Raw genomic sequence first — 243224 nt, 5'->3', positions numbered from 1 at the left:
ACTGTTAATATAATTAAGTCATCGAGCTCTCAATTTTGTATCTTCTGCAAATCTGATCTGATACCATGTCATCATTATTCTTCAGCACTTTCCAGTGCCCACTGACACTGAATTCACTTCCTAGTGACAAATAATCTCACTGGTTAAAGACCCCTACACTTGCTACCTACTTAGGCTTTCTTCCCTTAGCAGCTGCAATGCATGGGTGCATGGCACCTTGGTAGGAATCAGAAAAAACACACACACCCTCACCCTCACCACAGCTGAGGAATTAGGAGTGGCCCTTTACTCCCAGAGGCAGCCACAAACATATAGCAGATGTGCCTCTTCTGCTAGATGTCTTTGGTTTGCTGGAATAGCAATATTGTCAGAAAAAGGAAATGGCTACTTAGTGAATTCCCATTAGTGTCTACTAAACTCCTTCTTCCTTTTCTATGTGCACAAATGTTACTTTACTAGGTATGCAAATTTTGCTCAGTACCCATGAGACATCATTGTTGGTTTCAAAATCAGCTGTTTATCAAAGATGAATTTGACTTGCTTCTGCATTGCCAGTCTTCAAGTATTCCTTTCTAGCTAAAAGTAAATTTTATTTTCTGAGATGTACATTCCCTAGGTAACAGAAGGGAAGCTGCAAATAATTTCTGGAATTAGCTCTCATAAAGGTTAATTCACCTTTTCAGTTTATTTTATTTTTAATAGTATTTACATAGACGAGAGGGATGTGGAACTCTGATTAGGGTGGGAAGGGTTGAGATATAGAGAAAGGAGGGCAAGACAAATGTTTCAATTTTTTTCTCCTGTGTCTCTGGTGAAGGTGGAGGGGGCTGTCAATTGTGTTTGCTGTCAAACTACATCAGTACGCAGGGATGAGGGAACAGTCATTTGATGTTATCGTAGATCTAGAGACTCCGATGTGGGGAAGAATGTTCCAAGAATGTTACTTGAAGTGGTTTTAATAGTTCTGAGAAGTCATCAGCTTCATTGCACCAGGGTTGAGCACACTTTCTAAGATCTATTGGCTGACCAAGTCCACTATAGTACATCCACAGGCCCAGGAACATGTCGCAAAACTTAACCAGAAGAATTATCTAACCTGTGGTGCTTTTCATCCTCATATGAGGCTCTCGACGTGTTCTAATGCCCCAGATGAGCTGGCTATCATTTCCCCAATGTGCATTTGGGCATGCTGTTCACTGCACAGGCATCAGCAACTGAGGAGGCCCAGTCCTGATACATGCACTCCAAGATCAAGCCACATATATTTGTGATTTTCCTTGTGGCTGGGGTTTGAGTACAGCCATCTAGTTGTGGATTTCTCCAAGAAACCTCACCTGGGTTAACCTTAGGCTTGACTTGTGTGCTACCACCCAGTTTAGGGTTAGGTTTGGTCCATCAGTTTTACTATCCAATACACATAGCAGTGAACGCAGTTGTGTGATGAGTTCTTCTCCCAAGCCCCATCTTTCAAGTGAACAATTGGTGCTGTGGCTTAGCCCAGCCCATCCCATAAAAGCCTGGTCTTCACACATACCAGTGGGGGTCATGGCCTAGTCAGGGCAATCCCCAAAAACCCCAGCAGGCCTTCTCCTAGCCCCAGTTTTTCCATGTGTCGGCATGTGCTGTGGCCTAGCCCAGTGTGTCCTGCATTCCATCTGACTCTGATGCACACCCACAGAGGCTGATGCTTAGCTCAGCCTGCCCTGCTCCCAGAACCAGCTCACACTTACGCAAAGGGCATTGCTGCCTTGACCAGCCTGGCCTATCTCTGCCCTGGCTCTCATGCTCACCAGTGGGAGATGCAGCCCAGCAGGGGAGTGCCCATAGTTCCCCTACCAGGCCTGCTCTCTGCTCCTGATCTTTTGCCTACAACGGGGTACTGTGGTCCAGTCTGACATGACTCACACCCAGTCCCAGCACTTGTGTGTGGGTACCACAGCTGGCCTGGCTAGCCCACACTCATTCTGACTCTTTTGAGCCAGCAAATGTGGCAGCCTAGATTTACCCCCAGACTGGCCCATCCCAATCTCAACTCTCACAAACACCAGTGAAAGCAATGGCCCAACAAGGGAGTCCCTGAAGTTCCCCTACAGGCCTCCTCTCAGCCCCAAGTCTTGTGCATGCCAGCCAGTGTTGCAGCCCAGGCTGAGAAGGCCCACTCCCATTCTCAGCATTTGCCACAGGTACCACAGCTTGACTCAGCCTTTGCTGCACCCATTCCCATCTCTCTCTAGTGGGGGCAACAGCCTGGTGCAACCCCCCCCCCCCGCCAGTTTTCAAGTGAATTGGTGAGTGTTGCGATCCCATACAGCCTGGCTTGGTCCCTGTGCTGACTCTGATTTGTGCCCTTGTGTGCTTTGGATTGGCCCAGCCTGGCCTGCTCTCAGACCCAGCTCACACATATGCTAGTGGGTGTAGAAGTCCAGCCTGGCCTGACCTGCCCCTAGCCATGACTCTAATACTCACCAGTGGAAGCTACAACCTAGCAGGGGAATTCCCCAAGTTCCTCTACCAATGGGTGCTGCAGCCTAGCAAGGGCTGCACCCAGACTAAGCCCACACAAATGCTGAAGAGTGCTGCAGTCCTGCCCGGCCTGGCCTACTCCTAGCCCCAGCTATTATTCTTCCTAGTGGCAGGTGCAGCTTAGCAAAGGAGTTCCCCAAATTCCTCTACAAGTCCCACTCCAGTCCCAGTCTCACATGTGTTGGCAGGTGCCATGGCCCTGCTGGGTATAATATATCTTCAGTACTGGCTTTTGCATGTGCCAGTGGGTATTGTAACCTTGTCCAGCCCTGCCCCTTGGCCCTGTCTCCCACAAGTGCCAGGTCATAATGATCCAGCCTGGCTAACCTGTCACCTCTCCCAGACCTACCCATGGGCACTGCAATTGCACAGAGGCGAGGCCACAAGTCCCCTACAGAATCTGTCCCCAGATCCAGTTCTTTCATATTCTGGCATTTGCTATGGTCCAGCCTGATACAGCCCTCCTCCTGCTCCGACACCAGCCATGCATCCAGCTCCATCCTAGGCCAGCCATGCATGCCCCCAGCTTCACCTTTTGCATGTGCCAGTGGGTGGCAGGTGATGCTATTTAGTCCACCCAGTCAGGTGCCTTGGCTTGACAGACATGTCCTTTGTTTTCTCTCCATCTAAACCACTGCATCTCAACTCCCTATCTTCCTGGTCCATGGAAGATGTAAGAAGTCATTCCTCCTCTGTCAGACATGACCTCAGCTGCTCCCACTCCAACATATTTCCAGACCCCTTCCCTGGGAAAGTTGAAGTTCTTTCCAGCTTGGGGGCTGAAGTAGTGTATCCTGGCTTGGCATTCCTCATCTTACCCATATATTAAAAAAAGAAAAACAGAATAGGTAACTATGCTGGAACACTTGGATGGCTAATACAAATTTGGCATTATCCAGGGCCAGAATGCCTGCCAGCTATTGGCTGCTCTTCTCTCTACTAGTAGTGTAACACTTGCCTAGGTACAAAACAACCTAGACATTTGACTACAGCTAATGTCATCTTTTAAATTTAGTGTGTGTGTGTTTTAGGTCTGTTTGTTATTTCAACCAAGGACATTTCTTCCATTTTCTTCTTGTTTCAACCAACAGAAATATATTGTTATTGACATCTTTAATTTTGGTTCTAGTGTATCAGATTCCAATAATATAGTACATGATTTTTTTTATGAGTACATGATTTCTGTTGTCTTGCTAATTTTAATTCATTAAATTAAAATTAAACCTGGCCCTTAGGTTTGATCCAGCTGGCCCCTTAACTATACTACTGCAGTAGTCTTTGAAATGCTTTTGTTCTCTGATTCTCATAGGCCATGATTACTGTATAAAATTGCCCTGCCAGCCACCTATACATTCTCTTATGTTCAGATGACCAAAAGAGGTATGGTCATTTCGGTTTGCTCCAATCTTTCTGACCTTTAATTCATGATCTCCATGAGCTTTCCCTTCCATCACTGAGCAGGCAGGCCTGGCCAGACATCTCCCTGAGGTTTCTACAATCCTCCTTACTCAGCCCTACACCCTTGCCTTTTCCAGCCCTGACCTGCCTCTCTCCACTACCAGGAATATTCTGCTGATTCTGCTTCATGTCCAAATGACTCAGGCTTCCTGAGCTTAGTATCATTGTATGTGTGTGTTTAATGAAACATTTACCTACTTTATTAATTATAAACTGATTTCTACCTCTACCCCAAGTTACAGTTTGTGAATTTCATATACAGTTCTTCTTCAGGTATGTATTGGGCTCACCAACTTCTAAAGGTGATTAAGTGTACTAGACACACCTAAATCTATATCGCTTTATTTTCATAGTCTGATAATGTTCTTATTGTGCCCATTTGACTCTTAACAAAACAAAACAAAACAAAAAACCCTCAGAGAGTTGAAGTGAATTTCCAAGGATATAAATGGTTCAAACCACAGATGATTAAGTTTCCTGATATAAAACCCAGCTACTTCCAACTAAATCACATGGTCTGAGCTAACTTTTCATTTCTACAATTCATTTTTTGACAAAAAATTTTTACTAATATAAGAACAAATTTTATGCATTTCACGGATATAGTTCCAAAGAGACGATTACACTTCTATCGACCCCTATTCCCTTTCCCCTCCCCAAATACTCCTCTTTCCTTTCCCTCTCTTCATCAGCTTTTGCAAAATACAATTTTAATTTACTCTATGTTCACAGGCTTAATTGATCTCTAATCATAAAATCCAGCAAGTAAAATGGATAAAGATGACAGTTCCACAGAAATATAAACACAGGCTAAAAATGACAATCATATCTAAAGTGATCCATTGCGAGTTGATTTGTGTGTGTGTGTTGTGTGTGCGCACGTGTGTGTGAAGGTGTAAGATAGGGGTCTTGTTTCATATATCTACCATGTAAATCCAATTTGCCCAACACCATTTCTTCAGGAGACTGTTCTTTGTCCAAGGATTGATTTCAGCTCATTTGTCAAAGGTTAATTGTAGATGTGTAGATTAATTTGGGGGGATTTTTTTCTTCCATTGATTTACATGACCATTTTTGTAACAATATCAGGTAGTAGTTTTGATTATAACTTTGTTGTAACATGTTTTAAAGTCTCATATTGTGGTACCTCTGGCTTTGTTTTTGTTAAGACTGTTTTATCTTTTGGGGTTTCCTGTGATTCCATAGTAATTGTAACACCACTTTTTCTAGACCTAAGAAGAGTGCTTTTGGTGTTTTAATTTGGATTGCATTGAATCTGTAACTACTTTCGATGGTATGGACATTTTGATTATATTAATTCTTTCCATTCATGAACACTAAAGTTTTTTTCTTTTGTGTGTGTATGTTCTTCCATATGTATTTTAAATATTTTGTAATTTTCATTGTAAGGTTCTTTCATCTCCTTGGATAAATTTATTCTAAGGTATTTACATTTCTGTAGCTGTTGTGAATGGGGCTGATCTTACAAGTGTTTTCTCAGACACTCATACATCTATGTATGAAAAAGCTATTGATTTTGTATGTTGATTTTATATCCTGCAGCTTTACCAAATTTTCTTATGAGTTTCAATCGTCTCTTAATAGAATTTTTTTGGTTCTCTTATATATATCATGTCATCTGCAAATAAACTCCAAATTAAAGTTGGAAGATCCTGACTTTGAATAATGGGTAATTTATTATACATTGCCCAAGGTGTCCCAAATACTTTTCAGATTATAGTGCTTTTCTCTGAAATCACAAAAATCAGTAGTGGTATTCACCACATGAAGAAATGAAATTGTGTATTTGCTGCATTTTTCAGTTAGCAAATGAGTCAAAAGAGCACTAAGCATTTAGCATCTAACATTTGCTGGAAACTACACAGATTCATAGGCATCACTAAGGAATCTAGAAAATGAGTTTATTGATGCTTGCTTTGATTTTGTGATTCCTTGTAACAGGCACTTGAATAACACTTAATCCTCAGCTTATCAAATTCCAACAAAAATGTGCAGTTTTGAAAGAGCTGTGTTCAGAAGGTTCTACAAACAGGTTTGTAGACCAGGGATCTGATGGGCCAAAGCCCATGCATTGTTGTGAACTGTAATTTCAAGAAATAGCCCAATTGATCTATTCATGAGAGGACTCCTCAATCATTCAATTAGTTTGTTCTAGGTTAAATTTAATTATTTTTTGGTTTTCATTAAGTCAACAGTGAGTACAACTTACCATTTTTCTAGATAAATATCAGAATACTTAAAACACAGGGCGGAAATAGACCGGTTTATAGGTACTTGTAGCATATCCTTTCAGGACATTTTGCTAATCCAGTTACTATTCCAGGAAAAGTTTACCTTATGGCTTCTTTGGTTACTTTCATTTCCTTTACTAAGTTATAAGCTCTTAATGGTAGAGACTCTCTTCTTCATGTGTACTTGCATATCCCTTCTTTGTATTTCCTAGCATGGTGCATGCTAACTAGATTAAACACAGTTTCAGATTATACCCACACTTAGTCTATATACAAATGGTGAGAATTTTAATGTGTCCATCACCTAAGAGCACAGACTTAAGGACTGAATAAAACAGGTATGATTTCTGGACTCTGTTTCTGTGTGATTTCAGGCAGCTAAATCATATAACATGTTTGAGTTCTACTTGCATCATCAGTAGACTTCTGATATGTATACTTATCCATTTCTGCAATAAATAAGCAAAATACCACATATAAAATACCTGGTAAGCAGTGAGAACTCAATAAATAGCTATTTATAATCATAAATCCAGGTGGTTTTAGGGGCCATCAACAAGAGATGCTTTTTGGAATCAGTCTTCTGTGACTTGAACATACTTTTCCCCCAGCCTTATCAGAGCCAATCAAAGTGAGTTACACCCCATCCCTCACAACTTTGCTAAAAGCACTTGAGACCACCTCAGCATGGTAGCAGCTAAAGTCCTTGCCTTTCATGCACCAGGATCCCATATGGACACCGGTTCTAATCGTAGCAGTCCCGCTTCCCATCCAGCTCCCTGCTTGTGGCACAGGAAACAGCCACAAAAGCCTTGGGACCCCACAGTTGCGTGGGAGACCTGGAAGAAGCTTCTGGCTCCTGGCTTCGGGTCAGCTCAGAATCAGCGGATGGAAGATCTTCCTTTCTGTAAATATGACTTTCCAATAAAAATAAATAAATTTTTAAAAAGCACCTGAGACTATGCCAGTTTTAAGCCTTATGGGATCTGTGCTCAAGTTTTCAGGAGAAGATAAAAGTTGTCCTGGCAATGTTTTTTAATTATAATCCTAACCCCTAGCTGCATATTTGCATCACCTAAGGGTACCTAAAACACACTTCTGTCCAGTCTCACCCTCAAATTCTGATTTGATTGCTTCTTGCTTGTTTTTTCAAGGTTCCAGATACATCAAATACACAGCCAGAGTTAAAGCCAAGGCAATACAGCAATGGTTCCCAAACTGCTGCACAATAGAACCATTTGAGAGATTTTGGAACTTCTGCGGCCTGGATTATGGCCAGAGCCAGTCAAATCTTGCTATCAGGCATGTTTGAAGCCCTGTGATTCCAGCGCACAGAAAGTTTTGTGAACCACTGTTTTAGGCCAGTGTTGCTAAGCAGGCATTGCAGCCAAAAGAAGCGTTAATTAGATTTTGAGAAAATATTTGCCATGTTTATCCTGGTTTGATAATCCTATATGGTATTTTGAAGGTTGGTTTTTCTTTACTCAAGTTCACAAACATTCTTCTACCTAAATATTATTTTTGGATATACAATTTAGGCAAAAGAATATTTGATATTAGTGTTATTGTTTGAACCAGTGAAACTGGTTTCATATTGCAGTCAAAATTTCCCTCTGCATTTCTGCTCTCTGGGAATTATGCACAATGAATTACAACAAAACACTTAACAACCAGTTCTTTCAGCCTTCTGCTGAGGAGATTAACTGTGTGAATCAAAGAAAATCATGGCTGCTTTTCATTTCTAGTATCTTTTAGAAGAGGAATGGTTAATAGTTGGCTGATGTTAAACTTGAGTGTGTAGTCTATGTTTCTCTATCCTCTTCTCACCTAGTTCCCAAAGCACAGATATTTCTTGATATTTCTTGCATTTGTGTGATTTTTAATAGTGCCATTTTGGGATTGCCAATATTACTCACCATGGAAAGCATTGCTATTTCTAAAAATGCTATAAAACAACAAAATTTAAAAACCCAACTATGGTCTAACAGAAAAACAGCTTTCCATAGAAGCACTTGTTATTTAAGTGAGAAAGGGAACTTAAAATAATTATACTCCAATCTTTGCAGTTTACAAAGAAACCAAATTGACTCAAGTGGGAAATGTTACCAGTTGTTTTTTTGCTTTTGTGATCCATGACAGAAGCAGGAAGAGAAGTCTGGCCTCCTGATTCCTCTTCCCCCTTTATGTAACATTATGAGCCAAGAAAGTGCAAGTAACGTCCCCTTTCAAGGTCCTCATATTTCATATTCATTCTGGCAATTTATCAAAAAATTTAAAATGCATTCTTCCACTAACAAAATGTTGATGTATTAAGAAAAAATAAGAAAATGCTTACTCAAAATGTGCTTGGGTTACCACTTTCCATTTAGCACTGTTAAGCTTAGTGGTGTATGTCACTTGTGATATAACTTCCCCCCTGAGATTTAGGCCAATATTAGTTCACATCATTGCATGCTTAGAAACACTGTCAATCCAAGTGCCTGTCCTTGAGGTGAAATCTTCAAGAAACACTTATACTTCTCAATTTGTCATTTCATCATATTAAGGCACTTAAAAGTTCCAACAATTATTATTTTTTTAAATTTCATGCTGTTATACAGGAAGCCTAGTGCTGAATCTCTTTGCTTCTGTTCATGATAGGCAAATTATAACATGATGTGAAAGACAGGTGAACATCATGCACATGTGTACATGTATGTATGCATGTAATCTATATTTAAAATCCAACTTTCTCAGCACAGAGAAAGTTGGCTAAAGTCCCAATGGCTAAAGTTCTCGCCTTGCATGTGCCAGGATCCCACATGGCACTAGTTCATGTTCCAGTTGCTCCACTTCCCATCCAACTCCCTGCTTAAGACCTAGGAAAGCAACTGAGGACAGCTCAAAACCTTGAGACACTGCACCTGTATGGGAGACACAGAAGAAGCTCCTAGATCCTGACTTTCCATCGGCTTACCTTCAACCGTTGTAGCCACTTGGGGAGTGAATCAGCAGACAGAAGATCCTTCTCTAGGTCTCTCCTCTCTGCATATCTGCCTTTCTGATAAAAAATAATAATAATAAAATAAATCTTTTGTTAAAAAAAATTCCAACTTTCTGATCAGTCATTAACCATATTGCAACAAATAGCAACTGTCATGAAATAGAAACACAAGAAAGGATACAGCAATCTTGGACTGCAGTACATTCAAAAGCAACCTAATGTGAACCTGCCTGAATTAGATAAATGTTGATATCTGGGAGGAAGTGAGTGGGTTAATTATGGACATTCAGAGTGCTGGTCTGTAGTATTCTCTCTCAAGATCTTCAGATTCAAATGGTATAAATTTTAATGTAATGAAATATTACAGATCTTCCTAAAGTACATAGAAAATGAATTTTATGAAAGAAACTATGTATGTCTGTGTGCCTGGGAAGACAACAGAGCATGACCAAGCACTTGGACTCCTACTACCAATGTGGGAGACCAGAATGTGGTTCCTGGCTCCTGGCTTCATGTGACCCAGACTTAGCTCACAGCCATTCAGAGACTGAACCAGGCTGTGAGAGATCTCTCCCCCTACTCTCTGCTTATGTCTGACTGCCACTGTCTCTGTTTTTATGATTTCCAAATAGATTTTATATACATATAAAATCCTGAGGTTTAACAGGAAGATTACTAAGAATGATATTTAAGCAGCTGGCTTAATTCTGTTCTAATGAAACTGAAGCAACCTTTTCCAAACAAATACATATATTAAGTAAGTGTCCTTATGGGTAGCCACAATTTAACATCAAGTTTGTACATCTACTCAAAAATGTAGACTCTATTAAAGGGGCTAATGGTGTCATATTTGCCTACAAAATGCTTCAAAACCTTGCTTTTAAATACGTTTCCTCATGCATCAATAAGGAAATATTACCAGGGAAATTACAACTGAAATATTAAAATATGTCAAATTGTGATTTTCTTGGATTGTGCAAATAAAGGACAATAATCCTTTTTTTAAAAAAAGTTTATAAGTAAAACATAAACTAGTGGGAAATCATGTAAGGCCAGAGTTGCCATATGGATGGGCTTTTACCGGACAGTACTGAGGCGATTATAGCCTAGCAATCTAATCGGACAGCTCTTGCCTGACAAGTCAATAGACACCATTGCCTCAGAAAATAAGCTACAGTAACATTTAACACCACAGACAAACTGAGATTAAAAGTTTGAGTTAGTAAAGGAAGTATTACTAAATCCTGATTTGTAATAATATTGCAAAATTCCCATCTGCTTACATTTAATCTGTACTATAAGTAAATGGCACTGGAGTGAAAGTTGTGCATTATACTTACCAGTCTAAGTAGAAAGAGTACTAACATATATGTCCGTGATCTGTCTGCTGTCATTCTCTAAAATTTAAACCTAGGCAAGATGCTTCTGAACCTTACAAGTATTAAAACAGCATTTGGTCCATATGAGAAACAGATACACACAATTATACTAGCTAAGCTAAAATTATAAGCAGGAAAAAAGGCATATTTAAATTATGACGGTTGGTAACAACTTTTAAAATTGTAAGACAGCATTATTTCCATTCTAATACCACTAGAACACAATTTTAAAAACAATAAAAGGGCCCAGCGCAGTGCCCTAGCAGCTAAAGTCCTCATCTTGAATGCCCCAGGATCCCATATGAGCGTCAGTTTTAACCCCCGCAGCTCCACTTCCCATCCAGCTCCATGCTTGTGGCCTGGGAAAGCAGGCGAGGATGGCCTAAAGCCTTGGGACCCTATGCCCGTGTGGGAGATCTGGAGGAAGTTTCTGGTTTCAAACTGGTGCAGCACCAGCCGTTGTGGTCACTTGGGGGAGTGAATATCAGATGAAAGGTCTTCCTCTGTCTCTCCTCCTCTCTATCTGACTTTGCAATAAAAATAAAATAAAATCTTAAAAAAAAATGAGAGAAGAACACTGAGAAAGATAGATATTATCATACATTCAAACTTCCAAATGCTTGCATAGTAAGTGTTCTCTATTTAGTACACCATGAAATAACAGGAATTGGGCCTGGCATGATGGCTCAGTGGTTAATTCCTCTGCCTTGCATCTACCAGGATCCCATGTGGGCGCCAGTTAGTGTCCCAGATGCCTTGCTTCCAGCTTCCTGCTTGTGGCCTGGAAAAGCAGTAGCAGATGGCCCAAAGCATTGGATTCCTGCACCCATTTGGGAGACCCAGAAGAAGCTCCTGCTCTTGGCTTCAGATTGGTTCAGCTCTGGCTGTTAGGGACACTTGGAGAGTTAATCAGCAGACAGAAGATCTTTCTGTCTCTCCTTTTTTCTATAAATCTGCCTTTTCAATAAAAACAAATACTTTTTTTCTAAAAAAAAAATCTCAAAAATTGTCATGTAGGCTAGTTCTCTATTTCTGATAGTTCCCTGAAGGTATAGCTCCTTTAAATATTTTTTAAATTATAAAATAGTGGACTGCTACATAATATGTGATAAAAACAAACAGATAACACTATAGAAATATGAAGCTGCATAAATCAATATTTATAATTCTTATTTTATTGTTTCATGTAAAAAGAAATATTTTGATGAAATAACCAGATTTCAAGATGTAGTAAAATATTTCATTTTGAAATGTTTTAAAAACAGTGTACTGGGGTTATTGTGTATGTGGAGAGAATGAGTATTCACATTGACTTTTCACACTCAGTGATTCAGATTTCAAAGAATAGTGGCTTTGGGACTTTTCCTAAGTTAGATAGATCTGACGGCAAAGGTACATGAAGATGTCTTGATGATTTAACCAAGTAAGGAACGGAAATCCAGACAATTTTGCAGAAAATCATCTTGCTGTGTTTGGAGACACGTTCACAAGGGCAGAAAAAAAAAGATTTTCCAAGGGTCACACAGATCTAATAAGAAGATCGTGTGTTTATGAATTAGATGAAGAAAATTCGAAATTGTTAGAGCCGTGAGAAAATTTGAAATTGTTAGAGCTGTAAGGCATTTGGGGTTTCCTAAAATCATCAACTCACTAAGAAGGCCTTGATTATTCAGGAATCAGAAGTTCCTGTCACAGGAAGGACTGCAAGTCCCCAAAACTACACTTTCCAGACCATGCATGCCAGATTCCACCACCGCCTCATCTTATATTTTCAGTAATGGAATAATTGCCTTCCCGTTCAACAAAGCTTTTTTTAAAGTTTCATGGTGTTGCAAGTAGAGTCTGTAGTTCATTGTTGCACTTGCTGTTGATACTGTGATCTGCCTTGTTGATTTTATTTTTGACTGTTTCTGTTCAGGGTGATTATAACTGCCCTGAGTCTCTGTGCCAGAAACAATCAATGGCAATAAAATATGTATAAATAATGTGCAAAAACACAGTGATTAGCATTTCTTGCTGCACTGAATACACGGGATGTGAAGTCAGGCAAACAGGCATTGCTAGCTTTCTGCCCACCAGCAAGGATTCAACTAAAAAATGAAGGACTGGAAAGTATATTTGTGACATACTTCTAAGATTTCATGAGAGCAGATTCTTTTCACATATTCTTATTTGCCTGGTGGCATCTTATTTTATCAGTGACTTGGATTAATTACTCTATAAATTCTGCCCTTGACATCTAAGTTTAAACCTGAGAAACACAGCAAAAGCATTATCCCAACAACTCTCTGTATCTTCACTGACTTACACATTCAAAAATGGATTTAACACGTTTCTGTACATGTATATATACAGGCCTCAACAGGCTTGGAATCATCAAGGAACGTAGGTTTCTGCAGTGCACCATCAAAGCAGCAAGTATTCTTATGGACAGGGATGGGGGGGGGGGAAGATTCCCTAAATATTTTTAAATGATACAATAACACTATATTCTTAAACTTTTTAAAGTTTTCACTAAGAAAAAAAGCAGAATATCTTTTGGCTTTAGAAAGTCTTATGCAAGCAATACTCCGCTGAAGCCACGTAAAAATAACTTATTTTTATGGCTAAAGGGCAGGAGCCAGGGAGTGGCTCATCACCCATCAGCACTTTAGCCTTCTGTAGAGTAAACCAGTACTGGAACAGGGCAAAAAAACATTGTTCTTTCAATGCCAGATGCCAGAGGAATCCAGGATGCTGGCAAGCACAGGGAGAAACATGCAATTGGTAAATTTCACACTGCTCAATTAGGTATAGGGGAGAAACCATGCTTTTAGAAAGATACCAAGAAAAAAACAAACAAAACAAGAAAGATACCTAGACCTCACTCAAAGCACAGACTTGTATGGGAAAAAAAGAACAAATAGTAATTAATGTGAGATGGTGTAGAGGAGAGGCATCCACTTAAGGGCCCTACTATGGCTCTTGAGTGATGAATTTGGAAGCATGGTGTGTGCAGACAGAATCTGGTGAGCAGACACTGCAGCTTGGGCTGTAGGAGTGGGCCTTTCTATGTCCTAGATTTGTAGAAACCCCAAAACACTTGGTGTGGCTACTTGGAACAAACAGGCAGCATGGGAGGGAAAGGCTGGCACTGGAAGGGAAACCAGAAATGTGCAAGTCAGGGACATCCTGGCTCTACCACCAACTGAGTCGACCCAAATAAGTCACTTCTGCTTATTCAGTTTGGGTGCTTGCTTCCTCATTTATGAAACAAAAAGGTTGTGCCATCAGTAAGATTCCTTTTAGAGTTGTATGGCTCAAAATTGCTGAATTGTAGAACATATGCCTTCTAAATCATGACAGATAATGGCAAGCTTTATATGTAAATTTAAGTATCTGTTGCCTTGTTAAAGCTTGTTCAAAATAAACGGGCAAAATTAATTTCCATAATCTAAAAACTCAGTATGTCCTAAACACTTCTTCAAAATTTTTCTTTCTTATTTGAACGGCAGACAGAGAGGGACAATCAGAGATCTCCCAACTACTGGTTCACTTCCCAAACACATTCACCAGAACTGAAGCAATACCAAAACCAGTCTGGGTCTCCTAAATGGGTGGCAGGGAAAAAAAACTACCCAAGCCATTATTCTGCTGCCCTCCAGCACCTGAGCTGCGTGGAGCTAGGAATTCCAACTCAAAGCAAGATATCACATTATGATACAGGGTGGTCCCGTGTGACATTATAAGCAATTTCTTAACAACTATGCCAAATATCTGCCTCCAAAATATTATCATTTCAACATGAGCCTTTTAAATCTTGACCAGATGCACACATTTCAAACATCAGTAACCACATGTAGCTAGTGGCTGCTATCTGCTGTCTTGGAAAGCACAGCTCTGGATAGCTGTGTGCAGTTCACAGGAAAATAACCAAGTGCTCTAAGTCATGGTTCCATAGATATTTACCAAAATTCTCAGAGGGTCTTGAAAAAATATTTTGGATCCCATTCAATGCACTGGGCATGTATCATGTTTTAGAAAATCTCCCTGGATAAATCTTACATGAAGCCTGTCCATACAAATCATCAAATGTCTTTACTGAAGTAAGGGAGGCTTCATGCTATTTGGAAGTAGGATATGGCAAGCATGAGGTTAGCATTCTCCTCAAGGATTTGGTAAATGACTGTTAGAAAAATTAGCTCGGGGCCGGCATGGTAGCCTAGCAGCTAAAGTCCTCGCCTTGCACACAACAGGACCCCATATGGACGCTGGTTCTAATCCCAGCCATCCCGCTTCTCATCGAGCTCCCTGCTTGTGGCCTAGGAAAGCAGTCGAGGACAGCCCAAAGCCTTGGGAACCTGCACCCGAGAGGGAGACCTGGAAGAAGCTCCTGGCTCCTGGCTTCAGATCAGCTCAGCTCTGGCCATTGCGGTGTCTTGGGGAGAGAATCATCAGACAGAAGACCTTCCTGTCTCTCCTCCTCTTTCCAATAAAAATAAAATAAGTCTTTAAAAAAAAAAAAAGAACTAGCTTATGTATGTATGTATGGATTGAAACATCCCAATGCTTATCATATCACACAAGGAGTACTTCCAGCTAGAGGACAAAACATAGTAGAGAACAAAGAATTGATGCTGTATTCCCAGAAGTGACACATGGTAGATCAATATTCAGTTCTCTGAGTACACTCCACATGGGCTGCCAGTAGTCTATAATCCCTTAAACATACAAAAGGTGTAAGGTTCCTTTTTCCCTTCATCCATGCCATCAGGTGTTGCTAGTGGACTTCCAATTGCAGGCTAGTCTCACTGGAATTAGGTGGAAACTCAGTTGTATTTCCCTACTTACTAGGGAGTCTGAGCATTTTTCACATGACCATTCATCACTTGACTTTGTTCTTCTTTAAAAAAAATACTTTTTCATTTCCTTCACCAATTTCTTAACAGGATTATTTGCTTTGCTATCGTTGAGTTTCTGAAGCCCTTCGAAAATCCTGGATATTAGTCCCCTATCTGTTGTATAGCATGCAAAGATTTTCTCCCATTCTGTTGATTGCCTCTTTAATTTGTTGGTCATTTCCTTTGCTCTATAGAAGCTTTGTAGCTTATGTAATCCATTAGTTGGCTTGGACTCCCTGTGCTTTGTGACTTTTCTAAGAAGTCTTTGCCAATGCCTATATCTTGTAGAACGTTTCCTATGTTTTCCTTTAATAGTTTGATGGTTTCTTGGTGCAGTTTTAGGTCCTTGATCCATTTAGTGCTGGTTTTTGGATGAGTGACAGATGGGGGTCTTGTTTCTTGCCTCTGCAGCCTGCTATCCAATTGTCCCAACAGCATTTGTTGAAGAGACCAAACTTTTTTCTCTGGATTATTTTCAGCCCTTTTGTCAAAGTTGGCTGCACACATGTGGGCTTCACTCTGGAGTTTCTATTCTGTTCCATTGTTCTTCTTCTTCATCTTGGTACCAATACCAGACTGTTTTGATGATCACTGCCCTACAGTATGTCTTGAGGTTTGGAATTGTGATGCTTTGTTTTTTTTTTTCTTCAGGATAGCTTTGGTTATTCACGGTCTAAAGGAACTGAAATCTATATGAGAAAGTGTCCTACAACCCTATCGTTACAGCAGCACAATCCACAATAGTGAAGACATGGGAACAACCCAGATGCCCATCGAAAGAGGAATGGATAAAGAAACTGTGATACTTCTACTCAATGGAATACTATTCAGCCATTAAAAGAATGAAATTCTACCATTTGCAACAAAGATGATCTTAACCATTGTGCTTCATGGAATAAGCCAATCCCAAAAAGACAAATATCATATGTTCTGTCTGATATAAAGCAACATTCATTCAAAATACAAAACAATACAAAGGTAAAGATGCATATAAATATATTCTCATAGATTAACTGTATAATGGAGACTAGCATACCAGAAAATGAAGGAACAGTGCAGTACATATCTCTGATCCTGAAAAAAAAAAAGGAGGACTCCTAATGAAATTGCTAAATATATCTTGACAATATTATACTAGATTTTCTATCATTGCCTATAATGCCATGGCCTACAATACCATGATACACTTAACTAGTGGAATGTTGGACTACTGACTATTGCTGAAGAATTATACCATTGTAATAATATGGGGGTAATGATGTATGGAGGGGCAGTGAATAGGGAAGGAGGAGATGGAGGGAAGAATCCCTATATCTACAAAACCATACCACAGAAAACAATAATAATAACAATTAAAATTTTTGAAAAACAACTTATGTTACAAACCAAAGGAAGTCAGACTTTGTTATGCTGAGAAGCTGCCAGATTCTATTTTGCTGAGATGTGTCCACTTGAGTGGACTCAATGGAGCTGCAGCTGCAATTACAAAGCATGAAGAAGTGGGCATTTAGCTGAGATGACTCGCGGAGTAGCTATGTTGAATAGTCTTCTCTGTGTCCTTACTCCAGTTTCCTGCTAATGCCGACCTGGGGGACAGCAGTACCAATTGAAATCACTGGGTTCCTGCCACCCATGGAGAGAAACAACCTCCCAGCCTGACTCCCAGCCTCAACCCGTCTGCTGAGGGCATTTCAGAAGTGAATAATCATATGGTAGCTGTCTGACTTTTTGTCTGAATGCTCCTCAAATTTAAAAACAACTTTTAATTGTAAGTGTAGTGTTTAGGTTTAGATTGCCCTTCATCTTCCTAGGACGGATCCTCTCCTTTTTATCTTCAACTGTGTGGTAACAGAATGTTGAAAAGGATTTATCAAAGTGAAGTGTCACAATAACAATTTTGCTTATTGGTGTGAAAGAAATGAATGTATGAATTAGAAGTCTTCCTCTTGGTTTCCAAAGTCACTTCAGACTGGACAAAGGAAGGATTTACAAGCAGAAGTGTGATTTCTGGCAGCTACACAATACACCTCCACATCATGACGCAGGAGATAAAGAACTGAATGAATAAAGGTGGCCCATAGCTTATCTGAAATGCACCTGGACTTCTTCAAGAAATATTAACATTCCAGGTGTCAGATAAGAAACATTCCAGGTTTCAGATAAAAGCAGCAGGTTATCCTAAGGACTTTGTTTATCCTATCTCAGGGTTGGGGATGACCTCTAAGATCAGCTAAAGGGTAAGATAGGGTTGAGAGCCCTGTGTTCCGAACTCCTAACAGAAGCTACTAGGGAATTTGCAAAAAGCATATAAATTAAACACAGACTGGATGAACTCTAGCCTACATTATTCAAAGGGCAAAATAAATTGGTTTCAAATGTAGATGAAGGGGAGTCTATGGCCTAGCTGGAAAGAAAGGCTTAAAAGTATCAGCTCAGTGACCTGAGGCTCTACACACTGGTCAGACCCAGAGTGCTCAAAGGAGAAATGTAAAGGTCAATGAGTGGAAGTATGATTTGGCACAATCCTTTGAGAGGAATTGGAGGACAAATGTGTAACATCCTTCCAAGATTATGTTGAACTTCATTCAGCAATTCAATGTTTTGGAATATATGACATATATTATGGCATATATATTCCAAAATATAAATGTATCCAGAAGTATTCAAGTCTGTATTGGCTAAATTAGTGTAATACTAGGAATAATCTAATAACAAAAAGTGGTTAAATAAACTATATTTTTATGTTTGTGAATATGTACATATAAATTATATTATGCATCCATGATTTAATGCAGTAAACTCGTGGTAATGATGCCAAATTTGATATTATTCATGAAAAGTATATTACATTGAAAAGCCAATGACAAAATATCAAAATAGCTCCACAAAAATAATAATTATGCTAAAATTGAGGAAAAATAAACAGAATATTATAAATTTTAGTCAGTTTTGGGAAAATAAAAGTATTTTAATCTGATTTATGTAATTATGAAAAATATATCCCATGTTTCTGCCCAATAGGAACTAATTTCAGATTTATCCATTTGGAAAGTAACTTTTCTCACCAAAAGCCAGAAAAATGCTATCCTCTTGAAAGAGAAGGAACTTGTTGAACTGCTTTCCCCTTCTCCTTGAGTTGTAACTAGAGTTTTTGGAAGATTATAGTTATAACATTTATGTGAGCTTCCTGATTCATTATTACACAAGTTTCCACCTAATCTCCCTTAAAATACACTCTTTTTTGAGATAGCATGAGGCAGTGGTTCTGTTCTTTGCAAACAACAAAGGTTGGCTGCAGAAGAGAACTCCACCACTAACCCATCTCCAGGGCAGTTCTGAGAACTCCACGAAGTTATGGTGTCCTCACTCCCAGCAGCACAGACACACACAACAGCCTTTCTAATAGATTTGCTTGCTGTTTGCCAGCCACCTCCAAATTCTTTATAATTTGATCATTAAATGTATATAATCTAAGCCAATATTGTCCTGACTTCCTATTTTTCTAAATTGGGTTATTTGTTGTTTTTGCTAGTGAGTGGCTTGAGTTCCCTACATATTCTGGATATCAACCTTTTGTCAGTTGTGTAACTTAAATATGTTTTCTTTCATTCTATGGATCATTTCTTCATTCTGTTGGTTACTAACTATGCAAAAATTCTTTAGCTTGATGAAATACAATTTGCCATTTTTGCTTTTGTTTCCTGTGCTTTTGAGGTCTGATCCAAAAAACTCTTCCCCCATTCCAATGTCCCAAGCACCTCCCATATCACATTTTTCTTTCTTACAGAAGTTTCAATGTTTTGGGTCTAATGCTGATTCTAGGATTATTTGAATTTAAAGCAGCAATTACCAAGTGATTTTACAAAATTCATTATTGCTCATAAAAAAATCAAACTTTTATAGAAAAGCCCTCATCAAAAGAGAACAATTACAAAATATGCCATTTTTCTTCATCCCTTCATTTCACAATGGCAAGTATCTAGTGATTGGAGCCAGTTAGTTCTATGATTAAGCAACAGTTCCACAATTTATTTGTTCCATATCCTTAGGCAAATTACACAGTCTTCCTCAATTTCAATTTTCTGGGGATACTTACATTTTGAGCTTATGCGGATGAGAGATTAAGAATGTGAAGTACTGGACACAATGTCAGTTAATGTTTAGTACTAGTACTATTCTTAAAGACTTACCTTTATTGGAAAGTCAGATTTACAGAGAGAAGGAGAGACAAAGATGAGCCAGGAGTTTCTTCTGGGTCTCCCATGTGGGTGCAGGGTCCCAAGGCTTTGGATCATCTTCTACTGCTTTCCTAGGCCAGAAACAAGGAGCTGGAAGCGAAGTGGACCAGCCGGGACACAAACCAGTGACCATACAGGATCCTGGCACATGCAAGGTGAGAATTTCAGTCACTAGGCTACCACACCCGGCCCCAGTTGTACTATTTGTTAAACAAAGTAAATTCTTCACTGAGAAACATTTGCAACATTTTCTGAAAATTAAGAACACACTCTATTTCAAGTAACTATCCATGACATAAACAGATGTATTTGGAATACTACAAGGGAAAACAGTCTTAAATTTTCCATCCAATATTACCAAACACTCACACATGCAGGATTCTACCACTACCACCGCCCTTGGTGATCTTTTCATTTCTCCACAGAAAAACTAGAACACAAAGTTCCTTCTTAACCACAAGTTAGAGTGTATTTTAAGTTAGAGGTCATGATACGTTCATTTGGAAAAATATTCATTAGTGTTTATACACACAGAAATCCACACAAATATACTTTGTCTGTGCATACACACACAACACACATTTACTCATATGTATATCTGATCTATAAACTAATAAGATCAGGATTTTAGTACTTAACTAATATAAACGAGTGAGCCAATGGGGAAGTCCAACCACTTACATTAACCACAAGATTCATGCTTGCCTCTTACCTTAACAGTTATCTAACACAAACACATTCCACATTCTCACACAAATTGTTCTGAGACAGAAGGAAAGAGAGAAGAGAAGGAAAGGAGAGTAAGACAGAAGACAGGAAGAGAAGGAAGGAAAGGAGGAGAGGGGTGAAGGATGGAACAGAGGGTAAGAGAAACAACACAAGGAAGGGGTATATGTTGGACTAGAGTCCAAGCTTGATTAGTTCAGGGAAGCCATTTCTTTCTTGCCCACCTAGAGCTTGCTCAGACTTGCAATCAAGCTGTGTTACAAGGTGGATGATATCTCTACAAGACTTATTACTGAAATTAGTGAGTCTCAGATTTAATATTTTCATCTTGGTTCTTTCGCTTTTTGAATGCAAACAACTGAGTTTCTGTTGGTTTTGAGTGTGTTCCTCAGAGCATCCCCAAGTTCCTGATTTTTTTCTTCTCAGTTCCTTCTTGTTTACTATCCAATTCAATAGCTACTGACCCCTGTCCCACCCAGCACTAACTCTGTGGGTTTTAAGCCCTCCCCTTTCTGAGCTGTGATTTCAAGTACAGCTACCTCCATACATAGTATGAAAATTAGGATTATTAACCCACAGAATTTCAGCACCATATTGAAAAGGTTCTTTTGGGGCAGCCCTATATTTGGAGAACTCTTAGGATTAAGCAAAATATGCAGGAGGGAATATTGTGGTGTAGCAAGTAAAGCCAGAGGCTGCAATGCTGGCATCCCAAAGGGCACCAGTTGAAGTCCCACCTGGTTCACTTCCAATCCAGCTCTCTGCTCATGGCCTAGGAAAACAGGAGAAGATGGCCTAAGTGCTTGTGCCCTGACACCCACAAGGGAGACACAAAAGAATCTCTTGATCCCTAGCTTCAGTCCAGCCCAGCACTGGTTGTGTGGCCATTTGGGGAGTGACACACCCTTTCAAATAATTAATTTTAAAAAGAAAAATATGGGTCCTGCCAATTTAAATAACAGAATCTCCAAAAATGAATAATACTATTGGGAAGACAAGGCATTGAAATTGAAATATATATACCACAGTAAATTAATGAATCTGTTCAATTGTAAATTCAGTGCAAATACAAATTATTTAAATTTTTGATGTATTCAAAAAGGCTGAGGCAAGAAGTTGACAAAAGCAAAAAGAGAGCTATTTACAAAAGCCACTTGGACACAGATTTCATTGGTTTTAGAGAACCTAGGCAGGGGTTGATGTCAGCTTGGTGGAAGTGCCATTGCTGGTCTTAACAATTGTTAGAGATTAACTTTGTAAGAGAAATCTGTGCATACCTGAGAGACAGATAGAATGAGAAGGAATTTCTAACTGGGTTTAAGAAATTCCTTGAGAAAGAGTTTATCTCAGACTGAAGATGTAAGCCCTCCTCTCACATTACTTCTTGTCTCCAGCTATCACTAGATTTGACAAGAAAAATTTCATCTTGGGGTCATCTTCAGAAGTGGCAACAGGAAAGGTAAGCAGGCTATATGAAGATATGAAACAGTTGATTACCTTGAAGAAATATTCAGCATATCCTCTGCATATACTAATTCTAAGAATGAAATAACATCTCAAATCAAGAAACATTATAAACAGATAACTAGTTGGGCTTTTCATTTTCCATATTTTCAGACAAGAGTTGAAGTCAGAAGAATTTTAACTAACTTTTTCAAGGAGATGGGCTGATAGTAGGATAAGCTTTATTTACATATCTGCTACAGGTGGGATGACCATTCTTCAAGAATTTTCTCACTACTCATAGCCCACCAGGAAATTTTCCAATTGCTGACACAGATTCACAACTTTCCTGAAATTAAAAGTGGAGTAAACTGGTGACAGAAGTGTTTTCTAATCAACTTGCTTTAACTGATAAAACAGTTTCTAAAAGCATACTCTCAAGGATTCTGGATTTATGAAATACAATCTAAGATGGTCAATAGCCCTTATTCTTTTTTTCATCCTTGCAGAACATTATTAAAAATTTCAGTGTGGGGCCCGGCACGGTGGCGCAAGTGGTTAAGGTCCTCCCCTTGCACGCCCGGGATCCCATATGGGCGCCAGTTCTAATCCCGGCAGCCCTGCTTCCCTTCCAGCTCCCTGCCTGTGGCCCGGGAAGGCAGTCAAGGACGGCCCAAAGCTTTGGGAACCTGCACCCGCGTGGGAGACCCGGAAGAGGCTCCTGGCTTCGGATTGGCATAGCATCGACCGTTGCGCTCACTTGGGGAGTGAATCATCGGACGGAAGATCTTCCTCTCTGTCTCTCCTCTCTGTATATCCGCCTTTCCAATGAAAAAATAATAAAAATAAATCTTTAAAAAAAAAAAAAATTTCAGTGTGTACGTGGCCACTCAACATTACTAAATTACAAACACCACTACACTGTCATTTGAATGTAGTTGACATGTTTAGCCAATAAAAATATAATAGTCAGCTATAAAAATGGTTCCTAAAGCTTTTAATGTTAGTAATGTTCCAAATTTATCAGTACATTTCTTGAACAGAAAAAAAAAAGAAAAATGAAAGTTTTGATTTGTGAGCATGAAGTATCAGGTTCTTTCTCTTTTTTTCTGTATTTGTCTTCTACCACTTCAGAAAAGACCCTTTGTTTACTCTCACAGGTACCGGCAAGGGTTACTCTCTGTTGCTGCCAAGAGATCTGGGCATGGCACAGCCAAGTGGAGTCAGATGACTGTTTTGCTGAAACAAGGATTCTGAGCCTGAGAATTCAGCAGCAAGAAAACATCCTCATCTCTGTTATAGACAAGTCATCAACGGTGTCGACTAATGGGAAGAAAAGCAAGATGGAGTCAAAGCCCCGATACTTGCTCAGTCACAAGTGTTCAGTTAAACACTAAGTTAGAAAGAACAAACTGCAGTATCAGTGATATTGGTCTATCTGGGTGGGTTTTAGCAAACGAATACACATTCTTTCCTAAAACTGAATGTTCGATGTAAAATAAGACATTACAAAATAAAAATTGGAATGTTTCATGAAGCAGAAGGATTTTTCAGGACTTTCTTAAAGGAATATGTGCCAGGAAAATTTTTGTAACAATTAAATAGTATCTGTTCTACATGTCTAAGTCATGGAAAACACCAAAAAGTTATTCTTTTTCTTACTTAAAGACAAATTATAGAGTCCTGTTCAGTGAAAGTACTTGCATGGGGCTCAATTTAAAGCCCAGCAGTGAGATCTTACGTGAGATTCACAGTCACATTCTTTGCTATTGCAGGCATAGTCTTAAATATCATGTCTGGGTTCTTTCCTATTGTATTTCAAAGAAGAGACAATTGTGTTAATAAATTTTTATTTTACTGATGGGCTAATGGTAATTAGTGTTTAATACTTTTCCCTGAAAAATAAACGTGAGTATAATTTCATGATACTGCAAATTCTAAATTTGTCAGATTCTTTTGCACACAATTTGCTGGAATAAACTTTCATGAGCTAAAAAGGAGAGATGTGAGTTCTTTTCTGTGAAAACTGAAATCTAATGTAACCATTCATCTTTAAAAGGAATTCATTGCCACAGAAGTTATGGATAGTTTCTGATTTATGAACAAGTAGGTCTTAGAATACAAATCCGTACTACATTGATCTTTATACTATTGCTTAGCCCCATTCTCTTGCACAGTTTCTATTAAGATGTAAGGAAAGGAAGGCTTCATTGCTTTTTACTTTTCTTACTATCCTTCTGTGATATGAATCACTTTGACATAAGGCAAATATGAAGTTTAAAATTTGAAACAGATTTCTGCTAAATAGTTTCTTAAAATTATAACATTAGATTCCTACATACAATAAAAGGGAGGGGTACGTTTGAATACTTTTTTGGTTTAGAATTCTTTTTCTATTTTTTACTTTTTTGGTATTTCATTTTTAAACTTTAATTTTCAATTAGTTTATATCAGGTCCAATGTGATTTGTAGGTATGATTCTAAGAACATATTTCCTTTTTCCTCCCTCCTACTCTCATTTTTTCTCAAGTTTGAGCATTTAAAAATGTTATGCATAAAAGTATGAAACATAATTAATTTATAATATGTCAGCCTAAGAAAACACAAAGTCTGCAGAATATTCAGAATCAGAGGTGTTTTGTCCTGAAGCTGCTCTATACTGCCTGGCCCCTCCCCTCACCAGTAAGGACAGAGTGTTTTCAGAAGTAGGCTGCAAGGACTGGCATCTTCTCTGTTATGGCTCATGGAAGTTCACTTAATCTGGAATGATGGAAGACAGCAATACCAAGAGGGATTTTTGATGCAAATGATGATCTGAGACGGATGAATGGAGAGGGCCAACACCTCCTCTAGACTGAGGTACTGGTCATAGTTAGGCTGTATTTCTTGCTAAGTACATGTACCTACTGGAGAAGGGAAAAGCTCCTCATTCACTCATGGTGCACCCTGGATCTGTGTACATGCACAGAAGAGATACAAAACTGCCCAGTGGAAAGCAAAAGCTTGAATTAGAGCAGTACTGAAGAAAGCATGGACTTTGACTGAACTCTCTACTCACCCAGGTATCCATCGACAAAGGACAGAAGTCTTCTTGGCTTAAGGTGTTTTTCCAATTACCAATTCAATCAGAAATGGGGAAATAACAGTCTAGGCTATAGAGAAAGAGAAAGAGAAAGAGAGAGAGAATTAGTGTGTAGATTTATTGCAGATAAACAGATTTATGTACATTATACCTTAGTATATATGTCTGTGTGTATATTTGCTTATATTCTCATTACATATTATTTATTATACATTATTTTAACTAAGATTGGGTTCCTGGAACCCAGTTTAGGCCTTGACTAGCCCTGGTGCTGCAAATATCTGAGGAGTAAACACCCTTCGGATGCCTCTGTTTCTCAAATAAATAAATAGATATTAAAGAATTAAGCATTATGAAAACATGGAGTTCAAAAGTAGAAATTCTCAGAAAGGCAATCTAGAAGTTGGAAAGATAACCATACAGTATATATCTTATGGCTGGAATGAAAAATTCGCTAGAACTACTCAATAAAAGATTCAAGACGACAGAAAAATAATTTGAACTGAAAGCCAGATCAGTAGAAATTATTCAAACTGAAATACAGAAAAACTGTACCAATATTAAAGTTCCAAGAGAAGAGAGAAGGTGCAGAACAAAGTAATTGAAAAAAGACTTAGTGAAATCTTACCTGATTTGATGAAAACCATTACTCTGCACTTGCAAGAATTTCAAAGAACATAAAATAGATCACCTTTCTGCCTGAAGCTCTCCTCTGTGGCTTTCTTTGTGTACTTGATGGGTCCCCTCATACTCTCTTATTGTTTCTTCCCTACATGTTTCGTTTCCTAAAATTGTTTTCTTCAGTGAATGCATTTTAAAACCTTATGCAACTCAATTGTTTATCTATTCTACACACTCACATTTATTTTCATAGGAAGATCGACAATAGACATGAACTCTTTTACACAATTTCTCTAACTAAAAAGGGGAGAGTTCAAATGCCTATAATAAAGACACCTTTAAAACTTGCAATATGACTTCCCTATTTCCACTGCCTGGCTAAAAGTCTCATCACAGATATTTCATTAGCATTCTAAATATAGAATGGAGATTTTTTTCTTCTGTTCCATATTTTTGTAATTGTACTAAAATTAGAAGTGTACAAGAGGCAAATAAAAACCTGCTACCTTCTTTCCCTCAATACTTAGTTGTCAAGTCCTGCCAATTCTATCAACAATAGTTTCTTTCCTGCTCACTCTCACTACTTAAGGATTTTATTACTTGCTCGCCCAACCTGTCGAACAGTGGTAATTGGCTTTCAGGACCTTGTTGTTTCTGTCTGTTTGCCATCCAAAATATCGTAGTCAGATTAACATTCCTGAAGCCGAATTTTGATCATTTCACTACTAAACAACAAAAAGATTCAGTGGTTTCCCATAGTTTGTAAAATTAGGTCTACAGAGAAGAAGGGAAGATGTAAGGTAAAGAACATTATTTGTGGGTAGGTACATGTCCCTTAAGAAGTGTAAATGATCTAAGCTTTAACATTATGTAAGTTTTGGAAGAGCAGTCACATCAACTTTGGGAGATGAAAAGTTGAAGACACGTGGCCATGGGATATGGTGAACAGATGGGCAGATTTAGGGTAGAGAAGATCCCACCCCAGGTTTTTTTCAGCCAAAGACAGACAAGAAGACAAATTGACTTAACTACTGAATAGGAACCTCTTTCTAGTAAATGAAGAGAACTTCCAGTGTAGTCAACTATAAAAAGCATTACAGAAAATATCTCTGGAAAATTCAGTTTTGGTACTTAGGACCACAGAAGAACTCGTAGTTAGTTCCATGTGGATCTGGATATGAATGTCTGTGCAAGTCCTTGGCAATCTAGACATTCTTAACAATGGGAAGCTGAAGAATCTTGGTTACTTGGGATGAAACTGCTTCATCTTATAAAAATATTATTGCCAGTGCAGTGCTACATCAGAAGACATAAAAAGATTTCTACCACTTTACAGTTTTGTGAATGGAATAAGCACGTAGATTTTCCAAATTAGCTAACAAATTCTTCAGATGTTGGTTGGACATGGGTCAAATTATTTAACTAAGTCCATTGCTCTCTCTACTTATGCCACAGGTAACCTTTGATTCAGACTATAAATCATAATGAATTCAGAATTCATAGGATTCAAATTTAAAGTATTTCAATATGAGGGAATGCGTGTTAATTAGGTATGCACTGTGCCTAAAAAGAAAGGCTAACCAAACTCCAAAAATGAAAGAATAACAACTTTCCTGTGCATTTAACACAGTGATTAAGATGCTGTTTTGGCTGACCATATCCTATACTGGAGTACCTAGGTTCAAGGCCCAACTCTGCCTCCAATTCCAACTTCGCACTATTGCCCTTTCTGGCACGTAGCAGATGACGATTCAACTTGTCAGGTCCCCGGCATTGTCTGCCTCCTGGCATTAGCCTAGCTGAGTCTCTGCTTTTCGAGGACTGAACCAGCAGATGTGAAATCGCTTTCTCTGTGTCTATTTTTAAATAAAATTTTTTTTAAAGTCTAACTTTCTTCTTTGTGATTGTTGTCCTCTTACATGACAGAATAAAGATCACTGCAAATCTCTTCTACAGTTGCTGAAGACATACTCCTCATAATTGCATCAAATTTTATAATGACTTCCTCCAAAATTACCAAAGATGTTATTAAATGTAGTAATATAAGTAAATATCACCTAAATAAATTAGAACAGATTGAATTTAGTTAGTCATGAATTGGAGAACAATTATTTTGTGATGTATATCAAATTTTAGCCTTCTGCAGGACAGAAATTTTCAGAACCTTCAGCTTTTTTATAAGACCTCAGGACTCTATGTAATTTTCAATAATACTAATGTTTTTCTTTTTATCCAGATTAAGTTTGTAAGTCTAGCACTTCTAATTTTATTGATATTATAGTAAAATTTAACTAAAGCAGATTCTTTTGAGTATGAGACACTGTCCCATGGTAGTGAGGAGCCTGAATTCTAGAATTATTCATGCACTAACTCTACCACTTCCCAGCTATGCTTCTGCTCCTCTCCTTAGAAGATGTATTTGTAAACATCTTTGACTTTTTCTGTGTGCCATTTTTGTGTGTGTGTGACCAAGATATTGGTAAGTACCATGAAGTGTAATTGAGACATAACAAAGGTCAGTTCTTACTACTGTAATGTATGAATTGAAATTAACATGCATTATTTCTTTTTTTGCTAGTTTGCTCAGAAAAACCTCTAGTACTCAGGGAGATGGAGGAAGGAGGGCATTTGACCAGGCAGTCTGGAATACTGATTGGGAAGTCGATGTGCCCAGGTTCAATCCCTGATTCCAGTTACCTGCTATTGTGAATCCTGACAGGCAGAAATGACAACTCCAGTGATAGAATTCCATCTATCCAGGATACCTGGACTAAATTCTTGGCTCTCAGCTTCAGCCCATTTGGGGCTATCTCAGACACTCGGGGAAAATACCTTGTGGACAGGACCTCTCCTAGCCTCTCAAGTAAGCAAATGAAAACTTTTAAAGGAAATGAGAGATTCTAACAGTATTGGATTTTTTTTAAAAAAAGTATGTGTGTCAGTTTTCACTCTAACATAGAATGAGAATTCCTATTTTTCCACATATTTACCCAGACTTATCAATATTTTTAAGCTATCCTGAAGAAAATCTAATAATATTTAACTGTGATTTCAATGTGCATCTCTCTGGTGATTAAGTAAATCAAGTATTTTTCTTAAATTTGTTAGCACTGAGGGACACTTTTTAAGTGCCTGTTCAAATCTTTTGTTTTTTTGTTTTTTTTTGTTTTATTATTGATGTATAAATGTAATACAACAAACATATTTGTGTATATTTTACTAATTAGGAATATCTTTTGATAAATGAGTTCTTAATTTTAACACCTGAAGCAATATTTTTCTTCATTTTTAGTACATTTGTGATTGAATATATTAATCCTCTCTGCATTCTGACTTGTCCTACTGATCCATCTTATGGAAACATTACACTATTCTGATTATTATGAACATGCAGTAAGCACTACATCAACTACACCAAGTTCTCCTCCTGTTTTCTTCTGTTTGAGTGGCTTGCCTATATCTAGCCCTCCGAAATCTCATATTTTCCACTTAAGCAAAGTGAGGGTAGTCCCAGGTCCTAGCCAGTAGCTGAGAACTCCACTGGTTGCCCATGTGGGTGAGCTGAAATGCTTGAACACAGGCACTCCTGCATGGTGTCCTGGATTAAAATTACATAATTAGAGTGAACTCAACTCACTTGTGTACTTACCTGTAAACATTTTTATTTCTGAAATATTATGAATCTTGGTCGATGTGTTCATGACTGAAGTTGCCCTGAAATTTCTCTCTCGGAATTTCCTGGTCATGTTTTGAAACTGAAGTTACACTGGCTTCATAAATTGTGAAATACTGTCTGTTTTTTAATTTCCCAAAAGAATATAACATTGGAATATTTATTAGAGTGGAATTTAAGCTAGAAACTCAATTGTGTTTTTAATCATTATGAGACGTTAATAATTTTTACTCATTTTGAAATTTTAGCAGCTAGTATTTTTAAATATTTCCAGTTTTTAAGGTTTATGTATTTATTTTGAAAATCAGAGTTACAAAGCAAGAGAGTAAGAAACACAGGCAGTACAATATCTATCTACTGATTTCATTCCACAAATGGTCGCAGCTGGTCAGCAGTGGCCCAGGCCAAAGGTGAAGCCAGAGGCTTCATCTGGGTTTCCTATGTGGTGGGCAGGGGTTCTCACTTGGGTCATCTGCTGCTTTTCCTAGGCTATCAGAAGGGAGCTGGATCAGAAACAGACCAGCTGAGACACAAGCTAATGCCCATTTAGGGTGCCAGTGTCAAGGTGGCCTCCAGTAATAGCTTAACACACTACACCACAACACAGCCCACATAAATTTTCTCATTTTACAAAATTTGTAACATAAGAGTTAATACTTAAAAGTTATTAGCAACATACCTATCATACATAAAAGTTACTAGCAACATACTTAACATCAAAATCTGCAGTAGATGAGATCTCTTTCCATTTCTTAGTTATTAAGAATCTGCCTTGGGGCCTGCACTGTGGCTCACCAGATTAATCTTCCCCCTTCAAGCACCAGCATTGCATATGGGCACCAGTTCATGTTTCAGCTGCACCACTTCACATCCAGTTCCCTGCTTGTGGCCTGGCAAAGCAACAGAGGATGGGCCCAAAGACCTTATACAATTACGTGGCAGACCCAGAAAAGGCTTCTGGCTTTGGATCAGCTCAGCTCTAACAATCGCAGCTGTCTGGGGAGTCAAACAGTAGCTGGAAGATCATTCTCTATGTCTCTCCGTATCTATAAACCTGCCTTCGTAATAAAAATAAATAAATCTTTTAAAAAAGAGAGAGAATTTACCTTATCAAAATAAATCAGGCTGCTATAATTCTCAAAAATAGATAAGATCTTAAAAATACTGAGAATGCATTTTACTTGAGTTATGGATAGGTGCAGTGTCAAACCTAACGTATTTTGTACCCAGAAGCAGCTATTTGTAAACAACCCTTTTTCTCTATGACAGAAGTGTTCTTGGTAACAATAATGTAATTAAATAAATTTAAAATTAAATTTAAAATAAATTTAAAAACTAATGATAAATAACTAGTTATTTTAAATAAAATGACTAATAATTTTTATTATTGTGCCCAAAAAATAAAGACACTGAAAAAAATTTTTTTTTGGAGATTTATTTATTTTTATTGGAAAGGCAGATTTACAGAGAGAAGGGGAGAGAGAGAGGAAGATCTTCCATCTGCTGCTTCACTCCCCAAATGGCCACAATGGCCAAAGCTGAGCCAATCTGAAGCCAGGAGCCTCTTCCACATCTCCCATGCGGATGCAGGCTCCCAAGGCTTTGGGCCATCCTCGAATTTTTTCCCAGGACACAAGCAGGGAGCTGGATGGGAAGTGGAGCACCTGGGACATGAACTGGCATCCATATGGAATCCTGAAACTTTTAAGGCAAAGGATTTAGTTGCTGAGACAAGAGCATTGGGCCCTTATTTATTTAATATGTAATCCTGTGAGCAAAAAATAAATAAAATATATATTCTAGTTGAAAATGCAAATAAAATTTAAGGCTTAGTGCTTCACAAGAACATTAATGTGTTTTGAATACCTTATGGCCTTGGGCTTAGAACATTAATGTGTGCAAATTTGTTAAAGACTTAGTCAATTGATCTTGACATATTCACAGTCAATACAATCAGTATAGCCAGATTTATATTTTCACTCAGAGGTGACTAAAGAACATTTTTACTTTATTTCGTTTTTTAAGCGTCTGTGATTTTCCTCATCTCTTGTCATTTGCTTTTTCTTTCCCTTTTTTAAACATTTATTTATTTTTATTGGAAAGGTGGATAAACAGAGAGGAGGAGAGACAGAGAGAAAGATCCTCCATCTGATGGTTCATCCTCAAGCGGTCACAGTGGCTGGAGCTGAACCAATCCAAATCCAGAAGCCTCTTCCGGGTCTCCCACATGGGTGCAGGGTCCCAAAGCTCTGGCCCATCCTCAACTGCTTTCCCAGGGCACAAGCAGGGAGCTGGATGGGAAGCAGAGCTTCCAGGACTAGAACTAGCATCCATATGGGATCCCGCTGTGTTCAGGGCGACGACTTCAACCACTATGCCATTGCACTGGTCCCTTTTCTTTAATTTTAATTCTTGCACAAATAATTATGAGACCTTGAATTCAGAAGAAACTTGTCAGAGATACATAAAAACCTCATATTGCATTAAATTGCAGTAGCTACAATATTGCCAATGTCTTTGTTTCTTTGAAATCAGTTCTGGCCACTTTCAAATATTTGTGAAGCTGAAATTTTTCCACTAAAAGACTCCATCATAAAATTTATTATAAATTCCTATCCTATGTGGTAAATTCATGAAATTGTGCAATGTTTAACTTTTTATCTTGCTTCAGGCTCGGTTCATATCAATCCTTATGGAATGACATAATCCTGTGCTTAAACAAATGCAAAAAGTTACAGTATTTGAGAGTGAGAAACATTTTCATGCAGAACACATTTTTTAACTAAAGCATCAGTAATAATACATGCAAAGTGTTATTTAGTATATGAACACACACACACACATATACACACACACACATAAACTTCAGAAAAGTTTGCAGCTGTTTAGACCTAAGACCAAAAAAAAAATTTTCTCCCTTAAAAGATGTGTAGTATCATTGATGTTGGTTGAAATTATCAGGGCATAATGATCATAAAAGGCAGACTGGTTTTTATTATTTTATTTTATTTTGCTCCTTTTCAATTTTCTGTGCACAAAATGTTCCCTTATTACCTGCACTCTCACCATACCATTCTTAGTATTCCACTGACTGGATGAAAAAAGAATGAAGCAAGCTGCAAAGGAATACTCATATCCTTTAAATGGCATGCCAAATGTTCTTCTGGAGTCAAGAGATTTTTCCAAGTAATTATAAGAATAATGAAGCAGTTTGTTGATTTATTCCTGGAAATACTCATAAAATATGCAAGTCATATTTTCTTTTGCTTCAACTTTAGACTTGCTTGGTTTGAGTCTTTATAGTGTGCCTCATTTTGACTATTTGCCAACATTGATAGTGGCGCACTGGACCTTGCTCTGATGCTGTGGACTGGGTAAACAAATGATACACCAAGATTTCAATTTGCTATTAGACTTACAAATCTCAACAATAACATTTGAGGTAACTCCTGGCTTTCTCTGAGATTTTTCACATGATATCCCAAACTCCTCCTTGATCTGGCAAGGAAATATCTGAAAATTTTAAAGGCTAAGTGACTCATAAAATGCAACTTAATAGATTGCAATAATAAGTTGCCATTTAAAAGATAAAAAGCAAGAAATTCCAAAATCCTACAAACTCATTATACAAATCAGGGCATAAATCACTGGAAAAACAACTCTACATCCTTTCGAAATCAGACTTTCCACTCACCAAATTTATTTCACCTTGTAGATTTCTTTGTGCTTCATTTGAAAAATGTGGTCAAGAAATTAAACTATATCTTTCTTAGTAATCACCAAATAAATACAAGAAAGGCCCATTTGGTGCTTCCTGTTTGGTTCTGTTGATGGACTTCAGTTCACTCCTGAGTGGCAATTGAGGATGTTTGTATTCTTGACCTCTCTGCAGGAAAGCAGGAAGGAATCTGAACTCCGATGACTTGCTGTGCTTCTGGCTTTGATGTAATGTTCTGGCTTCAGTGACCAAAGTTCCACGTCCGCAGTAACAAATCTGAACTAACATTAAAACCTGTAAAAATGCCAGTACATTGATGTTTAGCAGTTGGGCTTCCAGGCTTACTGTGCAAGAACATGATTTCTTTACCAACACTTGTAATAGCTTCAACTGCCTTCAAAATCAGGCATTTTTTTTTAACAAAGAGAGGAACACACATCAGGCCCACTGGTAACAGAGAGTTTTACTAGGACTATTTTAAAGTCAATTACTATGAAAAAACTTTTACATACTCCAAATACCCTAATTCCAGGGATTTCTATCCTCTGAATACCACCTATTGCTCAGTATATCATGACTTAGGGTCCTTACATGAGGACCCTCCTCTTCCAAATTCACCTTGTCTGCAATCCTGGCACTACAGGAGCTAGACAGACAGTTAAGTCATCTCAGGTCACACTTGGGAGTTCAGAAATTTATTCTAACCCTGTTTCTTAACCCTTCTCTGCTTTTTTGACTCACAAACATTGTGATGAAAAACAAGGATAAATCTATAGAACATTTAATTTTCTGCTAGGAAATCAACCTGTAAAGTCCATGACTAACTTTTTATTGTACTCAAGGGCCAATATCTTCGTTTTTTGTGATGTACTGTGTAATTTACAGAAAGATATGATCTGTTCTAGGTGGGACAGAACAATTGCCAGCTAACGATACCTGCCCCTAACGTTCCCATTTTCCTCTTCTTTGTGCATCTTAAACACCTTTAGACACCCCTAATCTCCCTTTAGGCAGAACTCAAATACATCTGTCCTGGAGTAAGAATGCCTCACATCTGTATTTCTGGATCAAACAAATGACCTACCACCATCACAAAGGATGAAGGCTAATACATTTCAAATATTCTGAGGAACTAGCTACCTGACCAATCATTTTGAAATGCCGGTGCTATGGTACAGTAGGCAAAACCTATGCCTGTGATAACAGACACATGTTCTTGTCCTGGTTTCTTCACTTTTTTTTCTTTAAAATTTATTTATTTGTGTTGCAAAGTCAGATACACAGAGAAGAGAAAAGTCAGGGAGGAAAATTTTCCATACAATGATCCACTCCCCAGGTGGCCGCAACAGCTGGGGCTGAGTCCATCTGAAGCCAGGAACCTGGAGCCCAGAGCTTCTTCTGGGTCTCCCATGCAGGTGCAGGGTCCCAGGGCCTTGCTTGGGCCAGCCTCGACTGCTTTCCCAGGACACAAGCAGGGAGCTGGATGTGAAGCAGGGCTGCCGGGATTAGAACCCATATGGGATCCCAGCATATTCAAGGCAAGGATTTTAGCCACTAGGCCACTGCGCCAGGCTGATTCTTCACTTCTGATTCAGCTCCCTATAAACAGTCTAGGAAAGCAGCTAATGAATTTTTGAAACTCACAGTCAGTTGTGAGTTACCAGGGAGTGAAGTTGGGACTTGATATGGGATTATCTGACTGTAAAATTTATATGTAACTGCTGAGCCCCAACAGGCTATCTGTCCTCAGCTATGAAAGTAACTGGAAAATATCTTTGCTACTCTGGGTCCTGCTTGTTGTTTCATGCACCTTGGAGTCAAGCCAGAAACTAAAGAAACTGCCCACCTGCCAATGGCAAAGTGATGAAGCAAGATGTAAGTGAAGTAACATCAAAATAATAATGGAATTAGCAGAAAAGAGTAACAAGACACCATTCTAGGATTTGTGTCTCCTGCATGTAATTATGAAGAAAATCCTTTTGGTGCCGGGGGGTGGAGAAGGGGAAAGGGTGGGAGAGGATCCAGTAACTGCTGAGTTCAGACTTCCACAGGTGGGCATTCCTTTTCTCTTCTGGCCTCATGCTTTTCCTTTAACGGGTGTTAATAAGATGTGGTTTTACCACTTAGGAAAAGGAATAATCAACAGGATCCAAAAAGAATGAGGAATCCTGAAAAATTACCCACTAAAGTGATATCCTAAGATAGCACACATAGGTAAATTTGGAACTGAATATTGTTAGAGGAAAAGTGAAAAGAATAGGAAACAAGAAAAAAAGGTATCAGACAAAACCTATAATACAACCTTTGGACATTAACCCAATCCACATTTGGCCAACAAATATGTGTTTTTATGTGCCAGTATTGTGTTAGTGGCACTGAGTTAAACAAGCACAGCTCACACTGTAAGAAAAGTGAAACGCATAATAGTGGACCACTTACTAGAGAGACAGTAGCAGGCATCCAGAGTAACCCAGGTTGCAGCTGAGATACAAGAGCAGAACAGGATGTAATTATACAGTAGGGTTCAAAGATGGAATAGAGCAGGCAAAATGAAACAAATACATTAATGAGTTGCTCTAATCATTTATTAGACCTAAGTAAATAGTGAAACATTAAACAAAATTACAAACTAGTCACTTTTTTTTTTAACATCTGCAACCAATTTTAGGTAAATATTATCTTAGAGGTGGAAAAGAACAAAGACCAATGAAAGCAACAAGGCCCAGGGAGAGGCCCAAGTGATGAATTCATAGAAATCATCGGCACAATGTTCATAAACAATTGGTTAGAGAAGGCAGCAAAATTCCTTTCATGGTCTGTGACTACAGGTCAATGAACTTACATTACTCATTTGTATACGTGTGTGTGGCTACATATCATAAATACGCACCCACCAACACACACGCTTTTTGCTTTCTTTCATCGTCAGACATGGTTGTGCAGCATAGATAGAAATACTGTAAATGGTGTGCTCCACTCTGAGTGTACCTTCACAGCTACTGGTGATGCCTATTTTGATCATTTGGGTCCCATGTCCAGCTTCACCACCGCACAGTGATTTTTTCAGTTGCAGTTGGTGGGTAATGCACAAAGAGAAACCTTGAGAGTATGTTAATAATTCTGCTCCTCATCAAATCTGCATACACTCCCAATTTAGCATCCTGTGATAAGTTTTTACCAGAATGTTAGAAAGAGAGTGAATCAGTGACTTTGGCTTGAGACATCCCAACACATTTGCCTAACTTTTCATAGAACCGAACAAAATTCCAAAACACTCACCATTATTCCTCTCCTCTCTCTCTCAAAGTCTCTTTGTCTCCTTTCTTGTCCCTTCTTATTTTGTAATAGATTTCCTGCCCATCTAATTCTTAAATGTCATCGGTTTCTTGGATAGTCACTAAGAGAAATTCACTAAGAAAACACTAAGAGAAATTCAGCATATCTAGAAGTTAAGGTCCTAGCTCAAAGAGGAGAAAAAGCTCAATTAATCTTACAGGAATCTGTTAAATATTTTCCTTTCCATAGTAAGTTTCAAAAATAGGAAGGTATCCACAGCACATCAAATATCAACCTTTCTGGGCTAGCTGTTATTTCAGATCATTCAGCACTAATACTGCTGTATTGTTTGGTAAAGGTCACCATATGGCACAGTGGACTAAACCACTATCTGCAATGGCATCCCATTTAAGCACTGGTTCAAATCCCATCTGTTCCAGTTCTGATCCAGCTGCCTAGTAGTGCACCTGGGACAGCAGTAGAAGATGGCCCAAATATTTGGGCCCTCAAACCAACATGGGAGACTCAAATAGAGTAGCTGGTCATTTTTTTTGGAAGCCACCAATCACTTAATTTTACTCAGCGTAACATATTGCCTTGGAGTATACAATCTAAAGACAAACAGCCAGGCTCCTGGCTTCAGATCAGCTCAGCTCCAGCCTTTGTGATGACTTGGGGAGTGAATCACCAGATGGATCTTCCTCTTTGTCTCCCCTCCTCTCTGCATATCTGACTTCCAAATAAAAATGAATAAAGCTTAAAATAAAAAAATCTGCCCCCAGATCCAGCTGTCCAGTGCCCTGGTTGGGCTGTAGCCCAGCCTGATCTGGCCTGTTCTCTGCTGCAACACTCTCAGGCAGTCATTCCAGCCTAACCCAGCCAGGAAGGACCCCCGCCAACCAACCCCCCATGCCGCCCCAGCATTTGTTTGTGTCAGCAGGTGGCAGGCAATGCTCATTGGTCCAACTCAGGTCTCAGGGACCTTGGTGTGACTCAGACCTGACCTCTGGTTCCTCCCATTCCTCCCACCATCCCTACCCCCTCCCCCATCCCCACCAAACCACTCCACCTCAGCTCCTTCACCTACCTGCAACTGCAGTGACCCAGTCTGTGGAAGGCCCCAGAAATCATTCCTCCCCTGTCAAACATGCCCTCAGTGTGTACCCAATCCCCTTCCCCAGGAAATCTACAACATGTTCCTCCCCAGACACCCACCTGGAGGCCTCGGTGGCAGGTCCCACATATCTTAAAAAAAAAAAAAAAAAAAGACTAAGCAACTATGCTGGCATACTGATATAGTTAACACAATTTTGGCATTAACCAGGTCCAGAATGTCTGCCAGTTACTGGCTCCTTTCTCCAGCAGTGCAACACTTGTCCAGGTACAAGGCAACCTAGGTCATTGCCTACAGCTGGGGCCAATCATCATTTTAAAGCTTTTTTTTGGCCAGATGCAACGTAGAAAACTTAAAGGAGAAAACCAATACTGAAGACGTATTCATAAGAAAATACACTTGAGGACCTGATGCAGTAGCCTAGTGGCACAAGTCCTCACCTTGCATGCGCCAGGATCCCACATGAACCTCGTTCTAGTCCTGGCAGTCCCACTTTACATTTAGGTCTTTGCCTGTGACCTGGGAAAGCAGTCGAGGACAGCCCAAAGCCTTGGGACCCTGTACCCTCATGGGAGACTCAGAAGAATCTCTGGTCTCCAGGTTCCTGGCTTCAAATCGACTCACCTCCAGCCACTGTAGCCACTTGGGGAATGAATCAGCAAACAAAAGATCTTCCTCTCTGTCTTCTCCTCTCTGTATATCTGACATTCTGTGCCAAAACCCTATGAGATGTCCAGACAATTCGTTTAACCCTTGCTCTCATAACCCTCAAGTCAGAAAAATAAAAATAAAATGAAAATGTAAAATTGAATTAAGAATTAAATTTGAGTAAAGGAAAGAAACACTGAGTATATTGAGTATAAGTATATTGCAAAAATGAGTATATTGCAAATTATGCTAGAAACTACTTAAAAAATATTCTATTTATAGTCCTACATTTTGATAACACAGCAGAATCTGCTTTTATCCTTACTGTGAAAAGAAATACACCGGAAAAGGGAAAGAAAACAGTAAAATCTTGGTTTAATGGAAGAGATTACATTGACAGGAAACGAAATTGGGGGAAAGGAAATCCTCAAGACAGTGGTTGAGAACCTTGAAAACAAAGATAAGTAAAGCTGATGTCAACAGCAGGGATAGAGCAACGTGTCTAGAGAATTTTATGTCCGAATCATTTATCCTTAACTTTTATCTCTATTCACGATATAAATTGGCAAGATTGTTGGGATACTGAATCCTAATTTTCTTGATAAGAGTGGTATTATTAAACAACTACAATACATGCATGTTGGTGAACTTAGAGCCAAAATAATCGAAAGTTTTTCTCTATAAGAAAGTAGTGAGGCCAGTGTTGTAGTACAAGTTAAACTGGTGCCAGTTTAACCAGTTTACACTTTGCTTCCCTGCTGATGGCCTGGGAAAAGCAGTAGAAGTTGGACCAACTGAATACTACACCCACGTGGGCAACTAGAACAGAGTTCCAGGCTCCCGGCTTCTGCCTGGCCCAGCCCTGGCCACTGTGACAATTTGGGAAGTGAACCAGGAGACAGATCTCTCTCTCTTTGTATGCCCTGCTGCACACAATTCTGAACTCTTTTTTTTTTTTTTCTCAAGATTTATCTATTTTACAGAGAAAGAGAGAGACAGAGATCTATCCTCTGCTGGTTCACTCTGCAAACAGTCACAATGGCCAGAGCTGGAAATGAGGAGACTCTTTGGGTCCCACACATGGGTAAGGGTCCCTAAGGCCCTGGACCATCCTTTGTTGCTTTCCCAGGTCTTAAGCAAGGAGCTGCATCGGAGGTGGAGTATATGGATGCCAGCACAACAGGCAGCAAACTAGCTCGCTATGTCACTACACCAGTCCCATAACTGCCTTTCAGATAAAAGAAATAATTTGGAAGGAAAAAAAAAAGAAGAAAGAAAAAGAAAGGAAAGGAAAGAATAAGCACTGACTTGGGCTGGAACATGGCACAACTGGTAACACTTCCACCTGTGAGGCTAGCAGTCTATTCCACTTCTGAACCAGCTCCCTTCTGTAATGTCTGGAGAAAACAACAGCAGACAGCCCAAGTACTTTGGATCTTGCCACTAGGTCCACTAGCTTTGGGGATCCAGATGGAGCTCCTGGTTCCTGCCTCACTTAGCTCTTGCCTTTTCAATCATTTGGGGAGTGAATTAATGATTGGAAGATATATCTCTCTCTCACACTGTCATTTGAATATAGTTTTTTTTTTTTTTAAGAAAGCACTGATGGGGCCCGGCGCGGTGGCACAAGTGGTTAAGGTCCTCGCCTTGAACGCCCAAGATCCCATATGGGCGCCGGTTCTATCCCGGCAGCTCCGCTTCCCTTCCAGCTCCCTGCCTGTGGCCCGGGAAAGCAGTTGAGGACAGCCCAAAGCTTTGGGACCCTGCACCCACGTGGGAGACCCGGAAGAGGCTCCCAGCTTCGGATCGGCATAGTATCGGCCCGTTGCGCTCACTTGGGGAGTGAATCATTGGACGGAAGATCTTCCTCTCTGTCTTTCCTCTCTGTATATCCGCCTTTCCAATAAAAAAATAATAAAAATAAATCTTAAAAAAAAAGAAAGCATTGATGATACAATTTGGTTAAATATTCATAGGAACTATGCTAAAATTATATAAAAAAATTCCATTTGAAGACTGTTTTAGACTAGAAAATGGCCACGTGGCTGATTCTGCTGGTGATTCATTCAGTTTGTGGTTTGAATTATTCCAAATCTAGTTGCAACCAATTTATAAAGAACGTATGTTCAAGGCATTTAAAGATGCTCAAGTTTATGAGTGCTATGTAACCAATCATTATTAATGAGCAGTAACATATTAAGTTCTAATCAAATTTACCAAATGCTTCATAAATCCAGTTAAAAAGTAATGTGATCATAAAATTCCGCTTGGCTTCATTCAAAATTTTAAAAGTACAGTCTGTGTGTTAACTGCTTGCGTCTCCTATAACAAAGTGTCACAAACTTATGTCCTCAGTAGCATGATGTTACCATCTCAGCCTCTGGAGGCTTAAAAGTCAGACAGATCCTAGTGCCTTTCAGTACTGGAAGGATGTCATCTAGCATTGGCCAACATCTTCACATGGCTTGCTCCTTCCGTATCCCTGTCCTCTGACACAGCAGTCCTAAGGAATTAGAGGACTATGAAGCGATTTTAGCTGATTACCTCTGCATCAGTTCAATCTCCAACCAAATTAATTCATTAATAAATATTTTAAATGTAATATAACAAAATTCAAAACTTAAAAAAAATTTTAAAGATCATACTTTCCTCCCTAACCTCTATATTCTCTTGATCTCCGCACATCACCTAAGCCTCTGCCCAGTATACTCTTCTTGTAAAGCAAAAGCTTGAAATGATCTCTAAGGTTTATTTTAGTCTAGAAACATTAGGTCCTAACAAATGTCATATCACAGGACCTGAAACATAAATACCATGGTGTCTAGTACAACCTGACCTGAAAACCCTAATGTAACTCTTTTTAGTCTTCATTCCTAACCTGAATTTTAGCCTAGCCACTGTTGTGGGCTTTTGGAATACATCAGCAAAGAAGACTGTGGAGGTAGCTGCTATAAAGTTGCTAAGATTTTCACAGTAGTGACAACCTAAATGTACATGAAATTATGGATTAAAAAAATGACACTTGGGAACATGATCCATTCACAGAAAAACAAGTCAACATAAGGGTTTAACAAGAAGATGGGGGGCAAAAGATAATAAATAGTATGTAGGGGAACATAAAGGCTTGGGAAAGAACATTCCACATGGAAGAAGCAGCATGAACAAAGACCCAGAGGTAAGAACATGAACACTGGATCCACTTCTGATCCAGCTCCATGCTAATACTTCTGGGAAAGGAGTGGAAAATGGTCCAGTTGCTTTAGCACCTGCACCCACGTGTGAGACCTAGGAAGAGACTTCTGACTCTTGGTTCATCCCCAGCCATTGCAAACATTTGGGGAGTGCCAGCGGATGGGAGATTATCTGTCTCTCTCACACATTCTGACTCTCCTCCTCTGCCTTTCAATGAAATAAATAAATTTTTTAAAGAAAAAAAAAATTTTAAGCCAGGAGGAAAAGAAGGACTAAGTAAATAAGTAAAAAGAAATAACCAACTATAAAATAGTGGAAACAACTGGAGAATGTAGGGTCCTGAATCTTGCATCTTATCTATAAAATGAGTCTCTGTAAGAATCTGTAGGGATTAAATAAGTTTACATATCCAGGCAACGTCGCCATAAAAAAAAATAATAAGTTCTGAGAGTTGGAAAACAATTAGAATGTTTCTTTGAATATTTTTTCCTCCAAAATCTATGTTGAAACTTAATCTCCGATGCAACTATACTAGAACACTTGATGCCTGGGAGGTGACTGAGTCATGAATGGTTCACCCTCATGAACGGGAGGAGGTTCATCCCACTTTTGCCTTTCTATCTTTTATCATGTAAGGACATAACATTATTTTTGTTTAGAGACTGTAGTGTTCAAAATATCACCCAGAAACACAGACCATATCCCCTGGTAACACACAACCTGTTGTGACCTTAATCTGAGACTTGCCAACCTCCAGCGCTGAGATAAATAAATGCTTGTTCCTTATAAGTTACCTGGTCTCAGACATTTTGCTGTAGTAGCACAAATGGATGCAGACAATGAGTACTGATCTGTCTGCTAAAAAAAAAGTAAATGCATTCTTGTATAAATATTATCTGAAGTTACATAAAGTACCAAGAATGAGAATCACATTGGACAAGAAAAAAAGAATAGGTAATAGACCTTCATTTTGGAGTGGTGTGTGTATGTGTGTACTACAAATGATATATAATGACTAAGTATTTCAAAAATCATTTTCTAGATCATCTTGGAAGAAAGAGTCCTAACAATGAAAGTTGAATTTGTAGAGGGTAGGAAGGATAGGACAATGTAAGAATTGTTGAGTACTTGATATGTTTCATATAATACAATACATTGTAATTTTACTTAATCTGGTCTTCAAAAGAGTATAAGATTATAAACTCAATTTAGTAACAAATGTTAAAGTGAAATTGAACATTTTAGCAAAGGCAATAAACAATTTGAAATTTTAGTTATGTACAATTTTGTTCTCTTGATTTAAAAATTATTAGTTATAACACCTACTGCTTATTCAATACCTATGCTATTTAAGTCACTGCTACTCATAATTCATATGTTTCTTCAATTTCCAAAATAATTCTACATGATACACAAATAATAGTATCACCCTTAATTAATACTTGAAGCTCAATGAATTTGTACAAATTACTTTTAAAATACAGTTGGTAGGGCCCAGTGCAGCAGCCTAGCAGCTAAAGTCCTCACCTTGTACATGCCAGGATCCCATATGGGTGCTGGTTTGTGTCCTGGTACATTCCCCACCACCACTGCTTCCCATCCAACTCCCTGCTTGTGGCCTGGGAAAGCAGTTGAGGACGGCCCACAGCCTTCGGACCCTACGCTCATGTAGGAGACCTGGAAAAGGTTCTAGGCTCCTGGCTTCAGACTTCAGATCGGCTTAGCTGCAGCCATTGTGACCACTTGGGGAGAATCACTGGACGGAAGATCTTCCTCCCTATCTCTCCTCCTTCCTGTATATCTACCTTTCCAATAAAAAAATTTTTTTTAAATAAATCTTAAAAAAAAAATGCAGTTGGTAAAGTCACAAAAGAAGAATGTGTATTCTGGTCTTTCTGATTAGAAAGTCTTAATTCCATCTACTGTGGAGGTCATCACCATAATATTTTGAAATTTAGTCTTCATGATCAGCTTTTCTTATGTTTCCATTTCTATTTGTAAATATGTATTTTCTGTATAAATAGCTCATTTCAATCTATGCGAGAACAAGGTCACATCAAGTTCTACATTGTCTCACATACTTGCAAGATACAAAGACTCTACAAGATTTAAAGCAAAACAAAACAAAACAAAAATCAGAATTCCTGCATCGAAAGCTCAGTAGGGAACAATTTGCTTCTAACTCTTAAAAGTTACTGTATAGGAACAGGCAGTGTTAGCCAAGTAAGTAAAAAGCAGCCAAGGTGTCCAAGAGCAAACAAATGAAATGAATCCACTCCATACTAGAGTTATCGCAGAACTTCAAGAGACTCGTGTCAGTCAAAATTGGGCTGGATGGTCCTCCAAAGAACATAAAGTAATAATGGTAGATTTTTCAATTTCCATAGAGTCTCCCAGCTTTTATAAGGTCTTATACCGAGCAAAATAAAAATAAATGAGACAAGCCAGAGCAATATCTGAGTTGACAGAAGTAACTCCTAAATCACTTATAATTGAGGAACAGATTTGTTTTACAGATTTTTCTAATACTTCCTCCTTAATACACTTGAACCTAACTACATAGTTCATATTTGTGCAATCATTCTCCAATTTCCAACTGGGAATATGTATTTTATTTCATTTTGGAATTATTTTTGCATACATCTACTGTGCAGCTGTTTTATTTTCAGTTAGAGATTTTAAATGTATGTGAGAAAGGGATACATAGGAAAAATATTTTTTAATAAAAAAGGAGCTGATTGTTTGCTCATGGCTTGGGAAAGTGGTGGAGGATGGCCCAGGGCCTCCGGCTCCTATACCCACATGAAAGACCTCAAAGAGGCTCCTGGCTCCAAGTTCTGGATCAGCACACTCTGGTCATTGAGGTCATTTGGGAAGAGAACCAGTGGACAAAATCTCTCTCCTCTCCTCTCCTCTCCTCTCTTCTCCTCTCCTCTCCTCTCCTCTCCTCTCCTCTCCTCTCCTCTCCTCTCCTCTCCTCTCTTCTCCTCTCCTCTCCTCTCCTTTCATCTCCTCTCTTCTCCTCTCCTCTCTCCTCTCCTCCAACTCTGGCTTTCAAGTAAAGCAAATAGATCTTTTTTAAAAAATCAGAAAATTAAAATGACTTGAAGTAGAGGTAACAAAGATAGTCCAAGATTCTTACTGCTGCTTAACTTTATACTACCTATATAAAAATTATTCATAACTCATTAATAACAACACTTCATTTATAAAAAGAAATTTATCTCCATTAGGGTAAGCAAAAATTGTTACCTAGTTTATGCCCATATAAATACACTTAGGAAATTACATTTATTTTCAAAATAAAATTTTCCAATTAAATTCCTTTGACATTCTTTTTAGGATAACCTCTTGACATCACTGAAATCCATCATTGTATGTATAAAAGTAGGACAGTGGAGTTATTGCAATGCCTCTGCTTGATTACAGACTAGCTCTGTTAAATGCTGAGGTCAATTTGTTACAAATTCAAGCAAAGTAATAATCAGTCCATACTCAAGCAGCATGGCTAATGGTTAACTGAAGTGGTCAAGCTGACATTCACCTTCACTGATTCATGAGCAAGGCTCTACTGATGGTCTCCATGGGTCAGGCAATATATTAGGATAGAATAACGAAGCACACAGCTGCTGAGCTTGGGACTCATGTCCTGGTCAGAAAGAAAGATCCAGTAACAGTTCAGTGTAAAACAGAATCCTATTCATATTTTGCCTTTGCATGAAGCATCAATCTTCTGACACTGCAATTGCAACATACCACAGATTGGATACTTTAAAAACTAGAAATGGAAGTGGATGGTGGTGATGGTGTTGGACATTTGGTCTAGTCAGTTAAGACATCTATCATCCATTTGGGAGTACCTGGAGGATGCTGGAAGACAATTAGTGATGGCTAAAGTATTTGAGTCCCTGTCACCCTGGACCACCTGGACTGAGTTCCTGTCTTGCAGCATTGACCTGGTGCAGCCTTGGCTGTTGTGAGCCTTTGGGGAACAAATTCCTGGATGAGGTCTCTGTATATCTGTTTCTAACTCTCAAAAACAAACAGAGATGTATTTTCGCAAAGTTCTGAAGGTGGGAAATCCAAGATAAAGGGGCCAATTAATTCAGTTCTTGCAGAGGTTTTCCCTCTGTCTTACAAATGGCCACTTTCTTAGTAAACTAATCCCACGCCCAGGGCTCTGACTTCTGCCTTTTTCCTAACTATAATTATTCCTAAAGACCCACACTTCCAAATAATATTGCACTGAGGGTGAGGACTCAGAGACCCAACACTAAGTTCGCTATATGAGAAAAGTATTGATCACCTTGGATTGTAGAGGAAAATATCATGAAGAAGCTTCATGACCAAGTGCTGTAGCTTGGTCTCAAAAGAGGCATAGGCAGTCACCAGAGGAGAAGCAGGAATGGCTTTTCACTTAGAACAGAAAAAACAAGAAGAGAGAATTAAGAAAAGGGTAAGGACATGTTTAAACAGAGAAATAATAGCCAGTGTGAAGCAGAGAAGGTACGTTCAAGGAAACAGAATAGGGCAGAATGACAGCAGAGGAATACCTGGAGACTGACAGACACAGGAAAGCAGCAGACACAACGCTATAGTGTTGCCGTAACTGATACCCCAGTGACATTCAGCAAACTGCAATCTGAACATCACCAGCAGCCCGAATTCCACCAGCTACAAAGTTCCACCCAAGACAGATCTGGGCAACCCTCAGACCTGACAGCCAGCAGATCGAGAACTCTAGCAGTGGCACATCAGGTGCCATTTCTTATAGTGTGGCAAAGAATTTAAGACTGTAGGGGACAACAATGAGCTGTGCACACGCTGAGGTCAGCAAGAACTCATTGAGCTCAATGCATTGCACTGGTCCCACAGGAAAATAATACCAACTACGGCATCATATGGGTCAAAATAAGTTCATGTGGCCCTCAGACATAACGGCCAAAAGGTTCTGGCAAGATCAGCACTACCAACAACCGATGTCTCCCTAATCCTGCGACCTACTCAAACCAGAAATGGGAGAAAGGTTGCACAGACAACGGTGCAGCCTCAGCACAGTGTCACAGGAGGTGGAGACTGGTAAGCCAGCAGCTGGGGCTATGGAAACCATGGTGGAAATCTAACATAAGAATCCAGACCTGGAACTCGCTAAAGGGAGTGGCACAACTGACTGCAAATAAAGAGCTGTCTATCAACCACAATAAATAAAATCAAACTGTAGACCTGAGGATGACACAGCTTAGAAACCTGCCCCAAGGAGAAGACTCTGATAACCAGAAGTACAATGACCAAGAGCAAAAGAAGAGACAGAAGCACAATGAATATTACTGATGACTCCCCTGCAAAGGAGCAAAACCCTTTGCCAACCTCACAGTTCACTGAAGAAGACATTGAGAAAATGGTGGATACAGAATTCAAAACACCTGTTATAAAACTCCTTACCAACAACGAGAAGCACATAAAGCAGTCACTCGAGGAATTTAAGGAATATGTCACACTGGAAATGAATCAAATGAAAGCTGATATATCGGAAATGAAGAATGCAGTGGAGCAAACTAAAAGTACAGTGGAGAGTCTCCAAAATAGAATGAAGAAGGCAGAAGAAAGAATCTCAGAATTAGAAGATATTTTCTGTCACCAAGAGGAAACAAAAATCTGGAAGCAGAGCTGGGTCAAGCTTTAAAAAAAAGTATTCAAGAATTGAAAGACACTATTAAAAGGCCAAATATATGAGTTATGGGAGTCCCAGAAGGTGCAGAAAGAGAAACTGGGTTTACAAATATATTTAATGAAATAATAAGGGAAAATTTCCCTAATCTAGAGAAAGAACTGGGAAACAAGATCCAGGAGGGTCACAAAAGGTTTGCCAAAAGCGATCTTTACCAAGACACATGATCATCAAGCTCTCTTCAATTGAATATGAGGAAAAGACCCTTAAATGTGCACATGAAAAAAATCAGTCGACATGTAAAGGAATGCCAATTAAACTCACAGGAGACCTCTCACAGGAAACTCTATAGGCAAGAAGAGAGTGGAGCGACATATTCCAGGTTCTAAAAGAAAAAAAAAATTGTCGGCCCAGGATAACATATCCAGCAAAGCTTTCTTTTGTCTTTGAAAATGAAATAAAATTCTTCCACAGTAAAGAAAAATTAAAAGAATATGCCTCTTACAAATCTGCCCTACTTAAAGATGTTCTCTTGACAGAGAAAAAATTTAGCGCCCACCAAAACCAAAGGCAAATGTGAAGAACATCCTAGTAAAATGACAACAGAAGACTAAATCAATGAGTAGCCCATTGCTAAAATGACAGAACCAAATTACCACCCATTCGTATTAATCCTGAATGTAAATGGCTTAAACTCATCAATCAAATGTGATAGATTAGTAGACTGGTTTAAAGCACAAAACCCATCTATTTGTTGCTTACAGGAGATATATGTCACCAAGAAAGATCAACAGAAACTATGTCTCATTTTTTTTTTGTTAGTTTCATCTCTTGAAAACACTTTCTTCTGACTAAATTCTTCAATGATCATATAGTAGCATCAATTTCTTCAAGAAGGTTGTTATTTTCTTTTTCATTTCTTCAGCAACACATTAGTCATTCAGTAGCATGTTATTTAACTTCATGGCATTGTTAATTTCTTTTTCTTTCTTCCTATTCTTGATTATGTTTTGTGGCTTTTCATTTATGGGGATGTATAGTAAATGTGTAATGGAGACTATCATATCTAGATGTGAAGATACAATGCAGTATGCATCCCTACTTCCAGACAAAGTTGGACTGCCAATGAAATGGTTTACTACATCTTGACAATAGGATTCTGGACTCTGCCATTGTCCATGCCTACAATGATGGAGATATGACTGTGTATGAGGAATTATGCTATAGTAATGATATAGAGGAACTCAGTCAGGTGGGGGAGGGATTTAGGGAGAGGCAAAGGGAAATCCCACAATCTATGGAACTGTCACAAAATGATAATAATAAAAAGAAGCAAAATTTTAAAAAGAACAGAAGAAACACAAACAAAGGAGAAGGAAAATAGAGTGAATTATTTCAGCATGGAGAGATTAAGGGACTGCTACAGAAAAGGAAAGGGTGAGACCAAAGTGCTCGGTGATAGAAGACTGAGGATTAAAATTTATATATGTGGGCTGTGGATAGTTGATTAAATTTGTATGCGCCTATCTGAGTGTATGCATATCCAAAAAATTTTTTTGGATAACTGTCATAAAAATTCAATATTTTTGGCCTGATACAATGGCTCAATGGCTAAATCCTCGCCTTTCAAGCACCAGGATCCCATCTGTGTGCCAGTTCATATCTCAACTGCTCCTATTCAGCTCCCTGGCCTGGGAGAGCAACAGAGGGATGCCTAAAGTCTTGGGATGCTGATGTTATGTGGGAGACCTGGAAGAAAGCTCCTGGTTCCTGGCTCCTGACTCCTGGCTTTGGTTTAACTCAGCTGAATGCAGTTATTTCGGAGTGAATCAGTAGATGGAAGATCTTTCTGTCTCTTTTTCTTTCTATAAAATTTATTAAATTTTTTTTTGCTAAAAATAGTATAATTAATAAAGAGATGCATGGATATAAGGATATAAAAAAGACCAGAAAGGACAGTTGAGACAATAAGCCAGTTGAGGTGAGGAGGATCTGCCAGGATAAGAGAGAAGAACATCTGTGTGGGATGCTCAATGGGATTTAATGATTATGAGTGCGAAGAAAAAAAATCTGATTCTAATGTGGGCCATATTGTAGATTTTAATAAGGGTTATAAGGATGAGCAGGGGATTTTGCTTTTGTTTGATTCTAGACTGAAGAGAGATAACCTGTCTTAATTTTCAATGCTAGGTGGTTTTGTGTATTGCACAGTTAGAAACAAGACAAGGCACTCAGGGGGAGGGGTAGGACAGAGAAGATTCACTCTCAAAGCAGGAAACCTAAACATCCCACCTTTTTCCTATCTGGCTTCCAGCTGAGCTCTGAACACAGCAAGGACTTAGTAAAGGCTGTAGACCGAACAGCCATCTCACAGTAGCCTCAGCAAAAAGCAAAGGGTGGTCAAGTTTCCCTCCTGGGATCCGAAGAGTCTGGGGCTTTCCCTGCAGAACTGAGAAACCTGTCAGCCTGTGACCCAGGGCAGCTGCTTCCCTGCTGCTGGGAATCTGTCAAACAGGAATTAGCAGAACTCTGGAAGCACACACTTCTTCCCATCAGGGCCACAATCCCTCATTCAAAATTTACACACACAAAAAGCTCTTTGAAAGCAGAAAGCATTTTTTTTGTATCTCATTTGGCAGTAAAATCTGTCCTGAAATAATGTGAGGCTATTAACAGTCCATGCATTCAATATCCATGTTTCATTGTAAAATTATTACTGTTACTGAGAGTGGTACTTAATAATAAATTCATCCTATTATCTTTTTGAAAATCCAAACAATTCTGAATTCCAAATTCGGGTGATTGAAAAGATTTCAGATAAAGAAATATTTCATAAAGAGTATTTCAAAAAGTTCCTGGAAAATAAAGTTAAAAGCTAAATTCCTTTTTGTGCAAAAAAAATTAAAATCCTTGCATAGTTTTTAAATAATGCAGATTTCATAAACTTTTTGGAAGGTCTTTAATATTTGGAGAGTAGAGTAAATACTGTGCAACCTACACTGGCACTTGCAAATGATTATTTCACCCATGAAAATGTAAGTCCAATTAAAAAAAAAAAAACTGTCCCCAACTTTGTCACTTCATTTTTAAAACTACTGAGAAGTTGCATGCTTTCACCTGTTTTGACCCACTGTTGTGCACTTCAACATCTTTGGCTCCCGGATTCAGTTCCTCAGCACCCTTAACAGGACTGGCTCATCTTTCCAGCCCATAGTCCTCATTCTTTTGCAGGATATACTTTCATGTCTGACCCTCCTATCTCTGCCCCTTTTGAACTGTAACTGATTCTAAGAAAATGGTTTGGGACTAGGGAATTCCACTGCCTCCTGGAGTGCTGGCATCCATGTGGGCCCCTTCGCTTACGATCCAGCTCTCTGCTAAACTGGGAGGCTGGCCTAAGTAGACATGGAAACATGGAACCCTCCACCCATGTGGGAGGCATGGAAGAAACTCCAGACTCCAGCTTTCAGCCTGGTCTAGCCCTGACTGTTGCAGCCATTTGGGGAATGAACCAGCATATGGAAGACTTTTCTCTGTCTTTCTCTGTAATACTGCCTTTAAAAACAAAAACAAAATAAAAAATAATAATAAAACAAAAAAAGGAAAAGGGCTTACTAAATTTTCCCACCACATCACTACAAAACTTCTCCATTTCATCATGGGATTTATCACCTGCCCCTGTCTTTCATGGTGGAAAAAGGAATCAGATTAGCCAGTCATTCAATCACCCAATTTATCATTTCTTTGCCCATCATTCATCCATTCAAAAAAAAGTACTGATCATATTCAACGTACCAGACACCAGGTGGGTATATAAGACAGTAACTAACAGGTATGCTTGGTATCATTTTATTATTTTAATATCTTTTTGATCTAGAAGGGAAACAAGCATGAAACAAATAATTAACTACAGTTGTGCTAAGTGCTGCTGATGGGGATGTAGAGGGCAGTGAGAGTGTGTGAGACAGCAGAACAGGGCTAAGTTGCAGAGGCGTCAGGAAGACTTCATCATTAAGGCTTCTCACAGACTTTCTTTGAGTTGAGAAGAGAAGGAAGCACTGGGAAAGAGAGAAGCAGAGGAAAGCTGGGCAAATCTGCATAAAAAGGATCCAAGGCAGAAAGGAGATTGGCCTCCATATGGACGTGTGGCTAGAGGGGAGAAGGAGGGGAAGGGGTGAGATGAAAGAACTTGAATTTTTATCTTTTCTTCTATTTAACTGATTTGTTTTTATTAGAGAGAAATATTTATACAGAGAAGGAGAGACAGAATCCACTGGTTCACTCCCCAAGCAGTCACAATGGCCGGAGCTAAACTGATCTCAAGCCAGCAGCCTCCTCCAGGTCTCCCAGGCAGGTGCAGGGTTCCAAGGCTGTGGGCCATCCTCTAACTGCCTGCCTGGCCACAAATAGGGAGCTGGAAGGGAACTGGAGCAGTTCAGATACAAACCAGAGCCCATATGGGATCCAGGTGCTTGCAAGGTGAGGATTTAGCCACTGAGCCACTGGGGCCTGGCCCAGATCTTTATCTTAAGAGCCTGTACTGAGGGGCTTTTTAAGTGAGAATGCGACATAATCACACACCACTTTTCAGATTACCAGAGTGAGCGTGGGAAGAATAGAACTGAAGATAAAACAGTTCTCCAGTCTTTGGATAAAAACACATCACACAGATGAAATAGCACAGAAACACACAAATGACCCTGAGGGAAAGGAACAAGGTTATTTCCAGTCAGGTCTTCAAAACTGCCTTTACATCTACAGCTGAAACCTGCCAAAGTCAGATGTCTGTTTCTCCCTCTTTCTCTCTCCTTCCCCTCCCTGCTCTCCCTCCATCCCACTCCACGTGCAGCCCCTCTAAAACTTCTCATCCTGACTAGTTCGGGAGTCCAGTCAGCACTTTACAGCCAAAGCGTAGCCTCTCAGAACCTTTTCCATATTGTGTATCTGAGAACACACACACACACACACACACACACACACACAACCAGGACGACTGTACCTGTAAATCTGTTGCTTATAAATGGTGATCATTTAAGCTCTTAGAAAAAGATGGTCATGAAGATTACATTAGGAATTATCCTCATATAGTATCATACACAAATGACTTCACTCAAAAGGAACAGAATTTATTCTGGCACACTTCCATATTCCAAGAGTTTTATGCTGCCTGCTGGCATTAAGAACACTGCTGGAATTCATTCTTGAACAGAACTTTTCCTGAACTGAAACTCTACACTAAAAAGCAGTGAAGAAAACTTCTACCATTCATTTATTTTGGACTTAGATTCAAGGAGTAGAAGGATGGGGGGTAACGGAGAGGAGGATAAAGAAAATAGTTCTTTGACACCAGCACTAACAAATTAGCAGAAGGCTAAAAATGTCTTCAGCTCGACTTAAAGCCTTGAGGCAGACTAGTCAGAGAAATTAGTATGCAAAGTAGATCCTTAACAAAAAAGAATAGACAAGATAAATGTGCATTATGACACTTATCAACCCTCTGCCGAATGTTATACAGGAGCTTTCTAAATTTAAAAAATTCCTGGCTCTTCACTACTGTGGAATTTCATAAGCAAGCATGATAAAAGTATATATTCAGAAGTTGAAAGTGACTTGCCAAGGATAAGTAGGATTTTTCTTTTTTGTACTTTTGTGAAAATAATATTCAAATATGAAAGGAGTAAGTATTATATTCTTAAGGATTATTCTGTAATCCAAAAATACGAACAGCCACTTAACATGGAGGAATTGAAACTTAATATCTACACATGGTTCTATTACTTCCTATTGTTCCTTTAATTGTGACTTGGATCCCAAAGTACGAGGGCAATCTCTGAAAGCACAGGTTTAGCAATTGAGGACTAATAAGAGAAAAAAAAAATTTCTATGGTGAGAAAATCTGTCTTGTGTTTACTTTCACTACTGTTTCTTACCAAAAAAAAGGAAACTTGGTGCTAGACTGAGACCTGTAGTAACTCCAAAAATTCAAACAATGGTTGAAGAAAATTTTATCTAATGTTGCACAATGTTCTCGCATCAACCATGGCAAAGACAGCAACACTCTGAGAAAATGAAATGTGTTAAGCAACTTGATCTTGCTTTGCTCACTGCCTTGTCTGTGCAGAAATTCTCCCATGTGAGACAAGAAACCAGCTCTCTTTTCTTCGTCCTTATTTTCCCCATAGTTTGGGATTATTAATTTCAAAATTAATCAGTGTTAAAGATGCACACTGCAAGATTCTCAGAGAACTCTTAGGTAAGAAAAAAAATTGTGAACGGTTTTATTTAAATTTTAATTTATCAGCTTTAGGTTTAGACACATTACCTATCATGTAAGAAATAATGGGCCCGGCAGCATGGCCTAGCAGCTAAAGTCCTTGCCTTGAAGGCACCCAGGATCCCATATGGGCGCCAGTTCTAATCCCGGCAGCCCCACTTCCTATCCAGCTTCCTGCTTGTGGCCTGGGAAAGCAGTCGAGGACAGCCCAAAGCTTTGGGACCCTGCACCCGCGTGGGAGACCCGGAAGAGGCTCCTGGCTTCGGATCGGCATAGTATCAGCCGTTGCGGCTCACTTGGGGATTGAATCATCGGATGGAAGATCTTCCTCTCTGTCTCTCCTCTCTGTATATCTGCCTTTCCAATAAAAATAATAATAATAAAAAAATAAATAAATCTAAAGATTTACAAGTTTAAATACTATGAAAGTCAAAGTCAATGAATAGAAGTATATATGTGTATTCTTTTCTTTTTTCCTTCCTACTTTTCTTCCTTCCTTCCTTTCATCCATCCATACATCCTTGCATCCATCCATCCTTCTTTTCCCGTTTCCTATCTCCTTCCCTTCCTTTCTTCTTTCTTTAATTCTAGTGACCTTTTAGGTAAAGGGTTTAACTACATTTCCAGTTTATCATGCCTTCAGGGCACTTTCTTTCCTCAAAGCTTTCTAAGCCCTCAGTTATACATACCTGCTAAATTGTTCAAGTTAATCTTAAAATCAGTAGAGGAAGAAATTGTTGATTTTCAATATTCATTCCCTCTTTGTGCCTCAGAATCTTAGTTGAGCATGAAATTACATTAACTAGGGACTGAATTCTATCTCTCTTGCATTGATAGGAAAGTGGACATGACTATGCAACTTTAAGATCACATTAGAAAACTGTCTGCCTTCATATCCACTCTTCCCATATAAATCATTAGTAATATTTAACATAGACTATTTTATGCAAATTGGTACCACCACAGGAACATAAAAGTAAAGAGTATACTAATGTTCAACTTGCTTCTAAACTAAGAGAGATAAGTAAAAAAACGACAAATATTTTCAAATACGATATAAATAAAATAAACATAATAATAGATACATAAACAATGAAGAACATACATCAAAATCATTCTCTATGTGAAAGGTGAGGAAGCCAACTCCAACCCAACTGAGTCTAGAGGCTGCCCCCGGAGGCACCAAGTCCATAGCAGAAAGGTGGCTGAGTAGTAGAAAACCTCAGCAAGCACGGCAAGAGCGAAGGTCATGGAGATACAGATGGAGTATTGGTATTCGTGCTACTATCATTTGCCTATCTAATGTACATTCTGAGTCTTATCATGTTTCAGTTTCTTTAGCCTCAAACACTACCTAAGCCAGATCAATTCTCTCCTAGGGCACTGCAGCTGCCTACGCACCAGCTTCCGAGCTTCTATTCCTCCTCCCCACTCAACCTCCACAAAACACCTCAAGTGATTTTTTTTTTTCCAAAAAATGAATCTGTTGTCACCCCAAAGCTAGCAAAAACTACAATTCTTGTAAGCAGAGTAAAAAGCAGCTTTCTCATGACTGTTCAAGCCTTACATGACCTGCCCACTCCTACACCTGACCACATCTCCTAATTACAGCTGCTTATTCCTCAATCACACTTCTCCCATTTTTGCCCTTAAGGTCTCTCTCTCCAGGTTGGTACTGTTTTTGTTCCTTCTATTTATGGTATTTTTCTCAGAGGGTCTTCGTGTCTGAAGCGGTCGCAACACTTTGGTCTAACTCAAACAGCAACCTCTCCCCTCCTCACAAAAGCCTGCCTTACACTTAGACATACTTCTTTCTTCAGAGAAATTACTGATCCATTAATATATATTTTTATGTGTTTTCAAATTTATTATCCGTCTCACCACACCAATCTTCCAGTGTTCAGTCACATGTTGAAAAATAACTGAAACAATATTAGAAACATTACCAATCAATTCTAAGGGGGTTAATTATTTTCTCTTAATTTAGAGATCTAGGTTTTCTTTCTTTAATTTACATTTAGGGTGACTTCCTGTATCATACTTCCTGTCTTCTGTTTCTACATTTTGGATAATTCAGTTTTTGCATCACATTCTATCTTATATAAACTCCTTAAAAACAAAAAAATGGGAGGTATCATTACATTTTTAAAAGGAAAAAGTAAACGCATACTGTTAGGATTCAACAGGATGTTGACAGCAAAACACAGAACTCCACATGCAGTCTCAAAAATCCTCCCAATACAAACCATACCGTCTTCCAGGCTTCCTTCCTCTCTCCTCATCACTGCTCAACTTTGCTCTCTGTCCTTCTGTCATGAAATCCCAGCTCCAAGCGGTCCTTCTTCTCTAAAGCTCTCTGAACCTGCCAGGCACTCAGGTCTTCTCTGTGCTTAGTGTTGAGAACTTGTTAAAGCATACTTGTCATTCCTCTTTTCATGGTGCAGTGTAATGATTTACTTTCAAATGACTGTCACTCCTCTGTAGGAAGAACTCGGTAAGGAGCTGGAGAATATTCTGTTGGTTTTAATACACCTCATGGTTCTGGAAGGTTATATATATCATTCTATTCTCCATTAGTAATACAAATAGGACCACAGGAGTCTGGGGAAGTCACTAGTAATGACAGGCGCCTTTCTTTAGTTCATTCTTCTGACCTCTGGGTGGAGCCTGGGACTAACAGGAGAGACTCTGAACTGAGGTTCGGATGTTTTAAAGCGCCAATGACATCAGCTTGTGGGGTTTTCCTGATATCATCTTCCCTCCACTTACAAATACTTCTACCATCTGCTGTCCAGTAAGGGTTCTTGTCCCTTCAAGATACTGTAATATATGTATTATAACCCCTAAACTTGAGAGTTTAAGAAGAATGTTAACAGGTTATTGAAATCACTGAACCAATGTGTGAAAATAGAAATCTTTTTACTTTAAAACTAATCCGTGGGGTCCAGCGTGGTAGCCTAGTGGGCTAAGTACTCGCCTTCTGTGGGCAGGGATCCCATGTGGACACCAATTCATGTACTGTAGGCCCTGTTTTCTACTCCAGCTCCCTACCTGTGGCCTGGGAAAGCAATTGAGGATGGCTCAAAGCCTTGAGATCCTGTACCCATGGGGAAGACCTGGAGGAGGCTCCTGGCTCTAGATTGGCTCAGCTCCTGACATTGTGGCCACTTAGAGGGTGAATCAGCAGACAGGAGATCTTCTCTGTCTCTCCTCCTCTCTGTATATCTGACTTTCCAATAAAAATAAATAAATCTTTAAAAAACGTTTTTTAAATTAAAAAAGTAATCTGGGCCTGGTATTGTGGTAAAGCATGGAAAACTACTGCCTGCAATACCAGCATCATATATGGACTCTGGTTCAAGTCCCGGCTGCTCCACTTCTGATTTAGCTTATTGCCTGAAAAAGCAGCAGAAGATAGCCCAACCGCTTGGTTCCCTAAACACATGGAAGAGACAGATAAAGGTCCTGGCTCCTAGCTTCTGCCTGATGTGGCCATTTGGGGAATGAACAAGAAGATGGTAGAGAGCTCTCTATTTACATACCCCTCTCTGTAACAGAAATAAATTATTTAAAAAATAAAAATAGAAGTAATCTGCCATCTAAAATAAAATTATAATCAAAATGCATATATAAGTTATATGATATATTTATACATTAATATTAAACATATATTAATGTAATTCCTTAAACATAATATCTTAAATATATTGTTTATATATTATTGTGTGATGCTATATGAATATATACCTTATATATTTATATAATATATATGTATATAATCTATATATTATGATAAAATATATAATTATATAATATAGATAAAAATGTGTTAAAGATCCTTCACTATCATACTTCATCTTATTTTTCCATCATTCTGAAGGAGTTAGTCTCTGAATCAATTTCCAAAGCTCGTGGGACTCCAACTGGCATGTGATTCAGGGTATTTTTATCAGACTGAATTTCTCTTACTCTTTTTTGTTACAATACTATGTTATTATCACAACATCTTAAATTATCTTCTTTGCGAGTTCTTATCCAGCTCTTCTCAATCTCAGGAAAGTTCCTTATCCACACATTCCTTGCTACATCAATCAACTGGTCATAAAATTGTTTCTATATCTATCCTCTCCATAATGCCATAAATCCCTAATGAAAAGATTTACCTCTTACAGAGTCCATGATTTGCATGTTTTTGGTAAATACTCCATTAATCTCTAGTCACAACACTTTTTAAGACACTTTATTATAATCTGAAAGGCAGAGTGAGAGACAGACATATCTTTCATTCACTGATTCACTGCCAAAATGCCAATGACAACCAAGGTTGGACCAGGTTGAATCAAAAGTCAGGAATTCTATCAGGATTTCCCACGTGAGTAGGAGGAACCCAAGGACTTGAGTCACTGTCTGGTGTTTTCCCTGGTTGGAAAGTTCTGTAACTTTAGGCAAGTCACTTGATTTCTCTGAAACTCCTCCATTTTAAAGAAAGGGAATGTTGTCTATGAATTGAAGTATGAGATACATGAAAGAACACATGGAATCATTTAACACAATATCAATTATGCAATAAATATCTGGTTAATATAAATTTACTAATGACCGAAATGAATGTCAATCTCTTTCCAAATCATTCACATTTTTAAAAAAGATTTTGTTTTCTGAAATGTATTATTACAGAGGGAAAGGAAAAGACAGAGAGAGAGAGAGAGAGACATGGAGACTGAGAGTGTTCTACCATCCATGGGTTCATGTCCAGGTTGCTCCACTTCTGATCTAGCTCCTGCTTATTGCCTGAGAAGGAAATGGAGGATTATTCAAGGCCTGGGGCCTAGCACCAGTGTGGGAGACGTGGAAGAAGTTCTTGGCTCTCAGCTTCAGACTGAGTGAACCAGCAAGAAAGCAAGTTGAAATAGCTACAGACATTACTACCTTTTGGCCTAACCTGTTTCATAAACTTTTCAACCGTATGCCATAGTGGGATACAATTCAAGTCTCAATTCCTTCATTGAACTTTCACTAATCTCTCTAATCTAGCTTTCTTCTCTGAACTCCTATGCAGTACACTGTTCATAGCAAATCACTTCAATGCCCAATTATACCTCATACAATAGTTGTATTATAACTTCCACTTACCTATGAGAACTCTAAGGAGCAGAGAGATGAAGTGATCTATCCAGGACACACAGCTGATAAATGTTAGAACTTGAAGAAAGGTCCATGAGACAGCAATATCTCATAGGAGATATTCTGGGCTGATGTAATTATTGAAAGTCTTCCTAACATAACCAAACTACTTTGTAACAATTAAAGCATAGTGGGGGTAAACATACATCATTAAGTTTAAATTATAAGATATTTGATTGATAGTGAAATATAATTCCATGTTCTTCCACCACCGGCCAAACACAAAGCTTTTGTAAAGGCTAGTTGCTCCCTCTAGTGACAGTTAATGGAAACACATGCCCTACAAGCATTCAAAAGAGATCCAAATGGAGCTGTACCTTGTTCAAGAGCCTCTTGGAATTTCGTCATCATGTATTTTATGATCACAAGGAATAGAAATTGTTACTTTCACTAGGTAGGGTCAGGGGCATCAGAAGTGATTCATTCAAGGGAAATCTTCCTCAACAAAATGTTGGCCGATTGCCGACAGGAAAATCTACTTACATTTACATGAGACTAGAATTTAACATAATTTTGTATGTAAAAATGAAGCTTGTTTGCGCTGTTTTAATATGCAATGAATTTGAAGGAAGTAAATATGGTATATCACCTAATTTAAGATACCATCAATTATAAAAGCTATTAAACACAGAAAGTGAAGGAGAAAACACTGCAAATTACACTATGAATCAATGCACTCAAAATCTCCACTTTAAATTTATACAAAGTACTCTTTTGGAGTTATTTAGACAGAACTAAAATATATTGAACACATATAATGAAAAAATTAAATAAAATAGAGTTAAGGTATTCCTAAAACTTTCTCGTACTCAGAACATGTTCTGAAGTTTTTTGATCAGAATTGTCAATGATTCATGCTTCCCAAATAAATATACCATCTGTTATCAAGTGTCTTGATGATGCCATACTTTCTAAAACAGTGTTCGGCTCCAATGTCCAAGGTTTTTGCCAGGACATAGACACAAATTATAAAGTTTTAATATGAGCATTTTGTTGAGCTTTTCAAAGCACCGATGAAAAAGTTTCACACATCTTATGCTCACATGTCTTTTTCAAATTATCTTCAGCTTATCAGGAAATGAAGTCAGTAATAGCCATAACCAAATTCACACATGCTCATGTAATGGCAAAGGTAGTTATGCATGACGGACAGACATCTAGCTGACAGCAAGTGAAAGACATCCTGATTTCAGAAATGTAAAGCTCTACTTCTGACAATGCAAAAATCAATACCCAGAAAATAAAGGGAGACCTTTCCTTTGATTTTTCAAGAAATTAACCAACATTTCATTAGCATTTTAGAAAATGTCATCACCAAGGTATCTGAATCACAAGTTAAACAAACTTATATAAGTCTCCATCCATGGTGATAATACAATAGGTGCAACTTTTTAGCTAACTGACCATTTCTTCTAAGTGGTCACATTAATGTCTTCACACACTGAAACAGACTACTAATTACTTCAACTCCTATTGCATAATCTCATAACATTGATATTTTTCTAGTTATGTGTGTAGGTGGGCTGTATTATTTATACATTTCATTCACAAAAGCAAACATTGTTTTAGAAACGTGTCATAACTAAGTGACATTTGGTCTCTTACGGTTGAGAGAATACTGAATACTGGACAGCAAATAATTGCTTTTTTCCTAAACAGAAAGCAAACATTTGATTACTATCCTACAAATTACTAATCTGCTTGTGAATTGAGAGAAGAGGGAGAGAAAAAAGTGTGCATCAACATGTTAAGAAAGGATGTCTTATGTTCTTACTTGAAAGAGATGATTTCATAGAGCATGGACTCTTGAGTCAAACTCCCTGGGTATAAAGCAGTGGACCACCATTCCATGTCACTCTGAGTAGAAGACCTGTCTCTCCTTGCCTCACTTTCCTGTCAAGTAAAACAACAGTCATGTTAGCACTGCCTTATAGTATACTTAAAACTAAAAGATACAATACATAGGATAATGTTTATTAAGCCAGTAGAAATACCATAAATAAGTGAAAGCTACCATTAATTATAACTGGAAATCAATGCAAAACAAAAATGTTTGAATTTTCACCACACTTCTTGTCACTGTTCAATAATTCTTGAAGAAATCTGATTCCTTGATAGGTAATCATAATTCATCTTTTCCCATGGATAACATTATATTAGGACGTAGTCAATCATGTTTACGGTAGTGGAGTCTATTGCCAAATGCCATACAAATGCTCTGTCAAGTACCAATATAGCCTACATTTCAAACAGTAGAAATGCCATGATAAACACATAGCCAAATACATTCAAATGAAACATATTGCCAGTATAGACATGCAATTCGTTTCTCTAAGGTCATTTAAGGTTTTCTTTTATTCAAATAAAAGAATCTACCAAAATCCAATATTTCATCGAGTAAATGTGAAAGGAGTAGTAGCTGTGCTTCGATTCTATGGGAAGACACAGGATTAGGAAAACGCCATATAAGACACAACCAGAGTCACTAAAAATGGAGTGTATAACTAATTACTAAATTGCACAACATGGCTCGTAAGAGAGTTGAAGAAATTCAGAAGGGCAAGATTAATGTATTGGAGAGAGGTTAAGGAAAGCTCTACACAGGAGAAAGGAGGAAGAATTTAGCAGCATTTCATGTATGACCTTAGCTAAGTTATTAAAATGTCAATGTCTGTTTCATTTCACAAAATTTGACAATTTAATGCAATGCGAGATGTACAGTACATTCTAATATAAGATTCGTGGTTGGTCTTAGAGAACAGGCAGGATCTACCTACAGGAAGTCTCAGCACAGTGACCTGCACTGAGATATATTCTTTTTTTTTTAAAGATTTATTTATTTTATTACAAAGTCAGATATACAGAGAGGAGGAGAGACAGAGAGGAAGATCTTCCATCCAATGATTCACACCCCAAGTGAGCGCAACAGCCAGTACTGCACCAATCCGAAGCTGGGAACCAGGAACCTCCTCCGGGTCTCCCACACGGGTGCAGGAACCCAATACTTTGGGCCATGCTCGACTGCTTTCCCAGGCCACAAGCAGGGAGCTGGATGGGAAGTGGAGCAGCCGGGATAGAACTGGCACCCATATGGGATCCCGGTGCGTTCAAGGCAAGGACTTTAGCCGCTAGGCCATGCCGCCGGGCCCGAGATATATTCTTTTACCGACTTTTAGGTATGGGGAAAGATCCAAAAGCAACAGTACTACTAAGTGGAATTTTCCATGGCAAATAGTAACCATGGCAAAACAGAACGATGCTAGAAAAGATTCAACTACCCTTTGGTTAATGAGGGATATGCAGATGCAATCAAAACTAGCCCAAAGTGAACTAATTTCAGACTGCTGTAATGCCCCAGGTGCTAAAATTTGGTTAAGGTTGAATTCCTGGAACTCTACTTTCCAAGCAAAGATTCACTAAAGATACAACAGAGTATTCGACTTATCTTCTAAAATTCTTGTACCTTTAAATAAAGGACTCTACTGTATTCAGTAAAAAGCGATCATAACCTGGGATTTCCTAAAGAGTTATAATCATTCAGTCTTCCAATGGGATACTCAGGTAATTAAAATCAGAAGAAATTTGCATTTTTCTCACTTTTCATAAATATACTCAGTCAAATACTCCACATCACAACTTTTCAACTACATGCACAGTAACAGCCCCTCCCAAACCTCTCATCACTCCATTCAGCAGACTCCTGATATCATTTATATGCAGTATCTGCAACTGAGCTTATTAACCTTAACAGAAGCACCAATTACACCTCTACACAGCATATGTAAAGACATATCTTACAGAACTGGCACAACCCTGGTACCTTTAGTAATCCTCTGCTTCATGCTCCTTTGAATTGTTCCACTTTCAAGACCGAACATGGTTTTGTGGCAATTAAAAAAGGAGGGCTCCTATAAAATTTCAGTTTACAGTCTTCCCAAATATCTTCAGTGGTATATTTGGGCTTTAGTTTTGCCTGTTTATCTCCTAAGAATACTTCAGATTTCCACACCCAAAGGATTTCAAGCAGAGAAAAACACACCTAAGCATGCAGGACTGTGGGGGATGCAATGGGAAAGGCTGAAGAGGCAGCTATTAGAAACAACTGGAAGCTTGTGCAGATGGGAGCAAAGGTAACACAAGGAGGATCCATTTCAAATTGCTTCTGAAACACTTAGCTTAAAATGACCGATTTATTTTCTGAATTCTCAAAATCCGGGTGTTGGGAGGACTGTCCTTCTGTGGAGGCCCAAGGAGAAGAACCCGTTCTCTCACCTTGGTCTTCCCGGAGCTGCTGTATCTCTACTTCCTCTATCTTCAAAGCCTACAGCTTCATATTTTTCTCACTCCCCTCTGCTTTGGCCATCATAGTTTCCCTGACCCTGCTACCTCCTTTTTAATGGACCAGTGTGGCTCCCCACACGTCCTCCCTGGATAACGCAGGGGAGCCTTCTCCTGCCCAGACCCTTCATTTAGTCATGCCTGAATGTCCCTTTTGCCACCTAACAGGTTCTGAGGATTAGCACATGGACGACCCATTTGAGGGCCATCAGAGTGAGTCCGATACCAATACAAGGTAAAATTAGTGGATAGAAACCGTTATTCACCTTGAGTCAATCGACTGCATGTTGTATTCCACAAATTTTCTACTTCAAAACCACTGGGATTATCCTCACACATGGGTGGTGGTCCCTTACCAATATTTCTGTAGTCCCTTGTAGCTCTGTAAGACAACACCAATTTAACTTACAAGTCAGCAGATGAAACCAGAGACATGACTTCCTTCTCAAAAGAACTCTGAGTCAACTGCCATAAACAGGTATTTCATTAGATCCAAATTGTCCTATTCTATAGGACGAAATATGTTAATCAATTGCGGTTATGGGGTTAGAAATAACTATAATTCCCTTTCTTACCGTGAAGGGGCATTTAATAAACTTTAGCAAATTGATCTTGGCTTAATTCCTGACGATTTATTATGCAGCAAAAAAAAAGGTCTTATTTAGTGCAGACCATAAATTGGGGACTAGCAATAAATAATACGCATTTCTTTGGTAGGTTAAGGGGGAAAGCTGATATGGAGAGGGTGGTGGTTGACTTTTTCATGTCATTTCCACTTAAGAAAAATGTTTCATTATCTCATTATCCACCTTGGTTAAAAATAGTTTCGATCACAGTCGGACCGAGTAACGGAAGAGATTTATATTCCTGCCTCAGAAAACCACCACCGAAAAACATGTTCTCAGACAACAGACAGCAGGCAGCGTAAGGACTGAAACCGCTGCAATTACTCCAGCCCAAAAGCCGGAAGCATTAGAAGTCTTGTCCACTACCATCATCCCCGGAGAACGGCCAGCCATTATTTACGTAAATAAAATTACCTTCTTTACTCAGTAAACAGAGGCAGCCGAGGAGCCAATCCAGGGGCGCAGCCAAGTCTCGCGAGGCGGCGAGATCTACCGCTCTGACGTCACTGCCCCGGAGACTCCGCGAAGAGAGGCTGGGCGGGGCGAGCGGTGTCTGGGTACCCGCGGCGTCCGGCTGGAGCGCGGCGTCTGTGAGGAAAACAGAGCTTCTGTGAGCGCGGCGTCTGTGAGGAAAACAGAGCTTCTGTGAGCGCGGCTTCTGTGAGGAAAACAGAGTTTGCGCTGCCGGGGCTTGACGGTCTGCAACATGAGCGGCCTGGAGGGGGACGAGAACACCCCTCTCGCACGGACCCTCAGCCTGGCGGCTCTCCGAAGTCCTCCGGGAGATGTCGAGGCGATACAGGTGATGGCGGAGACCGGTGAGGGAAGTTTGGGGTCTGTCGCACGGGCACCGACCAAGCTGTCAGAGGAGGGGGGCGTGCCGCGGGAGTCCACGGACGGTGGCCTTGCTGCCCGGTCCCGAGTCGCAGGGGGTCGCGGTCCCGGAGCGATCGAGGCCGGGCGGGAAGAGGCTCCGCCTCCCTCGGAGGGACTGGAAGCTGCTTTGGTGGCGACGGCCACTGGCTGCAGCCTTCATAATGTCTTTCAGGGTGGGGAGAAGGTTCCAGAAACTTGTGGCGCAGAGAGGTCGGAGTCTGAGGCGATGCTGGGGCCCGAGGCTGAGGAAGCGGAGGTTGCAAAGCGTGCGGTCGATTCCGAAGCCGTGGATGAGGAGAGGGCTGACGTGGTGGAGCCGGGGGAAGTAACGGAGAAACAAGAACAGCCGGAGGAGATGGAGGTGGAGAAGCCGGCAGGTGAAGGAGGAGAGGTGGAGAAGGAAGATGGAGTGGGAGAGGCGGCGCAGGAGGAGGCCCGTCCCTGGCGTCTGAGTGCGGCCCTGCGCATGAACCCGCTGGAGGCCATCCAGCAGGAACTGGACACGGTGAATGCTCAGGCTGACAGGGCCTTCCAGCAGCTGGAGCAGAAGTTTGGGCGAATGCGTCGGCACTACCTGGAGCGGAGAAACTACATCATCCAGAATATCCCGGGTTTCTGGATGACCGCCTTTCGGAACCACCCCCAGTTGTCCAGCATGATTAGGGGCCAAGATGCAGAGATGTTAAGGTACGTAACCAACCTGGAGGTAAAGGAACTCAGACACCCTAGGACTGGCTGCAAGTTCAAATTCTTCTTCCGAAGAAACCCCTATTTCAGGAATAAGCTGATTGTGAAGGAGTATGAGGTTCGAGCCTCTGGCAGAGTGGTGTCTGTTTCCACGCCGATCATATGGCGCAGGGGACACGAACCCCAGTCTTTCATCCGTAGAAACCAAGACCTCATCTGCACTTTCTTCACCTGGTTTTCAGACCACAGCCTTCCTGAATCCGACAAAATTGCGGAGATTATCAAAGAGGACTTGTGGCCAAATCCACTGCAGTACTACTTGTTGCGTGAAGGTGTCCGAAGAGCCAGACGCCGCCCAATAAGGGAGCCGGTTGAGATCCCCAGGCCCTTTGGGTTCCAGTCGGGTTAAGCTTTGCGCTTGGGAATCCTGCACAAGGTTCCTCATCACCTTCTGTTGGCCTGTCCTGGGACAACAGTGATGAATCTGCCGCCTTTTGGTTTTTGTTAAGCTTTCTGCATTCTGTCTTCTGTTAGACATTTAGTCTGCTAAACCTCCAGATTGAGACCATTGTAGGCATGCTGCTTCACTTCTACGTGACCTTCATGCTGCTCTACATTAGTGACATGCTGCGTGATTGTGGTGCACACCACTGTAAAGCTAAGCAAATGAGGACTGTAGATTACACTGCTTTTATCTCCATTGCTTACTTAAAAACTTCCTTTGTTCCCAGGAAACTTTGTTCTGGTTACTACCACCAGGATTTATAGTTTTGTTTCAAAATCCATTCTACATAGCCTCTGCATCCAGCATTGAAGTATATGGTTTGTGAGCAGTTACGTGACTTAATATAATGTGAAGGAAGAACAGCAGGGTCCCATTTGTTTCATATCGTTTATGCTACTCCATTACTCTTCAGTATCACTGTTACTGTTTCCATGGCTATCTCTCTGGCTGCTGCTAGTATTTCTTAAGAGAAACATTATGATAAAATGATCTGCAAAAGAAGGCTTTTTAGTTTATTTTGCTTTATTGTTCCTAGAGAGGTTATTTAGTAAAATTTTTAGGGATTTTGCATTCTCAGCTCTCTTCCCAAGTTACCAACTCCTTTCATAAGTCCTGGAGGGCTCAAAGAGATCTGGTAGGCAATGGATGGAAGAAATAAAGAGATTGTGATGAATGCCATGGACAGGGAAAACTGAACAAAAGATCAGAAGCAGAAGTGAGCCAGGCAAATATTGGGCAAGGATTTGGCTGACAGAGCCTTCTAGCAGAGGATACTTAATTAAATTGTAAGAGTAACATGTTTCTTAGGGTGGTGATAAAGAGGATTGGTTATTAAAATAGTGCCTAAACAATAGTTGTTTAAAGAAATTCAGTGCTACTTTGGATGCGTTCTGTTTTGCTATTATGTGACTTGATGTGGAAGATTATCACTGTACCCTTGTTTCATTAGTATTTCATGTTACTGTTTTCTGTTTCTGCTTGCTTGGTAAATTGAGCTGTACTGACTTCTGCTTTCAAGTAGGAACATTAGAATTAATCTTGCTTTCCTGTGCAATATTAAGACTTACGTGAATACTTATAGTAGTTTTCAACTTGTTCTTGTTTCTACTGAATTCTGTTAAATTCCATTATAGTTTTAGAAACATGGTTTGAACAAGTGGGTCATTATTAGTGGGTCATTATTAAACTATTTAATATAGTTTTATTGAAAAATAATTTATCCAAAAGTGTGTGGCTTATTTGGATAATTTGGGTAATAACTTAGTATTTGATGTATCTTTTCCTAAGTTATGCAATACTTGTAACACTGCTGTGTCAAAATAGAAATGTACAATTGGCATATTTGTCTTATATGCATGATAATAAAAAATAAAAGCATGTTGCTCTGCTGGATTTATTGTCATGTTTTTTTTTTAAATTATTTTTTTGCTTGAAGGTCAGGGTTGCAAAGAGCAATAGAGTGAAAGAAATCTCCCGTGTGCTGATTCACTTCTGGATGGCCACAATGGCCATGCTGAAGCAGGCCAAAGCCAGGAGCTTCATCCAGGTCTCCCATGGCAGTGGCAGGGGTCCAAGCATTTAGGCCATCTTTTAATCCTTTTCCCAGATCATTAGCAGGGAACTAAATCAGAAGTAGAGCAGCTGGGCCTGTTAACCTCTGCCCATGTGGGATGTTGGTGTTGCGTGTGTTGTTTTCCTTGCTATGCCACAAGACTGGCTTGATTTCTTATTTTTCACCCTGCCTGTAAACTTGCTTGAATGCAGATTTCAAGTTAATGACACCATGGAGTTGTGAAGTCTTAAAATGACATTATCCCAAAGGTAAGAAATCAGCACAGTACTATACCTTCCAAAATAGGGGATTCATGGGATTATTTTACTTTGAAGGATTTAAACAGTTGAAATTGCTTACTTAATAATGTTGCTTTTTTCCATATAGCTTATATGCTGATAATCACCTCTTCAAAACCTCTCATTTCCATAAGTAGTAGTCCTAGATCATTTAGCTCTTACTTTTACTGACTTGGGCAGTTAATGCATAAATGTTCAGGAAATACTATTACATTTGGGTTCCAGTGTCCTATTACCATATTTTCCGTCTGTAAAAACTTGATCACTCCTTTTATCAGACTTCCTCACCTTTCCTTCCTTCAGTAAAAATTTCTCAAACTTTTCAATATCCACTATTGGTAACTCCTGTGTCTTACAGCCATTCTCAGAGAAAATAAAATATTTCTTTATGTACTTAGAGAATGCTTTATGCTTTGGAGGCGTTTTGTTCTAGAAAATAATACAGTTGTTAATTTGTGCATTCCATAATTATTTAAGGAGTTCACTTTGCCCCTAAGAAGAGAGAAAGTATGAAAAGACAAAGTACACTGTCTCTATTGTTAAAGAATCAGGGAAGGAGTAATAGGCAAAGAAAAACTGACACACTGGTGCAACAAAGTAAGATACAGAGATACAGTTTCACTTTTTTTTCATATTTCACTTTCTCTAGCTTGGAAACTGTGAAGATGGAGATAGAGACCTTTTTAAAAATTATTTTTAAATATTTATTGTTGAAAAGGCAGATTTGCAGAGCAAAGGAGACTCGGAAAGATTTTCAATCTGCTGATCAGTGGCTGTAACAACCAGAACTGAGCTGATCAGAAGCCAGAAGTCAGCAGCTAGGAGCTCCTTCCCTGTCTCCCACATGGATGCAGTGTCCCAAGGCCATGAGCCATCTGCTGCTGCTTTCCAGGACTTAATAAGCAGGGAGCTGGGTGGGAAGTGGAGTAACTGGGGCATGAACCAGCACCTATAGGGGTTGCCGGCATTTGCAGGAAGAGGATTGGCCATTTGAGCCACTGTGCTGTCCCCCCAACCCTCTTTTTTAAAAAACTTATTTTTATTTGGAATGTGGAGTTACAGAGAGAAGATGAGAGAGAGAGAGGTCTTCCATTTGCTGGTTCGCTCTCCACGTGGCTACAACAGCCAGAGCTGGACCAATCTGAAGCCAGAGGCCAAGAGCTTCCTCAGGGTCTCCCATATGGGTGCACGGGGCCCAAGAACTTGACCTATCCTTTGCCGCTTTGCCAAGCAATAAAAAGGAGCTTGATCAGAAGTGGACAAGGGTATGAATCAGTGTCTATATAGGATCCTGATGCCACATGCGAAGGCTTAACCTATTATGCCACAGTGCAGACCCCTATTTTTAAACTTATATAAGGTAAACCAATTTCATATGTGTTGGTGTGTGTGTGTGTGTTTAAGATTTATTCATTTTTACCAGAAAGGTAAATTTATAGAGAGAAAAAGACACAGAGAAAGATCTTCTGTCTGCTGGTTCACTCCCCAAATGGCCATCATCGCTGGAGCTGATCTGAGGCCAGGAGCTTCTGGGTCTCTGTAAAAGGGAGAGTTTTTCTTAAAAGGCTTGGGGTAAGCTTCGGACATGACCCCAAATTCACCCTGTATGTGCTGGCAGGCCTCTTCTCCTTCAGGCGCCTGGCCAGTGCTAGGAGGAGAACAAAGTCCGTATGTTTTGAGAAAAAGATAAGACACTGGCGCTCATCCCTGCCCGGTTCCTTGGCCTGGACCCGGGCGAGGTCACGCCGCCAGCTGAGGTATGTAAACTTTGGGCATTAAGCCACCTTTGTCTGAATTAGCCTAAAAACCCCTCAGCCGGTGGGTCTCAGGACGGGGCGTCTCATGCCTGGATCCCAGACAACAGCCAGCATGTGCACGTGGTGAGCTGTTCCAGGGTGGCCAGTGCGCCATTTGGTGCCAGGCTCCGCCTGCTGTCTGCCTGGCCGGGGAGCTCTGGGGTTTTGGTTCTTTGAGTCGCTGCTTAATTAGCTCCAGGTTGAAACCATTGTGCTTCTAGGACCTGAAACATTCGTAGATTCCCACTGGCAGTAACTCTTCCTTTGTATAATTTGTAATCACTGAACAATGCTGACCACCAAATACCAGTCCATGTAAAAGCTATGGCTGTGGCTTGTCCTGCAGAATTGTATCATGTTACGTGACATGATGATGGATCAGGAGAAGGGTCACATTAAGCAAGCCATTACATTAACTAGCACTCAAAAACCATAACCAGGGGTAAATTCTGTGAGGGATGTGTGGGCCACATCCCATGAAAATTCTAGCCTCACTGATTATCTCGAGAGTTGGGGTAATGATGGACTGAGCTAGGTGTGACCTAGGAGCCTGCCATCAATCACAGGTAAAGGAACCCCCAATAGTCTGGACTAGTCAGGGCAGCAGCACCCAATTGTGCATCCTGATTAGGGTCTGGGATGGGCGGGGCTGCAACATTCAGCAGCTCATACAAGGCCAAATGGAAGGCCAGACTGTGTTGGGGACAGGCCTAAACCCAATGGCATGCATGAGAACTGGGTCTGGGAGTGGATTAAGTGGAGGAACTTGGGAGACTCCTTTGGTGAGTCATAGCTCCCGCTGGTGAACATGTGGTCCAGACCTGGGGGTCAGACAGGCTGGGAAAAGTAGCTCCAACAGCTGGCTAATGTGTCAATTGGTAATGGAACAGGGTAGATCAGGCAGGACTGAGCAAACCTTAGCCCACAAACAAAACTAGAAACCAGGAGAAAGCACAGGTCATGCCGAGCTAGGCTCTTGTACCTACTGGTCCACATGAGCCAGGGACGCTAAGCCACAGTGTCTAAGGCAGAGGTTGGGACAGGTGAGGGGCTGTGCCAGGCTGAGTCAGAGCAACCACTGGCATGCATGTGAGCTATGACTGGGAACAGGCCTGGATGGGGAGCTAAGGGGACAACCCTAGCTGGGTTGAGGTTCCTGCCAAGGGGCGTGTGACCTGGAATGGGGGCAGCATTCTGATTGGGAAATGGTTGTAGTCTCCCTTGGCACAAGTGTGGACTGGGATTGGATGCACCGAACTGGGCCAGACCCCAACAACCCCTGGAGTCCTGGAGGACCAGGGTAGATGTGCGATGGACTAGGCAAGGTCTCAAACCGCTACTGAGCCACGCGTGAGCCATATGTGGGTATGGATAAACCATGGCTGGGCTGAAACATCCAACAGCAAGAACCAGATTGAGTTGAAGGCCAGTCAGGAAAAGCCACAGTTTCTGCTATGACAGGAAGTGGACCGAGTAGGGCTGGCTCATGGACCCACTGGTAAGCGTGAAACCTGGCATTGGGGGGAGAGGTTCTGATGGAGGAGCCTGGGCAACTCCTCTGGCAGGACACAGACCCGGCAGGTAAGCGCAAGAAACATGATAGGAAACAGCCCAGAACAGGCCATGGAAAGTTACTCACTGGCGTACAATTGGCAGACGTGGGGGCAAGACCAGGCTGAATCTGTCCACGTCATCCACTGGCAAATCCAAGCACCAGAACAGTGTGGGTCGACCCAGGTTCGGTCGCAACAAAGACTAGTGCACAATATGGAATGCCGAGGTGAGGTTGCCTGTACCGGAAGGGACTGCAGCGCCCAACCAGCCTGAGAACAAGAAAGGGAGGGTTCCTTTGCTGGACAGCTACTCCCTCAGGAGAGCCTGAGCTGGGATGGGGGCAGACCAGACTAGGCAGGGCTACAACACCTGTGCGCCTCATGTGGACTAGATCAGGGAAAAGTCAGGCCGGGCTGATTATTCCTACTGGTGCAAACAAAATTAGAGTGGGCGAAGGTTGTTTGGGCTTAGCCACAGCATCAGCTGGCAGAAGCTGGCACTGGGGGCTAGTTCTGTCAAGTCAAACCACAGAACTATCTGGAGAGTGCATAATCTGGGAGTGGGAGAGGCCTGGGAGGGAAATAGTGGGTTCATCCCTCTTGGGTTACCACTTCCATGGGAGGGCACGGAAACCAGGACAGGGGCTAGGGTGGAATGGGGTGTGGGACAGACTGAATTACTGCTACATATACTGGCAAACCAGGGTAGGGGGCAGGTCTGGTGGGGGTTATTGTGGGTCACTCCAACTAGGCTGCAGCTCCCACTGGTTTATGTGAGGGCTAAGTATGTGCTGGGCAGCACCAGGCTGGAATGCAACACCCATTGTTTCCAGTGGAAGTTGGGAGTGAAAACAGAACCAACACAGCAATTGCAACCACCAGCTGATCAGGGCAATGGACTGTGCCGGGCCCTGTACTTGCTAGCACATACAAGAATCTGGTTTGAGAACACCTCAGACAAAGTTTCTTTGGAGATCTTCCTAATCTAAATGCTGGACTCAGAACCCTAACCAAGAAAAGAGAGAAGACAGAACAGGTCAACCAACCAACTCAGCTATGATGGACTATGTCAATCAGTGGATTTTTTAAAGACCTCATAGTGCTTGGAGTGGCAAGATTGGCAGCGATTCATAACTGTTGAAATATCAAAACCACATGAGCAAGATCCTCAGAGCATGCTCTACATTCGGGACCTGGGGAAGGTGGGAAATTGGGTGGGCCTTCTCCCTCAATATCCCCCTTTAAACATGAAGGTAAAAATATGGAAAACATACTAGTATTATCCACTTTCCTGTAGCCCTTGAACCTTCTTACCCTAATTACCTATGTAAAGATTGTCAAAAAGAAAAAGAAAATTGCTTGCTTCAACCCCACCAATAAAAAACAAAAACAAAAAACAAAAACAAAAACCTCAGCCGTGCAGTGAGAGAGTTCTCTCTCTCCCGGGAGGCTGTCGCAGTTGCAGAGAACAACTGAAATGACCCCATGATGTCAAAGGGGGTGATGTGCTGAGTTCTCCCCTTCACTCCCGTGATGTGTGGTATGCTTGAGAATCTTTGTTCTTGCTTCTCTACGTTTACTTTTTCACCAATCTTTCGTGCTTGATGTTTAATAAATATTTAACTTTATATGTACTGGAATGGCTCGTGGATGTTTCTCCTCTAACGAATCTGACCCTCAAAACATTAAAGACTGTGCACGGCTCCAGCCAAAATTATATTGCTGAGACAGTCTCCCACACTTGCAGAGTCCCAAGGCCTTGGGCCATCCTCTTCTGCATTCCCAGGCCACAAGCAGGGAGCTGGATGGGAAAAGGAGCAGCTAGGATATACCGGCACTCATGTGGGATCCCAGTGCATGCAAGGCAAGGACTTTAGTCACTAGTCTACTGTGCCAGACCCTCTTGTTTTTTTTTTTTTTTTTAAAGATTTATTTATTGGAAAGGCAGAGCTAAAACCACGTGCTTCATTTGGGTCTCCCAGTGGGTGCAGGTTCCCAAGGCTTTGGCCCGACCTCTACTGCTTTCCCAGGTCATAAGCAGGCAACTGGATCGGAAGTGGTGCAGCTGGGACATGAACCTGTGCCCATATGGGATCCTGGCACTTGCCAGGTGACTATTTAGCCACTGAGCAATTGTACTGATCCAATTTCATGTATTTCACAGTAAAAATTTAGGAGCACAGTGATGCTTTCTACTCTACTCTTCCTCTTGCCTGCACTCTCCAATCCATCCTCCTTTCTTCTTTTAAAAAAATTTACAATAGCATATTTTCTACAAACTTCACACTCCGTTAAGTAAATAATTCAACAAAGAACAAGTAAAAGGAAAAAGAAAAATTTGCTACCTTAATTATGTCAATAAAGATTCTAAGCAAAAATCAAATCTCAAAATGTCAATTTTGTTCATACACATTACATTTTTTGCACTTGTGTGTTAGTACCACAGGTCATGGGAAGCAAGGTATCTACCTTTTTCAAACTAGCTTATTTCATAATGGTTTTCATTTGCATCCATTTTATAGCAAAAGATGAGATTTTATTCAATCACTGGAATACCACTCAACAATAAAAGGAATAAACTATTGATGATGTAACAATTTATGAGACTCTCAAATACACCTTATGTTTGCCAGATAGGAGTATCTATTATACCTATCTAAAGTGATAAAAATTCAGAAAGATTGCCTCAAGGGTGAAGGAATAATTACAAAAGAGTTTTAGTAACTTTTCATGGGAGATGATTTCCATGTCTTGATTTGAAAGATAACAACCCAAGTGCTTTTGTCAAAACTTGCCAAATTGGATATTTAAAATTTATACACAAGGGTAAGTACATTATACCTTGGTAAATAACAGAATTGTTCATTTCTAGTGTTTCTTAGGTTCTTTCCCTCTTTAATTCTACCGAAGTTGCTGACATTAATTGCAAGATTTAATTTGTAAGTTACTGTTGTATAATTATATCTGTAACTCTAGTCTTGGATTTGCATCTGTTTGAATTTAGTCTTCTTCCATTCTAGGCTAGAATTAATCTTGCTAAAGTTTTTTTTTTTTTTAACTTAAAAACTAAGAGGTCTGTCATTCTTTGATCATGAAAGTTAGCTTAAAGACATTTTGTCCTGTAAACAGTACTAACATAATTTCCCTGGGGTACTCTAGAACCTTTTTCAGCTATGGAGACACTTCTTGAACTTTCCAGCTCCTGTTTGCACCTCCCTAGTAGTCAAAAGCAGTGGATCACAAAGGGTGCTCTCTAGATAAACAACATCAGCTTCCTCTGTATCTTAGTAGAAATTCAAATTCCTGGACTCCTCGCCTGACCGACTCAAATAGAAAATCTGGAGACAGGGCCTAGATGTGGAGTTTTAATCAGTACTCCAGATGATTCTGCTATACAATTATTTTGGGAAACTATTGCCATAACACACTGCTGTTTTTGCTTTGTTTCCACTTGATTTCTCTTTCCTCAGTTTAAGTTTCATGGTGTATAAAAAAGACATTTGTTGGGCATGATGCGGTGGCCTCATGGCTAAAGTCCTTGCCTTGAACTTGCCAGGATCCCATATGCGCACCAGTTCTAATCCTGGAAGCCCTGCTTCCCATTCAGTTCCCTGCTTGTGGCCTGGGAAAGCAATCAAGGATAGCCCAATGCCTTAGCACCCTGCACCCAAGTGGGAAAGCTAGAAGAAGCTTGTAGCTCCTGGCTTCGGATTGGCGCAGCTCCGGCTGTTTCAGTCACTTGGGGAGTGAATCATCGGATGGAAGTACCTCGTCAGAGGATGAAAAGCGGAATGGGTTGGACCTCTCTTCTGGCCCAATTTTGCAACATGTTCCTGGGTCTGTAGATGCACTGAAGTGGACTTGGTCAGCCAATAGACCTGGAAAACATTGTCTCAACACTGAGGCAATGAAGCCAATGGCTTCTCAGAACTATCAAATGTGGGAAGCCATGCCATTGGGGCAGATGGCACAAAGGTGTAAGGACAGTGGTTCCCCTGTTGGCAAGGCCTGACGGAATGTCTCTCTAATTACCTCACTGCTGCTTCACCCCACTATATGGACACTTAGTCGCTTCTGATATTTCTTGGAATTCTTTTAGGGTGTTGTTGCTTTTCTGCAAATGTGAAATGATTTCTGTAACTGGTGTAATAACTGAAACTGATTTTATCAATCATGTAATGGTAAAAGGGTCCAAGCAATTTAAGATTATGACACACAGCTAAAAGCATACAATAGTACAATTGAGCTCACATTGTTCCCAAATGTTTCATTATGTGCCCACATTTGTCCTGGAACTTACTTTAAGGTGCATAATGTTCTCCTTAAGAAATAGCTTAATAATATCTTAGAAACAGATGGCAATCAAGGAGGTACAAAAAGTTTATTTACAGCCTCAAACTGTTGCATTATATTATATGATACAGTCATTTTGGTTTCCCACCATGTAAAGCAGAAAGTATATGGGGGATCTTCTACAAGGGAGATAAATGTTATGAGCCCTTAGAGGAAAATGATTTGAAACATCTACCTTATATTGACACTTATATTTAAGGAAAGAAAATAGTTCGAGGGCCCGGCACGGTGGCGCAGTGGTTAAGGTCCTCGCCTTGCACACACGGGATCCCATATGGGCGCCAGTTCTATCCCAGCAGCCCCGCTTCCCTTCCAGCTCCCTGCCTGTGGCCTGGGAAAGCAGTGGAGGACGGCCCAAAGCTTTGGGACCCTGCACCCGCGTGGGAGGCCCGGAAGAGGCTCCTGGCTTCGGATTGACATAGTATTGGCCGTTGCGCTCACTTGGGGAGTGAATCATCGGACGGAAAATCTTCTTCTCTGTCTCTCCTCTCTGTATATCCGCCTTTCCAATAAAAAAATAATAAAAATAAATCTTTAAAAAAAAAAAGAAAATAGTTCGAAGAAATCAAAAGTTTCTTGTGAAGGCCCTCCATTCATAGAAAAGCTGAGTTTTCCTGATGCTTCTCAATGCTCTTTAACAAAAGAACAAAAAACAATTGATGCTGGTTCAGTTCTGTCTCCAACCGCATAAAAAGGAGGAAAAAAACACAACTGAATTAGTACTAAGTGAAGATAATGGTAGTTAGTGTATGATTGACTATAAGATTTTTAAAGAGCCCCGCACAGTAGCCTAGCGGCTAAAGTCCTCACCTTGAATATGCCTGGACGCCATATGGGTGCTGGTTTTAATCCTGACGTAATCCTGGCAGCCCCACTTCTCCATCCAGCTCCCTGCTTGTAGCTTGGGAAAGCAGTTGAGGACAGCCCAAAGCCTTGGGATCCTGCAGGGGAGACCTGGAAGAGGCTCCTGGCTCTGAGCTTTCAATCAGTGTAGCTCCTGCTGTTGTGGTCACTTGGGGAGTGAATAAACTTCCTCTCTATCTCTCCTCTATCTGACTTAGCAATAAATATAAATCTTTTTTTAAAAAATTTTAATACAGTATCTATGATACATGCCTTTGTAAATTCCTTTCATTTATGAGTTTTAGTTTTGCGTTCTTGGTTTTTAAAGTAATCCTAGTTTAAACTTAGTGAAAATTGATTTTGGATATCCATAAATCACCTGTCACCTATGTATCATATGCGCTGCCAACCGTGGAGTTCCTGGTTTCAGCCAGGTGACTGCAGGTTTCAATGAGTAATGGTTTGCTGAGAATTTCTTTAAAATAAAATGATAATTTTTCTTGGAATTGTCTTTGTAATCATTATTTTATCTATGAAGTAAAAATCAAACATTTGGATGTTTGCTCAAAAGCTTGTGATGATTTCTGTACAAATAACCAAGGCAGCTTTTTGGAGTTGTCCATTTTGAGCACTCATCGTAATGGTCCACGTCTTAATTGTCTTCCTTCTCACCAATCCACACTTCTCACCAATCCACACACTCATGAGCGCTGAACTCAGCTGGAGCTGGTCTTAAGCAATCAAAACCATTCAAGTGACACCTCAGAAGGCACCATTAAATGACAGTCCCCCACCCCCGGGTTCCGCTTTAATGTGACAGCAAGGAGTGGGCTCCTCCCTTTTCCTCCCTGCAGACATAGAAGGAAAAAAAAAAACCTGAAAATCACCTTCCTCCATATGTTAAACTTCCCCATGCTATTCGGATGCCTACATGGTCATGCAGCCTTCTCAAGCATGTAAATAGTATTAGAGATAAATTTAAAATTTTTTGAAAAGGATATAAACTTCAAACAAGTAAGTCTGCTTAAAATTAGCTATTGAAAGATTTCACAGTCAATTTATTTTTTTAAAGATTTATTTTTATTTTTATTGGAAAGTCAGACATACAGAGAGGAGGAGAGAGATGGAGAAAGATCTTCTGTCCAATGATTCACTCCCCAAGTGAGTGCAACAGCTGCTGCTATGCCGATCCAGAGCCAGGATCCAGGAACTTTTTCCAAGTCTCCCACGCAGGTGCAGAGTCCCAGGGCTCTGGGCTGTCCTTGACTACTTTCCCAGGCCACAAGCAGGGAGGCGGATGGGAAGTGGAGTTGCCGGAATTAGAACCGGCACTCATATGGGATCCCGGGGCATTCAAGGCGAGGAGTTTAGCTGTGAGGCCATGCCACTGGGCCCTCACAGTCAATTTATTTCTGTGGTATTTTATAGCATGCTTAAAGTGATTTTTAAAAATTTTAAAATCTTATTTTCATTTGAAAGGCAGAGATACACAGGTAAGGAGACACAAAGAGAGGTCTTTCATTTGCTGGTTAACTTCCCAAACGGTTGTAATGGCTGAAGCTGGGCCAGACTGAAGCCAGCAGTTTCCACATGGGTGCAGGGACCCAATGGCTTGAGACATCTGCTGCTGCTTTCCCAGGTCACAAGCAAGGAACTAGATCAGAGGGGGAGCAGCCAGGACATGACCTGGCACCCATATAGGATGCTGGCACCATAGGTGGAGGCTTAGCTTACTATACCACAGTGCCAGCCTCCAAAGGAGTATTTCATAGAAGAAAGCAAAATACTTCTGTTTGCAGAATAGTTATTTTCTTCCTGTCAACTAGAAAGAGCATGTCTACAACCATTTAAAATTAACTGTAATATATGTACATGTATTATTACTTTATCCTAATGTTTTATGGCTTTTCTGATTATTCAAATTTTATCCTACTTTCATTTCAACTCTTAATTTTTTTCTTTTTTTTGTTGTACTTTTTTTTTTTAAAGATTTATTTTTATTATTTTTTCATTGGAAAGGCGGATATACAGAGAGGAGAGACAGAGAGGAAGATCTTCCGTCCGATGATTCACTCCCCAAGTGAGCGCAACGGGCCGATACTATGCCGATCCGAAGCCAGGAGCCTCTTCCGGGTCTCCCACACGGGTGCAGGTTCCCAAAGCTTTGGGCCGTCCTCGACTGCTTTCCCAGGCCACAGGCAGGGAGCTGGAAGGGAAGCAGGGCTGCCGGGATTAGAACCGGCGCCCATATGGGATCCCGGGCGTGCAAGGCGAGGACCTTTTTAACCACTTGCGCCACCGCGCCGGGCCCAACTCTTAATTTTTTTCACAAAGTTTTCAGTTACTGTTTATCCTACACAGATGTCTTCTTTTTGAACTTACATATATCTAGTTGCATAAAATAGTTTTACATTGATGTTACACTGCCTCCAATATAGTCTATTTAGTGTAGATAAATCTTGGCATAAACATAATAAAAATGGCCAAATCAGGGTCAATGTCACACACAGCACAGTGGATTTAATCACTGCATACAATTTGATTTGAATCCCAGCTGCTCCACTTCTGATTCGGCTCCCTGCTAACACTCCTGGGAAAGCAGTAGATGACAGTCCCTCCAACCGTGTGAGACCTGCATGTAGTTCTGGGTCATTGACGCTGGTCTGGCCTTATCCTGGGCATTGAGCCCACGTGGAGAGTGAACCTGTGCATGGGAGATCATCCTGTCTCTCCTCTCTCTTTCATTTTCTCTCCTTTTTGTTACTGCCTTTCTTCTTCTTCTTCTTTTTTTTTTAAAGATATATTTATTGATTGGAAAGTCAGATATACAGAGGAGAAGAGAGACAGAGAGGAAGATCTTCAGTCCGATGGTTCAATCCCCAAGTGACCACAATGGCTGGAGCTAAGCCAATCCGAAGCTAGGAGCCAGGAACTTTTTCTGGTTATCCTATGCAGGTGCAGGGTCCCAAGGCTTTGGGCCGTCCTCCACTGCTTTCCCAGGCCACAAGCAGGGAGCTGGTTGGGAAGTGGAGCTGCCAGGATTAGAACCGGCGCCCATATGGGATCCCGGGGCATTCAAGGAGAGGACATTAGCCACTAGGCCACGCCGCCGGGCCCTGTTACTGCCTTTCAAATAAACAATTCCTTTGAAACGATCAAATTATGTTTATCACAGCTCATTATGACAAACACTTCACAGATATATCACTTTCATCACACTGCAAAATTTAGTACATTTTTAAAATATTTACATTTATTTTTATTTGAAATGCAGATTTATAGAGAGAACGAGAGACAGAGGAAAAGGAAATAGATTTTCTATCCTCTGGTTCACTCGCCAAAACCCAAGCTGAGCTGATCTGAAGCCACGAGTCAGGAGTTTTCTCTGCATCTCCTATGTGGGTGCAGGGGCCAAGACCTGAGCTATGCTTTGCTGCTTTTGTAGGCCATAAGCAGGGAGCTGTATTGGAAGTAGAGCACAGGGGACACAAACTGGCTCTCATATAGGTTGGTGGTGCTGCAGGTGGAGGATTAGCAGGTTATGCCACAGCACCACCCCCTATTATTCATTTTATATATTAGGAAGTTGTGGCTCAGAAAGATGAAGTGATTTACCAAATCAAACAGCTGCTCAGTAATAAAACTAGAGTTAAAGTCTGATCTGATTCCAAAATGTGTGTGTATGTGTGTGTGTGCATATTTTAAAGTTTTATTTATTTAAAAGATACAGTGACAGAGACAGAGATTTTCCCTCTGTTTGTTCACGCCCCGGATGGCCACAGTAGCCAAGGATGGGCCGTACCAGGCCAAACCCAGAAACCAAGAACTGCAACCGGTCTCCAGGATCCAAACACTTGGGTCATCATCTTGCTTCCTTCCTAGGATTAAAAAATACCAAACTGACACAAGACTTCCTAATTCTTAGAATTTTTACTTTAGGGGCTGGAGCAGTAGCCTAGTGCCAATGCTCAGTGGTGGAAGCAGAACTTGGTAGCCACCATCAAAGGCCACAGGCTTCAAGTCACACAGCCTTTGTCTACATCCTGCCCCAGGGTGTCCGGAAGGAATTGGAATAAACACCTGGAGCATCCCAGATTTTCCACTTCCCATCCAGCTCCCTGCTTGTGGTCTGGGAAAACAGTGGAGGAAGGCCCAAAGCCTTGGGACCGTGCACCTATATGGGACACCCAGAAAAGGCTTCTGGCTTCGGATCAGCTCAGCTCCCACACTGTTGCAGTCAGCTTAGGGAGTGAACCAGCAGATGGAAGATCTTTCTCTCTGTATCTCCTTCTCTCTGTATATCTGCCTTTCTAATAAAAATAAATAAATCTTTAGCTTTTTTTTTTTTTACTTTATGCTTATGGAACTTTTCAACTTCAAAAATATTTTTGTCATATATCATTTCATGGGTAAATGGCAAGTTGAACTAAAGTGTCTTGTCTGAATATTTTCTTATTTCAGGTAATTAGATGCAATTCTTGCTGTCCTTGTCTCACACATTATTGTCCAGTGGGTCTTGAATTATTCCGGTGATGATAACATTTCTTACTGGAGTGACCTAGCCCTAGAAGAGTTTTCCTTTAAGACCTTTTTTTCTAAAGATACTTAGTACCTATTGTGCAAGGTTTGATGCTGGTACTTTTTTGATTGTGGTTGAAAATGTCAAAGCTTTTCAGAGAACAAGTAAATTGTATTTCCCTTCCTCAAATGGCACTTAAAGAGCTTGCTGATTGACATTTCCAGAGGTTACAGTAGTCCAGTGAACTCATTCTTAGTGGCAGACATACTCTTGGGGACTTTGTTCTGCTGATAGCAATTGTAAGATCTCATTACAGACTAGTTATTATAAGGTTGTTAAAATATGAAAAAAAAGTGTATTAGAATTGAGGGAAATTTTTAGCGTTTCTAGAACACACACACTGGTAGTTGCAATTGCTGGGTCAGTTCTGTCTCCAGCCCTGACTCTTACAGAAACCAATGGATGCTGCAGCCCAGTCCCACCCTACCCACCACAGATTTGGCCTTCAGGTACTTACTTCATCGGAAGCTGTAGCATAGTTAGAATGACCCCCAGTAACCTTCACTAGTAGGCCCTTGCCCAGCCCTGGTTCCTGTGCTTGCCAGTATGTGTAGCAGACTGGTTCAGTCTGTCCTACATGCCATTCAGCTTCCGTATACATCATTGGATGTTCAACAAAACTGACCCAACTATCCAGCCCAGACTCATGCTAGTGGGTACCAACGCATGTCTAGCCAGGCCTACCCCAGCCCGGGGTTCTCGTGCTCACCAGTGGGCGTTGCAACCCATCAGAGAGGTGCCCACATTTTCCCTACTGGACCTACTACCAGTCCTGGATCTTTCATTCTTCAGGTGATTCTGCAGTCTAGCTTGACAGTATTTGCCTCCAGTCACAGCACTTGCCAACTGATGCTGTGGCGAAGTCTAATGGGCCTGTATTTACTCTTGCTAATGCAGGCATTCACTTATGGATGCATGCACCAGTGGATATGGTCATTTCGCCCAGCCTGGATTTCCCCCCAACCCAGTTTATATGCAGGCCAACAATTGTTGTAGCTCTTCCCAACCTGGTCTGGCCCCCATCCCAGTTCTTACACTTGCCAGTGGGAGCACTGGCCCAGCAGAGGAGCCCTTGTAGCCTTCCTTCTGGGACTGGGTCCCTCCCCCCGGGTCTCACGTGTGCTGGTGGCACTGTGGCACAGTCTCACATGGCCCACCTCACCTTGGCATTCACCGGTGGGTGCTGCAGCCTAGCCTAGCCCAGTCAGCTCCCAGTCCTAGCCCTAATATGAATTGGCACAGTTAAAAGTGCAGAGGAAATATTATTCAATTGCTTTGTAGACGATAAGCAAAATATATAAAGGTTAAAATGTGTAAGGAGGTCGAAATAATCTATTGTTGTCTCGTTTCACTGCTGAGAGGTTGAAAATCCGTAGCATTTAACGCAGCCCCACTTCAATTCAGAAGTCACTCTGCTCATCTTTGTGCATTGGTAATGGCCATGAATGTGTGCCTTGAAGAAAGAAGGGCCGTGAGTTGTGAATCCGCTTCGCTGTTCAGAAGAGGCACTATGAACCCATCTAAACAGACAATAACTAACCCTTATTTTTAATAAATATTTTAATACGTTAGGTGCTTTAGCATTTCACTTGGGGGTTTTAATAAAACCCACAGTAGCCTTCTCAGATGCTTGAATGCGAGTACATCCACTTACGTCAGTCAGATTTCTTTTTCGGAATAATGAATTCCTAACATTTTCTAAGGAGAAGACAAAGGATTATGCTTGATTGACAAGCATCATCCCTGGCGCAGCGAGCTCCGGCTCTCGCGCGACGGCGAACGCCCCCGCCCTGACGTTCCCGGTTGCCATGGCAGCAGGCGCCGAGCAGAGGAGAAGGGGTGGTGCTAGGTGCAGATCCCGGCGGAGCGCTGCTGCTGCAGAGGACACGGAGCGCTCCTCTGCCGCTGGTCTGCCTTCTCCCAAAATGAGCGGCCTCGAAGGCGGCAACAAGCTCGCGCTCTCCGAGACTCCCGGCCTCGCTGCTCCCGAGCACGCCCCAGGAGATTCGGACCTAAGCCAGTGCCAGGGGCTCCGTGCAGAGACCGAAGAGACACCGGCCATGGCGGATGCAGGTGGGGTCGGTCTGGAAACCGCCGCAGAGGAAGGTACACCCCGGGATGCCGTGGACTGCGGTCCTGCGCTCAGCCCGATCGCTGCGAACCACGGCGGTGCGGCGAGCAAAGCGGCACAGGGAGATGCTACGTCCCCCACGCAGGGCTCCGAAGCCGCCTGTGCCTCCATGGCAGCAGACAACAGCCAGAAAAATGGCTGTCAGCCTGGAGAGCCGCGCAGCCCAGCTGGGCAGAAGGCTCTAGAAGCCAGCGGCGCAGGGGGGTTGGGGTCTTTGGTGATCTCTGGGGCCAAAGCCAAAGAGATGACGACTAAGAAGTGCGCCATCACTGTGGCAGCAGAGAAGGAGGGAGAAGCTGAGGCGGGGATGGAGAAGAAAGCTGCACCGAAGGAAAAGAAGGTGGTGGGAGGAGTGAAAGAGGAGGCGCGGCCCAGGGCTCCGAAGATCAATAATTGCATGGACTCGCTGGAGGCCATTGATCAGGAGCTCTCTAACGTCAATGCCCAGGCTGACAGGGCCTTTCTTCAGCTGGAGCGCAAGTTTGGCCGAATGCGAAGACTTCATATGCAGCGCAGGAGCTTCATTATCCAAAATATCCCGGGGTTCTGGGTCACTGCCTTTCGGAACCACCCGCAGCTGTCGCCTATGATCAGTGGCCAAGATGAAGACATGATGAGGTACATGATTAATTTGGAAGTGGAGGAGCTTAAACATCCCAGAGCAGGCTGCAAATTCAAGTTCATCTTTCAGAGCAACCCCTACTTCCGAAATGAGGGGCTGGTCAAGGAGTATGAGCGCAGATCCTCTGGCCGGGTAGTGTCTCTGTCCACTCCGATCCGCTGGCACCGAGGCCAAGACCCCCAGGCTCAGATCCACAGGAACCGGGAAGGGAACACGATCCCCAGCTTCTTCAACTGGTTCTCCGATCATAGCCTCCTCGAATTCGACAGGATTGCTGAGATTATCAAAGGAGAACTGTGGTCCAATCCCCTCCAATACTACCTGATGGGTGACGGAGCCCGCCGAGGAATTCGAGGCCCACCAAGGCAGCCCGTGGAAAGCCCCAGGGCCTTCAGGTTCCAGTCCGGCTAATCTCTGCCCTCCTCAGAAGCTCCTGCACAAGTTTCCTTACCATCTCCTCCTGGACTTAACGCTTGACCAATAGCATGCAGTCTTCTCTCTGCCTTCTCTTCATACTGGATCACTGTGTCCTCTGGACTTTCCGAATCTTCAACAGATTGTGCTTAGGTGCCTGTGCTCGTCTCCTTCTGGGCCTTCATGCTCTTCTGCGTAGTGTTACTGTTCCAGGTGCATGGCCTCCTTCTGATGCTTCTATGACAAGCTCATGATGCTGTAGATGCGTATTGTCTTTGCATGGCTTGAGCCCTGTCTGGGACTATGGTCGTCTTGTAGTTATCTAAGTGGTTCTCTCCTACAAGAAAGCTTGATCCATTTTGAAAAATAACTATCTGGGCTTCATACTTCATGCTGCTGTGCTCCTGATAATTCATATGCTTAAGGCATGCTCTGATTTGCACCACCACAAGATGAGAAACTGATATCCCAATTCAGCCATCAACTGAACTGGACATTCCAGGCTACCACTGACTGGATGCCAGGTGCCTCCCAGAGCTTAGGCCATCTACCATGCTGGTTATTTGGCAGAACAAGCAGGTGGCTGGTGGGTGACTGCTAGGTATGAGAATTAAGTAACAGAGAAGAGGCATTTCTGTGTTACAACCTGGACTTTTCCCTTTGATGACTCTGCTTTGGGACCAGCTACTGGTGAGTATGAAGGTCTGTGTTGGAGCTCACCCCTACTTGCTAGGCACAGTTCACTAATGTCTGCCTGGAGAGCTATCTGTGGTTCATTCCCAGACACATGCAGGAAACCCACACCAGCACCCCCTCGCCCCTTTAGACAGATTGGTCTGGCCTAAGTAACAAGCCAACCCAATCCAAGGCCGGCCGGGTCAGACCTCTCCCAGCATTTAGCTTTACTGATCTCTGACCAACAAACTATGGTTAATCTGGACAATTCAGATTACCACAGCCCCTAGTCACTCTCCCATTACCATCCTGAACATGGCAGAAGTTATCAGGATTGTGGGGTACTGAAGAGATGGTTATTTTCTGGAATGTGGTGTTTCTTAATCCTCTTAGGTTAAGCTCATTCTTTCCCTGTTTCTTGAGCAATTCAGGAAACAAAACTGCCCAGCCATCTTTCTGTTTAACCTCTGGGGTTGCGTCCAGAGAAGGGTACTGTGAAACAGACTCCAGATCTCCTATTGCCCTCATCCCCCTACATCGTTTACTTTAAAGGTGTGGAAAGTTTCAGAGAGATCTGTAATTATTTAAGGGCGATGTTCTTTTAGGCTAACCTTGACATACCCAGCCCCTCCAATTCTTCCCAAACCCCTGTGTTTCTTTAGTTTGAGAAGCTGAGGCGAGGAAGAGAGGGGTTCAGGACAGGCCTCAAAACAAGATATAACCGGAAGCGACCAGAATTTAGTTTCCTTCCACTTTCGAAAGATGATGATTCTTTCTTGGTCCTTGGACTTCTCAGAAATGGTCCCAGAGTTGGATCTTGTAGGTCACCCTGTTCTCTGTACTGTTTTACTACTGCTCTGTTGTCCCATGGGCCTCAACTGCCTGGTTGCCTTGGTCCTCAGTTTCCAGTTCTGCATTTCCTCTCAGCTTTTGCTTTAACAAAGAAAGGGCTGCCTTTGGCTGAGATGTCCTATGACATCTGTCAATTTCCAGGGTAAGTTCCAATGAGTGGGGCAGTGGTGGTGTTAGGGCTGTGTTAGGTGAGCTTAAGGTGTTGCTGATGGCCACCCATTGTCCTTTTCCTTTCCTTTTTCGAGGCTTTGCTCTGAGTCTTTGAAGGTTTATAAGACAAAAGTCACAAGCAGTGGAAAGGATGCCTTAGATGGGGGAAACTAAGTAAAGACCCAGAAGTAGAAATCCCTTTGTGGAGTGGGCTTGCAAAGGCCAGTTGAAAAAGCAAACGTAGGATCAGAGGGAGGAGGGGAGGTCCGTTAGGATACAGATAAGAGAATCAAGGCTTGGGGTTTAAATGAGATGTTTACAGGAAGATTTTTCTCCAGTGTTTCCTAACTCTTCAGATTTGCGAATGTATCTAGATTCTTCTCTCTACTGTTCTAGGAGTGACCTTTGTATATGTGGAGGATTAACGCTATATGCTCCTTAATTCATTTTGCATAAAATTGTTCCTTTCTCCATTACAGCTTAATGACAGATTTGATGTTTACATGTCTACTTCTCTTGTAATTGAGAACATGTACAAAAATACGTTTCGTGTCCTGTGAAGTTTGAAGACTTCTTGAATATTCTGTAGATTAGCTTGTTCTGGTCTCTGTTCATATATAACTTTGGTCTTAGAAATAAAACTTGAATATTGTGATCTTTGAAGAGTCAAAAATTTTTCAATTGTTGCTAAGTCTTGTGAAAGTGGTCTTAAACTGAAAAATACAACTTTGTGTCTCACTTGACATTTCTTGCCCTAGTTATAATGTACTTGTATGTTTCCTAACCAGTTTAAATACTAGTAGAATTACTCTCAACAAGGATAATTAGTATTTTGTCTTCTATGTGCTTGAAGGAAAAATGTCACTACTGTACTTCTTTTCACCAAAAATAAAGATAAATGCAAAAGTTCTGTGTTGTCTAGTTTAATATAAAAATTGGAACATCACTGAAATTATCAAATGGTCTCAGTAACTATTGTCCTGACAGTTTGACAAGGAAAAAAATAAGCACACAGCTAACACATAATTTTTTGCTTAAGACATGGTAAATAGGAAATTCAACCTCAAGTATATGCTGATAAATATTTCCTATAAACATAGGTTTTGGTGGTAACTGAAGCACTATATATTGATTTTCTAACAAAATACAGTTTTTAGGAAAAAACTTCTATGTGCCATCCTTATCATGGTCTTCTTATGAGCTTAACAGACTTTTAGAAAATTAATCATTCTGTATTCTGTCTATGAGTGCACTTCAATCCTTTCCCTGCAACTACATGCTTTTAAAGGAAAAAAAAAAGTATGCCTGAAATATGAAAATCTATGAACAGATGACATGAGCTGTCACAACTTCAGTTTCTACTAAGGATACCTCTGCCCAGCAGTGGTCACTTCAGACTAGGGGAGGAGCACTTTGGCGTTGTCTGTATTAGCAAGGGCTGCAATGTGTTTTTGAAAGGAATAATCAAATGTTTTTACCAGGCCAAGTAAACATTTGACATAAATGGGCAAAATTTCTATTTTCAGAAACTTAAAAGTATATAAGCACAGTTAAACATACTTGTTGTCTCTTTTGGTACAATTCTCACTTGCAGATTCTTGCTGAGGTATAACTGTGTCTAACCCTGAACAGTTCATTTAAAGAGCTAGGTTTCATTTTACAAACTATATACCTAGCTTAATCCTAAATTCCTGCTACAGCGTTTATATTTTCACTGCAGTGACTGACTCTCAGTCACCTGCTTAAAGCTTCATCTTTTTTCTGTTATTTCCCTGTCCCTCGGTTAATTTAGTCTAATAGGTTGGTGCTACTTGTTACAAGCTGGCATCATTCCTGTTGTTTAGTCTAATAAAACTAGTCGTTAAATTAGATACCACATGGGTTTCACTTACCAAGCAGTTCATTCTAAATCTTGTTGCACTTTTCTGCTTGTCATGTCGGTTTTTTAAAAGATTCATTTTTTATTAGAAAGTTATATACACAGAGAGGAGGAGAGCAAGAGAGAAAGATATTCCATCTGATGATTCACTCCCCAAGTGGCTGCAACAGCTGGACCTGTGTTGATCTGAAGCCAGGAACCTGGAGACTCTACTGGGTATCCCATGCGAATTAGGGTCCCAAGGCTTTGGGCTGTCCTTGACTGCTTTCCCAGGCCACAGGCAGGGAGATGGATGGGAAGTGGGGCCAGAGGGACTAGATTGGTGCCCATATGGAATCCTGGCAAGTGCATTGTGAGGACCTTAGCTGCTAGGCCACCACACCGGGCCTATCATGTCAGTTTTTAAACATTTTTCTATTTGAGAGGCAAAACGTGAGTCATTCAACTGGTTCACTGCTGACAATGTTTGCAACTGGTTGGTACCAGGAGTGTAAGCACTCAACTCAGGTTTCCCACTTGGATAGGAGAGACCCAACCATCTCAGCCATGACCTGCTGCCTCCTACGGTCTGCATTAGCAAAGCCAGGACCCATATCAAACTGTTATCCTCTGGAATGAGATAAGGGCTCTCTCAAACACTAGGGAAAGACTTGGCAACTCTTGTCAGCTCTTGATTCTAATAATTTTATATGAAAACCCCCCAATCAGTTAAAAGCTTCTCATTCTCTGGTCACCAAAGAAATATTGTTTTTGTCTGCTGAGGCCATACAGCCCTGTTGAGTAACCACATTTTAGAATTTCCCTTTTCCTCACATAATAATGGCTTTGATGATTTTATTTTCCATTTCTGTGCATTCAGCTTAATCATAAGAACTATAGGGAATTAGACATTTCTACCAAATTTAAAGAATAAAGAATTGCTTTTAGTAGACTAATTTATTGCTTTATTAAATTTTGGCTTTTACCAAGAATGCATAAAAGCTATGTTATCAAGAAAGTAAACAAAACAAAACAAAACACTTTGAAAAAGAGTTCCAAACAGGTGAATGGATAAGAACTTGATTTCCAGGGCTGGCACTGTAGCATAGTAGGCCAACCTTCTGCCTGTGGTGCCAGGTGGGGATGCTGGTTTGAGTCCCAGCTGCTTGACTTCCGATCCAGATCCCCTGCTTGTGGCCTGGGAAATCAGAGGAGAATGATTTGGATTGGAGAATGATTGGATGCTGCAGCTGCACCAACGTGAGAGACCTAGAGAAGGCTACTGGCTTCTGATTGGCTCAGCTCTGGACACTGAGGTCATGTGAGTGACCCAGGAGATAGAAGATGTTTGCCTCAGTTTCTCTGTAACTCTGCCTTTCAGATAAGTAGATTAAAAACAAATGAACCCCAAAACTCCTGGATTATCAAGATGCCTATGCACTGCCGCTCTTGACATTCTAAGTAAGGCCCTAATTTTTCTACAGATGGAGTTTCAGTGCTTTTCCATTTTGGTTACCTCAGCACCTGCAAAGGAAACTAGTAACTTCTCAAGGTGAACATCTGAACCTGAACACAAATAGTAAGCCTGCCTATTGGCTAACGTCCAAGAACTCACTGCACATTTTAGGGCTAATGTGATTCTTGGATCTTTATTTCACTCTCTCAGCTATTATAATACTTGTTTTAATATTGGGCTAAATCATACATTACTTTAGGACACAAATACGTTTTTAATTTTAATCTGATATGTCCTAGGCATGTTACGACTGTCAAAGTGTGGTTGTAGACTCAGATTTTGGTGAGTATAGATCCAGTGTAGATCTTACATGTCTGTCAACTAGTAGTACAAGTCAGGGTTGGCTCACACGGTGAGATAGACCACCATTTGTGATTCAAGCATCCCACATTAGAGTGCAGTTTGGAATCCTGGCTGCTCCACTTCAAATCCAACTCCCTGCTAATGCACCCAGGAAAACAGTGGATGATGGCTCAAGTACTTGGGCTTCAGCTGCCTGGCTGAGAGATGTGGATGGAATGCTTGCCTCCTGGTTTCAGCCTGGCCTAGCCAAAGCAATTGTGGACATTTGGGGAGTGAACTAATCGATGGAATATCTCTATTTCAAATAATTAAACACATCCTAAAAACACAATTCCAAGTTGAGCTTACATGAAGACTATCCCTTGGTAACCACGTGGCTCTGAGCAAATATTTAACCTCTGAATTTCAGTTTCCTCATCTGTAAAACTTACATGGTAACTATAGGGAGTAAACACAATAATGTATATATAGTACCTATGGTGAAGAGTCAGCATTCATTACTTCTATGTTAATATTTCTGAGGATAGTTCCAGAAACCAAGAGAAATGTTTCTGAATTAATTCAGTATGAACCAAACCATGCCCAGGACAGCAGCTGGACCATATTGGATGTTTTTTGGCATGCTTTCATGGCTTTGGTAACAGTAGTCAAGTGTATAAAACATTTTGCACTGATAATCTGTGCTCGAGAGTTTAACCAAAGATAAGGTAATGTTACTACAGCATCATTTATAGAGAGCCATCCATGGGATTCTAACATGTAGTCAAGTTTATTATACCCAGAGAGTTAGTTTGATATTTTATTTTAGGTTGGGTTGTTATTCAAAATAATTCACTAAAAGTACATGTGTGGTGATATGTCATTCATATATATATATATACACACACACACATGCACACATATAATTGTTGGATATAAGTGTTAGTGGGTAAATAGTACATTTCAATTTATTGACTGACATTCAGAAGTACTTGAATTTAAATTGCAGTTCATGGTACAGTGAAAGTTTCAGCTACTTCAATATTCTAAACAGCAAACTCTGCCAAAGTAATTGGTCATTCAGGTCTTCCCTCTGTGTGATCAAGAGTGGCCAAAAAGAGAAATCTCAGCTCTTTACCATTTATTAAGGTATCTTTTAGATGTTGAATATTTGTCTGTGTGTTAATACTAAGTTTTCTGCCCAGTTACATAACTTTTCTTCATATATTATAAAAATTCTTTTTGTAGTGTCACTTTTTGAAGATTATTTTTACTCTTCATATACAATTAGAAACAAAGTCATGTTTTAGAATAAAAAACAAAATAAAAAAATACAAACGCAGTTAGTTTTAAAAAATTTTTTTATTGTTTTTTGATACAGTTTAGTTGGCGCTGGGATCTCCCTTCCCACTCCCCCAAGTTAATCCAGTTAGTTTCTAAAAACAACATTCATTAGAAGAAGCAGAGATATGTCAGAAAGTTGCAAGGAAACTTAGAAATAAACTCTAGCTTTTTTCTTTTTTACATCATGGAAAAAAGTGGCCAAATTAAATGGTAGCTTTTTCAAGTCTTCAGGCAGGTACTGACAAAAGTAGAACTTCTGACCCGAGTTTAAAAAAAAAAATGTCTACTCCTCAATGGCTACACTTATTTGGGACTCTCATATTTCATATTCAGAGTAGTTGATAAACACTGAAAGAATACTTTGCCATTGAAGCAATAAACATAAATAAATAAGAAAAATAACTATTTTGAAACAAAATCAAGTGTCTATTTAAAAGACACAGGAAAATGACATCTTTTACTAAGCTCAAAGTCTGATGATGTATGCTAATTATAATATTACAATGACAGTAGATCAATGCCAAATATATCACCATATATCTACAGATAGATACAAAACAAAGCTACTTGGATGAAAAAATTCTCTTTTGCCCTACCCTGAGAAACTCATCCCCACAAGTATGTTTGGGATATAAATGATCATTTTAAATACTATCTGGCTCCAAATATCTACTAGTGTCTATACACAGCAGATAGAACACAACAATTCTGGATTACAGTATATCTCTAAATCTTCTTATAGTAATTTTTATCAACCAGTTTATTCATTATCATCCTCTGTAGAAAAATTTAGCCCAACCATAAACTTTTAATATTAGAGTTCCTCCCAAAGATTAAAAACTGATACAGAATAAAATTGTAGAGCATGGGTTCACTTTTAGAAGGTTACAATACAATGTATTATTTAATATTGCTTTTCATATCAACAGCCAATTTTTGCCTCATTTGAGCATACATGCCATGAAGTTATTAAGAATTGATTAAATAATCTTTAGCATTATGGGGGAGCAGGAATCTAAGAGATGAGAATAGGCTAAGATAATGGCTTCAGTACCATGTCTGTGCCATACTATCATCTCAGAGATCATGTCTCTAGTTCCTTGTTTTGGAAAACACAGGAACAACATAAAACCTAATAGCTGGGAGAAATAAATCAGCTCATTGGACTCAGCGGATATAAACTGAAGGAACCAATATAGATCAGCTGTTCTCAACTATGGCTGCTCTTTCCTGGGACATTGAAAAGATGTACATCAATATTCAGCTACTATCTACTAAGACCAATGAAGGACACTGGTTCTCAAATTGGACACTGAATTAGAATCACCTGGATGGCTTCTGAAAACACACATTGCGGGGCAGCAGTTCCAGAGTTTCTAATTCAGTAGTTCTGGAATGGGGCCCACAGATATTCATGATGAAGTTCTCAGGTCCCCTGTGCTAGTTACACTTTGCTATTGTTCTGTGGACCACACTCCCAAATCCACCAGACTAGACATATGTGTAAATCTATGTATCATCCCCAAGGTGAATTCTGATCTCAAAGCTATTGGTATAAAAATATCACTAAAGTTCTTTTTTAGTTGTAGGATGATGAGACTTTAAGTTACAGCTATTAAACATCAAACTGATTTATATAAAAAGGAGACCTACAAACATGTATCAATTTCTTGGTCAGTTTTCATTAAAAATTTGTTACAAAGCATTTACAGTGTTTCCTGAAAATTCTTCTTCTTCTTCTTCTTTTTTTACAGTGTTCTTGCTGCATATGTGGGCCTTTAAGTAACAATACTTAGCTGTCAGTGTTTCATCATTTGATAAGACTACTGATCTACTACCAATGGTCTAATGAACCAATGGATAATAGCCAGCTGTTTTTGAATTGCTAGAAGAGAATCTCGTAAATTTGTAGTCCAAGGGTAACTCTGGAGGGGAAAAAAATCTGATTAGCCCGCAGGTCTCCACATACTTTTCATAAATGTAAATGGACAAATAAAACACTGAGACACTGGCATTGTGGCACGGTGGGTTAAGCCATTCCCTCCAAACTTGGCTGGTCTACTTTAACCCAGCTCTGTGGCTAATGCACCTGGGAAGGCAACAAAAGATGTCCCAAGTGCTTGATTCCTTGCCACTTTCATGGGAGACCTGAAGAAACTCTGGGCTCCTGGCTTCAACCCAGCACAGCCCAGCCATTGTGGCTGTTTGGGGAGTGAACTAGCTGATGGAAGATCTCTTTCCATTTTTCTCTAACAAAGTCTTTTAAAAATTGATATTCACTGCTAAGAAGAAGTCTAATAGTTTCATAATTTTAATATTTCTATTCCCAGCTAGGTGGATGGCACCTACAATGTAGAGTGCAACTGCCCTTCAGTGCAAAATTTATAATAATATGTAAATCAGATCACATGCAGAGACATGCAAATCATTTCCAGAGTGCTGACTGGGGAGTTTAATTCCCATCTTCTAAGTTACTAACTCCTTAAATGCCCACAATAGTTGGGAGTGACCCAAGCACTTGGCCCATCACCTCTTCTCCAATGTGTGCATATCAGCAGGAAGCTGGAAACTGGAACAGAACCAAGGCTGTTCTCTAATGTGGCATTTGGATACCCCAAGAATGACTTAATCGCAATGCCAAAAGCCCACCCTAGAACTAGGACTCCTGGGCTGGACTAAGCAGCACTGGCCTGACACCCAATGGCACACACAAAAGCTGGGGATCGGGCATGCCTCGTTGGACTAGGCTTTAGTATCTTCCTGAAAGTGTTGCAGCTGAGGGTGGGCCATGTCATACTGGGCTGCAACATTCACCAGAATGTGAGACAACTTGATCTGGGGGCAAATTCAGTAGGGGACTTGTGGGCTTGCCTCTGTGTGACTGCAACACCTTTGGGTTTGCCCGAGAGCTGGGCGTAATGATGTGCTAAGCCAGACTATACCTGAGAACTCATATGACACTCTTGGGAACCAGAGCTAGGAGGAAGACAGGTGGGGCCAGCCTGCAGCATGCACTGGCATTTGCAAACATTGGGTCTGAGGGCAGACAACACCAGACAGGGCTGGGGCACCCACTGGGATGCAGGATCTGGGGCTGGGATGGGAACTTGGGGAATTCTCCTGCTAGGTCACAACTCCCATTGGGGAGCACAATAACTGGGTCTGGGGTAGGGCAGGCCAGGAAAGGCTGCAGCACCTGCTGGCATGCAGGAAAGCCAGGGCAGGGTACGGGCCATACCTGGCTGGCCTAAGCTACAACACCAGCCAGCACATGGCAAGACCCAGGGCTGGGAACAGGCCTGATAGGGGAACTTTGGGGATTCTGTTGCTAGGTTGCAGTTCCCACTGATGAGTGTGAGAGTCAGAGCTACAGGTGGACTGGGCTGGACAAGGCTGCAGCACTTGTTGGCATGCAGGTGGGCTGAGTCTGAGGGTAGGACAGACTGGGCTAGGCTTAAGCACCTGCTGGTGCTCATGAGAGCCAGAATGGATGTGGGACAGGCTGAGCTAGGCTGGAGTACCCACCAGTAAGAGATGCAGTGAGTCAGAATAGGCTGGAGAACCCACTGGTGAGTGTCAGGACTAGGGTCTGGACATGTCAGGTTGGGCTGCAGCACCCGGAAGGCACATGCAAGATCCATTGCTAGGACTGGGCCTAATATGGAATTTGGGGAACGCTCCTGCTAGGCTGAAGCTCCTGTTGGTGAATGTGAGAGCCAGGTCTGGGGGCCAGGCTAGGCCACAGCGTTTGTTGGCATATATATAGGCTGGGCTGAGCCAATCCACAGTATACACTGAAACAAGTGGGACCCAGGATGGGGTACAGGCAAGGCTGTGTTGGACCACACCATCTGCCAGTTCATGGGAAGGCTGGGGGCTGGCTGGGCTGGATTAGTCTGCTGTATCCATAAGTGAGAATTGGGATTTAGGGGTGGTCCAGGCTGAGCCAGGCTGTAGCACCTATTGGTGAATGCCAAAACTGGGAGCAGGAGATTTCAGACTGGGCCACAGAACTCGTTGTCATGCACAATATCAGGGGGAGTGCAGGAGTGGGTCTTTTAGAGGGACTTTGGGGACTTCCCTGCTGGGCTGCTGCTTCCACTGGTGAGCATGAGAGCTGGGACTGGGGGTGGGCTAGTTGGGGCAGGGCTACAACATCTGGCAGCAGCACATGGGTCAGGTCTGAGGTGGGCCAGGCTGGGCTAGGCTGCTGTACCCACTGGTATGAGAAAGCCAGCAGTCGTGTGGGCTAGCTGGGACAGGCTGTAACATCTGCTGGCAAGTACTGGAGTGGAGTGCAAATCATATCAGGCTGGATCACAGTGTCCTCTGGCAGGTGTAAGATCTGAAGTAGGGAGCAGCCTGGTAGGGGAACTGTGGGCACTCCTCTGCTGGGTTGCATCTCCCACTGGTCAGCATGAGAGCTAGGGCTGGGGACAGGCCAGGTTGGTCAAGGCAGCACCTGTTGGCAAACGTGTAGACCAATACTAGGGGCAGAGTACTAAGTCAAGCTGCAGCACCTATAACTGTGCATGAGAGCCAGATGAGATGTAGGACAGAAAAGGCTAGGCTACAGTACATACCAGCACACCCCAAAACTAGGGCTGGGCTAAGCCTAGTGGAAGTTTCTGGGGGTCACCCCCACTAAGCTGCAGCACTTGCTGGTGTGTGTGAAGACTGGACTTGTGGTGGGCTGGACTGCACTAGGCTGCAGTACTGGTCGGTCTGCATGAGAAATGGGGCTGCGGGCAGTACTGATCAGGTAGCTGCATCCACTGGTATTTGTGTTGCTGGTGCAGTTGACGGACTGAACCTGACCCCGCACTGGCTGACCCATGCAAGAGTCAAGTCTGAGGTTACCCCAGGTAAGGTTTCTTGGGGATCTCCACAACGAGATGGCTGCACTCAAACCGTGGACACAGGGAAAATAACAATATATGTGGTTTGACTTGGAATGCATGTATTAGGACTTGGCCTGCTCAGTTGCTGATGCCTGTGCAGTGGGCAGCATGTCCAGATGCACACAGAACACATGCTAGCCAGATCATCCAGGCTAGCAGACGACGCAAAGGGCCTCATCAGAGGATGGAAAGTAGAACAGGCTGGACCACTTCTTTCGGTACATGTGCTGCCGAAGCAAGCCCAGGTCAGACCATTCTATTAGCCAAGCTTTGCAGCGTGTCCCTAGGTCTGTGGATGCACTAAGAGTGGACTTGTTCATCCAATGTACATTGGAAATATTTTTTCAACTCTGGTGCAATGAAGTCAATGATGCTTCAGAACTATCAGAACAATTCAAGTAACACTCTTGGAACACTCTTCCCCATGTTAAGGTCTCCAAGGTGTCATCAAATGACTGTTCCTGTCCCTGGGTGCTATGCAGTTTTACAGCAAGGGTAACCCCTTCCATTTCCCCTTGCAGACACAGGGATAGCGAAAAGAACTGAAACATATGTCCCATCTACCTTTCTCTATACCAGACCCTCTCATAATCAGAGGCCCCTATGGTCATATACCCCTCTTAACTATGTAAACTATTTGAAAAAATAGAATACAAAATTTGAAAAAGTGTTTTGTTAAAGTCTGTACAATGTCAACCATATTATCTAAACTGGGAAACAATTAAATGAAGTGAATGAAAATGAAAGTGAATATTCTTACACAATTAAGATCAATGTAAAATAATATCATATAGACAAACAGAACAACTCTGGGCAATTAAAAAGATTTGCAAGATAATATCTATATAAAGATTCTATCTTCAAGACATCTAACGTTGTCATTACTCCTTCTTTCTTACTTAGACGTAAATTACACAGTAGTATCTGACTATATTGAGCTAGTTACTGTAACAATCAATCTCAAGTTCTGCGTGACATATAACTTCCTTAGAATAGATGATGATCTCACAGCAATGTAGGTAGCTTAGACACCAAAATTTTGTTTTCTGAGGTTTCAAATGTCAAAAGCACAAATGGTATAATCCTTTCCACACCAGAAAATGGGCACTTGTTTAGCTCTGTTTTGTACTGGCAAGTCTTAGTTAGCATTTTTGTCCTGAGAAAAGCTGAGCCAAAGGTAAGGGTTCTCTTTCCTAGCTTCTGGAATATACATACAGGAGGCACACTGAGGTTATGGTTGTTTCAAGAGAGATGGTCATACCCTAATTCTTTGCCAGGGTTTTAAATTCTAAGATAAGAGAGTTTCACTCTTTGAAACTTCACTATTTTTCTTACTATTTCACAACCAAATCCTTTTGGACCTTTTCACAAAGGCACTTTGGAATAATCTGGCTTCCATTTTCACATTCTATCAGAAAAACTGAGTCACTTTGAAAGAAAAAAATGAACTATAAACATTGAAAATGATAGTTTAATTCTGGGCTGGCTTCTTTCTTAAAGTTCCAACACCCATTTTTTTTTTTTTTTTAAAGCAGAGCAATTACCTGGAAAAGGGAGAACTGTATCTAAACTATCTTTAATATATATATGTATATATATGTGTGTGTGTGTGTGTGTGTGTGTGTGTGACAAAACAAAAACAATAACCCACTCTTTCAAAAGCAGTACTCTTTTAAAAGGTTATACATGTTTTGACACTGGATTATATCTTGCCATAGAGGACAGATCTGTTGAAGGTCTTATGTGTCTTAGGGCAGTCCTTGTCATCATGCTACCACTGTTACAGGTGAATAATCCTATTTTGCTTTGCTTTCTGTCATAGCCATTTTAAGAGGCAGGGAATGTAGTCTGGTATAACCACCTTTAAGCTAACGTAAGAGAGTCTGCAGTTCAAAAATGTAACTAGATCTCCATTTCTAAAACAATTAGAAAAACTGGATGAAATACAAACATCGGACTAGTGAAACAGTATTGGCTGAGAAGGCAGCTATGATGGTTGGGGACACAGTTCTGGGAAGCAGTAACCAGAAGGTCGGTGAGCCTGCAGTCAGCCACAGCCTTTCCCTTCTGGGCACTTGAACTGTGGCTGTTGCCAGGGAGGCTACTGGCAGCAGAAATGCCAGTGAAGCGTTTCTGGCAGACTTGATGGGCTCCAGAGAGAAAAACTGAGTGGCTAGGAGCAAGGGGCAGTAACTCTGCTACTTTTCTCTTTAAGCCCTCAGTCAAGTTCTGAAGGGAATTTGTAAACAAAGAATTCAAGCAGAAAGCATACAATTCTGCACGGCAGGATGGGCATTTTAGGGGCTTCTCTGCAATGTGAAAACAAGGAAAGGAGAGGGGGCCTTGTAAGTATCCTGGATTTCTGGGAACTGAACCTTGATCATTATAAAGTGATTCTCATGTTACTGAAGTGTTTTCCTCTTAATATTTATTTGGCATCATATTAATATCGTCACTGTTAGCATGGTATTATCTCCTTCAATCTTTTGACATTTACACTGAATTTAAGCCGAGTCCTTATGTTTCAGACATGCACCTCACACTCAGTCTTTCATTGGGTATTTTATCCAGGTTTTTCACTGAAGCATTTGGTCATCTATATTTACTGCAGGTTTAAATCTATCATCTTACTAGCTCTATCCATTTATCCTGCTTATTCCCAATATTCTTTTTCTACCCTTATTTTTTTGATTCTTACATTATTTTACATATTAGTTTGATATGCATAATTATAATTATTTTGATGGTTTTCTGATTTTAACATGCATTTCTGACTTATCCATACCTAATATACTCTTACCTTTTACTGCGTGAATTCAAGGATGTTAGAACATCTTTATTTCATCTGCTCTTTGTGGCATTTATAATGCCATTGTTGTCATGTATTTTAACTCTCTATTGAAACTCTACAGGACTCAGTTTTTCATTATTTCACTGGGAAATAGTCATTTTATTTTATTTACATATTTTTGTTGCTATGTAATCATTTATGATTCTTCAATTTTCTGACAAGGAGCAATTTATCTTTCACCTAGGAACAATACACTTTAGTATTTCCTGTAGTGAAAGATTTCTGGAGATATTCTCGAATCTTTTCTTCCCCATTTTTCTGTATCTAAGAATATTTTACTTTTATTCTTTAATGATATCTTTAATGCAGGGTGGGGAACATCTGGTTCATGATCCATATAATGCCCACAAAATAACTTGGTCTGGCCCTGCCATGGCAAAAAATGTGGCCCTTGCAATTTAATAAATCTATAGCAGGCAAATTTCTTTTTCCGGTAATTTTGTATGTCTTGACAATGATGTTATAAATATCAAAATTGCACTTGGCAGAAACAAGCTTCCCCAACTTTGCTTTAATGGGTAGACAAAAACTTCATCAAGATTGGCAGCTGTTTCTTCATGCCCTTTGAAAACAACAGTCCATGGTCTTTTCACCTGCATTGATTCTGCAAGAAGTCAGGTCTCAGTCCATCATCCTTTTAAAACCAGCCTTTCTTTTGCTTTTATAAGGCCACTAGCAATGTGGAATCTCCTCAATCCAACTACAGAGTTTCAGGGGATCTGACACTGAGTTTCAGTCCTGTGAAATCATTTCCTAGTTCATCTTTATTCTGAGGGAAATCCTACTAGTCTCAACAGAGGATGAGAGGGTGCCTCAGGTCCCTCTCCTCAGGCAGGCCCCGGCCTACACTTCTCACCCCTGCAGACTGGTTGTTAGTGGAAGGCCCACCTACCCTCTAGTGAGAAAGCAGCTCCACAAGCAAGGGTCACATTATTGGACTTGCTTCGCATTCTTTACTGGGAACTCTTCCTTACCTCCTTTATATTATATTCCCAGGCAGACTTAAAATCAAAAAAGAAGGAAGGGAGAAAAGAAAGAAAGGGGGAAGGGAAGGAGGGAGAGAGGGAGGAACGAAAGAGAAACAAAGAAGAAAGAAAGCTGTCCAGCATTTGTACTTGGCTCCAATGGAAGTGTCATCCTAATTACTTAGATTGTCACACCTAGAAGGTGTTTCTGTAGAAGAAATCATATCATAGGGAGATAACTGTCTTTTCAAGACAAGACTTCTAGTATTTAAACTTCATTAGTATTGCCCTTCTTACCTGCAATTGCTTCAATACTAGGAATTGCAATAGTGCTGTAGGTATGTATTCTCCTAGAAGACCACGTATAAACCGAGGAGTCTTCTGTATTTTCCAGTCCCGAAATGGAATCAATAAAAAAAGAGCCCCATTTTTTCGACAAAGTATTTAAAGGTTTTGCCTTTGGTTCCTGAAACAAACAAAAAACCAGAATAGTAAAAACTGTAATCAATGAATGTTCAATCTGGTAAGTATTTTTTCATCCATTACGTCAATCAATAGAAAAGTCCTCTAGGAATCTACAAAACGGTTTTTGGAATACCCTGTCTTCTTGGAAATGAAAAATATTTTCTTACTGAGCAGCACTCTTTATGTTAAATTGAAACTGATTTTTAAAATAGTCAATTGGTTGTAATATCAAAAGTGTGCCAAACAGAACAATATAGAAACATTTTTCTATAATCAAAATAACAAGCTTAATTATTATAGCATCTAAACGATATCTAATTTTGCATTTGATTTTTACAGAAGGGAAAGAGGACAAAAATATTTGCTATTTCCAGTGTACCTAGAACATGAGACCTCCATCAAGGCCTTATGTATTTGTTGATTCTTAGATATTACTTTTTATTATTTTTGTAAATGACTTATTATCATATTTTGAATTAGCACCCATATGGGATCCCAGCGCTTGCTTGCAAGGTGAGAATTTAGCTATTAGCCATCACACCAGGCTCCATAACATGTTATTTGAGAAAGCTTGCAAAATCTGGGGATGGCTTTCATCATCCCAATGGATGCCAGTTTGAGTCCTGGCTGCTTCACTTCTGGTCCAGCTCCCTGCTTATGGACTAGGAAACCAGCAGAGGATGGCTCAAGTCCGTCGGCCCTTGCACCAATGTGGGAGACCCAGAGAAAACTCCTGGCACCTGGTTTCAGGTTGACTCAGTCACAGCCACTGGCAACTTGGGGAATGAATCAGCATGTCTTTGTCTCTCCTTTTCTTTGTAAATCTGCCTTTCAAACAGAAATAAAAGATGTTTGCAGAATCTTGCTTTTAGTTGTAATGAAGAAATAGATGAAAACATTAATAAAGGGATTAGTCTCCTTAACTAGGCTTGTTTTAATTATGCTTAAATCTTAAGTTACCTGGCACCATGTTCATGTTAGAATACGTGAGGACATGTAATTGGACCAGGATAATCTAAAAGTTTTTTTCTTTCAAAGAAAGCACTGCTGGGAAGACTTACTTCAAATTTCCCTTTCTTCTCTAGAGGCTCCGACTCCTCAGGATTCCCAACTTCTTGTCCTCTGAGCTCCTCCAGGATGAGAACAGTCTCCCAGTTGCTATAGTGACGAGCTGGGAAAACATCTGAGTGCATGCTGTCACCAAAGTAAACAACCTGGAAGTCAGATAGCAAATTCTGTTTGAAGCATAAGAATTGTACAGTGCAGTGGTATTATTTAATGGAAACTGGAAAATCACACCTCAACAGTGCGTGTTCTTCATCAAACATCAGAATAAGCATCTTAAACATCTTTGAATTAAATCCACAGGTGAACATCAACCTGTTTCATTTTGCTTTAAGGAATTATGAAATGTATTTTTAAATAGCTGAAAGGCAGAAAATGAAATAGGTATTTTGACTCAGTCCATCTGAGACTGTGTGTTTATAACTAAACCTGTCCCCTGGACTTAAGAGTTGATGAGACATCAGACAGAAGTTGTGACAGTGGGTTACACACAATCTAAGTGTATAGTACAGCTACTCTCGAAAGCAGTTGCTGGGCTCCAGAACAGATCTACTGAAACAGAATCCCTAAGCACGAGACTGGGCATGCAGGATCTGGAAAGATCTGCTCTAGCTTCCATCCTTCAATTTACAGGTGGGAAAATGCAGTGAACGGCTAGGAACTAGAATTTCTATGTGTGGATGTTCCATCTACTAAACCCCTCAGTGGGTCCAAGGGCTCCAGCATGATCGCAGCCAGTGGTGTAGGATTCGGTTACCTGATGATCTCTGCTGCTCATGGGGCTCCTGGAATACATTCTTGAAACACAGGGTTCTACTGCTCAAAATTACCAAGGTCCAACATTAGCTATGTCATCAAGTTATCAAACCCAAGCCTGTCTTTAGATATATCTGTGGTGTAACCTCAGTTATTTTATATACAAAAAGTTTTTTTTTTTTTTTGTGGACTGTTACTGAGGTATCATTCTCACACACAGCACACACTAATCGCGTATACTTCCTAGATCTGCAGCTGCATGCTTGGAACCTGACTCTGCTCTGTCACAGAGACCCAGGCCACAGTAATGAAGGAAAGTTTCTTTAGGCACAAGAGGAAAGAGGAGGGATTTGGTGAACAGGCAGAGGCAGATGGTTTCTTCATAGGTAACTAAGCTGAATGCCCTTAAAACTATAGGTCCGATTTTCAACTGATTATTTCTTCAAGTGGCATCAAGAACTCTGTATTCATTGGAAAAATACCTTGGGTTCCGGCTTGCCAGTCATTTTCTTCAGAAGCTCATAAAGTTGGGCAGCGTTCCCTTGGGAGTACCACCCGGGTTTATCCAGAGACGGCAGCACGTCCTGCTCCTCATCATTCTCTGGAAATAAAGTTTGACAATCATACACCTTGTAATCAAGGGAGAGTTTCCTGGCAGACTACATTTAGCACATGGCTGCAGGCTGCAGGCAATGCACCTAAGAGGAACCATGTGCGGGAAGGGAGCTAGCATTCAGCCAACAGCTCTTATAAGCACTTCATCGGCCATATGTTTTTTTCTTAGATAATAACTTTATTGAGTCCTGATTAGTCTAGCTTGTGAAGCATATTTTGAATTAAAATTTAAGCTTTTAAAAGTTATTTTTATTGTTTTCAATGACATAGTTTGTAGGCATAGGAATTACCCCTTTCCTTCCCCATCTTCCACCCCACTATTCTCCCCCATTATTACAGCACTATAATCCTACAGCAACAATTACAAGTTCAACATTCTGTTGTCCACATGCACCTCGAAGTTGTAGGTATAGACAAAGGCAAAAAAATCTAGCATCATATTATTCATAACACTGAGGTATATTTAACTGTTTCATTGGGAGTAGAAATGCATACTGCAATATTGTAAGGTATCTTCACCTCCAGTTATTCTAGCCTCAAATATATAGTTCATCTATGTGGGTGTGTGTGTATATACACACATATTATATATATTCTCACATATATTATAGAATATATATATTCTCATATATATATATATATATATCCTTTTGGAATTGGCTTATTTTACTGAGCATAATGGTCTCCAGTTTTGAACATTTTGTTGCAAATGATAGAATTCCACTCTTTTTTGAAAAGATTTATTTATTTTTATTACAAAGTCAGATATATAGAGAGGAAGAGAGATAGTCCAATGATTCACTCCCCAAGTGAGCGCAATGGCCGGTGCTGTGCCGATCTGGAGCCAGGAGCCAGGAACTTCCTCCAGGTCTCCCACATGGGTGTAGGATCCCAAAGCACTGGGCTGTCCTTGACTGCTTTCCCAGGCCACAAGCAGGGAACTGGATGGGTCGCTCTGACTATGCTGCAGTTCCTACTGGTGTACGTGAGGGCCCAGTGTTTGGTGGGCTGAGTTGGGCTGGGCAGCACCATCCATTGGTTTGTGTAAGAGATGGGGCTGGAGAAAGAACTGACCCAGTAATTGCATCTACCAGCACGTGCATAGGCTGATGACAGAGACAGACTGAGGTTGAGGCAGACCTCATACTGGCAAGCACACAAAAACGTCAGGTTTGGGGTCACTTCAGATGAGGTTTCTTTGGGGATTCCCCCAATTGAACTGCTAGACTCAGAACTCCAACCATGAGGAGAATTGCTAGATCTGTGGACTGATCATGCGTGCATTTGTCAGAACTGGGCCTCCTCAATGGCTAAAGTGGAGCAATGGGTGGCATGTCCAGGTGCCCATGGAAGAAATGGCAGTCCAATAGGGCCTGCAGAGGACATTCAGTATCACAACAAAGGAAGGAGGACAGAACACATTGGTCAACTACCCCAGCTAAGCATTGAGAGCAAACATCTGGGCGAATGGAGACTCTAAGGTAGATTATGTCAGCCAATGGATCTTGGAATGATTTCCTCATCCTTGGATCTGTGAGATCAATAGCATTTCACAACTATCAAAACCGCTTAAGCAGAACCCTCAGAGCATACTCCACATCAGGGACTCTGGGATGACATTGAGTGGTTTATGGCACCTTAATATGCTGCCCAAACTTAGCGCTATATATGGTCATCTATTGTATTGGAAACAAGTCACCAATGGATAATAAAAAGAACAGGGACTTTACAATGCACTTTGGACTTAATGTTATACATTTAATTATTTTTTACATGTTATCTCAAATCACTGATTAAACATGACCATCTTATGAAAATGTCAATCCATAGCTTTTTCCTGAAATTCAATTGATATTTTCAAGTTTAAAATGTTCTTCAGAGTGGAGTAGAATGTATCAGTGCAAAAATTATCCCACAGAAATAGACTGGAATAATTTTTTATGCAAAAGCCTGATATCCAAAAATATTCTTAAAAATTTCTAAGCTAATGATTAATAGATGTTTGGGCTTTAAGTTACTTACAAGGAAAAAAAAAACCTCATAGTATATTAAAGATCTAGCTTGTTTCTATGGCCTATCATTTACCAAAAATTGACTTAATGAAATTAAGAAGCCAAATGAAAGGTAATGAACTAAATGTATAATAAATTAAGGTGTGGGAGAGAGACAGAGAGAGAGGTGAAGACAAAGAGATTTTCTTTTTTTATGTAAATGATGATTATATTTATGAAAATTGAAACACAAAAAGTGATTTTTTAAAGAAATTTGTACAAGAAAGTGAGACCTAGTAATTTATGTGGTTACTTAGGGAAATGTATAAGAGGAAATGAAGAGGGGAAGGGACATAGAACAGGGGTAGATTCTGTTTGAAATATGTCTTTATGGAATTGGTGGTAGTACCATAAGTGCTGGTATCACTTCTCAATTCTGAAATAATTAGAATTATTGCACTTTTTAAAATTGTATTCAAACTTAGCAGTTTATAGTATTCAAGCAAAATTTTACAGAACTACATGCATTTTAGGATAATTAAAACAGACTTATAATTCTAATAAGCCACATATTAAAAATTGAGGCGTAGAATAGTCTTAAGCAGTTGAGCAGAGAAATCCCCAATAACTTAGCAAGTGAGGAATAACTGAACTCTGCATCCTACCTAGTGAGGTCTAGGAAAAGCCAAACTGGGAACTTGACCAGTTAGGTACAGGTTGAGCAATTATAGGTCAGCTGACTTTTTCCTGTCTGTTCAAAGCTTTCTAGAGATTTTCCATCTACTGGTTCACTCCTCAAATGGTTGCAATGGTGTGGGCTGGGCCAGGTTCCAGCCAGGAGCTGAGTTTCTTATAGATCTCTCATGTGAGTTCCGGGGGCTCAAATACTTGGCCCATCCTCCACTGCTCTCATAGGTACATTAGCAGGAGCTGGAAGTGGAGCAGCAGGGACTTGTAATGGCATCACCATTGGATCCTGCCTTTGAGGTAGTAGGCTAACTCATTATGCCACAATGCTGTCGATGCCCCTAAAACTCATGTGAAAGCTGCCTTTGTGTTTGGATATAGCTATGTTTTATTACAATAATTTGTTTTAACAATTAAAAATAGCAATAGAAAAATTTTACTCAACATTTCCATAAAATAAGTGTGAGAAAATGACAGTCAAAGTTATGGCTAGTAGCCTTGACTAAAGACAGGTGAAACCTATCCTAGGAAGCAGAACTTTCAGGAAAAGTTTGTGTGCTAGACCACTCACTGATGACAACATAGAGTGGCTACCGCATTCCCCAAGTGCCCAAAGCTTTTGATGTTACTGTCTGCTTTTGATGTTACTGTCTTGTTGGTGATTTGAAATTACATATTTTTGTGATTTTAAAAAATACTCAAGACTCAATTTTAATGTGGCTTGGGACACCGTATCCCTAAATAGAGTGCCTGGGTTGAGTCCTGGCTGCTCTGTTCCCAACCCAGCTTCCTGCTATTGCTCCCTGTGGCAGGCAGCAGATGATATCCAGTGCTATAGCAGTACAGATGACAGCTCGATCATGTGAGTCCCTGCAACCCAGATGATCTGAGTCAGGTTCTTGTTTTCAGTTAACCCAGCTCTGGTTACTGCAAGCCTTTGGGGAATGAAACAGTGGATGGAAGATCTCTGTCTCTCTGAGTGAAAAAAAAAAAAAGAGACAAACTTTAAACAAAAGTCTATTTTTTCAGTTATTAGCTATATGTTCACATCTTCTGCAAAAGGCTGTCACCTTTTGTTACTATTATTTCATACCATTTAAAATGAATATGAATATCCTTTTCCTTGATCTCTTAGTATTTACTGATGAATAACTGACATACAACACATTTAACAAATGTAAGGTATATAACTGGATGGATTTGAGCATATTTCCAAATATGCTATGGGCTGAGCAGCATTATGTCACAACTCCAACACTGAAGTCCTACCCATCAGTACTTCAGAATGTCAGTGTATTTGCAGATTTTAGGAAACTAACAAAGTGAGGCCAGTAGGATGGGCCACAATCCAATGTACTATCCTCAAAAGATGGAAAAATTAGAGCACAGATAAACACTGAATGGATGCAGGTTACCTGAAGATGCAGGGAGAAGAGGAGCATCTACAAACCAGGGCAAGAAAACAATCCTGCTGATACTCTGGTCTCAGACTTCTGTACAACAGCAAAAAAATACATTTCTGTTGTTCAGGCCACAGGATCTATGCTTTTCAAAAAGTGGGTCTAGCAAACTGAGATGATTCTTAGAACCACCTGCTTGTTACATACACATGTGAGTATAACTTGCTCATTTCTGATGCTTGCTATTCATAGTAGGTTGTGATCTAGCTGTTAGGATGCCTGTGTTCTGCATCAGAGTACTTGGTTCAATGGTGGCTGTGGCTCCTGACTCCAGCTTTCACCAGTGCCCACTCTGGGAGGCAGCAGTGATGGCTCGAGTAGTTGGGTTCTTGTCACTCATGTGGGAGACCTAGACTGTGTTTCCAGGCCCTTGCTTCAGCCCTGGCTGTGGAGAACCAGTAGACGACAGTGTTCTCTCTTTCTCTTCACGTACATATTTTAAAAGATGCATCTTGGGCCCGGCACGGTGGCGCAGTGGTTAAGGTCCTTGCCTTGCACGCCCGGGATTCCATATGGGCGCCGGTTCTAATCCTGGCACCTCCGCTTCCCTTCCAGCTCCCTGCCTGTGGCATGGGAAAGCAGTCGAGGACAGCCCAAAGCTTTGGGACCCTGCACCCACGCGGGAGACCCAGAAGAGGCTCCTGGCTTCGGATCGGCATAGTATCGGCCGTTGCGCTCACTTGGGGAGTGAATCATCGGATGGAAGATCTTCCTCTCTGTCTCTCCTCTCTGTATATCCGCCTTTCCAATAAAAATAAAAATAAATCTTTAAAAAAAAAGATGCATCTTATTTTATCATACACAGGGTCCGTGATTTAATAATCCTGTATTGATAGACATTTCTCATTGTTACAAAAAATGACATATAACAGAATCCCTGCACAGCCTTGGGATCAAACACAAGGAGAGGGGAACATAGCTCATTTCTTTCTGTTCCTATCTGATATTTTTCCAGTACATTTCACAGACTCTTTTATGTATTACAGATAAAGCAGTGAAAGAGAAGTACAAGATGCTGTGTTCTGCATGTTTGTTTTCTGGTGGGAACTCTGATCTGTGAGAGGATAATGCAGACTTGGCTATCCTTTAAAAAATGTTTGTAAACTTTTGGACACCGAGAATTACTTCATGCATGCGTCAGCTTGACTGAACAGTGCTCATTTATTTTTACACATCTTTTCAATTCTTACAATTGTTCCCCAGATGTACGTTTTGTTATGTAGTAATATTTTTAGGCGATGGCAGTAACATTTATTTTCAAGGAAAACATCCACCGAAATGCCTATTGGTTTAGTCTATTTAATTTATAATAGTTATAATCTACAGTAGTTTAATCTATTTAATTATGATAGTATAATCTATAAGAGTTTAATCTATTTAATTTGTAATTAATAGTATAATCTACAACAGTGAATTATAGCTAATAGTATAAGCTGCTTGTGGATTATAATTAATATTTTTTTTTGATGTACTGATGGAATCTGTCTGTTTCACATGGCAAGGTTTTAACCTTGCTGGACTGTATGTGAAACAGGAAGATTCTACACACAAACTGCTACTCTCAGCATTCATAATCCAACGGAAAGCTTATCAGACATTCATAGCCAAGTGAAAGGCACTTCACAGCATCCAGGAGGAAATGGCTGCCTGAGCCGGAGAGGAAGGTGCAGGCAAGGCAGTGTGATTTATGCTTGGTCTCAAAGGGGTAGGAAGTCACAGAGCAGGGGAAGGGCATGCAGCAAGGATACAGGTCTGGGCCACTACCATTCCCCACCAGCAGCATCTAAATCAGCAGAAAACTGGCTTAGAAATTATTTATCTTGGAACTGACTGTTATCAGAATCTCCATTTTAACACCAACAATCTGATAAATACTAGTGGAGATAGAACCTGTGGGAACCAAAACCTGACAGAAGAATAAAAAGCAATCATTTCAGTAATAGGCACCTGCAGAGGGAAGATCTCTGGAAGGAAGCAAAAACAGAGGAGGGACGAGGGGGAGGCAGGGGGAGAGAAGCAAAGCTCATGTAGCAACTAGGCTGTGGGATTATCTAAGGGGGCATGAACAAAGAGGATGTGTGAGAGGAAATGCTTCGTGTGATTGATCCTGAAAATTTTATAAAAGATATTACAATGGTTAAAACAAGTGACAAATGGCAGTTTGTGCTAGAAGTATCTTAAGAAAGTTGGAGGAGGGGTTAAGAGGCTTCACTGAAAGCCAGGCAGAGATGAGATTTCCAAGTGAGATTAAACAGAGCTTTGATGCACTGGCTATGAAATGGTAAAAGTACGGAGGATTCTAGCCAGGGCAATTTAATGGTTGACTAGGAAAAGAAGGTACACAAAGTGACTGGTTTCTGGGTAACATAATGTCCACCGAGTGCACCTGCAGGAGGAAATACGCCTAAGACGACGGAGAGTGCGGGGGAGGAGGTGCGCTAGCAGTAACTGAAGTCAGGGGTTCAGGGACAGCGATTGGCTAATGCTTCCCTCAGTGGGGGAGGGAGAGTGGGCAACATTAGACATTGCAGTGAACAAGACAAACATGGCCTCTCCCTAACAGATGTGTAATTTTGCAATACAGAGATACTGTGGAGCACTAGTCAGGCAGCAGCACACGTGATGTGGAACAGTTTGTGCAAAGGGCTCTGGGCCTCCAAATTGTCCTTCAGGGTTGCCAGGAATTGGTGGGGGGAAGAGTGGAAGGATTCAGCCCCCACCCCCCACCCCCGCGTCTCCTGGCAACGCTGGCCTGCCCCTGCTACCATGACAACCGCTGACGTCACATCTGTGCGACTCGTTGGGGCGGAGTGGGGGCGCATACGCACTGCGCTTCTCGATTGTCCGTTTTCTTCTGATTTTATTTTTTTAAAGATTTATTTATTTTTTATTACAAAGTCAGATATATAGAGAGGAGGAGAGACAGTGAGAAAGATCTTCCGTCCGATGATTCACTCCCCAAGTGAGCTGCAACGGCCGGTGCTGCGCCAATCCGAAGCCGGGAACCAGGAACTTCCTCCAGGTCTCCCACGCGGGTGCAGGGTCCCAAGGCTTTGGGCCATCCTCGACTGCTTTCCCAGTCCACAAGCAGGGAGCTGGAAGGGAAGCGGGGCTGCCGGGATAGAACCGGCGCCCATATGGGATCCCGGGCCTGCTCGGTGAGGACTTTAGCCGGTAGGCCATGCCCCCGGGTCCCGTTTTCTTCTGATTTTAATCAGTCGATGTAATTTCGATATCGATGAAGGTCATAATGGCAGGCCTACGGGTATTGGCGTTGTTTCCTAACACCAGCTGCACTGGAGGTGGCTTGAGGTTTACCGGGCTCGATGGAGCCGGAGTGACCGTTTCGGAAGCAGTGTGATAGCCGGTGCCTGAAGGGCTGGCGCACCAGTTCGTACAAGGAATGGTGGCAAACCCGATAAAACTAAAACGCGGGTCAGATACGAAGGGAAAGGAAAATGGACCATGACTGACTTTCCTAGCCTGGTTAAGCGCCCTGTTTGGAAAGGTTACTACCACCACTGTGGGAGGAGGGGTGTGCCAAGATGGCGTAACTCTTCGGGACGCATCGCAATTCACGGGACTTGTGTTCTGGGCTGCAGAGTGCAGAAGACAGAAAACGGCTCTGGGAGGCAGGGAAAAGTGAAGCTGGGCTGTAGGAAATTGTGAGTCAGCCACGGGTGAGAAGTAGGACGTGGACGGGCAGCCGGAGGAGAGAGGGGAGCCGCAGACAGAAGGTTGCTCCAAGAGGAAGGACAGAAAGCAGCCGCGCGAGTGCCTCAGGCACAAGAGCTGGGCAGCAGCATGGGCATCCAAGCCAGAACGCAGGGAACTCGGGATCTTCCAAGAGGGGAAGAATGCTCCTCTGTTAACAGTTCTAGCAACCATTTTAATAAGTTTAAATGCAACCGGCTATTTCGGGTTAACGCTAAAAAATCTGATTCATTGTATGACCCACTGATACCATGGAGTCCCGTTTGTTCGGAGGTCCCGAGGCATTCCAGAATAGTCAGCAACAATAATGGGGGTAGGACTGTGGTTCTTCACCAACAAGACTTTTCATCTTTGAAACCACATAAAGACAAAGGCAGATTGCTTTTCAAAACTCAAATTGTAAGATTTTTTAGGATAGGACTCTGAAAGCACCAACAACAAAAGCCTGGGAAAGCAGTAGATGATGGCCCAAAGCCTTAGGACCCTGCACTTGCATGGGAGACTCAGAAGAAGCTCCTGGCCTCAGACTGGCTCAGCTTTGGCCATTGTGGCCACTTGGGGAGCAACCACCAGATGGAAGATCTTTGTCTCTGTCGTTCTCTCTGTTGATCTGCCCTTCCAATAAAAATAAATAAATCTTTAAAAAAATACTGTGCAAAATATACTATCTTTGTCAGCATCACTCAATGCAATCATGATGTCCAACACATTAAACAATGGCTTACAGGCTAGTGCTGTGGTATAGTGGGTAAAACTGCCACCCGGGATGCCAAAATCCAATCCATGCCTGGGCACTGCTGGCTACTCCACTTCTGTTCTCGCTCCATGACAATGGTCTGAGGAAAGCAGCATAGGATGATACAAGTGCATGAACCCCTGCACCATGTCAGAAACCCAGATGAAGCTCTTGGCCTTGGCTTCGCCCAGTACTGGCCACTGCACACATCTGGGGAATGAACCAACATACGGAAGATCTCTTCTGGTCTCTTTCTATAATTCTCAATTTCAAATAAATGAATACATATTTTTAAAAAATGGTACACATTAATGTGCATTGCTTTCTCTTGGTGTGTGTGCTTGTATTTGTTAGCATTCATATACTTTCTGAACATTACCAATTAGATAATTCATAGCTTAAAATAGATAATCCATAGCTTATAATTAGTATGTTGAAAAATGAATTGCTTTTAAAAATGTTTATTTGAGAGGCACAGAGATAAACTGACTAAACCAAAATTATTCTGATATATTATTGGTGCACTCCTTAAATACCGAGGCTTCCAGATCACGGATGAAGTAACACTCGCCTTCTTTCCTTCTAATTCCATCTACTTCCTCCCCAGGGTCATCAGGCAGAATCACAGGCCTCTTCCCCGTCACTGTGATACGATGGAACTGCTCCGTTTCTGGGCCTTCAAACTTGCTTCTGCCATAGCCAGGAACACTAGTCCTCTGCTTTTCTGACTGCTCATCATCAGGGCTTACATGGTAAGTTTCCTTACTCGATCTTTTCCAACAGGTCTTCCCCAGCTGGCCTCTCTGAGGATGCACCCCCCCAACCCTCTAATCAGATGGTTATAACCTTCATGACATAAGCCTCAATCTGTAGTCAGCCCTTGTACCTAATGAAATGCACGACCCTGCTTCAGCAAGGATCCCTTGGTGCTTGACACCTGCTACACTGAACTTAGACTTCACAGTTCCTGAGCCCATTAGTGAAGAGTGGTCTAAGCGACTGTCAATTGCCTGGCACCATGTCAGGCTTTTTGCTACCAAAAAGTAGAAATTCAAAGCAAATAGGGCCTGGCGGTGTGGCCTAGTGGCTAAAGTTCTCGTGTTCAATGCACCGGGATCCCATATGGGTGCCAGTTCTAATCCCAGCTGCTCCACTTCCCATCCAGCTCCCTGCTTGTGGCCTGGGAAAACAGTTGAGGATGGCCCAAACCTTGAGACTCTGCACCCGTGTGGGAGACCTGGAAGAAGTTCCTGGATCCTGGCTTCGGATCGGCATAGCAACGGCCTTGCACTCACTTGGGGAGTGAATCATCGGACAAAAGACCTTTCTCACTGTCTCTCTTCCTCTCTGTATATCTGACTTTGTAATAAAAATTTTTTAAAATCTTAAAGAAATTCAAAGCAAATAACTCTGAATTTTCATATTAAGGAACAGTGTGCAATTTTGATTCATGTGCACAAGTTTTTGGGGGATTTTAAGTTTCGTTCTAAAATACAGTAAGGTGTGGCTGTGGAAAAGTAAGGAGAAATGTATATTAAATATTGTTTCAGCTTGGCTCTGAATGTTTATATATTGCCAAGTGCCTGAATCAAAATGAATAAATTACAAAGCATCTATTACAGTGGTTGCTTTTGGGTACAGGCATATTATATGCTTATATAACACATTCAAGATTTTTTTTTATATAAAAGATGTATCTATTTGAAAGGCAGAGTTACAGAAAGAAAGAGGGAGAGACAGAAATCTCTTCCATCCAAATGGGTCACAACAATCAGCCTTGGGAGAGGCAAAACTAGGAGCCAGGAGTCTCTACCATGTCTCTCACATGGGTACAGGGGCCAAAGACCATAAGCCATCTTCCGCTGCTTTCCCAGGCTTATTAGCAGGGAGATAGACTGGAAATGGAGCAGCCAGGACTTGCATGCACACCCAATATGGGATGATGGCATTGCGGGCAGAAACATATGCCACAACACTGGCTTCTAATTCTGTTCTTTTAAATATAGCTGGACTTGGAATAAGTTTGTAATTTTTATTTGATAACTATATCCATTCATATGTATTTATAGTTCTTTCAACTTCCAGTCATTCCTAGACTTATTATACACATTTATTAAAGAGAAATGAATGGTTCTCAAATGTCACCCTATCACTAAGTATCTTTGACACCCCATGAAATAGAAACAAAAGACTCAACAGGTAACAATGCAACAGATAAAAACTTAATGCCTTTCAGTCTCCCCAACTACCATCCTGCATTCCTCCTTATGCTTTGTTTTTCCATTTTGTAGGTTTATTCAAGCAGCTTTTAGACATTTGGTACCATGAGTAGTCACACTGCTGTCATTCATTTTCATCTGCACAATTTGTTTACTTTCTTCATTCAACCTTTTTCCATACCAACCTCTTCTATACAAGTGGTAATTCTCACACTCTTCCTTGAAGGCCTTTCCTGGTCCCCAGAAAGAGAACTGTTTCATTTGCTCTGATCCTTACACACTCTGCAGTCACTTCTATTAAAAAAGCAACCCATTCTGGGGCCCGTGCCATCGCGAGGTAGGCTAACATGCCTATGGCCTGAACTCCCATGAGACCCAAAAGAAGCTCCTGCCTCCTGGCTTTTAGTCAGCTCAATTCCAGCTGTTGCAGCCACTGGGGAGTTAAATTAATAGATGGAAGCTCTCTCTCTGTCTCTCCTTCTCTCTGTAACTCTTCCTTTTAAATAATTTTTAAAAAAGATTTTATTTTTAACTAATTCTAACTTACTATAATTAATTCATCATTCCATTGTTTGAGGCATTTAGTTAGGCTCTAAAAATCAAAAGCCCATGATCTTCACTTTTATCTAAGTTACTTTTTGAAATGCAAAGCAATGTGTATGTATGTGTGTCTTGTATTGAGAGAGAGAGAGAGAGAGAAAGAGGGTGAGCGAGCAAGCAGAGGAAGCAAGCTTTCGTCTGCTAGTTCATTCCCTAAAGGTCTGCAACAGGTGCGGCTGGGTCAGGCTGCAGCCAGGAGTCTGAGTTTCCCACATGTGTTGTGGGAGCTCAAGTACTTAGGCTGTCATAGGTTCCCCATCAGGATGTAACTGGATCAGTCAAGTACTCCAATGAGGGGCGTGTACATCCTAGGCTATGGCTTCACTGCCATGCCACAACGTCCACCCTGTTGTTCGTTTTTAGTCGGGAGAGGCTGTCATGCAAACAAATAATGACAATAAATGATAGCGCAAAACTTACGATAAACAGGGGTATTTTATAATCTCTTTTCCCCATTAAGGGGAAAGAAGACACTGTACTGCACTTGCTAGCCAAGAGGTACATAGGAGGAAAAAAGAAAGAACACACTCACTCAGCGTCCAGAAAGGCCTCTGACTTGGTACATGGGAGAAGAAACCCGGCTTCAGCGCATTTGTAATCACAACGTCAAAGAGATCAGCAAAATCATTCCTGAAAAGCAACAACATTTCTCATAAATTGATTCTAAGCAATTAGAAATGGACCATACCAAACAGAACATAATGTTTGTCTATTTTACCACAATATCATATCTGTCCTCATCAACTTTTACATGCTTCCTGTTTTACACATTTGAGGCTGAATGATGCACTGCAGAGAGAAGGTGGCTGAGTGCGAGTCTTCCTGACAGCTGTTTGAATTATAAACATAAGCATAACCAAAACAACACAGCAGCACACTGATCTAGGTCCCCGCTGGTTTTCTCAGGATTATTAAGACAGACCTCACACTGGAGATGCAATACTTACCTTGTATCCCAGAACTTTCTTTTTTTTAACAAGTCAAATCCACAGTAAATAGACAACAAAAAGGGTTATGTTATCTATGTTAATGAAAAAGGAATTGAAAGCACAGTGTGTGTCCTGAAGCAGGGCTCCACCGTCAGGGACGTCTCCCAAGTTATCTAAGATTTCGAGCTTGGTTCACCTCAAGGATTTCACGCCTCAGCCCTGCTCAGCAGAAAAGGCATTCACAGATTCTATCACAGAACAAATGAAATCCACACAGGGAAAGCAGGAGGCTAAAAAGCAGGGAGAGCTCAGCTTTGAGGCCCACCCTTGCACCATGGTCATGACAGTTCTGTGCCTTCTGAAACTTCAGAAACTGTTGGGAGAGCTCTTCTATTCCAGGATAGAAGCTTGCCTTGACCACAGATGTACTCTGGTCTTGCACACAGAAGTGACATAAGGATTAACTTATGAAACTTACCACTGGCTCTGCCGTGCCTGTTGTTACCTAGGCTACACCACTCAACATCCTCTCATACCATTTTTACTATGCCAGTTGGTGAAAACAACTGAACTTGTCACATACCCGAGGATATATTCGCAGAGAAGTCTGCAATAATCACTATGAGAACTGGTAATTAGCAAAAGAATTTTCCCAGCATTCTTCAGCTGCCGAAGCCACTTTCTTACAGATTCGGGACATCTGTGTAAATATTTGCCTGGATATCTTTTTATTTCTGGAAAATAGAGTCCACAGTTTTCTGAAAGATAAAAATATCAAGAGATTTCTTTTAAAATTTTTTCCTAACTTTTTCAAGCAAGTCAAATCCTTGTAAAGCTACAGATAAAAGGATCAAAACTTGAGAATCCAGCAATGATAGCAACACTACCTTTTTGCCTTTTACCTAAAACGCAATCAGCAGTATCAACAGTTATAAAAGTACTATATTTGAAAGGAAGGGAGGGAGGGGAGAGAGAGAGAGTTCGATCCATCGGCTCATCAAAGCCAAAATTGGGAGCGAAGAGTTACAGCTATCGCCAGCCACGGCATACCCAGAATGCGCTTCAGGAAGCTGGAACTGAGAATAACGCTAGGACTTGGACCCAGGCACTCCAGGACAGGATGTGGTCTTCCCAAGTGGAATCTTAGCTGCTCAGCCAAATACCCACCGCAGTTCCATTGGCATTTTTTAACTCAGAAAAAGTTATCGCCTTAAAATATTAATTGATTAAAGTTCCTTCATTCATTTAACACGTATATGCTGAATGTAGCGAAACACAGATACTCGGATTGAAGACCAGGGACACATCTTTGGCATGAAGCATCTGAAAGAGAGCTGCCGGCACCCCATCAGATGGGAGCATGTCCCAGGAGGGAGGGCTGGCTGGCCCGCGAGCCGCTGAGGTGTCTAAAGGGAAAACAAGCGAGAGAGCATCACAGCTGACAGTCGCTGTTGAAGGGCGTCAATCACTCGGCTGGGCCTTTGGTGAGTCTACAAGTGTAGGCTGAACCGAGTGGCAGCTGATGGCAATATATGCAAGATGCCCCGGGCAGCATGATCCACCGGGCTGGATACAGCACCTTGAAAATGGCGAGTTTTACAGGAGATGAGGGCAGATTCAGGAAAAGTGCTCACAGATTCACAAAGCACTTTGGAAACTCTGTTCTCGGAGGACGCTGCTACCAAGAGGCAGATCAAAAGGATCCAAGTTCTCACTCACTGGCTAGGAGGACGACACACTCCTGGAAGCAAAGCTTAAAGAGCTTCTACTGAATGACAGGCTGAAACACCTGGACACAGACCGCACCTGTTAGCTCTGTCCACTGTCACGCCCTTATAATAACCAAAGTGAAAGTTATGCTTAAAGAATATCAGGATGGGAAAGAAGTCTTTAGGTAAATCAATCAAATAACAGTGAAAGATACTAAATATTACTGTCTGAGTGTCCATGCCTACACCTCAATTTCTCCTTCCAGGGCTGTGTGCCCAGGGCTTAGCTGGCCCCGGAGCTGTATGGATCTGACAGAGGACCTCCTTTGCACTCTCAGGGACTCCTGTTTGGGAGCGTGCAGGGGACCCAGGCATGGCCAATGAGTCCCAAGTAGGACTCCTGCCTGGGGATTCTGAAGTAAGGTAAACTGTCCCATAAAAATGAAACCTGCAAAGGCGGCAGGCTCCCTTCTTCCACTGCTGGACTTTGTCACACTTTCAAGTTCCGCACAACACTGCAGCAGGTATTGATGGCACAAAGCACAAGCTTGATATCCAGGATGGCAGAGTGGAAACATGAAAGGAACCTGGGTCCATGATGACATCACTGGGTATCTCATTAAGTTGCTGAGCCACTGGAAGTACCATATTTATATATTGAATATATATATTATATGTAATACATATATTCCGAAAACTTCGCTTACTTTTCCTTAGTTATGTGTGTTTAATGCCATCTAGTGGTCAAAGATATACATTACTATTAAAAAGTTAGCACCCAAAGAAACACACTTGGACTTAATGTATTAAAGAATTTCATTTAGATATTAAGAAATTGATTTTTATTGTAAAAACACAAGTGAAATACTGTATTTTAAAGTTTTATCTAGATTACTTGTATCTACTAATCAGCCTAATTCAGAAGAATGCAAACATAACAATTCAATGACAGAAAATTATTCTCTGATGCATTAATAAGCGTTTCCTGGTTTTATTCGCAAGTCAGGCTGAAAATGAACAGACTAAAAAAGACAAACCTTGTACAACTAGATACCCAGTGGTGAATTATTAATTGGTCAACTATAGAAGATTTACTATTATTCTGGTTAAATATTTTTGTTGGCTCCTCGTCATCACAAATACGCAGTCATCTTACTGCAGTAGATCCAGCTACTGAACCAAAAAGATATGTTGAACATAAAACAGCAAACTCTACTTGACCAGTAAGTAATCTCTCAAAAGATATTTCAAAAATGAAATATACATTACTATATGAAATACACAGACTTTTCTGATCAGCAAAGAGCAGAGATTCAATGTAGCAATAACTAAATTAGTGCAGGCTCAGGAACAGTTACAGCTGGTCACAACAGGTAACAATGATTTATAACATAACGAAACTGAGACTGACAAAATGCCGCTTCATCTTTTATCCAAGTCTTCCCACCTAAATATCCTTCTGTCTTTTCATCTTTAACCCACAAAGAAATCATGTTTCATTATGATTCTGAAAGATTAAAAATAATTGGCTAGTGAGGAAGTTGGATCTGAGGTAAAAGGAATGGTTTCACTTGTTCTTAACTCACAAAAGCAGTGCTTTTATTTTTATTATTTCACTTAACCTTCAAAAGAATTCTATCTACTGTCACCTTATATAATTCATTTTCCTGTCTTTTTTATCCTTCTTATAAGATGTGGTATTTTTATGTCCAGATGGGATTAAAAGTAAATATTTCAATGAGCTGCTTCTAAAGAATAAAAGTCTAACCTGCTTATGTTAAAATTTTAGTTAATATGGCATAATGGAAATAATAGCAACTGCCTGATAGCCACACAAAATGGCTCACATGGATCAACTGGGACTTAGGGACCTCTTGTGGTAAAAGGAAATTAGTACAACTGGAAGTATTAAAAATGCGGGTTTAGTTTAATAACTGCACCGCATCACTATTTCTATCATCAACAAACAAGCCAGCACTTCTCCTGTTAACTGCACCATGACTGCGCAGGAGACCCGTGCCCCGCGGTGGTGACGCTGCTGCCCAAGAGGATTAGAGCTGCTGGGCTTGCAGGGAAACGAACTCCTCCACGTAGGCCTCTGGCTAAGGTCGGCTGCTGTTCCTCCACAGAACATTATTTACGAAAGATTTCAACATTTACAACCTTCACAACTTACAGACAGCATGGTCCTGAACACCTAACGTGTTTGGCCAAGAACTACTGAATGTGTCTGCCGTGGAGATGAGACAACGAATTCTCAGGAAAAAAAAAAACAAACTCAGCTCTGCTTTGGCTAAAAAATACTGCAATATTTCTTGGAGAATGAAATGATTTTTTTTGGTTTATTTATAGGAACCAAAGAATGAAGTTAAAATTGAATACTAAAGTTTTCTGTTTATGACTGGGGTATTTTTTTTTAACCTACATAATACTTTATGTACATAAAGAAATCTAGATCAAGTAAAGTGAGAACATTTATGCCAAATACCATGCTTGGAAGGCATTCAAATAAGAACTGGAAAATAAAAAAAATAATGCATTGAGAATCACAATTTGCAATATTTGTTTTTTAAACAATGTTTGACCTCTATTGCTGTTACTTGATTCACATGTTAGCACTCTACTTCAAAGATTCTAAGTTAATTGATTTGGGCTGGGGACATAATAGTGCCTTTTTAAAAAAAAGATTCCTAAGTAATACTAATTTGATGCTACAATTAAGAATTAGTTCTCCAAAATATAAGGATTAGTACTTTTACCATTGGAATATGTATTTAGTGCCTGCCTACTGGAAATATAGGCTCTGAGAGGGCAAATATTTCTGGATTTTATAATATCTATTATCTGACACATTACCTTGAACATAGAAGGCAATGAATGAATACCAATTCCTGATTATGTTAAAAGTCACGGCAGCTGATGAAATTGAAAGCATTTATTCTTTATGCCCACTAAGCAGGGATTCCAGATCTAGTTTAGTATTCTAATTATAGAACAACGGATTGCATATCTGTAACTAGAGATTCCTGGATGGGGGAGGATGACATAGGACTGAGACAAAAATGACTTCAATAGGGACTGGTGTTGTGGAGCGGTAGAAAAGTCAGTGTCTGTGATGCTGGCTTGAGCCTGGCTGCGCCACTTCTAATCCAGCTGCCTGCTAATGTGCTTGTCCTCGTCCACTGCCTGGGACACCTGGAAGAAGCTCCTGGCTTTGGTCAGGCTCAGTCCTGGCTGTTGTGGTCGTGTGGACAGTGAACCAGCAAATGGAAGATCTTTCTGTATAACTCTGGCTTTCCAATAAATAAGATAAATATTTTAAAATACTATTAAACAGTTCAAATGGGGTAAGACACGTCAAAGAGACTCCTCGATGTCTCCAATGCTAGTTCACTGGCAGACCTTGGACCCCAGAGTTTCTTGCTATAAATGGGGATTCCATTATCAGTGTCAAAACAGTTTTGTATTTTCATGCCTTTGTAAGGGGTTACCTGTGTTCTCTAAAAGGTCACCACTACCACCAGTGCCACATTATTTTCTATTTGGTCTAGTGAATCACCCTGTAGACATCAGACTTTATAAACTTAATTTTTTTTTTCCTAAGATGCCAGAGTGAGTTATTATAAAGGCCCTAGTTTCCATTTTTTCTAACATGGTTATTAGAAGGATATTGTATTCATAGAAAAAAAAGAACATAAATCTAGAGGGGTTTTAGTAGCTCCCCCCAATTATTTATTTGACACAGAGAGAGGGATCTTCCTTCCACTGCTTCACTCCCTAAATGCCCCCGTCAGTGAGGCTGGCCCAGGACAAACGTCTATACCTCATACAACACAGTCACATAGCTATTTTAATGAGGAATCATTAATCTGTTTACTTCTATACTACAATCAATTACATCACAGATTTTGCTTAATATTATGTAACAAATCTGGCAATAGAACAGAGTGCACATGAATCTTCGCCCGCTAAACCTCATCGTTTACACGTCCAAATCCGTGTATTTTCAATCTAACTTAACTGGAGATCACTGTGCTAGTAACTTGTGTACAGGAGTAAAAATCAAATGTTTTCGGTATACTTGTTTAGTTCTTTGTTAACTATAGAATTTACACCTGCAAACATATTACATCAAGTAGGAACCTCGCTCCCATTCATCAATGTTGTACATCAGTGGGGACCAACATCACACTATACTACAACCAAGACCTGCAATAAGTACCCTTATGAGGTTTTTGTTCTGCAGCTGTAACATGTTTTGAAAAGAACTGTTTTTACTCTCACGTTTACGTTTCTGATGTCAGCCAAGCAGCACGGGATTAATAATTCTACCAGTAAGTGTGTACTCAGAAAGAACTACGAGGCAAGAGTTAACAGACGAGTATAAAGGCCAGAGGTTAGTAAATGACAACGCGTGGGGTATGAATGAGTTTTATATCTTGAAATGGTTAAATGGCAATGCTTCAAAAATTTGTAAGAAATGGCATGAAAAACTAAGTTTATTTTTGTGCAAAAGTGTTTGAAATCCATGCACAGGAGGGGTCTTATTCAAGTGCATAGAAAATACATATTAAAAAAAAAAGGCCTGGATTTCAAATTATGTTGCCCCAAAATATAGTTTGCAATCCAGAAAGATGTGAAACCTAAGTGTGTTTTGTGCCTCTCAATAAAATGTTTCCAAGGTTTAGCTGGTCAGCTTGTTAACTTACCCTCAGCAGCGGCTACAGCAAGACACTTGCTATGAGCTAAGGGTTTGCAATATTTCCCTTGCTGCAGCCAGAAAAAGCAGAAAGATCCGAAAAATGCCTATGATGACACAATGATGTCATCAAAAGCAGCTAAAGAGCCTGTAGCTTGATATGAATGACGTCACTATGGCCTAAACAGTCTTAGGAATTAGCTACATAGCAAATAGGCATGTTTTCTTTGGTACCACAAGTTACACATATCTTTAATTCTTCAGTAAAATCTGGGGCAGATCTGAGGGGGTTAGTTTGAAGTAGATGCATTTTAGACTGCCTCATATGTTTCAAAACTTGTTACTTCATTAAAAATTAAAGGTATTTTATTAATTGTCATACGTAAAATAGTTTCTGAATGTATGAAGGTACCTCAAAAAGTCCATGGAAGACATTAAAAATTAAATTTATTTTGGTTCAAACATTTTTGAAAATCACAGTTTTTTACAATGCACATTTTCCATGAACTTCTGGAAGACCCTTCCTATTTGCGTAACACAGAATCATCTTGGAAGGCTTTCAGCAGAAGTTGGCCTACTGACTGCTTATCCTGATTTGAAACTTTTATCTCCTCCAGAGAAGAGACTAGAAAAAACAAAACTATAATGAGACACCTCCCGGCAGAGCAGGCTCAGACATGTGCCAATGACCTTAAAAAAAAAAGTTATAGTTGATTTCTCTAGCTCTGAGCACAGAGAACTGTAAGAGGACAAAAGAATCATAAGTGATCAGACTATTTCATTTTCAAATGAAAGGAGTTGTCAACATAAATCCAGAGAACTTGAAGCCGTGGAATTGCCCAATATCTAAGAGGAAGCATTAATAATGCAGCTTAATTCAGGCAAATATTTTACAATTGCTCAGCAGATGTTAGCCACAAACACTCACTGGGCTATGTGTACTCAATGAAAAAAAATGTGAATGCAACGAAAACTACAGATCTCATCGATGACCAATAACAATTCATCTGTAAATTATCACAAAGAAAAATGTTTCTTTGTCTAAAACAATAACTCTACCGAAAAATGTCAAAAGGAGTTTCATAATAGAGCAGGGTTGGAGGGGTGGGAAACAAGTAAGCAGTTAAGTTGAGTAGCAATAGACTGCCTATCCATCCTACTGAAAGCTGCATAGTCCAGAATAGCTCTGTATTACAGTGAACGTACAGCAGCAAGCACCTTGCAGGATGTGGTCCCTACTGCTCTCTACCGGGCAGCATGGATTCAAATTAGAAAGTCTTGAGCCAAGACTACATGGTATAATCTATATGCTAAGAGATTCAGTCACTCAGACTTTGCTGGCTTACCTGTGAAATGACACTAACAGGACCCACCTCATCAGGTAACTATGCAGATAATAAAATGCTGCAGTTGAAATACTCAGCACAGAGCTGGGAGCACACACCTGGTACTGTGTTAGTTAGTTTTTCTTCTCCAAGGACTCCCACCTTGCTTGAGTACAGGCAGATAATGATCCATAAAATGCTAGGAGCCACACTGCATCATGCCATTCGTCTGCCTGGGCTCAAAATGCAAGACACCACTGGATCATGTCCATGAGTGGCAAATACTGCTTCATGTTAACATCCCTTCTCACAGAGCAGAGGACTGTCACATGGGTGCTGGCACCTCAGGATTGTATCACCCAGACTCCTCACAGTGCTTTAATGACTAATCTCATTATAGCAAAATTCTCCTTATGATTATTATGCACAGTTCCTTGTACACAGCATTTTTTAAGGTTCATACATACAAGCAATATCTGTTTATTCCATATTGACATTTCTAATTTTAATAATCAAATGTGAGTTTCTTCTATGATGGCTACGACATAATAAATTTTTCAGTTTTGCCAATGTCACTGGTGGAAATGAGTATCTCATTTTTACTTTATCTAGCATTTTCCAGAACACTAATACAGTAAAGCACATTTTTTGAGTCCTTTCATACTTTCAAAGCCAAAACTGAAAATGAAGAAAGCACTGATCTACCTCCACTCCCCGCTCCCAAATTACGGAATTCAACTGGGCAAATTTATGTCAAACTCACATGTCAAATTATCTTAAAAATCATATTTAAGAATTCACCAATCATTCTGGGAACACTTGGAAAATGCCAGTATTGTGGACTCTTTAAGGATTCCTTATCCCATAAAAAAATCTTCAGGCTCAATTGCTTCACTGCAGTACTATACTACAAAATATACTGCCCAAAGTGGATTAGGTCTCTGGCCACTGTCTTCAAAGGTGTTTCTGATTTGGCCTATGGGAAGTGGGAATAGGTGCACTTGAAGATCACTGTGCTTAAGCAGTGAAACCAAGGCACAGCCAGACACTGGCTTGCCCTGAAGGACAAACTAATGTTATATTTACAGCAGCAGAACATTAAAATATGGGAGAATATCAAGTCACAGTCAGGATAGTGTGACTTTCAGATCAAGTCTCCCACAATGTAGACTTGAGGAATTGTTGGTCAGTATCCACTAGAATTGGAAATACGCACCCCATTACCCTGTAAGGTAGCAATTTCACTCTTCGAGATGTAAAAGTAACATGAAGATGAGCATGCAAAAACACATGGAAATGATATCTATGAAGCATATTTTTGTAACAGCTTCCAATTAAATTATTCTAAATATCTACCAGTAACTGCAAAATAGGTGAATGAATTGTAGCATAGATAAAAATGGTATGCCACAAAGCCATGAATGTGCATGACTATTACAGCCAATAACAGGGTTCATGCTAAATGATTATAATGTTGAGAAAAGGAAAGTCAGATTCAACATATTAAATAATTCTACTTATACTGAACATATATTAAATAATTCTACTTACACTAAAAAAATCAGACAAATTTGTCTATGGTGTTAAATATCTCTCCAGGTAAGACATTTTGGCAAAAGGGAACACAAAAAGGGTTCTAGAAGTGAAGAAAAAAATTTTGGCTGAAAAATATGTGCATATTTCATGCCAGGATCCGATATGGGCATTGGTTCGTGTCCTGGATGTTCCACTTCTCTTCCAGCTCCCTGCTTGTGGCCTGGAAAAGCAGTCAAGGACGGCCCAAAGCCTTGGGATCCTAAACCTGCTTGGGAGACTTAGAAGAAACTCCTGGCTTCTGGCTTCAGACAGGCTCAGCTCCGGCTGTTCTGGCCACTTGGAGAGTGAACCATTGGATGGAAGACGTTGCTCTCTGTACCTTCTTCTCACAGTATATCTGACTTTCCAATAGAAATAAATAGATCTTTCAAAAAAGTGTACATATTTAATAGTAATGTTTATAACATTAACAATAGGGAACTAATATAATAGTTGCTTTTTGTTTTTAAAGATTTATTAACTTGAAAGTTAGAGCTACAGGAACAGAACTGTTTTACCTGTTTTTAAAAGATTTTAAAATTTATTTTAAAGGCAGTGTTACACAGAGAAGGAAAGACAGAGAGATCTTCATTAGCTGGTTCACTATCCTAAAGGCCACAAAAGTTGGGCTGGCTTGGAACAAAACTGAGACAGGAGATTCATCCAGGTCTGCCATGTGGATGAGTTTGTCTGATGCTGTCCCCCCGCCCCCCCCCCCCCCCCAGGCCATCAGCAGGGAGCCGGATCAGGGAGCTGGATCAGCAGTAGGACAGCAAGGACTTGAACCAGCATCAACACAGAATGCCAGGGTTGTAGATGGCGTCTTAATCCATTACACCACAACGCTGGTCCCTAAGAGACTTTTCATTTTCTGGTTCACTCTCCTAAATGGTCACAATGGCCAAAATAGCCAGGCTGAAGCCACGAGCTTCATCTGAGCCTCCTATATGGGTGGCAGAGACTCAAGGACTTGGACCAGTTTCCACTGCTTTCCCAGGTGCATTAGCAGGGAGCTGGATGTGAACTGGAGCAGCTGGAACTTGGACCAGCACCTTCACTAGAAGCTGGCTTGTCAGGTAACAGCTTAACCCACTGTATGACAACTCAGACCCAGGAATTGGGGTGACAGTTTTAGGACCATGAAAATGTACCCAAGAAACAGAGTAGAAACTGGTTCTACAGCAAAATGAGACTCAGTGTTTCTATGTAACATTGTTAGGCTGTTCCACATAGCCAGTCAAAAATTCGGTAATTTATATGTTCAAATTTGCATAAAATTTTAGAGTAACTTCACTATTTCCTACTATTCAGCATAAGAAATGTTTTTCTTATTTCCCAAGCAAGAGAAAAAGCTGTTTACTAAACCCAATAAAAAAACAAAAACAAAAACAAAAATCCATTGGTATTAAGAAGTCAACAACATGCTCGGAGAAGACAGTTTCTTATGGGAAAATGCTTCTCCCTCTTCCACTTTTCCACACCTCCTTGTTGTCCTAGTAACACCTGCTACTTCTGTACTTTCCTCACTCCTTGTGATTTTCCTTCTTAAGGAAATGTTAGGTAATTCAACATGGTCACTTTTTCTGATTTTCTCCATACATCTTGTCAATGTTCTTGCTCAATTAAACAACAGTAATGAAAACAGCAACTTTCATTGTGTTAATACTTTAAGGTTTATCTGCAATACGTTTACAAATTCCAAACCACAGTTTTCCTCTCCCCAGGAAAGGAAATCATCATGTGACTAGGTTTTTGTCTAGCTCTGTAAAGGCCATTTCATCCAGATTGCTGAACTTAGTAGGCATCAAATAATAGATTTGCATCTCTAAAAGAAAAAAGTGCTTTGTTTTTAGAACTGAAGAAATAAACCTCTTGCCAATAATAATTTGCTAAAGGTTTAGACTCTTAAACATAGAATCAAGGACATTTTAGATCGCTCTTCTCATTTTCTCCCAAAATGAGTATGTGAATTAAACTCAGTGACTTTTACCTTTTAGAGCTAAGATGTGTAAGTAGGGAGAAACTTAAAACAAATTAGGTCTTGCCAGTGATCTACATATTCCCAATGTCCTAAGCATATTCTTAAACATAATTTCCTCAAAAATAATGGCCAAGTGTACACAAGCACCACCAAGATCCGTATACAAGAAGAACCTGTGTCATGGCTGAGGAGTCCTACAATGGCTACACTTGTGCTAGCAGGTCACTAGTCACAGGTAGCTATTTCAAGTTAAGAAAAATTAAATGATATTTAAAAGTCAGTTCCTACAACACCTCAGTGCTCAGAGCCACAAGTGGCTGGTGGTCACCTCAATGGATGAGACAGTTATAGACTATTTCATCACTGTAGGAAGTTCTATGGGGCAGCTCCACTCTAGGTCTAAGTGAACTCGAGTCCACGGTTCTAAAATTATCAAATGTGGCTGTATAAAAACTACAGTGTGGTGCTTGGATCAAAATAACAAGTAAACATGATTTGGTCTGAAAATAGGGCATTTTAAAAATAAGTGATAATTATAATCATGAAAGCATGCCAAGGTGGCAGTGCAAGTTGGTAGCACACACTGCCTGGAATCAGATGGCAAAGGCTTTTCTAGCTGTTCCAGTTTCACGTCTGCATCTTCAACTGTTCGAAGTGCCTCTATACCAACTTCCCTACTTTCTGGGTGGGATGGGATGTCCAACAAACATAAGTAATAAAAACATTTTGTAGAGTGGTAAGCATATACTGTTTATCTGATTATTTTTATGTCAAATGACACTCCAGATGCCATCAAACATCACTGGAAAACATTCACCTTTCTGAGGTGCTCAGAACCAAGATGCATTACTAAGGTAATTCCATAACAGTCACAGGTCATAAGAGGGAAACTTAACTAGTGAATCCTCTATTATCAAGAGACTATAGATACATACAGCAGGTGAGTTCTAAACTCAATTCCCATAATCCACAATGTTCAAATTCACACAGGACCGTAAACCCAGAAGACAGACAATATCGCTCACTGAAATAAAGATGACAGCAATGTTTAAACTACATGGCTTGGTATTATGACTACAGCAGAAAGGCAAGAACACCACATAGGTAACTAGTAGCAGTTGTCCACATCCAAGTCTCTTAAGCTCTCAAAGATGCTACGCACACTGGTTGGCCCATTGTGAAGCATCTCCTTATCCCACATTCCTATCCTGCACACATCCAATGCACAACCTGCTGGGAATGTTTGCGCTTCACCCCTCAGGTTCAAAGGGATGATGTCATGGTGCCTACCCAGTTTTTTCCATTCCTCCTCAAGGCAACAAATGCAGAGAGGGAACCGTTCAGACCTTGGTTACAAGGAAACAACTAAAAAGGTGTTTGCAATTCTGGTGGGGTGGTGGTGCAGAGGGGAGTACACGTGAAGATGGGCTGCCATGGGATTTATGCCAAGACAGTGAAGCAGTAACGTGTGTTACTCTTCAGCCTCTTGAGTTAGAAACCTAAAACTGTCCCAAGCAAGCTGAAGGAGAAATCAAGTATGACCATTAAAGACATTAAACACCCCCACAGGATGAAGCTGGGGAGAGACCCATAAAGTGAAGTATAAGCTAAGGGAATTATATCATAGAGTTTAAAGATCTCCTTCTGTGTGAAAATAATCACAATCGGTGATGATAATGCCTTAGCATTACGAACCCTACTTTTTTCTACAAATATTTAGAATAGTTTTGTATAAAAATTTACATAACACAATACAGAAAATTCTTACAAATCTCATCTAGTTTCCATAGTAACACTTTTATTATTGTACCTTTATCATAATTAAATAACATAGATACAATATGAATGACAGTCTACATTAAAAATTTACTTGTTTTTTCAAATTGAGAAAGAGACAGATCTGCCATTCTCTAGCTCTCTCTCCACATACCCACAACAGCTAGGGCTGGGCCAGGCCAAAGACCGGAAACAGGCCTGGTGGGGGGAGTTGAGGGATTCAAGTGCCTGCGGAATACAGGCGGGACGTCCTCTGACTGGAACCTGTCGCATGTCTCAGGATCATGTTGGGGTTACAGAGTTTGATGAGCAAGAACATAAACATGCAGTGCTGTTCTCATCATACTCCATCAAAGGTGCACACGACATCGCTGTTGTGCTGACCTTGAATGGTAGGCTGGGCAGTATCTGCCACGTGTCCTTATTTAAAGTTACTCTTTCTTTTCTTTTCCTATTGAAAGAAGTTCTTTGTACATCTCACACTTGACTGGGGAGTTATGTCCCATCCCCTTTAAGGTTTTTAATGTCTGCATACATTTTTCTAGCATGGGAAATTAGTCCCTTCTGTTTTACTTGGACAAACACTTTCATCTGCTAGTTCACCCCCAAATGCCTGTAAACATCAAGCCATTGCTGCCGCTTGGAGAGTGAATCAGCAAATAGAAGATCTTTTTTTGTCTCTTCTTCTCCCCACTTGGATTCCTGCAGTCTAGTCCTCTCCCAGTGCACCCTCCCTTGCTGCGTCTCAGCACCCACTGGAACCAGGCTTGAGCTGCCCGGGGAATGTGCTTGTATCTTTACCGTGGTCTTAGGACCAGCAATGGCACACTGGGCACTGTCTTTCGGGTGAGATGGGAGAATCTCCTCGCCCACTAGTGATGAGAACAGCCAGCAGTCAAGGTGAGGGCACTGCTTCCGCCTCATCCCCCCATCTTGATCTTCAACATGGACATTTTAGACTGCCACCTCAGGAAACTGGATATGAAGCAGCCAGGACACAAACCCAACACTCCTGTATGGAATGCCAGAATCCCAAGAGCAGACTGCAAAACAATGTGGCTAATGTGTTATAGTGTTGGTCTTGTTCTTTTGTATAATTATTCAAATATAAAAACTGTAAAAGTATCAACACCTGCCGAGTAGAGACCTTGCACTATGAAGTGCATTTTCCTTTCTTTCCTCTCCCTTGACTCTTCTCTTACCTTTCCCTTGCAGAGAGAAATGGAAACGGCCACATTGTAAATACAGCTGGGCTTTCTGTTTATTTTAAGTTAACATTGTTTGAAGAGCTCAAATGCTCTTGGTTGTATCTTAAGCAACTTGTCCTGGTGTCTGGGTCAGAGGCAGAAATTGTCACTAAAAAAAATATAGAAGAAAAGGTAGGGACTGGACTTCCCTTTCTTTATTTAGGATATTGACTTGCAGAGCTGAATCATGTTGGGTGGGTGGAGACTCTTTGGCCCTTGTTCTAACAGAAAGTCCCTGTGCAACTTTGGGGATGTCATTGTAGGCTTCTGAGACTCAGTCTGCTCACTGAAAGAACTGGTAGTAGGTTTCTCAATCTCTCAAGTCCCTCCCACCTCTGGAATTCTAGAATTTTCCTGGTATCAGTCATTATAATAAGAGATGACTGGTCCTGATGATCATGCAGGAGTACCAAACAGAACCTTCCTCCATGAAACTCACAGCCTGTCCCTGGCATCTTCCCGCATTACTGGAAGCCAGCAGACCTGTCACTGACTCCTTCCTCAGCAGAATGATTCCAGCTGTTGTACATACCACAGGATTCTGACAATTCAGCTCTCAAGAATCCAGGGACCACTACATTTTTGGCAGCTTCACAGGTCTAAAGTCTTTCCTGTGTGATTTTATTCAAGACTCAAAAAGGAAAGAATTGTGCAAAAGCGAAGGCTTTCTGCATTATTTACTCCCCCCCCCCCCAATTACTGTCATTTTTATTCCCTTTAATTGCAGCTCCAGGAAGTGCAAGTAAAAGCAATAGGGGTGTGTTTACTTTGCTTTCTCAAGTTATCATTGCTACTCCTTTATCTTACTTATCATACACCTCACATGACTTCTATACAAGGAACTTCACACCCTAATTTGTTTCTAAATCCAATAAAATTGATCTCTTCTTTCAGAACATAAACTCTCAGTAATCACTTCTTTCTACCACATGGCAGTAATGTTCATTTCTCAAAGAAAAAGACAGTATCTCATATAATAATAAGAGAAAATAGGCAAATAACTTAAAAAATATTTTCCAAAAACAGATTTTCCATTTTTTTTTTTTTTTTAGAAAAGTAAGGATGGGAAGAAGAGAAAATGAACACAGACCAGATATTAGGTAACATAACATCTCATCTAGTGTCACTACACTGCGGTAGGTACTACTACAGCCACCTCACAGCTTAACAGAGCCATAGGCTGATTCAAACGAAGGAAATGATTTGTCCCTAAGTAAGCAAAACTAGTGTAGTTATCCTTATACCATCACTCTGGCATCACCTGAAAGCTATTAAAACAACAAGCAGTATCTCCTTAAAGATCTTTCTAAAAGCCAAATGCATTTATATAGTATAGGACACAATAAAAGAATAACACACTTTCTCTGAAAGAACAGAATAAACATTTAGCATTTAACTAACTCCTGCCCATCATTATTAATTTTCCCTACCTTCAGAGTATGAATGGACTTTTGTATTCGTCTCCTATTAAGGATACAGTTCTATTAAAGTAATTTTCTTCACCCTCAGAACATTTTTCCATGACCAACTATAAATATTTACTTTCATTTGACAAGCAACAGTGTTTTTAAAGGAGAGCAAAACAGTCTGTATAACTGGTTTAAACTTTTGAACTTTATCTACAAAAAAAGAGAATCAAGAATTTCAAAAACACAACTCGAAGTCATCCAACATTCACTTGTTTGTATATTTCTCAATGTTCTCTTCAAAGCACAAAAGGATCTGAATTGGCCGTGCATTATGCTTAGAAACGTGAAAAAATATACAAATAAGGAGCACCACAAACAGTGTCAAGACGAGAGAAAGAAAATAAGATGTAAACAGATGTCACAAACTGAGCTCTGAATAGATTAGATCTTGAAATTGAAGCAAAATACATACGTAATCACACAATAACAGGAAAAAGCTCCTTAACAGGCAGAGGTAAGTACTTTACTATGATTTATATCTAAAAAATTTCTGAAGTGTGACAAGCCAAAGAAAGAACCAAAATATAAGTAGAAAAGGCCTTTCCAAGTATCTCATTTTAACTTGCTCAATAAATCATTTGAAAAAAAAATTACTGTCATGATGAAAAAGCTGATCAGTAAAGATTGTGCTGTAGTCTAGAATGATTTAGGTGACTCATTCTAAGGTTTACAAGGTCCGTTTTTAAACCAATAAAGTTCTACTGTGAGAGTCCATGTCCATGATTAATCCACTCCAATTATAAACTTAGGCCTCATATTTAAAAATGATGGAGTTACTAAATTAATTTTAAATATAATGTAAAACCAAGACATTTACTAAGATGGGTCTTACGTTCTTAAATCAGAAATTATACATGGGAGAAGAGAAGGCTGAAATTGTGGCACAGTGAATAAAGTCACCTGCAATGCCAGCATCAAACATGTTTATTGGATTGAGTCTTGGCTGCTCTGCTTCCAAAGCAGCCTCCTAAAGTCCAGGCTGAGTCCTGGCTGCTGAAGCCTAAAGTCCAGGCTGAGTCCTGGCTGCTGAAGCCTTTAGGGGAGTAAACTTGTGATTGGAAGATCTCTCTCTTTCTCTCTCTGTGTCCTTTTCTTTCATTTCTTCTTCTAACTCAGCTTTTGAAGCATGTCCAAGTACAGACACCATAGTATTTTAGGAAGTCATGCTTTGGGGTACTTCTACTCCATTAAATTATGACAAATATAACAACGTTAAACAAGACATGACATTTTTCAATGAAAAAAACTATACTGTGTTAACTGTTATTAACTGGGTCTATAATTACCCAAACTATCTAATATTTATTTCAAATTTAATAAATGTGAACATTATCGGAAGCATTCCTAAAAATTCCTTAAGAGTGATTTCTATATCACCTCAAGAAACTTGCGAGCAGAACAGCATGGTGACATGCATAATAGTCCTCCACCTGCAGCCCCAGCATCCCATCTGGCTGCTGGTTTGTGTCCGAGATCCTCTACTTTCAACCTAGCTCCCTGCTTATGGCCTGAGAGTGCAGTGGAGCATGGCTCAAGGCTGCAGACCCCTAAACCCACGTGGAAGACCCAGAAATAGTCCCTGGCTTCAGACAGGTTCAGCATAGGAACTCACCATTTGGGGAGTGAACCAGTAAAGGAAAAGCTCTCTTTCTGCCTCTCCTTCTTTCTCCATAAATATGCCTTTTAAACAATAATAAGCAAATCTTATTCAAAAAAGAAATGTTGCTATTATTCATATATAAACTCCTGTGCATTTTCAGAAGTGACAGAAAAAAATCACTTTAAGTAATCCTGCATATGCCTGGAACAAAACAAAGGATCAAAGATGGATGTGCCTCAGTGAAAGGAGAAATGTAACATTTACTGCTTACAGCACTGAAGCTGTTATGGATTCCTATCACCAAACTGCTAAATGCTTATTCAACACTTTATCCTTTTTCATAACCTTGTGAAAGATTAAAATTTTAATGTCCATTTAAAAAAAAAGGTCTTTGTGAGCACTAAAATTCAAGGAAAGAACAAAATGCTAAAACTGCATTTCTCTGAAGAAAGTACTAAATGTCTGATCATAGTAATAAATTCTTCTGCTATGATGTAGCTTTCAAAGTCCTTCATTTTGATTTAATTTTTAAACATGGGGACTTTTCTGACACTAACAGTGAAACACACTAGGAGAATACCTATTATATATTATGCTGAAATAAATGGCCCTCTACATCTTCATAGCAACACTCTCACAAGCTAAGTTATGCCTCCATTTACACTGAATAAATTAAAAAAAGATGAATGTATCCAATTTCACAATCTTTCCATTTGCCTTGTGTATTATAGGGCCAAGAAACATTTGTATAACTATAAAAATGACGGTAGTGAAAAACTTTTTTTTTTCTTCTACTGAATTGTGTCTGTGTGGCCCCAGTCCCAGGAGGAAAGAAAAAACAAAGCAAAAACAAACAAAGAGCTAGAAATGCATTTCTAGTCAAGGAAATAGTGCTTCAGGCAAGATTATTTATAAGGCTAACATTCTAAGGTCAAATGTAGAAGTTGGAGGCCTTTTCTGGTCCTCACCTAAGTCAATTAGTCCTTAGGTTTTTGTCGGTTCTTTCCCATTCTCAGGTGCTCACATCTTATCAGAGATCAATCACTTAAGCATCTTCAGTATGAGATGAAAATTGTTCTACCCAGCAGTCCCTCGCCAACACCATGGTTCTTTCACTGCGCTTAAAACATTTATTCTTCAGGAGGAAATCTGATTTTACTAAGCAGTTTACTTTAGTTATACAGTGGTAACAACAAATGACTGGAATGGAAGCAGGTCAGTTTTCTGCTTCGTGGGAGCAATTTCCTTGAAAGAATGGACCCACAATTTTGCCATATGATTTCAGGATTTTTTTTGGCTAAACACAAAATGAGATTAAGCTGGAATTTTGAAATATTTCCTCCTTGAATTGAAAGATTGATTCGATGGTAAAGGTGGAGGAAGGTGCGTTGGGTCTATGACCCTGAGCCTGTTCTAGATGGAAAATGTAAAGGATGGAAAAACATATTTCATGCTAACAGAAAACAAAGAAGAGCAGGTATAGTTATTCTAATATCAGATAAGACATTTTAGCACAAAGAATGTTAAAGGAGATCATAAAGGGTATTACATGATTAAGGGATCAATGAAACAGGAAGACACAATAGTAGATGTAAATGCATCCAGAACTAGGGCATCTAGCTATTTAAAACTATTGCTAATGACTCTAGGAGAAAACACAGACTCCTACATAATAATAATGCAGAACTTCGAAACCCGGCTTTCAACGAAGGACAGGTAAACTAGACAAAACCAACAAGAAACATCAGAGCAAATGTATGCTATGGACCTAATTGATATCTACAAAGCATTCCATCCCACACTTATAGAACATACACAGTTTTCATCAGTACATGGAACTTATTCTAGGATATATCATACACTAAATCATAAAGCAAGCCTTAGCAAATTAAAAAAAAATTTTTAAATCATAGCATGTATTTTTCTGATAAACATGGAATGAAGTTGGATATCAACAACTTATGAAAGTCTTGAAAATTTGCAACATGGAGACTGAATAATATACTACTGAATGAACAGTGAAATAAAGGGAAATGAAAAAGAGCTTTTGGAAATGAATGAAGACGACAGTACAACATATCAAAACTTACAGGGAACAACCAAAAATAGTGTTAACAGGGAAGTTCATAGCAATTAGTGCCTATATCAAAAATTAGAAAGTGGTAAAATAAGTGATCATTAATGTATCTCAAAGACCCAGAAAAACGAGAAATAAAATGAAAAGTTAGAAGGAGGAATGAAATAATAAGAGAAAAAATAAAATTTAAATAAAAAAGAAAACATCAATGAAATGAAGTTTTTTTGAAAAAAATAAACAAAGCAATCCAACATTACCCAATTAACCAAAATAAGTAAATAAATAAAGAATGCCCAAATCAACAAATTTAGAGATGAGAAAGGATATCTAGTAAAGGATATCTAAAGGACATCACAGAAATAAAAGAATGATCAGGAATTACCACAAATGGCAAGATGTAAACAAATCAGAAAATCTAGAAGGAACGGATATCTGGATACGTGTGATCTATCAAAACTGAGTCATAGTGACATAGGAGCCCCCAACAGAACAATAATTAAAATGAAGATTGAGTCAGTAATAAAGATCCTTCCAAAAAAGAAAATTCTAGGGCCAATGAATGCACTTCAGAATTCCAAAAACTCTTCAAGAAGAACTCATTCCAGTTCTTCTCAAAAGAGATGGAATCCTTCCAAACTTCTTCTATGAGGCAGCATTACTTTAATTCCCAAACCAGAAGATACAACAAAGAACACTACAGAGCAATATCCCTGATATACTTACTTACTTGCAAAACTCACTACAAACACTAGGTAATCAAATTCAACAACACATCAGAAAGATCATAACCAGACCAAGTGGGATTTATGCTTGATAAGCAAGATAATGCAATATATAAAATCAATAAATATGATACACCACATTAACAAGCTGAAGAATAAAAACCAGAGCATTATCTCCATAAATGTGAATAAAGCATTTGATAAAATACAGTATCCTTTTACAATAAGAACCTCAAGTAAACTGGGTTTAGAAGCAACATTTCTCCATGCAATCAAAGCAATACATGAAAACTCATAGCAAGGGCCAGGCACGATAGTGTAGTGGTTGAAGTCCTCACCTTGAACACGCCGGGATCCCATATGGGCATCAGTTCTAATCCTGGAAGCCCTGTTTCCTATCCAGCTCCTTGCTTGTGGCCTGGGAAAGCAGTCGAGGATGGCCCAAAGCCTTGGGACCCTGTGCCCACATGAGAGACCCAGAAGAGCTCCTGGCTTCGGATTGGCTCAGCTCCAGCCATTGTGGTCACTTAGGGAGTGAATCATCAGACGGAAGATCTTTCTGTCTCTCCTCCTCTCTGTGTATCTGCCTTTCCAATAAAAATAAATAAATCTTAAACAAACAAAAAAACTCATAGCTAGTATTACGTTGACTGGGGAAAAGCTGGAGGCATTTTCATTAAGATTTGGAGCCAGACAAGGGTAAAGTTCCAGGATATATAATCAACAAACAAAAATCAGTAGCATTTATAAACACAATTCCATGGCTAAGAAAGAATTTGTAAGATCACTCCCATTCACAATAGCTGCTATAAAACTTAAATACCCTAGAATAAACTTAACCAAGGAGGTGAAAGAACTCTACAAATGAAAGCTACAAAACACTAAAAAGAAAGACATACAAGAAGACACACACACCACAAAAATAAATAAATAAATAAATAAAAGTTTAAAAAATCTTCAAGTTTGTGGGTTGGAAAAATTGACATAATCAAACACCCATATTACCCAAGAAATGTACAGATTCAATAGGATCCGAATCAAAATATCAAAGGCATTCTTTCCCAGATGTAGAAAATACAATGCTGAAATTCATATGGAAACAAAGAAATCCTGAATAGTTCAAGCAATCTTAAACAATAAAAAAAAAAGCAGGAGGCATCACAATAACAGACTTCAAGCCAAATATGTCTTGTCAGTTTGATTATAACTGACAGAGTAGGTATAATCAAGACAGTCCGGTAGTGGTACAAAAAAAGACAGCTAGACTAATGGAACAGAATACAAACCCCAGAAACCAACTGACACAACCAATATTTGATAAATAAGCTGAAATCAAATCTTGGAGAAAGGACAGTCTCTTCAACAAATGATGTTGGGAAAATTGGATTTCTATGTGTAAATATACCAAAACCACCTCCCACGTTATATGTTATACAACAATCAATTCAAAATCAATCAAAGATCTTGTTCTACAGCTTGATATGATCAAATTACTAGAGGAAAGTAGTAGGGCAAGACATGTAGGCAAAGACTTCTTGAAAAGACCCAAAAGCACAGGCAATAAAGAAGAAAATTGACTGGTGGGATTACATCAAGCTATGAAGTTTGTGAACTGCCAAGAAAACAGTGAAAGTGAAGCAAGAGCCAATGGAGTGGGAGAAGATATTTGCAAACAATGCAACTGATGAAGTACTAATATCCAAGATCAACAAAGAGTTAAAGAAATTCAACAAACACCAAACACTCCAGTTAAGATATGGGCATTCTACCAAACATAATGACTCAAAACAATTCTCCCCATCTGGAAGAAATCACTGATAAAATATAAAGTAATCAGCAAAAGTAGACTGATTCAGCGATAACCCAGGGGTCAAAACTATTGGATAGGAAATTAAAATGACTAGGATTAAAGTATCAAAGGATTGATGAAAACAATGAACTTGAGTTCATTTCTGTTTATACAGAAAATTTCAGCAGAGAAATGCAAACTATGGGAACACTGAAATTTAAAAGACAGTATCAGAAATGCAGATTTCTTTTATGCAAAAATTGGTTTCTAAAGTAACTAAGAAAACATTTATAAACTGGAAGAAAAGTAAAACAAGTTTATTTAAATGAAAACAAAGAGAAAAAACTACCATTCGTGGTGAGGAGAAAAGGAAGCAGAGTATGCTAAAGATGTAGACTTTACCCGGTTTAGCACAGATGTAACTAGAATCCCAGAAAAAAGGAAAAGACAATGAGGCAGAAAAAAAATCAGAGACATGACAAGAAATAGGAAAGGAGAGATAGCAAATACAGACAGAAGAAATTTAGATAACTTCCAAGGAGGATAAATATTCATTCCACCTCAATATCTAATACATCACAGTCAAACTATTACAAGGAAAATATAACGAAGGATTGGCGTTGCAGAAGAGTAGCTAAAGTCACCACTGTAACATTGATACCTCCTGTGGGTGCCAGTTTGTGTCTTGGCTGCTCTACTTCCAAATGAGTTCCCTGCAAATGGTACAGGAAAAGTAGTAAAAGTTGGTCCAAGTGCTTGGATCCCTGCTATCACATGGGAGATCTGGATGAAGTCCCTGGCTCTGGCCTGACCAAGCGCTGACCATTGCAGCCATCTGGGGAGTTAAACAACAGGTGGAAAGTAATTCATTAATATTTTTCTTCTGACTTTCAAATAAATAAATAAATAAATAAATAAATAAATAAATATTAATTATGAAAGCAGTCACAGCAAAAAAAAAACTAATATAAAGTAAGTGCTTCTGCAAAATTACCTTATGAGGTAAACAGTGGAAGAAATCAGCTCTCAGGTTTCTTTAAATGGAAGGGAGAAGTGGGGTAGACTAACTCCAATGGAAAATGATAAAACTTCCTGGAAATGCTGTACACCTCCAATGGGATGGTAATTACATAACTGGATGAATGTTTTAGAACTAGTCCAAACTGACACAAAACATGCATTTTACTGCTTATCAGTTATATAATGATGTAAAATGTCTTAAGTCTACAACTTAAATAAATTCCTTAATCCTTAAACAATAAATAGATAATTTACTTGTGGAAATATATATATTTTTGTAAATTGTTATAATAGTCATTTAGATCCTTGGTCCTTAGTAAGGAATCCACACCAGTTTAGCACAAAACCCAGATTTTACATGCATCTCAAAAATGGAAATAAACCCTTGCTGTCCTCATATGGACTATGTAGTAGTATGGTACAATATAATTAATAATCCAATTATATGGAATTAGTCATGCATTGTGCTACCAAATAAACAGAAAAGCAAGTGGTCTTTTGGAAACTGAATCTTTGTAAAAAAGAGTACAATAAAAGTAAAACTTAAAAAAAGATAACAGTAAAAGTTTTAGCACTAGAAGTAGTTCAATGCAGATTCTCGCATAAAAACTCAAGGTAACTTAAAAAAATGTATTGAATGTAGTAAAGGATAGATGCCTAAATTCTATTAGTCTGCCTACTTTTCATGTTATATTGTTCTTTTTCATTACTTTAATAAGGCATATTTCATTCACTTAACATTAACCGCCTGCATTTTATCATTAGTGACAAAAAGTAATTGAGTTTACCATGGCATCACTCAAGTCAATTATGTCACTGACTATGCATACCATGTTTTACTTCAGGACAAGGGGAAAGGAATATCATCAATTACTGTCCTGTTAAAGCATCAAAACAGTAGGTATATAGAAGTTACTTACGGAAGAATTCCAAATAACCCCATTTCCTTCATGCCAGGAAGGGGAGTTTAATTTCTTTCCTTCAAGCCTGAGTCTGGGCAGGACTTAGTGACCTGCTCCCAAAGAAAAGAGTACAGAAGGGGAAAAAGAGCAACCTTACAGCAAAGGAATCTGGTAAACATCATGTTGCTCAGGTACTCAAGGTTAACATTAGCAGTGATGCCAAGTTCACAGCATGAAGCCTTCACACAATGGGGGAAAAAATCAAGCTTGGTTCATAGTGTTATAGCCTTCCTCAAAGTTCAGCAAGTCATGAATTACTTCCTATTATTTGAGGCGTATGTAAAATGGATATTTAAAATCTGCAGAAGTGCTATAAAGATGCATACTTTCCTACCACACATTTAATCCCCCCCCCCTTTTTAAAAAAAAAAACCTAGGACCTTGGGTGTCCACTATAAGATATTTTGGGTAATCTCTTTACTTATTATAAATTTAATGAAATTTATAAAGTATTATGCCAACTGTAAATCAGAAATTATAACATGTTTTCATTTTCACAGTGGTGAGGAAGTTGATTCGCTGCTTCTGATAGCGGAGGACCTTGCAAATTAAGTATTCTCAGGATAACCAAAAACCTGGACAAAGTTTAAAAATTTATGCTTAAAAATGCTGCATAATTAACGGACAAAGATGAGTAAGTCAGAAAGCAAGAGAGGTGAGATCTGAGACTTCTTTGTGGAATTAGAAGCAATGCTAATTTCACTTCCCTTTTGGGTTATCCCTCTTATAGGAAAGCATGAAAGCCAGGAGAGGGGCAGTGGCGGCTAGACAGAACGGCCCCTGCCAGCATGTATGTGTGCTGGACAGTGGAGCCTGGATGGGTTCAACTAGGCTTCAACACCCATTGACATGTTGAAGAGCTGAATGGGATGTGGGACAGACTGGACTAGTCTGCTATACATACTGGCAAGCATGGGAACCAGGACAGGGGGCGGGCCTGGTAGGGGTTATTGTGGGCCTGCAGCTCCCACTGGTTTGTGTGAGGGCCAAGTGTGTGGTGGGCAGAATCAGGCTGGACTGCAATACCCATTGGTTTGAGTGGAAGACAGGGGTAGAAACAGAACTGACAAAGCAATTGCAGCCATCAGCTGATTGGGAGCGACGGACTGTGCCGGGCCCTGTACTGGCAAGCACACACAAGAATCAGGCTCACCTCAGACAAAATTTCTTTGGGGATCTCTCCAATTGAACTGCCAGACACAGAACCCTGACCGTGAAGAGAAGTGCAGGTTCCATGATCTGCCATGGAGTCCAAGTGTCAAAGCTGAGCCTCCTAAGAGGCTCAGACGGAGCAGTGGAGAGCATAGCCAGGTGCACGTGGAGAATATTGCAGTCCACTGGTGCCTACAGAAGACTCCTGGTACTACAACAGAGGACAGAGGACAGAACAAATCAATCAACTATCTCAGGCATGTGTTGGCAGTGAAAATCTGGGCAAATGGAGACTCTAAGGTGGACCATGTCAACCAGTGGACTCTGCAGCGATTTCATCATGCTTGGAATGGTAAGACTGGCAGCAATTCATAACTGTTGAATTAACAAAACCATTTGAGCAGGACCCTTGGAGCATGCCCCACATCCAGATCCTGGGATGGGTGGGAAGCTGGGTGGGGCTTATCCATCTATCTCCCTGCTTTACCCCAGATACAGGAAAAAAAAAAAAGCAATAATGTGGAAGCCCTGTAGCCCTTGTCTTTTTGTGCCCTAATCATCTATGTAACGATTGTCAAAAATAAAGGAAAAAAAAAAAAAAGAAGCAATGCTAATTTCAAAAAAGGCAAATAGTCCAACAAGGTTTAAGAGTTTGAAGGACTCTTTCCACAAAAAGCAAAAGAAGGAAAAACCAAACAAACAAACAAAAACACAAAAAACATGGTGGCCAGCATCTTCCAAGATAGGCTATAGGTTAAAACACTGAAAATTGTTCAGTGACAATGTGACAATAAAGAACCTAGCCACAGGGTAAGCATCACCCACAGAAGATTCCATTCTAAATGGCCTGAGGGATAACTTCCAATTGCTTTGATCTCTGAAAATGAATGAAAGGTGATCTAGGATTGTGAGTGTCCTAGCTGCCTGCCAGAGGAAAGTTCTTGCTACAGAAAATTAACATCATCCTAGGCTTCTACTTTCTTTATAAATTAAAAAGGATACAATAGTATATATCAGAGACACAAATACACATAGAACATGAAAATCAACCCCCGAGCCCAGCCCCCCCCCCCAAGAAAAGCCAAGCTGAGTGGAGAAAAATTTTAAGGATAAAGAAAACCAAAACAAGAATGCAAGTGCATAAGTGCATAACATTATAAAAGCTAAAAAGCAAAGACAAATAGTAATTGGAAAGTAGTCTAGTCTAGATTATCCTTTAAAGAGCAACTATACTAACAGGTGGCTTGCCAAGATCAACAGTAGAAACTAAAGACAGTACAGAAATCAATCTCAACCTATACTTCCATCCCTACACAAAATGTGCTTCATGACTGAAGATCTTTTTTTTTTTTTCAGAAAGCAAACATATATGGACACAGTAATCTCCTTTATATTTCAGTTGAACTGATCTATTCATCACAAATTTGGGGGTAGGCAAATTATTCAACAATAGTCACATATATTGCCTTTAAAAAAATATTTTATCTCTAAGAGAGAGAGAGAGCATTGAGAGAGAAAAAGAGAAAGATCTTGATCTTGCACCTGCTGGTTTACTCTGCAAATGGTTATAATGGCTAGGGCTGGGCAAGGCTGAAGCCAGGAGCTTCATCTGGGTCTCCCATAGGAATGCAGGGTCCTAAGCACTTGGGCCATCTTTTGCTGCTTTCCCAGGCATGTTGGCAATGAGCTAGATCAGAACCAGAGTAGTTGGATTCAAATTGGTACCCATATGGGATGTCGACAATGTGGGCGATGGCTTTTAACCTGTCACTCCACAATGCAGTTCCCAGGCCTTCCTTCTGCTAAGAAAGCTGTATTTTAAAGCCATTGAGCAAAACAAACAGACAGAACTGTTGGTAAATAATTTAAATGAATTTAGAAATTGATGTAAAGTAGAACTAAGAAAAGCAAAGATAAATCAATATTTACCAACTTATAAAATACTCAAATTTCATTAAATGAAATCAGCATGATTAATTGATGTCAAAATTGCATTTTTTATTCATAAGACTCTATTTGAACTAATTATACAATTTTTAAAAAGAAAAAGATTTATTTTTATTTGAAAGGCAGATATACAGAGAATAGGAAAGACAGAGTAAATCCCCATATGACTATAACAGTTGGAGACAAGCTGTTCAATCTCTCTTATTTCTGTCTCTTTTCTCTGTCACTTCCTTTCAAATAAACAGATTCTTAAAAATGATCAGCTTCTGTTTATCACAGCTCATTCACCTTCATTGCACTATAAAACTGTATAATTTTAAAAATTTATATTTATTTTAATCTGAAAGAAAGATTTACAAAGATAAGGAAAGAGACAGAGAGAGAGAGAGAGATCTTCCATCTGCTGATTCACTCCACAAATGGTCACCATGGTTGGAGCTGAGCCAATCCAAGGCCAGGAGCCAGAAGCTTCCTCTGGGTCTTCCACATGGGTGCAGGAGCCCAAGGACCTGAGCCATCCTTTGTTGCTTTTCCAGGCAATAAGCAGGGAACTGGATGGGAAGTAGAACAGTAATGAAAAAAGCACTATGTAATGTGGCTGCAGAAGGATTAGCCTTATATGCCACTGCACCAGCTGCCACAATTGCTTTTAAAGTACAAAATATGTCACTTTTATATATGACTTATTTTGCTGTACATATATAAATCTTTGAGGATAAAATGTGACCAAGATGATTCTAAAGCAACTGAGTACTCTCACAGAAGGAAAGAAATTTCTCAAACATTTAAATCCTATAGCATGTCTAATGCTCAGCTTTCAAAGGAGTTCTGCAGAAACAACCTATTAAACAAAATTTGAATAAGAAAGGCAAGATACTTTCCCAGTTCAATTCTAAGTAAGAAAAAAAAAATTCATTTTTACACCAGAACCATTACAGTTAATAATTTCTATCTTTACCTTTAAATGGAAACCTCTGTTACAAAAATGACTTACAAGAGCCATTTTCATCCTTTATGTCATTCAAGAAATTGCTAGAGAAAGATGAAAGAATTGAAAATTTAGTAAGCATTTCCCATGGAATTAGATTATACCTGAACTGCTTTCCAAATATGTATTACTAATATAGTAGGTTTTAAGTAGCTGTTTTCCATTTATCAGCATACCAAAGAGGAAGCCAGTGTGACATGTATCTCAGGGCAATGTGATGTGAGTATAAAGAAAACACAGCCTAGGGCCCGGCACGGTGGCGCAAGTGGTTAAAGGTCCTCGCCTTGCACGCCCGGAATCCCATATGGGCGCCGGTTCTATCCCAGCAGCCCCGCTTCCCTTCTAGCTCCCTGCCTGTGGCCTGGGAAAGCAGTCGAGGATGGCCCAAAGCTTTGGGACCCTGTACCCGCATGGGAGACCCGGAAGAGGCTCCTGGCTTCGGATCGGCATAGCATTGTCCGTTGGGCTCACTTGGGGAGTGAATCATTGGACGGAAGATCTTCCTCTCTGTCTCTCCTCTCTGTATATCCGCCTTTCCAATAAAAAATAATAAAAATAAATCTTTAAAAAGAATAAGAAAACACAGCCTAAGTAAATAGCATAGAGTCAGTGAGCTGGTAAACCAACTATATGCCAAGAAAATCTCATGGTCATAATGTGTGAAATACTCTTTAATGCCCCATACAGTTTGACCTGAGGGAAATCAAGAAAAAAGCAATGGGCAGAATATAAATAATAAAGTAAATAATAACTGCAAATAATTAGGGAAAAACATGAAAGTAAAAAAAGTAGGATGGATGGTTTGGTAAGAAGTATTTTTTGTTGTTGCTTTTTTTTTTTTAGATAGAAAAGGAAATTTATGCTTTTTGACATGATTAAACACATAGTTGTGTAAATTTTAGAAAGGAGTAATGCAAAATAAAAATCAATAAAGCTATCAAACAAGGGCATGTAGGATCGGATGCATTAAAAGTACTGCTGATCACACAGTAGTGAGATAAGGGACCAGTTTTCTGGGGGGAAAATAACGCTGCTGGTTGTCAGGTAAAGAAGCAATTTTCCTTTCTAAAATCTTTGCATCATTTGGATTTAGTAATCAAAACTACTGAGGAAATCTGTTTTGGATCATCCCAATGCAATTGTCCATGCCAAAGTGTCATTCCATTCTTGGATTAACACATGAGATCAAATAAATGAAATTCCCCAATCCCCATTCACATCCACATCTTTTTTTTTCTTTAAAGATTTATTTTTATTATTTTTCATTGGAAAGGCGGATATACAGAGAGGAGAGACAGAGAGGAAGATCTTCCGTCCAATGATTCACTCCCCAAGTGAGCCGCAACGGCCGATACTATGCCGATCCGAAGCCAGGAGCCTCTTCCGGGTCTCCCATGCGGGTGCAGGGTCCCAAAGCTTTGGGCCATCCTCGACTGCTTTCCCAGGCCACAGGCAGGGAGCTGGAAGGGAAGCGGGGCTGCTGGGATTAGAACCGGCGCCCAAATGGGATTCCGGGCGTGCAAGGCGAGGACCTTTAACCACTTGCGCCACGGCGCCGGGCCCCACATCCACATCTTAAAAAGTCATCTTCAACTAGAAAAACAACAGAAATTTATTCTCTCCTGGAAATGAATCAGAAGGCAGACCATCGTTTGATAGCAAGTATGTGATTCTACAGAGCTTTGTATGAAAAGTATAAAGTTTGAAATCAATCCAAAAGGGCTCTGGAAGTAGTTGACTAGTTTTGTCCTTCCTGGAATCATACCTGGCAACCCCTGAGACCTTGTCACTACCAGAGGAACACCAGGATTACAAAGCTGTGACCTGCAGAGAAGCCAACAACAAGCACTTATGGACTCTCACCAGACACAGGTAAGAGAAATCCAAATCTGTAATCAAAGGGTGAAAAACAGAGCATGAACAGTGGTTGTAACTATGTAAATGATGTTTTAGAGTAGACAAAATATATTTTAAAGAAAAAGTGATACTTTTTTTCTGCGTCCCATAAAATTGCTATGTTTGTATTCCTTGTCTTCACGAAACAATGGTTGAATAAAATGTAAATCACTTGAAAATGATTTATTTTATTGGACTGAAAGACAAATTGGAGTAGACAATTTATATAGGAGGAAACTGCATAATATGGATGCATAGAAATAACTTAAAAACTATTGTTTGAAATGACAAATATATTCAAAGCAGTATTTCTCTAAAGTACTCCTACATCAACATTTATTTTTATTATACTAAACCTCTCAACTAAATAATCAGTATCATTAATTGTTATGTAATAAATCTGTAATGTAATCTGAATTCATTATAGCAATGGAAATTAGACATTCTTATAAGTTTGGGAGAAATTTTCTTCTTTTTTTTTTTTTTGAGACTTCAAGCTGCCAACATGCTTTTAAAAAAGGGGAAATACTACATAGAAATATGACAAGACCCGAAAGAAAAATTAACTGAAAAAATACGCTTTTGATTTTTCTTAATTTTCTTAGAATACATAAAAGTCCCTGAGCTCTACATTCTTGTATTTTTAAGATAATGAGTTGTTTAAAAGATGTACAATTTTAAGACTGAAAAGATTTTCAAAAGAAGTCCCAACAGGTAAGTCAGGAATTACTGATCTCATCATTTCCCCTTTAATATCTCCTGAAACCAATAAGGCTTTCATTTCCCCACTCATTTTTATCATCTTAACATTGTCACTTAAATCAAGTTTTAAAAGTTTTATAAAAGAATATATGCCCAATGTTTTTCTATTTTTGTTGTTGCTGTAGGGTCTCCCCCAAAAAACGTAACTTAAAAAAAATAAATGCAGTTTCACATACACTTGATCCCTCCTGGACTCAAACCTTTTCAACAATTCACGTTACTTTTTTTAAAATTAAGAAATGATTTAAGACTTCAACACTGGTTTTTGGCAGACAGCCTTTTAAATATAATTTCAACTCTTGAAACCTGTCCCCATAATTCTTTTCCCACTGCCCATAAGTCCAAGATAGTAGTGGCCAAAGGATCAAAATGAGTGTGGAGGCCCTAAAAGTTGTCTAGGATTCCACTAAACAAGATACGTGGACAATTGTCTGGTTCCACACAACTCAGTATTTTTACTGTAACTTAGCAGACTGCAGTGAACACAGGACGGGAGCGGGTCCTCATTCTTTGATTAAATAACTCTAAAAAACCTATGAGGTAGAGGGAAAAAATGCAACTATCTGGGATACAAATAAGTAAATGTTACTTTTTTTGTGTTCGATGTTGTCACCGTCAAATAATCTGGATAATTGCAGTGCAAGATCCAGACACCCTTTTCCCGTCCATTTGGTAGAAGGGAGGCAGTGTTAAGGGGTGAGTGCAGTCAGGCAGGGGAAAAAACATCTGAATAACCAGCCATGATGAGGGAAGATGCTGGTCTTCTTGCCAGGGAAGGAGTGCCTGCTCATGAGGGTGACTCACGACTGAGAACAGGGACATGGTGGCAAAACTGTGCTGTGATGGGGTGGTGCAGGGACAGAACGTGAAACATGAAGTTACTGCCACCTGATTATTTCCTGTCTTTGTATCTACAGATACTCCTGATAATATTTTTGAATATAACTTGTATTCAAGATAGCCTATAAGGAAAATGTGACTAGGATATTTTCAGTGACATGTCACCCCTTTTGTTTTCCTTCTCTTATCTCTACAAGGCCAAATTCATCTTTAGAGACAATTCTGAATTACACTGTCTCCACGAAGGCCTATCCATTTCCCACTAGTACTTATAATCTCTTCCTCCTTTACCTATCCCTGTCTTCCTTTAGTGCCTTCCTTTCTGCTGAATACTACACACAGCATTTCTGAACAAACTACAATAAGCTAATTGGAAACGGGTCATGTAATATTCGTGTGTCTTTTCAATCCCAGGGTATTTGCACAGTATATAAAAGAAATACAGCCAATCGAATAAGATCAATAGTCTAAATGGAACTAAGTTCATTATTTTGGTCAAGGATGGGAACTACAGAAAGAAAAGATCAAAAAAGAACACAAGAGGAAAACAGAAATTATTTTATTTATTCTTTTCCATAAGAAAAGAGAACAAGAAACCTGTAATTTTTTTCAAAGCAAATATTATTGACCTACACATAATTAAGATTTTTTAAGCAGTGGCACAATCATGAAAGTATACCAGTTACTATTATGTTATTTCATTACAGGACAGAAAAGCTAATTTTAATTTGATCCAAGTCAATTTAACTTTTTCTAGCCCATTTCCAACTCCAAATGCCATTAGGTAATGGCTTATATATTAGTGTCTTGCATAATCCAGGATCTCCATGTCCCCCTACTTCATAATCTGTTAGTTTTTAATTATCTAAGTCTTACAACTAAATAATTTAAACATTCACACTGATGGTATATATCCTCTACTTCAGTTCTTTTAATGAATTGGCAAAACACTATTACTAATATACTTGATACACATAAATCTAACTGAAATCTCATTGAAAAGGCCTTTCAATAAAATCCAGTATTTTAAGGACCAGTGTTGGGTCATAATATGGAAAGTTGACACTTGCAATGCTGGTATTCCACGGGGGCTCTGGCTCACGTCGGGCAGTTCAATTTCCAATTCCGTACTAACAGCCTGGGAAACGCAGTAGAAGGTGGCCCAGTGTCTGGGTCCCTGACATCCACATGGGAAACTTGGCTGAACTTCCTGGTCCTTGACTTTGGCCTGGCCCCACCATGGCTATTGTAGCCACTTGGGGAGTAAACCAAAAGCTGAAGACTTTCCCATCTCTGTCTTTCCCTCTGTCTCTGTTAACACTGACTTTAGGATACACACATACTCAAAGAAAAAGGAAAAGAGCAGAATTCAGAAAAGCAAAGTCTAATTGGATTGGCAAAGTTAAGAACAAAAAAATTAGGCAAGGTAGACATTGCTACCTATGTTTAGTCCCTTTAGTTTCCAGATTTAAAAGGCTAATAACGTAAATTACAACACTGGTTGGTGAGTGACAAGAACTAAAAATTAAAGACCCTTCTTAGAAAGTGCTAGATGATTTTGTCATTGATAATTAACAAAGATCGTTATCATTCTGATTGCCCCAAATGTTCAGGACAGTGCAGATCAGAGAAGTTGGGAAGCAACATAGCATATCACTATCATGACTATAGTTTTTCTGTCAATGTCTGTGGGCAATCTTTTCATGAAAGTTATTGAAAGCTTCTGCTACATGGGGAAATATTTCAGTGCCATAACATATCCAGTTCTGTGTTCACAGGTGAAGTCTGTATATTGCCTGTCAAAATGAATTCAAATTTGTTATACTCGGTGACTGCAAATCAGCATAAGGAAGAAAATTAGAACCCAAAGACCAACATGGTGGTAAAAAAAAAAAAATTAAGGCTCTTTTTTTGTTCTTTTAAAAAAATCCTGAATGATGGCTTTGATTTTTGACTTATGAAAAAAATGGTATTTCACTTTGAAAACAATTTATTGTTTTGCCTTGTCTACAGGAGATTATAACCAGGTCACGGAATGTAATAAGATGCCTTTACTGAGACTAGTTCCTGATGATTAATCCTGAGGCACAAACAAGTGAAACATCGCTTTGTTTTTAACTTGATGGTTGAAAGAGAACAAAGAAGGAGTTATTTAATTCTATCATTCTTAAGGAGAACTTCTTTTTTTTTTTAAAAGATTTATTTTGTTTTTATTGCAAAGTCAGATATACAGAGAGGAGGAGGGACAGAGAGGAAGATCTTCTGTCCAATGACTCACTCCCCAAGTGACCACAATGGCCGGCGTTGCTCCAATCCAAAGCCAGGAGCCAGGAACCTCCTCCAGGTCTCCCATGTGGGTGCAGGGTCCCAAGGCTTTGGGCCATCCTCAGCTGCTTTCCCAGGTCACAAGCAGGGAGCTGGATGGGAAGTGGAGCTGCCAGGATTAGAATTGGCTCCCATATGGGATTGCAGGGCACTCAGGACTTCAGCCGCCAGGCCACGGCATAGGGCCCTTACGGAGAACTTCTTTCAGAATTAAATTAAATTAACATGCAAGTTTACCAAATAAACAAGATGAACAGTGTACTTTCAAACCATTTTTAACACTACGTCACTGTTATAATAATTTTTTTAAAGAAGCAAATACAAAGTTTTATTGAAAGAAACTAACAGAAAAAATTCCAAAACATGAATTTGATCGCTTGTGGCAAAGAGCACATGTTTGGGAGAATCTGCGCTTAGAGTTCAGGAAAGAAAACAAATAGAAACCATGTCTGCTCCTGAACAAAAAACGAAAGATCAGGGATGCTATGAAGGGATGCAGGGATAGAGAGGGAGTAAGAGCCCAACACAGCATCCTGTAACTTAGCCAGAAATTCAAGTCAGATATTTTGCTGCTTTCTTAAAATAGTAAACATATTACCAACTATTTAAAAATTTTGTATCTTAATTGGTAACACTATTAGTAAGTGAGCAAAAATGAAGTTGATGTATTAATGCTATTCTGAGGGAAAAAAAAGTGCATTATTGGTCAATGCTGATTTAAGATCCACATTTAACATCTCTTTAGTTAATCACTTCAACTAACATCACTAAAACAATATTCCCTTTAGACACATATGGCACATCCTGTTTTCAAAGATGTATCTGGCATTTTCCAAATGCAACTGGTAACGTCTGCACTGAAATGGTAATTTGAAAATCTGGTAGAGAGTAATATCTATTTTTCCCTTAGAGGTCATTTTGCAGTATTGCTTTTTCTATACCTGTATCTTTCATTATAATTAAGTGGGGGAATGGAAGGAAGCAATATTTTCAAGGTCAAATCTTTAGTTTACCAAAAGTTCATTCCAAAGGAGTTGTTCTGATCATAAAACACAGAAATGAAGATCTCCACATATGCATAAAACACAGACATGGAAATTAATAAAAACAAAAAGAGTTAGGTTGAACCACCTTAAACAGTCACTATTTTGATTGTTGACATCTGAAAATGGTCATTTCAAGACGTGTAACCTAATACGTTCCAGAAATCTGATCAAATATATAGGTATCATGACTAGGATTTCTTTAATGAAATTTAAAAATTGAAACCAAATGCTTAAGAAATAGCATTTAATCCTTTTTTATCATATTGAACTTTAGCTGTGCACTAACTCTGCAAAACACTAAGTTTAAACATATTATTAGGTCAATAATAGAGTGAAATAAAAATTCATGCTCAAGGCATCTGAAAAACAGAATTGACAGATATTCTGGTGCAAAAATATGACTTTTAAATATACTGAACTTCTATATGACTAATATTACACATCCTATAAACAGAGCTAAACTACCCACCTTTACAGCTTTTATGATTTTAAAAAATGATTTTTTATGATAAACATGCTACTCATAAGTTTTATGTGTGTATATTTGCACACATGTTTATATGTATGCAGATTTGCATGCATATATTCACTGTATATTTTATACATAAAATAAACTGTTATGCATTATACACTAGAACATTTAAAGCGATTATGATATTATTTCTTTTGCAAAAGTAATGTAGTCCAGCGATCATCCAGTAAAGTGTGAAGCAATAATATCTCTCTTCTTATGTAATAAAAATAAGACTAAATATGGGGAATTATCATTACTTAAATATACTGCTAAGTATACTGCTTCTGTCCTCCGGAATCAAGAACTCAGAAGCACTTTTCAATTGACATTTAAGAAGTAATTTTTAAATATTAGCACAGAAGGCTGACACTGTGGCATAGTAAGCTAAGCCTCAGCCTGCAGGGACGGCAACAGATACACGTGCTGGTTCAAGTCTTGGCTGCTCCACTTCTGATCCAGCTCTCTGCTAATGTGCCTAGAAATGAAGCAGAGGATGGCTGAAGTCATTGGGTCTTTCACCCATGATGAAGACCTAGCTCCTGGCTTCGGACTGTCCCAGCTCTAGCCATTACAGCCACTTTGGTAGTAAATGAGTAGATAGAACATGTCTCCGCGTCTACTTTGCTCTGTGATTCTGCCTTTTAATTAAAATTAATATTTTAAAAAATATTAGCATAGCTAAACACTGATTTTAAAAAAAAAAACTTATTTATTTTTATCGGAAAGTTAGATTTACAGAGAGGAGAGACGGAAAAGATCTTCCATCTGCTGGTTTACTCCCCAAGTGGCCACAACAGCTAGAGATGAGCTGTTCCCCAAATCAGAATCCAGGAGCTTCTTCCAGGTCTTCATGTGTGTGTAGGGTCCCAAAGATTTGGACTACTCTCTATTGCTTTCCTAGGCCACAAGCAGGGAGCTAGAAGGGAAGTATAACAGCTGGGATACAAACCAGTGCCAAAATGGGATCCTGACACATGCAAGGTGAGGAGTTTAGCTACTAGGCTACTGAGTCAGCCCTAAACAATAATTAAAAAGTTAAACAAATTTTTTTAAAATTACCTGAAAGGAGGTTGGCACATTAGCATAGTAGGCTAAGCTTCACCTAGCATGCCAACAGCCCACATGGGCACTGCTTGGAATCCTAGATTCTCTACTTCTGATGCAGCTCACTGCTTATGGCTTGAGAAAGCAGTGGAGCATGGCCAAAGTCCTTGAGAAACTGCACCCATCTGGGAGAACCAGAAGAAGCTCCCAGGTTCTGGTTTTAGATCGGTTCAGATCTTGCTGCTGCAGCCACATGCGGAGTGAACCAAAAGATGAGAGATCTCTCTTTCTGTAACTTGCCTTTCAAACAAAAATGAATCTTATTTCCTCCCAAATATTTCACTCCTCAAATATATTATAAAACCCACCAAAAATTCAAACATATTTACAGATAAGTAGATTTGGCTATATCCTTGACAACACAAGTCTTAAGACTAAAGGACGGTAAGCATCAGAAAGTCATGCAGTAAGCGTTCCTCTTAGGAAACAAGCAAAGGAATGCTTAAGCCTGACTACAGTTTCCTGAGGATGTTCTAAATTTTGCAGGATACAAAAGGGAATTCAGCACAGAAACAGTGGGTGTATGACACATTGGGAGACAGGCAAGTAGTCTGTCACAGCTACAACCAAGTTTATACACAGTAATGTGAAACAACAGAGAAGGCATCTGAAACATAATTCACTGTGACAAACTGTGATATTAGTTTCCCTCCCTCCCTTTGTATGCTCTATGTCATCTCTGTCCTCATGTCTGACTATAGATGGGGCTCTTCAACTGTCTAAATGGCTCTCTCTTTGGAACTCCATACCCATAAACGTCAAGCAAATATCTGAGGTCCAGGAGCTAATTCTACCTCCACGTGTTTAAAGATGCAATCATCACCTTTGAAACCTCTGCTCATTTTCTGGTACTCCAAATCTTAATGAATGGAATCATAAATATTCTAATAGCCAAGTCAGAAAGCTCACATGCTCTCACTCCCATTCCCCTACTCAAATAGAATATAAGATCCTTTACATTAATTCCTGGCTGTTTTAGCCTTTTGGAGTGAATCAGCAGATGGAAGATCTCTGTCTCTAATAAATAAACAGTTAAAACATTTAAAACTGAATGTGTCAAGAACTGAAGTGCTGCCATAAAAGGAGACAGAGAAGTATGGAATAATCTAAACAAGAAGTGTGGCTGAGAGGGGAAGAAGTAAAAGAAAAGGAAATACATGTAGAGTTATAGGGTGTTCAAACATAAAGACAGGATACAGAATCTGAGTCCCATGAGAGAGGTGGGCGGAAGGGGATGAATCCAGTACACAGGCATCAGGCTCTCTTGGAAAAGAGCTGGGTACCTCACTGTCTGGCAGGGTGGTAAGGATAACTACCGTAACAGAATTTAAAGGAAAAGGAGAGAGTAACTGGAAAGCTGTTACTAAATGTTTTTTTCTTATTTTTGAAACTAAAGGCAAAGGGCATATACTTTCAGTGAGGAAGCCAAGGCCAGAATGGCAGGGATAGAAAATAAGTGGTAAAAGAAAATAGTCAATAATTGTGTCCACTTTTAAGAGTTAAATCCCAACCATTGTGACATGTAGAAAAAAATAATATAATCTTTTACTTAGCTGCCCTATTTTCCAGTCACCCATTTGCATTCCAAATTCTCAATCTTTAGTTTAAAACATGCATGTCAGAAGTGAACTGCGCTGAAAAAATTACTGAACAATGGAGAAAGGTACTCTTTAAAAGCATTCTACAAGATACAAACTGTCCTCTAAATTCTGCAAAATTTCCATGTACCCTTCTCCTTTGGAAAGAAGGGTGTACCAAAAATCAACCAGGTGACTGTAATCCTGAATCTCAGTCAAGAAAAGTAGCTTAGTAAAATAGATGTTTTCAATAAAATTGGCATCAACTGCTCCTCAAATAACATGCCCTTTCAGAAGCCAAAATAAACCCCTTGGTGCTCCAGAAACAAATACTTGATGAGACAAAACTATCAATGTATAAATATCAGGAAAAGAACTGGTGGCTTTCATTTTGCTGCTGTTGCATTTTTAAAAGATTTATTTATTTCTATTGCAAAGTCAGATATACAGAGAGGAGGAGAGACAGAGAGGAAGATCTTCCATCCAATGATTCACTCCTCAAGTGACTGCAACGACGAGCTGAGCTAAACCAAAGCCAAGAGCCAGGGACTTCTTCTGGGTCTCCCATGCGGTTTCAGGGCCCAAAGGCTTTGGGACATCCTTGACTGTTTTCCCAGGGCATAAACAGGGAGCCGGATGGGAAGTGGGGAGGCAGAGATTAGAACCGCCTCCCATATGGGATCTTGATGCATACAAGACAAGGACTTTAGCCGTTAGGCTACCGTGCTCGGCCTGTTGCTGCTGCATTTTTAAAGCTTAATTTTTGTGGTAACCTAAACTGCTATTTATTGTAGAGAAACAATTCTAAATGGGAATAATGCAAATAAATGGGAATACAAAATAAAGCCTTTAAATACACTACATATATAGTATACAGACATCTATAAATTTAACTCTGATTTTAAAAATCATTCTCATGTTTCAATATTTACATGCGCTGCCTTTTCTTGCTAATACCATGAATTTTGACAGAATACTAAAACCATGTGTAAGTTCCTTGAATTTAATAACCTTATATTAACAAATAAATAAGAAACAGCCCTAAATATATTTAGAGCGAACAATGAGTGGAAGAAAAATTTGCTCTATAAATGTGTTTTAATCACATCATCTTCTAGAACAGTTTAAATTGAAGGCATACAGAGATTTTTTTCTTTTGATAAAAAATTAGGCAAGAAAAATAAGCACAGTAAAAATGAATTTGATTCAAGATGGTGTTCTCAGCTGTGAAATCCACCCTGTTCCCACATCACCTGTTTGGAATCTGCTGCTCTGTCTCTCCTCCTGGCCAAATCAAACAAAGCAGCAGGATAGGAAGTTCTTTGTCTGGGTTCACCCCCCTTGTTTCCAGTAAACTCCCCTTCTAACCAGGTTGTCCGTAGAGTTCTGGCCACTGGTGGAGTTCAGACTACTGCTTGCTGAAAGCAGCTGGGGTATTTGGTCACTGCAACACCACACCACTGTCTCCGCTGCTTTCCTGTTTCCATCATAACCAGGTGCACCTCTGCCATCAGTCTATCCCCTCTATTTCCTGGAATGTACCCTCTCTGCTTCACCCCAGCTAATGTTTCTCTGTCTGTTTAAACGTGTCCTTACCCTATTACATCATCTTGGTTCTCCTCTTAGCAAGATACTCTCACCTAAACGTTCTTCTGGCCTTTATCTCCCACTGCTCTTTTTAATAGACCAATCTTTAACAGGTTCTACAACTACATTATCGCTGAGCTTCAATGCTTACGGACCAGTCTCAGCTTCATGACAACAATCTGGGGGGCAATTTTTAAAAGGACATAGGCAGGATGTAAAAGTACAACAATGTAGGGCCCGGCGAGGTGGCGCAGTGGTTAAGGTCCTCGCCTTGCACGCCCGGGATCCCATATGGTTGCTGGTTCTATCCCGGCAGCCCCGCTTCCCTTCCAGCTCCCTGCCTGTGGCCTGGGAAAGCAGTCGAGGACGGCCCAAAGCTTTGGGACCCTGCACCCGCGTGGGAGACCCGGAAGAGGCTCCTGGCTTCGGATCGGCATAGCATCGGCCCGTTGCGCTCACTTGGGGAGTGAATCATTGGACGGAAGATCTTCCTCTCTGTCTCTCCTCTCTGTATATCTGCCTTTCCAATAAAAAAATAATAAAAATAAATCTTTTAAAAAAAAAGTACAACAATGTACTAACAAATTCTTTGTACCTATCTGGGAGAAAGCAATACTACACTGCAGACTGCAACAAAATGACTAACTAACCAACCCCTGATTTTTCATGTAAATAAATTTCTTATCTCAAGGTCCTCATCTTTAAAGGAAGAAGTACCCAATATATCTCTATCTGAATCTTCAAGTTCTCTAATTCCACTAATTGTTTTTTAATGGCTCCCTTCCTTCCTTTCTCCCTTCCTCACTTTCTTCCATTTCTTTTCCCTCCCTTTGTGCGTTTGTTCGTTCCTTACTTTCTTCCACTTTTCCTTTCTTTCATTCATTCATTCCATTAACTCTCATCGCTCACTTTATAGGTAGATTCCATATTCAAAGACTCTACCCAAATTTTGACACTAATTTGATGGGTTAAATCCAGTGATTCACTATTTTAAATTAGGGTCAGCACTGAGCATTTACGCTCTTTTGGGGAAAAAAAATCTGCAATTTGAAACCCATGTAACCTTTCAGACAGCTATCCTCTGGCTCACCTTCGTTGAAAACAACAGTTGCTGTATACTTAGCTATTCAAATACCACTGTTTTAAAAGCTCTCACACTTCAACTTATTTATCCTCCTAAAGTAGCCTTGGATAGGTCAGTTTTCTGTTAATATTGGCACAAAAATTATTTAGAATACTACAATCCTAAAAGTGCAGAGTCAGCTTAGGAAAGACACACTATTTCACTTGTCACACAGAGTGGAAAGACACATATGTTTTGTATACAGAAATGGTAATGATGTTCTGAAATTTTGCAGAGAGGACTAAAGCTACTAATTATGACAAAACTGTTAATTTAAAATTTTGGGAGTTGCTAACTAAATTGTATTTAATTTGCTAATAATATCATCTACACCTTCAAATTCTGAGCCAAATATATAATTACCGCAAAACGTTCTGCCAGACAAAATACTCCGAGAATTTTGTTGACTTACTGTCCACCTGTGTTTATACCTGTCTTATAATGAAGAAAATTTAACAGAAACTGAAACAAGCTGAAAATCCAAATGTGAAGGTAAGTCTGATAGGAAGGAGCCATTCTGATCACTTCCATGTTTAGTGTGGCAGTGATAAAATTAAAATTATTTCATTAAAAGAAAGTTTAATTTACTAAATCAGTGTCATATTTATTTATTTATTGAAAATACTTATAATTCCCCATTCTACTTTCAATTTGATTTACTTTCAGAAATAACTACCTGTAAACCATGCAAAACATGGTTTAAAAAAAGGTACAGTTAAGTATATTTGAATATTAAGCACTATTTTATTCAACTGCTTATTTCCAACTGAGAAAAACAAAAACTTTCTCAAAAAATCATTTTAGATTTTAATGACTTTGTAATATAAACTATGAAACTTTTAGTCATTTCCTTCTTTACAAAAAGCTGATATACTGAAAAATACAAATAAACTGCTATATTATTTTATATATATTATTTTATATTTTATTATTATAAATTTTGAGAGTACAAGGAAAAGCACTACACACAATCCTGTTCCTAACACCATGCAAGGTTGATTACTGCTAGCAAAAAGTGTTTGGTATAACTGCTGTCAGAACACTGCATTCATAGGCCGCAAACAGTAGACAATCTTTGGAAGGTACATGTGGTGCACTGCAATGAAAAGCTACATTCTTTTCCCTTCTGCTTTTTAGTACTTACTAGGATATAAAAATATATATTTTTGGAAGAGATAATACAAAGGTAAAGCTTGCCATACAATCAGACAAGTATCCCTCCATTGTTTGTACTAAACTTGTTCTGCTGCACTTCCAAAAGTTTATTATCCTTACTAATTTTTTGTCTCTCCTTAAGCAAAGCAGATGAGGTAGTAAGTTACTTAGACAGTAATGAAAAATACATTTTCATGTGCTATATGTCATAACTCAAGCTTATATAGCTTTTTAGCATTCAATACATTCTGAAAATCCTTCCACAGATTATGACAAGGTACTTCTTTTTATGGCTGTATGTTCTCATTAATGAATAACTGAGAACTTTCCTGTGCTATTGTAAACAATGGTGTAAGGATTAACTTTGTAGTGTGTATGTTTGTGTCTATATATATAGTATATATATAACTTGCACACTTGGTTTACATCTTTAAATCCTTAAGGAGGAAAATCTTGGACAGAACACATGTGCATTTAAATTTTTACAAGCTCATAAATAAATCTCCTACAGCAGCTTTTAGGTGTAATTTTGTACAAATGAAACTGTACAATTTGTCAAATGTTTATAACCAATTGTATTTCCCTTTCTGTATTTTATATCCTTTTTAGGTTACTGCTTTGTTACTAACAATTTTATTTAAATAAGCTTTATTAAGACTATTTGTTCCTTGTTTTACATGAGTTAGAAAATGTTCACTGAAAAGGTTTTAAAAGTATTTCCACCATTTTAAAAAAGATTTTAATAAGTCAGAATTACAGAGAGGGAGAGGCAGAGGGAAAAGAATAGCAACAGAGTGAGTGAGCTCTTCCATCTACTGGTTCTCTCCCCTAATGGCAGCAATGGCTGGGGATGGGACAGGCAGGAACCAGGCGATAGAACTCCTGGAACTGGATGGAACTCCATCCAAGTCTCCCATGTGAGTGGCAGAGGCCCCAGTATTTGAACCATCTTCTGTTGCCTTTCCAGTTGCATTACAGAGAGCTGGTTTGGAAGTGAATCAGCCAAGACTTGAATCAACCCACACATGGGACCTGGTATCAAACATCATGCCTTGAACTGCTGTAGCACTATGCTACAGGAATTTTTTAAGATTTATTTTTATTATTTTTTTTATTGGAAAGGTGGATATACAGAGAGGAGAGACAGAGAGGAAGATCTTCTGTCCAATGATTCACTCCCCAAGTGAGCGCAACGGGCCAATGCTATGCCAATCCGAAGCCAGGAGCCTCTTCCGGGTCTCCCACGCGGGTGCAGGGTCCCAAAGCTTTGGGCCATCCTCGACTGCTTTCCCGGGCCACAGGCAGGGAGCTGGAAGGGAAGCGGGGCTGCCGGGATAGAACCAGCGCCCATAAGGGATCCCGGGCGTGCAAGGCGAGGACCTTAACCACTTGCGCCACCTCGCCGGGCCCTACAGGAATTTTTTAAAGTAATATCAGATTCATGAGTATTTTCGTCTATAATTTCTGTGTTTGAGGCCATACTTCAAAAGGCTTTCCAACTCTAGAATTGAAAAGCTAAGTATTCATCCCTCCACAATTTTCTTTTCTACTGGCAGTTTCATAATTAATTTTTAAAGATGAAATCTCCAATTTCTGTGCTTTTTTTTTTTGTATTAGGCCTAAAGTAGGACACTACACTATTTTTTTTCAGGTCTATACTACTTACTGTACTACTGGTCTTCCACTGATCTGAAAGGCTATTTTTACCACTTACCAAATTTCCTCCTTCCCTTTTCAGATATTTCTGAAATTTTCTTTTTGGCATGAATATCACACTTAAAAAAATTTAAGAATTATTTTTACTTATTTGAAAGAATGACAGATGGGGGGCGAGGAAGGGAGAGAGGTGAGAGGGTGAGAGAGAGGGGAGAGAGAGAATGAATGAATGAATGAATATGAACATGAATCTTCCACCCACTAATTCACTTTTTGGCCCGTGCTAACCTGCAGCCTGGACCTAAACCACTGTGGGTGGGAGGGAACCAACCATTTGGACCATCTTCTGCTTCTTTCCCAGGCACGTTAGTGTGGAAGTGGATCAGAAATGGAGCCAGCAGTGCTTGACTGGTGCGCTGATATGGATGCTTGACACTGCAGTTGGCAGTTCACTGCAGCACAACACCTAACACACTGTAATACTTAAACAAGTAAAATATTACTTTACTATCAACAAGACTTGACAATAAAACTTAAGAAATATAAGTTTTACTGTGTCATAATTATAGAAAATAATATGGATAAATACCTCTCATAGCATGAATCCTTATGTGTTAATTCATTACAATTCTTTTAATGCCAATTCTTTCCCCGCCAATCCCTTGTTTTCTTAAAAGAGAAAATGTCTAAGTGTCCAAGCTAAGAATATCCTTGCTTTTATTCCACAGGGATTCCCTTCGCTCATTTTGAGTGGAACAATTTCCATTATTAATATATGCCATACAGCTTTAGAGAAATTTCCTCTTCTTACTTTTATCTGAACTTGGGAAAATCAAACTATAATCCAGCCCATTTAGCAAGCTGTCAAAAATAACATGTTGATGGAAAAGGAGAGTTGGCATCTTTCTGTAGTCTGGGTAACCTGATTCCATTTTAATAATATACTAAATTCAAATCTTGGATTGTCTATATGACTTATCATACCCCAGGGATGTTTCCTGCCTGAAATTCTGTCCAACATCCCCCCTCCCATAAAAAGCTTGAAAGTTTGTTTTATTCAATATTAACCAAGCCAGACTATGTGACATGGGCTGTAAAGTGTGACAGAAGGAGGCATGGTGACAGCATTCTACTTCCATGCTGCTACCCCAAAATAAAAAAGGCAAGACTCTTGGATGGTGCTGTGATGTGCGAAAAAGTTGGAATGCATGGCAAACCAAAATAACTACCAAGCACAAAATTCAAGATGGGTATTCACTCTTCTTAAATATCTTCACACCACACAGAATGTTAAAAGAAGTTGAAAAGGCACCAAAAAATCCTATTTGACTAGTGTACAAATATAATTTCCAGCTCAGAACACATTCCTGTTAAAACGGAAACTGCATTCTAATAAAAGGATGAACTGCTAACAATCTGAAAATTTACCATTTAGGAAAAATCGGATGCAGCTTTAATATTTTTTTGGGGGTAGAAGACACAAATTTGATTTTTGGATCACTGGGAATGCTTAAATAAAACTCTGAAAATATTAAGAGCAGAATAACATATAGAAGTAAATAAGCAAATATTAGGTAAAAGAAAACAGTCTCAAGAATAATAAATTCACAATAGGATTTTTATTAAAAAATAACATGAGATTCATTTTAGTATCTTCAATGAGTTTGTAGCTAACAGGGTTACCCTAAAGCAATGATATAACCAATCTCCTTAACAATGGATAATAAACAGAGAATATGCATTGTGAAATCAGCATTTCATTTTCATCATAAATTTATTGTTATTCCATTTCTGTAATTTCACAGGAAGAATTATCAAGCTCAGAGCTGACAATGCTAGTTAAGTCAAATATTTTGTTGCCCAGTTTTATCTTATTTCAACTTTCTGAGCAAATTCACATGAAGTCACTGAACAATAAGCAGCTATTACCTGCTTCCCGTAACAGAACAATTTGCTGAGAGGGAAACTTAAAAAAGCTTTTAAACTACATCACGCTTCAAGAAAGAACCCATGGGATGCTTTTATATCTTATTACTTTGCTCATGTATTAGATTTAAAGTGTATTTCACTTCTTGCATGTCAATCTAACGTGAGCATCAAACCCACTAGTGTATTCTCTCAGAGGATATTTCAACATTACACTGGCTGAATCAGTCTCCCTCAGAACTCTTCTACTCTAACGGTAAATAGCATATTTTAAAATAAACTCAATAACTTTCAGAAAGTTGTAGAGAGAAGAATCAATGTCATCAGCCTTAGACTGCTTGTTTGAGAAAGTCCCATCAGAACAGAAGTTTCATTCTTCTATCATGCATATTTGTGGCTGGGATATGGTGAACTAGCTCAGAGTCATCAGGAACAAACAGCACTGGCTCAAAACTGCTGCTTTACTTCCAGCTATCACACCCAGTTCCCTGGAGGATTACATTCCTGGCATGAAGTCTAAAAAGCTGTCACCCCAAAATCTAGTGTGGATAACAAACTCTAAGTATATTTACTAGCTTATTGGAAATCAGTGTTAATTTAGATACAGTCAAATATCTGGGCTCTAAACTTAGTCATGTATTTAACATATTATATAAAATCAGGAAAAATAAGCTCAATTAGTATATTTAGTAGATTGTGTGTGAATAGAAGTTGGTGTTCTCATTAAACATATATTACAATATTTTATCAATGTATTCATTTTAATAACTCTTCTTTTATAAAAGAGAAAGGAAGAATATTACTCTATTTATTTGAAAGGAAGAATAGTTGAGCTTAGCAGAACGGCTCAATAGCTCAGATTGCAATGGCCAGAATACCATATGGGTGCTGGTTTATGTCCTGACTACTCTACTTCCCATTTAGCTCCTGGCTTATGGCCTGGGAAAACAGTCTTGGAACCTAAAGTCTTGCCTGAAGTCTTAGAACCCTGCACCCAATCCAAGAGGTTCTGGCTCCTGGCCTCAGTCCGGGGCTGGCTTTGTGGCCATTTGGAGAGTAAACCAGTGGATGGAATATCTCCCTTTCCATCTCTCCATAAATGTGATCTGCCTTTAAAATAAAGTAAGTAAATCTTAAAAAAAAAAAAAAAGGAAGAGTAGTAAAGAGACAGGGGGAGAAAGAGAGATAGGGGAAGATACAGAAAGAGACAGAGAATTGGAACTTCAATCTGTCTGATTCGCTTCCCATAGCACCATAACAATCTGGGCTGGGCCCGGCTAAAGCCAGGACCCAGGAATTCCATCTGGCTTTCCTATGTGGATAACAAGACCCCAAGAACTCAGGCCATTGTCTGCTGCCCTTTCCAGGAGCATTAGTAGGAAGCTGGATCAGGAAGGGAACAACAGGGAGTCAAACACACTCTCATACAGGGATTCTGGCTTTGCAAGAGGTAGCTTAACCCCCTGTGCCACAATGCTAACCCTCTTCATAGTTCTCTTACATATAAAAAATTCAAAATATATGTAAACCTAGGAAATCCAAATATCCAAATGCAGAATGATCTATATCACTAATAAATGAGTTCCAGCTATATTCACTATAAAAATAAAAATAGCTGTTATTTGTGTGAAAATCATAATAAAAAGCACAAAATTCCTGTAAGGCTTTTCTTAAGCCATAAAAATAACTTAAGACATTCCATTTACATCTGTATCTTTATAAACGTTACAAATATCTTGCTCATTGTTACAGGTTAAAATTTAATAGTGAAAACACATTAGAATCAAATGCTGTAAATTCAGCCACACTGCAATTAATTGACATTTGGTAATACCATTTCTTGATTTGAGGACAATTACAGTCAATTTTGTTGAAATAATGATGCTAGGATACCTAAAATGTTTAGTGTGAGAAAAAATTATACAGCAAATACCCCCCAAAACACAGCAATATGATGAAATAACAGCAATAAAAATAATATAAAGATGGTCTCACAAATGACTTCTTTACTTTATAATGTAATATGCATTCGGTAGAAACTGTATTTTAAATTTTTATTTCTTCCGGGTTAATGAAATCTTGCATAAACCCTTTTGCAGTGCTTGCATGAGCAGGTGCTGCAGCTTCCAGCCAGCCAAGCAATAGAACAGTAAACAGACACTCTATAATGGGCCACTAAGATACGAGGGTGGTGTAGGTGTATTAATGAAAATCTTAGACTTAAAATTTTAAATTATGATAGGTTTATCAGAATGTAACTCCATTTTAACTTGAAGAACATCTGTGTATACAGTGAAATATTATTCCAGCTTTTAAAAAAAGAAGATAATCCTGTCAGTTTCCATAACATGCATGGGCTTGGAGGATATTATTCTAAGAAAAACAATCAAGGCACAGAATGATAAACATAACACTGAATGGTCTCACTTATCTAGTCAAATACCCCACAACAACATTTAGGTCAATAATCGACAATGGACCATAAAATAAACAGAAGCCTCTAAAGTAATAATGGAGTTGAAATTTTTTTGTCATCTAATGACACCTTAGTCACTGAAATGTCACAATGCAATGCATTATTCACATTTATGATGATGCTGTCTAAACAAAAGTACTATACTGAAAGTCACATAAAAGTATAGCACATACATGCTAATTGGTCATGGAAGTAATTCATTACTATTGCCCACTATAACTTTTACTATGTTTTTATAGAGGATTCGTATTTATATGTAAAAAGAAGTAGGTTGTAAAATAGAAAGTCAGGCTTATGCTAGCTACATCCTAAGACACGTTGATTTAATAAGAGGCCACATTGCCACTGACCTATATTACTCAGTACACTCAATGATGTCTGCCATGTCATACTGGCTTAATAATACAATGTCTCAGGACATGTAAAGATAGGAATCACTATGTGCAGCATGGAAAGAAGTTCAACTTACAGGAGCAAAGGATGGAACGGTAGCGTCTGAGGCTGGCAAGTCAACAAAAGGATATGAAAGTTCAGCTATGCAGAGTAAGTTGAAGAGGTCTATCACTCAGGATGCTGACTATTGCTAATAACTCTGGTCATCATGTACTGAAAATGTGCTAACTTAGGTGTTTCCACCATTCATACAGAAATGGTGGATTCTACTGGAAGGGAGTTCAGTCATTGGAAGAGTGCTATCCAAAAGAGACACATGTAGTCCTCTGATAGAACTAATTATTTCTGGCAAACGTCAGTTACAAAAAGAGTTAAGTCTTGTCCTTGAATCTTCTGCCTTCCTGCCTCACCACATGAGTTCTGTACAGGATTCTGCCACAATGGTGCCATCAATGGTGAGGCCCACATCAGAGTCAGAACTAATGGAGCTGCGAAATCTTGAATTTCCAGTCTCCAAAACTGTGAGCTAAATTAACCCCTTTGTACTTTGTACTTAGTTACAGCTAATTTATTATAACAGAAAACAGATTAATACATTGTCTTTGGATAAATCTAACTGAAATTCTAATTGGTCAGTCAATAGAACAATTTAAAATCCACAGTCACAGAATAGTAAACAGGTATTTTCTTTCAGGTAAGCTGCTCCACGGAGTAGTTGTTGATAAAGGGACCTCTATAATAATTCAGTGTTATTTTAGGGTACAGCATGCTGAAAAGACTTAGATTCAAACCAGCGTTGTAAAATACCCCTATCCCTTGGTGCCCACAAGTATGAGTGTGAGATGATCCACCCACACTCCATAAATATTGAAATCTGGTTTTCTAAAGCTCTTTATTCTTTTATTCAACAATATTTACACCGCACTTTACACCAGGCACTACCTAGAAGGAAGGCATATCAATGATAAACAACTCAAGAACCCTTGGCTATGTTCAGGAAAGTAAGTGAAATGCGACCAGAGACCACTATTTCATCATTTCCGATGCAGATTCACAGACACTAAATCAGTCAGAGCAAGTGTTCCAAGAGGCCGTATTTGGAGTTTGTCTTCTGAGACTGTGATCATCAATCACAGAAGGCAGCTGCTGCTGTCCCACCCTCTCAGCACACAAATAGAAGAAGGTCAAAAAGAGTGTGATAAACATTTATCATTCAAATTTGGTATCAGGAGGACATACAAGTACAGTATCAGAGATATTTACTTCTTGACATCAGCATGATCATTGTCACCATTCTTATCAATTAATCATCCTCAGGCACTGGTCTTCCACTGTACATACACTGTACATACATAGTTTATCTTCCAAAGTTCCACACAAAAAAGGAGAACAATTAAATCTCTGCATGTCTACCTTATCAGCCTTTTCTGGTATCAGAAGTGGCAAGAATCACTCTGACTCATAAATAATTAAAGCTAATAGCTAGAGAGACTCAAAAGATCATTAGAGGAGCAGATGTGAAGTCTAATGGTTAAGATGCCTACCTCCCATGGTACACTTCCTGGGTTCAATTCCCAATGCTAGCTCCTGACTCCAACTTCTAGCCAATGTAGAATTTAGAAGACATTGTGATGGCTTAACTAACTGGTTTCCTGCTACCCATGTGGGAGATGCGGGTTGACTCCAGCTTCTGGCTTTCCTTCAGGTTCAGATCCAATTGTTGTAAACATTTGAGAAGTAAGCCAATGGACAGCATAAGTTGGAGAGTTTGCTTTATCTCCCCATCTCTCTTTCCAGTGAAATAAACTATGAAAAGGCTATAGGGAGACAAAGGCAAATCCCAATTAAAAGCCTTTGCCTCTACTTTTCATTTATCTCTAAACAGTAATCGTCAGATTTGGCAGACATTTGGGGATTTAGTGATGAGGAAGCCAGTTACAAGAGGCCAGGCCACATGCTGAGAGTAACCAACCACTCAGAGGCATGTTTCAGACATGGCAGGAGGAAGAGGTCCGATAGCGTCTGCAGGCAAGGCAGAGGTCTTTGGTCAAGTAACAAAGCTGAGTGAACAATGATTAAAAAAAAAAAATGTAGACAAAGATCCAACATCATTTGATGAAAAAACTGAGAGATGCATTTTAATGGTTAATATGATAAGCAAGCCAAATAGTTCTCAAGAGTAGGTTTCTTGGTAGTCTGTTGCCACTCAAATCTTATACTCAAGTACACTGCAAGCATCATGACATCTGTAGTTACTTTGTACCTGATGGGTAGTCATTAAGGAGCAAAAAGATTTGATAGAAAGTATCACCTTGTGATTTATGTGATTAATATAGTCATTGTAATTTCTTCTTAAAACTTAGAGACTACATGTGGAAGCTGATCCTGTAAACAGAGTAAGTATATATCTAAATAGATCAGAATCCACTGGACAGTGAACATCTCCAAAGGTCTTAGGTCAAGAGACCAAAAGTCTATATTTTTAACTGTACGAGGTGACTATGGAAAGAAGGTGATGTCATTAAGTTCCAAGCACAAAACTATGAGCTCTTTAAGTAATGTAGCACTCATGGGTAAGAGAAAATAAAATATAAAACCCTTGTTCAAACTTTTTAAATGACTCTCAGTTTTCCTTGACCTGACCTGATGTTTCAGGAGTTTTTAGTAAACACCTGTTTTTATGCATGAATTTCTATTTCCAAGCCCTCAGCAGGTATCTAACCACTAAACCACATTAGACTATTATACAAATAGACCATTTTTAGTTTCTGGGCTCTGTAACAGTACCTACAAATGTCCTTTTGAAAATTTTTTTTTCAAGAGGAATGAGGTACAGCAAGGTGGTGGCAGAAGCTGTGTGTCTTGAGGTGTCCTAATAGAACTCGTGGGCACGTCCCCTACTTCCACTTAAAGGGACAACGAGTAAGAGAATCAGGTAAGGGAGGATGTTCTGGGCAAGCAGAGGGACATACCAGCTGGGTCCCTGGTGCTTTCCCTCCGCAAGCTCTTCTGCCAAGGGCTCTTTACCCCAGAAAGTCTAACTTCAACATCAAGGAAGGTAACACACCTAACAGCAACCAGTTTCCTCATCTGACAAATAAAATGATCCAGATGATTTTTAAGGCATTGTTCAGCTCTGGGTCTAAGAAACAAGAATAATATTCTGAATAGATAATGTATGTATCTGAAAAAAATTCTGCATATAAACACACACACACACACACACTTCACAAGTAAATTAAAAGACAAGTGACAGACTAGGTAAAATCTGCAACTTACATTGCAGAAAAAAGGTTTATGTTCCTAAGCTATGGAACACTTGAGGAAAGTGGCTACAATACAGAATTAACTCTACAGAAGGATCCCCAATCACACCCTAAGACTGCAGTTTTCATCTCTATTATTTGTAAAAACATCAAAACAGTATTTCCTGTATATGAGGCTGTAGAGAAATAGGCACTCTCACCAACTGCCAGAGGAATGCAAAGTTACACAATACCTGTGGAGGGAAATTTAATAGTATCTTACAAAATAGCTTACCTAGTTAGCTTTTGACCCAAATTCCAACACTAAGAATTTCTCCCCAAGATATTAATTCAGAAATAAATATACAGAAATTTTTTTATTGGAAACGGATTTGTATTAGCAAAAGACAGGAAATAAATGACCATAAATTGAATAACAGCTGAAAATCCATGGTATAGCTGCAGAACTAAATACTATAAGGCTGTGAAAATGAATGAAGACCACTTTTATGTTATGAAATTAGCTTTAAGATAAATTATTGCATAAAAAGGAAAAATACAGCACTTTCATTATCTTGCCTTTGGTTTAAGAAATTAGGAGAGGATATGAAAAAATTCATGTGTTTGTGTATGGATATGTCTCTGTGCTCATATTTATATATAGAAAGAATAAGAGTTCATATAGAATGAAGGTAAAACATGGTACACAGGTCAGTAAAGAAGCTACTACTTCTCTAATATTCCTTATTTTGTTTCTGTGACTTGGGAAATACATAATATGTGCTGGAATGGCTTGTACTGGCTTTTGGTAAATATTGAAGTATTTTGTGAGTCAGTTGCTTTATCGTAATAGCCTGAAATTGATGATGTTTGTTGTATTTGCATCATGTAATAAACCATTGAATAGACCTTGCCTAATCCTAAACTGAATATTAAAATCTTATCATACTATCAGAGGAAATGCAAATATTTTGAGAAAATGTAAAACAAAAAAATTAAATTTTAAAAGAGAACTTTTAAACACTAAGGGAAAACAAAAGGAAAAACTTTAACAGTGAATTGAATGGGTAACAATTATGACAATGAAATGATTCATTTTAAATGACTTTAAAAGCATGGTAATTTGACGACACAGCTCTTGTAAAAAAAACAAAATAGTGGGCCCGGCGGTGTGGCCTAGTGGCTAAAGTCCTCACTTTGAACGCGCCGGGATCCCTTATGGGCGCCGGTTCTAATCCTGGCAGCTCCACTTCTCTTCCAGCTCCCTGCTTGTGGTCTGAGAAAGCAGTCGAGGACGGCCCAAAGCCTTGGGACCCTGCACCTGCGTGGGATACCTGGAAGAAGTTCCTGGATCCTGACTCCGGATCGGCATAGCATTGGCCATTGTGCTCACTTGGGGAGTGAATCATTGGATGGAAGATCTTCCTCTCTGTCTCTTCTCTCTGTATATCTGACTTTGCAATAAATAAAATAAATCTTAAAAAAAGAAAAAAATAGTAAAAATATAAGTTTCTAATATTGTGGTGTGACTGTTGATGTTCTCATCCTTAAAACTGTATTATGAAATAAAGTGAATGTAGTCATGAGTTTTGTGATTTTCTGCAATAAAGTAAGGAGCTGCAGATATAAGCCTGAAGCTAATAAGTGAACACTTTAGTCCTAAATGACAACTGCATCATTACAAAGTAATGATGTCTTTTATTTTAAATAACTATTAAATAAAGGAAGTACTTAGCTCCTCCTGTTGAAAAAGCCCAGAAATAATAATCAATTCAGCAGCAAGGGACTTCTCTAGAACATTAAAATTCATAATCCAGATTGTAGTTTCACTTCTACCAGTATTTATCACAATCCAAAACAAAAAAAGAACCAAGACTTAGGAAATGAGTCCTACAAAGGGCCATAAAACACGCGAATACTGGAAGGAAAGAGAGCATAAGACTTGTAGAATCGTATCATGAAGACTTTGGAGCCAATCTGGAAAGGCTCTCATTGACCCAGGATATAGAAAGAATGTGAGCCAGAATAAGAACAAAATAGAAGAAGTAAATCAATGGGTTTACACACACACACACACACACACACACACACACATGCATGCACGCACGGACACACACCCTAAGCCATTTGTGAATGAGCAGCCAGTGAACCAGCAGTTAACTGTTAGATGTGCAAACAATACCATTCATATTTGCCATTTAAAAAATAACTCAAGTTACCATTCAGTTTGAAGAGCATGGCTAAGTGGAATGGGTTTCCTTCCTAAACCCACAAGCGAGTCACTTCAAACACTACAAGTAAACACAGAATAAAAATAGTTCTAAACTCACAACTGGGTAGGGTGTGGCTAGCAAATACTCTGATTCTACAATCTGGCTTGGACAAGACAGTGCTTCTTATGTGACTAACAAAACAAACAATAGTCAGATTCCTTGTGATGAAGTAAGTAACCTATTTGCAAAAACGGTCACATGTCCACACCTTACCCAATAAATCATAAAACTCACGACTACATTATTTTCTGAAGCTAAAGGGAAATACAAAATGACAGATACCCACACATGTTGATATATCCGCCCCTCTCAAAAGACATCCAAATACCTGTGTCGTTTTTTTCATGTGTGTTCTGTATTAAGGAATCAAGGGAGTGAAGTCCACCCCTCTGACCCAGGGAAATAGAAGAATACTTAAATACACAAGCATAATCTAATTTTTAAGTTGGGATGAGCTTAAATGAAACCTTTTATTGTACTGATTATAATACATGAAAAGAGAAATCAAGGCGGAACGCTATGAAGATAGTTGGTACTGACTCAGATACATAGTGTTCAGTATAAAATGCTGAGAATCAATCATCTAAATGTTGGTATGGATGATACCTAACAGGTCCCAGGTTCAACTGTAAATAGGACACATGTGTATATTTATGTAACATGTACACAGATACTAAATGTATATTTCTAGTAATTCCTTTCAAGACATTCTTCAGGCTAGCAATTATTAGGATCTCTCCTGCTTTTTTTTTTTTTTGAGTCTGATTTATTTTTATTGGAAAAGGCAGATTTACAGAGGAGAAACAGAGAAATATCTTCCATCTGCTGGTTCACTCTTCAAAACATAGCTGCAATCATCAGAGCCAATAGATGCCAGGAGGCAGGAGCTTTTGGCAGGTTTCCCATGTGGGGCAGGATCCCAAGGTCTCTACTGCTTTCTCAGGCCACAAACAGGGAGCTGGATGGGAAGTGCAATAGCCAGGACATAAACTGGCACCCAAATGGGATCCTGGCTCATGCAAAGTGAGGATTTGGCCACTAAGATATTGCACCAGGCCCTTTCTTCTACTTTTCATGAAAGGCTGCTGTTTTCTCTCATTTAACTTCTATTCTCTTATGTAAATGTAACAGCTCACAAATTATAACTATAATGGCCATTTATAATTTCAAAATTACAAACTAACAATCAAAATGTAAATTTTATAATTTTCTTGCTAGTCTGAACTAATATAAAAGCCATATTATGTACACATATGAGTATTATAGAGATATATGTCAATATAGTGTTTTTTTAAATGTAGCAATCAGTGGAAGGCTTAAAAGTAAGAGTTGAGGTCACATCCAAGCTCTAGCTATTCCACTTTGTTTTCTTCTTAAAAATTGATGAAGGACTACATTACTGTAATAATATAGGGAAAAATCAGTGGTGGTGGGGGAAGGGAATTTGGGCAGGGTGTAAGGGAAATCTCAGAGACCATGAAACTATCATAAAGAAATAAAATAAAAATTATATATAAATGTAAAAAAACGAATAAAAGAACCTTATATAAAAACAATTCTTATTGGAAAGTAAAATTTACAGAGAAGGAAAGACAGAGAGAAAGCTCTTCTGTCTGCTGATTCACTCCCCAAGTGGCCGCAAAGGCTAGAGCTGAGCAGATCTAAAGCCAGGAGCCAGGAACTTCCTCTAGGTCTCCCACATGGGTGCAGGGTCCCAAGGTTTTTAGCCTTGTTCCACTGCTTTCCCAGGCTACAGCAGGGAGCTGGATGGGAAGTCGATCAGCCAGGACGTGAACTGGCACCCATATGGGACCCTAGCATATGCAAGGTAAGGATTTTAGCTACTAAGCCTTTACAGTGGGCCCAGGTACTCCACTTATAATCCAGCTTCCTGCTAGTGTCCCTGAAGCTAAAGGGAACTACAGAGTGAGAAACACCCATACATGTTGACATATCTCCAAAAGAAATCATCCAACTACCTGTATGGATACATAAGGATCTAAGCACTTGTGTCCCTGCCATCTATGTGGGAGACTAAATAGAGCACCTGGCTTCAGGTGTGGCCTGACCCAGACATGGCTCATGCAGCCACGCAGGGAGTGAACCAGTGGATGGAAGATTTTTTTTTTCATTTTATGACACAATTTAATAGGCTCTGGGATTACCCCAATCCTTCCCCAAACCCTCCCCCCATATTGAATTCCTCCATATTTTTAGAGTAGTACAGTTCATAACCTTCATGGTTCCTTCATTGCGGACATGGACCAGGCAGAGTCCAGCATCTTATTGTTTAGATAAATTCAACAGTTTCATTGGCAAACCATACCTGCTCTGAAAGTAGAGTTGGCAGACTATCATCCCCTCCAATGAAAAGCCACTATACAACTTAAACAACAATTTACAACATCATGAAGTTAATTGACATGGTATTGAGTGACCAATATGTTAAAAAATGCAGGTTCTTAACCACATCTTGTAACTACTACATTGACATCACTATTTTAGTTTAGACACAACAGGCTGCTGTATACCTTGAAATAGTTATAGGGCATTGTTCAGCTGTCTTGTGTCTATTTTCATTTTTATATGTAGTAGCTTATAGTATTCAAGCATGATTTCTCCTGAACTATGTGAATTTTAGGATAGTATAAACAGGCTTATACCTTAAAGAAGCCATATGTTAGCAGCTGAGGCACAGAACAGTTTTAGGAGGGGTGTGCAGAGAAATCTTCAATACCTTAGTGAGTGGTAAGTAATCTTTGTGTCCTACATAGTGAGGTATATGGGAGTCCAAGCAGATGGAAGATTTCTTTCTTTGTTTCTTCCTCTTTCTCTGTTGTGCTTTCAAATATTTTTATTTTTTATAATAAAAAAATTGTAAAATGAAGGGAGCAAAAGAAACACTCAGATGAGTTATCTACATTTCTACAAGGTACTATACAAGGTTTTGTCTAACCTACAAAGAAAGTTGGATGAGGGTAGAAAAAACAGACAGACTTTTATTTCATCTACTGGCTAAATGGTATTCCTATTAGTGGTCAATTCTACATTACTTAAATCTTAGAGAGGGATCTGGTGTGGTAGCCCAGTGGCTAAAGTCCTTGCCTTGCACACTCCAGGATCCTATGTGGGCACCAGTTCTAATCCCGGCAGCTCCACTTCCCTTCCAGCTCCCTGCTTGTGGCCTGGGAAAGCTGTAGAGACTTGTCCAAAGCCTTGAATCCCTGCACCCACATGGGAGACCCAGAGGAGGCTTTGGATCAACTCAACTCCAACCATTATGGCTGCTAGGGAGTGAACCAGTGGACAGAGAATCTTTCTCAATTCTTCACTGTTTATCTGATTTTCCAATAAAAATAAATGAATCTTTAAAAAAAAAATCCTAGTGCGCACACACACCATAGTGTCACTAGTATAATTGGTTTGATTTAGATCCTAAATGATAAAAGTTAAGAATAAGATTTGCACAATCAATTTCCTTTTTCATTAATTTTTAGGATCTAAAACTCATTTTTAAGCATCTCCTAACATTGTTAAAAATCAGGCATTGACTACTGAAATTGACAATAACATTAACTTCCTACCACCTTTGGGGACAATGCCCCATCTGGGATGAGTCAAAATCCCTGGAGGAATTTGTAGGTAAGTCATTCATTCATATCTTTAAAAGTTAAACCCATAGACTTGCAAACTTCTTTTCAAATCTTAACCAAGCAACGTTATAGAAATAGACACTTAGTTTAGCAGTTAAGGATTTGTGCAAACTTTACTGAAACTCTAAAGAAAAATCCAAATTTAAGAAAAGCCAATGTCATTTACAGTACCATATTGTGAATAAAAAATCTAAATCCTTCAGATTAACAGTACTTATTATACTATCCAATCCACAGATCTCTAACCTCTGAAAATTCTGACATACTTACATGGAAAAATGTGATATTCAATATGTTATAATTTTAAATGTATTTAATTAACTTCTGAGGGTTCATTCTAAAATCTTAAAATGCAAAACACATACCTACATTTTTGCTACTTACTTTCTCTTAAGAAAAAAAAAAGTTAAGAATTAGAGCAAGCATTTTTTATAAAAATTCAGGAACAGGACCAGACACATTGGTGGATTATGAGCAACTCCAAAGAACTGAGATGACAGTTTAAGTTAACAACTCTCTCCAAAAAGAATTTTTATTCCATTTTTATATACTACCAATTATTTTCAACCAAATAACCCAAGAATGTGCTTTTCAAAAATAAAAAGTAGGTATTATTGTTCCATTGTGAACCACCACTAGAGTAATAATTTCTAAAATAAAATCACAAAACGATGGTGCAAGGCTAAAGTTATTAATACATGGTTAAGACAAAGAGTTTACTTTTCAATATGAAAACAAGGAAAAGGCCCAACCTGATCCTGTATGCTTGCCCAGTAGAACTTTCCACCATAATTAGTGCTTACCACCTTCGAGGGGAGGAGCTTAAACTCAGAGTAACCTCGTGCAGTAAGGGAAAACAGTATAAATACCACAGGGCAGTTCTGCAGAGGGTACCAGTTGCACTGCTCTCCTAGGCAGAGGAGGACCAGGAAGCTCCGAAGACACCGTCTCCCAGGATCCAGGTAAGTCTATGGGCCAAGGCTTACTGATGGGCTTCCATTTTAGTTTGTTTGGAAACAAGCCTCAAAGAGTTAACTATTTGGTGCTTTTTCTTATGATTTAAGTTCAGAAATTTATACCAAAATGCACTCAAAAAGTTTTGTTTCTATGAACCCCTTTTAGAGAGTCCTAATAAAATCATATGGCATAAACCTACTCTAATCTGCATTTCAGTGTATTTTGAAACTATTAGACATGCCAGGCTATGTCAAGGGTTGAGTTATTTCATCTTATCTAAAAATAGTTTCTTTTTTTTAAATAACCTTTTACTTAATTACTTGTATATGGATTCCCCAGGCAACCAAAACATATATTCATACAACTAAAAAATTCTTTCATTAACTTATCAAATATATTCAAAATACATCTAATATGGCTAAGTACTACAAGAGGTAATTATATAAAGAATACATCTGAGCATCACTAGCAAAATAAATGTTAATAACACATTTCTGTGAAATTATTCTTTTCTATTTTTTCAGCATCCTTCTGAGAAAATGCTACCACAAGTAGCCCTTTTGCTGCTAACGTCTCTGAACTTGGTTCATGGAGTGTTCTATGCCGAGCGATACCAAACCCCTACAGGCATAAAAGGCCCCCAACCCAACACCAAGACACAGTTCTTCATTCCCTATGCCATCAAGAGCAAAGGTAAGCTGAATGGCATAATACACTCTATTAACTAGTTTTAACTCTGGTGTGAAATTACTTTTAAATCTTGCCTCAGCCCAAATTATTACAACTAATCATTTGTACAAGAGTAGGTCTATTCAAAACATTAATAATATTTCATTATATATGAAGTAAAGAATATAAAGAATATGAAGAACATTTAGCTGTGGAGATTTTTTTTAACCTTAATTATTAGATTTGCACAAATAACTACATATAACCCAGAAACATTAACCCAATGGAAAGTAAGTTAAATATTTTTAATTTAAACAATCTCTAGTCATACAAAGAGAGTAATGTTTTAATATATCTAACATTTAAACATTTAGTTCAAAAATTCATTCAATTAGTCCACAAACACAAAACTGAAATATCAAACAAAACCTGATGTTCCACTCTGCACTAATTAAATTGAACAATCAAATGAAATTGTAACTCCCGTCATTATGTATACATTTCTGCACACTGTAGTGTTTAAGTGCAGACTTCAGTGCTAGCTGTGACCCTGGGTAAGTTATTTAGCCTGTTTGTACCATTGGTAAAACAAGGAGCAGCTAACTTAAAAGGTTGTTGTGTAAGTTCCATGAGTTATCTATTTTAAGTGTTGCTGTTATTGCTGATGCCACTCTGTCTATTGCTTCCAGTACTACTTCTGCTGCTGCCCCTCCATCTGTCTAGCCCTAGACGAGCTTGAATGGTCTTCTTAATGTGTTCCTCATCTGTCCAGTTTCCTGGTTTTCCGGGAAGAGTAATGAGATAACACATGTAAACTACTGAGAGCTTTTCAGCAAGGACAATTATTAGTCTTCATATTCATGAATTCCATTTAACAGCATCTGATACAAGCTGCCTCTAAACCTCCAACTCAATAATTGCAGGTTTCAATTTTCCTTTCCATAATATGTTTCCCTTTGGCTACATATTTTATCCTGTAAGTAAAACTGAGGCTAGTTGCCATAAATTTTAAACAATATATTTTTGAAAGTAATCATTACAAGGAAACGTATGACAGTCTTATTGAGAATATGATATTTAAAACATTTCATGAAAGGAAGCCCAATATTTAAAAATAAAAGCACAGGTACACAATGGGTATTCCTGAATGACTCAAAATATAAATAACAGAAAGATAAATGCTAGAAATGAAACAATAGAACACAAGAAAAACTGTCTAAAGCCAACAAATGTAATAACAAATAGCAATGGATTCACTACTCTCTCCAATCATAAATTCAGACTTACTGTCTTATCAAGATTATAACAGTTTAGAATTAAAAAAAATAAACAGCACTCACAAGTTAAAAATGTTTCTATCATTGCACCTTCATGTTCTCAGTCCCCTGGTTATTTCTTCAGGTAGCGCAAAATAACTTGCTAATCAAGAAAAATTTAGAAGCTATAATTTAACTACAAAATGACTCTTAGGCTCTCTTTGATAACATAAATGGCTCCATCGACTGGAAGTATGCATCATGCACTAAAATGAACTCCAGAGTCCACAGTTTATACAAGTAAATTTAAGTTGGGAACAGGAATTCAGAGTCCTTATGATATTCCCAGGCATATCTGTTCAACACAGGCCACAATGCAGAGGGTCCCTCAGGTGACGGCAAGACCTAGGCGGCACATTCTGACACAAACCAGCCACTATTTTAATTTGTAAGCAATTAGGAAACTTTAAAAAAGGCAATTTTGAATGGATTTTTTTTCACTTGGCAAATTACAAACAGGGACTGTCCCCCATGGATTTAACAGAGGTCAGATTCTTCCTCACCCTGCAAGATCGAGGACACATTAGGAAAACATTCCAAATGACAAAGATCACCTTGTGTCACTGAAGTTTTAGACTCAACTGGTGCCCAATACAGTCATTTTTAAATAAGATTTGTTTTTTCTGTTTAACATCAAGTAAAACAGATTTGCTATCAGGCTAACACAATTCCTTTTACTATGAATATGATTTTTATAATTACATCTTGAAGCAAATTTCAACTTAACATTGGCTACATTTTACAAACCATGCTACTTAATTTCTACACCATTAAGCAATCTCCATATTTATTGATTGATTCTATTTGCCATATACTAGACATACTGAAGTTAATAAATGAGATATTAGTTTTCTGTCAATCTTTCTCCTGATGTCATTTTCTGAAAAACTCATGGGAGAAATTCTATTAACATGGAACTTCAATGTAACTCATTAACACAAAATATAAAGACCCTTAAATATAAAACAATTATTCTCCTAGTTCAGAATATCTATTTTAACAATTTTCTCTGAATTTTATATACCCCTAATTTTTTCAGTTCTCAGGAACATCTATACCTAAAAGAATATTAGTACTTCTGTTGGCCAACAACTTACTTGTCAGATAATTAACGTTAAGATTTTTTAAAAAAATTCACCTGTGTGTCAACAATAAAGGAAGATAAACTCATAATTTATTAAAAAACAATTTACAATTCATTTAAATACATTTAATAATTTTTCTTTGGTTTTTGACTTGGTGCTTTTAAATCTTTAAAGGATTAGAATGTAAATGTATATTTTAAACTCGTCCTTTTAATCTACAAAAGTCAGAAATAAAAGTCCTTCTCAGAGTTTTGCCAAAGCTATTCAGTTACTGGGACAGCTAGTAAATCTGTATTATTATGAACCATTTCCTAAAGTACAATGATCTAAATAGTATATATTCTATACTTATTCTATATTTCAGAAAATTGTGATGTTTCTTAGAAATGTTATGATTCTGCAATTGTGAGGTTTCTTAGAAATTGTGCAAGATGTGAAAAATTATATATAGTTACAGGATCATCTTTGCTAGCCTTTCAAGAATGTCATGAGACATAAACAACATCATATGTAGAGGCTAATGATGATTGCTACAAAGACAGGGTAATGCATCAGGGTATATCCTGATGCCTTAAACACCTGCGATACCCCACACGGTCCCTGGATACCTCTCGGCAGGTGCTGACTTCTTTTACTGCACTTGTGAGTGCAGCCCCTACAAAGATGGAGTTTGTGCTTCCCACACTGTGGTCCGACGGCACACAGCATTTCGTGGTCAATGAGTGAATTCTGAGTTTAAGCTTAGTATTTTAGGGGCACCAGTTAAGTCAAATGAAGTCATGACTATGAAAGCAAACAATATCTGTCAACTATCACATGGAGGTCAGCCATTCCATCTAATCCAATTTTAAAGACTTATTTTATTTTTATTGGAAAGAGAAGAGGGACAGAGACGAAGATTTCCTCCCCAAGTGATCTCAACGGCCAGAGCTGAACTGATCCAAAGCCAGGAGTCAGAAACTTCCTCCAGGTTTCCCATGTGGGTGCAGAGTCCCAAGGTTTTGGATCATGCTCTCCTGCTTTCCCAGGCCACAAGCAGGGAGCTGAATGGGAAACAGAGCATCAGGGATACAAACCACACCCACATGGGATCAAAGCATGCAAAGCAGAGGATTTAACCACTAGGCTATTGCACCAGACCGCATTCCATCTAATTCTTTCATTCTGTGCTTCAATTTTAGCTCAACTGGGGAAAGTTAGGGGGAAAAAAATCTACCCAAATCTACACCACGTGAACGGGGTGATGGAATGCAGAATTAACTCCGCTTTGTGTTTACCTTTTATAAGACATCTTTTGTAGGCAAATCTGCTACAGTTTCTAAAAAAACTTCCTCATTCATTCTGCATTTGTCATTTCCTTTTCTGTCAAATGCCTTTTCCTTCCCCCTTACCTTTCTTGCTCTTCTTTTTTAAAGATCTACTTATTTATTTTAAACTTTTTTTTGTTATTATTTTATAACACAGCTCCATAGGTTCTGGGATTTCCCCCTTACCTTTCTTGGTGGATAATTCTCCCCAACAAATGTGATACACTTACGTCAGTGCTTTTATTCTCAAGTCATTCTTTCATCCACTGGTGTGATTACATAGAATGAATGACATCACAGTGTCCTACCTTAACTGACTTTGAGAAACAACAATCATCAATGTTACTAATTGTTCTCTCTGGGTGGTGTGCTGGGCATCTTTCAGGTATACCAGTGAGAGGAGAGCAAGGAGTCCCTGGACCACCAGGTCCTGCTGGACCTCGAGGACACCCAGGTCCTTCTGGACCACCAGGAAAACCAGGCCACGGAAGTCCTGGTCTGCAAGGAGAGCCAGGGCTGCCAGGCCCACCAGGACTATCGGCCACCGGAAAGCCAGGTTTGCCAGGACTCCCAGGAAAACAAGGGGAGAGAGGACCACAAGGACTGAAAGGAGATGTTGGCCCAACCGGTTTGCCAGGACCCCGGGGCCCACCAGGGCCACCTGGAACCCCAGGTCCTGCGGGAATTTCTGTGTCAGGAAAACCTGGACAACAGGGACTGACAGGGGCGCCAGGTCCCAGGGGCTTTCCTGGAGAAAAAGGTGCACCAGGAGTCCCTGGTGTGAACGGACAGAAAGGGGAGACAGGATATGGTGCTCCTGGCCGTCCAGGGGAAAGGGGTCTTCCAGGCCCTCAGGGTCCCATGGGACCACCTGGCACTCCTGGAGTCGGTAAAAGAGGTGAAAACGGGTTGCCGGGACAGCCAGGTATCAAAGGTGATAGGGGTTTTCCAGGAGAGAGGGGACTGAGTGGCCCACCAGGTCCTCAAGGGCCTCCTGGGGAACGAGGACCTGAAGGCATTGGGAAGCCAGGAGCTGTTGGAGCTCCAGGTGAGCCAGGGATTCCAGGAGCTAAAGGCCATCCTGGTGCTCCAGGAATAGCTGGACCTCCTGGGACTCCAGGTGTTGGGAAACCAGGCTTGCCAGGCTTGAAGGGGCAGAGGGGACCTATTGGCCTTCCGGGAGCTCCAGGGGCTAAAGGGGAACAAGGGCCAGCAGGTCATCCTGGAGAGCCAGGTCTGATGGGACCCCCTGGAAATACAGGACCACAAGGACCAAAAGGTATCCCAGGCAGCCATGGTCTCCCGGGTCCTAAAGGTGAGACAGGGCCAGTTGGGCCTGCAGGCAACCCTGGTCCTAGAGGAGCTAGGGGTCCCCCTGGGTTAGATGGTAAACCAGGGTACCCAGGAGAACCAGGTCTCAATGGTCCTAAAGGTAACCCAGGGTTACCAGGTCCCAAAGGAGACCCTGGAGTTGGAGGCTCTCCTGGTCTTCCAGGCCCTATGGGCCCAGCAGGAGCCAAAGGAATGCCTGGACACAATGGTGAGGCTGGTCCAAGAGGTGCCCCTGGAATACCAGGCACCAGAGGCCCTATTGGACCACCAGGGATCCCAGGGATCCCTGGACGCAAAGGAGATCCAGGAAACCCAGGTCCTCCTGGCCCAGCTGGCATAGCAACAAAGGGCCTGAATGGACCCACTGGGCCGCCAGGGCCTCCTGGCCCCAAAGGCCACGCTGGAGAGCCTGGCCTTCCTGGACCACCAGGGCCCCCTGGCCCACCAGGCCAGGTAGTCATGCCCGATGACTTCACAAAGGCAGGTCAAAGGCCCAGTCTTTCTGGGATGCCTCTTGTTAGTGCCAACCAGGGAGTAACAGGAATGCCTATGTCTGCTTTTACTGTTATTCTCTCCAAAGCTTACCCAGCAGTAGGGGCTCCCATTCCATTTGATAAGATTTTGTATAATAAGCAACAGCATTATGACCCAAGAACTGGAATCTTTACCTGTAGGGTACCAGGAACATACTATTTTGCTTACCATGTGCATGTGAAAGGGACTCATGTTTGGGTGGGCCTATATAAGAATGGCACCCCTGTAATGTACACCTACGATGAGTATGCCAAAGGCTACCTGGATCAGGCTTCGGGGAGTGCCATCTTGGAGCTCACAGAAAATGACCAGGTATGGCTGCAGCTGCCCAACGCTGAGTCCAATGGCTTGTACTCTTCTGAGTATGTCCATTCCTCCTTCTCAGGATTCCTCATGGCTCCCATGTGAGTAGGTTCCCACTGAGCTAACCTAAATCTGCTTGAAAAGGCACTCCCCAGTTTCACCCCACTCCATCCCACCCCACAAAATGTACATGGAAATAGACTGAAAACCCAATGTGACTCATTTTCATTTTCCAGTGTATAGCACTGAGCTTTCAGACCAACAAATTTTCCCTTGAAAAAGGAAGCAGCCAGCATAAACAACATGTGGAAAGCCTCTTTAATTTTTCCAGTCAGGGACCCAAAGTCCTTCACAATTTTCTATGAGCTCTTTCAATTTGTGATTATTTCATCCCCAAAACTCTAAGTTCAAAAATGAAACCCTTACACACACAAAGAGGTCTCCAAAATAAATTCAATTTCATTTGAAAAGCTCAGTATTTCCTTCTGAAATGAGCCTGTTTTCTAAGAATCTAAGAAGTTATGGGAGACATTCAGGAGGTATCAAACAACTTTATAGAATGCAAATACTTGAATATTTGAAGTTACAAGACACTGTGCATTCCCTGGTATTTCTGACGGTGCATCACTTCAAGGCTCCTGTGGCCCCTTCCATTACGATCCAGTCAAACACACAGATGTGAACATACTTCTTGAAACTCTTAAGAAAGTCAAATAGTGTGCTAAAATTCATCTGACATGTTAAGGTGCTTTTGTCATGAACCTTTTCACATGTTTCTGTGGTTGCAGGGAAGCTTTCTGTATTCCCTGCATGACCTGGAAACAGGTGTCTGCCCTAGACTTATTTATTTAACACAGTGTAACTAATTTGATTACTGAAAATTCCTAATTGAATTTTATGTAATATGATTTGTGCATTGATCCAACATTAATGTGTGTACCTATGCCTCTTACTCCAGTGAAATTACAATTAACAGGAAAGGTTTCAAAACCTGACTAGAAATTGGAAAACACATTATTTATTTATGCTCTGTACTGTATTTTTGTATTGCTGCTTAACTCTTTTAACTTGTGCCTCACTTACTAAAGCACAAAATATTTAACCTATTCCTTATTTACAATGCAATAAAATAACATCAACAGATTTTTATGTTGTGTTCATTGAAAAAGACACTTTGCAATTCTCAACCCTTGTTTTTAGGGCTTTGCATTTCATAAAGTTAAAGAGTAAAACAAGAAAAGTGGTGGGTAGTTTTCACATCTGCCGGGGATATGACTCTGTATAAGGGATGGGCATTCCCACACCCCCAGCATTCAGCGGAGATTGTGGAAAGGCACCCACAAAGCCACATGCTACTTCTGACCAGGGTCAAAGGCTGCAGAGTAGGCACAAAAAAAAAAAAAAAAAAAGAAAAGAAAATATCACCCAAAGCAGTGATTTTGCTTTGAGAAGGGAAAGAAGCAGGTAATAAAAATGTGCAACTTCAGCAAATATTCTGCAGTTTCTATTTATTGCCTTGGTATGTTTGTAGTCAAAATATTTTTAGTTATTTTGAAGGACTGATTCACTTTTTAAAGGAAAGCAAGCTATTTTTAATGTCAATCAAAATAACATTTTTCCAAGGTGAAAAATACTGTTTTTGAGCATGCATTCACACACTGCTAGTGTTAAACCAGTCTGGTTCAAGTCTCTGGGGAAACACACTACAAAAACCTCCGCTTATGATTCTTTAGGACTCTAAACAATGGAGTAATCTAAACAAGGGAGTGTCAATGGAAGGGTAAAAGACCAGGCTCAAGGCCTGCCTCATTAGAATGGAATCTCTACCAGCATGCAACAGGCCCACCTGACTTAACTACACTAACGGTCACAGGTCAGCAAACCCAAGGCTGCAGCTTCAAATCTGGGCAACACAGAAAGACCCTCTAGGCAGGCACGCAGCAGAGTTCAGGAGCACAGCTGGGAAAACTGGCAATTATGTCCACAAAACAGACATGTATTAAGATGACCTCTTAAAATGTAAGTAGAATCAACTTCACAGTAATAATTTAAGGTCAAATTAAGTTCTAATGGCAAAGCATAGCACAATAGGCAACTTATAATTCAACAGAGACACACAGTGTTCAACAAACATTCATTAAGAAGCTTGTCTTCATGCTACTCACCCTTAAAGGCTGACATTTTAAAATTGTGTTGTATACCAGCAACTATATCCTTCCAAAAATCAAATGTTTTTTGATCACTGTTGTTCTAAAAAAAAAAAAAAAGAGAAAGAAATCAAATATTACAGAAACTGCTGACAAACAATCACAACAAAATATAGCACCAGTTTAAGAGAGGAATTTATGATGCAGAAAACAATACATTAATGAAGTTTTCATTCTAAAAAACGTAATTTTAGGAAATCTTCCATGAAAAGCACTGCTCTGCACACACATATGAATCAAAAAATACATAACACTAAGCACTAATGTAGTTCATACAGCTCAAAGGAAGCACACATTTCTATTTCTTTATAAAGCTTCAAAACTAAGACTGCAGTAGACATGTGAGCAAGTTTACGATGTCTTAGTTTGAGACATCATAATATGTGACTTAATGTACTATGTCTGGCATCGGTGAAGTCAAAAAGCTGGAAGCTCTAACGCCCAAAGCTGCTGACTTCACAGAATTTAGATAAAAAAGAACAGCAAGTCTCCACTAAAAAAGAATGGAGTTTGAAATCCAAAATGTAAATCATTTTTTTTCCAGATGTTTCTTTCAACAGAAAGTAAATGGGCATTACATTTAAAAAGAATAAAATCTTATAATGCTTGGGAGCATTAACCAGCGGCCTTTTATCTAAATACACAAACTTCAGAATACTTAGAATCAGTTTGCTTGCTGTAACTACTAAATGAAATTAACCTCATTTCACATTAATACACTCTCAAACCTAATAAGAATTCAACAGAAATTTCTACAAACATCTGACCGTACTTCTGACTAAAAATTAAGCTACTAGTACATGTAATAATGACTTTAAAGACTACACAGGCAAAAGAAAAGACATTCTGGCATGAAACCACATGGAGGCGCATAAATCTTAAGCTTCACATGTAAACTGACTCCAGCAGACACAATAACCATGCTCAAATGATGAGTATGCCAAAGGCTACCTGGACAGCACGAAAACCAGGATAGGGAAAGGGGTGGCTAGACAGAAAGGCACCTGCCAGTAGGTGTATGGGCTGGATAATGGGTTGGTTGGGTTGAACTAGGCTTCAATGTCCACTGATGTGTGTGAGAGCTAAATGGGATGTGGGACAGACTGGACAAGCCTGCGTGCAGTACATACTGGCAAGCAGGGGAACCAGGGTAGAGGGCAGAACTGGTAGGGGTTTTGGGGAGTCGCCCCAACTAGGCTGCAGCTCCCACTGGTTTGCATGAAGACCGAGTATGAAGTGGGTAGGATCGAGCTGGACTACAACACCCGTTGGTTCATGAGGAAGACGGGGCTGGAAACCGAACGGACCCAGCAATCGCAACGACCAGCATGTGCATACACTGATTGGTGTGACGAACGGTGTTGGAGTCTGTACTAGCAAACTCACGCAAGAATCAGATCTGGGATCAACTCAGATGAAGTTTCTTTGGATATCTCTCCAACTGAACTGCTGATCTTGGAACCCCAACCATCAAGAGACTGTCAGCCAGTGGACTCTGAATAGGTTTCATTGCGTTTGGGACGGTGAGATTGGCAGCAATCCAGAACTGATGAACTATCAAAACTGTTTGAGCAGGACCCTTGGAGCGCGCCTCATGTTGGGGATCGGGGATGGGTGGGAAGTTGGGTGGGGCTTTTCCCTTTGCTACTCCCCTAGCCCCAGATACAGGGAAAAATGATTATATTAGTGTGGAAACAATGATATTACCCACTTTCACCCTGTAGCCCTTGACCCTTTGTACCCTAATCAACTAAGATTATTAAAAGAAATTAACGGAAATTTTAAAAAGTTCACTTTCTCTGGTTTTATGCTATTCAGAGCACTTAAAGCTACATGGAATTTTCTTAATTTTCTTTAGTTTTCAAAATCTGTTACTAAAACCAAGCACATATTTTTTTCCAGATTAGCTTCTAAATATTTTTTTAATGTTCCAAAAATATTTTGACAGAATTTACCAAGTTGTTCTTTCTCAGCCACTACTGAAACCACAAAGAAACAAAATGAGAGCTCAACTCAATGAAGTTCTCCGACTTGTGACTACAAGCGTATCACAGTTCTTTCATTTTTCATGAGTTTCCGCTCACCTTTGTTAAAGAGTCCACCACTCTGGCACACAGAAGAGCTCCTGGCAGGTCAAAGTAGTTATCATAAAAATAATACTTCCCTAAAAGAAGAAAAATTTACAAATTGGGAACAAATCAATACTTTATACCTGCGAAAGAAAATTTTGGCTGAAGAGATTTTAATTTTAATTATTGGAAGAAGTCTCCATTTAAAATGGCACCATTACAGGCTATCAATAGCATTTGAGGAAGCTTTTACCTCTAAAAGCACCATATGAAAGTTAAAATACAATATCTGTAAGTAAAGCATTTCACTCGAAACTTTGAGTTGTCTTTTTAAAATGCAATAACTAAGAACAGAATGCTATGGTTTGGATATTACAGGCATTTGGCAAAGATCGCTGTGTTAAGGGTTTGGTTCCCAACATGTATGGATGAATGCTAATGGACATGATCTATTCCTACCATCTAGTAGGACTCTGCACTGGGGTAACTGGGACAGGGGAGGTCTTGGGTTACTGCAGGCAAGGCAAGTTAGTCCTCAGAGAGGGCTGGCTATAAAGCTGGGTTGGCCCCCCTTTCTCTCAACTCCTGGTTTTCCATGTGATCCTTTTTTTACCTGAGTTCCACCACCCACTGTCCTCTCCAGATGTTAAAATAAGGGGTCTGCCCAAACCTGAACCATAAACTTTTAAAACTCAACCTCTTCTGGGCCCAGCGCAATGGCACAGTGGTTAAGGTCCTCGCCTTGTAGCCCGGGATCCCATATGGGCGCCGGTTCTAATCCTGGCGGCACCGCTTCCCATCCAGCTCCCTGCCTGTGGCCCAGGAAAGCAGTCAAGGACAGCCCAAGGCTTTGGGACCCTGCACCCGCGTGGGAGACCTGGAAGAGGCTCCTGTCTTCGGATCGGCATAGCATCGGCCGTTGTGCTCACTTGGGGAGTGAATCAGCAGATGGAAGATCTTCCTTTTTGTCTCTCCTCTCTGTATATCCACCTTTCCAATAAAAATAAAATAAATCTTAAAAAAAAACCCAAACTCAACCTCTTCCTTGCTAAATCAATCCTCAATATAGAATATCCCTCAAATATAAAATGAAATTGAAGAAACCATAGTCTATGTTATCAGCAGCCCTGAATTTTAACCTAACACTAGCACATCATGAGATGCTCCACACAACACAACATTTACAGTTCTGTACTGGCTGACACACCTGGAATATCATATCTGTTTTTATATTAAGATAAGTTTCAGTACAGTGTGACAGTAACCAAGGAGATCAGGGGGTAAAAACCATGCAACGTGATGACATGATTCTCTAAGAAACACTGGGGAGTGCATTCCAGAATCTCAAGGATGAGAAAGATTGAATTCATCCAACACGGTCTACTAGGACACTGTGGGTATGAATGAATGAAGTCAATTCATCATTGTCAAGTATAGATCTATGAGTTTTCCCCTCCCTTTGTCTCACATCTGTGGTACTAATAGACGAAATTGAGTCCAGAAGCTGAGCTACTGACAAGTCTGGTTGGGATCTAATCAAGTAAGACAGGGTTTAATGAGGACTTACTGGTTCCTCATAATGGGGCAAGAGGTAGACTGCCAACTATGCACTGAATGTCTACTGTGTGGACACAAGAGGGTTTGTCAGCCTTGAGCTGTTAACTGAGCCAGGCCACGGTCAAGGCCTCTCACAAACTCTGAGACTGAGGCACAGGAAAGCATCACTCATCACCTCCTCACACAGCAGACAGCATGGTGTGAATGAAGTAACTGCTGAACTCTGTTCAGTAAACCCAGCCTCTGAATCAGGATCACATCCTGCAATCACCATGCTTTACACACACACAGTTCCCAGACCACATCCCGCAGTCACCATGCTCTTCACGCACACACACCCAAGAGGACTCATCGCTAAGATTGTCTCCTTTGTGTTGACAACCAAAGGTACTTGAATGAGGGAAAGAGAGAAATTTATGTTAGCAAAAATTCTCATTTCTGTGGCTATTTGCTCCACGGCTGCTGGCATGGCCGGCTGGCTGCTTCTTGAAGGCGCCTGGAGGTGCGAGCTTGCAGGAGGCCTGTGGGATGTGGATAGTGCCGATGAGGACGTGTGGGACCTGAGGGCCTGCACCTAAGCAGGTGGAGCTGAGGCTGGGGATTTCTCCACAAGCTTGATCGCAGGAGGGGCGGGAGGTAGCATGGCATCCTGGTAGACAGGGCTTGGGGAATTGTGAATGAACTTGAATCTTGAGTGGGTGGAGGGGTAGGGTCCCAGGTCAGCATGTGAGCCAAGAGCTTGGTTCCCTAGTGGGTGGGAAGAGCTCTATGCTCTTGGGCTGGGGAAGATCAGGCTGTGAAACCCATGCCCTCCCAGGCACAGGGACTGTGGACTGCTCAGTGATATGGGGACATGTGGGAAGGAAGACTGCTGAAGGAGTATGTTGCAAGTGAGGAATGACTTCTGGGGGATTTCTACCAACAAGGCCACTGTACTTGCAGGTAATCAACGGGGCAGAGACTGAGTGGTTTGAAGGAGGGAAGTTGGAGGACCTTTCTGGGTCAGACAATGCATCCACCAACATGGGAGGTATGAGCTGGGCTAGTTAGCATGGACCAATGCTGAGCACCACCCACGGTTACACACTAAGCTAGAGCTGGAGTTCTGCCTGGGGGCTGGATCACCAGCCAGTGAGTGTCAGAACAGGGGATGAGTATGCTAGGCTGGACTATGACATTAACCAACATGCAAGAGAACCAGGTCTGGGGGCCGAATCTGTAGGCAGTATGTGGGTTCACCCCGTGGAACTGCAATATCTATTGGTTTTCTCAAAAGCTGGGGGAAATGACAGGATGAGCTATACTTGACCATGGAACCACCTGACAGTCATGGGTACTGGTGTTGGAAACAGGCTGTGCTGGTCCAGGCCGCAGCATTTGTAGGGGCAACCAAGAAGAGGGTACGGGACAGGCCAAGATAGAGAGGGCAGACTATGCCAGGTAAGGGGATAGCACCATTTCAAGTGAGATCTGGGTCCAGGAGTTGGGGGAACAACTAGGGGAACTTGGGGAACTCCCCTGGTCGGATGTAGCATGTGATTCAGGCCTTGGTGTTGGTCAGGCTGAGCAAGGCAGCTCCACTCATCAGCAAGCAGGGTTGGGGACTGTGGGAGTAGGGGGCTCCCCTGCTGGGCTCACACTGAGAAATGAGAGAACTGGGATTGGGTACAAACTAGGCTATGAAGGACTACAGCACCCATTGGCCTGTATGTGAGCTGAGTAAGGGGGAGAGCCAGGCTGGGTTACAGCACTGTATCCACTGGTGTATGCATAAACCAGAGTAAGTGCAGGCCTGTTAGGCCTTTTTACAGTATTAGCTGGCAAGTGCTGGGAATGGGGCAAGTCCTGTCGAACTAGACTGCAGAACCACCTGGAAAGTACAAGATCTGGAGCGGGAAGTGCACCTATTATGGAAACTATGGGCACCTCTCTCATGGGCTGCAGCTTCCATTGGTGAGCTTGAAAACCAGGGCTGGGGGGAAGCCTGCCTAAACAGGTGCTAGCACCCATCAGCATAAGTGTGGGTATGGAGGGTGGGGTAAATTGGGATGAGCTAGGCTGTGGTACCCACTGGTGTGTACAAAAGCTTAATGGGATGTGGGACAGACTGGACCAGTCTGCTGCACATACTGGCATGTGCAAGAACCAGGGTAGGGGACAGGCCTGGTGGGGTTTGTTGAGTGTCACTCCCACTGAGCTGTAGTTCCCGCAGGTGTATGTGAGGCCCAAGTATGTGGTGGGCAAGGCTGGGCTGCGCCTCAGCATCCATTGGTTTGCATGTGAGATAGGGCTAGAGATAGAACTGACCCAGCAACTGTAACTACTAGTGTGTGTGTAGGCTGATGGATTGAGCCAGACCTCAAACCAGCTAACATACATTAGGAGTCAGGTCTGTAGTCACCTCAGATGAAGTTTCTTTGGGGACCCCCCTTCAACGGAACCACTGGACTGATAACTCCAGCCATGGGGAGAATTGCAGGATCTGTGGTCTGACTGGAGTACATGTGTCAGAGCTGGGCCACCTCAGTTGCTAAGACAGCACAGTGGACGGCATGCCCAGATGCATATAGGAGATAATGGCAGTCCACTGGTGCCTGCAGAGGACATCTAGTCCCACTGCAGAGGATGGAGGGCAGAATGAACCGGATAACTCTCCCAGCCAAGTCTGAGAGCAAGTATCTGGGCTAACAGACTGTGTCAGTCAATGTACTTTGGAAGATTTCCTCATCCTTGGAGCAATGAGATCGATAGCGTTTTGGGAGTATTGACACCGCCTGGGCAGAGTCCTCAGAGCAAGCTCTACATCAGGACCTTGGGATGACATCAGGTGGCTGTTCCCCATCCCTGAGTGCTGATGCATTTGGGGTGGTAGGTGTGGCTTCTCCCCTCTCCCAACCTCCACCCTACCCCAGAAACAGGAAGTACACAAAAATTGAAAACAAGGGTCTCACTCATTTGCTCCTATTCCTCAACCCTCCCCACACTAATCAGTGATCCACATAGGTGTGCATCCTTCTCAATTATGTAGGACATCATCAAAAGTAAAATTAAAAAAAGAATTCTCATTTCTTCCTCAGATGAGTGACCTTAGCTCCACTTACAGCTGAGGAAACTTATGCTCCACAGTGGCTCAGCATGATCATCCCTGAGTAGCTGAGGGACACAGGTTCCTTGTCCCCTGAAATGCGGGCCTCTTTAAGCCTCTTTTATAAAACAGTATTTGTATATCATCTAGGCACAGCCTCCACCCACGCTAAATTATCTCTAGACAGACTATCAAACACAATATAAATATTCTCAAAATAGCTTTTGCACTACATTGCTTAGGGCATATTCAGAAGAAAAAAGTCTGTGCATGTGAAACCATCATAGGTGTAATTATGGTGTTTACACCCACAGCAACACAACCTTTCCATCCTGCTTGGCAGAATGCAAGGATGCAGCGGCCCCACTGCAGCTGAACAAAGACACCTCTGAGCAAGTAGTAGCACTGTTTACTCCTCATATTTACCAAAAAATGTTTCTTTAGGACAATTGGACTTCTAGAAATTTATACTGCATATATTTATAAAAGTCAAAACCAGACATTTCTGCAGGCTGCTTTGTAATGGTGAAACACCAGGTTCAACTTAAATGCCAGCTGCGGCACTGGTTTTACTCCTGGTTGTTCCACCTCCAAGCCAGCTCCCTGCTAACACGACTGGGAAACTATGGAGGATGGTTCAAGTCCTTGGGCAGCTTTGTCCATGTGGGAAATCTGCAGGAAGCTCCTGTTGCCTGGCTTCAGACCGACCTGACTGTAGCTGCTGTGGCCATCTGTGAGGTGAAGCAGCGAATGGAAGATCTCTCTATGTAACTTTCTCCTTCTCTGTAACTTTGACTTTCAAATAAATAAAAATAAATCTTGAAAAGAAGAAAGTCCATTGGATACCTGTGGGGAGCTGTGCAGTTGGGTCAGATGGCATGGGTGTGTGATGTGCACCACTCCTCAGTTAGCAAGGCTGCGAGGAGTTTCTGGCTGCGAGACAAGGCCTGCCAGAATGTCTCTGGTCACCTCATTGCTGCCTCACCCACTGTATGGAACTCAATCACCTCTCTGATGTTTCACAGAATTCTTCTGAGGGTGTTGTTTTTTGGCTACTGTAAAGTGATTCCTGTAACTGGTATGACATCTCAAATTGATCAATCATGTTATGATAAAAACACCTTTAGTAACGTAAGGCTATGACACATAGCTAAAAGTATACAATAGTACAATTGAGCCCACTATGTTTCCAAACATCCTGTCATGTGCCCACTTTTGTCCTGAAGTTTGCCCTAGTAAGTAATGTTTTCCTTAAGAAATGGCTTGATAATATCCTGGAACAGAGGGCAATCCTGGAGGTACAAAGAGTTTGTTTACCAGAAACCTCGAACTGGTAGAACACATGAAATGACACATTTTAGTTTCTCACCACAGAAAGCAAAAGTATATGGGGCATCTTTTATAAGGAAATAGAGATTTTAAGCCATTTTGAGGAGGTTCACATCTATCTTACATTGGCACTTATATTTAGGGAAAGAAAACAGTTTATAAAGATAAAAGAAAGTTTCTTGTAAAAGCCCTCTGTTTGTAGATTGGCTGAATTGCCTTGATCCCTTTCACTGCCCTTTAACAAAAGAATGAAAAACAACTGAATCAGCACTAGGTGAAGGTGACAGTAATTAATGCATGATTTGATAAGATTTAGCAAAGAATCTGTTATAGGCTTTTATAAAATCCTTTCATTTATGATCTTTCAATTCTGCACTCTTAATATTTTAGGCAATATTAGTTTTATTGTGTTTAGCAAAAACTGATTTTGAGTATAAGTAAGCTACTTGTCACTATGTAACTGCATGCGCTGTCAACAGCAGAGTTCCTGGCTTTAGCCAGGTGATTGCGGGTTTCAATGAGTAATGGTTTGTTGAAAATGTTTCCTTAGAAATAGAAAAAATTTTTAGGATTGTTTCTTTCATTTTTCATTACATCATGGTTATGAAAATGCAACAACTGGATGTTGTGCAAAAGCTTGTGATGATTTATGTATAAATAAAGAAGGCAACTTTTCTGAGTTGTCCATTATGAGCATCAAGCCATAAGGGTCCGTGTCTTATCTCTTTCTATCATCTCGCCAATCCATGCATCCTTTGCAAGCTCTCAGTCAGCCGGAGCTGGTCTCCAGCAGATACCAGTGCATGCCAGCAGGTAAAAAATGAGACCAAAAAACCCACATGTGTGTGCCGATACCACAAGTTTTCCAAGTTTAGATGTTCTCTATTTCAGGCCTGGTACAATGGCTCAGTGGCTAAATCTTTGCCTCACCTGCACTGGGATCCCTTATGTGCGCGGGTTCATGTCCCGACTGCTCCATTTGCCATCCAGCTCCCTGCTTGTAGCCTGGGCAGGAAGTAGAGGATGCCTCCACACACCCACTCAAGTTGAGAAAATATGTGTCTTTGTATACTTTGAAGAAAAATAATAACCTTTGGAGAGAGAATTCTGTAGCGACAGGAGTTGGGAAAAAATAAAGAGCAATTATCCCCAACTGCACGCTCAGAGTCTTTCTGTTAATGTAAGGTACTGGATTGTAGAATTGCAGGCTGTTAGGATTCATAAAAGAAGGAAATCCCTTTCACAAATTTTTATATAAGTATTATTTACTAAGGCGCTAGCTTTCTCTGAATAATTTTGAAAAACATGTCTCAATTATGTGTCCTAGTGTGACCACTGTGCACCCTGACTGGGCACATTTCTGCAAGCAACCCAATTAAGAGCAGACAAATTTCAAGACGACTGTTAGAAGCTCCTGGGGAATTAAATACTAGAGGGAAGCTGTAGCATGAAAGTGGCAGCGCCCTCTAGTGGGTGAAATTAGCAAACAGGCGGTATCCTAAGAGGCAAATGTTCTTGTTTTTGTTTATTAAGTACGAAATATCACTTTCAAATAGTCTTGATCTTGAAGGAATTCAAGTAAAAGAGTGAGCTATATTTACACACACACACTTTTCTGGGGCTAACATCTGGAGAGGCAATATTGTTCTCTATCATCACTTGAGTAAAAGGTTATCTGCCCATTTGATTTGATATGTATGAAAGCCAAACAATTCTCTCAAAGGGAAGCAAATGCAATGAAGCAAACACAGTAGTGACAAAAACCAATTAAACTATTTCCAGGTTACTGTGGGAGGAAAGGTACATTTCAATATTGGATCATAAGAGCAGAATAATAAGTTAGCATTATTAAGAGGCTAAAAAAAAAAAAAGATCAAATAAAACTAGCAATTAGAAAGTCCGCATGTTCCTAAAACAGCTCAACAACAATCTCCTATTAATTTATACATGTGTTGGCCTGTAAATAATTCTTAAAAAAAAAAAAAGCCTGCTTTACAGGTATCCACGATGAAACTCAAGTTGGGAAAAATAAACCTATGTAAAGTAATTGAAAGTAAAGGAGAGTATGGGTAGGCATTTAGGCTGTCAAAATGCCACTTGAGATGTATGCATCCCACACTGGGATGCTGGGGCTCCGTCTGCAGCTCCTGAGAGGCAAGAACTCAGTCCCTGCCATCTACGTGGGAGACCTGGATCATGTCCCTCACTGTGGGCATTTTGACAGCGAAACAGTGGATGGTATGTTCCTTTTCTGCCTCCCAAATATATAAAGTTAAGAAACATTTAAGCCTGATACTGCTATCGGCAGTAAGCAAGAGAATTCTAGAAAACAAAAGTTGCGTAACAGGTATGTGTGTATTAGCTTGGGAGATGGATATGGGAAAGTAGGCTGAACAAGTAACAAATGTATAAAACATAAGGGACAGCTAGTAAGTATTATTCCAAAGCGCTAGTCGTCTTCTCTTTTTCTTTAAAGGATTTATGTATTTATTTGAAAGGCAGAGATATAAGACGGTGAAACGTCTGATGGTTCACTTATCAGATGGTCACAAACATGGGCCGGGCCAGGTTGAAGCCAGAAACTTCCATGAGAGTGGGCCATCCTCCTCTGCTTTCCCAAGAGTATTAGCAGGGAGCCGGACTGGAAGTGGCACTCTCATGGAGTGGGGTTTTACCTGCTGCGTTACAATGCTAGTCCTCTTTTACTTCAGAAAAAGGGAAAAGGAATATTCAGAAAACCACTAAGTCAAACTGTGTGAAAATGTTGCTAACAGCTGCCAAACCAAAAAAGAAAAAAAAAAAAACTCGAAAAAATATTGATCATATTTCTGTAAACTCAAAAGCTATTTACTGATGTAAACTGCCCATCAGGAGGGTAGGAGAGGTTCAGCTCTGTGTGCAGGGGACCCAGAACAAAATCGGGAGCAGATGGCAGGACCACTCCTCGTGTCCTACCTGAGTGGCAAAGCATGCCAGTGTCCGACACGAAGTGCTTCCACTTCTTCTTGCCATACGCCTCTGCCAGTGCCTCTGGAGTCATCATCTTGGTGCCATGGCTTGCCCTAGTTTAGGGAGATGAACATCATGAATGGTCTCCTTCCGTTGGCATTCCAACTGGTGACTCCCACTGCCACCAAAGCTCCCAGAAAGTTTGGTTCCTTCCTGTTTTTCACTGGAAGCCTTTCTTTTTCAAGCTTCTACAGGGTGTTTTGTTGACAGAGATAAGCTAACACATGCAGGAGAGACTGCGTGAGAGCTGGAACTTGAATGGAGGGGACAGACACACCAGGAAGGGGGATTTTGCACGGGGACCAGATAGACATAGGAAGGAGAGAAGCATCATGGATTGCTTTTCATTCCTTTAACCATGACTGAACTTAGCTGAGAACACTGCAGGAGCTAAGGCTGCTCTCCATACGTATATATGCATGCACTCATACACATACACTCTACAAACCTCAGAAAAACCTGCAAATAAGTCAGAAAACAAGCAGAGATAGGGCCACACACATTCTAGCTAGGTACATCCTAGGGGAAAGTGTGAAAAAAAAATTGTTATTAGGTAAACAGAAAAGATTTATCAAATGGGAAAGTATAAATGGGTACAGAGAGTAACCTGTTCTAGAATCTCCTCTTTTTTGACTCTGATCATGTTGGCATAAATAAGAAAGGGCCTAACTTCATTGTCTGTTAACTGGCCTGTAGCATCAGGACTGGGGAGTGGGGAAGCAGGTGCTCCTTACTGCCCACTGGAAGAATCAGCACAGCAACAGCAGCCCTTCTGTACTGTGTGCCATACCCTTAACAGTGCTGCAGAGAAGCTGGGCCCAGAGCGGAGGGGAGGAGGAAAGCCAGCACTGAGTGTGGGTGGCGGGGGCTGACGCAGTGGGAATTGTTCAGAACATTTCTACAGGGAGCTGAAAAAGCATGATTGCTGTAGGATATGAGAAAATGTGGGCAAATGAGAGAAAAAAAATGAGGTTTGTATAGAGCACCAAACTACCCAATAGCCTTTCTTTTCTTCTTTTCCACCCTTATTCAAAGCACTTCTATACTCAGCTAAATTACACAAAATAAATTCCCAGACTCTTGCCGTGAGTAGTAGTCAAGGAGATGAAGAAATGAATTAAACTTGAAGGAATTAAACCTTTAAATCTAATGCTCCCAGCTTTGTATTTAAACAGGTCACATGCAAAAGACATGCAGGTGGAGAAGCTCACACATTTGAATCAAAATGTTACTTCTATTTAAGTCATAACTAGAAGTTCATATGCTACAGAGAAACAGTGTCCTAAGCAGTCAAGTTTTGACTTCGCAGTGAAATTGCCTTACCTAAGCACAGAACCATCATCTGCAAGTTTTATGAAGGTTCCGTCTTCCAGATCCAATGCCAATCCCTTGCAACTGGAACAGAAAAGTTTAACTATCAATCAGATCATACTTTCCGCTAACCTAAGAAACACTGGTCTTACAAAAAAAAAAAAAAAGTCACAGTGCTAAAGGGATTCTGAAGTGAGTTTCCCACAGCAGTTACGCCAGGGCTTTCAATGTGTACATCCCATAATGTAGTGCTTGGACTCAGCTCCTGGCTCTCCTCCCAAGCCCTCGGAATTTGCCTCAATGTAGGCCAAGTTTTCAGACATTTCCCTGGCAGGGAGGGGGAGGCAAGGTATATTACCAAAGACCATTATTAATAGAAATTCAAATTCTAAGCTTTAGGTTCTGGTCTAAGAAAAGACGTATGGCATTTGGGAAGAAAATTAAGTGCAGACTCATTATTACAAATAAAAATAGTGAGGAAGTTTAGTGTAAGAGACAATAAATACCTGAATTAAGCAAAAACTGCCAATCTTGAGAAGCATTATTTGTTTTCTCTAAAATAAAATTTTCAGTGTCAGTAGTTTAACATAATGAAACATTTCTGTTTTACAATACAGGTAAACTGTTACAAACAGGGAAAATGATATGTGATGAACTCCAGGCATGGAATTTTCATGCGTTTCAGGATCATTTTTACTTTTAAACTGAATAACTTAAGTCACTGAAAAATTCACTCATTTTTGTTATTTCGTGAAGAAAGAAGACAATGATAATTTTTGGACACTGAGGATCGCAAGTCAAGAAGGGAATGAACACTAAGAATCTTAGGATTTCAAATTACGGAAAAGCAAATGTCCGAGCTCGGAGACTGGTTCCTCCTCTTCCCTAACAGTTCCTAATGTGAAGAGTAACAAAGTTCTTAAAACTGAAACTCTCAATTATGGTCAACCTAAACCAGAAAAACCCCAAATTATTCAACACACTCTTAGCTTATTTCCAGGTTCTCCATGAAAAGACAATTCATTAAACACTCATTTTCAATGTATAAGGCATTCGGTCCTTTGACTCCAACACACATTTCATTTTCTGCCTTCATAGAAGAGGCGATATTAAATATTTTATCAGCAGCAATTAAAACCTCAGGAAATACATGGAGTTTAAAAAGAGAACTCACCAGAAATCCCAGTCCTCAGGGGTCACAGTGAGTAATTCCTTATGGTAGCCTTTCTCCTTGACCAGGAACTGAGCAAAGCTATTATAGATGAGCTGCAAATAAGGGGAAGGGGAAAAAGGAGATTAAATTTCACAGATGTAAAACACCAAAGGATCAGTGGTGAGGGTATGTAGGAGAGAAATATGTCCAAGTATGTGTATTGTAGTTTAATTCAAATCCTTTCACAAGCAAGCTATCAGGTCTCGCAGGTTCTACAGAGATATCCCACTCAAAAATTACAAATCAATACAGAATTACACAATCAAGGAGAATTAATCATCTAACTCCTGAATTCTAATAGGTTTGAGATTCCAATTAGGATTCATCAAAGCTCTCTAAACTTAACACATTACGAAGATGGTAAACATGTGAATATCATTTTTATAGCCATCCATGGTCCCTCCTTTTACAAATGGCCCATCTCAGAGACTCTCAAGGTGAAATACACATGGAACAAGGATTTAAAGGAGCATGCAGGCCCTAACCAACACAGAAAATATATCTTATTTTTCCAGCAAAAGGAAAACAACAAATTGAGGAAAAAGGGCAAAGGAAGTCTTTGGAACAGAGCACTATGATGAATACATGGTGACACATCTTCTGATTTCTTAAAACAATAAAATGTTAGTTTTCTGAGTGAATCCTCTTAAGGAGGTGGCTCAATTTACTCTAACATCAGCCCTCAGTACTGAAAACTCTTGTTTTAGGCCATTGTCAGATACACGTGAACCTGAGGCTGAAGCTCAGTCTCTGGTTGGGATGAGCAGTGTCTAAGACAACACACTGAACACCAGGCCCTTCTTGTGTAAATGCTAACACTTGGCAGGCTTTTAGAGCACGCTGTGCCACAGAGGGAAAGGCTCCAAGACATGGGAGGAACATTGGAACAGTGAGAGCTATACTGATACCTGGCAGATGAGAAAGCGTGGGCTTAGGGTTAGTCCACTCAGGCAGGCCCAGCTGAGAAGGCTGTAACACAGCTGCTGTTCAGGGCCTTGGTGTCAGGGGACGAGTGTGAAGAGAGCAAAAGTTCCTTAATAGAGCTGCTCTCTGTTGTTGGGCTAATCATTACACACACACACTGAAATGAAGAGTACCACGACCCTAATCCAGGTCAAGTGCTAACACAACCACATGATACTAAATCTATCTCTGTAGAGTTCTCAACCCTGGAGGTGGTGCTTCTTAAAACTATATGGATAGGGCCAGCATTGTGGCATAGTGTGTTAAGCCCACTGCCTAACATGTCAATACCCATATGGACAATGCTGGGAGTCGCAGTTACTCCACTCCAATCCAGCTCCCTGCTTGTGGCCTGGGAAAGCAGTAGAGGATGACCCAAAGCCTTGGGACCCTGCACCTGCGTGGGAAACCTGGAGGAGGCTCTGGGCTCCTGGCTTGGGATTGGCACAACTCTGGCTGTTGTGGCCACTTAGGGAGTGAATCGGGATGAAAGATCTTCCTCTCTGTATATCTGACTTTCCAATAAAAATAAAATAAATATATATATGCCTGGGATGTGGCATTTGCCCTTTTCCATGAGATTGGTGGCCAGTTTTAAGTCACCAATAGTCCATCTTCCTGCATCCATTCTAGAAATTTAACAACTGGTCTCACAAGCCTCTAACAGCCAGTTATTTTGCATCGTTAAAGTTGCCTCTGGCCAAGGTAAATTATTCAGCTTGGACAACTGGAGTTTCTCACCCCTTGACAACAGTGAGATACAGGCATGTGATCCAAGCAAGGTCCCATTCCCTCCTGCAAGAAAGGAGCTCTTCCCATCAGGGCTCCCACAGGGTCCTGCCCAGCTGCATTCCCGTCTATGTGGAGGAGACAGTTACGTATTTCAAGTGCACTTGAAAGAATTTATGGAAAAAGTAATGAAAAGGAAGTTGGTGTCAGGGGCCACATGCAACAAGGAGCGGGAAAAGTGGTGCTGAGAAAGGCAAAAGAGTCTGTGTTTCTGTGCTCCCTATTCCAGCCCCCAGGCCTTCATTCTTGACACTGTTCTCCTGATTACGTTGGCCCCCCCTCCAACCACCAGAGCATGGGGCCCTCAAGACTTTGCTCTCCCAGTCTCAGCTGCCTCCTAGTCTCCTATGACTAATACTGCACACTTCACAGTGGTTACAAATCACTGCCCTGTGGGCCAAATGCAGCCCACAAATTACGTTTGGTTCCCACTGAAGGCTGCCAAATAAAACAAAGATTACTAGGTAAATTTGATTTTCAGATATGCAACAAATAACTTCAGGATGAACATATCCCAGGTAATATCACAACTTGAAAATCAATTTTAACTGAAGTATCCTGAATTCTTAGCTAAACCTGCCAATGCTATAATCCTGCTAGGTTGTAAAAGGAGGTAATTAAATAAAAACTGTAAGGATCTCTCATTCTATTTCAGATTTCTAGTATACCAAAACTGAATCGGATCTGGCAAAAACGGTGCTCTGATTTCTTCATGGTGCATGCTGGCAGGAATGGGTACTCTCTCTGCTACTCCCTTTTAGAACTGCCTGGTACCAGAACACAAGTGTCAGCCACTGTCTTTCAGGATTCTTTCCTGCAGGCCCAGTGGCGTTGCACACCCATCTCCCTGTCTACAGAAACTCTGCATGTGTTGAATAGCCAGGACACTGGTAGTTACAGCACCCTATCAAGGCACAGTCCTCACAGACTTCTCTAGCATCTTGCCCCACAACTCCTTGCCATGTGAACAGAACCACAGTACACCAGCTGTTGCTTTTCCAGACCTTGTTATATATGCTCAGCCTGAAGGGCTTCTCCTCAACTCTCCATCTGCCACTTCCAACTCCTTTGCTAGGGACTCAGCTCCATTGCTTCCCTCCATGCTTTACAAAACACAGGCCAATGGGCCCGGCGCGGTGGTGCAAGTGGTTAAAGTCCTCGCCTTGCTCGCCTGGGATCCCATATAGGCGCCAGTTCTATCCCGGCAGCCCCGCTTCCCATCCAGCTCCCTGCCTGTGGCCTGGGAAAGCAGTCGAGGACGGCCCAAAGCTTTGGGAACCTGCACCCGCGTGGGAGACCCGGAAGAGGCTCCTGTCTTCGGATCGGCATAGTATCGGTCCGTTGGGCTCACTTGGGGAGTGAATCATTGGCCGGAAGATTTTCCTCTCTGTCTCTCCTTCTCTCTGTATATCTGCCTTTTCAATAAAAAAAAAAATAAATAAATAAATCTTAAAAAAAAAAAAAAAACACAGGCCAAGCAGTAGTGTGGGACATACCTGCACAGGCAGCATGTAGGCCAAGGGGAAAAGCTCAGAGCCAATCTAGCCATGGGTTACCACTTCATCTTTCTGTGCCTCATTCTTATCTCTTAATGGACAGTGATGCTGATAGCGTCCCTACAGGGTGCCATAAGGAATACATCAGTTCACAGAAGCTGAGCCATTATTAAAATAGTGCCTCTGCTATTTTAGCTATGAAAATATCCATTATTTATGTAATCACTCCACAATTATTTATTGGGTCTTGTATGTACCCAACACTAAATCTGGCACACAGAACACAAAATAAATTCAACAGACACCTGCCAAGAAGTCATTGCTCCAGGATCTAGTGCAGGATTCCAGTAGATAAACAGCAGGATTCCAATAGATAAACAGGACTGGGAAGGAAGGGAAGTGTGGAGGGAAGGGGAAAGGTCCCCAACAGGACGGCTTTAAAGATGAGACTTAACAAAAGTTACTGTGAGGACAAAGCACTCCTAAGCCAGCAACAGTGTGCAACAAGATTCAGATCATTGATCTTTTACTCTCCAGAGACTGCTGCAACAACAGTATTATCCCTTCACTGTGTTACAATGCTCAGCACATTGCCAGTGTTTAGGAAAACACTGCTATACCACGCATGATTCCATATTTGCTAGTTTACTGCTTTCAACCTTGAAACATGCATTTACAATGAAGGCATATAGGAAGGAATCCTTGTCTTTGGGGTTCTTCTGAAATTTCATGCTCATACATGCACAAAACTGGCTTTAACCTGACAGTAATTTAACAATACTCCCTCGAAATGACGGTGGTTGGAGAGGAGGCACACGAAAATGTGACCCAAGAGGCACTCTCATAGGGAAGAACAGTACGAATTCAAGATGGAAGAGAAGCTGTTGGAAAAGAATCCAGAAGGAAGACTTTAGTATGGTTACAACTAAGGAAACCAGACCTGCAAAGCAGCAAAGCAGAACTATACAAAACAGGAGAGTAGGCTTTAGTGTTTGTGCCCATGAAACGCACAGCAATCATTTAGTCATTGTTTTTAATCTTGGACAAGCATCTGAACTGGGTGCATGGACTTCACCACAAGGAAGAACAGCTGTTGCAGGGTGCAAGCGAGATCACACCAGACATGCCTAAGGTTCATTAAGGAGTCTTTATTAACCAAGCCTGGTGATAATAGAGCACAATAGCAAACCACAAATCCATACAGCAATCCAACCAAACATAATCCCAAAAGGAACAAATGGTCATTATCCTTAAGTCCATGCATTAAGCTGAAGACCTATGTCCCAGCTTCCCAAACAACACAAGTTATCCTAAGAGACATGCAACAAATAACCTGGACACACTTTCAAAGCTGCAGACATTTGCCTTTCCCTGGCTTCTCTGCCCACATTCAATCACTGCTAGGCCTCACCTCTCCTGGAACTCCTGACAGCACACAAGCCAGAAACAATATTCTTATATCCATTGTCTCGTCTAAGCAATACACAGGGACCATGCTTAGGGGATTGCCTGTCCTGGGTGGGAAGGAACAGGAACTGGGCTTGTAGCTAAAAAGACTAATTGGACTCATCTGCATCCAACTTCCCGGCCGAATTAGGACGTGGGGGGAAGAGTATAGAAGGAGAGGTGAAGGAACAATCACTGGCTGCACTCCATAACATTCCCCACTTCTCTTCCAACACCTGAGTGAAATCATAGACTCAGTCACATGTAGTCCAGAACACTGGCAGGGTCCTAAAGTTTAACTTTCTAATGCTTGTATCCCAGAGTTCCCATTCATTTGGCAGAGAAGCATCATGACAGAACCACAGTCTTATCCTTAAGGGTACTCCAGTGTGTTGAACAGTCTATTTTTCTTCCGGGTCAGATGTGGCCTTCTTTAGCTTGGTATGGTGAATTCAGGAGTTGATTTCAGCCACCTTCATGGCCATAGGAGTGTTCAGGATCACCAGGTAAGGTCCTTTCCAGCAAGGTTCCAGGGTTTGTGGGTGATGTCTCTTAACCCACATGATGTCTCTGGGTTGGTACACAGGGGTGGGAGTCCTGTCAGTATCCACTGCAGGCTGAGGGAGTGACTTCCAAGCTCATGACCCTGAACTAGCTGCCTAATTTACCATATTCCCCCTTAGAGACTTCCCAACCCTTAATTCTAAGGATTGCTGAGGGATGCAGAATCATATCTTCTGTAGCTGCTTCCTGCTGATTAGGGGTGTAGGCCCTGCCTTTCTGGGGTTGGGAAGTCTCTTCCTATCTCATCTAGTTCATGGATCCATCTCATGAGCAGTCACTGCCGATAGCTATGCCCCGACATGGTCCGCATTCTCACAAGTATTTGCTGGATTCTGAAATATACACAATTTCAATCACTATGAGCAAAACTGGAAAAAAAACATTCTAAGGCCAGTCAGTTAACTGTTTAGACAGAGTATCCACAGATTTCAGTATCTGCTAGAAAAGCTGATCTTTTTTCCAACTGTTAGGTTCTATGTAAAGCAGTGAATTTTCAGCCTGAGCTTCTATAGCATCATACCTGTTTTTCTATGCAATCCATCAACTGTCCTATAAAATCAGCATAAGATTCTCTGGCTCCTTAGATGACTTTTGTATAACTGCCTGCAAATTCAGGTCCTGTGTCAACTTTCTCCCAGGGCCACAATGCTACGTCCCATATATGAGTAGGCACAGCTTTAGGTAGCTCTGCCTGGTGCTCTGTAGTAATCCACTGCCCATCTCCAACCAAAATATCGTAAGGCAACTGATCTCCTTCAGGGAGTTGCTGACATGATGCTCCCAAGGATCGCAATTTTTTTCTTAGCCATACCACTCCTTCATATTTTAAGTTTACGACAACTCCTAAGACACAGGTCCTGCATGGGAAGTCAGTACACAGTGGCTCTTGTGAATTTTTAAAATAATTTTACTTAGTTGATTAGGGTACAAAGGGTCAAGAGCTACAGGAAAGTGGGTAATGCCATTGTTTCCACACTAATATCATTTTTTTTCCCCTTGTATCTAGGGTCAGGGGAGAAACAATGAGAAAAGCCCCACCCAGCCTCCCACTCATCCCAGTCCCTGATGTGAGGCACGCTCTGAGGGTCCTGCTCAAGCAGTTTTGATAGTTCAACAGTTCTGAATTGCTGCCAATCTTGCCATTCCAGTCATGATTAAACCTATTCAGAATTCACTGGCTGACATAGCCCTTCGTGGTTGGGGTTCTGAGATCAGCAGTTCAGTTGGAGGGATCTCCAGAGAAACTTCATCTGAGATGATCCCAAACCTTATTCTTGTGTGAGTTTGCCAGTACAGGGTCCAGCAACATCTGTTGCCCCAATCACCTTATGTACATGCTAGTCCTTGCAATTGCTGGGTCAATTCTGTTCCAGCCCTATCTTCCACTTGAACCAATGGGTGTTGTAGTCCAGCTCGGACCTACCCACTTCATACTTGGTCCTCAAGCAAACCAGTGGGAGGTGCAACATAGTTGGGGCGACTCCCCAAAACCCCCACCAGGCCTACCACCTACCCTGGTTCCCATGCTTGCCAGTACATACAGCCGGCTTGTTCAGTCTGTCCCACATCCCATTTAGCTCTCGTACTAGTCAATGGGCATTGAAGCCTAGTTCAACCCAACCCAACCTACTATCTGGCCCACACACATCCTGGCAGGTGCCTTTCTGTCTAACTATCCCTGCCCCTGTCCTGGTTTTTGTGCTCTCCAGTAGGAGTGGTAACCCATGAGGGACGTGCACACTATCTCCCTGCTAGGCCACTCCCACTCCCAGGTTATGCACTCTCCAGGTGGTTCTGGAATCTAACTTGACAGAATTAGCTTCCAGTGCCGGCCTCTGCCATCTGATGCTGCGGCAAAGCCCAACCAACCCTCACCCACTCTAATTTTTGCTTGCACCAGTCAGAACAGTCAGCCCAGCCTGACTTTTCCCTGATGTAGTCCACATGAGGCCCACACGTGTTGTAGCCCTGCCTGGTCTGGTCTGCCCCCACCCCAAAGCATGTTCTCCAGTGGGAGTGGTTGTCAGCTGGGGAGTCCACATTCCCCCTGCCAGCTTTGCCTCCTCCCCCCAGGTTCTCACGTGTGCTGTTTGGGTGCTGCAACCACATCTGGTACGGCTCACCTCACCTCACCTTGGCATTGCTTAATGTGCAGTGGTATATGTTGCTACTGAAGCTGGCCCAATGCACACTCTATGCTGGTGCTTGGATTCGCCAGCAGTTGATGTGAACGGGTTCAGCCTGGTCTGCCCCTGACCTATGCCCATATGTATGCCAGTGGATATTTTCCTCTGGCCTGTTCTGGATTGCTCCCTCTAGTGGCTCTTGCACTCACTTGTAGGGACTGTGTCCCACAGTGGAGTTTCCCAAGCTCCTCCTTCAGAACTTCTCCCTGTGCTAGATCTTGCATGTACTGGTGGTTCCATGGACAAGCCCTCATCCAGTTCTTGGTATTGGATGTTTCAGCCCAGCCAAGGCTTGTCCATACCCAGACACTGCTCACACATGGCTTAGTAGGGGCAGAGACCCAGCCTAGTCTGTCCTACGTCTACCCAGGATCTCCAGAGCATCAGATGGTGCTGGCGTCTAGGCCAGTTTGGTGTACCCAGCTCCAGTCCACACTTGTGCCAAGGTAGATTGCAGCCATATCCAGACCAGAATGCAGCCTGCACTCCAGCCCCTGCGCCCTCCCGTGGGAATCCCAACCCAGCAAGAGTGTACTCTCACAGCTCCCCAACGAAGTCTATTCCCAGCCCTAGATTATGCGCGTGCCAGTAGGTTGCTCTGACTCAGTTGGCTTAGCCCCTCACCTGTCTTAGCCTTTGCCTTCGATGCTGTGGCATACTATCCCTGCCTCATGCAGACCAATTGGTGTAAGAGCCTAGGTCAGCATGACATGCGCTCCATCCCGATTTCTGTTCTTTTTGTAAGTTGAAATTTGCTTGGCCCTGCCTGCTCCACTCTCAGTTGCAGCTCGGCCCATCCCACATCCTATTTTGGGATGCACTTTCAGGTGGTGCTGCCTTGATCTGCCCAGATTGCCATCGGTTCCTTTGCCCATAAGTGATAGCAGGTGCCATGGTCACTCCTTGTTTAGCCCCTTGCCACCCCAGCTCGTGAACTAACCTGCAGGACTTGTATTTCCACAAGGTTGGGCCCACACTGCCCACACAGAGTCTACTCCCGGTCCAAGTTCTCTCGCATGCTGGTTAGTGTCTTGACCCTGCCAAATGTGACCAGTCCACTATTCCACCACCCAGTCAGGTAATGGTACCTAGCCCTGCCAAACAGGGCCCCATCCATAGCTTTGGTGTGGACTGGTGTGTAGCAGTCAGTGATGCTCTATGCTAACAGCCCATCTCAGGATTCCTAATTTGGCTGGTGAATCAGTTTGGCACAAATAAATCTTATGGATACTCCTCTCCAAACCATCAGGTCTCAATCCCCACACTTGCCCAAAAGTTTCGTGACCCTGTTACTGGGAATCACCCAGAATTGATCTCTCACCTACACTAAAACTGGCCTTATTCATGGGTGTCCCAAGACAGCAAATACATATCCTAAAAACCCCAGGGCTAGCCCAAAGCCTAGGCCTCAGGTCTGTCCCAGCAGGCGCATCCCCCATAGCCACCACACTGCAGGGAGCTGTAGCCTCCCCCAACCCCAAGGCCTGAACCCCTTCTAGTGAATTTAACAAATTAGCACTCTTATGTGTGACGTCAGTGATCACCTGAGGCTCTTGACACAGGATGCTTCAGCTGTGGAAGCCTCTTGAATCCACAACACCCCCAGGAATCCTTAGACAAAGCCACACACAAAGTGGAAGTTCTCTCCCCCAAAGAGAGAAACTATCTTTGATGGCTGCTTCTTTGCACTGGGGTGTGAACCACTGAGGTTCTTCATGGAAGGACACTCTTTGCAGCACTGTCCTGGCTTTCCACACCTCTTATACTCTCTTGTCATGCCAGACCAGAATGCCTTTTGGGCTGATTCTGAGGCCACTGAGTACTACTGAGATGTCAGTCTGAGTCTACTGTAAGAACTGCTTCCTGTTGGCACATTTTAACATTCCCTCATGTCTGAATTATCATTAAGCACTTACCCAATTAGTTGTCCTCATACAAATGTTATACCAATGAGAACTTAATGAGACTGAGAACAAATATTACTTCAAGAATTTAACAAACATAAAAGTGGGGACAAAAATAAATTTACTGGAGCTGGCTGGGAAGTCAACAGTCACCAGTTAAACAGAAACTTACCAATACAAAATTTCTGAATAAATGCCTCAAAGCAAAGGAGCAGAGGGAAACATTTATAACTTCTAGTTTTTCTAACAAATTAACTGTTTTCAGATATTTACTACCACACCTACATATTAATATTCAAAAGAACCTTTCTACAGATTTCAAATCAGATTTCAACCAATTCAGATATTAGCATATCATTAAAACTCATTCCTCAAATGTTCCAGACTTTCCCAACCTTTTATTCCAGAGTAATAACCATTCTCCTGCAGAAAAGGCATTTAAAAGTCCCAACATTTTTTAGAACCCTTTAACCACTGATGAACCATATTCCATCTGCCAACATCCTTGATTTATAATTTGAAACAATCCCTCTAAATAAAAGAACATGACAAATTTATTTTTTAAATATGCAAATAGACTTTTACCTTTGCGCAATTTGTACTTACTAACTATACGAAGACAACCCAGGAAACATACAAAATTACGTTACAGAAAACTCCAAAACCTAGTTCACAGTAATCATAAGGTTTAACATTCCCCAATCAGCAAACACAGACAGCCCGCATGCTAACAATTTCGAGATTTTCCTAAAGCAACTCTAGCTAGAAAAAGAGGCGCAAGAATTGAGATTACAAATTCATTCCATCTTAGGTTTCAAAGAGTTCCGAGGCTCAGTGCTGTTACTGCAAAACAAAACCTTTTCTTAAAATGCAGACAAGACAGATGTGAGGCCACACAATCCACCAGACGTAGAGAACCCAACATTTGGGACACCCAACCCAGATGGCCCGCATAACATCTTGTACGGTCTGGACTCAGAAGTTAAGCCGCGTGCAGCCTTCTTTACCAGTCCACTTATGAGTACTCCCAGAAACAGAATCAGATCATCAGACCATATAGCGAGTCCTGCTTATGGATAAAAACTCACCAGTGACCAGTCATACGGAACTGAGTGACTCCTCTTAAGGGTCAGTGTGAATCCCGTGAGCCAGAAAGTCAGGATCAGGTGCTGGGACCGTGTTAACCATCACAGTGGCCTCCCCAGACTATTGAGCCTGGTTCCAGAGCACAGGATGGCCACTGCCCTCTGACCAGGGATCTCTTATCTCGCTGGGGCCTCCAAATGTTGCAGGGTGCAAGCGAGATCACACCAGACATGCCTAAGGTTCATTAAGGAATCTTTATTAACCAAGCCTGGTGATAATAGAGCACAATAGCAAATCACAAGTCCATACAGCAATCCAACCAAACATAATCCCAAAAGGAACAAATGGTCATTATCCTTAAGTCCATGCATTAAGCTGAAGACCTATGTCCCAGCTTCCCAAACAATACAAGTTATCCTAAGAGACATGCAACAAATAACCTGGACACACTTTCAAAGCTGCAGACATTTGCCTTTCCCTGGCTTCTCTGCCCACATTCCATCACTGCTAGGCCTCACCTCTCCTGGAACTCCTGACAGCACACAAGCCAGAAACAATATTATTACATCCGTTGTGTTATCTAAGCAGTACACAGGGATCATGCTCAGGGGATTACCTGTCCTGGGTCAGTCAAGAGTAGAGGTACCAGAGTAACGGAAACAGCTGATCAGGAGAGTGAGTGAGTGAGCCCCCGTTTCACAGGCCTTTTAAAGGGGCTTGTGAGGGGAGTGGTTACACAACAATGCAATACCATCCCTTCCCAGTTGATAGATGAGTCACAGGTGGGCAGGAGCAAATACCTAAGTGTTGTGAGTTAAGGAGTTAATTGGCGCTCATTGGGATGGGCAGGAACAGGAACTGGGCTTGTAGCTAAAAAGACTAATTGAACTTATCTGCATCCAACATCCCAGCCGAATTAGGACGTGGGGGGAAGAGTATAGAAGGAGAGGTGAAGGAGCAATCACTGGCTGCACTCCATAACACAGCCCTGGTCTCTGGCTTCATCGCAGACCTCATCATTCACTGAGGTTTTCAAGGGCATTGGATGGTAATCATAAAAGCTGCCCTAGTGGCTGCTCTCAGCATCATACACCTAAGGCCCACTCAACCCTTGCATTAATCATTGGAGCCAAATCCAATAACAGCCTCATTTTAGAGATGGGAAAACAACATACTGATGAAGAAGCTTTCCAGTCACAGGGCGAGCACAGGTGGGTCTGGTATACTAAAACGCGGTTTGGCATACCGCTGTGCTCATAATCGGCTTTTTGCTGTATGGATGCTCTGATTTGCGACTATAAAAGTTCAGGTAGGGAGAAAGACCAGGAAGCTGAAGGTGTTGACACGGAATCTGAGCTACTGCAGCACGCATACTCCTCATGCCTGCAGAGGGCAGAGGACCCAAACTTCCCAAACTGTTGCTAAGATTAGTACTCGCATCGTTCAGAGCCCAGATTAGGTGCGCAATATGTAAAACTGGCGCTAAAATGTTGATGATTTCCTCTACCACTTGTCTTTCCAGAACATTACACAATCTCTCCTTGGCGGCACAGCTTAAACATTGGTGGATGTTGGGCTGGACGCAGGAAAAGAAATGTGCTGCCAAGAAAAGCCCCACTCCCAAATCAGGTGGCTGCACACACGTAGGGCTGGTGCACAAAACGACTTGCAGGGAAGTTCCAAAGCCCGGAGCATCTGCCACAAGGACACTTCCAGTCCCCTGGCCCTGCCCCTCATTTGCTCCAGAAAACGGTTCCCCAACATGATCTAGCATCATCTGTCTCTCCTCACCGATTATCCTCCCTCCCCTTCTCAAACTTGACTAAAGGTTATTAATAGACAGTCTTAAGGCTCGGGCACGGACTGGGACGCACACTTCCGCGCTGGCCCCGCCGTGGGCGGAGCTGTGCGCAAAGGCGCGGCGTTGCAGGCCTCTGGGGCCCGGCCTCCCGAGCACGGAGGCAATCCGAGCCGCAGCCGCCACGGAGGCTGCGCGCCTTGCGCTCCGGGAAGCCCGCGCCACTCACCGGCGCGCTCTCGGGCAGGTTGTAGCGACACAGAGTGTGGTCCAGGTCGAAGCCGACCACGTCGCAGGCGGCCAAGGAGAAGTGCTGAGCCATGGCTGCGAGGGAGCGGGGAAGCTCCGGCGAACGCCTCTGCCGGCCGGGGTGACGAGGCGCGCCCGGACGAGAGGCGGCTGGACCGGCCAGGCCGGGACGGGGCGGGGCGAGGCGGGGCTGCGGCCGTCCCTCGCGCATCCCGCGCCCGGCGGCGCCACCCCCGGCCACGCTTCCCCCGCCCCTCACGCGGCCGGCGTCCTGAGCCCCGCCCAGTCAGGGCGTCCTGGCCAGTGCCCGGGTACCTGAGCGTCTGCTGCTCCCGAATGGTGAGGGCGTGAGGTGACCGGGCGCGGTGCCGCTACTCCGGGAACTGGGGTGAGAGGGGGATGTGGGATGCAGCCAAGACTGATAGCTGGGAGCCCTTACTAAATGTTACCACAGAATTAACCAGGGCTCCCCTTCCGGTGTGGTGGAGGTTAGGGGAGTGGAAAGTTAAAGCAGACCCTTTTAGGCTTTGGCGTGGAATATTGTAGATTATAGACACTTTTTAAAAAAGCTACCAATATCCCTTTAATCTAGGATTAGCCTACAGTTTGGGGTAGACTTTTTGCTCACCGGATGAAATAGACTTACTTTTTCTAAGGGAATCCCTAAAGTACCTGTTCCCACAATTTTAAAATAGCTTGTTTTCCAAGGAGACTTTTGCATTCAACTATAGCCCAGCTAAACTTTGAGTCACCAAAGTAGGAAAATGGAAGAAAATTACTCTGTCAAATAAATTTATGAAATAGTTTGCAAAATGATATTGATTCAGGAAGCCGTACTGGTATTGATTATTAGGTAATGGTCCTGTTTTTTTTTTTTTTTAACTGTGCTTGCTTTTTTCTTTTTTCTGTGAAAGAACACCAGAAACGTCCTAAAAGCATGTAAAGCATACCACAGAAGAGTGAATTTTGCAAACCAAATTGTAAAGATTATTAGCAGCAGTTTGCTCAGTTCTCTCAGACTATGTAACTGGCATCATTTTAGATGTAGTGGTGAAAGGTTAATTCATAAAATACAGTGGGTGTCTGTGTCCCCTGGTTCCAGGCTTCAGATTGGCTCAGCTCTGTCCATTGTGACCACTTGGGGAGTAAACCAGCGAATGGAAAATCTCTGTCTCTCCTCTCTATAAATCCGATTTTCCAATAAGAGTAAACAAATCTTTAAAAATAAATACAAATGTATTTAAATGGCTTCTATTTTAAGAGTATGAGACCACGTTGTTTTGTGGGGAAAAAATCAATAGTCAAGAAATAGTGGAGATATAATTGAGAACAACATCACCCTTAAAATTACTGAGCTCTGTGAAGTCAGTAGATCCACGAGAAGATTAATCTAATGGAATAGCTGGTTCCGTTGGGTAGAACACTTATTACACTTAGTGGACCCACTGGAATAAGTTGGTGACTTGTCACTGTAAACCATACAAGCCCTGAATTAATCTCTGGAGTGCGAATAGTAAAGAATCCTCCAAATGGCTGAGCTCTTCACTGATACAAGCCCAACTAGTGTTTGGGAACCAATAGAGAAAAAGTTGGGTTGGTTCACAACTTTCTCTGGTTTCACTTTGACATGTTTTTCGGCCGGTGGAGGGCGTTCATCCTAGCGTTCAACACTGCCCCCTCCAATGCTGTACCTACCACGAGGCTCAGAAGACCGCCTGGTTCAAGGCCCAGCTCTCCTTAGGAGATACATTAAGTTTCTGTGGGAAAGCACTTTTAGGACTTGTGTTGGAAGTGTGATCTAGAACACTCATTGCTAGAGGGAAAGAGTCTACAAAGATATTTTCTTGGGAATTTCCTGATGATCTCTGTTTGCGCTGGTCAGAGAACAGGAAACTCCCAGGGAAGGGGTAGAGGAGGAGGACGCCCTTCAAGAAGGAGAAAAACGCGCTGTGGCAGTGTGTAAGCAGGTGGCCTTGGCCTGCAGCAGGCCCCTGGACATGCCCACCAGCAGTCCTGTTTCCTTTCGGAGAAACCAGAGGCCTCATGTCCATCTGAGGAGTCCTTGGCTGGAATCTGTCTCATTTACAGTCTGTGGGAGGGTTTTTCAGATTATCTAGTCCCATCATCCTGGAGTCCTGTTCCTCTTTCCTGTCTGCTAAATCAAGCTCTAGTTTTAGCTCCTCCAAGGACAGATGGAGGGAAAGGGATTCCTCTTCTTCCCGGTTCCATGTATAATGTTGAGCTTAAATACATTCACCTTAGTTGTATTATAAAATTTTTTTTACATGAAGACTTTACATTTCCCCTTACAAATAAGCTTTCACCACTCTGATAAAAACAACTACAGCTAGTTGTTCAATCTATTACTCAATGTCAGTTCTTTGAATAGTATATTAAACATCAGTGATACGAAGTAAATTGTACTGTTCATCAATTCATACGTTGAAGCCCTGATCCCCCATAAAATGGATGCCCTCCACAGAGAGGAAGAGACACGTAAAATGCAGGAAAAAGTCACGTGAGGACACAATGACAGTTGTTGGCAAGTTCAGGACAGAGGCCTCACCCGAAACCAGCCCTGAGACACCTTGGTTTGGGCCCTGCGTTACTTCAGTCACCCGCCTATGGCATTGTTTAAGGCTGATAAAGTCAATTAAAATATTGGATTCTAATAATAGGTGGTATTATGTTACATATAGCAAGTAATATTTTTTGTTTGTTTCAGATCTCTGAAGAGCATGAACTATAGTTATGTTATTTGTTGGCTGGTAAAATTAGATTATTTCACTCCTGGATGATATCAGCATGATGTGAAGAATTTTTAATTACTTTTTTCTTTGAAAGGCAAAATAACTTACACATGCGTGCAAGCACACACACAAAGGGAGAGAGAAAAATCTTTTATTAACTGGTTCTTTGTCCGAAGACCTGTAGCAGTGGGAGTGGGCCTGGGCAAAGCCAGGAGTCAGATATGTCCAGGTGTCTCCCATGGTGGCCCAGACCCAAGTATGTGTGCCATTCTGTTACAGAGTGCAGGAGACTGGTTCAAAATTGCAGGTAGGACTTGATCCCAAGCACTCTGGTATTGTATGTGGGCATATCAAGAGGATGGCTTAAGTCACTGCACCAAAGTGCTCTGAGAGAGGGCCAGGCCAGGTTAATGCCTGGAGCCAGGAGGCCAGTTCAGGTCACCCACACTGGAGGCAGGGACCTAGCCACTTGCTGCCTCGTCAGATATGCATCAGCAAGATGCTGGGACCTGAAGTGGAGCTGGGAGATGAACTTAGACACCCTGATACATGATGTGGTTATCTTAAGACTACTATGCCAAGTGCCATGTGTGAAATTTTATCATCTTTGACAAAATATCGCATAGAACTTTGTTATAACCAGAGTTATGTAATAACAGAAAATCCTATACATGACAAGTTATGATATTGCTAATTTTCTAAAATTTCATCATTAGTGACTCATCTTTTTTGTAATTACTTTATTTTGATAATCTTCACATAGTTGATTAGGACACAAAGGGTCAAGGGCTACTGGCTCATCTTTTAATACATATAATAGTTTAGTAATATAAGTCTTATTTGCTATTTGTTACTTTTACTTGCCCTGTAATTTGTCATTTGCTGAAATCAAATCTTTTCATCAGTTAGCTTAGGCTGTAGTTTCCAGAATAAGTCACTGAATGATCTTCTGTGGGTTTATGATACATATTTTAACATTTATAGTGTAAATATTATTTGTCACATCGTTTTTATGGAGAGGAATAAGAAAAAAGATCTATTCATGTGAAAGGCAGTGTCGTATGTGGCGAGGGGGAGAGATCTTCCATCTGCTGGTTCGCTCTTCAGATGACCACCAAGGCCAGGAATGGACCAGCCCAAAGCCAACAGCCAAGAGCGCCATCCATGTTGCCCATGTTGGTGGCACTAGCCCAAGCACCTGAGCCCAAGCTTCCTTTGCTTCCCCATGTCAGCGGAAGGGAACTGGGTGAGAATTTGAGCACTGAGGACGCATCTCAGCACCATGTGGGATACCAGTGCTGCAGGTCGAGGCTTTACCTGCCACAGCACTGGTCTACTTAAATGTACTTCTTTATGTACCCCAAAGTGAACAATAGAATTTATATGACCTAAGCCAGCATGCATCTACCTCTGCTTCATATCATTTAAGTTGCAACAATAAAGTTATCTAGTAATATTTCAAAAGTATGGTTAAGTTTTAAATGTTTAAAAACTTTTTGTTGCATCTTAGGGGGTTTGATTTTTTTGTTTGTTTTTTCATTTATTCGAAAAAAGTTACTTCACTGACTCATAGGTCACAGAATAGCATCATTTGCTTCAAGAAGGTTTTTGATTTTCTTTTTCATTTCTTCAGCAACTCATTGGTCATTTAGTAGCATGTTATTTAACTTCATGATATTAATTTTCTATTTTTTCTTCCTTTTGTTGATTTTATTTTATGACTTTGTAATTCTATGTGAGGCCATTAGATGGCAGTAGTTTCACATTAGGAATATATAAATATTTTTTTTAATGTGAAATTTTCATTTAAATCTTTTAACCATAAGAACTTTAAGTTTCTTGATTGAAAAGCGCCCTGTTTTCTATTCTCCATTTCTGCTCTTGACATAGGAGAGAAACTTGCTTAGCAATTGTACTGTGTTTATTATGAGTCTTTGTTTTTGATGGTCAAAAAAAGGATGGTGTGATAAGACAAAGTCCCTTGGTAGGATAATTATAAGGTTGCATATCAATAAAGAACCCAATACATAAGGTAGAAAATGAGTTCCTCTTTGAGTTCAAGCTAAACTATTAGATGATGTAATTTATATTAAAGATCTCAGATGATGGAGAAGTGATTGAAACTTAATTTGTTAATTTTTCTTTTAGATTCACATAGCAAACTTTAAAAGTACATACTGAAGAATCTTTTTTTACCTGTAATGGAATTGGAAATGTAGAAAAATTGGAGGTAAGCTCAGCCGGTTGTATGTAGCAGTGTTTCTTGGACAGTCACTTCTCAGTACTTTCCTTTACCTTGCTGGGGGTGTGGCGCTTCTGAAGTGCAGAGAGCTTGACATACTGTTGAGGAGAGGATTTTGGTCCCTGTTCGACAGCATGCTTGTTCCTGGTTTTTCCTGTAACGGTCTATCCCGGGCTGTCTGTGTTTGCCACTGGCTACACTGTGACCATCTCTGCTGTTATAAACTCTGTCATACCTCTTACTGTGCTGTTTTCACAAAAATGCTTAGTTTTGATCTAAATCGTTTTAAGCTTTCCACTGCACACGTGGCCAGCCCATGCACCTTTTGCATAATAGTTTGCAGCATTTGGTTTTGGTATTACAGAATAAGAAGGTACGAACTGTGTAGGAGGCATGGGGTAGTTACCTCTCTGGATGTGACCCACCATGCCTGGGTTACTCATTGTTCCGCGTATCACAGGACACTGTGTGAAACTATTTATCTCAGAGTTTCAGCTGTAAATCAGGGGCCACTTCTCTCACTTTTGGATTGTAAAGCTCACATGGAAGGTGGCAGCTGGCAGTAGTTTCCCAAGTAGGTGATTTGACCTTGAAATAAACAAAGTATAGGAACCATAAAAGTGGTTTATTATACTTCATCCTTTTTCTCTGGGACCAACACTGCCAGACAAAAAGCAACATGTCCAAGTAAATTGATATGTTCTAAATATTTTGTGGGACGCAAGTACCAAAAAGTTTTCCATTATTTATCTGAAATTCAAATTTAAATGGGCTTGTTGCATTTTTCCTCACCAAATGTGACAACCTTATCTGAGACTTGTGCTTTTAAGATGAACTTTTAAGAAAGTTTTTGGTAATTTTCTTTTTCAGAAAGCCTGTTTGTACTTTTGGTGGTTTTGTTTGAAAACTGTTTGTACTTCTGGTGTTCGTTACTGGTTAAATTGTGTCCATCCATAATTCACTGAAGCCCTGACAAATAGAAGGTAACTGTACTTGGAAGTAGCTTTTGGGAGGTTCCAAATCTGATTATGATTAGTCTTTTTAAGAACAGGAAATTTGGACTCATAAAGAAACCAACACTAGCTTCAGCAACTATGTGTAGTAACTTTCTGTTCTTTAAGCCGCCCCATTTAATATGTTTTTATGGCAGCCTGAGCAAAGCAATGTGGCATTCATGATTATCTACTAGCAGAGTCTCAAGTCCAGCTTGGACTACATATCCAAGGATTGTCTCTCTTATTTGTCCTTGAGGACTAGGAGTGGGGAAGATACTGCTTTCTGAATGGTGAGGAAAAATATGAAGTCTAGAATCTTTAGTACATATCTTAATATTATATTGGTAGAGACACAATCGAAATATTCAAACTAGGCCTTATTTTTTTAAGGATGGGTATTTCTAAAGGATAATGGGAAATTGGTTGGATTGTTTTAACGTCAGGCTAGCATTTGATGTAATGGAAAACAATATGTGAACAGGTTAAAGTGGTTCTTACAACCTTTGCCACCCTTTTCTCTTTTTGCATTTGTATCTTGATGTTAAATACTTAGATGAGGTAATGTTCTGATTGTTTGAGGACATCCAAATATGGACAAACTGCAGGGAATCCTTTATGACAGATGAGTTATTCAAAGTGGAATTCCCTATGGCTGAGACTTGAAATCTGTCATTTCTCTGTCTTCAGACCTCTTGGGTAACATACTCGCATGACCAGGGTGATTGAATGCAACCCAAGAGAACTAATGATACTTAAGAAATTAATCATTTGCTTATATATTTTTATTGATTTGCCTGAGATTGTTCCAGGCTTTGCTTGCTAGCATTCCATCTTCAGTGTTAGCTGGAGTTGAGAAATTGAACTGACAATACTTAAGAGAGGAGCTTGAACTAGGGACTTTGGGTAGAAGTCACACATTATAACTGAAAGTGTTATAATCACTATAACACATGCTGTGGTGTACAGTCATGTTCATGCACATAAGCAGCAGACTAGAAATGTTATGTGATGACATATTTGGTTCCAAGTTCTTTGTCATTTATAAGTTACTGGAAAATTTTTGTCTCCATAAAAGATTGCTTTGGGAGCATGTTTTTTTTTTTTTCTTGCAGGTTAACTGGTTTTATAATTTTATAGCTTTTTTGCACTTTATTGTGCATTGTGTTTCCTTTTGATGTCTGTTGAATTTTGACTACTTGCAGAAATTTGTGATTACTCATAATTTCCTTAACCTGTATCTTTCTCATGGCTAGGTTGTACTTAAAGTGTAGTCTGAGACAAGACTTGGGAGAAGATACTGTACTTGCAGTTGATCCCAGAAAGTATTGGGGAAAGGAGGAGGAGGAGGACAAAGAAGAGAAAGAGGAAGGGGAGAGAATAACAATACAGAAGGGCAACATCAAGGGCATAGTTGTCAGCGGTGGTGGTTTGTTTCCAGCAGGCTGTCCTTGTTAGAATTGTCTACCAGAAGAGGCTGAGTGGTGAAGGTTTACCCACCTGTGGATTTTGGTGCTGTGCCTATTGTTGAGATTCTGTGATTTCACTGAAGGCTGTCAGCTACAAAGGAGAAAGACCTCATGGACTTCTTTCTTTGAAGCGGGGCAGGGTTGAGTGTTGGAACTAGCTTAGTTGACTGTGTGTAAGTTAGGATGAGATCAGAAGTGGACTGAGGGAATGTAGTGTGGGACACCAGTGCTATCTGTGCAGTGGCCATTCCTGTGAAAACGTATTCATTTCAATGTTGTCATCAAAATGTATCCTGTGCTAAGAATTTATCTGGTACTGCAATTTCCATCTGTTGGTCGGTCCGCCTCCAACCTGCTGTTCATCCTGCAGCTTTTTGTTCTGTTCCATCTGTGGTCTGCTTCATGTATTCTCTGCCTTACTGCAGAGTAATAAAACTGGTAATGTTTTTGGAAAGTGCTTTCCAAATTATTCACATCCCGGTTCACACAGAAAATGGTAATGTGCATTTATTATGCTGGGGAAACAGAAAAGGCTTGCCCACCCACATAGGTGTGGCAGCCTTGGGTTCATGGCTTTCCAGGTTTTCTGAAGCCTGCAGAACAAAAATGGCCAGTATTTTTTGCCATAAAAATAGTTGAATATATTCTTGGCACATTGCTTAAAATGCTCTATTGAGTCAACTTCATTTAAAAAGAAGTTTAAATGATAATGCATTCTTGGCATCTTTCTTCTTGGTGCAGTTTAGCAAATTTTTGGTAAGAATTCACTTTGTGGGACCAGACACTGTTGCCTAGTGGCTAAAGTCCTTGCCTTACTCATGCCTGGATCCCATATGGGTGCTGGTTCTAATCCCAGCAGCCTCACTTTCCATCCAGCTCCCTGCCTGTGGCCTGGGAAAGCAGTCCAGGATGACCCAAAGCCTTGGGACCTTGCACCTGTGTGGGAGACCTAGAGGAAGCTCCTGGCTCCTGACTTTGGGTCGGCTCAGCACTGGCCTGTTGCAGTTACTTGGTGAGTAAATCATCAGATGGAAGATTTTCCTCTCTGTCTCTTCTTTTCTTGGTATATCTGACTTTCCAATAAAAATAAAATATTAAAAAAAAAAGGAATTCACTGTGTGCCAAAACTAATGATGGCTGCCAGAATGCAGAACTAGACAAAATTATATTTTCCCTGAAGGAACCTCCAGATTGTTTGGAGAAAGACATGAGGCATGATCTGAGAAATACAAATAGAAAGAAAGAAGGAGTGGAAGGAAGGAATGGAGAGAGGGAGGGAGGAAGGGCAAGAAAGGAGGAAAAAGAAGAAAATGAAGGAAGGAAGGAAGAAAAGCACATATAGAATGGAGAGCAGGGGAAGCTGATCAGACAGTATGTTAGTTTATGTTGTGCACCCTGCCCAAGCATACTTTGCTACTTTCTTCCCCGGTTTCCATTTCCATGGATGCTTTCTCCCTATCATCCTCAGAAATAGCGTAAGTATTTTATCAGACTGTGAGAACCTGAAGGTTGATTCCCCGGTTGTATTACCATCTGCAAGTGCTAACCTTCTCCACTAATTCTAAATCATTACAGAGTTTGTCTTTTTTTTGTATCTAACTTTCTAGGTCATAACTTGATACATAATTTCTGTTGAATGAATGAATGGATGAATTTCCACTTTTGCACTTACATCTTAACTGTTGTGAAGTTTTGAATGCCAGTGAAGGAGCTCTTAGGCACAGGAAACACTGTGACTTGTCCTCCGAATCCCGTGTTCTCAGTAATCAATCAGGACGAACGTTTCACAGAACTGTAATGAGGATTTTCATTGCTTAAAGCCACAGTTTTTGCAGTGTTCTGAAAACTTTCAGTTGTAGTTGCCAAGTACTAGCATAAATGCATTAACTACTAACTAATTAATTATCCTTTGGTAGAGTCTTGACCACTCATACCAAGATCTCACATGCTCGTCATATCCATTAATTACAGGATAAGGTGACCTAAGCTAACGTTATGGGAACCTAACTTACCCCCCAGAGCACTTACTTTTTAAGGAAGTACATAATGTAGGGAGTTTATTTTAGGAACTTTGGTTTATGTGATTTATCATGAGTTTAAATGAGTTTAACAGAGTTTTAGTGTCCATTAATAGAGTCATCCTATTTTGAGATAATATTATCTAGTAAATTCTTTTCCTTGTGACTGTTGGCTCTTTAAAAATGGTATTTATCCCAAGCAGCATGCAATTTATTACTATTGTTAAAGCTATGTTTTAAAAATACCATTTGGACATGTAAACACTTCCTAATGAATGACTGTATAATTGCTGCTTTTAGCTTATAGTGGAAATGTCAACATATATATAATTTATTATTATTCCTGCCTTCTGAAATCTAGTCTGTAAGTATAAAAACAGTGACATGGCTCCTTTTTTTCTTTGTTCTTTTTTCATCCCTTCCCAATCAGAGCACTCCAAGAATACGTAGGTGCTATAGAATCTTACCAACTGGGTGACCAATCTGTGGTTCTCATTTTACTGTACCTGTAAGTGTTTGTCACTGAGGATGATTCCCTGATTGGTAAACACTCATTTAGCTTAGCTCTTAGGAACTCTACTTTTTCTTCTATGGCTGCTGCTTATTCTCCTTTGCTGCTTCCCCCTTGACTTCTTAATGTCTTAAATTTTGAGTTCCTTGAATTTGTTTCTTTTCCTTTGCTATGTCTTCTCTATAACTGATCAGATGATTTTAAAACATGCCAGAGGCAGGCCTTTAACCTAGCAGTTCAAATGCCTACCTCCCAAATCAGGATAACTGGCCTCAATTTCTGACATTGGTTCTGATTCCAGCTTCCTGGTCATGCAGCTCCCAAGAGGCAGCAATGATAACGTGAGTGACTGGGCTCCTGCCACCACCCACGTAGGAACCTGGGATTGAGCTCTTGGCTTCAGCCTCAGCCGAGCTCCAACTGCTGTGAGCAAATATGCAGTGAACTGGTAGATGGGAGATATTGGTTTCTCTCTCTCTTTTTCTATGTCCATCTGCCTTTCAGATTAATTAATATTTTAAACATTGAAAAATATACTAATATCTTGAAAACTCCCAAACTTATGTTTCTAACCTTGACTTTGCTGAAATACAGGGTGAGAGATCGTGTTGTTCACTTAGCATCTCCACTTGCAGATGTAACAGACATCTAAGCTCACCTGCCTCAAAGTGTTCTAGTCTTCAACATCTGTTGTGCAATATTTCCCATGCCACTAATGGAGGCTCTATTTTTACATTTTCTCAGGAAAAATACTTGGAGATAGTCTTCATTTTTTTTTTCTTGCTGTCACATGTCATGCTTAATTCATTAGCCAATTCTACACCTCTAGTTTAAAAATATATTTAGATCCATGAATAGCCGCCTTTGCCACCTTGCTCCAAGGCACCTCTGTCTCAGCAAAATCCTAATTTGTCAGTTTGCTTGTATTCTTGCCTCTTTGCTGCTCCCTCCTAATTCCGTTCTCAACAAAACAGAGAAGATCTTTAGGACTTCAAAAGATTTTGTCTTTCTTGAGTTTGAATCCTTCCAGTAGCTTCCTGCCTCTTTCAGTTGAGTCTCAGGCCTCATGGAGGTTGGGATGTCTATGTTATTTGATCTCTGTGGCCTTATTCATGTCTTGCTGCCCCATCCTTGCTCTCACCTTACCACAGTCAAACCAGCTTCTTTCCGTTTCTCAAGTATGCTATGCATGCTCCTTCAGAGTCCTGAGCCTGCCTTGTCACTCTGCTGGGAGCGCTCATTTCTCAGATCTCTGTGCAACACCCTCCTTGAGTGGGTGATTTCAAATTATACACTGCAATTTTCCTTTTCCTACCCAACCCTCCCAGTGCTTATCACCTTTTACTAGAACATGTTGTTTACTTTTTCATGATTATTTTTCATTTCGATTCTTCCTTCTTCCATTATAACATATAATTCACAAGGACAGACTGTTTTTTTGGTGTGTACATGTGGTGAAGCTCCAACATTTAAGCTAGACCAGTATATGACATGTAATGGAGATTCATGTAAGATATTTGATAAATGTGTGTACATTTGCTGTTTCCTTTTAGTAATATTATTTGGCCCACACTCTGCTCAGTACATGTAACCATTATTACCATTATGTAATTTTTTTAGTATTTCATAGCATGTCTGTTGAATATTAGTTTGAATATTATTCAAATATTAGTTTTAATATTATTATTTAATAATTATATTATTTTACATTTATAAAATATATGCTTATATAATTATAATCTTTATAGTTATATTTGAATAATATTAGTCTGAATATTATTTTGTTGAACAATTTTAAGCAAGAACTGTAAGATGAAACAGAGTGTGTATTGTAAATGCTGCTATGTTGTTCTCCAAAGAGATTGTAGTGATTTTCATCTCTGCAAAAAATGTTTGAAAACATTATCACACCTATATAAAAATATACATTTTCAGTGTTTGTAATTTTTCTTGTTTGGAAGCATATTTATTTCATTTATTTGAAAGGCAGAGTTAGAGAGAGGAAGAGACAGAGATATAGAGAGAATCTTCCATCCCCTGGTACAGTCTCCAGATGACTGTAATGGCTGGGCCCAACTTGGTAGAGCAGGACAAAGAACTTCATCCAGGTTTCCTATAAGGGCCCAGGGCCCCAGACACTTAGATCATCTTCCATTGCATTCTGAGGTTCATTTGCAAAGACCTAGATTGGAAGTGCAACAGCTGGGATTTCAACCTGAGTCCATATGGGATGCTGGCTTTTCAGACTACAGCTTAACTCACTGGACCACAATGTAACCCCTGCATGTTTTATTATTATTATTATTGTTACTCAAGAGCCAACAAAAACCCTCATAATTTTGTCTTTTAAAATGATCTTGTACTGATCACATCAGAGTGATAAGAATTTTTATTCTCCTCCCTTTATTTTTTCAAGATTTATTTATTTTTATTGGGAAGGCTGATTTATAGAGAGAAGGAGAGACAGAGAGAAAGATCTTCTATTTGTTAGTTCACTCCCCAAATGGCCACAATGTTTGGAGCTGAGCCAATCCGAAGACAGGAGCTTCTTCTGTTTCTCCTGTGTGGGTGTAGGGTTCAAACACTTGGGCCATCCTCCACTGCCTCTCCAGACCTCAGACAGGGAGCTGGATGGGAAGTAGAGTGGTTGGGACACGAACCAACAGCTATATGGGATGCCTATTCTGCTAGGTGAAGGATTAGCTTGTTGAGCTCCAGCACTGGCTCCTACTGTGGGTTTTATTTTGCTTGTTTGTCTGTTTTAAAGATATCCATTGAAACTCCTTTTCCTCTTTTGTCATCTTCTTTTTAATTTTACTTAATTATTTTTGTTTTATTTCAAGGGCAGAGAAACAGTGTGACAAGCAGAGAGAGGTCTCCCATCAGCTTTCACTTTCTCAAATGCCTACAACTTCAAGAGTTGGACCAGGATGAAGCCAGGAAATCAGAAAGTCAGTCTAGGTCTCCTGAAATCAGATCATGTTAGGGACCTGAATACTTGAACCCTGACTCGTTCCTTGGGGAACCCATTAGCAAGAAGTTGGATTAGAAGCTGTGGTGTCAGGGGTTGAGTCATACCTTCAGACATGGGATGTGGGCATCCTAAGTGGTATTTTAACTGCTGCACCAATGTCCAATCTCTGTCATTTTGTTTATTTAAAAATCAGAAAGAAGCAGAAACATATATGCATGGAAATAGATAGTCAATAAGAGAAATCTTCCATGTGTAGTTCATTCCCCCAAGCAGCCAGACAGCTAGGTTGGTCAAACTTAGTCCCATAACGATAGGGGATTCAGGTGTCTCAAGTGCTTCCGTAACCCCTGATGTAAATACTTGTTTCTTATTTTTAAAAAAATTACGTATGTAGATATATACACATATGTATATATATACATTTATATGTACACAAATGTACATATATATACATTTGTGAGGCAAAGAGACAAAGAGAAGATAGGGGGAGAGAGAGAGCTGTCATTCACTGATTCATTTTTCAAATGCCCACGATGGAGTTGGGCTGGCATTGAAGCTAGGTGCAAGCAATTCAGTTCAGTTCTTCAACCTGATGCAGGAACCCAGTTGCTTGAGTGATTACAGCTGCCTCCTAGAATCTGCCTTAGCAGGATGCTGGAGTTTGGAGCCAGAAAACGCTATTTACGCTGGCCCTGTAATGTGGAGTAGGCATCTTTAACTAGTACTTAACTGCTAGAGCAAATGCCTGTCCCTTTGTTATTGCTTTAATTTGCATTTTCTTCAGTAACAACTTCAGGTTTATGCTATAGGCTTGGAGGACCCTCTATATATTTTTTTCTCTATAAATTGCCTTTTCACTTGTCTTGCTAGTTTTCTTTTGGGTTGTTTCTTTCTCTAATGTGTAGGAGGTCTTTATAAAGTACAAGTACATATCTAACAAATACTGAATGCTATCTTCTGCTATCCAGAAGATGGGGCACTGCATTACTGTTTCAAAAAGCCATCTTGGGCCCAGTGTGGTGGCCTAGTGGCTGAAGTCCTTGCTTTGCACGCACCAGGATCCCATATGGATGCCTGTTGTAATCCCGGTGGCCCTGTTTCCCATCTAGCTCACTGCTTGTGGCCTGGAAAAGCAGTCAAGGACAGCCCAAGGCCTTGGGACCCTGCACCCATGTGGGAGACCTGGAAGAGGTTCCAGGTTCCTGGCTTTAGATTGGTGCAGCTCCAGAAGTTGTGAATCAGCAGATGGAAGATTTTCCTCTCTATCTTTCCTCCTCTCTGTGTATATGACTTTCCAATCAAAGTAAAATAAATCTTTAAAAAAAGCCATCTTGCTGAAGTTTCCATTGTTCAATGTGCATGGTTTTGTAACACACACTGAAGTCTGCAACTGGTGCTGTGGCCTAGCAGGTTAAAGCTCTGTCTGCAATGTCAGCATCCCACTTGGGAGCTGGTTTAAATCCTAGATGCATCACAATCAATCCAGCTCCCTGCTGGTGTGCCTGGGAAATCAGCAGAAGATGATGCAAGTCCTTAGGCTGCTGCGTTCTTGTGGGAGACCCCAAAGAATTTCCTGGCTTTCATCTGGCTTAGCAATAAGCATTGCAGCCATTTGGAGAGTGAATTAGCAGATAGAAGATTTTTCTCTTCTTTTGTTTTCTCTGTTTCTGTCTCTGTAATTGTGTCTTTCAAATGAATAAACTAAGTCTGAGAAAACCAAAACAAAGCAAACAAAAATATACCAGGCCCAGTGTGATGGCTCAATAATTAAATCTTCACCTTGCAAGCACCGGAATCCCACATGGGCACCAGTTTGTGCCCTGACTGCTCCACTTTCCATTCAGCTCCCTGCTTATGGCTTCGGAAAACAGTAGAGGATGGTCCAAAACCTTGGCACCTTTCACCCACGTGGGAGACATGGAAGAGCCTTCTGGCTTTGGGTTGGCTCAGCTTCGGCCATTCAACTCTCCATTGGAGAGTGGATCACTGGGCAGATCTTTCTGTCTTCCCTTCTTTGTATAAATCTGATTTGTGTTTCCTAAATAAATAAATAAAATTTTTTTTAAAAAGTCATACCAACGTCTATCTGAATGTAACTATAGTGTAGTATGAGTTGGTATGGCAGGACTGGAAGAATTGAAAGCATCTGGTCACAGGCAGTGTTTGAATCAAGACGAATCACCAACCAAAGAGATGCCTCATGTTCTCTTAAGGAGGGAGACAGGTTTTTTCAGAATATCTGGCATTAGGAGTTATTCAAAAAACTGTTTTTACAATGAGTAAAGGAATGTACATATGAATGTAATTACTGGGAAAGAAGTTTATGGGTAATTACAGTTTAAATATAGGAGAATAAATAGATGCAGTGATGTCAAGAAAGATAACACAAGCTTGTCACTATAAACTTACATGTAAGGGTCAAATGATGAATTTGGGTAGTGAGTTGGGTGGGGAGTGGTAGGGCCTGAAGACTACACCTGAAAAACAGACTGGAGAACCTAGTAATTTGTGTCTGTATAAGAAAACCATTACTGGACATTGCAGGGCGAGGGATTGCTGGAATCCTGGATGTGTTTTTGCTGCCAAAGATGAGCTCTTTGGGAGATATTCCTCCTACAACACCTTCAAGGAATGAGCCAATGGGAACTCATTTCTGATTGGACCTTACTGTGTGACTTCAGGTAAAAGCTCTAATGCCTTTTAGCCTCGGATACCTTTTTATTGTGAAAATGACTGATAATTACCGCATCACAGATAAAAACACCTAAAATGGAATGTGTACTGTATCTCTATTTCTGTATGAATAATTTTGTTAATCTTAAAACCATAAGCACCTGAACTTTTAAATTTCTTTTATCTTTTGGATAATGAATATGTGAATAATTTGGAATCACCTTTTGTAAGTGAAAATGGTTATTAATTTTTTTAATGCAGAAAATGAGCAAAGCAAATTGACACATACACAGGCTTGCTCCTAGTAGCTCTGATAATAACGAGCTGCAGCAAAGCAAAACCGATGAGACCTACGATAAAACCTGTTTCCTGATTTACAGTAGAAAAATGAGTAGATATTGACATCTAAGAGCCAGTTCTTTCCAAAAAGGCTAGAAGAATTCCACACAAGCGGGGGAAGAGTGTCAGAGGACTGAGACATCTCATTGCATCTTGAATGCAATGAGCCTAACTAACCTCTCTTCCCTTTGAACGGAGAGAAGAGGTTATGAGCAGGTCCCAGAGCAGGGAGTGTTGGCCTTGCCTCCCCAGTTTGTAAGACAGGGAGGCTGTATTCTCAAAGAGAAGACTTTACACATTATTACATGGAGGGGAGCCACAGCCAATAAAACTGAAGGTAGCTGCTTGGATGGTGGCCTGGCCATGCTGTGACCCTGCAGACTGCTAGGAAAACTTCCATGTCCTTGGATAGGGTTGTGGGGTAGGGTACCTGAGAGTCACAGATGAGACACAGTCTTATGTTGGGACAAGAAGACATAATCCCATCTTTCTGCTATTCCGGGCAAGACTTCAGACAGGTTTTCAGTATGGATTTTTCATATACAGTTGTTCCTCAGTATCCATGGAGGAGTTTGTTCTAAGAATGTTCTCAGATACCAAAATCTGTGGATTCCCAAGACCCTTATTTAAAATGGTATAGTATTTGTATATAACTTAGACAATTCTTCCTTATATGATAGATCAGCTATATACTACTATAATGCATATTGTAATGTAAAGCGCTATGTAAATGATGTTATGCTGTATTGCTGGGGAATAATGAGAAGAGAAGCAACTGTGTATTTCAGAACTGATGCAGATTTTTTCAAAAATGTTTTTAATCTGTGGTTGGTTGAATTCAAAAGCCATGGACATAAAGTGCCAACTGACAGATTGTCTTACCTCACAGCAGTTTGAATACTGTATATGAAGTTTTACCATCTGTGAAAACTTAGGCAATACCAATAAAAGAAATTTTTAAGTACTTTAAAAACTTTAGTTCAAAGTTCTTTTTGCATTGCTTATGTCAGATTACTTGCAGAAATAAGACACTTGTTGAAATACCTCATCAGTGACAGTAAAGGATTTTAGGATATTTCATTACTCTGTGATAAGGTGATTAATCATTTAGGTTTATGGAGGATTTGCCCAGTTTTGATACTGAAAGCGAAGGATACAAGGAGACCCTAAGTCTCTGGCAAAGACAAAAAGTTGATTACCAACATGTCACATTAAATGACAAGCTTCCTAATGTAAAAAGCACATAAAAAAGGTGATAAGAATCCTTGTAACCTTCAAGTTCTAGGATCCAAGATGGCAAAGAAAAGAAGGAATAGGGTCATACAAAAAAAGGAGCCTACTTCTTGCATGAACAGAGCTGACGAATGTCCAAGGACAAGAAGTTCATCGTTCAGAACATAAAAGCGAGCTCAGACAACAGGAGCATTCCCAGAATGCCTTACACTCCTCTCTACTGCCCGAGTGATATGTGAAGTTACATTACTGAGTCGATTGTGCTGTTCACAATAAAATAATTTGAAGTCATTCAAGTGATTCCTAGAGAGGTCCAACTATCAGTGGATTTAGATCTGCTTGTGCTGCTCCCACAACCTCCACCAAAACCATTAGGAAGGTGAATCCTTAATAATTGAGGAAAAACTATCCTTTGGGAAAGAACAAAATAGAAATTATACTTAAGAAATCTTTCGTGATCAGAGAGCAAGATGAGTGAGCTCTACTCTCTGGTGTTCACTTTGCAGACTGCAAGATTTATTCCTAAGCTCTTGCTGGACTCTCAATGGGACCTATGGAGAAATGCCTGGATCAAGTTGTGGATTTAAAGACTAATCTTTCTAAGGAGGAGTGAGATGCCTATCTGTGAAACACTAAGAACTAGGAGGGAATCTGCAATAGTTTTGCTGACCATGCGAAGGTAAAGTAGGAGCAAGTGCTCTTGGTGTCTTTAAGACGACCTGGAGGACAGGGAACAGGCCAGTACATCTCTGACAGCTTCTTTCATCCCAGTAGCAGCCAGCAACCAGGATCTGGACTCTGGTGTCAGCACTGTTATTAATTCCCTCAGCAGTCCTTGGCATCATAGTTAAACATCATTTTAAGCTCTCAGTCTGTCAACTCTGAATAATTCTTAGCTATCTCACAGTGCTGTTGTGGGAATTGATTAATATTTATGAGCACATTTAAGTGGAAAAGTGCAGTATAAATATTATTGCATGAACTGAAAAATTGTTTCCTACATGATATTATGCATAAGGAAAATAAGCAACACACACTGTAAAGTCTCACTGGAACAGTTTTAAATGGTAATCAGTCATCTGCCTTTTATTTCATATTTGATAAGTTTAGTCATTTTATTATTTAATGTTTTTAACAATGATTTCTGCTAAATTTATTTTTTACTGTTATTTTGTATCGATGTGTTTTGTTTCTTGTTAATTTCAATACATCTATTTCCAGTTAAAATTTGTAAACTATTGACTATAATTTTTCTCTGTTGAAATTTGTTCAGTATTACCAGGGGCATTTGTCATCACTTCAGAGTAATTATTGAGACCCATTTCTTAAAAAAAGAAATATTGCTCTAGTCAAGCTCGTTGCAAGTTTTTGTTACCTGAATTTTTTGCAGCACTTTTGAATGTATAAGTACAAAATTAGAAGTATGTTTGATTGGAAGAAAATGAGATTAGAAATATAATAAAAGTATACCTAAGATTTAGTGAAATTTATTAGCCATATGAAGCATAAGAATAATTCATTTTCATAAAACATGTACTTAGTAATATTCCTTAAAATAGTTGAAACAATTTTTACAAAGTGAAAAATACATGAAAAGTTAAAACAGTATGATTTAGAGGATTTTTTTTATAGTAAAGAGGTTGCAATCATTTTAATAATTTACTGTTTAACAGATTACCTTCTGTATCATGTCTGTTTTTAAGCTCAAGATTATTATATTTATTCATGTTTCTCCCCACTCCAGCCTACATAAGTCTTGTCAATCAGAGTGGTTGTCTTACTTAAGACACTAACAAGATGTAGTGTGTTTTCTGCCATCAGTAAATGTTGTGCTACAGGACTTGGCAGTAATTTCAGATTAGGTATTTAGGTACCTTAGTAGAATCAGCACTGATAAAGAACCTGGTTTTCTTTGAAAAAATCAGGTTACCCAAAAGTGATCAAAATTACAACATGTATGCTAGTTATTCAGATTCACAGGATAATGATTGATCAAATACAATGTCAAATTTTGTATTTCTACTAACAAATATACCTGGCAGAGTAAGATATATTAAGGAATCCAAAACAAAGAACAAAAAGGTGCTTAGTAAACACAAAATCTGTAAAAGGAAATTTGTTTTTATCAAGAAGATAATAATCTATCCTTAGTATGAGGGTCATTCTGGAACATAGCACAGTTGGGTATTCAGCAGTTAACAGTTACTCCTGTACTGGAGACCCTGGGTTTGACATCCAGCTCTGGTTCCTGACTCCAGCTTCCTGCTAATGCAGGGGAAGGAGGGATCCGTGGGAGGGATCCGTGATGGTTTCAATGATTGGGTTCTTCCCACTCATGTGGGAAACCTGGGTTTAGACTGAGTTCCTACCTGCTGATTTGTTGCTCCTCACCATCTGGGCATTTGGGGAATCAATTAGTGAATGGAAATTCTGTTTCTCTTTTTCTCTTTGCATCTCCAATAAATAATAAACACCTTCAAAAATTTAAAATGGTACTTACATCAGGATACAGTAGTTTTACTTGATACATTCTCTTCCCTGTTGTTTTTTTCAATGATTTTTTATCAGTCACATTATAAAAAATCGTTTTTATAATGAACATCTTCATGGCAAGTACATTTTCCAGAATCAGTTTCAAAGAGATACTTCTTTTTTCAAGGAATTGTTTTACTGAGATTTTGGAAATACATTAATCCTACCAGTAGTTTAATATTTTTCTTAGATTCCACCTTCCCTCCCATTATACATTTTACAAGTATCTCATCTTTATCAAAATTAACAGTCTGGGTGGGTTAGGTCAAACTCCTACAGAAACAATCCCTAAATTCCTAAGACAGGGACCAATGTTTGTTGTTTCTCGGGCTATATGCTCCTATCAGGTCAGTGAAGGATCTTGTGTTTTGCTTAGCCACGATTGTTAATAGATCACTCCTCATGTGGAACATTACTGTTGTAGTAGAGGAAGGAAATGAGTGTAAATACACATTTCTTTCTAAGGCTTTTTACCTGAAAGCAGTATTCATCAATTCTAACAATGTTTCCTTGGTCAAAGCAAGTTGTGTAGCTATGTTTGCTTCCAAATGTGGTGGAAAGTAAAATTCTGCCCTATATTGAAGAGGAGAACTGGAACTATCTCTGAACAGCAATAAGAAATACAATAAGTAGTAATAATTTTGATTACTATTTTCGTTTTCATAAGAATGACATATTTTGACCCCATTCCTAAATCCAGGTCTCCATTACTTAGTAAATACTCATTCAAGTGTCAATATTTTAGTGGTCTCCTCTAAGCTCTGGGTATGATGAAAAGGTAAAACAGAGTTAGATGTCTCGTGTATTGTAGAGTCAATATTCCTCTTTTAGAACGTCTACTTCATAACCCTTAGCAAAGTAGTTGATAACTATTCCTATAATTATTTACATTATATACTGTGTCATCCACTAGTTTATAAATTCTGCAGAGGATATAGGCAAGAACTGATTCATCTATATGTCTTTAACAGCAAGTATAATGTCCAGCACCTAACTGATGAAATTTGATGATTATGCATTGAATAGACTTAGAAGAGAAAACTATTATGGAAACCAAACAGGGGTTTCTGCTCACAAACAAAATTATTCCTTACTTTGATCTGAAATTTCCTTTGCGTTTATATTGTGACATTTTTGGTTTGCAATGATATTCTTGCTTAGGAAAGATTTTTTGTTTTGTCTGTTTTCTCTAGTTTTATATCCCTAAGCACTAGCTTGGTGCCTGACATGATTGTAGCTTAGTAGATATTTGTTGACTTAGAGATAGATAGATAGATAGATAGTTTAAAAAGTCACCATAATGTGCAACTTTAATAATAATAATAATAATAATAATTTAATCTTCTGTAGCATAATTGTTAAGGTATTTTATGGTGGACTAGCAGATGAATATTTCTGTCATTGACAATATTCTCTGACAATAGCTCCACTACGAAGTTTTAGAAAATGATTAGCAGTAGTTGAAGATCGACACTCTGTTGGAGGTCACCGTAAACAATTATGAAAAAGAGAGAAGTTTTTCATATTCTGTATCAGATTCAAAGAATGGATCTATTACTTGATCAATATGTACTTAAAAAAACTTGATATTCTGAAATATCTGTTGACAACAAAAATGTGGGAACATATACAGTCAATGATTAATACTAATTTGATAGTGTACTGAGTCCAGGGATGATCAACTTTTGGGATCAAAGCAAAAACATTATATATTGGTAACACTGGAGACAAAGTATGGCTCATAGCTTAACTTTACTGAGAATGATAGGATTTTGTCATGTATTTAATTAGATGATCTCCCAGTGCACCTTGGTTGCTTTCCTTAAATAAGCAGTTCATCTCTCAAGGCCCAGGAAATCAAACAAAAGCCTGTGAACTGTTTCATGCATGGCACACATTATATAGTTGAACAGATTCTCAATATAAATATTGCTAAAACAATTATTGTTATGAACTTAGTTGTCAAAGTGGAAGCCGCTTAAAATGTATTCAGCCATCCTAAGGGGCCTTTTATTGGTTTTGAAAGTTTATTATAGATATTTCTCTAACTTAACCAAAATATTTCTTTGACTATAACTTTAAATGAGAGGATGCATGAAAATTCCAGGATTTTCTAAATTAAGAAAACATGAAAAAAATGCTTCAAAACATGAAAGCAATAGAACAATAACTATTTATATGGGCAATATAAATCTGAATGTGTTTACTTAGGCATATTCTATTACCAACATAAAAGATGCCAAGTAGACTACTTGTTTATCAAAAGACAAAACAGATCAAGAATTTTCTAGAAAATTGTTGAATTTCCGCCAACTTACTTGGAATGGACATTGGAAAATTCTAAATATGGGAAGTTTAATAGTATAAAAATTAATCTCTGTTTTTATATAAAATAGTGTAATTGAGAAATGGTACATTTGCTTTTGCTGTTGTTGCTAGTGACAAAATTCTTTGTTATTTGAAAAGTACAGAGACAAGAGATAGAGGTCTGCTATACACCAGTTCATTTCTCAGAGTGCAGCCGCAGCTGGGGTTGGGTCAGGCCAGAGCCAGCAGCAGGCAACTTAATGTGAGTCTGTGATGAGAATGGCAAGAACCTAAGTGTGTGAACCAAATTCTGTTTGATTAGCAGGTAGCTGGCACTGGAAGCTCAACTGGGACTCAATCATAATCACACAAAGATGGAATGTTGGTGTCATAAGTGAGTCTTAAGCGTCGCACCAACATTTTGCATCTTGTGTAATAGAATAAAAATGATTGGATGCTTTACTTTATTCTGAAAATACTGATTGTATATGTGGCAATATTCTTTTGTTTGGGCTTAGGATTTTGCTAATGTTATTGGAGTTTGCAAAGGATGCTTCATAAAAGTTGCACTGTAAGAAAAGGAAACTTTTTATGAACACCATAATTAGAAGAATACAAATACATTTCCGTTTGTATAATGTAATCCTAGACTAACAGTCAGAAACTAGGGATCCCAGTCTTGGCACCCCCGACAGAGTTACATTCCACATCAAAATGCTCCGTAACTATCTTCTTTCCATCTTCCACTCTCTGGCCTCTACTCCCTGTCTGTACCAGTGAAGGATTGTTCCGAATTCTGTTTGGATGGGACTACCTGAGAAGATGCAGTTACAAAGAGCTCTGTGTCTTGAAGCAAATCAATTATCGTTTCTTTATTCTATGATGAGTTAATTGGACTAAGTGGTTTTTTACATCACTTCCATGGTAAAAGAATCTAAGGAATCAGATTGTAGCCATTCTTCTAAAGTAAGCAGTTTCCATGAGACTATACAAATATCTCAAAAAAAAAAAAAAGTTGTTACTCAAGTCGCTGAATTCTTGTTACAGAAACTGTGATCCTCAGATCAATAGCATGAGTGTCATCTGGGGACCTGCCAGAAATGTCGATATCAGGCTTCAGTGCTGACCTACTGAATCAGGATCTGCATTTTTTTTTTTACTAGATCTGCTGGTGGTTTGCATGCATGAAAAGATTTGAGATTGGAGGCAGGTGTTTGGAGCAGTATGTAAGAGAGCTTGGGACAACCGCATCGCAGCCTGGAGTACCTGAGTTCAAGTTCCAGCTCAGCTTCTGATTCCAGCTTCTTGCTAATGCACTATCTGGGAGGCACCCAGATAATGACTTAAGCAGTTGAGTTTCTGCCACCCACCTGGGAGATCTGGATTGAATTTCTGGCTCCTGGCTTCAACCTGGCCAAGACTGTTACAGGCATTTGGGAAGTAATCAGTGGATGGCTCGCTCTCTCTTTTTCTTTCTCTCTCCCATCTTCTTTCCCTCCTCCCTCTCTCTGAAATGAAATTGAAAACACAAATTTTGAGCAGGAAGTATGAACTTGAAATTTGATTAAAATATGGCTTAAAAATCAGAGTTTGAAAAGTATCTGGGCTAGATCAAGCTTCTTAATTTGTTGCACAGCCAGTGATAATACTTGTCAAAAGTGAGAGGGACAGGAAGAACCCTGATTTCTGTTGACCCTCTGCAAGTCTCACTTAGACTGAATCCATTCTTATTTGAACTATGAAATTAGAGTTTCATTTCTGGAAAAACCTCCTAGAAATACCAGTGAAGTTCGTCTCCAGTCCTTCAAACACAATTGGTTATGGGTGTTAATGTTTTTTCCTTTCTACCCAGAAAATTTTTCCTTCACTTCTTTTTCACTTGATTTACAGCTCTCAGTTTAGTATCATCTTGTTTCCTATATGCTCTTTCCCATGCTCTCTTGTTCTCCCATAACTACCTAGATGAAGATTTTTTTCCATGCTCATGTTCCAAGGTCCATCAATGTAAGAACTGCTTATCTCACTAACAGGGAAATTGTGACTCATACACCCACATATATTAATCTCTGTGATAATTCACATGATTCATAAGAACCTATTCTCAGGCATTTCAGAGGTCCTTCCAATTTGAAAACAAAAGCAGAAATGGACCATCCAACCTGCCTTGGAACACAAAGGGTTCTGGGAAAATGAAATGACAAAAACTTTTGGTACTAGAATTTGTAACACTTTTAAAAGGCAAAATCATAGACTTTTTAAAATGTCATGAATTTGAAGCATTCTTTATAGATCTACAGATAATAGTGCAGGTATAATTTTTACTTTAGCTCATAAGAATAAATGAATAGTTTGTTGAGAAGAATATGCAAATGAAGGGGTGAGAGAGAGATACAGCTGGGGAGGTTGATGACTGAGAAATGATACATAAAATATTTATCATTAGGCAAGAAACTGGAAAAAAAACCTGAAGATGCTTAAAAGGTTCTTGTCAAGATGATGTTTTCCAATTCGGAGTGCAATGTAAAGTCTCTTTTCTGTGTGCCTGGAACCATGGATTTATTGATTTTTTCATTTTTTATTATATTTTTGACAATCTTTACATAGCCAATTAGGGTAAAAAGTTCAAGGGCTATAGGAAAGTGGGTAAGACTATTATTTCCATATTGTTTCCTTCATGTATCTGAGGTAAAGGGGGATATTGAGGGAGAAGTCCCACCCAATTTCCCACCCACCCCAGGCCCCAAATGTGGGGCATGCTCAGAAATACTTGCTCAAGTGGTTTCGATAGTTCACCAGTTATGAATCGCTGCCAATCTTGCCACTCCAAGCACTATGAGGTTGTTGAAGAATCCACTAATTGACATAGTCCTTCGTAGAGTCTCCATTTGCCCAGTATTTTGCTGCCAACATATAGCTGAGATGGTTGATTGATCTGTCTTTTGCCTTTTCATGGTTAGGGTTCTGAGTCTGGCGTTTTGGTTGAGGAGATCCCAAAAGAAACTTTGTCTGGGGTGTTCCCAGATCAGATTCTTGTATGTACTAGCAAGTACAGGGCCCGGCATAGTCCATTGCCCTGATCAGCTGGTGGTTGCAATTGCTGTGTTGGTTCTGTTTTCAGCCCCAACTTCCACTAGAACCAATGGGTGCTGCAGTCCAGCCTGGTTCTGCCCAGCACATACTCGGGCCTTGCATAAACCAGTGGGAGCTGCACCCTAGTCAGAGTGACCCACAATAACACCCATGAGGCTCGCTCCCTACCCCAGTTTGCCAGTATGTGTAGCAGACTAGTCCAGTCTGTCCCACCTTCCATTAGACTCTCATACATGTCGATGGGTATTGAAGCTTAGTTCCATTTAACCAGCTCAACTATCCAGCCCTCACGGATGTTGTTAGTGCCTCTCTGTCTAGCCACCCCAGCTGCTGCCCTAGTTTTCATGCCCTCCCATGGGAGTGGTAACCCAAGAGGGAGGAGCCCAGTAACTCTCTCTCAGGTCTCTCTCACTCTTGGATTATGCACTCTCCAGGTGGTTGTGTGGTTTGACTTGACAGAATTAGCCTCCAGTGCCAGCTTCTGCCAGCTGATGCTGCGGCTAAGCCCAAACAACCCTCACCCACTCTAATTTTGGTTGCACCAGTAGGAATAATCAGCCCAGCCTTACTTTTCCCTGATGTAGTCCACATGAGGCACACAGGTGTTGTAGCCCTGCTTAGTCTGGTCTGCCCCCTTCCCAGCTCACATTCTCCAGTGGGAGTATCTGTCCAGCAAGGGAGACCCCCCATATTTCCCTTCCCTGTGCCCCCTCCCTTCCTGATTCTAATGTGTGTTGGTTGGGCGCTGTGGTCGTATCTGGTACAGGCAACCTCACCTTGGCATTCTGTATTGTGCACTGGTTTTTGTTGCAACCGAACCTGGCTCGACCCATACTCTGTTCTGGTGCTCGGATTTGCCAGTGGATGACGTGAACTGATTCAGCCTGGTCTTCCCCTGAACCATGCCAAATGTATGCCGGTGGGAAACTTCTTGTGGCCTGTTCTGGGCTGTTTCCTATCATGCTTCTTGCGCTTACCTGCCGGGTCTGTGTCCTGTCAGAGGAGTTGCCCAGGCTTGGAACCATGGTTTTAGTTATAAACTTTATTACTAAAACAATTTTTGAGCAGGACATGTGGTATATGTTTTACTTTTGTTTGGCAGTGGAAAATGAGCAAGTATTGAGGTTATTTATCTGTTCTCAATGGTTAAAGGAGAGGTTAGGAGTACCCAGGCTGACCAGTTACATATTTTTGCAGTAATAGTTGATATTATTTGGGACTATCATATATATATCATATCATATATGAGCTAGAGAGATTTTAGTGCATGTCCTCATTTAAATCTCACCACTATTTTATGGGATACATGTATTACCAAGGAATTATTAGCATTTTATATATAAAGAACCTGAGATTGAGTAGTCAATAACTAGAACCCCAAACTTACAATAACTCATCTAAAGCCAAAGAGTGGGGAGCAGATATTATTTTTAAATATATATATATATAATTTTAATTTTTGATGTTTACATAGTTGCTTAGGGTGGGAAGGGTCAAGGGTCAGGGGAAAGTGGGTGAGACCACTATTTCCACACCTTCCTTATCTTCTTCCTATGTCTGGGGTAGGTAGGAAAGCAAAAGGAGAAGCCACACCCAGCCTCCCAACCACCTCAGTACCCAGGGATGGGGAATGGTCACCCAGTATCATCAGGGTCCCTGATGTGGAGCATGTTCTGAGGGTTCCGCTGAAGTGGTTTCAATAGTTCTGATATGCTGGACTGATCTCATATATCCAAGGATGAGAAAATCCTTTCAAGGTCTATTGACTGACACAGTCTACCTTAGAGTCTCTATTCACCCGGAAATTTACTGTTAAGCTTCACTGGGATAGTTGATCAATTTGTTCTGCTCTCCTTCCTCTGCTGTGGTACCCAATGTCCTCTGCAGGCCCTAATGAATGCCAGGTCCTCCATGTGTATCTGGGTATGCTGTTCACTGTACCATCTCAGTGACTGAGGAAGCCCCATTCAGAGACATACACTCCAGTGTCAGATCAGAGGTCTTGCCACTCTTGTGGCAATTCTGAGTCCAATTCAGTTGGAATGGGTCCCTCAAAGAAATCTTGTCTGAAGTGATTGCAGACCTAACTCTTGTGTGTGCTGGTGAGGATGGGGTCCTTCTCATTCTGTCCCCCACATTAGCCTACACACACACTGATAGCTGCAATTGGGAGGTCAGAGCTAACCTCCAGCCTCATCTTGTGCACAAACCAATGGGTGCTTCAGCCCAGCCCGATCCTGCCCTTCACACACTTGGCTCTCACACTATTGGGAGCTGCAGTGCATTCAGAGCAACTCCAAAATGCCCATGAGGCCCTCACCCAGTCCTGGTTCCTGTGCCTGCTAGCATGTGCAGTGGACTGGTCCAGTCTGTCCTGCATCTCATTCTGCTCTCATACACATCACTGGGCACTTAAGCCTAACTCAACCCAACCTACTCCATTCTCTAGCCTTTACTCATTCCAGTGGGTGTCACCACCTGTCTAGCCGGGCCCACACCCAGTCCTGGTTCTCGTGCTCACCAGTGGGAGCTGCAATCCATCAGAGAAGTGCCCACAGTTTTCCTACTGGACCCACTCCCTACCTTGGATCTTGCACTCTCCAGGTGGTTCAGAAACAGGAGTTCTTACCCACAATGCTCTGTATCCATGTGACTGTCTGTGAACCCCATCCCAACGATACCAATTACAGGACTGTGCTGTGCATGCCCTTTGTTTCATAAGTTGTGATTGTGATTTTACTGTGATCTCATGTACAGCTGAAAATCTTTTTCACAGATATTACTGGTGAAGAACGAATACTTTGTCAGGAATTAGACCCTCCAAAGAAACAGCTCTGCTAATCTTGCTTTGCACATAGCAGTTGGAATGAGCCAAAAAACAGGAATGATTAATAACAAGAAGCACACTGCCATTCTGCCTATGTTCATGTTCGCTCTGCCCAGTAACAACCTTCTGTCTTAAGCTTGGTAAATATCAAAAGAGAAAAGCTTAAGGTAAAATAAGGAAAAGCCTAGAGATGTTCAGATTCTTCTATTTTCTGTGAGTCTAGGGAACTATGATGGTTATAGAAAGGAACAAAAGAACTGCAGTAACTTTTTGGCATTACTGAAATAATTTTGTGACTGTATAGTTGTAAAACTTGGTTGATGCAATGTTTGCTCAGTAGACAAGACAAAATCAGCTGGGTGAACCATGAACACTTCTCTGCATTTGAGGAAAGATTCTTCATCATCTGCTTGTACATGAAAGAATTTTCAGTTCCTTTGGAAAGCAAGTCTAATCTCATTCGTAGATTTTTTTTTAAACATTTTTACATAATCTTACTAAAATAAAGATAAACTGTGCCTATTTTATGTTTTTGACACTGCTAAAGAAAGAAACTGCTGTGCTAATGAGTATTTTTTAGCCAAACTGATTTATTTGCAAGAAATGGAATTCATAACAGTAAAGAAGTTCACGGAGTAGCTCCCATGGGGAAAATTCATGAGTTTTCCTATTAGAAATCAGATTTCATAGTTACTCTCTGCACTGAGAATACATCTTCTGGTTAGGACAGAATGAGTTCAGTGTTTGCTGATGTGGGATGCAGTCTGTTGTCACTGGTCAGGAAAATGTTACAGGTGTGGACTGTAAGGGTCTGGCATGCCAAGGCTTCTCAACCATCCTATCTTGATGGTTCAAAACAAACATGGGAAACATTGCATTTGACTTTCCTATATCCTACATAGCCATGCTTTTCTTTACAATAAAAATTCAGCATGAAAATAAAATCAAGTTTAATTTCTTTGTGTCCTAACACAGGCTCTCAATAATCATTGCTTTCCCTTAAGTTCCAAATCTCAGCAAGACACATCTGGTCTTCTATTTTTGGTCTGAGGATTATACTCCAGAGCCAAGAAAACTGAGATATATTTAGAATTATGTTGTTACCATCTGCTCAGTTACTTAGGTTATTCTTCATCATCACCACCATCAGTATCATCACCATCATTAATATCATTTTGCTCTGAATGTGACTTACACTTTCCAAAATATAGGGCCAAACATGATGACTCTGGCTAAATCCTTACCTTGCAAGCTCCAGGATCCCATATGGGCATTGGTTCTAGTTCTTGCTGCTTTGCTTCCTGTACAGCTCCCTGCTTGTTGCCTGGGAAGGCAATAGAGGTTGGCCCCAAAGCCTTGGGACCCTGCACCCATGAGAGAGACTTGGAGCAAGCCCCTGGCTCCTGGCTTCAGATGAGCTCAGCTTTGGCTGTTACGGCCACTTTGGGAGTGAACCATCAAATGGAAGATCTTGGTCTCTTCTTCTCTCTGAAAATCTGCCTTTCTAATAAAAATAAAGCTTAACAAAAATTCGAAAATATATTTTGCATCCTTCGGCTCAATCTAACGGATCCTTGGCAGTTCTTCTAGTGTTACACTAGTATCTGGTCCCATAAGAGGCTTATAAATGAATCCAAGATGAAATAGATAAAGTATTTTAGGGAATTAGGCTGCATTGTAGCCAAAGAAAGAATTGGGTTTTGAGGAAGAATAAGAGAGTATTCTGTTGAATGCCATTAAAATTCAAATCTGAAGGTTAGGATAAGATATTTGGGGTCTGCCTATTTAACAGCATAAGGCAGGACAGATGAAATCTAAATATATTTCCATTAAGAATAAATACTGTAAATCCAGCTACTGGCTTCTCAGCAATAATAATCTGACATCTCATTTAGCCTTTGGTATTAAATAACCTTCAAAAAGAAATATTTCCACGTTGTTCTGTAAGAGTAAAACTAACTGCTCTTACAATTAAGATATGTCATCTCTGGCCTAGAGCGGTAGCCTAGCAGCTGAAGTCCTCACCTTTCATGCACCAGGATCCCATATGGGCCCCAGTTCTAATCCTGCTTCCCACGTAGCTCCCTGCTTGTGGCCTGGGAAAGCAGTCCAGGATGGCCCAAATCCTTGAGACCCTGCAACTGCATGTGGGAGACCCGGAGGAAGGTCCTGGCTCCTGGCTTTAGATCAGCACAGCTCCAGTCATTGTAGCCGCTTGGGGAATGAATCATCAGATTGAAGATATCCTCTCTGTATATTTGATTTTGCAATAAAAACAAGTAAATTTGTTTTGTTTTAAAATAAAAGATCTCAAATTTCCTTCTAGGAATAGGTAGGTTTTCAATGAAAAAGCAGTATCTTTATACCTGTTGCTTTTGTATCATTTTATCAATAAAATATGCTTTGATAGCCTCTGTTTAATAACAGTTGTTATATGATCATCAATTAACAACTAAATTCTAGAGGCATGGCAAATGAAGAGAATAAATGTGGCTTAGACCTCACTGAGAATATTTTCCTGTGTGAGGTTTATACTATGTAAACAAAGAAATAGAAGCAAGTAATCTGAAATTAAGGTGTCATCAGCATCATCTTCTCTCTTGCTAGTTGCCTCTCATTTTTATATTTGCTGAAAATTTGTGGAAATCTTTGGCTTACATATACATGACTATTCAGTGACCATGTTCTTCTACATATTTTCACATTGTTTCTGGGCTTGCCTATACCCCAATTTTCCCCTTTTATGAGGCTACCTGCTGTGTTGGATTAAGGCCTATCTTAATCAACTCATTTTAGGGAGTTGGATTTCAGTATATCCTTTCCAGGGGACACAGCAAATTTACAAGACTTACTAAGAGATTAGATTAGATTGTTTTGCGCGTTAAACAGTGTCGTAAGAGAAACTTTTCTAACAGTGTATTAGCAGGCTGAGAACAGAATGAGTCACCCTGATGGAGGCGCTGAACAAGAATGCTGTCTGGGAGAATAGTGACTCAAAAGCCTGGGTCAGATAAAAGGCTATAATTTATGCTAGACTAAGGAGAGACGGGGAAGGGAAAGGCCAGGCCGGAGCTGACTTGGGCAGGGCCTTATTACTAAAGATGTAAAATTTAAAATTTATTTTAAGTATTCTGGAAAGCTATTGGAAAACGCAGATCTGATATTTTACAAAGATGGGCTTGGCTGCTATTTGGAGAACATGTTGAAGTAGAACAAGTGTACAAACGGGGCGATTTGTAATGTGTGGAAGTATACTCTCAACTTCTTACGGGAATGATCATTTTTTCATTCATCGTGATATACAGGGCATTTGACTAGGTTATTGTTGATACCAGTCACCTTCTTTTTTGAATGAACAGCAACAGGATACATTAGCAGGTATGTACTACAGTTTGATGCTTTGTTTCTAGTTTGGAACTATTATAAATATGACTGTTGCAAACACTTGTATACAGAGTTCTATGTGAACATAAATTTTCATTTCTTAGGAATAGATTTATGGTAATGTAAGGACTGGCATGTGTAGTTGTCACATATTTAATTTTACTTCGCAAACTTCCAAAATGTTATTTAGAGTGATTATACTATTTTGCATTCATACCAAGAGCATATAATTGGGAAGATAGATCGTAGAGTGCCTATTATAATTTCATTACCATCTTTTTCTTGAGTGGTGTTATTGTATTTAATCGTAACTATTTTGATAAGTTTTCAGTGTTATATAATGGTTTTAATTTTCCTTTACTAATGAAATCCAATTTATCAATTTTTTTGTCAGGCCTAATTGTTTAGTCTTAAATCCTGAAGATTTCTCTTACATTTCTTTTATATTTTTATGAAACTTTCTTAGTTGTACATCTTACATGCAAATTCATCATCCACTTTGGTTAAATTTTGTGTGAGATCCCAGCATGTGGTTCAGTGGCAAAAGTCCTCCTTGTCTTGCAACTGCCGGAATCCTATATGGGTGCTGGTTGTGATCCTGGCTGCTCCACTTCCCATTCTTTGGCAGATATACAGAAAGAAGCAGATACTGAGAGAAAGATCTTCTGTCCTCTGGTTCACTCCCCAAGCGACCACAATGGCCAGAGCTGAACCAAAAAGAAGCCAGGGGCCAGAGGCTTCCTCCAGGTCTCTCAGTGGGTGCAAGGTCCGAAGTTCTTGGGCCGTCCTCGACCGTTTTCTCAGGCCACAAGCAGGGAGCTGGATGGGAAGTGGAGCAGCTGGGATCAGAATCAGTGCCCATATGGGATCCTGCCACAGGAAAGGCAAGAACTTTAGCCACTAGGCTATCACGCTGAGCCCCAAAATAGATAAATCTTAAAAAACATACATGTGAGATGTGGGACTTAGGTCAAAATTCATTGTTTTTGGTCTGTAGTATTTTACTTTCTTATCTCTGAATATCCTACACCATTTGTTGGAAAGGCCCACTTTCCTTTATTGAATTTATTTCCACCATTTTTTGTTGTTGTTATTGAGAATCATTCAGTTGAGTGTATTTTTGTTGATTTCTGGATTTTATATTTGATTCCATTCTGTATGTATATATTTATTTTAGTATATTATGAAATATTTATTATTTTAGCTAGGTAATATGTTTAGTGTTAGGGGTCTGATTGCTTGTTTTCTTGTTTTTATTAAAACACATGAACAAGACACAATATACAGTTTTATATATATATATATTTTTTTTTTTTATTTTTTATTGGAAAGGCGGAGAGACAGAGAGGAGAGACAGAGAGGAAGATCTTCCGTCCGATGATTCACTCCCCAAGTGAGCCGCAACGGGCCGATACTATGCCAGTCCGAAGCCAGGAGCCTCTTCCGGGTCTCCCACGCGGGTGCAGGGTCCCAAAGCTTTGGGCCGTCCTCGACTGCTTTCCCAGGCCACAGGCAGGGAGCTGGAAGGGAAGCGGGGCTGCCGGGATTAGAACCGGCGCCCATATGGGATCCCGGGCGTGCAAGGCGAGGACTTAACCACTTGCGCCACCGCGCCGGGCCCAGTTTTATATATTTTTAAGATCACCATACTTCCAAAATAGAGGTTGATGGGAGGGGTTTACGACTAGAGAAGTAATTACCCTGTCAGAAATTGTTTAAAAAGTTTAGGAAAGTGCAAAAAAAGCTTGGCATTAGGGTGACTGTATGGTTTGTATGTGAGCTGAGTGTGTTCACAAAGATTCATGTACTAAATTTAATCCCAGTTGTTAAGTAATGGGAAGATGAAAGCTGAACTGGTTTGGGGGTCTAGAGGTGGGGTGTATGGAAGCTAATAAGGATTAGATGAAGTCATGATTGAAGCCCAGTGGCTTTAGAAGAAGAGAGGCCAGAAAAGACATATGCTGATGAGTGCGCTGCTTTTCTCTTGGAATGTGATGCTTTATACCACTCAGGAATCTGCCTTCAATATGGCCATCCATCAGATATGACTTCTTGATCCAGTACAAAAATAATAGTCTGAATAAAGTTTTGCTTATTAAGTTTTAAAACCTTGGGTATTTAATTGTAGTACAGAAAAAGCAATTCAGAATAATATAGGCAGTTGTAGCATCATAAGGTAGAAAGATAGCACAAGAAGACAATAGATGTTAAACAATTTTAAATTATAAAATATACTTATTGACAACTTATGGAGGGTACAGAAAAAAGGAGAAGTTTAAGTTGCTTCCAATTTTCTAGTGTAGCATGATTATCTGGAGGGAGAAAATAAGTTATAGAAAAAGAGGAATAGAGAGAGAAAGAGAGGCATCACACCTGCAGGTTCACTTCCCGAATAGCCACCACATCCAAGGCTGAACCAGGCTGAAGCAAGGGCCAGAACTTCCTGCAGCTCTTCCAAGGCTGAACCAGGCTGAAGCAAGGGCCAGAACTCCCTGCAGCTCTTCCAAGGCTGAACCAGGCTGAAGCAGGGGCCAGAACTTCCTGCAGCTCTTCCAAGGCTGATGGGGTTGGAAGCACTGAAGCCCTCTTATAGTGATTTCCCAGATGCATTAACAGGGAGTGGAATCATAAGTGGAGCAACTTGAACTTAAACATGTGCTCATACAGGATGCTGTCATGGTGGGCAGTGGCTTAACATACTTTGTCACAACCCTATTCTCTGAAATCATCTTAACTAAGGTAGATGATACATTAAAAAATACAAGTTTTTGAGAGAATGTCATAAATGTTCTGGAACTGTGGAATCGGGAGATAGGGAGCCTATGGGGCATACTGGAAGGATATGTGCAGTAAACCATGACTACATAGGTCAGATTCTCTGGATCTGCTGAAACTTATCAGCAATTAAAGTAATGGATACAGAGGAAGTAGTGTGAGCAGTAGTATGAGCAGAGGATGAAAATAATCCAGCTAAGAAGTTCAGCCAGAATAAATAATTAGCATAAACTCTGACGGCTGATGTTTGCAGAGAAAAACATTTCTTCCAAATACCGAGGATTATCATCTAATGGAGGAGGACTAGAGAATGGATTGTGGCCGACTTAGAATGTCTATCCATTTTTGTCATACAGGAAAGTGGTCGAGTAGAATAAGGCTGGGAAAGGAGTGATTTAACTTAGCAAAAGAGCAGGACATTGATGACCTCGGGTGAATCTGGCTTGTAGTCTATGCATGGAAAAAAAAGTTGGGAAAAGAAATACTGATTTCTTTGACAAGACTGAGAGAAGGGGAGAGACAGATTGGCGGCTATAGTGAGATAAAATAGGTATGTATCTTATTTTTTCTGTTTTTTTTTCTTCTTTCTCCCTTCGTGTACACACACACACACACACACACACACACACACACACTTGAGAGACTTGAGTGTGATTGTAGGCTTTTGAAGGAGGCACAGAGGAATAGACCAAATTGATGTGATTAGACCCCACAAGGAGGCGCTGTTTAAATAAAAGCATGCAACTTCACCATCTTCTGTTACTGAAAGCATATCTACAGTGGTTAGTTTTTAGCTTTGTGTACAAAAAGCCTGCAGTATAATTCTATCTTAAACAGAAAATAACCTGACTTCCAAACTGCAAACAATGCTGAAGGAAGATACGCCTTAAGAACACAAGCTCCTTTTATCTTTTTGCTTTTTTTCCATGTTAAGTTTACCATATGGTCCAAGACTTCTGTTTGAAGTCTAGTCATTTCAACAGAGTTCTAGACAGGAGGAAAGAGGAAAAACTAGAATGAGTAAGAATAGGCCTCCCCACTGAGTCAGCCTCCTTTCTGGATTTTCCTCAAACCTCACCCAGTGACTTTTCTGCTAGTGTTTCATTGTCCAATCCTAGCCTTAAGGAAAGCTAGGAAACAATCTTCAGCTTCTTGATTTTTTTGTAAAACTAAGCTTCTAGCATAAGACAGAAAAGCAGAATGGACATTGAGTAAGCAAGTCAAAGTTTTGTCCTAGGAGGAAAGCAAGTGTGTTTGTGGATATGGATCCTTTATTTTTAAAATTTTTTATTCAAGAAAAGAAAATTGAATTAAAATTAAATATGTCTGTGGATTTCAAGTACAAGGTCATTGGAGAAGAGACCCTGAGAAAAATGATAAGGCGATTTAGGATGATGTTGTAAGAAACTAAAGAGAATCACAGCTGACCAGACAGGTGTTGAGGGCATAGCAGGAGCAGGAGGTTACTTGTTTGTTCTGCTATAAAACTGAGTAGCTGTGGGATTTTCTGTATTGGTGTTCAACAAACCAGAGAAAGCAACAGGGCTAAATTCTTGCAGTGTTGTGTACATTGGGGTCAGAGATTGTGGGAGCTAGAAAACTTCCAGGAAGAGAGAAA

The 243224-nt window shown here is 40.3% G+C and overlaps 4 protein-coding genes and 4 long non-coding RNA genes across 9 annotated transcripts; 4 read left to right on the top strand and 4 right to left on the bottom strand.

The window, feature by feature from the left end:
- Positions 1 to 16511: 16511 nt before the first annotated feature.
- LOC121156365 lies at positions 16512 to 19705 on the bottom strand. The gene is made up of 3 exons (XR_005883855.1): positions 19666 to 19705; positions 16862 to 16951; positions 16512 to 16549 (listed from the first exon to the last, which is right to left on the bottom strand). It is a non-coding gene; the product is annotated as an uncharacterized LOC121156365 (long non-coding RNA).
- A 111-nt stretch (positions 19706 to 19816) lies between these two features.
- On the bottom strand, positions 19817 to 29367 carry LOC121156353. The gene is made up of 3 exons (XR_005883851.1): positions 29235 to 29367; positions 24941 to 25034; positions 19817 to 19854 (listed from the first exon to the last, which is right to left on the bottom strand). It is a non-coding gene; the product is annotated as an uncharacterized LOC121156353 (long non-coding RNA).
- Positions 29368 to 35848: 6481 nt separating this feature from the next.
- On the bottom strand, positions 35849 to 63176 carry LOC121156352. The gene is made up of 4 exons (XR_005883850.1): positions 62937 to 63176; positions 60107 to 60225; positions 37468 to 37497; positions 35849 to 36015 (listed from the first exon to the last, which is right to left on the bottom strand). It is a non-coding gene; the product is annotated as an uncharacterized LOC121156352 (long non-coding RNA).
- On the top strand, positions 45763 to 71069 carry LOC121156354. The gene is made up of 3 exons (XR_005883852.1): positions 45763 to 45887; positions 68126 to 68141; positions 71059 to 71069. It is a non-coding gene; the product is annotated as an uncharacterized LOC121156354 (long non-coding RNA).
- Positions 63840 to 66756, top strand: TSPYL1 (TSPY like 1). 2 transcript variants are annotated; one of them, XM_040979975.1, is made up of 2 exons: positions 63845 to 64098; positions 64345 to 66756. In XM_040979975.1, the coding sequence occupies exons 1-2, from the start codon at positions 64003 to 64005 to the stop codon at positions 65266 to 65268; spliced, it is 1020 nt and encodes a 339-aa protein (XP_040835909.1). In that variant the 5' UTR covers positions 63845 to 64002; the 3' UTR covers positions 65269 to 66756. The 2 variants fall into 2 exon arrangements, with proteins under 2 accessions (XP_040835908.1, XP_040835909.1); XM_040979974.1 differs by having other exon boundaries at positions 63840 to 66756.
- An 11188-nt stretch (positions 71070 to 82257) lies between the features above and the next one.
- TSPYL4 (TSPY like 4) lies at positions 82258 to 86083 on the top strand. The gene has a single exon (XM_040979973.1). It carries the CDS (start codon positions 82265 to 82267, stop codon positions 83501 to 83503), a length of 1239 nt encoding a protein of 412 aa, XP_040835907.1. The 5' UTR covers positions 82258 to 82264; the 3' UTR covers positions 83504 to 86083.
- Positions 86084 to 90363: 4280 nt separating this feature from the next.
- On the bottom strand, positions 90364 to 207666 carry NT5DC1 (5'-nucleotidase domain containing 1). Its single transcript, XM_040979972.1, has 12 exons — positions 207471 to 207666; positions 194971 to 195062; positions 193809 to 193880; positions 192432 to 192538; positions 183521 to 183600; positions 181395 to 181479; positions 114721 to 114895; positions 113741 to 113838; positions 101669 to 101787; positions 100427 to 100579; positions 99198 to 99366; positions 90364 to 92108 (listed from the first exon to the last, which is right to left on the bottom strand). The coding sequence occupies exons 1-12, from the start codon at positions 207561 to 207563 to the stop codon at positions 92029 to 92031; spliced, it is 1323 nt and encodes a 440-aa protein (XP_040835906.1). The 5' UTR covers positions 207564 to 207666; the 3' UTR covers positions 90364 to 92028.
- Positions 173223 to 179334, top strand: COL10A1 (collagen type X alpha 1 chain). The gene is made up of 2 exons (XM_040979970.1): positions 173223 to 173376; positions 177446 to 179334. The coding sequence occupies exons 1-2, from the start codon at positions 173223 to 173225 to the stop codon at positions 179332 to 179334; spliced, it is 2043 nt and encodes a 680-aa protein (XP_040835904.1).
- Positions 207667 to 243224: the final 35558 nt, after the last annotated feature.

The sequence above is a fragment of the Ochotona curzoniae genome, unplaced genomic scaffold (assembly GCF_017591425.1).
Source record: "Ochotona curzoniae isolate NIBS_2020 unplaced genomic scaffold, NIBS_Ocur_1.0 contig_3368, whole genome shotgun sequence".
NCBI lineage: Eukaryota > Metazoa > Chordata > Mammalia > Lagomorpha > Ochotonidae > Ochotona > Ochotona curzoniae.
The sequence above is the reverse complement of the archived record's forward strand: the minus strand, read 5'-3'. Positions and strand labels throughout refer to the sequence as shown.

Excerpts from the sequence above, each read along its gene's own strand:
- TSPYL1 (XM_040979974.1), top strand. The coding sequence starts at position 64,003 with ATGAGCGGCCTGGAGGGGGACGAGAACACCCCTCTCGCACGGACCCTC.
- NT5DC1 (XM_040979972.1), bottom strand. The coding sequence starts at position 207,563 with ATGGCTCAGCACTTCTCCTTGGCCGCCTGCGACGTGGTCGGCTTCGAC. Across the intron at positions 101,788-113,740 it reads GAGGCCTTTCTGGACGCTGA|AGAATGATGAGGAGCAGGAC; the intron begins GTGAGTGTGTTC and ends CTTTATTTCCAG. Across the intron at positions 100,580-101,668 it reads CTGGCAAGCCGGAACCCAAG|GTTGTTTACTTTGGTGACAG; the intron begins GTATTTTTCCAA and ends TCTGACTTCCAG.
- TSPYL4 (XM_040979973.1), top strand. The coding sequence starts at position 82,265 with ATGAGCGGCCTCGAAGGCGGCAACAAGCTCGCGCTCTCCGAGACTCCC.
- COL10A1 (XM_040979970.1), top strand. The coding sequence starts at position 173,223 with ATGCTACCACAAGTAGCCCTTTTGCTGCTAACGTCTCTGAACTTGGTT. Across the intron at positions 173,377-177,445 it reads CTATGCCATCAAGAGCAAAG|GTATACCAGTGAGAGGAGAG; the intron begins GTAAGCTGAATG and ends GGCATCTTTCAG.